Source organism: Chroicocephalus ridibundus, chromosome 8 (genome assembly GCF_963924245.1).
Source record: "Chroicocephalus ridibundus chromosome 8, bChrRid1.1, whole genome shotgun sequence".
Taxonomy (NCBI): Eukaryota; Metazoa; Chordata; class Aves; order Charadriiformes; family Laridae; genus Chroicocephalus; species Chroicocephalus ridibundus.
The window spans coordinates 12,953,892-13,155,991 of NC_086291.1; the positions used below are offsets into that span (position 1 = coordinate 12,953,892).

Here is a 202,100-nt window from a genome sequence, read left to right on the forward strand (position 1 = left end):
CCGGTTCTGCTATCAAAGTGCCTCTTAAACCCCAATCGCCCTGTCGATAGCGATGGCAGCGGCTGATGGATCCCCGGCCGCCCGGCCGCCCGGCCAGGTCGCTCCCGGCATGCCACAGGCGGGAGCATCGATTTCCCACAACTGCGAAGAGGCAAATATTTGAAAAGTGATAAATAAGGGGAGCTGCCGGCTCGGCTGCGCGCGTCAGCGCCCGGGATTAAGGCAACGAGGTGAGACTGCCCAATTAAATCCCAATGAAAATGGCCACAAATTCAATTTTTCCCCTCGCCCATATCCATCCTGAGGGCCGGGGGGGCTGATAACATGGGGTTCATCGATTGGCAGTGCTGGGAAGAAATCTCTCTGAATTCAATTAGTTGGGAAAACACAAGGGGTGGCACGGGGAGCAGGGCTGGGGCTGTGTGCCTTTGTCATACCCCGGGGACTGGAGCTCCCAGCACCCTCTGCGAGTCACCACAGGGCCGCTGGACACAGCGGTGACAGCACCTGTGGGTGCCCACACCGCTCTGGAGAGATGGGGGAGAACTGCCATGCGTTGTTATTTTACTCGGTTTGCAACCCTAGGGGGTCACCCTGGGTCTGACACCCCATCGGCATCTGCAGGATGTGGCGGCAGCTGTGCCGGGGAATTGAATGTCCCGCTCCATCCCCAGCATTGATGGCAACTGACAGGGAACAGCTTGTGCGAAGGTCCCTGTGTCCCCGAGGGGTGCCTGGCCTGCACTGACCTGCACAGAGCAGGGCTGGCCCCAGCGGGGATGAGGCTGCGGGTGCTGGGCAGGTCTGCGGGGTCTGCGGCTTCTCCCCAGCCCCTTCCTCCAGGGCTCCAGCGCAGAGGGATGACCCTGCCGGGATGAACAGCCATTACGTCTCATTGCCTTGGAAACCGAGCAGCAGCTCTGAGAAGCCTCTCCACCTCCTCCTCCTCCTCCTCCTTCTCCTCCTCCTCCTCCTCCTAGCTGAGCCCCATGGGAAGGGGCCAGGGGATTGGGGGGTTTGGTGCTGCTCAGGCTGCACCCCCGCACCTGGCACCCTGCTGCCCACTGCCTTGCTCGGTCCCTCCTTCCTGAGCACAAGAAGTCCACCATCAAAGCAAATGATGCTCAAATTAAAGTGAGCAATGGGGAGGATCCCACTCCATCCCCAAATCAGGGAAATGGGGCGGAGGGGGGGGGAGGGAAGATGTGGATTCCAGCCAGTTCCTGCCACCGTGGAGAAAAGGGTCGTGGTGGTGGATGAGGAAAAGCCCATCCAGCCCGAGAGCAGGGGGGTGCTGTGGAGCCCTTGCCGGGCTGTGGAGGTGGGGTTACTGGGGCCGTGGGGAGCAGGTGGCAGGGTCCCCAGGGGGTGACAGTGCCCTTACAGCCCCCCTTCCCCCACATGCCATCCCTGGGGTGGAAGCCTGGGCTCCTCGTGCACCACAAGGACAGGAGCCCCAAGGCCGGGAGTGGAATGCTGGGGGTGGCAGGATGGGGGCTGTTGGGACAGAGGGACCAAAGACAAGAGGGTCTCCCTGGCCTTCCAGCACGCCCATCCTCTGTGGCACAACAAAGCCCGCGCACGGGGCACTGCCATCAGCCATTAGCCCGCACCCAGGGCCAGGCAGCGACCCCTATTTTACTCTCCCCCTACCTGGGGCTACGGGGTGGGGGTGCTGCTGTGAGAGCTGGGATGGGGCGGTCGCCCTGGCAGGGAAGGCAGGAGGGGGTCGGGAGGCGCTGGGGCAGATGTGGGCCGCTCTAGCCCCCGGGGGAAAGTGCTTTTGCCAGCTGCGGGCACAGCTGGGACCAGCTGCTGCTCTTCCTTGTGCACAAGGCTCGGCGGCCACCAGGCCGAGCTGGGGCTGCGCTGCGGGGCGCGACGGCCGAGCGCGGTGGTGCGGGCGAGAGAGCATCCTCCCCCCGGGCAGCCCGGGCAGCCCCGCCGGCGCCGCAGCTGGCCCGGGGAGGGCCGTGCCCCGCTGCTGGCCTTTTCCTTGCGTGACACCCGAGCGCTGCGGGGTGCAGGAGCACAGCCTGCTGGCTGCCGGCTGCACTGCCCGGCCCCCGCCGGCCGCCCGCATTCCGGCCGGAGCGCCGGCCCCACGCACGGCATCCCCCTGGTCCCGCGCACAGCATCGCCATAGCCCCCCCCCCCACAGCATCCCTGTGCCCCCACGGGGGACATCCCCACGCAGGGCATCCCCACAGCCCAACCTGCCTGCCGCGGGCTCGCTCTGGGCCAGGGCGCATCCCCTGCCAGAGCGGCTGTGCTGCCTGTCGCGTCCCCCCCAGCCCCACCATGAGCCCAGAGCATCCCCGGCTGTGGGGGATGCTGAACCCCCCCCCAACACTGGGGGGGGGCCAGTTGGCTGAAAGGACAGGACCCCCTCGTGGGGAGGGTGACAGTGGCCCCATGCTGAGATTGCAGCCAGGATGGTGACACACAGCTGGGGTTTACTAGCAGTGGTGGCATCCCGCAGGCAGTGCGTGGGGGCACGGGGCAATGGGAGGGAGTGGGGTCAGGGCAGGTCCCTGCCTCTCGCTGCCGTTTGCCTCCTTGCCCTCCGAGGATGAAGCACCGAGTTGCCTGGTAACCCCCCTCCTCCTCCTCCTTCTCCACCCTGCAGCCCAGGGATGAATGTCTGATAAGGCTGACCGGGGCTGGAGATGGACGGACAGTGGTTTTGGAGAGCCCTTCAGCCCCAGCCCTGCTGCAGGCTTGCCCGGCACAGGGTTTGGAGGGTCACGGCACAGCAGGGGTCCTGCCCCAGACCACTGGCAGGTGGGCAGAGGAGGCCTGTGCAGGACCCATAGTACGGGCAGCCAGTGGCTGAGACACGTCCCTGCTGCCTGGCCCCGCACACATGTTCCTGCTGAACCCACAGGAGCAGGCAGAGCCCCCCCGGCTGGGCATTCCCCCCCCGGCTCTCCCCTCCTGCCTGCACCATCCCGGTGCAACTCCACACCTCAAAGCTCCTGGGGCCTGGGCTAAGACTTGATATTCTGCCTGCTCCCCTACACACATTGGCAATTAGATCATAATTGTAATATTTGCATATTCATAACAGCTGAAATTAATTGCATTTGCATAATGGTAATGAAAGGGACTTCATTAATTACCGCTTTTTTCTGGGGATTTTGCATATAAATGGATTCCATTAGGCAGGCTGGGCTCTGGCGGGTGCAGGGGTGGGACAGGAGCAGTGTCACCGGACTGGGATGGAGCTGTGAGGACTGGTGGCACCGCTGCCACCTGGCCTGCCCCCCCCCCACTGTGCCCTGCAGATGGGCTCAGTCGTGGTGTGGGGGCTCAGTCAGTGGCTTCCAGCCCGTGACCAGACCCAGTGGCTTCCCCTTGCCCTGCTGACCCCACACCTAACCCAGGCATCGCACCACAGCTTGGGGATGCGGGTAGGGGCAAAGATGGGCACCGAAGCTGCTGCAGCACTGGATTTGTCTTGCTCAGGGTGTCAGTGAGGCCATGAGGGGCACAGAGGGCCCATCCTGCAGGCACAACACCCTGCTCTGTGCCTGCTGCCACCACCACCTGTATGGGGGTGGTGGGCTGGCTGCTCCCAGCAGCCAGGGGACCCGCGTCCTGTCCCAGGGTGATGCTAAAGGCAGTGATGTCTGGGGAGGGCTGGGCAGTGGGACTAGCGGGCGCAAGCAGGTGGCCTTCCGCTGCTGTGTCACCTCTGTCACCGCTGGGCCCTACAGCATGGCTCCAGCCTGCCCTGTGCCTGGCCTGGCATGGCTCCCTCCTGGCAGAGACAGCGGGGCAGGCAGAGGAGCAGGCAGGTGGGAGCAGGGCTTTGCTGGCACAGCCACAGCCTCTCATGTTCCAGAGCCAGGCAGGAGCGGTGCCCCAGCCCAGGGAGCTGCTGTGACCACATGCAGCAGCGCTGCAGCAGCTCAGGCCACGGCATGAGCCCACTCGGGGCTGGCAGTCGCCTGGCACTGCCCCGTTGTCCCCATCCCATCACTCTGCCTCTCCTCCGGGGCAGCTCACAGCACCTGGGGAACTCTGCCCAGCAGCCATCACCGTCGCTGGGGCTGCCACCAAACTGCTGTCTGGAAAAGCCCCAGATGTCCCAGCTGCAAGAGGAGGTGAAAGAGGAGGCGAGAGCTGCCCATAGCCCAGGGCAATGGGAAAGCTGGGAGCAGGGAGTGCGAGTTGTCAGTCAGCAAACGCCAGTGAGAAAAGTCTCGACAAAGCTCTTGGTGGCTGGTGGAGTCACAGGAGGTACTGGTTGGAGCAAACAGAGGAAAAAACAACTCCAAGCAACAGCCCGGTCTGGAGACAGGAGAAAGGCAAGGAAGCTGCGGATTTGGCGTCCCTCCATCTGTCCCCAGAGGGTGAACACCTTCCTCTGCTTCCCAGCCTGCCTGCGTGCACGGCTAGTTCAGCCCCACGTGTGCTGGTGCCAACAGCAGCTGAAATAATAAACATGCGTCAGATTTGGGGGAACCAGCTCCAAACCAGTGGCAGGTTTTGGTTTGGTCCTGGCCACAGGCTGCCGTGGGGACAGACATGCCCTCTCCGGGAGGATGGTCTGGCCACGGGGCACCTCTGCTCCGCTCCGGCCGGGGAAAAGCTTCTGCGGGAGATGGAGCTTGTTGCCTCCTTATTGATGGCTCTTTCCCTCCTGCACTGCTGGGGAAGAGGCCTGTGGAATAAATCAGTGCAAGAGACAGATTATGGCAGCTAAAGACTCCAAATGAGATGATAATTGCCATGGTAATGACAGAGAAGACCTGATAAGGAAACATCTCCTCGGCTCTTGGCTGGTGCCTGGCCAGGGGGTTGGCACGGGCTCATGGCTGGGGATGTCCCCAGGGACGCTGGGGCCGGGAAGCGCTGCCCTCCCTGTGCCCACGGCAGGGTCCGGGTGCCCACGGCAGGCGCTCGTCCCCACCGTGTCCCTGCGGCGGCAGGGATGGGGGTGCTGGGGGCCGGGCGAGGGGCCGCGAGGCGGGCAGCCCTGGCGGGGCCATTCCTCTGGTTCTCCCGCCGGCTGCGTGTCAGCTCTAATTAGGCAAACTTCTGTATTCATTGCGAGCCCAGCCAGCGGAGAATTCCACAATTGAATTTTAATGCCCTAAAAACACATTACAATCAGCCTGATTAATTAAGAGATGGCTTAACATGGTGACCGGGCTGCAGAGGGCCACGCTGGGGATGGGTGCCGTGCGGGCCGGCCCCTGCACCCCCCGGTGTGGGGCATGGAGTGCTGGGGCTGGCAGAGCTGGGGCCGGTTCCTGAGCCCCGGGGGGCTGCGGGAGGGAAGGGGAGCTGGGGCTGGGAGGGAATGGGAACCGGGGCCGGGCTGTGCCCTAGGGGTGCCAGGCTGACGGGTCCCTGCTCCCCCAGCCAGGGCACGGCTGAGCCCCGACCGCGGGCACCTCAGCAACCCCTGGCTCGGCCGGGCAGGTGGCGGTGGGAGCATCCCCTTCCCTCCTCATTGGTGTGGCCATCAGGGCCCTCCTGAGTGCCCATTCCCTGCGTCCCCACCACGTCCCCACTCTGGGCGCAGGGGCTGATGCTGTGCTGTCCCGTGCCATGAGCGGGGCGCTCCTGGGGGGACTCTGCTTCCTTTTGTTTGCAAGTGAGGATGAGCTGGGACGCTCCTATTAATTTGTCTCTGCAGTGGTTCCCCGGGCCACCGGCAGTGCTGGCTAAAGGGCTGCCACCTCCTGTAAGCCAGCTCTGCCCCTGCTCCCCAGGTCACCACTTGTCACTGTGCCCAGCCCAGCCCAGGCTATGTCCCCCCACCTGTCACTGATCAGGGTGGCCTTGCCAGCCCACCCGGCTGCTGTGAGCTGAAGCATCCTGGGGGGACCCTTCCCCTGCATCCCGACGCAGGTGCCAGATGGTGGGAACCATCCCAGCAGAGCTTTGCTGGGCTGAATTTCGCTGGGTGCCCCTGGTCAGGGGGATGGTTTGGCTGAAGCCCATCCTCCCAGAGCGTAACAAATGGGAAAGGGGGGAATCCATAACCGTAGCGTAAAGGAGAGGTTGCAACCGGCAGGACATAAATCAGAGGGGAAGTGATAAAGGGAGCCTCTCGCCAGGAGAGGCCGGCAGCGGAGGAAGGGATGGCGATGGCATCGTGAGGCCAAAAGAAATCCTGGCAAGGCGATAAATCCTGCAGCCACTGGAGCTGCTCGAGCGCTAATGATCACACAAAAACGCCAGCCACGTTTAACAAATATTTCTGCTCTGTATTTGGAGAGAAGCGGGACGACATGCTTGAATCATACAAGAGTGATGAAGCCGTCTATTAATTACTGCCGGGAATGTTAAACAACATCTGCCAGCTCAGCGGGCCCAGGCACCGCCCGCCCCGGCCCCCTCCAAGAGCTGGAGGAGAATTTGGCCTCCTCATTAATTTCCTGTGAAATCTTGAAATAGTGAGAAAATCCCAGCCGGCTGATGGAGAGCCCACCCGCGCCAGGAGCCGCGGGGACGTGGGGGTGCTCGGTCCTCACCTCCTCCTCTTGGCTCCGCTGGGATTTATATCACTTTCCCACCCGTTTCGATCCTCCCTGATGAAGAATAGCCATAAACTGGCAAAGGTTGGGCATTTGTTTCCCGTAATATGATGTATAGATTTGCTTTTACCCAAGTGTTTTTGGAGGCTGTAAGAAAAGTAAGCCTGAGACGGGCAATGTGCTCGTTAAGGCATCCCGCAGAAATCTTCCGTCACAGCTTTGGGAGGGCTTGGCATCTTTCCCTGCGTCTCCCACATGCTGCCCCGCGCCTGGGACTGGAGGGATGGAGAGAACAGAGGGATGGAGGCAATGGGGGACGGAGGGGATGGAGAGATGGAGGGGATGGAGGGAGAGGAGCAGCAGAAGGAAGAAGAAGCAGCAGAGGAGGAGGTTCCCAGCAGGAGAGGAGGATCCACAGGACCAGCATAAGCCCTGGCTACAGCACAGCCCTGCTGCACCCCTCATTAGCCATTTGTAACCCAGGCAGGTCCTTCGTTTCGGGAAGGGGGAAGAGGCTGAGCAGCAAAGGTGGCTGCAAAGGGCAGAGCTCGCTGTGACGATGGTGAAGCAGCCAGCTCAGCAGCAGAAAGACGGTAATTAACAAATTGTCTCTGCCCAGTACACGCAGACTGTGGTAAGTGGAGAAGGACCTGGCGGAGTGATGGATCCCACCAAGGAGTCCCCAGCGGGCACCAGGGCTGGCGTGTCCCCTTAGTGCCAGGTCCCTGAGTCCCCAGTGGTGCCCAGAGCTGTGAAAACATGGAGGTCCAAGGAATTTGGGTGGGATTCTGGGCAGGGAGGAGAGCTGGGATACACATGCAGCTGGCCACATCGCTCAGCAAAGTCTGCCCCAACATGGCTGGAGGAGCTGGGAGGGATGTCCTGGCAGGGGCTGGTGGTGACAGGAGGCATGGCCATCGAGGGGACACACTGGCCTCGGGGACACAGGCGAGGAGGGGGGGCTGGGTCCCACTGGAGACACTTTTCATCTCTTGGTCCCTTCGCACCCAGAGGGGATGGCTTTGGGGAAAACCATCTTTGGTGAAAAATCACGAGATTTAATACAAGCAAAGCTCTTGCAGCTGCCTCTATGAGATGCTGGGTCACATGCGGATTATTTTTCCCAGCCTTTTGCTACACATAAAAAGGCTAGAATTTACTCACCTATAAAAGCCAAAAACCAAACACAGTTACAAAATATTGGGGTACTTTACAGCAAAGAAGAAAGACCAGGAAGGAAAGGACGGCGAGGGTGCCCTCTCCCATCCCCAGCCCCGGATCGCCTGGCAGAGCCGTGGGCGCAGGGGGAGCGCAAGAGAGATCTGGGGGTGCCCAGGAGGGTCGGGGGTGACAAGGCCCGGTGGGACGGTGCCACCCAGCCGCCCCCGGCACGCAGCACCTCCGCCCTCCCAGCCCCCAGGGTGCCAGCTGAGCCGCCCGGGAGCCCAGGGACAGGTAGTGAAAATACAGAAATGTCAATTTAAATTAAAATGTGTTTCATAAAGAGGGAGACAGATAAAACCTTCCCCGCAGCACAACAAGCAGAGGGATTTATGGGGTACTGGGAGGACTGGTGCTCCCCACTGCAGTGGGCTCTGGGGGGGGCTGGCTCAGCTGTCGCTGATGGCACCGCAGGGCACCCCAAGGCACCGTGCTGGGGTGAGGGGGACACCCGCTGCCTCCCCCCCAGGCCATCGCAGAGGCCAGAGCTGGGTCTGCGCCGAAATGTCAGCTCGCTAATGAAATGTGCAGGAGCTGCGTTTTCTTTGGGCCAATAAAACTCCGGTGTGGCGGCAGGGATGCTCGGCACTCAGCTGTCTTCCCGCACCAGCGCCCCACTGAGCCCCCTCCCCACTTCCCTGGGGGGACATAGGGGCCGGTCTGACCCCACGCTCATGCCAGCCCCCCCAAACAGCAGGTGCCGGGAGCAGGCCCCAGTGCTGGCATGGCACAAGGCTCCAGAGCCGTAAGTAGGACCTCAGGGAGTAAATCCACTGTGCCCTGTCAAGGTAAAGTGACAAAACATGGGGCTGCAATGCAGGAGTTGCAGTTATAACAAGAGAAAATCAATGCGATATATTACCAGAGACATAAAGATGCCATTAATGCTTCAGCGTGGAGCCCAGCAGCTTCGCTTGCTGTCGGCAGGGCAGGTTTGCTGCAAGGTCTCCCTGAATTCCCATCTTGCTGCCCAGGTCTCCCACATGCTGGGTTTATTTGCCGTCGCCCCCCATCTCCTTTCCCCATCAAAAGTCTTCTGCTCCCACCAGCCACCTCCTGGGCTTTGCACTGTCCTGGTGCCTGGCCTCCAGCTGGGAATATGGCCAGGACTGCTGGGGCTGGAGCAGTGCATGGCTTTGACGTGCACCTTTCCATCCCCACAGCGCAAGGACCTAGTGGGGCTGCACCCCCAGGGCCAGGCAGGTGCCCCCCCTCGTTCTGGGGGTCCCCGTGCCTGTGTGGCTCTGCCACCGACGCAGCTGGAGGTGCTGAGCTCAGCATGCTCCAGCACCCCCTGGGTTTGATTGAATGGGAAGAACAATCCCAGTGCCCCACGGCATGAGGATGCAGAAGGATGCGTGGAAGGCACAGCTCTCCCCCGGCACGGCAGCTGCGGGCAGGGAGCAGACCATCTGCTGGGGACATGTATGCTGGGGACATGAGTGCAGGGGACATGCACTGGGATGTGGGCCGGGGACATGTGCACTGGGGACGCGTGTGCTGGGGGCTGGGATGCCACCAGCTGTCCATCACTGGGGACAGTTTGGATTATTACTGAGAAGTTGAGCCAAGCTTCTTCTAATTGATTAATCAATAGTCTTAATTGAGTTGAGACTCTTTAATGGATAGCTTCACCGCTGCTCTCCCCTTGGCTGGCGCTGCCCTGTCCTCCCACCAAAAACCTCTCGCTGTGGCTGGGCTCTCCCAAACTGCCGGGAATTGCTGGGGCTTGCAGCGGGCCATGGGGCTGGGGGCTGCGGAGGGCTTCTGCTGTGGTCACGGAGGAGCCGGAGCACGCAGGGCTCCCCAGGCACGGGCAGGTGGGTCACAACCCCCAGAAACAGGCTCAGCACAAGGGGCTGCAAAATGTCCACGGCTCATAGTGCCGCCTCTGCCAGCCCCGGCACAGCCCCTGGGTGGCCACGGGCTGGACAGGACACCCACCCTGGCCCTGCAGCCCGCGAGCTGTGCTGGGAGAGCACAGGGGACAGGGACGGGGGACACGGGGCTGGTCACGGGCACCGCAGGGGTCAGACTCCCGCACACTGGAGAAGTGGAGATGAACATTTTATGGTAAAATATGCAGAGCGCGGGACAAAAAAGAAACCGTTTCTTGCATAATGAGACACTGTTAGAGACAAGCTCCCCAGGAAACCAATTAACACGGCGCTTTGCGTATGTCAGGCCAACACCTGGCAAAAACACCTTTCCCAGGGAGGATGCAGCTGCCCCCCGTGACGGCCGCCCCCAGCACGCCTCCGTGACGACGACAGGAACCCCACCTGTGCCACAGGCAGCATGGGGCCGGCTCTGCCCACTGGGGCGCGGCGTGGGGCCGCTGACCCACACGGGCGCCGTGACCCCACGCACCGGCATGGCTGGAGCCATCGCCCTGCCGCGCCCTCGCAGGGCAGAGCGCCGCGGGCGTAGCAGCCGTGAGCTGCTGCGCTCCCGCAGTGCCCAGGCCGAGGATGCGGCCGGCTCACGCCCGCGGGCCCTCCCGGCAGCCCCACGGGTGGGTCGGCCCTGCCGGGACCCGCCGCTGCACACGCGGGACGCGGCGGCCGGGCTGGCGGGAAAGCTCCGCCTCGGCCCCGCCCCTACTCAGCATAGCCACGCCCCCACCGCGCGTGACTCTGCATAACCACGCCCATGCCCAGTATGACCCCGCCCCTACTCCGCATAGCCCCGCCCCTGCACCGCCTGGCCCCGCCCCCGCCGCGCGCCATGTCGCTCCGCTTCTCCGCCAACCTCTCCTGGCTCTTCCCGCACCTCCCGGCGCTGCCGGCGCGGCTGGAGGCGGCGGCGGCCGCCGGGTTCGGGGCGGTGGAGGCGGCCTGGCCGGCGGGTTGCCCGGCCCAGGCGCTGCGGGCCGCGGCGGAACGGGCCGGGGTGCGGATCGTCCTCCTCAACACCCCTCCCGGTACGGCCGCCTCCGCCGGGCTGCGCGGGCGGGGGGCGCCCCTAGGGTAACGGCGGGGGCGCCCCGGCGCCGTTGACCGCCCCGTCGGTCTCTCCTAGGGAACCAGGAGGCGGGCGAGATGGGGCTGGCGGCCGTGCCCGGTCGCCAGGCTGCCTTCCGGCAGGACCTGTCGGCGGCGGTGCAGTACGCCCGGGCGGTGGGCTGCCCCAGGTAGGTGCGAGGCGAGACCCCGCTCCTGCGGCGCCTGGGATCCCCCCGGCCGCACTAAGTCGCTCCTCCGGAACCTTCCTGCTCCAGCTCTTCCTAGCAGCGGGGGTTGCCCTTTGCACCGCCGTGCTGCCTCCCACTGGGTCTCTCCACGCTCGGTGGTGTTTGGTGAGAGACGGTTCGTTGTGGAGCCCCGGCCGTAACGCGGTCGCTGGGAGCTGGCCCAGCGCTGGCCCGTACTCTCGTCCAGCCCTGCCCTTCCCCGTGGTGGCTTTTGTCCGCACCTCCACACCACAGTCCCTGGGATAATCCTCTCCTTTTCCTCCCTGATGATACCCGTCGTTTCCCCCAGGACGGCACAGGAGTTGCTTTATTGAAGGCCGCGCTGAGCACAGCACTGTAAGAGATGCAATTAGCCTGGCACAACCCCCTTCAGAAAAACAACTTGGCCTTTTTATTCCCTTTACTTCGCACCATGCTTTCCCTTAGAAATGCAGTCCAAAGCCCTGGGGAGGGCATGGGCCAGGCAGGCCAGAGCTTGCCCAGACCCCTTGGCGTTCTCTGGTAGTGGGCAGAATAAAGAGGTTTTTGTTTCCATCGTATGCCTTCCCCAAACGCTTGCCAAAGAGCCTTGCTTTCACCGGGCCATTGAGCCCTGCACACAGCCCAGCACCGGCCACCATCCCCTCCCTGCTCTAAGCCAGCAAGTGGCAAGAGAAGGTGTCCGACCTGCCCCTGGCAGAGGCAGCATGCCTGCTGCCCATCGTGCTGGCCTTTGGGCAGCCCCAGGAGCAGCTCCAAGAAAGCTCCAGCTAGCGGCAGCTGGCAAAAGAGGGAAGAAGCAAGGTCTGTGATTTGTGAGGCAAAATGTTCACAGACATCCCTCAGCGTAGCGAGGTTGTGTCCCTGCTGCTTGCTGGTGCCTGTCATGGCTCCTCTTACCCCATTCTGTGTCTGCTTCCCCACCCTGGCCCCATTTTCCACACGCAGAGAAAGGTGTATTGCTTGGAGACTGGGGCAGCTGCCTGTGGCTGATGTGTCTGTATCTGTAGGATCCACCTGATGGCAGGGCGGGTTCCCCTGGGCGCAGACCGGGCAGCAGTGGCAGATGAGATGGAAACCACCTTCATCGAGAATCTCAGATATGCTGCTGACCTCCTGGCCCAGGTAAGTGGGGAACAGGTCCTGCTCCATGCGTGCAGCTCTTAAGGTACAGAGGATGGAGAATCCCTCTTGAGCCTGGCACGGGGAAGGTGTGCTCCCTGCTGCAGAGGTGAGAGGATGGTCCACAGGTAACATTACTGTGTTACAGGAAGACATGATTGGACTAGTGGAGCCTATTAACAACCGCATCACTGACCCTCGCTACTTTCTGAACACCCCGCACCAAGGTGAGGCAGACATCTCTCCCCAAAGTCTTCTTCAAGGGAGAAGGATCCCCAAAGTCTGAAAGGCAGGAGGTTGCCTTACCTGCAGGGAGATGCTGAGGGAGTACAGCTGACGAAGGGGGATCGTGGGGCTTCACAATGAAGCTTCGAGCCTGAGGGTGATGGTCTCTCATTTCTTTGCACCCTTAGCTGCTGCCATCCTGGAGAAGGTGGGACGGCCCAACCTGAAGCTGCAGCTGGTGAGTCAGCACTGAAGATCTCCAGGGGCCACCCTCCACCAGGGAACCTTCCACACGCCCACAGGGGAATCCCAGGGGCTGTGGGCTTGTTATTCCCTCCTGGGAACATGGCGAGGGACAGGGACTGCTGTCACAGCCATCTTTGCTTGCTGCTGAGCTCCTCCGTCTCCCACAGGACCTCTTTCACTGCCAGATCATGGATGGGAATTTGTCTCGCAACCTGGAAACATACTTCCCACTCATTGGTAACACCCTGCACCCAAACCGGCCACGGGGCAGGAGCGGCTTTGAGATGGGGCTGTACTGCCCCACGCTCTGCTGCAGCTGGCTGGGAATGGGGGGCTGTTCTTGTGTCACCTTGTCCCATGCCTAGAGAAGGCTGCTGCAAGGGCTGCCTTGGGCAGAGCATCTCCCATTCCCTCCCTAGGTCATATGCAGATTGCACAGGTGCCAGGGCGGCATGAGCCCGATAGTCCTGGGGAGCTGAACTTCCCCTACATCTTTGAGCTCCTGGAGTCCCTCGGCTACAGTGGCTACGTGGGGTGCGAGTATGCTCCAAAAGGTGAGTGGCCCTGGGGGTGGTCTGAGCACCAGTGGCAGGTCCCAGCATGGACCAGTTGGCTGGGGCCTGTGCAGAGGTAGGCATGTCTTGGAGAGTGGCAGGCATCAGGGTCCCTACCTGGGGATGAGAGCCCTGCCCAGAACAGCACCTGCTCCAGCTTGCCTCCGGTGCCAGCAGGAGGCCGTGTCTGTCACTGCAGGAGACACTCTGGAAGGTCTGGGCTGGCTGCGCTCGTACTGGGAGAGCCGAGGCTTGCGGCATGGTGGGACCAGCAAAGCAGCAGAGTAAACCAAGGAAAACGTTGGAATAAACTTCAAAGCAATGGCTTAACAGAGGAGCGTGTCTGTCTTCTCTATGACTTGGGTCAAAGTTAAAAGCACCTATGTCCTATTGCCCTGCCAGGCCAGCCCCGGCAGTTGGTACTCAAGCACTATCTAAGCATGTCATATTTGGGGATGGTATGGGCACCACTGTAGGTGATGTGAGGTACACAGCAGCACCTTCATCTCCAGTCTGCAGGGGTGTCCAGGGAGAGGTTTCCAGTCCCTCCTGCTGAGGGGAGCGTTCACTCCTTGGGAAGGGCGCAAGTGTTCCCGGTCCAGCTCCAGCTGGTGAGTGGAGTTGTGGGAAGAGGGCTCTGCGCTTCGAAGTCCTGCAGTTCTTGAGGCTGCTGCCAGTGCCCAGCACTGATGCTGCAGCAGGTGGGGAAAGTGAAGCAAGCAGCCCCCTTGCAGGCTGCCCAAACCAAGGTAATGGGCTGGGGGGTGCCTGTTCTGCTCCGGAGCCAGTAGGAGACTCTGGTGCAAACCCTGCCAGCCCCACAGCCAGGGCTGCCTCTGCATCCCCTACAGGAGGCTTTGCACATCCTAGCCTATGGCACATGAGTGGGGATCTGGTTCAGTTTATTTCACAGATACATCAATGGCTTTAATGTACATCTCCATAAAACCTTTCCCTGGTCCAGTTCACCTTTCCTGTCCCACCTGGCGCTCTCCTGCTGAAAGCAAAGGGCCACAAGTGGGCAGCCTCATTGTCCAGAGCGCTGAAATGCAGGAGTCTTCCCATCTAAAGCCAGAGCGCTGGGCAGTGCTGCCCTGTGCAGAAGACGTGCTGCACATGCTCCTCCATGCCTTCCCGACAGGCAGAACTCACCTGCAGATGCCAAAGCTGTGTCCCTGAGAGTCGCTCTACTTCAGCCAAGCCACAGCAGCCAAGCTCCTGCCCTTGCGGTTCGGTTCAAGGTCATTCAGTATCAAACGCACCAAAAGCAGCACACCGAGGGCCACACCAGCCAGCCAGCAAACGATGGAGGTGCACATCCCCAGGCTCCTCAGTTCAGTATCCATGCGTGCCGCTAGCGGCGCTGCCTGTGGTGCCGGAGCACAGGTCCCCCCCAGAGGCCTGTTCTTCCCCATTGTCACCCATGGCACAGCCACGCCAAGACGTCCGGTACATGTGTTGCTCCAGGATGGGGGTGCCAGTGCTAGAGCAGGCCGGTCCAGAGGTTGAAGCAGGCAGTGTTGATAACTGACTCCAGGTGGTGGTATGTGGACACAAGCTGAGGCAGAGGGCTCTCGCTGTTCTGGGGCTGCACTGGGAATGGCTCCCGGAAAACCACGGTGAGGCTCTGCTGAGAAGGAGGAGCAGGTCAGGGGACAGGATTCAGACAAGCACTGTGCCTTCGCTAGTCCAGGTGCCTGGGCACTTTTTTGACAATGTCAAAAAAGGGAGAAGTCCCAAAATGCCAACAGCACTAAGCTAGTGTCTCCTTCTGTGACAGAGCATGTTTGAGCCTCCTCCCAATTTTCCCAGTGGAAATTAGGTGCAAGGAGTTGCCCACTCTGTCCCAGCCCCCATGCCTCTGCAGTTACACCAACCCCAGCAGCAGCCTCAGGAGAGGAGGGATCCTACTGCCTCCACAGTAATAGGGGCTTCCAGGGAAATCAGAGGGAAATCTCTTCTTCTAAGGCAAAGAGTAGGAGTGCAACAACTGGGGAAGGGGAGGAGATTAAACATAATAACTGCAATCCTAAAAATAAATGCTGGCTGCTCCATTCTCATTAGTGACTGTAGTGACAAGGCAGGGCAAGGGCAGAGGGGAGCAGAGAACAGGGTTCAGAAGAGAAGGCCGCAGGAACTAAAGCAGAAGAAAAACGCGAGCGACTCAGTGCACCGAAATCAGTGTCATGGAAGCAAGACACGGGGACTGGATGTTCTCCAGAGCTGAAACGCAGCACATGTAGTAGCCAGGGTCCCCCAACAAACCCATAAAGCCATGGGAACAGCTGTGTAACTGCAAAACAGCAAATGCAGCACCATCATTTACGAGGGAAGAGAAAGTGATTTGTGAACCTAATTCCAGCAGTGTGCAAGGCTTTAGAGACAACGAACCAGGAGGAAAGTGCAGCTTGGTGTTACCAAAGTGATGTGCTAACACTAGAGTTTTCTTTGATAAGGTAGTATTTCTAGACAAAGGAATCACAGTACATCTTATCTGAGCTTCAGGAAGGATTTGATGTAGTGCCACATGGGAAATTTAGGTAAGCTGAAAAGATAGGAATTAATGCAAAAATTATAAGATGAAGATGGTAGTGCTGAAAGGGGAAGTATCAGGCTGGGGAGGTTACAAGTGGAGTTCCTCCAGGACAGTTTTGGGACTCAAGTTGCCTAGTACTTTAATGAGTCTGGCACAAAGATGAGGAGCATGCCGATAAAATTTGAGGCACTAATACAAAAGAGGATTGGGATAATGAAAAAAAGCCCTAGAGACTTTTGAGATGCCACAGGAATGGGATGAATGTTAAGCACGAAATACAACATGAGGAACATAAAGGATTTCTCTTACAAGATGGGAGTCACTGGGAGAGGTGATAGAGGGTCTGGGTATATCATATCAATGACCACAAGGTGACACTATGACCAGGAAGACACGAACATGAAAAGGCAAATGCCACCCTAGGCTGTACCAGAAGCACCAGGCAGGGACATAAAAACCTTAGTGCAATCACAGAAGGCTCTGCTGAGGCTCCTCAGGAATAGGGAGGAATGGGAATGGGTGCAGTCCCGGACACCTGTATTTACAAAGGCTGACCTGAGCCATGAAGGGCTCTGAATGACAATGAAGCCATTGGAGAAAGCAAGGCAGGCTTAAGAGCTCTGCTTGCTTAACACAGCAACAGACTTAGCAAAAATTCCACCTTCAGATGTGGAGGTGAACCTCAGCGACCCGGGAGGAAGCCAGTATCTGCAGAGTAAAGAGCAGGTTCAGCTCTGAACTACCACTGGCATGAAGAGGATAGAACTGGCCACAACAAAAGCTCCAGCACAAAATGGGAAGGGCTCTTGACCAACAGGTGGCAGGAGGCACTGAGCAGCCTTCCAGCAGGCACCACCTCTTCTGTCTCCCCTACCTGCCTTTAGATGGAGTGTGATTTATTTACAGAAGGATCGGTTACGCTGCCGTCTCTGCAAAAGCCTCAATGTGGACTGAAGCATCTTTTAGATCCCCTGCTCTCACATGGAGCTGCATCCCCTGTGACCCATCCTGCACCCTGCCTGGGAGCACAGCTGAAAGCAGAGCATTTTTGCCCTCAAGTCCGATGAAGGCCAAGGCCCGTGCAGATTTGCTGGGACCCTCACAGTGCAGCTTCCCCTCTCTTTTGCCCAGGTAAGAGCACCCGCAGCACTGGTTGACCCCTCACAGCCAGACCCAGTGTGCTCTGGCTTTGGACTGAATACAGCAGGCGGCTGACAACATGATCCAAAAGCAACCCTGGGAAGGAAAAGGGGATCAACTGCTCACTGTTTTCCAATAGAAGAACAAAGGGGCATCACATGAAAAGAGCAGAAGGAGGTTCAAAAAACAAGCCAAGGAAGGCAGCTCTTCACCTACGTTGTAACTGCATCATGGAGCAGCAAGTCAGGGGAAAATCATGGATGCCACAAATTATGCAAAGGAAATTAAGCTGCAGAAGGCTACCTCTACCTCAGGACAGGCCTGGGCCACAGTTTGTCAGATGTTGGAACAGTAACTGAGAAAAGTGTTAACAAACTTCTTTGTCTTGTTCTTATTCTCCCCATGGGCACCTGCCCTTGGCTGGATCAATCTAGACAGACTCCCGGCCTGAGCCAATATAGCTGCTCTTACGTTCCCATGTTCTTACCGTCTTTCCTGAATGGGAATCGAGAAACACAAGAACGAAGCAATCCGTGAACTTCTGGTTGAGCACCACCTGTCAAGAGAGCCACAGCACACATTGCAAAGGAGACAGCACAAACCCCAGGACAGGGACATGAACACCACCAGCCCAGGGACATGCTGACACGCAGGACGAGTGGCATGATAGAGCCAGAAAGATGCAAGTCTGCCTGGCTCACAGGTGACACTGCCAAACCATGGGGATATATGTGGCATGAGGCTCAGTGTCCTGCCTGCCTCAGGGCAAACAGACAGTGCTGTACCACAGGAGCACACACCTCACGCTGCACCAGTAGCGGAGTGGAGAGCAACATCACGATGGCACCCATGTTGTCCTGACAGCACATGCCAGGCTCACACTGTGAGAAGCCACAGCAGGCAGGGGCCCTGGACAGCGGAGAGAGGCTGCAAGTAGGCGATGGGCTGTGTCTTACCAGATACTGGGTGCCAGTTTCAGCGTTGTGAAAGTGCCGACAGCTCTGGGGAAAGCGGCTCAACAGCACTTTGATGAGGCTCTGGTACCAGGAGACTGTCATGGTGAGGAAGCATCCCTGCGGGCATGGAAAAGGGCTGATTTTAGCCTCCCTCTAGCCATGGCACCAGCAGCCATAATGCTACAGCAGCCTTCAGACCCCAAGTCAGATGCATCCCTCACAGCCCACTGAGGCGTGGTGACCCAGGGCTATTCACTCTCCATACACAAGTCCATGCAGCCTCCCCCTTCTCCTGCCAGCTAGGAGCTATGTTCCCGCCTCTTATCTTCCCACCAAACAGGAAGAGATGTGCCCTGCAGGCCCTTCACCCGGCACCCCACTCCATCTCCAGAGCAGAACAGCAGCTGCTGTGCACCGTGACTCCATCCCTGCTGCTCACCAGCTGGGGGTCGACATCAGCAATGGATTTCCCATGCACAGCATCAAGCAGCTCCTCCAGCTCCACCAGCGACAGCTTGCCCAACTTCAGCTTGTCAGAAGCCAGAGGCTCCAGAAGGAAGAGGCGCTTCCAGAGGTTGTCCCTGCGGCAGTGGCACTTGGCCAGCTGCACCATGCTGCTGAGCTGCTTCTGGGCTGAAGCCACCTCAGAGGCCAGCAAGGGGAAGAGCGGTGAGGTGTAGAAGAGACCTGGCCCCAGTTTGACTTGTGTGCCCCCTGCATAGAACTCGCTGCTGTCCTCCACGTCCTGCCACATCTCCCGCTCTGCTGGCTGTTGCTGCCCCAGGCTTGTCTCTGGCTCCGCTGCCTCCCATGCCGCCCGTCCCACCACAGGCTCCAGCACTTCTCTTTGCAAGCGCGGCAGCTTCTTGAAGCGTCGCATATCGGCTGTGAGGCGGGGAAACAGCTCCCGCTGGCTAGTCATGATGACGTAGAAACGTAAGCTGAAAGCAAGGAGACATTTGTGAGCTGTGGAAGGGCTGGTCCCTTTTCAGCTGGGCTGCAAATGAATCATGGGCGCCTCTGTCCCTGCCAGTAAGGGTGCTTCTCTGCCCAGACAAGGACAGACACCACACTGCCCAGTTCCCTGCAAGGATCTTCCCCAGACAGCACCAAATCTGCTTGTGATGTCCCAGACAGAGCCAGTCTCTCCCAGAGCCCTCCTCCCCAGCTAGGAAGTTTTGATGTCACATCTCTGTGTCCCTAGTACTCACCGGAGCATGCGTCTCTCTGCCTCGCTCTGCTCCTCAAATGGTGCTGCACTGTGACACACCAGCAGGGACACATCGAAGTCATCATGATGACGTAGACCTTCAGAGTCTTTGTAGGAGCCCGAGCTGGGAACAAAAAGCACACCAGTATGAAGGGGACCTCACTTTGTTCCCCAAGAGCTCTTGGTCACAACAGAACTATTGGGCATGGGGAACTTGACACAGCAGGACTCCTCAGAAGTGCTATGAGAAATGCCAAATGCATGTGTACACATGCACAGCACCCCTGTTGGCCATATCAGAAAAGCTGGGCGAAACTGCTGCCTGGCATTATGTAGAACCGGCAGCTTTGCTGGCACCTTGGCGCAGTGTTCCCATGACTACAGGGTGGCCACCAATCTCCAGCAGCTGCAGGAACTTGCAGCAGATGCACTCACCTGTTCCAAATAGAGACTAGTGCATATTCGTTCTGCTCTGTGCCTGGCGTCCCCTTCTTGTTGTCACTGCCCGTGGCTGGCCGGGCCATGCGTAGGGGCTTCATGTGGTAGGTGTTGGCATGGTCAGCGATGTAGTTGTACAGCTGGTGTGCAGTGATCATGTTGGTGGGTAGGGCCAGCATGCCTAGTGGAGGAGGACACAGTGCTATCACAGGAGCTGCTCAGTGCTTCTTACCCGGTGTCCTACAAACTACTCTGGGGGACAGAGCTCTAGAGCAACCCGCCTCCCTGCCACAACAGGGTAGCAAGGACTTCCTCTGGAGCTGGGCCCCTCACGTCATCCTCTCCTTGTCATCTCCCTGGATACTCCCCAGGTCAGGTTTACTTCTAAAGTACTTGGGAACCTTTTGCCAATTTATGGGCTGGTGATCAACCCCAGACCAATCACATGTTGAACTACTCACCTTGGAAAACGTGGTTGCGGCCAAACTTGGGGATGTCAGGGTGGTGGGCAATGAAATCCTCCAGGAAGCTGGTGAGATGGTAGCCCTGGCGGAGAGTCATGTGGGAACCCAGCAGATACTGGTGGACTATACGCAAGTGGAAGTCGTAGCTGAATGAATGCACGTGCATGAGGTCCCGCACCTTGTCACACTCCTCCGTGAAGAGCATGGAGAGCTGCAGAGGGACAGGGAGTCAAGGCAGGAATGTTACCAGGCACCTCACACCCTCCTGCAAAGCCCTGCTGACAGCAAGGCATGGCAGAGCCAGTGCAGCCACCCCTGCCCCGACACCAGAGCAGGACGCAGACGAGAAGCTGTGTGCACACCGCAAATAGCAGACCTGCAGGCCTGGCCCCAAGGGATACAGCTTGGTGGCTCCTTCCACACTTGACCCCACTCCTGGTCTCCACTAGCAGCATGGACTGATCGGCACTGTGTCTCTTTTAGCATGAGATTCATTCCCCCTTTGAGCTGAAAGCCACATGGCTGTGAAGGACACAGCCTCCTTTCAGCTGAGTCCCTCAGTGGGTACAGGACACACTGGGGCTGGAGCCCCAGCAAGTTCTGGATCTACAAAGGCTGACACTTTGAATGTCCCCTGAGAGCAGGAGACAGCACAGGGACCTGGGGGGAGTGGTTAGACCCAGAGATGGGCAACAACAGAACTGCTAATTCCCTGTGCTCTGTAACTAACAGGGATCCAGGCTGGCTGCTGGGAAGCCAGATGCAGCTGTGGCTAGTGTGTCACAGCTGTGCCCAGAGAGGATCCCTCCGGCACATGGCCATCACCTCTGCTCAGCGTGCTGGTCTTTTACCGGGGCAGCACCAGACTTCACACACACCCACGCCCCCGGCCATGCACCCACCACAACCACAGCTACTGTGCCAGGGGACAGCATTGGTGAAGGCTTCAGCATTGTCCTCATGCCAGCAGCCCCCAGTTTTAATGTCTTCCGGCTCTCTGACCTCTTTGGGCAGCTGACTCACACCGTTAATTCCTTGGTTTAAGAAGGGGGCAAGCAGGGAAAACCAGCAGGCAGGATTGGCATGAGAACAGACTGCCCTCGTTCTCTGCACCACCTGCGTTGCTGCTGCCATGAGCCAGAGGGCGACCCGCACAGCCAGGAAGAGCCTGGAGAGAAGCTTGTAGCTCTGCCCCAAGAAGGGCAGGGCGAAGAGCAAGAAACACAAGGCGCTGCCCCCATGCCAGCACCCGGGGCTCACCCAATCCTCCTCCCACGCTGGGCTGCCCACTGTGGCACGTACTGCTACAGAAAGCACTGGCACAGGAGGCAAGAGGCAGCTCCCACTGCCAGGCTCTGGGGCAGGAAGGGTGCAAGCACAGCCAGTGGTAGGTTCAGCCCTGCACTGGCAGGTCCTGCCGTGCCCAGCATGGCAGTGGGAGGAGAGGACGTACCGCAGACTCAGAGACGGAGCTGGGTCCCATGCAGCTCTTGCTGCGAGCTCTGGCTGTAAGAGTGCCCTGATGGAGAGAGATGCACAGCCAGTGGGAAGAAGGACAAGGCACTGCCCAGCCCTGTTCCTGCATCCAGCCTGTCCTGCACAGGCCCAGGGTGGGACAAAGGGAGAGAAGGGGCAGAGGAGCCCAGCTGCCCCACCTGGAGGAAGCTAGTCCCAGCGTGTGGGAAGGCCCCTACAGCAAGTCCCACACCTCTCGCCTGCTGCTCCCAGGACCATCCCCTCCCACTGCAAAACCAGGCAAAGTCTTTTCCCAAGTCAGCCAGAGCCTGGATGTTCCCAGCAATGCCAGCTGCAGCCTGGTAACCCTGCCCCGTGCATGTGCAGGCTTCCCAGGAAAGACTCAGCAAACCCTCAGGCAAGGCCCTGGCAGGCTCAAAGCTTAGGAGAACCACTCTTGGCACATATAAGACACGGCCTTGCTACAGAGCCACCTTGGAAAGGACAGTATGGTCATGCACACCTCCTGCCTCAGACAGCTGGGGCTGGTCAGCTTCTAAGCAGACACCCAGTGCCCTGGGGACAGGCAGGACACACCATGACACACCAAAAGAGAAGGGAACAGGCAACCCCATGGTGCTGTAGAGCAAGGTACAGAGGTAATCAAGAACCAGGGCTCATGGTGCAGAAAGTGATCTCCTCCAGCAAAGGGCAGCCATCTATGTTCACAGATCCCTGCTCCCACTCTGCTTCCCTTTTGTTCCAAGGGAAGCAGGGAGCTTCTAGCTCTCCATGCACTGACTTTCCCTGGAGCAGTCATCTTTGACAGAATTACCCCTACTCCTTCCCAGCCTGCTCTATCTTGCTCCCTAATCTAGGACAAGAGTCATCCTCTTGCCAAACGTCCCACCACCTTTCACTGCACTCCAGATTTGCTCAAGCAGCGGGCCATGGAGGGCATGTGGCTGCAAAAGGCTCTGCCTTTCCAGGAGGAGGGAGCAGAGCTCTCCAGAACTTGCTGCACCTCAAATGCCCACTCTGTCCCAGAGCTTGCTGGCTCTCCCAAAGCAGACCCTGACCCTGAGGAGCACTGGCTGTGCCTGCAAAGCCATTACCTGGGAGTTCACAGACTGGCCCATGGGGATCCGTGAGCACTCCAGCGCGTACTGCTTCACACAGAAGTAATAACCCTGGAGGAGAGAGCACATGAGCACAGCACAGGCCTTGAGCCTCTCCAGGGAAAGAGAACAGTCCCCATGCTTCACCTTCTGGGATGGGTCCCAGACACTATTGCTCCATGGTTTGTCTCCCCTCGTGTCTGAACCAAGCCATCCCAGCCAAGACATGGCTGAGCACAGAGCGACACATCTCGTGCTGAGCCCTTGCATCTTTCATGAGCCCCCCTCCAGGAAACTCTTACTGCTCTGAGCCCTGCAGAACCATTCCTAGATGATCCACAGTCATGCAGGACCACGGAAGAGGCAGGACAAGAAAGGAAGAATCCATGTCCCTGCACCCCTCCTCATCATTCATTTTGTCTCCTCTGAAGACTGCCCTCAAACCCCCAGAGATTGTACTTTCTTTCCTGTTCCTTCTTACCTGGAAGGCCAACTCCATCAGCACAATCCCACCTGGAAGAGCTCTCTGTAGATGGTAGGTGGCAACAGCAGGGCTTGTGCTCTAGGAAAAGAAGGACAAAGCTGGAGAGGCTCTCTGGCACAGGAGAGCAGCCTGCACACCGCAGTGCAAGGCTGCCATAAGGCTCTGTGGCAGAGACGGAAATGGAGGAGCCTCATCACCCAAGCACCCTCGCTGAAGGGAGGAGAGCAGACATGCCAGAGCTGACTGTGAAAGAATTCTAACAAGCCTTCAAGAGAGCACACCAGGCACACTGCTCCCTTCGCCTCCTGCTTACTCAGGACAGGGTGTCTCTAGAGTTCAAGGACGTGTAATGTTGAACACCCCTTTCAAACACCTTGAAAGGGGTGATGCTGTCCACAAAACCTCATTCCCACCTCTCCCTGCCGAGCAGTCCCCAGACCATCACATCTGCCTGACACAGCAGCTATGAAAGGCATCCAGCTTGGACTCAGAGAGTAGCTGCCAGCAAATTCACTTGCCCCCTGTTGAGTTGTTCCAGTGGATTGCTCTCTTCTCATTTTAACGGCAAGATGTTGCTTGCCCATGAGCCTGTACCAACATCAGCCAAAGGTAGGTGCCAGGAAAGTGTGAGAAAAGAGTGTGCAAATGCTATATGTTCCCATCATCCCTGGGTGATTTCACAAGCCACAGATGCTTTCTGCCTAACCAGCAACTCAGATGGATTCCTCTTCCAGGTACTTACCTGTTCTCTTTTGTAAGCTCTTGTGTTCACAAAACTCATGTAAGCTCTTAGTGTTCACAAAACCTTTTGATAAAGACCACTGTTACCTGCTGCACAAAGAAACACTCCCTTTTATTGGGAGCCAGTTTCAAAGCACTTTCATTTGATGGTGTCTAGGTGTTGTATCGAATAAGACGGCAAGGAGTCAATCCCTCCCCAGGTTAGCTGTGATTTGGTTGAGCTCTGTCCTGTCCCTCCCTAGCTGCCACTTCTTTAAAAATGAACAGCCTCAGCCTGCTCTTGCGGTAGAGCCATTCTGGGTTTATCTTCTCCAATCTCTTCAACTTCAGCATTCATCTCACTTTAACTCAAGATCCTTCTGCCCCAGAACTGCCCTTCACATAGATGCTAAAGTTTATCTGACAGGTAAACCTCCAGAATCACACCCAAAGGCAGCTGTCCTGGCCCCAGCTCACCCTTTTCCTCTTTTGAGCCCCCTCCAAGTTGTTGCCAGCCTTTTGAGATTTCCCAGGTTCCACCCAGTCCAAGAAGGGGCTGCAGGAAGACATGCAGGAGGGCAAGGAGGTCTCATCTGACCCAACATCCCAAAGATGGTGTTGGACTAGACAGATTTTTTTTTTTGCTTTTTACTTTTTTACTTTCTGTGCCCTCTCACATCCTTTCTGTCTGAAACCGATTCCAAAGCCAACCAGGAGAACTGCCCCACTCCACAGCTGCCTTCCATCCCAGTTCCACCCCTCTAGCAGACATGCACTCTCACCTTTGGACTCCCCTCTGCTTTTGGCTTCGTGTAGGAAAAGGACCCTCTCCCCTCCACACCCATTGCTGCCAGAGCTCGGATCCGGCTTGTGCTACTGGAAATTACAACAGAGAGAGCTTTGAACAGTGGAGTCAATGCTTCTTGTGTCAAACTAGGGCATTGCTCAGTGCGTCAGCCCTTCTCTCACAACAGGGTTCCCAGAATGTCACTGACCTGCGAGTGGTGGGTGAGGGTGGCCGCACCTGTACCAGAATGAAGCCCATGCTCTGCAGGTACTGGATGTATTGCTGCAAGAAGGCGTTGCACATCTCCTGCAGCCAGGGCTCCTCCTTCACCTTGCAGGGGAGTGCTTCTGTCGAGTCACAGCTGTGGCTGCGGTCCCTCCCTGAAGCTGTAGAATCATTTGAGCGGTGGCGCTTCTGGAAAAGCAAATAATCTCCTAAGGAGAGCTGCTGTGTCTGGCCCTAGCAGGTGACACTTGCTGAGACACCACCAGTTGCTCTGGTTGAGCAGAGGGTAGATCCCCCTCTGCCAGAGAACCCTAACAGCTGGCTCCTCAAACACTGTCCTAGTGCATGAGCTGAAACACAAGATCCAAATTTTACCCAGCCATGAACTGACCTAACAGCAATTCAATAGACTACAGCAAGAGGTGCCCTGGAAGAAGGGGATAATTCACATATTCCCCCCACAGAACAGCTTCCACAAAGTTTTAACGGCTCACAACTAGTTCATGCAAGGCTCAACAGAGCTTCAGCTCCTATTGCCATGGTAAGAGTCCAATCCCCTTATGAATTCTGCTAACTACTCAGGATTTACTAGTAGTTCTAGGTAGCACTGAACAGGAATAGCGTTTCCTTTTAAACATTTTGAATTCTCCTTTTGGTGTCCTGAATACTACTTGTCTTTGTGCTGTGAAAGACGTAGGTTTCTTTTCTTGATCTCTCTACTTCAAGTCTGGGGCTCTTTTACATATTTCTACCTGCCCTTTCATTCACCTACCCCAGCAGCAGTCTCTTTACCTGGGGTCTCTCTGACCTTCTCCGACTGTCTCTAGTTCAGTGCCTTTGCCACAAGATGCTTGGTCTCACACTTACTGTCCAGATGAAGACATTAATACACTAGCATTTTAGAAACATATTGAAATATTACCCATAATACTAACATTCCTTTCTGATGTACTCTAAATAGCCTGCCTTTTGCATGCAACTGTTCATAAATTAAAGAAATCCACTGACCCATCTGCTCTGTGCAGGCCCTGCAGTTAGTATACAACACAGGAGGATTTCAAATTTCTCTCCACATTGTGCTCTGTTTTACTGGGAACCAGGTCCCAGCTCCCATAATACCTCTCATTTCACAGGCTACTCAGGTTCTTCTCGAGTTTCTTGCAGTCTTTTTCTGTTCTGACCAATCTGAACAGCCACACAGCATTGCAAAGCGTGACATCTCATATGTACTGCGATAAATGATCTGGAGATACAGAACCCAATACACAACCTTGAAACCCCTGCTGCCAGGCTCTTCAAATTGAATAACCAATTTTCATTTTGCTCTGTTACAAAAACTAAGTGAAGTTTTCATTCTGTGATGATACTTTTCCTTTCTCTTGTGAGTGCTCAATTTCTGTAGCAACCTCTGTTTAAAGACCCTGTCAGAATTCTTTTGACATTTAGATAAATTACAACAGCCTGTTCTTCCCTTCTGACACACGTACAGACCGTGAACAGCCAGTGCGGGATCTGCACTGGTTAGAGTCTGTCACATTGCAACCTGCTCAAGATTCAGCTGGTTTGCTTTCAATTATTCTAGCTATTTGCTGGGTCCAGGCAAGGTTTACCAGGTCTGGGTGCTGAATGCATAAAGTGAAGTTTTGCTTCCTCAACAGATTGTATCAGACAGCACGCTCTGATGGCTTTGCTAGACTCAGCCCTGAATAATCTGGGTAGAAAACAGAAGTCTGTCTTCCTCAGGGACGGTGTGGTTGCAGGAGAAAGGCTTTGAGAACCCAACGATTTTTTCAGTCTCCACCTTACACGGTGAAAACGCATCCTGTAATGCAGGGGTGAGCGCAGAGAAACCTTGACTTGGGAAAAGCTTGCAAAGCCATCCTATGTCCCAGTGCACAAAGCCCAACCCTACCAGCGCTTGCTGACACTCACCTTCCCCTCTACCTTGCCCTGCTGGTCAGTCTGGATTTGCTGCCGGAAGGCCGGGTCGAAGAGCAAGGGGGTAGCGCAGTAGTGAACCAGGCGTGAGGACTGCTTCAGGGTCTCCAGGTCTGCCAGCTACACAGCACAAGAGCAAGACGGTTACAGCATGCATGCCTCTTCAAGCCTGGGAACAAGCCATCGCAACACTGTGCTGCTGCTCAAGTGGGGATCAAACTCTGGAGTGAACCCCCCAGCTTTACAGCCTTTCCAGTGCTGGGAAGTGAGGCCCCTTTCCCAGTCTGGTGCTAGAGCCCAGCAACCCCAAAAGTTCAAGTGGAGAGCACTGCTCCACTGCCAAACGCCATCCCTCACATGCACCCTGCTCTGAGCTCCAGTGCTCTCCTTTGCCATAGGCAAGCTGGTGCTCCCAGTGTGCTGTAAGAAGGCCCAGCCTGCCACCCGCCTGGGCTGCACTCACACTGATAGGCATGTTGGACTGTGCCGATCTCTGCTGCCAGGTGACAAAGAGATTCTCAATCTTCATCTGCTTCTCCAGTTCTGGAGGAGAGAAAGCAGCCACAAGAGTATCAAGCCACAACCCCAAGTACCACCACTCCCCATTGTTCCCACCCTACTCTGACCATAACCCATCCCCTCACAGCACCCTGGCAGGAGCCGCTGAAAACTGTCCCTCCCGTGTGCCAGAACTCTTGTTATGCTCTTTCTGAGCTCCTTTTCCAGGAGGCTCCTGTGACATCAAGACCCCTGCTTTACCTTTCCTCTCCATGCTCTTGATTTCCAGGAATTGTGCCCCATGCCGAGACACGGGGTCAAAAGGTCCCAAGTCAGGCCCATGGGGTATGCGCTTGATGGTGGTAACATCCCGCAGAGCTTCGTCAAAGGGCACCACATCAGGATGGAAATGCAGAGATGGTAGGCTGCGGGCAGAGCTGCTCAGCCGGCCCTGTTCCTTGCTAGGTGGGGGACTGGAGCTCCGGATCAGTGCATCCACCTCCAAAGTGGAGTTCAGGAAAGGATTTGGCTCCTAAGCAAGCAGACACAGCCATGAAAGCCTCCTTACTGCCAGCCTTGGAGTAAGGACCCACAAGAACACAGTAAACCCATTTTTAGCCATCTGCAGACATCTCTGTTAGCCTTCTCCATCACCAGCCCCAAGGAGAGCAGGCCTTGGCCCAGGTAGCCCTAATGTCCAGTGGGAAGCCCATTCCCCAGCTTATTCCAGTCTAAATAATCCATAAGTGCTGTCAGCAGCAGGATCTGGCTTCCCTTTCCACTTCTGGCTGTCTCCAAGAGCAGACAGCAACAGCCTGGCTGGACGTGGCCACAGTTGGACATGTGAGCACCTGGGCATGCCAGCACACAAAAACACACCAGTGTCCGCAACCTTCCTCAGACCCCCAGACTGCCAAGGCCCCTCCTGAAGAGGAAAGGACTGCTCTGCCCAGCAGACTGCCCTACCTGCTTGCTGTCCTCATGCCATGGTGTGTCCATGAAGCAGTGGTGGTGGAAGAGTCCCAGCTTCTGACTGAGCAGGCAGTGCACGATGTGGGACCGGGCATTCTGCCACTGCAGCAGGCGAGTAAGGGAGCAGTTCAGGTTGGCCCCCAGGTCTGGGGACCAGTTGTAGGTGTAGAGCGTCAGCTGGAAAGAGAAGAGGAGAATGGCTGAAGAACCTGCTCAGAAGACCTGCATGGTGACACAGGCTGCCCCAGGTGCTCTGGGTGGTACTTGCTGCAGCCAGTTTCAGATGACAAGGCTGGGACAGGGAGAGTGGTGGTGGTACTTGCACTGGCAGCACAAGGGCCCAGTCTGATATGGGCCTTGCTGTGGGTAGAGAAAGGGCAACTATAGTCCACAGTGGGGCAGCTGAAGTCAGAGACAGCAAGGGCTACTGCCCCCTGGCACTCCCCAGAATGCTGCAGGGAACCCCCAGCTCCACTTGCAGCACAAGCAGAGACATCCTGCACTGCTGCTTTGGAGGGTTCCTGCCTAGGGAAGGCTGGTTGCCTGCAGAAGCACCCTTCCTCTCCTCTTTCTAGCCCTGGGCCAGCTGGGAACAACCTGGCTATCAGGAAACAACCTCACATAAGCACCATTGCTACCTTTTTGTCTATGATCTCCATGAAGAGGAACCTTTGCCGGGGCACCAGGTCTCGTCCAACAAGGCTGGGATCAGAGCCTCTCTCTGCCGAGCTGAATTCCATGGCCTCAAAGCGCTGGAGACCTTTGTGAGCTGGAAGAAGCCAGAGTTATGACCCTCAGTACCAGTTCATCGCGCTCTTACATCCCACGTGCCATTAAGGTGGCATGACAGGATGTTGTGCCACAGTACTGCTCAGCTCATCTGAAATAAGCAGTTATAAGTAAATTTGAGAATAAGGTCTCAGGAGCTGAAAACAGACAACCCACTGCCCACCTCCGGGCACAAGAAACCTCTCCCAGCAAGGAGGGGGACCCTGCTCATACATCTCCCACCCCAAGACCCCCCAGCACACAGTCCCATGGACCCTGGCTGGACACTCACCCTGTTCTGTGCTGCAACGCCACTGCTGGAAGTTGCGTCCCAGCAGGATGAAGTGTCTGACAGCTGCAGGGCGAGGGCTGGCGCTCTGGCCAGGCTTGTAGGGCAGGAAGGCGGTGCTCCGATGGTAGCTGCAAAGAAGAGCACCAAAGGTGGCTGACAAGTAGAGTCACAGGAGTAGAGGCCGGCACAGCTGATTGGCATTTGCTTGTGCCAAACAGCTCCCTACGAATCGTTTAACTCACCAGATCCGCTCAAACACCTTTACAGTAGTGTCGCTCGCCAGGGCAGTGACCAGGCTCACCACTTCCACCAGGATGGAGGACAGGAGGAAACGGGACACAATCTCCACCGAGCATTGCTGCACCGATGGGCACCCTGCATGGAAGAAGTACTGTAGGACAAGGTGCCAAGCTGCCCCAGAGCCAAGCCCTGCCCACATGGGCAGCAGAGAGCGCTAAGGGAGCCCTGTTGCAGGCCTGCTGCCCAGAGCAGGCCAAGTTCCTGCCTTGCCAGGGACCGAGGCAGGCAAAGCTGGAGAACAAGGACCTTATATGCAGAGGGGGAAGACGAAGGCTGAAATAGCCCCTGGTGGGACCTGGACCAAACTCCCTGCATGTCCTGAGAACAGCACTTTATTCCCCTACTTATTCCTTTTTCCCTGGCTTACTCCTCATCAGAGGAGGAGGACAGCTCTACCTTACCAGCAGGAGGTGTGAGAGAATGTACAAACACTGCGGTGAGAGGTATCCAGAAAGCAGCAACAGGGCAGCCACACAGACCCAAGTGCCTCCTCCTCTCCCTCCCTGCAAGAGTGGGGGTCCCACATGCAGCTCCACAGCCCCAGAGCATGTTGCAGAGGCTCAGATCCTCCCTCCCTGCTACATCTGGGAGTTAAATCACTACTGCAGCTGTTGTTGGAGTCCAGGTCTCTCCAAAGCAGCTACAGCCAAGTCCAGCAAGCCGTGGACACGGAGCAAGGCAGACACAACCACAGGCCTTAGCAGGTCTGTTCAGATGCACAGACACACACCAGGACTCCTGCCACAGCTTTGTAATGCTGATGCTGGCCCTAAGACTCTGGTGAGGCTTGGGGGGAGACAGGATGTGTAACTAGGTAGAGATCAACAAGGGATGAAGAAGGATGACTTGCTGCCACATCAGGACCTGTCCTCAAACTTCTGGGTAGAAAGGCCTACTCCCAGCTCATCTGGAGGAGCTGGGGCCTGAGATACATACCCAGGTGGTTCATGAATGCCATCCACTGCTGGCAGGTTTGACTGAAGAGTGGGTGCATGGTACCTACATCCCCTTCTTCCAACTGGCAGGCTCGGCGCCTGGGAAGAAGAAAGGGAAGCACAGTCACACCAGGTCAGTCAACAGCAACGAAGGCACAAAAGTGCAATGGTCCCCTCCCAGCTCCAGAGCAGAGCCCAGGGAGCCTCCGTTTTGGGTTGTTACAGCCCTTGAGCGTGGTCCCTCTGAGTTAGTAGCCACAGGAGTGTTAGGTGTTGCACAGGGCCCCACAATGCAGGGAAGGGATCTCTGGCAGGGAGAACCAGCAGTGATGCCAGCAGCACTTCAGTAATAAGGATCAAGGTTTTGTGAGTGGAAGGCAGCTCCCCTAACTGGCTGTGTAAGCGAGAAACTACAATGAAAAGGGATGTGGTCCAGAGGGCTGAGACACATATAGAGCCAGCAGGATATCAGGCTGCAGAGTGATGCACAGCAGATGGAGGGAAACACCACCACGACTGCTTGGCCTGCAGGATGTGCTTGCCTCTGTGCCTGTTCCAGTTCAGCTGTGGCTGTGGCCCGATCCTGGCTCAGGTGCTGCTTGACACTCTCAGTCTTGTGCCGTCGCCTTGTGCGAGCCTCTTCTGGCCTCTCCAGCACAATATCATCAGTAGTCTTGGGGCTGCCCAGCTCTGAGGACTCTGTCTTGCTCTAGGGAGAAGGGGGTGAGTTAAGGCTGTGCACACGCGCAGCCCAGCTAACACCCTTATATCAAAGTCCGGACTACCAGCCCAGCCACCCAACCCCAGCCAGATCCCCCCCTCCCCATTCCTCCTGGCCTGACACACCATAAGGACTTGCAGGCCCTGCTCCTCGTTGGTCCCTCAATAACATTACCAGCATGTCCCAGAAGCTGCGGCGTCCCAGCTTGCTTGTGGGTGTCACTGGCTCCCCAGAGCTGGATGAAGGGGCAGAAGTGAAGTGCAAGGGTGGAGGACAGCTCCTGCCAGCCCCACCAGTGGCCAGAGCCAAGCCCTTGGTCTCTGACATGGTTCTCCGTAGACCTCCTGTGGAGACAGAGCATATCAGACTCCAGAGCCTCCCACTGCCACACTGATGGTGTCCCCCGCTGCCTGGCTGGAGAGAAGGGAGAGAGCCCTCAGCACCACTCAGCAAATTAGATTCAGTCTTGGGGAGCAGACAGACCTTTGAATATCTCTTCCGACCCTAATTTCCATAATGCTTCTTCCCCGAGACATCACACAGTCCGGCTTGCAGAAGGTAGAGTGGCTTCCTCCCTTCCGGCCCCCTCAGCCCCAGTTCCCCCAGCACAGCCAAGCTGAAAAGAGGAACAAAGCCAGCTGGCGGCTCAGGGTGGCTGTCCCTGCTGGACTCTCACCCGCAGAGCTCAGGTCCTCCATGTCCGTGGCACCCAGGGGGCAGGTGGTTTCCACACAGAGTGGAGCAGGCAGCACAAGGAACTCCATGATGGCATCGCAGAGAGCATGGCGCAGGGCCCCACGTAGCTTCTCCGACAGCTGCAGCAGGCTGATGTTGCCCTTCTCCCAGATATCCAGGCGCACCAGCACGCAGGGCTCTGTGGGTAAGGGCAGTCCTGCATGGCTCTGCACCCCTACATTCTCTGGCCTTCCTAGGTGACCCAGAGGATGCAGAGGCACCAGGGAATTGGCAGCTTGTGGCCTGTTTCACTCCTTACCTGAATGCAGGGTGCCGTTCTCCGGCTGGTGCCTGCTGACCGCAGTGAGGCTTTCAAAGTCGGCATCCTGCAGCAGGCCCACTATGGGCGAGGAGGAAGGCAGCTTCAGAGGGTCAGGCCTCTCCCCGTGGGGCAGCGCGGTGGGGTTGCCGTGCTCATCCACAAATGTCAGTGCAATGCATGCGATTCCTGCAGGGGAGAGCCCGAGACAGCCTCCGTCAGCACGGCACTGGGCGCACCCCTACGAGCCCTGCCTACAGCCTGCCACCCTGCACTTGGGACCGTTGTGTCACTACTTGGGTTGCACAGTGCCACTTGGCAGGCAGGGCCCACAGGAGGGGACGCAGCCAGGGAAGCAGAGGCTAGCTGTGCCCATGGGGAGCCAGGGTATGTAGCGTGGTGTTTGGCACAAGGTGTTCCCATCACACCAAGAATCTCCCTCCTGCAGCATCACAGCAGCTTTCACCTTGTCCTGCAGGAGCTTCCTGGGTTGTTCGGCCCCATACGCAAGGGGAAAGTATTTCCATTTACCCCAGGAGGGCCTTTATGCATAGGGATCCAGGATGGGGCTCACCATCCCTGTCCTCTTCAGGGACAGAGTATAGAACGCTGATACTCTCCAGCAGCCCTCTCCAGGCTATGAAGGACCTCAGGTCCCTGCAGAAGTCGGCTGTATACATGACACCTTGTTGCAGATTACACTTACGGCCCCCTCCCCACTATACAAGATCCGATCTTAAGGCTTTCTCCACACACTCCTACCAGCTGGGCTGGGGACAAAGCTGACATGTAGCATTAGCCTGGAGTCGCTGTAGAGTAAAATTCAGGCCATGGCTGCCGCATCCCTACAACAAGCCTTGCGCAGGCATAACAGCACAGTTCAGCGACGCAGAGGAGCAGCATGGCGCTTGCTCCACACCTCATGTGCTTCGTGCCCTGGGCCACATAGAAGGAGAAGCTCTGCTACAGACCAGAGTGGAAACAGGAGCTCACTCCCCATGGCCCAGCTCGCTGGCCAGGGCACCAGGGAAGCTGCAGCAGGGATGCAGTTGTGAGGTCTAAACCCCATGCCGTAACCCTAGATGCTCCCACTCCCTTTCAAAGCCTCTTGACCAACTAAGCCAGCACTCAGGTGACTGAATGGCAAAGCCGCCCCAACATTGCCAATGGATGATGTGTCCAGATGCAAACCACCTCAGCCCTACGGCGTTGCTGAGCCCATACTCCAGCCCAGCAAGGACAGGAGTGACACCAGGCTCACTGACGCAGAGCAACCAAACTGCACCCGACTGGATCCACAGAACTATGTGGAGGATGGGTGCCCACCCTGTGCTGAGACAAATCCAACCCCAGCAGACTGGTCCGAGGTCTAATCAGCAGCACAACCACCTGGTTTCCATCATTTCCAATGACGCGTAAGCTCTGTAGCAACCTTTCCCCCAAGACATGCCAGATGCAAGGGAGAAGGCACTGGGATGGAGAGAGCAGCTCCCAAAGGAGAGAGGTGGCCGTTCAAGTCAGAGGGCAGCTCACTTGCACTCACGCTGAGGAAAGGAAACTCTACACCTATGAGCATTCCTCCACTTGAAGCAAAGTACAGGAGCTGCCTTATCTCAGAGGTGCTCTGCAGCAGCCTCTGACATGTCTCGTCCCCAGGCCGACAAGGGAACAATGCTTTATCCAGCAAACAATGGAGAAGTTAATAATTTCCTAACTATCAAAGGTAGAGGGGACCAAGACTTCACCCAGAACAGCAAATCTGCCCCATGTGACAGCGAACATGAGCTCTCCCAAGTAGACTTTCTCTCTTTAAGCAGTAAAGGGCACAAACTCCTCATCTGTCTGGCTTGACAGTCAGCCTCGGGCCCATCAGAATGACAGTGGATGTTCATGCAGGTAATTGCAGTCTAAGGTGTAGTTATTCCCTTCTTCTTCTTCCAGATAAGTTCCCACATGGAGCCCCTTCAGCCTCCCCCTCTCATATCCATTCTGTAGCTCTGCTCTGCTTCAGTCCGTCTCAGGTGAGGACATGAGAACCACCAAGCACAATGTCCCACGTCCTCCTTGTGCTGCGACACTTGCTGTAGAGAGGGAGCACCCATGGCAGTGCTTTCAAGCAGGCCAGGTCACTAGCCGCAGGAGCAGACTCCTCGTTTACACGTGCTCCCTGAGACAGAGCTGGTTTGCCAAGCAAACGCCAAGCACTCGACAGGCTGCAGCTGACTCAGTCCCTCGGGGTGGAGATGGTAGCTGCCCCTGCCCCACCAGCAGAGAGGCTAGCCTCCCCACCGCAGGGAACAAGTCTTGTTACAGGATCACAGAGAAGCTGAAATGCAACCCCTAAATCACAGGTAAGAAACTCAAGACTAGACCTCTGGGGCCGTGGGACGAGCTAAGTTAGCAAGAGCTGCCAAGGACCTCATTGCCTGCGGCACTGGAGTTTGGCTACACACTCAGCCATCACATCCCACGGAGAGGTGGGGTGCAAGGGAGCCGTTACCTCCCATCTGTGGGGGACGCTGAGCCCCCTCTGACTCAGGCTCACTGAAAAACAACATACGCGTCTGGTGGTGCCCAGCCACTCTAGCCTATTGGTATGCAAGGGAACCCCCACACCCCAGGACACAGCCACTGGGAGAGTGATGATGCTACACCCTGGAGCATGAAACCACAGCTGAAACATCATGACCCGTCTTCCTCAGGGAGGAGATGCCCGTTTGGACCTGTGGGGAAATAAAGGGTGAAGGCTTTTTGGAGTTCACTGCTTGCAAGCTAACAGGGCAGCACACGGAGCCTCATCAGCCTGGGACTGCAGAGCTGCCATCTCAGGGCAGCAGGTTCTGTTTGCTCATTTATCCAGCCAGCAAAAAAGAGGGCTCAGCTGAATGGACACACAAACACAAACACAGAGAGGAGCCAGAGCTGAAGCCACAACACAAAGGAAACAAGAACAGCAAGGACCAGAGGGGCCGGGGAGCTGCACGGGAAAGGGAACTGGAGTAATATTTGGAACCACAGGTGCTACCTTGGAAGTGGGAGAGTGGAAAGAGGTGCTGCACAAGGTCCGACATAGTACCTACATAACAGAAGAACATTCAGATGGGGCACAAGACACATGACGTCCAGGTGACAGACCACATGGCCTGGACAAAACATGACATGAGAGCCTGCTGCAGGACGGACCCTATCCAATCCCTCCTCCAGCAGTCCAGAGAAAAGAGCAAGGATGTTGCCCCCACAGCCCGTGCTCGGTTACCCACAGCACCCAGCTTCCTCTTCATGGCAAGGCTCCAGCAACAACTGTCCCTGCTCCAGCCCCACTGAGCCTCCATGCCCACACTTACTGAGGTCTCACTGTGTCTTGCCCCCACAGCTACGCAACCTAGAGCTGCTTCCTACAGCAACAGGTCAAGCTCAGGAAGTTGCTCTGTGGGAGGCCTCGGCTGGCTCCACCACACATGCAAAGGCGTGCAGTCCCCCAAGCACACACCCTGCCCACCTCCCAGCCATCGGAGGAACACTTTGCCGCGATGCTGGCCCTCCTCAGTTACTCAGAGCTCTCCAATGGGGGAAACGGCTCTCCAACACGCAGCCCCATAGCCTGTTTCAGAAATTAGTTGATCACAGTACCTTTGCCACCAGTGCCTTGGCCGCCTGGCTTGTTGTACAGATAGAGATCCTGGTCAGGGATGCTCCCGCTGTGGTTGAAGTAGTGCTAAGGAGAGCAAGGAAGAATGGTGACAGAGAGTTGCTTTAACTGGAAGCAGAGGCCCACGTGTGTGCAGAGCTTGTCCCCAGACCGGTAGCAGACAATCCAGACCTACTTAAAACAGCTGCCAGCACAGCCTTGGCCACTGTTGGGCAGAAGGGCCCTCCAACAGCTCTGTGCAGGGTTGCACAGCACTACACATCCGGCCTCACCCTCTACCCTTGCTATGGCCATTCTGTGGGGGTGGGTAGCTGCTCCCAAACTTTTATTAACCCTGATGTTTCGGTCTGAGGGAGCCATGTAAGGAGACAAGCTCACCTTTGCAAGGGGGTCTTCTCCCATGCTCCTGGGAAAAGAGCGTGGGCATAAGCATTACCGCTGCTGCTTTTTGCACAGCAAGTGACCACCTGTATCAAAGTAAGGCCTGTCCAAGCTTATACTGGGCCAAACAAGAACTGCTTAGTCCTTGAAACTCCTCCAGGCGTCAGTATTCGATGTCAGTTCCTCCCTGATGCTACAGGGCAGAGCTGGGAACATAACGACTGAGCTGACCGAATGAATGCCCCCAGCAGCACGTAAAAGCTGGGCAGACTGCTGTCCCAACTCACAGCCCCCCTCACCTTGAAGTGGTGCTCCACGTTGCTGTCCGTGTACTTTGGGGTGTGCAGGAAGATGAGCAGGTTCTGGCGTAGGTAGTAGGCCACCGCATGCAGCCAAGGCAGGGCAGAAGGCGGCAGTGCGAACTGCAGGACCTCTGTGGGTGGCGTCCCAGGGGGCTGGATAAACTGCAGAGAGAAGGCTTTAAAACTCAGCTGAGACTAGCAGGATGCCCTGGGTCTCTGAGGCTCATCCAAATTATGTATCCCTGAAGACATCCAAGGCCAGGCTGGATGAGGCTCTGAGCAATCTCGTCTAGTTAAAGATGTCCCTGCTTACTGCAGGGAGGTTGGACTAGATGACCTTTAAAGGTCCCTTCCAACAAACACATTCTGTGATTCTATGAAATTATGCCAGCTGGCTATGCAAAGGGAGAGTGCGGTGGGCAGAACCCGGGTCCACAGGCAGCATCCTGAAACATATGTTGTTCCAGGGGTATTCACAGGGAGGCCCTGCCATGCGGCAAACCCCAGCAAAGGGCATCTCCCACCCACCCTGGCACGCACACAGTATATACCTCGGTGAACGCTACCCTGAGCAAGCACTGAAGCAGGGAATGGGATGCAGAAAACTTCTCTGGCCTTCCCTGCCCTGGGGCCGGAGAGACTGAGACAGGTCAAGAAGTAGGAAAGTGTTATGATCTCCGGGATGAGCAGAGCGTGAGGTACCTCCACATCTGCTGGGGTCAGCTTGCAGTTCCGCACCAGCATCACAGTGATGATATCCAGAGTGGCCTCGTCCAGGCGCCTGCGCAGCACTTTGACCAGCTCATCTGTGATCTCAGGCCCTGACAAGTAAGCAGGGGTACAAGCAGCTTTTTCACCCCATCCAGTAAGAATGGCCACAGCCACCCCTCCCTGCCTGTTCGGGATGTACCACCCTCACAGTCACTTTCCACAGGGAACCTGTCTTTCCCCGCTATCAATTTCTTCAGGCATCTTTTTCTACCCATTCATGATCACAAAAGACTGCAGGTGCAGCAGGCAAAGACAAATGCACTCCTGCATAGGGAAAGTTGGCATAAGCCACCCGGTCTGCAGGAGATTTCATCGTGGGCCACAGATCATTTCCTCACATTCCCATCCAGAGAGAACAGAGAGCAGCTCTGGGCTAAGGAAAAGCAAGTTGCACAGGAGGGAGATACAAAGAGGGCAGCGACTGGAGCTCTCTTCCTCTGCTTTACATCAGCACAGTCCATCTGCTGGCCAGGTGCTGCAACGCTTACCTGCTGGGGCAACACCATGGACCATCAGCTGGATGTGTCTGTCTACCTGTCCCACAGGGCGGGCAGAGTCCACACTACGGCATGAGACTGTGTCCAGAGAGGAACGAGAGCCCTGGAGAAGGAGGGAAAAAAAAGCCACATGGAAGCAGTTTCCATGTGAATTCTAGATCCATCATTGCCTCTGGCTGTCAGTAAAGTCAGGCAGAACCAACCCCCTGCTGCCTCACTCCACACATCTACAACGTAAGTTTTATCCTATGTAAAATCCAGGTTGCTGGAACTACTGAGTTCCCTACGCTCCTGTGACCACGAGCACCAACATCCACTCCCAGAGAGCAGCAGACTCACCGTTAGATCCTCAGTGTAAATGGGCTCCTGGCTGCGCGTCAGTGCCAGCGAGCGAGATGCTGGACTAAGGGCACTCTCTGCTTCCCACACCTTCCCACTGTAGGTGGTTTCAGTCAGTCTGAATACAGGAGAAAGACATGTCAGCCTGCATTCCCAAGCGTGACAGCATCATAACTCCACAGAAGATCCGCAACTTCCTTGCTCTCCCCTGTGCACTTTCTGGGGATTAGTCCTTAAGAGATGGAGCTTGTGGAAAAATTCCCTCTGGCTCCCTCAAAAAAAAAAAAAAAATATCATCCTTTTCCCTCCCATGTAAAGCTTTAGTGCAGGGACAGCAGGAGGGACCTGTCTTGATGTGACTTTGACTCATCAGAAACCAGGTATTTGCTGTGTGGGTCACAGCAGAGTCCCTGAGACTGGGCAGACACTTTCTGCCCCAAGGAGTTCTCAGTCTGGTGTAATGCATGTAGCAGGGCAGGGTCAGGCCAACAAGTCATGTTGGCTTCTTACCGGAGGTAGAAAACAGATTTAGTGGCACGCTCCTGGTAGACAAACATATTCTTCCTGTTCACCACAGAGAAGGCGTTGAGCACCGAGCGAAGCGCCTGGATAGCTGTGGGCAACGTGGGATGTTAGGTATCCCACACATCCTCCTCTGGTGTGCCAATCCAGCCAGAAGCCAGACTCAGGACATGCAAAATGAGGGGGAACCTGGGACGTACGCACCTCGTGAGACTCCCATGTTGGGGCCCATCTTGAGGCGCGAATGCACATGGATGAGTGTGCTCCACACAACGTCACAAGCAAAGTGTCCTGGCATGAACTGCATGGTGGCAGCCAGGTAGTCCCGGGGCTGGTAGCTCTCCTCTACAGAGTAATCTAGAAAGAACATAGGACATAGCTGGGGCCATAGTATGGAAGTCCCCATCTTTTTAGTCATCCATGGGTAGGCAGTGGCAGTGCCGCTGAGGCATGGCCAAAGCATATTCATACCATCTGTGGGCATGACGCGCTGCCTGTAGGAAGTATAGGGTGTCTCACTCTTCCAGATGTCCTCCTCACTTTCTGCCACCAATAACGAGTTGCATATGTGGCTGTCATGCAGGTCTTGCAGCAGCAAGCGCTGTAAAGGATGAGAAAAGATTGGTTCTGTTGCTTGCACATCCCACAGAGGACAGCACAGAGAAGGGCTTAAGGCTGGACTGAGTCCATGTTCCTTTGACCCCCAGGCTAAGACTGAGCTGAGCTGGCTCCAGACCAGACAACCTCCAGAGGTCCCTTCTCATCTAAGCCATCTCATAACTTGCAGCTCTGTTCCTGCCCTCTGCAGATTTGTTACCTGATTGACAACCCTGCAGATTTCACTGATCTTCTTCACCACCACCTGGTTGAGGCTCTGGCACTCCCCTGGCTGCTCCTCTTCTGTTTCTGCTGATGCTGCCTTCTCCACACTCAGGCTGCTTCACAGGGAAGGGGAGAGAAGGGTCAGCAGAGCACCTGAACAGTGCCTGTCCCTACGTGCTGGGAGCGGGAACACAGTGGGGAAGGATGGCTGCTTTTCCCTTATGGGGCACCAGTCTAGTCCTGCAGCTCCCCACCCACATGGGACAGGAAGGAGATCCTGTCCAGAGATGAGGGAGTGGCAATAAGGTCCTGGTACAGAGAAGCCGTGGCCAGACAGCGGGACCTTCCTTACCGTGTGTGGTAATAGACCTCCACTCGGTCCTGCTGGATTTTTATGATGAGCCAGAAATCCGGCATGAGGGGACACCTGGGTTCCTGGTCGCTCATTAGCGCCTCCTCATACTCCGAGTCACTGCTTCCCCCATCGTAACCTGCAATGTATCCTCGCTTCAGTCCCAGGCTGCCTGGCAAGCCAGCCTCCTCCTCGGGCACAGCAGGCTCTAGGAGATCAGAGCCATTCACAAGTCCTGTCCTCAGGGCTCACCCCAGCCCAGGCACATGGTCCCCCATGCCCCCACGCTATCATGTCACTGCCAGTGTCTGCCTGCACGCTGTCAGGCACCCCTGCCCCGGCAGACTCACCCAGGTGGTCAGAGTCCATGCTGCCCTGGCTCGACACAAGGCTCTGCACGCGGCTGGGACGCTGCTTGCTGGAGCCTGCGAAGAGAGGAGGGGTTTGATCATAAGAGCACTTGCTAAGCCTCTTTGCACAATCTGTCTGCTGGAGAAACATTACACCACAGGACAACCAGGCAGCACTGGCCATGGGGAGGCAGTGCTCGGGTTCTTGCAGCCATTACTAGAGTCACCAGGAACTTCATGTCATTAGGGATATCAGTGTGGCAGCACAGCCTAGTACCTTGGGTACTGTTAAGTAGTGAATTGCCAGCACCAATTATGGTGTTTAGGGACTGCAACAGGAGCAGCAGTCATGTTTTGTATGGGCCAAAATGGGGCCCTTCCCTTAAAAGTTAATGAGGTTGAGGTACATCCCGCCTGCATTCACAGCTCCTACCTTCCCTGCCGTGTGTTACGGAGTCAGCCAGGCTTGCTGCAGATGGTGTCACCAATGGTGATTTCTCACTGTTGCCCTTTTCAGAGGATGAGGATGGCAGTGACTGTATGGTTGTCTCTAGAGCTGACTCCTCCAGGGAGTCATGGCCGAGTGCTCTGCTCTGCTCAAGGCTCAGCGCTGGGACCTGTACACAAGGCAAGGTTGCAAAAACGACCAGAAAAACAGCATCAAAAAAGTCCAATCATACTCCTGCATCCTTCTACCTTCTGTTACCACAGTGTCCCACACCTTCCCACCAAGAGCGTCTCTCACCTCATCCTGTGCGTGGCTGCCTTCACATATGGGGTTTCCTGTGTCTGGCACAACATGTGTCTCACTCTCTGGCCACCCCCAGAGACCCTGGGCTGCTTCTGGGAGGACAGAGCTTGCATGGTGTAGCTCAGAGCTCTCTGGTTCACTGCTCCCCTCCTGGCCTGCCTGGCCTAGGGCTGTCCCGGTGTCCCCTCCAGAAGGCTGCTGCAAGCAGGGTGTCCCCGAAGGGTTTGGAGCCGCCCGCCTGGAGTGCAGGCGGCTGATGGAGATGTAGTGGTAGTCACCGCCTTCTGCATTGAGCATGTAGCCTGGCAGAGCCATTCTTCTGAACTCCTGCAACACAGGGAAGAATAAGCACCCCACTAGCTAAGTGCATGATGCTGCCTCAGGGCTTTCTTTTTACCTCCTTGAACTTCTCCAGAGAGTGCTCAGGTCCAAAGACAAACTGGAGCAGCACCACCTCGCTGTGGCAGCTGGGCCGCCCCTTGGAGTTATAGATGTGGGTGGCCACCCGGTGCAGGATGGAGGTACTAATGACCTGTGAGTGGCGCAGTGCAGACACAATCTCATCATCCAGGAGCCAGCGAATCTGAGCAGAGCAAGGACACAGCACAAGACCTAGGGGACCAGCATTTGCACAGGTGCCCCAATTCTGATCCAAGTCCCAACAGGATGAGGGCAGTCCCTCTCATCACCTACATCCCCCCCCATCTCCTTCTGAATGTGCCTAAGAAAAGGTCTTTGGAAGAAAGGTCTGTCTGTCCCACCCCACCCGTAGTAAGAATTTTGTCAGGGTAACCCCACGCTTTTGGGAAGCACAAGGCCAATGGCTTGTGTGAAGGCCTGAAAGGCGCTTCAGTTGACAGAGGTTGCAGTTTGAAGCAGGCAAGGAAGTGTGGAACGGTAATTGTGTGCTGTGGCCACATTGCTCCATCTGGAAGCAAGAAGTAGGCAAAGCTCGCTTACCTCATTCATAGTGGCTTCAATAGCCTGCCTGTGCACTCCAGGGAGGTTGGAAAGTGCAGGGTGCCTGAGAGAGAGAAGAAGAATCAACAGTCATTCACGCAGCCATCACAGTGCAGCTCCTAGGCAGCAAAAAGGAGCCCATGGGGAACTTGCTACTTCTGCAGTGCCATACCTCTCATCTCCTGTGGACGGGAGCCGTTCCAAGTTGTGCATAATATCCTCATCTGAGCGGAAAGAGGATGGTTGGCCTGGAGAACGTGTGAAGGACACACTGCTCTCCGAGGTGCATCTGCCACAGGAGAGAAAGCAGGCTGAGCATCAGCTTTTGAGCCAGAGAGGATAAAGAGACAGAGGCTCCAGAGAGGAAAAAGGGATCTCTAGAGAAGGTGAGGCCATCTCGGAAAAATCTTAAGTTTGCTTAGGGCTGTGGGAGGCTTTGTGAGAAGGAGAATCCCAAGTTTCAGCACATGGAGAGGAGCTGAAACTGGCTAGCCGGGAAGGGCAGGCAGAGGGTGGGTGAGTGACTGGACCTCTTTCCACCTACCTGTTGTGGAGAATGTCTGTGCTCACAACTTCTATCTCCAGGGGCAATGTCAGCACAAAGATGTCCAGGGTCACACAGAGGTCCCCCAAGTCAATGGTGTTCAAGCCCTGGCAGCTTTCCAGGCAGCCCAGAACTTCCCCTGAGGAGAGATCACAAAGGGAATCAAACAACAAACAGCTCTGCTTACACACATACACATCCTGGTGGCAAGTACGGAGACTGCAAGAGGTGGCTGTCCCACACACCTGGACAGGCTCAAGGCCACCATCCTCCACAATCCTTTCATCCTTCCATGACCAATCCTACAGCCAGTGGGAGACCTGGTGAAAAAGCCCTTATCTGATGTTTGGAGACCCTGAGGGCTCTGTACAGGTAGGGCTGGTTCAGAGGGATTTCTGTTTAGGACACAGCGTGTTTGTTCCAGGGGCTGCTCACCCATCAGGGACCTGACAGAAACTCTACTGCCCTTTAACCTCAAAGCAAGGCTTACTCTTACCTAGACAAGTTGGAAGGGACTGCACGGGCATGGAACTGTGCTGGCTACGCAGCTTCACTGAGCAGGTGAGGTGTACAAAGAGCGGAGGCATCTCCTGCTCCAGGAACTCCTGTTCATTGAGCGAGTCCCCTCCCAGCACACTGAAGGAGTCATCATCCTGGTTCACTGTGTTGGAGTCTGAGAGGGAATCTGTATCTGGGAACTCATGCTCCAGCTTCTCACGGTACTCCACCTCCAGCTCTGGGTCGCTCTCTGTGGCAATGCAGCATCCAGACACAGTTCCTGCTGACACAGGTTCCCTGTTAGCAAACCAGGCGCACATCCCCAGAGACCCCATCAGACACAGTCAAGCTCTGAAAGGAATCACCACAGTGAGACTACAGACACCCTCTTCTCCAGGACAGAGCGAGCAAACATTACCTTCTTCAGCTGCCAGTTCTGCCTCTGATCCCTCCATGTCCTCACTGCCTTTCCGGTCTGCCTGATCCCGAGATGCCTCTTCCTGAGACGGAGAGAGGAAGGGCAGATACTAGAACCATGCCAGGCAGTGAAGCAGGCTGTTCACGGCCCCCCCCCAGGGCCTTAGTCTATCCATGGGTTTGCCAGCCCCAATCCAGATCTGACACCAAGCAAAGCTACTTCCCTCCACAAGGACTAGGTGCCTGCCAGGGCAGCACCACACCTACCTCTTTCTTGGCCGATGGTGGGCAATAGAAGAAATAGTGAGGATTTGATGGCACTGGCTTGAAATGTAAGCTTCCAATTTCCAGGAATTTTTCCTAAAAGAGAAATCCCAAATGTGAAGCAGACATTCTACTCTACTCTCCTGCAGGAGGCAAGCCAAGCTCCCACGTTCCTCACCTGGATAATTTTATGCAAGTCAGGGTGTGCCTGGCAGGGCTGTCCATTTTCCAGCAGCGAGAGGGGAAACTCTGAACAGCAGCTGGTGCCCATACTGCTCTTTGGCTCCTCTGTAGGGCTAGCAACGTTATGGGAGTCCTGCTCGCTGTAGTCCTCCATTTCCGCACTGACAGGATTGTGGACAGGTCAGACAGGCAAATCGAGACACAGGAATAGTTGTATGTATTATCTACCCTGCAAGCATCCCACCTCACAGCTCCCCACACCTTAGCTATGTAAACACGATGTGACTTACACAGCCCCAACACCTACAACCCCAGAAACCCTCCTGCCACCCACTAACCCAGATAAGCACTCAGGCTGTCTGAAGCCAGGCCAGAGGCAGTTCAACCATGCTGATCCCGTGTCTGGATGCTCTACACCACAGTACTCACCCTCCCTGGGAAATAGAGACACGTGGATGAGTAAAGGGACAGGCCTGGAGCAATCTGAATTAGCAACACCTAGACAGGGCACCTCACAGCAAATACCACCACCCCAGCATCCCTAGTGTCTTGGCAGCACAGAGCAGAGCGCAAAGCTCTGGCCCATGCTCACTCAGCAGCTCCATGACAGAATCAGTTCCTAAAACTCAGAATAAGCAATCTGCAGAGTGGGATGTCGTTTGGTCAAAATACTCTCAAGGTATTCAAATCAGTAATACAGATGGCAGAACTGGGTGCAATGTGTCACAAACTGTACGTATTTCAGTAATGTTTACATTACTGAACATTCAGTAATGTTTGCACTGGAATAGGTGATTCGTAATATCTTATAAACAAGAAAAAAAAAGTTGCCACAGTTTTTCTCTGGGAAAGTAGCACTTGAAGAAGTCACCTGACTTTCCAAACATTGAGTGCTCTTCAAAACCACAGCCTCATCTCAATGACTTACAGTATAAGAAGAAATAAGAATGGGGATTCCCAACAAATGCTAGTGAATTCACATAAAGGAACTGAGGATAGTCGAGTGAAAACAGAGGACAAAGGACCTAAAGAGGGTGTTTCTTCAACAGACACTAAAGCACAGTAGAGTACTTTTTCCCCCTCCTTGTTTCCAGAGGCAATACAAACCTCAGAAAAACCCTAAGGAATAGGCAGGACAGAAGCTTAGCATCAAGCATATTCCACTTCTGCCTTGTTATTTCTCTTGTGGTTTTTTTTTTCCAGAGTTTTAATTTTAAAAAAATGACATTTTATTCATTAGAAAGATAACAAACCTGTCATTTTCACCAAAGTCAATAGCAAACTCAAATGAGTCAAGCAGCAGGAGATGCATAATTTCTTCAGAAACAACAGGTCTGAGAGTTACTTGCAGACAAACTGCCCTCCAGCTCAGGCCAGATGGGACAGTAATGAGCTAAGACTACAAGAGAAAGTGAAAGGATGGATGTCACCAGAGATTATAAAAATTAGAAGGTCCTGGTGTACACCATACCAGGTGGGTATCCCACTGGAAATATTTGTCCCTACATGTGGCTCTGTTAGACCCTGCCCTACAACATTCCTTCTAGCAGGCAGTAGAAGGTGCTTGAAGAAAGATCTGCCCTGGCCTAATGCTAAGAACAGAAGCATGACTGAGGTGGGCCCCTACCTTGATTCAGAGACCAGGACACCCCGTTCCCTAGAGTTCTGCTCCTCTTCTTGCTCTGTGCTGCCCACTTGGAAGCTGGCTGTCTTGGCGTGTGTACGGAAATGTTGGTGGCTCTCTCTGAATGAGCGGACATGGCTGCACACCGTCAGCAGGAAGTTGGTGATATCAATCTCTTGGAGCAGCTCCTCACAGTAGTCCATGGCTGTGAGTAGGTCCTGTGAGCTGATGCTGTGTGACTGCTGAAGGCTCTTGAACAGCCCTACAGAACAAACACAGAGCCTGAGCGCCCCACCGCAAGGATGCAAGGCCACGAGAGTGAGGCAATAGCCACATACAGATTTTCATCAAGTTCCAACACGGAGTTGCAGTCAGAGCAGGTGCTGGGAGACAACACTCAGCCAGGATGCCTAATGCTACATGATACCCTGGGCTTGTGTCATGCCAGAGTGACCTAGGGATGTGCCACCCTGAAGGTGACGGGAAAAAGTAAAAGAAGGGACTTCCCTTCACAGCAATGCACAGGTCCAGAAACAGCCTATGTATGGCCCACAGGGAACACACAGAGGCATCTTTAAATCCCTCCTGGTAGAAGACCAGTTCTACAGCTCAGTGTAAGATCACAAGGAAAATGAGACATTGCTTTCTTAAAAGAAGATCCAGGGTCCAGCCCCAACCCTAACCCTGCCTTTAGCTCCCATCGCGCTGCTCCTCACCTTTCACATAGCACTGGTGGGAATGCTCCTGCAGCAGCGTGCAGTAACTCACCAACTCCTTATGCTTGTGGTCTAGCCAAGCAGCAGTAGGAGGACGTTCCAGAGACTGGGACCTGGAAAAGAGGAGCTGCCGCCTTTAGCACCCATGAAGCACATTTGAGACTATAAACGGCTCTGGCGCCAGTAAAGCAGGGCCCTAGGGCACAACCAGGCTGTGGCTGCTACATGGCAGAGAGGCCAAGCCAAGAGAATAAGGCAGGGCTGGAGCCAGCCTCTTGTCAAGGAAGCTCCTCTGTTTCATGTCTAGGAATCAAGTATGGTTGGTATTACCTGAAAAAGATGTCCCGGGGAGGACGGTGTGCCCGTGGGCTGACAAGCTGCTCTCGTAACAGCTCCAAAGAGCAGCTGTAGATGTAAATGGGGCAGCGAAATCGGCGGCAGTCACCTAGCTCAGATTGCGAGTTTTGGCGACAGAAGGAGATATGTACATCTCTCCGCGAGGGACCACCCTGTTCTCCAGGGTCACGGCTCACTTCTGCAAAAGAAACGTCCCTGAGATAAAAGCTCCTCATTGCTGGTCTGAGAGGTCACAGCCCTCACAGCAGCAACCGCAGGTACATATCGGTTTTACAAGCTTCTCACCACTCAAATCTCAGGGGCCATTCTCCCCACCCAACACCCAGCTACTCAGCGCAGTGATCCCCTTCTTGGGCAGTCATAATTGTTCACCACCACCTTCTGCAGCAGCACAACCCTCCATCCTCATTGCAGTCCTGGCTGACTGCACCAGGGGCTGTGCAGTCAAATCCCATATATGTCAAGATCCATGCCCTTCTCCCTAAGACAATGTACTGCTGGTAGTGCCAGTCCAGATCATGACACAAGAGTCACTGACCTTCCACAGCCGCACAGTAGTGTCATTCCTAGCAGCTTCTATCTGCTTGCCGCCTCCTTGCCCACAGGGAGATATCCTTGAGCCATGGGCAGTCAGCTCACATTACACTCCCTCACCCCGCCATGAATAACATGAAAGCTGTACCCCTTTTCCCGAATCCGACTGCTGACCGCCAGGCAGGAGCTGACAGGCTGTAGCAACCTGTTCTACCTACTACCTCTCTGCCCAACAGCGTGCTCAGAAATAGCAAGGATACTAATACTTTCGCAAGGTGCTGTCCTGAGGTTAGTACCATGGGCTGGTGTTACACTGAGGGTAGGTAATAGCACTGCAGCATCTGCTTCTTCAGCCTCAGCCCTGACTCGCTCTGCCCAGACAGGTCCCAGGGTATCCTCTCCAGATCGACTCTCATCTTTTGGAGGTTTGTCCAACCCACAAGTCATCAGCTTCTGTACATCTGGAAGAAAACAAAATAAAATTACCATCTGTCCAGTGGGAACAGTTTAACCCCTCCATCTACATTCCCAAGAGGGCAAATGTCCCTGCTACCTCCTTGTGTGTCGGAGCTGCTCCACAGAGTACTTCCAGCTGAGCCTAGCAGTCTTCACCACCAGCTCAGCGGAAGCCAGACATGTGCCAATACCCAGAAGCTGGGACTCTCCCAGACCATTCCATTAGCAGTCTCCTTACTCCATCCATTAACAACCTACTGGGAAAATGGTCCAATGGTTGCAGCCAGCAAACAACTTGAAGCCACATCCCCTGCCTGAAAACACCATGTAGGCAGCACCAAGGAGAGAGGAGCAAGACATTCAGCACTTTGCCCTATTCCATTCCTGGCCATATGGTGCAAAAAGACTGGGTCTAGACTCCACTGTTCAATTTTCTCTCCATCCTACCAGAACCGATTCTGGTTTTGCTGTTTTCCTGAGGTGGCGCTTGGGATTGCTACCTCCTCTTGTTCCCCACAACATGTGGTCTCACCTGAAAAGGTGGCTGGCAGGAAGGTCAGGAACACATGCTGCGGGTTGACCAGTTTGGCATAACATCGCCATTGTGGGGGAAAGGGCCCCGTCGTGTCGCTCAGGGTCACGTCATCCTCAGGCAGCTCTGTGTTGCCTAGGCTCTGATGAAAGAGCAGAAGCTGGATAAGCTCACAGCACATGGCACAGGCCTACCTTGAGGCAGGTAGCAACCACACAGAGCAAGTTCCTCCATGACTGCTGGTTGGCACAGCACTGAAATCACCCTGGCCACCCCCTGCACCATTCTCAGAGCAGCCTGGCTCCAGAAAACACAGCACACAGTCAGCAGATGCTTAGCCAGTTTTGCTGGGGCCTGTTCTGACCTTCAGGCAGTGACTGGCCATGGCTTCTGAGCAATCTGAGGCACAGCACCAGTGCTGCTGTAACAGGCTAGGCCCATGGTGAATGCAACTACCCACACACCTACCAGATTCCTGCTTGCCTTCAGCCACAGGCTACAGCTTAAAAACTGGTGCCAAGCATGGAGAAAACACCAGCCTTTTATTCTGTTCTCAACCCTCCTACTAACTCTCCTGCTTTTCAACAGCTGCTGCCTTGCCTTCAGTGGGGGCTTAGGAAAAGGACAGCAGGGTAGCAGTACCTGCAGAGTACTTGTGGAGCCAGTCATATCCCTCGTGCCATTGCTGCCAACAAGATGATAGGATGCAGAAGCATCCTGCTGCTCCAGGGTCCCAGAGGCTTTCAGGGTTTCTTCTGAAATGGAGCACAGAGAAACCAACTTGAGAAACGCCGGCTGAGGAAGAGACTTGAAAGCAAGGCTCCTGAAACACTCCAGCTCCTGGTGTCACTGCTGCCACGCTCCTGACACCTACCTCTGATCACAGGGAGCGTGAAGGGGGGTTGATGGCCATCACGATCCCGCTGCAGAACCTGCTCCATGAAAGCCACATGATCAGCATCAGCCATGGGGATCTCCCGGTCACTGAGGTCATGCTGCAGGCAGCCATGGAAGAGGTTTAGTAGCATTTCATTGGGCACAAACGAAGAGTCCTTGGTCACCTCCTCATTCTCTGCTCCAAAACAGAACCATGGCAGCTTCAGAGAGAGCACCTCCACAACCACCACCTGCCCAGGCCCCCGGGAGACAGCCCTTTGCAAAGCCAAGAGTTTTCCCCAGCACCTCTGTAAGGCTGACTCGGAGGGTGTTGAGGAAGCCCTTGAGTTCCAGCATCATTAGCTACCCTGCACTGACTCATGCTGCTGCTGTAACTGTTCTGGAGATGTTTGGGGCTACAGACAAGAAACCGCCACCACCGAGCAACAGTCTAGGTTCAATGTTTTCAAAAGCAACTCTTCCAAAACTATCATCCCAAGGAAGACAGTAATATACGTAGACAGCTCTGGGGCTGCAGGGATGGGAAGAACAGCACCGAGCTACTGAAAGAGGCATGGCAGCTCTCACATGCCTGCTGCCCAGGGAGACAAGCACACAGAGCAAGGTGCCCATAGCCATGGGGGGAGGACAAAAGGAGGCAGGTGGTGAAGAGGCACCTACCTTTTGTCAGCATTAGGAAGAACATTTCAACCTGCTGGCACCTGGGCAACAGCTTCATGAGGTTGAACTGGAATGGGATCTCATGCACTCGAAAACCAGCCCCCATGTCTGGATCTGCAACAAGAACTGGGAATGTAACATGCCTTCGTGCATCACATAGCCCTACCTCTCAGGTCACCTCGATATGCATGGTGCCAGACCTAAACACAGTGCAGGCAGCACAAGTGAAGGTACACAGCAACACTGTCCCAACTCCCTCTGCTTTAGGAGAGCAGGGGGATACAAAGGATGAATGTGGGGAAAGAGCAAAGCCTACCAGAGGCTACAGCAGGTTGCGAGCTACCTACAAAGAGGTATCTCTATGTAGGAGTCCCCTGGGCCTATTGCCACCTTCATACAAGGAGGGAGCCACCACAAGGCCTTATGCAGCTGATGCCCAGAGCTGCCAGGGGACAAAACCCAAACATCAGTGTCACAGGTAACTCTGCTGGAGAGCAATGACCATGCTGGAAGCCAGCGGCAGCCTGAATTGCCAGCATAGTCAGAGACAAGTACCCCCCTGCTTTTGGGAGAGCTCTCCCATCTGGCAGGCTCTGCATATCCCTGCAGGCGTTTCCTGCCCTATTCCTCAGGAAGAAGTCTCTGCCCTCCAGACCCTGAGCTTTCCTGGCCCTCTTCCCCACCCACAGGGCCAGTGATATGATCCAATAGGGTTCCCTCAGCTCCTGCCCTCAGCCTTTGGTATGATCCTGGCTCCCTCAAACTCACCCAGTATCTGCTGGGCTCACCTTCAGTAGCTTTGGTGTCTGAAGGAGGGCAGACCCACTCCTTGTTCTGGCACAACTGGCTGATATACTCGAAGGTCAGCATGGTGGCAATGCACGCAAGGTCCCGAGGATAGAGCTGCAATAAGCAGTCAAGGCTCAGCTGTATGCAGCAGAATTATTACCCCCAAATGCAGGAGAGAACAGTCTAAAGGCAAAGAGAGGAAACACCCATAATCCCATCCCCTGACATGACCTATTCTCACTCATTGCTCCCTCCTCCTCCACCAGCACTTTAGCCTCTTTTCGCCTTGTTCAGGAGGTGCACTGGCAGTACCACCTGCAATCCCTGCTCTGGTCCAGCTTGCTCCCCTCTGATGGAATGGCTCTTGACAAAGTCATTTGTATTTTCCCACCTATCCCAGAGCAGCATTGCATCCACTGCCTTGCAATCCAGAACCCTTTTCTGCCCAGTAGCCCAGTTCCTCTTTTAGGCTCTTTTGTTAACAGCATTCCCATCTCTTCTGGCTCTCAATAATTCACCTGCAGTCTTGCAGTGCATTTACAATAAGCCCTTCTCCCTCCAAAAAAGAACCCATGCCCCTGCCCCTTCAGGAACTCACTGCTTTAGGTATTTTCTGGTAGGGCAAGCCATGGAGGTGCTTCCAGTTCTCAGCAGTACTGTGGACATGGCCGCTCTGTGGCTCTACCCAGCACTCAGTGACCAGGTTCAGTTCTGTGTCCACCTCAATGGCCTCTACCTCCGTATCGTTGTCATCATCTGTGGAAAAGCTGGAGGAAAGACATAAGGCAAGTCCTGCGAGATGGCCCAGAGCCAGCAGGCCACTGCAGCTCCTCTCAGAGTTGTGAAAACAGCCACACAAACCCTAGGTTTGCAGGTAAAGCAAGGTGATCAATGCATGACAGCTAGTTGTCTGTACCAGATGATGGAGGACCCCCTCCTTCCCACACTGCCCACAAAGAGTAAGTCTGGAGCTGTGACTCTGCTGCCAGCCCTCCCTGGGAGCAGGGCAACAGCCTCACCTGTCCTTGGTGGAGGTGGAGTGGGGTGGGAAGAGAATGTACTGGACGACACAGGTGTGCTTCTCCCTGCCATTGCTGCTCTCACTTGAGCCATCGATCTGGAGGGGAGACACTGCATGAGCCTGGCCAGCAGCAACAGACCACACCTACCCAGTGCCCCCCTCCACAACACAGCACCATGACCCAATTTCACTAGTAGCGGAGAAGAGAGGGAGCCTGTCCCAGCCCCAAGAACTCCCCCAGCACACCATGTCCATGCCAGCAAAGCAGCTCTCTAACTGCAGATGAAGACAGGAAAATTCCCAACCCACAAGCTGCTTTATTTCAGAGGAGGTAGGTCTCCCTGTACATGTCAAGGCTGTGTGCTAGAATGGACGGGAAATCCCATCACAGGAAGAAGCAATGAAGGCTTGTGCCCACACTGCAGCACCCAGGCTCACCTGTATGGGCAGCTCCAGGACCATGTTGATAATTCCATCCCCACTGGATGCGAAGTGGAAACCCTCTGACAGACGAACCCTGGCAACAGAGAGGCAGTCAGACATGGAGGACTTCTTTACCCATACTGCGGCAGTCAGACATGGAGGACTTCTCTACCCATACTGCAAGCCTTAAATACAAGAATGACTGTACCCTTCACCCCATAACACCCTCATTCCCAATGCGGAGATGTGATGCTTTGCACAGGACAGTCTGTGTGAAGATGAGCATATTCCAAGCACAGTAACACCTCTTGCCCTTTTGTATGTTTTCCAGGACTCTCCTTTTCCTCAACTGCAGCTGCAGAACTTGGTAAAGCACTAACCCAAGTTGCTCTAGAAGCTGTGTACAGGACCAAAACCTTTTGCACAGCAGCTTCAACTGTTACCTATAACAAGGCTTCAGATCCACCCTGCTTTCTCCGCATCCCCAGGACTATCTGGAGAAAGCATCCCTGTTCAGGTGTGCAACTTACTCTGTGAGTGTGGAAAGGAGCTGGGCTACAGCGGTGATGGGCACAGCCGGTGCCAGCCCCGACTGGACACTCCAGATCCAGCGCTGGTGAAAGAAGTAGCGGGACAGCGAGGCCAGGGTGGAAGAGGCAGTACGATTGGCCACCATAGTGAGCGGGCCAGACACTGGGGGATGCTCCAGGTTGAGAATGAAGGGGGCTCGATAGTCAGAAGGCAGCTTCTCGTACCTAGGAGAGGGCAGAAGTGTGGCTCACTGAGGTGGAAGGAATGCTATGCTCAGGGCCAGAGCTGTCTGGATTCACAGCCTGCTTGCTGGGCCCAGCACAGAGTGCTGCAGAACATGGCTAGCCCAGCACAGGATCCTGCTCAGACAGCAGTAACTAAATTTACTTCTGCATCATATTAGTTAGGAGTAACAAATCTGCCTGTCCAGCAAGGTCCCCTGCTGCAAGTCACAGCCCTCCCAGACTACAGCTGCCATTCCCAGCCACACAACCCAAACCCACCACAACAAGCACCAGCTTCACAGCACTCTAACCCTGCAACTGGCAGCACCATCCCCAGATCCTCCTCTCTCCCAGTTCCCAGGGTAAGAGTGCTGGGCAGGATCTCCATCACTACCTGATAAGTAGCTTCTCCAACGGTTTGTGCAGCACAACAAGGCAGGGTCTGTCTGAGAAGGCTGACTGGGCGCCAGCCACAGGTGGAGACTTGGAGGGAGAACTACTGCCAAACATTTTCCTCTTTGCTTTTGGAGTTGCCTCCTTGCTCTGGACCCTGTGGGGAAAGCGCAGCTGCAAGATTCGGTCCCGTAACTCCTCCACTATCTGTCATGGCAAAAGCAAAAGGTAAACGTGACCACCTTTGCTGGAGACATAAGCTACCTAAAATAAGTTTCCACAAGAAGAGCCTGACTAAAAAGAATGGAACACTCCTTAAATATACAGATGAGCTGGAGCTAAAGGTCATTTTACTTCTGAGGCACTAGCAAGAGCGCATCAAGATGACACAAGGCTCTTAGGTCCACATTTTAACTACTACAAATATTTTTAAAAGCAAAAGAAAGGTCCAAAAAACCCCAAAGATGATTTCAAGGCTGAAGAAATCGCCTTCCATAACTCTGATGAAAAACAAATTAATGGCATGTCAGCTCTTCCACAGAAGCAGCCTGAGTACCCACCCTCATTCCTCCCCTCCTCCTCTCCTCAACAGCCTACAATAAATGTAAACTAGTACATATAAGACAGAGACAGACTGTTCCCACAGCTGATGTGTTCCCCCACTATTACGTTCATGTGTCAAAACTTTATGGTAAAAGGTTTCAAGAGCTTAGGTTGTTTTTTAGGTTATTTTTCCAAGATACTTTCAAAATGACTTCCTGATTACTCTTTTTAGCTTTTAGCCGCTCTGAATATGGATCTACCCACACCAGCATCTGATCCCCACAATGCCCCCGTGTTTTCTTTGAAATTCCATGGTTAGGTTTCTTTTCATGATCTTTGTTCAACTCCTTTTAATTTCCATTACCATTGTAGGCAAACAGGAGAACAGCAGCTCTCCATTTCCCTCCTCAACAGTAATTATTTCAACTACTTTCCCATCATTATTATGCCTTTCGCAAGGAAAGAAATGTCCCCAAACCCAAACGTTAAGCAGAGCTCTCTTCTGCACTATGATGCCACTCGGGTCCCCTTTGTGGTTTCATACTGATAATACAGAATCGCTGGTGGTGTTTAAGCCCTCAAATCCAAGGTGTGCTATTTTACAGTTGTCAATACTGGCTTGCAGCCACCATTGTGCTGCTTAGGTGTCCACAAAACACACAGGCTGAAAGGGCAGAGAAAACCAAATAGCTTTCTGCCACCTGCAGATTTTCTCAGCTCACCACCTGCAGCTGAGTTCCCTACCCTTTGACCAGTAAAAAAGATTGGGAAAATCACAAACGGCTTCTGCTTTGGTGAGAACCCAGTACTTTTTCAATTTCCTTGCCTTGTTCCCTAAGAGTTTCTGCTTTATGATACCCCATTCCTACCCCAGATCTACAGTTGTGCCCTATATGGAGTCTCACCAAAAGCCTTCTGAAAGTCAGACTGTACCAAATGCTTTCCTTCCCTTGAACACTGGAAATTTGAAAAGCTCAACACAAAAAATCATTCCCCTTAAATAAGGCAGACTAAGTTCTACTGCCATCGTCCACACTGGGTAGCTCATCAGCCCCATGGCAGGCAAAAAAACTCTTAAAAAACAAACCAAGAAAAAGGTTGCGCATGATACAATTTATAATCTACTTGCAGCTCCTGCTGCAATGATCTGGAGCTTGCCCAGAGCTGCAGGGTATGGTGCCTGTCTCACACCTTCTTCATGAGGCAGGTATTAACTCACACCTGCCAGAGGGAACTCCTTCATAAAACCTGTTACTTGGCATTACCAGCCCATGTGTTGGCCCAGCAACCAGTGCCCAAAGCCTGGATCCCCTAAAGACATGAAAGGGCAGATCCTCCAGAGTGCCAGAGCATTTAGTGTTATCTGGGTTCATTATCTCAGAAAGAGATGGTCCTTCCTGTGTTTGTCAGCATCTCCTCAGACTAATCTAACACTAAAGCTAAGTGAGACAAACAAAAGATTTCTTTCATTAAGACAAAAGATCAAGGTTTAATGATAAACCACTTGTTTTTAACAAAAGGTTCACATAGCTTAATAGCAGGACCTATTTCTCGTACTTACTGTTTTACCTAGGAACACTTAGAATTGTCTCAGCCTTTAGAGCTGGAGAAACAGTCCGGACAGTAACCACACCTTCTGCACCTGACTAGCGCAGCACATTTCTTTTGATACAAAGAGGTTATTAAAAGTCTATCTAGCAGACTTCCATCTCTCTAAAACGTTTTCTGGGTATTACATTTTTTTCTCTCCCTGTACTGCTCATATGGGGCACTGTTCACATTATAACTCTAACTCCTCCTTGCCCAAATGATACGATATACATACGCAATTCACCACCTACTGAAGTAGATAGCCTAGGGAACATGTAGTACATCCGTCACAGAGGTCTTTACAGATGAGTCAGACAAGTACCTGCTGCTCATGACAGACAGTATTGATTGAGCTTTGGTCACAAGGATAGAATAGATAACCTTTGAGTCATTTCACTCCCCACAGTTGAATTAAGCAGTAGGAAAAAATTTAATGTGACCGGCTATTCTATTGATCTTTGCGTCTTTGGGTTTAGATCTTTCATAGCCTTAACACAGAAAGCTTTGTCCAAACTGTCCCTTTCTGTTACAGTAAATTCACACCCATCTAAGCCTTAACATAGCAGTTAGTTATCAGAGGACACCTGCCCACAGTGTTGCCTGTGATCTACCCGCCGCTTCCACATCCAGAACTTCTTGCTCTGCTCGTACCCCAGGAAGCAGCTAGCCAGCTCTCACCTTGTTCCTGGCCTGTGCAGGTGTGCCAATGGGGAACCCCAGCCGGAGAACCATGCAGGGAGCTTTGGAGATGATTCGCACCACATAAAACGAGGAAGGTGTGGGATCCTCAGAGCTAGGGAGGAGGGATTAAGACAAGGCTGAAATAGCACAGATCTTGCCACTCTGTTGAGTCAGACCAAGTGGAGGCCTGCTCCGCAGAACTCAACAGCCCACACAACTTGGCAGCAACACAGGTCAGTTCTAGTGTGCAGAACCCCCCCAGCTGGCTTCCCTCTCCCTCTGGGCTGCACCTGGAACGCAGTGGCAGCAGTTCAGAATAAGCAGGGTTTCATACCCAGTTGTCTTGCACTTATCCTCTCCTCTAGACATCTGCTTCTGGCCCATCACAGTGTACTGGTCTAACTGGATCTTTGGTCTGGCCATTTGCCTGTCCCCACACGGGACTGCTTCAGAGCCACTCACCCGTGTATCAGCTTGACGTAGGAGTAGCCCTCCACCAGCACGAAGCTGCTCCAGTCTCGCAGCAAGGAGGTGAGTGCCGAGTGAGAGATGCGGCACTGGATGGTGCTGTAGCGGCCATTGTTGCCCGGCGTGTGCAGGTGCTTGGGCACAGGCCTGCAGAGTGTGGCAGAAAGTTGCTTTAGAACCACAGTTTCTCTTCTTCCCCCAAAGCCCAGAGAGACTTTGCTACATCCATTCCAGCTCATCCTCTGACTGGTGCATCAGCCTTATTCCGCCACAGCAGCCGATACCCAAGCACCTCCCCTGCCTGTGTCTGTTGGTACCTGCCACACTCCCCGAGCGCACAGCGATCCTGCTCTCCAACTTGCAGGGAGCACACCCTGGTATTGTTTCTGTCTCCCTCCATGCAATATATGGCTATTATTCACATAACTCCGCAACTAGGACCAGCCTCAGGAAAGCAATGCCTTTGGGGAAGTTGTTTTCCAGCAGCAAACAAAAACACATGGGATAGCTCCAACTGGATGTTCCACACCCCCTACAATCAGGAAATCCAAACCCAAGAGGGACCTGAGAAACAATTTATGTTCCTGAGAACAGCCCCATTCTTGACAAAGATGACTTCCCAACCTACGGTCTCTGTCAGATAAACAAGCCTTCGCCATCCACCAGGTCCCACTAGCAACGCCCATCCCTTGGCCATAAGCACCTGCAAGACAGCTGCAACTCTGCAACTGGACTGAACTGGACGCCCTGCTTTCCCAGGCTGGCCCACACTGTGCACGTGAGCTCAGCCCTGACAGTTACATACGTGTCATGCTCCAGAAGGAGGACTATACGATGCATGTGCAGCCACCTCTGCCAGAAGTTGGCATCCATGGAAAGGATAGGCTTCCAGTAGGAGGCAAACTGGGAATGGCTTGAGTCAGACCCACTGTGCTGCAGGGATAGCACCTGAGAAAATGACAGGGCAATATTCAGCAAGAAACTGTCTGGTTCCACCCAGAGAGAGCAGAAATTTCTCTAGTGGCTGAGTTGTGTAGGTCTAAAAGGCTAGCAACATCCCTGGCTTTTGGTAACTGCCTCTCAGCGGAATAACTAAGTGCGTTCACATTGAAACAGGCAGTACAATGTAAGCAAAAATAAATTATGTCCTGAAACGTCAAGTTAATTAGGAATTTAACTACTTAGCATCAAGTAAGTCAACCATGGAAAAGATGGTATATGTAATGGTGTGCTTTCTGATTGAGAGGGGGATATATGGCTTGTGTCAGCAGAGCAATTAAACGCCGAGATAACTCATCTGAGAGTGCTCATGCAAATACGGCACCAGCAATGGGTGGCATTGGGCAACTCTAACATGTCTGTATGGTAACACTGTGATTCCACCAACTATAGCAACTCTGCTGACACAGAAATTAAGTGGTGGTTAGCCATGAGATGGGATGCTCCAGATATATTGTGGGATACATAACCCTACACAGTGAAAATTTACTAGCCAAACCTAAAGTAGTAGAGGGCTTAAGCAATAAAATTAAAGGGATAGTTCTCTTTAATTAAAGCTCCCCCAGCTTTGATATCTGCTAGTCATCTTCTATCAATGCCAAGGACACTGCTAGCAGGGAGCAGATAATATGCTAGCACTTCTGCTCAGTGAGCTTCAATGAGTTTGAATTTTGCAGTGGAAACTATTAGCTCATATTTTGTTTAGTTTCTGCTGTGCAGATGACAAGTATCTCTCTTGCACCTTCCCTATGAGTGCTCAGAGCAATGAGCGTATTAAATAATAACTATTCAGCACATCCTAGATCTTCACCTGACAGTGTTGAGCCACATCACCAGGGCATAAGACTGCCAGTAGCAACTCCACGCATGAGAGGTATTCACTGAAAAAGCATGGCAAAAATAAGCATGTCTGCCTCCTCATCAGTCTCACACATCACATCGCTACAGGAGAAGGCTTCACAGCACACCTAGGAGACTTGCTGTGGGGCTTAGAGGTGTAGCAGCAGCAATAAAGACATAAGGTGGTGTCTCAGAGTGGAAAAAGTATGGGATGGGATGTTCACAGGCGCTGCATTGCACCTGAACTCTCTTACTGAGCAGAACAAAGAGCAAGAGACGAAGCCAGAGAGTTACAGACAATCTCGATTGCCTGTTGGGACTCAGCATCCCCTGGTGCAAGATAGAATAGGCAAGAGGGAAAACCTATCCCACAATAAATGGGAGAGAGAGGGAACATACCGGAGTGGTGGAGCCTGGGGGGATGTAGAAGAGAGGCACCCCATTCTTGGTGCTCTCAGGAATGGTGAAATGTTCTGGAACTGTGTCAAAAGACTGCAGATGAACCAACATCTGATCTGTCTGGTTGATGCTGCAAGAGAAGAGGCAGTTAGCCACAAAAGTCCACGCTGTCCCTCTTGCTGCTCCAGTCAGCCCAGTGCCTGCACACACAGCACTCCCTATGTTTTGGGAGCCCATCTACACCAACACAGCTTTCTAGGGCAATGATGGGATTCAACGCCCAATTGTTATGTTAAAGCCTGTTAAAGAAGTTCAAGTGTAACAGCCTAATATACAAGGAGGATAATAGGAGGTGGGAATGAAGTGCTAGAAAGGGAATCTGCCAAATAGCAGGGAGTAACAGTCACCCTGGCCAGGAAATGGTTATAGCCCACAGGCCCTTCAGGACTAGAGACATGAGGTGTTGTTCCTTGTGTGACCATGACGCACAGCTGCAAGGCTGTGCTGTAAAAGCACATCACCTCCATGGGACGGCAGTCAGAGCTGAGGTTTGCATCACAGGATCAGGATTCAGGGGCAGCAATACCGTCACCATGAAGCCATCTTACAGACCAGGTCACAGGCCACCTCGAGTCTTTTCCTTGGCTAGATGGCAAGCTTGTCACCAGTCATGCCACCTCCTCAGAGCATATTCCTTTGGGACCCTGGGTTCAGACGGCCACCTGCATAACCCATGCCCAGCATGCCAAGGAAGTAATTTCTTGGTTCCATCAGACACTGGGAACTGCTGGGGATGGTCCGGCTCACCTCTGCAAGGTGTTCCAGAAGCGTCGGATTACTGTAGTGCGGTACAGACTGGTGATAGGCTTCCTCATGGTGCAACTGATGTCATGCAAGATGTCATAGCTTCCCTCCATCGTCACCTCCACCCATGTGCTGCGCTTTGATGGGTCCAGGGGCCAGGGTGTCACAGCTAAGTACTCTATCCTCATGTTATGCTTCCAGAGCAGCACTAGTTTCACCTCCAGCTGAGACCCACCTGCATGGGAGCAGAGGGGTAAGTTTAAGTTCTTGTTTGGTACACAGCTGAGCTTTATCTCTGACCAGGGACTCATGAATACTGTGAGATTGTTCGACCGCTGCAAGCAGGACATGATCTAACAACTGTTTGCTCTAGCTGAAGTTGTTCTCTCTTCTAGCCAACAGAGGGAGGCTTTGCTTACGCAGCAGCACTTGGTGAACACTTCTTTAAACATACGTGTAGTATCTACACTAGAGAAGGCAACTGAAATTCAGGGGAGGTGCCGACATTTGCAATGGGCTCTCTTCTTCACAGCCTCATCTTTGTTTCCAAGATGCTTTCTACAGATAAGCAGGGCCTTTAAGCTATAAAGCTTTATCATCTGCACTCTGCAGAGCTGATCTATCCCACTGCAGAAACATAGGCATTTGGACATGATGGGCCTAGATCATAAACAACCTGGAAGGTGATGCCCAATTCTTGAATTAAATTCTATGTTCTTCCTGCACAGACAGTATTTCATGTAGTCTAGAACTTCAAGCATCAAAAGCTTCTCACCATGTTTACCCTCTTCTCCTCCCAAAGTTAAGAATGACTATTCACCCATTCTTCAAACTGTACATTTTTTACCTTTTTCTTTAGGCAGGCCATTGCACGTCTAGCAAGATTAACACAAACACCTGATAGCAAGCATTACTGAGCCAGAAAAGAAGAAAACTGTCACAGTCCTGCTGACTGGGCATGTGTATTTGTACTGAAACAACCCAGGGAAACACATGACTTTCTGTAACAGTGCCACGCTGCTCTTTCAACTGCTCAATCATCTATTCTGATGTCCAGCCTGCTCTATAGTTTGTTGGACTTGCAGCATTTGTGAGATAAGTGACTGGATGCGCTGGAAACCGTCCGAACAGGTCATCAGCCTGGATCCTATGTTTCCTGCAGAGTTGCATCTGCTGCTGTCACAAGCATATCGTGCCATCCCCATCACAGGTTGATTACACTCCATTTTAAAGCCACCTTGCTTTTTGCTCCCATGGTGCCTGCTGGGAGGCTCCCTCAGAGTACTCCTCTCTCGTCAATGTTTAGAAGAAACCTTCCAGAGTACATGCCAAATTCCTGCCCGGCTGTTCTTTTGATTAATTTTTTTTTATTCTGAGAAGCTTCATTTCCATAACATTGACAAGGAGCATGCACTAGGGGGAGAAATCCTTACCCAGTTTCAGCTGTTACTGTGCAGGTTAAACCCCTCCATAGTCATCAGCCTGTGACAGACTACCCATTCCCCTCAACAGTCCCAGACCTTTCTGCATCTCAAGAATTCATCTTTCCTGAACAAAGATGATCAAAGGTGTATACTATATTTCATCTGAGGGAATACTGGGATTTTACTTAAGGTCAGTAATATTTTCCACAATGGGTGCTTTGCGTTACTATAAATGCATTTGCCAGGGTTGTAACATCTGTTGTTTCCGTATGAAGATTGCCTAGTTTATCAGAGAGGCTAAACAAGAATTTATAAATTTGTCTCTTTCCATTTCATACTGTCACCTCACTCTTATTGCTTTAGTGGTCATTCACTGCTTTCTGCACAATATTTTGGTTCTCATAAGAAAGCCTTTCTAATTCATCAACAGCAAACACGATAAGTAAATTCCTGCATTTTTTGCCTAGATCATTAATGAAAATATTTCCTACTTCCACCTGTGTTTCCATTAGTCATTCTGGCTTCACTCCTACAATCCAACACAAGCAAAACCAAAAACACAGGCAAAATATTTGCTTAGTTTGAAGTCATAGCTAGATGAATCTTTAGCTTGTTTTTACTGCAAAGCAATCTATTTATGGTTCTTGACTTTATAACTAATACAATTTTTTGCTGCTTTGATTTCTGTCATAAAGTCCAGCTCTAGTTTTTCAGAAAGCTCAGTTTGGTTGTCCTCAGTGTCGGGAATTGGGAAGACATTCTCACTGGTCAGCTCATGCCCAGCCATTTTTTGTGCTGGACTGATTCACAGAGGAAGAATGAGGTCTTGAAAAATGTCCTCTAGGTTCCCTTCAACACACAGCAACACAAAATGGCCAGTGAGAATTTGTTTTTGTTACAGAGTACAGTCCTCTGACATTGTCCCAGAAAGAAACAGGAGAGGAGTTCGAGCTCCATCACACGCCACAGCCCCATGGCTTCTCAGACACAGCTTCTTTCCCTTCCCTACCTTCCAATCCTCCCCCTTTCACAAGCACTTCTGCATTCCTAGCTAACCATAGTAGCCTTCTAAATGCCTAAATGTCTGAAATCAAATAGCGAGGGTTACCAGAGCACTTATAAATATCACAAACAACTTCTCCAGGCAACTCTGAGCACAAAGCTAGCTATTTATTCTATTTTGCCTTTGGCAAACTGAAGCAGAAAAGCGACAGTGTTAAAGTCCACAACTGCACTCTTTCCTCTTGCTTCACAGCCAGCTGGCTCCTTAACAGCCTTTAGTTTGCAAGTTTTGGCAAAAGCTTTTGGCAATCCAGGTTAATTAACTGTTCTTTGTCATACACTTCTCTACAGAATGGCCCAGAGAGCCCCGATTAGCCAAACACGCTTTTCCTTAGTGCAGAATGTCTAAATGTCTTGATCTTTTATGAATTCTACTTTAAGATGTTAGTTCAACAATTTTTCTGATCACAGCCAGCAACTCCCCAGAGCATTTAACCTTTCCAAAATATAAGTAACATTATCTGCTACTATTCTGAAAGCCGGCACAGAAATACACACTGTATTTTTGACAGCTCAGACATTTCATTTTTAAATTCCTTCTAAAAAAAACTTCATCAAAATACACAGAAAGCACTTTTGGCTCAGGGAGCCCCTGAGCCGCAAAGGGCTAGAGTGCTCAAAGGAAAGAAAAAGGAAAGGAGAAAGAAGGCATCATGTACTTTTACCCTATTCTTACTCCCTCCTGCGCACCTGCCCATAGCTATTCACCACAGAAGGCAACTCTGATCCAGTGCAGCTGCTCTTCTGCTCTCTGCTCTTGTAAAAATGGAAGACCAGTCCATTTATGGTTCCAAGGGCTAAAAGGTGGTGGGAAGAGACCTAGAGGAAAGTGCAGGGAGCATGGTGAACATGTGGTGATATTTCTGATACATTCTTCCAGACGCCAGAATTTGCTGCTTTATGATATCCTGAGCCAGAGGTTTTAGCTACACCTTTGTGCAAAAAGGTACAACAGGGATTTGTCTGATTGCTTTTTGAACGATTCATGCCGCTACCTCTTCCAGCATTTCTATATAGGACTTCACAGTCACTAACAGCAATTCACCATTGCTGCCAGATTAAAGAAAGGCTTTTTCTCCGGCCTGTCCAAACTGTAAATGAACTGGTGCATAGGAGGACAAAAGACACAATACTGAGCGCAGCTTGGACAGGAACTGACTTGTTGGACTGTTTCATACACATTCCTAGACAAGGAGAGTGCAATGGACCTAATCTGCCTGGATTTAAGGGAAGTATCTCATGCCACACCAGGAGATTAGTGAAAGTAATCTACAGACATTACTAGAAGAGCTGTCTCAATTGAAGACCTTACAGATTCTTTTAATCAAAAACTCCTGAAACATGAAATTAGGGATATTCCTGGAAGACCAGCTTCAGAAATTAACCCACCTAATGTGACTGTCAGCAACTTTCCCAAAAAAGCTGGTTTAGATCCATTCAGTTTGTAAGAAGCATCAAGCCCAAAGAACTGCAATTCCCAGTCATAGCATGGGAATAGCGAGCTGAACTAAGTAAGGTGAATTTAAGAGTAGCATTATGTGAAGAACAGCACATTGAGGGACTACTAAACAAACAAACAAAATCCAATAAAAAACCCCTAGGGACTCATCAGCTGGAAGCAAAGGTGCAGGAAAGACGCAGGGATTTCTGCGCTAACAATGCTATGCAATCATGGAGAAAGCTCAGGTGATTCCCGGTCTATCAGATATGGTATTTTACTTCAGAAGCAGGGAAGTGTTAGCATTACTGAACAAGGCACCGAAGAAGCCACATTTACAAGAGTCTTAACTGTTTCAAGAAATATGAGACCAAACTGTGAAAAACTAACTGCAGGGAAAAAAAAAAAAAGTGCTGTTAAGTTAAAGAACAGAAGAGAAAGCCTGCTCTTACAAAAGGAGGCTGAAACATTGGCTTGCTTAACCTGCCAAAAAGAAGGTTACAAGGAGAAAGGCATTGTTCTTAAATATGTTTATGCAATGCCAGAGCAGGAGGATAAACTTAATTAAGGATAATAAGTCACACAGGTCTAATTTGGTCTGAGGGAGTTTAGAAAGGAAGCTAGAAAAAGAGAAATGAAGCTCTGGGACAATCTTCCAAGCAGCGCACTGGCGTAAGATGTTTACATAGTTCTAAGGCAGATCACTGTAAATTCATATAAAACATCATATGGCAAGTTTGGAATGATTTTGGAGTTATATCACAGACACTGATTTTCTGATACAAAACATATTTTGTGTACTAACATCCCAAAAAGAATAGTGAAGACACCGGATCACTGTGTGATGTACACGTTTATCCTGTGTTTTAAGAATCCCATCCTCCAGGCTTTCTGCTGGTCATTGCAAAGGTCATGAATAATTTCTTCTCTTGCTTGCAATTCATAACTTGCATTTGGATTTTCTCATCCCCCCTTCAGATAAAGCACTAGCCACAGCTGGAGATGGAAAGTTAGGTAGGGCTTACTGGCAATCCTTGGGATACTCATACCCCTCAAGGTCCTCAGTCAGTGACTAGTTCTCACACTCCAGGTGCCATAATCTCTAGCGACTCAGATGAGAGAACAGGACCACTGGATGGTTTTTATGTTCTTCTAGTATCGGTCCTGGTCCTGACTGATCTGGCATTTTCACTTAACAATATCCTTGTTTCTCCCTATTTCTTCCTTTGGAAAAATATAGTTTGGAGGCATTAAATCTGTTGTGCCAAAGGGTTCAACTTTGTGTTAGTATTTCAGAGTGCATCTAAGCAAAGGACTAGGAACATATGAAAAAAGGAAAAGTATAGAGGAAATTCCAGAAAACTCTGCAAAGCCCCAAGTTCTGTCACTAGTTTCCCTGCAACTGCAGGGACTCATTTCCAAGATAGAGGGTCATGATCTGTCTGTCCCTCCCCAGGCACTTACAGCTACAGACGATGAGCCTGGCAAGTGCAAAAACTACACAACAATACTGGACAGTCCTGCGTCAGGCAGTTGTTTACAAAAAGAAACTTAAGAGTTTGGAGAAAATGGCTCCTTCCTCCACAATACCAACCATGCTGCTGAGATGGCAGACCCTGCACTTTCCTCTAAAGAGCCGAGAACAGAGTCCTATCTGAGCCTCCAGCCCCCAGCGCAGTCACCTTTCGTGATGTTGACCTCACGGATGCTGTAGCCCTCGCGCAGCCGGACTGAGACAATGCTCACGAGGTCAGCGTGCACCTCCTTCTCAGTGTGCTTCTTCCTCCTCATTGCTAGAGCAGGGTTGCTGCTTGCAGACACCAGGTGCTCATTGAACAGTCTGTGCTGGGACACTGCAAATGGCAGACATGGGGTTGGTGAGAAAGCAACTCCCCTGCTCCTCGTCCTACAACAACAGCCCTCCCAAAGTGCTTTACAAAAGCCCTCAGGAACACTCATGGGCCTGAAGAACAGTATAGCTTTCAGGCATCACTTACACCCACTCCTGATTCCGCAATGCGGCAAACAAGTCCACTAGCATGGTCAAGAGGCCTGGGAAAGGGGCTGGGTGGGGTGCCAGGCCCTGCTTCCTCTGGGACAGCCTTTGTGACAAGGCACACTTTGGAGTTACACATTGAGCCTAGAGAGGCAGAAACTGCACAGCCGTTGCAATAGTCACACAGCAAGCTTTTCCCTGGAAAACCCTGAATTCCCAGGTGCTTTCTGAAAGGTACCAGGATGTGGAAACCTTGAGTTTAAACCACTCACACCTGATCTTTTTAAGATTCAATGTTTCCAAATCCCAGGCCAGCTCTCTTCAAACTTGCCACTGTATGCAGCTTCTGCTGGCAAGTTACAGAAAGCCAGGGCATGAGAGGGTGTTTCCACATTTTACTGGTAACTAATCTCTCCTGGCATTCTCTCAGTCACTAACATTCGCAAAATAAGAACAACCAAGAGAGGCATGTGGGATGGTTCTCAGGGGTCTAGTTTTTCAATCCAAACTGCCATCTGCAAGCCCAATTAGGACAAGCTCTCCAGAACATCCCCGTCTGTGAGCTAGCCAGTGTACAGGAAAGGTCAGATGAGAGCTTCTCACCCCCTCCAAGCTCCAACACAGCAGGCCTAACTGCAGTTTTCTGAGTGAAGTCCACAGAAAGGGGAATGGTGCAAAACGGGCCATTAGTTTTCCACCCAGTTCCTGTAATCAGGAGGGGACTCACAGATGAGGCTGCACAGCTCAACAGTGCCCAGAGTCTACAGGAGGCATGGAGCTCTGTGGGGTCCAAGATATTGAGCACCCTCAGGGCCCTCCTTCTCACACAGGCACAAGTGTACAACATGGCCCGCAAGAGAAGGCAGCACTCTTGCCAAAGCACACAGACTGCTGCCTTTTCCTCGCCTCCGTAATACTCAGAATGGCCCGGAGGGGACAAGGGAGAGCATCAGCATAACCAAGCCTGGGGCTGTCACCCCAAAGAGAGGGGTGCTGTAAGACATCTATCCATCTGCTGGAAGGAGGACATGCGCACTCCTCACCGCAGTAGTATTCTGGATTCAGGGACTCCCCAGTACGCAGAAAGGAGTACAGCAGAAATGCCTTGTGATACACATTCAGATCCAGGCTCAGGGGATCCAGCTCAGGGCACGTGGAGAGGTAAGCACCAAAAGTGGCCATGGCGATGAATTTCATCAGTTCCACATTGGGAACGTGGCCAAAGCTGCAATCGTATGAGTAGACACCGCCCACCTACAGGATGGATAAAGAAGATACCTGAGAGAGTACAGCATTGCTGAGGACAAGGGAGAGAACCAGTAAAAGCCTCAGACGGGCAGGCAAGTCCCCTCTGGAGGTGAACGCTACTGACAGCAACTCACCTCCTTCCCTCTTGCAGGCAGCTGCCCGCACACTCACTGCTAACAGCAGACATACCTGTACAAAGGAGCAGGCCACAGTGCCACTGCGGAGCTGGTTGAGTAAAGTCTCGCACACAGCCACATCAGGGACACTAGTCACACCATCCGTAATTATTATTATACCTGTAAAGAAGGCAGTATCTTAGTGCATTCTCCATCTCAACCAGATACCACTCTCCAGCTATATCCACCAGGGATGAAATTTAGGTAGGGCAAATTAGAAAGGAAAATCCTGAGCTTGGTTTATAGCTTTCAAGGTGTTCTGGAGCTCGCAAACTTCCCAACTAGGTTCAGCAAAGTCTTCCGGGTGGGCACAGCTCTGCACACCTTGGGCTGTTCTGAGCAACAGTCATGGCTGTTCTTCCTCACAAACTCCCTAACACCGACACATGGCACGTGGTGCAATGTTGTTCTCTTCCCCATTCCCACCACAAGAATTTGCCCACAGAGCGCAGAGCAAAAGCAGCTGTTGAGATTTCATCCCTACCAGAAGGGTCCATGCACCAGCCCTTCTAAAATTAATCTCAGCCTAAGGCAGGAGGAATACAACTCTTCGCAAACAACTGGGCAAACCTTAACCCAGAGGATGAAGCCAACCTGCGCTGGAGTTGGAGGGCAGCAGCTGCAGTGCTAGGATCCCCTGCCGGACCATGCTGACAAGGCCAACATCAGCAGTGACAACAGACACACTGGGCTTCCTCCCAGATGACTCCTGCACATCACCAGGGCTCTCTTGGCTCAGGGGTGACAAATCCACCTGGAAAAGCAAAAAAAACGCAACAAACCACAAAGCTCCATGGGGCAGGCTTCAACCTAGCTCTAGTTCTCACTCTCCCAAAGTGCCTTCAGTCTAGCAGCCCCATGGTACCACAGCCCTGGAACACTTCAGCAGACTACACTTCTAGCTTTAATTTCCAGGTGCTCTCAAAGTCACTTGGGCCCCTTAGAACAGCTGGACAAGGCTGTTTGGGGGTGGAGGAAGAGGATAGCATGCTCAGAGCTTTATTATAAGCTGATTTCTCACAGAAGGGGAAACATGAAACATTTTGGGGTCACTAAAGCTCCTCTGCAGAGCAAAGCAGTTCCGAACTAAAGAGACAGTGAATACTACTTCTTTCCTTGTCATTTAGCAGAAGATGCAGCTATTCAGCAGCTATTCAAGCAAAGCCCAGAAACACTGGAGAGGCAGACACAGCTATGCCTCGTTTATGAAGCACTGCAGCAGAGGGGGTAAGGAGCCTTCCAAGGACAAAGTCTAGTGCCTATATATTTAACTCTGTTCAAACAGCACTCGTTATGCAGCGCTGATATAAGCAAATGTAGGTAGGCTTCTCCTGCATCTTCTATGAAAAACATCCCCCAGGCAAAGCCCGAAATTTGTATAATTACACTGGTGAGGAACGTACTGCATTCATAGTCCCCTCATCTCCAGAAAGCTCTGGCAGTTCAACCCTTTAATAAACTACTGCTTCATTTTCACTGCTAATACAGAGACTGGGCAAGACCCTCCCCTGCAAAGCTACAGATGATTGGAGCTGGGAAAAGAAAATTAGAACTAACTAAACTTTTGTTCTGCACAACTGGGAGCAGTCTGTGGCTGTGAGCAAAAAAACCTGACTATCCATCAATTTAATTTACCAGATGCCTTAAATTCAGACACTTGTTGACAATGACACAGCTAATGCAACTTCAAAAGTAAAAAAAGTTTCAGTCCCTGCCCTTGCCCTGGGGCCTCCCACCTCCACCCCACAGCCTGCAGCAGGATTCGCCAGTCCTTCCGGCCTGCAAGCGCGTCTCTCTCCCTCATTTGCATGGAAGAAGTTATGGGGTAGTTTACCATGAGAGAAATACCGCAGCAGGCAGGAATGCATACAAAGCACTGCAAAAACACCAGTTGGACACACTGATAAAAGGTATTTACTTCCTGCAATCCTCTTTCTGTTCCAGGACCGACAGTCCTGTCAAAGGTATATTTCTATTCAAAGATATAAATTTCAGCTAGAATATGAAATTTGAAGCACTTCAGATATGCAACTGAAACAGATGACCAGTAGCCTCTTGCTCATGAGAATTATTTTTCTCTTTGCCCGAACTCTAATAACTAACGCTAAATAAGAACTAAATAACATCAGTCAGGCCAATAATGCCTTTGACTGCAAGACGGGTGCCCATAGATATGATTGTGACTGCCATGTGAAATTGTGAGTATCACAACGTAACTTCCTTCCTTTCCAAGATCAGGAGAGATGATCTTGATGAGAAATCCATAGACATTCTGAATTCCTAGACTCTCACTTTTAATTTCATCCTAAGCTTTATTTTATAGTGCTATCATTAACTTACTGATACCATGGCTACTACACAGCATCTCCCACAGATTTCAAGGAGTATTAGAAGCTGCACTGTCTGTTTATTCAGTTTCATGGTCAGTTTTTTGTGGTAACAAGGAAGTATTTTCATTAAAGAAATGTAACAAGGGCCAAGGGCATATTCACAGCTATTTATAGAGTAACGATATGAGCATAATCACCGCTCCCACCATCTTCTTTAGAGAGAAAGTGCACCCTACAGTTTGTCCCATGATATACAAGAAGTCAGGCTGCTTTACTGCACAATGATCTTGGGGAAGATAACCATTCTCATCAGTCCTTCTAAACACTTACTGGTTCTGCTTTCATAGAATCATAGAATCTTCATGATTGGAAAGGACCTTTGAGATCATCGAGTCCAACCATACACACACGAAAAAACCCAAGCCCCTACAATCTCTGCCACTAGAGCGTGCCCTGAAGTGCCAAATCTACACGTTTCTTAAATACCTCTAGGGATGGTGACGCAACCACCCCCCTAGGCAGGCTGTTCCAGTGCCTGACCACTCTTTCAGTAAAGTAATTCTTCCTAATATCTAACCCAAACCTCCCCTGCTGCAACTTCAGACCATTTCCTCTGGTCCTGTCATTATTCACCTGGGAGAAGAGGCCAACACCCACCTCTCTACAGCCTCCTTTCAGGGAGTTGTAGAGGGCAATGAGCTCTCCGCTCAGCCTCCTCTTCTCCAAGCTAAACATGCCCAGCTCCCCCAGCCTTTCCTCAGTGTTTACATCTCATTACTGGATCCCACAAAGTTATCTTACAAACTCCTTAGATGTTCCTTCTCCAGACCTACACTGCTGTTCCTCTTGCCACCCTGGAGGGGCCTCAGAGTGCAAATCTCCAGGGATGCAAGAGACCCCAACCACTTCCGCCCTCCTTACCTGCGGTTTGGGTTCATACTGTTGCTGGAGCATCTCTGCCACTTTGTTCTCAAAGGCACATAGCTGTGTGTAAACTTGGTGCAGAAAGGCCTCTCGCTTCGTCTCATCCAGCTGACAGCCCTGGAATAGTACCTGGCCCAAGGACACGCATGTCAGTCATCAAGTTAAGGTTTTATAGTAGCAGCCCCCAAGATGGTACACAGGAACACAGTTCTGCTCGGTGAAGTTCAGACACGTCCCTGAAAGTACAGGTACAGCACAGACCTCTTCTCACTATTCCTGCTCAGGGTCAACTGCCTGTGAGCAGCAGTGTCTCAGAGCATCTGCAGTGCACTCCGCAGCAGACGCTCACATCACTCCTTGGGAAATCTCCTTGAGCAAGAAATTTCTACCTCGTTTGCCTTCTTCCAGGATAAGCAGTTGACAGGAAAAAGCGATGCAGGATCCCTGTTAGAAGCCATTAACTCTGGTCTGAAGTTTCTAAGGAAGGCCTGTTTGTTCTAATCTAACTCATCTATGGACTGATCCAATTACCTTCCAGTAAGTGGCTGGATAAAGGAAGAGCAAATTGAAATAAAGAAAAGAAAAAATTAGACTGGATTTTCCAAGAGAGGCTGAGTGATGTGACAGAGGGAGCCTGCCACCACAGAAACTCCCCAAGCTGACAGACATGACACTTGCATTTACAGACGCCACCGCTGTCCACAACCAGGAGGCAAAGAAGACACAACGTACAGACAAAGCTCAACAGATTGATGGGATTCTACATGTTATCCACATTCCCTCAGCCTCAGATGGGCAAGACCTCACAGCAACATAGCAAAACTAAATGATTACAATACAGACAGGCTTTCCTGGATGAGTGATACACATATGTGCCTTTTCCTCCACCAAAGGAGCATAAAGCTTATCCAGCAGTACTCAGAGATTACAGTTCCTGGCCTCAAACAATAAAGAGGGATCCAAAGAAGAAAAATGTTGCAACTTCAGAGTGCTCAATTTAGTGTAAACAGGGGAGATACCAAGGCAAAGCATGATGGTGTCTGCAGGATAGCTGGACAAGATGACACACTAAACATCATTGGCAAATGGAGAAAATTCCTGCTACACTTTGGTAGGACTTAGGAACGGACCAAAGTGAGGGTCATGCTCTTCAAGCACTGTACAAACCGTTAAAGGCTACAGCCTCATAGAAGGCTTGGGCAGAGGCAGGTGGGGGAGAGAGAGGGAGAGAACAAGCATAGACTAACAGGCTCATCTTGTTACCACCCACTTTCCCTAGTATTAGCAAAGGGATGAAATACACCACCCAAAACATGAAAATAAAGTGAAAATACTGTGAGGTGGAACGAACCAATACAAGAAGGATAAACTTCAAAAACCACACTGGCACCATAAACCAGACTTCAATTTATTAAACAGACCTGCCACGGTTCAAGTAAAATCTCACTGATAATCTAAACAATGGGGCTGGCTGCTCTCTCAAGCAAGGAGAAATATTCGTACCAGTGTAAAAAAAGAGCAAGGTTTGTAGGAAGAGGCAATTATCTTTGAATAAACCACTGCTACACAGATGAAGCAGGCAGACAAGCTTTTGGGCACACCAGCTCTTCTTGAATGCTTCAAGCTAATTGTAACAGGCCAAAAAGAATTAGTCAACAGAAATTAAAAAAAAAAAAACAAACAACAACAAAACAAAAACAACAAGCACACATTCATCATGAGGGAAATATTCCCTGTTGCCCAACTCTAAGACCGTGCCTGTGGGCGGCATTCTCTGCTGGGCCCTGCTCCCCCAGGAGAAACCTCTGCTTCCTGCCCAGAAAGGAGAAGCTGCTCAAACACACTTCCCCACCACACCAGGTTGCACATTTTAATGAGACAAGTCTGCAGCATCACAGATAACAGAGCCCAGCTACCACACGTCCCCACTTTCCTCTGCATTCACAGGAAGCCCATACAGCGAGCTGCTCAACACGCTGAGCCGTGCCAAGGGAGAGGCTGAACTTTACCTGATGGGACTGCAGGCCAATGATAGAGGAATACGCCTGGATGGTGACGAAGATCTCTGGCTGGTAGATAATGTCTGAACCAGGGATTCGAAAGGGTCTTAACAATCCCACCAAGCATCGGGAAAGGGCATGAAACACTTCATCAAAAATTATCTCCCCTGTTGAGTCATCCTATGGAAACAGAGTAAGGGAACAGCTTTTTCATCTTCTAGGACTTTCAGTCTCATTGCTGGTTGCCTCACCATGCACAGCCAACAGCAAACATCCTTCTGCAATGGCAGCTGGATTCAAATGACAGGTGACTCTCTTCACAGGAGGGAGACAGTGCATTGAGCAGAGAAATGGGATCTGCCATTAAGCTGCCTAGCTAGGAGCACTGCATGCCTCCCTCCTGTGAAAAGAAAGACTTCTGCAAAAGTTAAGAGAGGAATAAGCCTTCTCAGCAAATAGAAATGAGTCCAGCCTTTTAACACAGAACACCCAGAGAGGCAGTTTCTGCACTTACCACGATCCCTGTGGAAGGGCTCAGATCAAGCTCAATCACAAATCGGTACTGGCGGGCCAGGAAGGTGACCCGTGTAGAGGGCACAAGGAGATAGGGCCTGGGCTGGACAGGCTCATCTGGCTGCCACCCATTAGGCAGGATGCTGAGAACATCAAGTTCATTTTCTGACTTTACCTAAGAGAACAAGTTAAGTGGTGAGAGAACGTCAAGCCGAGTCAAAGTAAGAATCAGAGAAAGGAACTGGGTTAAAATGTTCTGCAGGGTCCAGCTGCTCATGAGTGGTACGGAGCCAGCTTGCCACATCACACTGTGGTGACACCATCCAGCCTTGGGGCACCAACTCACCAGCTCGGGCTCGGGCACAGCCCAGATGACCTGATGGAGCCGGCTGAGGACCCAGGCGAGGCGCACGTTGCGGGAGATGCGATAATCTTTCTTCATCAGCAGGAAGACATGCCCGGCCTCCTCCACCTGTAGCGGGAGCACAGCGGCCCAGGTCACCCCGGGGCCCGGTGAGCACCCCAGGCGGGCACCCCGGGCAGCACACCCCTGGGCTGCTGCAGCCCCGCATCCCTCGCCTTGCCCCACAGGCCAGGCCAGGCCAGCCCCCTGCTCCCCACCGCGGGCCACCCCTCACCTCCCTCCCTCCCCCCCCTTCTGCCCCCGGCTCCCCCCTCCCCAGCTCAGCCCTGCCCCCGACCCACCCTCGGCTCCCCGATTCCCCTCTCCCCAGCCCGGCTCAGCCCTGCCCCCGGCCCGTTCCCACCTCCGAGTCGGGCCTCTCGGCGGCCGCCATGTCCGGCGCGGCCCCGCCCCGCGCCCTCTGACCTCCGCCCTCGCGCCCGCCCGGCCCCGCCCCATCGCGGCGCGCGGCTGACCCGGAAGCGCCGCTCTCCCGTGGCAACGGGCGGGCGCCGCCATGCAGGTGAGGGGCGGCGGGGCCGGGCCGGGGCCGAGCGCGGGTGCGGCCCGTCCGGGGGCAGCGGGACGGCTCAACGGCGTGGCGGGCCGGGCGGGTGGCGGGGCAGGGCCGGCCGGGGCCTTGCCCGCGAGCGGGAGGCCAGCGCGGCCTGCGGGGCCGGGCCCCGCGTTTCGGTGCCTCCTGCCACGGACGGCCCGAGCTCTGCGGGGCTCGGCCTGAGGCGGCGGCCAGCGCGATTCCTGCCCATCCTCGTCCCCTTTGGTCGCCGGGGGTTCGAACCCACCCCAGTCTGAAGCAGCCTGGATGGGAGGCCGAGCTCGCCCCCGAGCAGCTGATGCAGTGCTTTCCTGCGCACCAGCCTCCTCTTGCTGCACGGCTGTAGGGTGAGCGTGTGTCCCGGTACCTGGGTGCACCTCTCCCTCTCAGGCCTTGCTGCAGCCCTTGGTAAGAGTCATCGCACCAAAGGTGCAGCTACCCAGCAGCCTGGTTTTGCCACTACCCAAGAAGGCAATGCCCACAAGTAGTTGTGAGAGCAAAATAAGCTACTGATGTAATTCTCTATAAACTGTTGTTTGCACATCCCTTGTGTTTAATAGCCTTGAGTGAATTTTCATTGATGGAAGAAGGATCTAGTTACTTTTTGAAGCACTGTGAATTTTTAGCATCCATGGTGTCCAATGGAAAAGAGTTGAAGAGGTTAATGACAGGTTAACAGGCTGTAAAGATCCACCTCCTTTGGTTTGTTTGAAACCACTACCTGCTGGCTTTATGCAAGTCTCTTGGTTTTCCTACTGGAAAAGAAAGTGAAAACGATTGTCCTGCAATTCCTTGTCTATAGGGTTTGTTATATTGTCTCGTCATTTCAGCCACTCTGCTGCATCTATGGAACTGAAAAACATTTTTGATCGTCGTTGTTGCCTTTATTTGTACATATTCCTACTGTATCCCTTTTCAGTTGGAGGGACAGGAGTGACACATAATATTCGAGATACAAATATACGATGTATTTTTACGATGACATAATGATGCTTAGTTTTCTGTTGCTTTCCTAATAAACCCTATTATTGCTTTTCCTTCCTTGACTGCTTCTTGAGCCTTGGGCAGATGTTTTCGTGGGTTACCCTCAGATAATCCTGAGATCTTGTTGCTGAGTGATAACGTTATCAGCTCAGAGACTGTCATTGTGTACGGAAAGTCAAGATTGTTTTTTTTTCCCTCTTTGTTTTGACACGTGCGTTGCTTTACATTTACCTACTCTGAATTTCATCTTTACCTCTCAGTTGCTCCATATCAGGAGGTCCTTCAGCAACCCCTCCCGTAAGCCCTATCTTTACTACCTTGCGGCAATTCAGTATTGCTAACAAACTCCTTAAAGCACCGCTTGAATATAGTATATGCCTGTGACAAGCACAGCATTTCTTGGAAGAACCGGTCGGTTTTATTGCATGCTTGCTTTGCAGTGCATACATCTGCTTCCAGCTCTTAATAGCTTTGGAGAGAGCCTATGAAAGAAGGAGGCTTGAAGTACACTGCTGCTGCAAGAGCAATCCGTGTGCCATAGGATTTCATTCATCCTCTTGAGGGCTTCTTGAATAAGCGCAGGCAACACGCCAGGTGAATTGTCGTAGGTGCATATGCCTGGCGCCCCGGCAGTAAAACACTGGCTACCGGCCCAGCTTGTAAAACAGGCATTAGTTAATCTTCTTGCACAAACGCAGTGCACACAAACAGTTGTAGACTCATTTCTTAATTGCACAGGAACTGACTAGTCCCAGCACAAGATGGAGGAGAATGATTTTATCTGGAGCTGCAACACACAGAAATCTGCTCCATGAATCCACTCCATGGACTGGGGATCAAATTTTAACAAAGTTGACTCAGCCGTTTCTTCTAAGGTGGTTAAGTGAAGTGAAGTCTGATCACTGATTACTACAAAAAGCCTTTATAATCTTGTCAAACTAGAAATAAAATAGAATAATTTTATGTTCTTGGGAACATGGAAGATAGCTGGTAATCTCTCCAGTGAAGGTCACACTGGTCCAGTGTGTTTAAACAGAAAAACAAACCCAATAGCAAGCGTGCCAACAGCCTGAGTCACTCTATCTGCTTTCTCAATCGGCATTCCCTTTCTATTATTTGATTGCTTTGTCCCACCCTCCTCATGGATTATTATTGTACAGTTCTCAACTTACATGAGCAGTTCATTAGGGATGGGGCTTTAATTATGTTTTGCCCAATACCACAGTATGAATAAGTTAGAGTAGATAAGATTCTAGAGGGTTTTTGCAATAGTCAAGGATATGCCTTGGTGTCTTTGGCAACAGAATCCCTGTCCTGACACTTTGTCTGTCACCATCCTCCCTCACCCCGGGATGTCGGTAGTTGTAATCCAGAGCAAAAGGCAGGAGGTGATGTGTGCGTGTGTTGGTATGTCCGGTCTCTGTCACAGCAGGGTCTCCCGCAGCCAGTGAGGCACAAGCAGCATAGGAGCTGCTGGTTTCTTTAACAGCTGGAAGTGGCACTGGGGCAGGAAGAAAGTAAAGAATGAGGTGAAGGGCAGAAACTGGAGTCTTTCGGCCACGGACCTGATACTCATTTTGGAAAGGACTGTTTCGGATGAAGACGTCACTGTACCCACATCTGCTGTCAGAAAAGGTTGAGGGAATGCTAATCTACTTTGAGCTGGGTTAGCTTAAATGGCTCACGAAGGTGGCATGAGCTAAATTTGATGACTTTGCCTGATGTAGTAAAAAGGAGATGTAAGTGATAATGTCTTCACTACACTCATCTAGATCTTAAAAAGAACAGCTACCCAAGGGTTTGTCTCAGGCATAAGTCTTTTGCCTAAGTGTTCCTACCCAAGGGGAAGGGGGTCAGTGTGAAACCATAGGATTTTAATCTCCAGAGTCTCTGTTTTCTTCCCCTGTAAAGGAGGCTCTCTGTAGGAGAGATTGGACTATGGATGCATGTGTGTGGATCCACAACACCATGGGAAAGTGTTAAGCTTTGTCCTCGTCCCTTGTCTTTCTTGCCTTTTTTTAGAGAGAGGAGAAGCAGCTGGAGCTGACCCTGGAAGCACTCATCAGTCAGGTGGCCGACCTGAAGAACTCCTTGGTCAGTTTTATCTACAAGCTGGAGAACGAGTATGACCGACTCACGTGGTAAGGTGTCACAGAGCTGGGGGCACTGTCGATCACTGCTGAAGCTGTTCCAGACTTGGCTCATTAAAAACCATTAGCCTATTGTCAGTATGTTTAAATTTGCTTTTCACATTTCTGCTCGAGGAACCACTACACGTCTTTCATCAGAAAACCAGTTGAAATCCATTGGTTTCGTGCTGTATAGTAACGGAGTCATGCTAACACCTTTTAATCTAGACCTGTTATGAGAACTAGATTTGCATCTGCAGTGACTGGAAGCTTCTTGGACAAAATATCTTAGAAACCCCCATACACTATAAAATGAGCAATGGTTCTTTCTGCATTCCTTGACCTTTCTGGCTCTGGTATAAACTGAGCTCTAGTGTTTTGCTCGTTCTGTGTGTTTTACAAGACAGTTTGAGAGACTTGCAAGGTGGCATTTTCTTCCTGATGGAGCATAAATATGTTATAGCTACAGATTAGTAAACTAGGCAGTATCTTAGTGTCTGCCACTGCAGCAAAGCTTCACAGGCAGTTAGCATTTATAGTTAATGTTGCAGAAGGCAGGTGAGGTGATGAATCCCCCAGAGAGAGCAAGCTGAAGGGGACCTCCTTGACAAGATTATCAGTTATTTTGCTTCATTATTGCTTAGGCTGGATAGCCAAGCTATAAATGTTGTCTCTCCTGGCTGTGCTGCTTAGGACTTAAATTGTTTCTCAGACCTTGCTCTAGAATTGCGCTGGGAGAGTTAGTGATAAGGAAAGCATCGCTTCTGTGTGTGTTACTGAAATCCCAAACAACTGCCACTTCCAGTGGTACTGCTTGTAACGTCCCTGAGCTGTTTGCAGCATTTGAGCTATTTGCAGCAGGGACTGGGGTTTGTCCACACCTGTACGTTCAGCACTAGGTTTTACTGATTACTGTCTGGAGTAGACTGGTTTGAGGAGTAATAGTGTTATTTCCTCACTTCTCAGCCATTTGAGTGAAGAAGAGATAAAAGCTATCTGTGGCATCCCTTTCCGTGTTCTGTCCTTTTTATTTGCTTTCCCAGGCCTTCAGTTCTGGACAGCTTTGCATTGCTCTCAGGACAGCTGAACACCTTGAATAAAGTGCTAAAGCATGAGAAGACCCCACTATTACGAAACCAGGTTATCATACCCCTAGTACTGTCTCCAGACCGCGATGAGGAGATCATGGTAAGGAACTTCCCTCTGAGTGTTGGCCCTGGAGTATCAGAAAGTACTTGTGTATCTGCTCCAGCTTGGCTTTCCTTGTGCTTGGCATTCCTCAGCTCTGTCTGTAGAGAAAGAAAAGGTGATGAGTAGTTCTGCCTGGGAGCTGCTTTGCTGGGGGGCTTTCACCTACAAACACTTGCACTGGATACACTTTGCAGGAGGTGTTCCTGTTCATAAATATCTTATTTTCATGATGTTGGGGCTGAAAGAGATAGTGTCGTCTTGTGTAACTGGGAAGTCTCCTTGCAAGCTCCTGGTTTTCTCCGCCGCAGCTGTGCTGTTTCTGTCAGACATCTGCACCTAGATTTGCACTGTTTGTCATCTGACCAACATAGGGTGTGTTACAGAACCTGGAGAGTGCGCTGGTAACGTTTATTCTCTGCTTGAATGAGAAGATATTTCAACTGATCATGGCCATGCTGGTGGGATTGCACTGCAGACCCCCGCGGCGGCATTTAGTCAGTTGTTCTGACTAAACAGGCACAGTGCAAATTCCTAGACAAATTGTTGAAACTTCCTAATGCTCCCCAGATCAAGGTGTCCCCCCAGCATGCTAATGGCCTTGTTCCAGCTCTGGTCTTGAGCAGTCTGAGTGCTGGTCTGGGGGAGGAGGCTCTGAGTGTGGCTTGTCCAACTATTGCAGCGGCAGACAGAGGGGCGTGTGCCCGTGTTCAGCCATGAGGTCGTGCCTGACCATCTTCGAACTAAGCCTGACCCTGAGGTGGAGGAGCAAGAGAAGCAGCTGATCACAGATGCAGCTCGAATTAGCCCTGATGTGGCACAGGTAGGTGAAGAAGAGTTTGATTCTTCTGCCTCTTAGTCCTAGGACACAAAATGCCCTTTAACTCTGCTTCCTTCACCCTTCCATCTGACAGTTGGGTTTTTTTGCTATGTCCTTTTCTCTCTGAAATTTCTCCAGCTGACCCTAGCTGAGGTTTGGTTTCCTCCACAGTTTCACAAACCAAGGGTATCTTGCCCGTTGGCTGTTCACAAGAGCTGCCATCAGACCAGAAAGGCTGTCCCATCCCCATAGTGCCCTCCTGCGTGCATTAGCACTGGGCTTTCTGAGCCCTGCTACCAAAATGCTTATGTTTGGTTACACAGACCCTGGTCAGCGAAAGCTTGTTAGTTTACCTTGCTGACTTGTACGAAGTTGGAGGTCTTCTGGTGGTTTCTGATGGTTTTCATTTTGCAGAAACAGATCCAAAGTCTGAACAAAATGTGCTCAAATCTGCTGGAGAAAATCAGTAAGGAGGAGCGTGAATCTGAAAGCGGAGGTATGTCACTGAGATGGAAGTGGGCTACAGGGTCCAAGCAGCAGGCTTGAGAGAGTAGTGGCAAAATAGGTAAATCAGAGGGCCTGAAGCATGGAAAATGCAGATGAGCAGCATAGAGGAAACCATTCCAGAAGATGCAAGATTGGCTGTCCTGGAGACCCCACATTTGAAAGGAGGTCCTGTGGGTGTGATGTGTCCTGCTTGTGTGATGTATGCATGGCAGAAAGGTCATTCCAGCCCTTTGCCATATCCCCCCTTTGAGGAGGTGGTAAGTATTTACCAGGAAAACATCCCAATCAACTTGGATTAATAAAAATAGCTGTGAAAATGCAGTGTCAGTGAATGGGAAACCCCCTAGCTATGTTTGGACTGAGTCTACAACATGTTTTTTGGCAGGCTTTTCTGTGACATCCTCTAGGTGATGTCTGCTTCACTCATGGTCAACCTTTTCTGTTTCTGACTCTGATGCTGGACATCTGTATTTTATTGGCCTCTGCCATCAGCTGTTCACCGTTCCTGGGAGTGCGATGCACAACTCTCAAAGGGTTTTTTGTCATCTTTGACACAGTCATAGTGTAAGCAAGGACCCAAGCACAGGTTCTGTCGGGTTTCTGGGATTAATAGCTTAACTGGGCAGGTGTGTGGTAGAAAAAGGTGCAGACATCATGCTGCTCATGGTCCTCCAAAAGGGGATGTTGCCATTGTTTATCTAAAACACAGTCCTTGTTACCTGCCATAGGATTCAGCATGGAAGAGCCTTTAGTGGGAACATTGTCATGGGCATGGAGGAGTTGCCTCCCGCTGTCCTCCTTCCCTAAGCAGCATATGCCCTGCTCTCAGTGGAGAAATTCATGGGTCACCCCTGTCCCTGGATTTTGCAGCTTCTTTGACCCTGCTGAGATTCCTGTAAGACAGATTGTTAGAAGCTGATCTCTGTTACATGCCCCAAAATAGCAGAAAAGTAAAATCAGGACCAGCTATGCTAGTTTTTAGACTTGATTGCTAAAAAGCTCCAAAATATCTTCTTTTTCTGCAGGTTTACGACAGAACAAGCAGACTTTCAACCCTGCAGATACCAATGCACTGGTAGCAGCTGTGGCCTTTGGGAAAGGACTGTCAAACCGGAGACCCCCTGGCTCTGGAGCATCTGTCCAGTCAGGTCAACCAGGAGCTGGTGCCATCATTGCAGGTGCTTCAGGCATGCAGCAGGTCCCAATGTCAGGTGCACCAGCTCAGCAGCAGCCAATGCTGGCAGGAGTGCAGATGGCACAAGCAGGACAGCCAGGTAAGTAAGTTGCATATCTGAGAGCAATTGAAATGCAGGGAGCAAGAAAGACAAATGCAGATGTAAAGATCCTTACCCCATCACCTTTTAGATACAGCCGAGTAAGAGGTTCCTTTCTGGCCTTATTAACATGAGTCAGGTTGTAACAGTGGAGTAATACCTGCTTAAAATTGGCTCAGAGGTTGAAATGGATGCCAGCCATCCAGCTTCAGCTTCTTAACTCACTCTGCAGTACCATTTTAATAATAGACTTCATGAACATAGCAATCAATATGGAGGGAGATGACAGTGTAGTTTTGTGTTGGGGGTTTTGCTGTCAAATTTAAGTTGTGGGTAGGCAATAAAGTTGAAAAATTTGATGATAATGAGTTATTTTAGGTAAGGAAAAAACCAAAAGCTGTCTGTAAAGAGTGACAGAAGGATTTCATATACCAAGTGACTTCACTTAATGATAGTAGATGACATTTGTATTAAATATAAAGTGAAAAACATAGGCATTGCAATTTGACTTTACATGTCCATCACCTTGGCTAGTTACTTGTATTTGGGAAATAGATACATGATATAACAGTTCTGTAAAGACAATAATTAGACGTTCAGTTGGGGCAAAAATGCAAAACAAATGTTAGAAATTACTAGAAAAAGAACAGAGAAACAGAGGATATTATTAGGCCATTGTATGAATCCATTGGGCACCCACACCTGCAATATTATGTGCACTTCTGATCTCTTCTCTGGTACTGGGGATAACTTTGGGGTAGGGAGAAGAAAATATGGAAGCCTATAAAGTCCCAAATTGTTTATAGCAGGTGAATGGGGAATGATCGTTCACTGATTCCCATGATACAGAAGCATTGATGAAAGTGCACTATCAGCTTGTAGATTCAGAACAAAAGGGAGATACTTTTCTGAATACTAAATAATTACACTGTAGAGCACATTGCCAAGTGTGTGATAGGTAGATAAAGTTTATATGGGATGGAAAAGTAAGCAAATAGGTAAATGAAAAATGATGAAAAATCAGTCAACAGCTCCTTAAATCTCCTCTTCTGTCAGGAGTGGGTTTGGCCTGGGGGATCTACAGGCCTAACCCTGTGCCGTCATTCTTATGTTCACATTAATTGAGATTTTGGATATCGGATATCCTAATTGGTGTTTTCTTGCCTGTATAATGACTGTTGTTCAGAAATGAACTTGAGCAATAATATTAATCCTAATTTAATTATGTATTTATGTAAGAGTTAGAAAGTAATTTCCAGTGTGATTTGGAAACAAAGAAGGCCCCTGTGATTTCTGGCTGCATACCCACAAACACTGTCTCGGGGATGGGAAGACAGTCACTTCTGTACATCAAGCAGAGTGCACTGGTAACAAGAGCACTTGTCCAGCCTGTGTTACCGGGAAGTTCCCTTCTGATAAGAGCAGCTATATTGGGTTTCGCCAAAGGTCAGTCCCCATTGTCCCGGTTTTGATAGTGCCCACAGCCGAGGCTGACAGAATATAAGAACAAAGTATATCCTGACAGCAGTTGTCGTTTAGGGATTTTAAGCCAGAGTTTGGCTTGAGACCAGTGGGTATAGAGCAGCCATCAATTTCTGCAGTTCCTTTTTGAATTACAATTTTGACTTCTAGAACACCTATGGCAGTATGTCCCACAGCTTTATCACATGTTTTGCTTAAAAAAAATTTCCTTTTTGTGTTTAAATCTTTTGCCTAATAATTTTATTGCATGCCTTTTTAGCCGTGTTGTGAGAAACAGCGAACAATCATTCCTCAGTTACCTTCTCCATACTAGTTTTCATTTGAAAGTCTGTCATATCCTCTTCCCTTTGTCCATCTTTTTTTTTTTTCCCAGCTAATGAGTCCTATTCTGTTTAATATGTCTTCGTGTGAAAATTATAATACATCTTGGACCATCCTTGTCACTCTTACCTGTACCTTTTCTGTTCATTTTCAAGACTGGGAACACCAGAACTGCTCACAGTATTCCGGACATGGGTGAACCATACAATCCTGTTCACTCTTCCTTTTGGAGTAATGTCTAACAGTATTTTTCTACTGATTATTAGCACTGAAGTGATATCAGATTGCCTGAAAATTCATTGCAGGCAATGACTCACTTTGGATATGTTTGAGAAAGTTCAATAATCTTTATTCTTTTAGCCATTTGCTCATCAAATCTTTTCTTGTCCTGCTGCACTACAGTTTTAATTTTCAGAAGTTGTCCTTTTTTTCCTGTTGTAATTTGAACACACATTACACTTTCTGAAGGAGTGTTCTTTGAACATCCGTCTGTGCTGCTCTTTAATCACTGTCTTTTTGTTTATTTTTCTGATCATTTTAGTTTTGTCTAGCACTGTACACTGCTAGTACAGTGTCTTTGAACACACTCCCATGTGTGATTGGTATCAGCAAAGAGTAATAATGCCCAAGAGGTGGATGCGGTTAAGAGAAATTAAGAGATCTGAGAGAGGCTTAGTAATTTAAATATACGCCCTGACTATAAATAATTCTACGTAGAAGGGGATACAGGCTGTTGTGTTTGCCTCTCTGAAGTGGAAGTGGAGATCAGTCTGGGTACTTCTGTGAGTGCTGCTGCCAGCAACTTCCATGAGGCTAAAGTCCCACACTCTTGTAAGAGCCTCCTGACAAAGAGAAAGGCTTGTTTAAGATGGAACAAGGATAGAATTTAAGAGGATAGCAGGGGGACACAAGAATTGCCAAGGAGATTTCTCAACAGAAAGATGCCAATTTGTAGAAGAGATTGATTGTGTTAGGTCAGAAGCTGGAAGATGCTGTAGCAGATAAGCCTAGCGTGGCTTACCTAGTGTAAGTATACCTTGACTGGAACAGGAAAAGCCCAGGCAGGGTTGCTGTGAGTCTTGCATGCTCCTGAGCAAATGTCGTCTCATATAGCCAATTTTGCACTGCTTTTTCTTTTTTCTCTCTCCAGGAAAAATGCCAAGTGGCATAAAAACAAACATCAAATCTGCTTCAATGCATCCATATCAGAGATGAGCTGAGATGAACCAGACCCAGGGATCAGCAGTTACCAGCGTTGTTCCCACTGCAGCCACCACACCTGGATTCCATCTAGGACTTCCAAGTCCCTTCACATATCCACACACCATATTTAGGGAGATAGGGGTTATGAGGCCCTTCCCTGGGCTTTGTTTAGTGCCAGGTAGCTTGTGTGGAGCTGTTTGCGGCTATGTCTCCAGGATACAAGTACTTCTCTGTTCAGTCAGAGCAGAGGACTTTGCTTCTGGTATTGATCCCATCTTCATGTCTGGCCTGGAGGAGAACTACCCTTTCCTGATACAGAACCTGAAGATATGCACAGAGCAGTCTGTTCCTTGTTTCTGCTTGTTCACTGCTTTCTTTACTCCCTCTTGTTGAATAAAGACCTTGTTATGCACACTGCAAGACACTGGTGTCCATCTCTTGGGTCATAAGGACTCTCATTTCCCTTTGGGAAAGGCTACAGAGCAGCTCCAGTCTAAAATACATAGAAAATGTTGAAGGCTGAGTGCTGGAGCTGCAGGTTTATGTGTAAAGAGCTGTTATAAAGTGAGTCAGCAGGGTACAAACATATGAAGTAAACATCTTGTTCATTGTAAACCCATTATGGCTCTTCCCCAGAAAGCAAAATACTGGGAAAGACTATTACAAGGCCCACAGCAAGAAGGCAGCATTTCAGGAACAGAAGCACAGAGCTTGTACTCTGATGCTGCTGCAAATCCCAGCTGGGTCTGATTTTACTTCCATAGTTCTCTGCTTCTGTGTTTCCTGTAAAGTTTCTTAGCTACTTCAGGATTAATTCATCACTTCAGAGGGGTGTTTGAATCTGCTCAGGACTGTGGCACTTCTGAAGTGGCCAGGCTGTGAGGTCTGGCCCATTTGTCTTTGGAAGTGGGCATGGGGAAGCCATCCCTGTTCTACTTTCTGCCCTTGAGCTGTAACATATAATCTGCCTAATGAAAGATTCCTCTGAGAATAAAGGGTGGGGACACATGCCCACGGAGCATGTCACTACATACAGTGCTATCCTAAAGACAACTGCCCTGCCACTTGCTGCTCTTGCCTGGACTTCCCTTTCGACTTGTGGTGAAAGCCAGCACTGTATTTTACTCAATAGCATCTGTCAGCAATCTTACGGGTGAGGAAATCTCCACTCAGCAGATACAGCCTGCAGCTGCTCCTGCACTGCTTGCCTCTGAGCTAATCAGATCCAGCTTATTTGTGGAGGCTGTAGGCTGTTCTCCCAAAACAAAACCTTCCACAAAGCTGTGACTAGGGCAGTTATCAACCCATTTTGATATGCAGGCCCTTGAGAAAGCACTGGGCTGGGAAGTAGAAAAAGTTGAGCTGGAAGCACGAGCAGCTTATATGATAAGCAAAGCCGCTCCGCTACAAATGAGCCCAGCAACGTGTCTGCAATGGCACCAGCCCAGCCAGGCTGATAGGATTGCTTTTTGCTCCTGATGAACGCGGAGCTCCTGGCTCTCTCGGGTGCCGCTGACTGCAGCGGGGAGCTGGTGTGAAGGCAGGGCACACTGCTGGCTCTGGCGTGAGGGTTTTGTGCAGTGCCTGCAGCCCGATGGCAGGGGAGTTGGAGCCTGCAGGGCGATGGGCTGAGCACCGTGAGGATGGCTGTTCCCTGCTCTATGTCATGTCCTTGCTTTGGTTGGGAAGGAAGGCAGAAAACTGTCAGAGGAACATGTGTCAGATCCCTGGCACTCATCATCCATGGAGCCTCAGCTCTAGGACGCTGCTCACTTCATCACCCCAGCTTGGCTTCCTTATAAAGGTAAAATGTCCCATTCAGGAGCGCCTGGGCCAGCAGCTGGCTGGGGCGATTCGGTCAGCCTGGGACACAGGCTGCCTGCTACCCGCACTAACCTGGCTCTCCCGAAAACGCCTCCAGTGGGGCAGGCCAGACCTTTCACACACTTGGACGGGAGGAAGGGAAATACAGGCAGGGTTTTTTTCCGTAGATTATAGAGCTGGGGAGGCCGGCTAGGCTCGCCAGCATAACTTCCTGCATGACACAGACTGCCCTGAATTAGTTCTTGTGTAAATTAGAACACTGTTGTTAGGAAAACAGTTGATCTTGAACGGATACGTCTCTGCTACAGTGGCTGGTAGGTTGTTCTAAAGGTTAATTTTCTTATTGCACCTTATATTGAGGCTGCATTTCTTTCATTCCCTTCAAGTCGCTGGATCTTCTCAGCCAGGGAGTGAGCCCCCGAGTTGTTAGTCCCAGAGAGAGGAGTCGGATATTATGATCAAGCCTTCCTGATCCTTTCTTACGATAAACTGAACTGATGAAAGTCCCTTTTGCTTTAAGGCATATTTTCCATTTTCTACTTCTTGGCTCACGTCCAAATCTTCTTATGCATCTGTGTCCTTTGGGACACTGGACTAGGACACGCTATTCTAATTGTGGGAATGGGAATTTCAAATGCAGAGCGACTTTAACCTCTTATCCAGTCGCTGCCAATGCTTGAATGTTTAAACAGGGAACAGGCCTTTTACCCATAAAGTCATGGTGGAAGTTCATGGTCCACTGCTTGTCAGCATGGCCTGCAAGCAGGGATTCACCGTTCCCGGTGCACTCTGTCAGAATAAAAACACAGCCCTGCTGGGTCAGGGTAAAGGCTCTGTGCCCCGCTGCGGCAGGGACCGAGCAGGCGATCAGGGAAGCACATGGGATGTGCTGCCACACTGAGCCCTCAGGGTTTTTTTCCCTGACTTGTCCGATCCCTTTTTGAACTTGTCTCTTCCTAATAGGATGATTTCAGCAGGGAAGAGGCTCAGCCCCGGCACAGCAGGCACTGCCAGGCTGTCTGGGCCCCAGCTCGGGTGCGGGAACGTGATGGAGACCATGAGCACCGGTTTATTCTGTCCCCACAAGCCTCCTGTCAGTACCAGCCAGGCTCTAGTGCAGAGGATGGACACGTTTTGCCACATGGCCTTGCTGCCCCAGGGATCCCAAGGGCTCCAGATCACTGATGTGCCCCTAGCTCCCAGGACAGCATGCTTTACCCATCATGACTTCGTTTCCTTCCAGGTCATCAGCTTTACACTATTTAGCATTCCCTGCTAGAAACACATCCTGGGTGCCAGTTCCCCAGGGAGCATCTCTTCTGCTGCCTCGCACCTGGCCAGGCCGCCAGCGCTCTTGTTCCTTGATCACACACGCCGCCATACCAGCCAGCTCGCTCTCTGATATTTAAGAGTACACAGTGCCACAAAAACGATCATGTTAGTTTGACAGGTTTATTGTCTGTAATCCCTGATGATTGCTATTTATATTTCTCTGCTTCTCTGATCGATACGATCACATATTTTTTGGTCATTATTTTGCATGGGGTGACTGTCGAATAGACACACCTGTTTACCAGGCCATCCTGTTTACTTTTTTAAAATGCTGGCATAACATCAGCTTGCTTGTTCTCTGGACCTTCTCCAGGCTTCCTTGTCTTACTGAATGCCAGCATTAATCGTTTGCATTTTTAAAAACAGATATTTTTTTTTTATTTATTTTGAGATGCAGGATACCTGGACTGCTGAATTTTTAACATTTGCCTTATGCAACTGTTGTTTAACATCTTCCTGAGTTACTGTTAGAGTGGAAAGCGTTTCACCCTCGTGACAGGAATGCTTCATCTGGCTTCCTCCCAAATGCAGGAGCAAGATATTTATTGCCTTTCCTTCCTGCCCAGCTATCTGCAGCCCATACGTGCATCCAGCCGTGCTGGGTGGTGCGCCCAGCCTGTCCTGCTGATGCCTTGGGCCAACTTGCCTCTGGAAGCCGTGAAGCTCGGCGTGGTGCCACCACTTCCCTCTATCTCTCTGCATCCACTGATCAGCACAACAAACATTTGCCATGTGTTCATTCTCTTGTCCCATCCCCAAGCAGAGATGTGCACACAGGTGTTGTCTTTTGTTTGAAAAAGGAAAACATAACACTTTTGTTTGGTTTTTTTTTTTTAGCCTACAGATCTTTTAAGTGGGTGTCATTAAGCCTTTACAGTGGAGGTGAAGTATGTAAGGTGTGAGGAGAGACGTGACTGAGAAGATCAGGGGGACAGCTGAGGGAGGGGAACCTCTGCCATTCTCTGCTCTCCACACTGCGGCTAAGGCAGGAAGGCAGGGTCTCAGCATGAGCTGGGGGGCCGTTTTCCATCCTCATGCTTGGATGGGACCTTTCTGACAGAAACATCTGAGACCAAAGGAGAAGTCTTCTGGTGGCTGGGTTGGGGGAGCCCGAACATTTTTTTATGCTAAGAAGCAACATAATGGGGTGTGTGCTGCCAAAAGGCAGTAAGCCAAGTTTTGCATCTGCATCACTGCCAAAGCAGCTTCACCTGCAGCTCACAAACATGGAAACAGCAGCAAAACGTGCCTCTGAAACGGCCACTGAAAAGCTTGGAAAATGCTTGAAAGTCAAAGGCACAAACGGAGAGAAAACAGAAACCCCAGGTTGGCCCCCTGCTTTCCCCTGGGCTCCCCCCATGAGCTTGGTGGCCCCCAGAGAGCCAGAGCACGTCTACATGACAGCTGGTGCCTCCAAATGAAGATACAGGTGCTTCGGAAAAATCCCAAGGAACTCCTCCTTCCAACCCAGTGCAATAAATCTTCATCTGTCTTAGAAGTAAAATGTTACCACTTTGTACCTCACACAGATGCTGTGGTAATAGAAGTACATGCTCCACAGTTTATTTGTTGTCCTTATGATACTGTAGCTGTCTGGGTGGATGCATGAACATTTGCCTTGGTGAAAACCTGCACTTACAAATTAATGAAAATCGTCTGCAATTTCCTCAGGGGTAACCCTGTACATGAGGAAGCACATAAGAGTAATGCAAAGTGTGCTGGCTGGCTCCTCTGAAGGAGAAGCTTTTGGGTTTTTTTAAGAAAGGAAATTACTGCATGTATTTTTGAGATGCATATTTTCCAAAGTCAGGGATCAAGAGCTGTGGTTCCTGCAGCAGCTATCTTGTCAGTGGTGCTCAGATTCTGTCACTGATTTACCCACTTGCTGTAAGGCTTCTCCCTTTGCTACCATCGTGTCCAAACATCTTCTGCATTGAATTAGCAGTGGTGCTAAGGTCCTGCTTGGCATGGAGCTCCTTTCCTCTGAGTAAAGACTCTGCCCCAGGGTACTTTTGCATTATGTTTTTTGTTGAGTGTTTGCTGGCCATGTTTTGGGCCAAAGGGACATCATTGCTGTCTATTTTGAAGCTGCAGCGTTTCCCAGGATGTTCCTCTCCTGAACGCAGGAGAGGAACTCCTGAACCCTTCTATGCCTATTGCCAGGCAGCCTTGGTGGGACGTGTCTGTCGCCTAGTGCCATGTGCTAGTCCTGGGGTCTGCCTGCCCTGGAAGCAGCATGGAGGTGTGCTGCTCCAGCGGGAACTGGGCTTTGAAGCATGCGGTGCATGTTTACGTGGAGTTTATTTTTGGTACTGATGCAGTACTGAAGTCAGGGTCCTGCTGTGCGGGACGGGAGAGATGGCTCTTGTCTCCTGCTCTGTGGCAGCAGCATGGCGGGACTTCAAAGCACTGCCTAAAGAGCTAATGGCAGTAGCTAATATGGGACAGGTTTGTATCCCCCCTGAGAAATGCATTCTGCGTAAATGGGGCCGAGGCGCCATAATTTTGGCTGTCTTGGTTTTGTATATTTAGGTTCCCTTGGGCACCGCAGCAATAGAAACAGCCACAGTCGTCATCATCATTGTAGAGCAGCCCGTTTTGCTCCAGCCAGTGAAACAACGCACCAGGTCGTGACTCGATTGCATGGGGCTCTGGGGAGCACACATCGTGTGCAGCCCCACGCTGCAGAGCTCAGGGCTGGGCAGGGAGCTGGGCAGCACGGGGCTGCGGGCAGGAGGAGCTGGGCAGCAGGACGCACAGCCCTGGGCAGCTGCTGAGCTGGGAATGACTTATACGAAGCCTCTGTGGGTGTGCCCACTGTTGCTCTTAACCATTTGTATTCACTCACATAGGGAATAAAAAAAAATAGGGATTAATAGGCATGCTCCAACCCACGTTTTGAGCACGCAGCTCCCTCTCCTTTGCTTCTTTGTGTCCTGTGCTCCCTGCTGTGTCTTGCTGGAGCTTAAGCACAAGATGCTTGTCCCCATACACAGTGCAGGCAGGAGGGCATCCAAGAAGGCTTGTTATGTTCACCATCAACAACACTTTTTGGAGAGGTATTTGCAGAAAGGAGGCCACTACGTTCTCTGCCCACTATCTCGGAGCAGTTTACTGCATATCTCTGTTTCCCTCCTGGTTATATCTGTCCCTTCAAGGGCGGACGGTTGCTCCTGGCTATCTGGGAGAAACGCTGCAGCCCCTCACCGTGGGAGCTGCCCCATTGCTTCTCTCCTCTGTCCCCATGCCCCTTGGACCTGCCAGGCAGGATCTGCCACGAGTTCTCTTATCCCTCAATTTCCTTTTCTTCCTCACCCACTGTGGGTCTCAAGGCATGCACTGTGCTGCTGACTGTGCCGGTGGAGAACCTCAGAAGCACAGAAGATGCCAGGTAGGCTGGGGAGGACGGCAGCCACTGGGGAGGCAGGCAGCGTCCCCCACCAGCCTGCAGCCCGGATGAGCAGGCAAAGCCCAGCCCCGGCTGGAGCTCAAACACGGCCTCATTTCACGGCAAAACAATCCCTCTTTGTGCGGCCTGTTCTCCCAGAACAATCCTCTGCTCTGACAATGTCCTTTCTGTGGCTTAGTCCCTGCAGAGTGACCAGCAGCGTGCTCAGCCTGACGCCTGGCAACTTGCACCAGCGCCTGCCCACAGCCCTGCTGCCCCACAGCCGAGGTGCAGCGCCCGGGACCCCCGGCCTGGGCAGCCTCTGCTCGGGACTCTGTGGCCGCTTCAGGTCAAGGCAAAGTCTTCCCAGGAAAGTCTCCAGCAAAGCCTGGAGCACTTGGGAGGGGTTTTTCTTCTGGCTTTGTTTGCTCCACGGAGCTGCATGATGCCGCTGCACCACACGTTAGGAGGGCAGCCCTGGGACGCAGCTGTGGAGCGTGGCATGTGGGAGTCAAGTCACCAAATCTGACTGTAATCCCAACTGCCTGCCGGGGGTGGAGAAGTCACCCGGCTTTGCCAAGCTGCTCTCTCAGGCTCCAGGCAGTCTGGGGCAGGTTTCTGGAGCTGATCAACTCCCGTGGGCTCCAAATCACAGAGATAAAATGGCTTCAGACAGAAAGGGAGATTCTGGGGAAGAGAAGGACCAGGGCTTTCCAGTGACATGCATTTTCCCTCTTCAGGAGCATGTGCCTATGGGGCAGCCTTGAAAGCTCCCTAAGAAGGGGCAGTTTTCAGGTCCCTACCAGAGACAGAGCTCACAGAACTGCCATGGTCTTCTGCCATGGCATGATGCATGTCAACAATCACAAACACTTGCACTGGTCTGCTTGGACTCCTGTTCTGCTGCACATATTGAAGCCCCCACACCTCCTGACTCCAGCCACGGCTCTGCAGCCTGTTCCCCACCCAGGATTTGTGCGGGTTCAGAACAAGCACTGCTATTCCATAAGGTTATCCTATAGGCCACAGGAAAAAATGGGGATACTTCAGCAGGTCCAGAGTGGGCTGAGACTTCTGGCGTGTCTGTGGAGGAGCCCAGGGTGTCACGCATTGCTGGCGTGATGTTGCCAGCCCACGGAGGTGAGTGTCAGGACTCACGCCAGAGAGGCTGATGGCTTTTATGCAGCTGATAAAGAATTCTTGTCCTGGCAGGAAACCGCAGTCATGCGTGCTGCCCACCCCGGCTGGCAGGCAAAGTCCAGCAATTAAACACACCAGGGTGAAAGTCTGCCATCAAAGCATCTGTGCTCCCGCGCACCACCACGGTGCCTGCAAGCTCCTAGGTGATGCTTCTGTCTTCCCTTTTATCTCATGCTATGCTTTTTCCAGGTGATGTTTCAAAGTAGAACTACAGCATCACGTTACAGCAGGGATTTCAGCGGGGTCATTTCATGCCTGCTGGCTACAGAAATGTTGTGAGCTGTTTCCTGGTAGCTTGAGGGGCTTCTAGGGACTTTGGATTCCAGGATGGAAGGTATTTCTTCTGGATGAAGGGGAAGAGGGCAACACTGACAGCGATGGGGTAATTGGTCTTTACTGCCAGGATGATGTAATCAGCATTAAATAACAGATAAAAGTTTGCAGAAGATGAGCCACTTAATGTTGATATCAACTGTGGAAGGAAGCAGCACACCAGCCTGAGATTAGCAAAGCGTGTGTGCTTGGGCACAGCCTATCTGCCCGTCTCTATTTGCTGAAATCGCAAACTGACATTATGCCATTTAATGGTTTTTCAGGCTCTGAGTAGTGTCATCTCTCTCCACTTTTAGTGGCCGTGAAAGCCTTGTTTTATTTTCTCAGTATAGACAGAGGTGGCGTAGGAGCATTTCTTGTATGTTTTGTGGTTGCCAGCGTAATCAACTTGTCATTTTTTGCCATGGAGTCATAGAGAAGGTGCGCAGCAATGATGTGTCGTTGATAGTGCTTCAGGGTCTAACCTCGGGAGAAAGGGAGAAGAGTTAAACAACATTAGAGAGCCAATTTACATGCAGTGTTTTTATCTGATCACATGCAAAATCGCTGGCTTTTCAGGATTAAACAGAAAAGCATGGGAGGATCTGGAAATCTTTTTTTCACTCCCTGGGTGTAATAATGTAGGTGAATTTGCTAACTATGTATGTCAAATACATTACTGCACAATTACACGGCCAAGTGCATATGTGTTTAATTTCACTAAATTCATTTGGTCTTTTTATTATCTTTTAGATTTTTCAAGTTGAATAATGACAATAGTTTTGCCACAAAAACCTCACAGTTCATTTTTTCAGTATTTTTAAAAAATAAATTCATAGTTATAAGTTCAGTGAATAACAGAATAGAAACTTACTGTACAAATCAGACATGATCAAATAGATATTTTAGTTCCCCAGAAAGCCTTTCTATCTCTGTCATAAAAACTGAGAAACGTAGCACCGGGAGGGGCTCAAAGCCCCCTTTTCCCCATCCAGCTGCATGGTGATCCTAGGCCACTCTTCAAGACTTGCACCAGAAAAGGTGCAACACTGAGAAACTGCGCCAGCATCTCACATTACATGCAGAAGAAATTATCGTTACTAATCCTTAAGGTCATAACCTTTCATTGAACTTCATTCCTTTTTCATTGCTTGGTTCCTCCAGACCTTCCCATCTGATAGTCTGATAATCCTCTGCACTGATGATGGCTCCCATCTTTGTGCCTTCAGCAAGTTACATTAGTGCACGCGGGCTTTTTGCACCAAGACAGAGCAACAAGGAGAAAGAGAGGCGCAGCTGGCTCTGCAAGAAGCAAGGAGAAACCAGGAGACAGGGACTAGTGGAGGGAACAACAGGAAGGAGGAGTGCAGAGACACGCACCCACCTCCATCTGATCGGATCTCTCTGCTGAGAAGGATCAGCAAAGCTCTCACTCAAGCTACACTGGAAATGGCGCGTTGCTCTCCAGGGTAAGCAATGGAGGAAGCAGCTTAAGTTCTCCCAGACTGGAGCCTGGTGCCGCCCAGGCTGCTGTGACTGAGAGCACAACAGCCAGGTTGTTTCCTGAATTGCAGCTGAAGAGTTAATGACCCGAAGGGCTTTGCCTGCTGCGGGAGTAGTTGGTGCAGGAAGGACACCCTCCTGCAGGCATGTGACCGATCATCTCTGGTGCAGCAGTCCAGACTGCAGGCAAAGCCACACACTTGGCTGGCTGCAAACAGCTTCTCTCCCAGATTTCAGGTCACGCAGGCAGGATTCAAGGTGGAATCAGAAGATTATCCATTTATAAAAGTCTCTCTTCAGACACTTTGGGAACATCAGGCTGTACACAACAGGTCACATCACTCTGCCCTTGTCTCCCTCACCCTCATCTCCCTTATTTTTGAGGAAGTTTCTTTACTATGTGTGCCTGGGATGCCCTGCTTCCAAAGAGGCCAGAAAGCAGAAGCCCAGATCCACAACACGCAGCAGATTGCTGGAGGCCTGTCCCCGAGTGTTAGGAGAGCACCCTGCATCACCCCCCTGGCTAGCTGTGACTGGGCCAGCACTACACCAGATCCACTTGCCCACAGCTAGGGTGCTCTGGCAGACCAGGGTCCTCGCACCAGCTGGAGCCCCTGCCCAGGCTGCTGCAGCTCTGGGGACATGGTAGGAAGGGGGAACACCGAGGAACTGCAAATACCTGCCGAGCATAAGCAGTAAAAAAAAGCAGACAGGCAGACAAGGGTAACCCATCAAAGCAAGTGAGTGTGAAAAGAAAAGCCAACTAATAGAGGAGAAATAAAATGGAAAATAAAATGGAAATGTATATTTGATGTATTGGAGAATTAAGGAGAGAAACAGAAGATGCAGTAGCAAGGCAAAACCAAAGAGCAAATACCCCACAGGAAAAATGGTGGAGACAGCAGACACAACAGAGAACGAGAGTCAAGGACTGAGAGAGAGGAGAAAGAAATTGCATCCAGAGCATAAGAGAGTGACCTGGAAATTTATTCCAATAGCAGGAAGAGGCTGGGCTGTGCAATTTGGGGCTCATTGTTAGAGACTGACAAGCCTGCCAGCAAGGGTGGATCCAGAGGACAGAAGGAATGCTTGGAGAAAACTATGAGATGTGGGATATGAGGTGGAAAAGTATCTAGTAGGGAGTGGGAAGGAATCCACTGGTGATCTCTCATTTCATGACAAACAACACAGCAAGATTTCCTCTGAATTGGACGAATCAACTTAAAATAGATGAACAGTGCAAAACAAAAGGAGAACCAAAAAGAAGTGAAGAATAGCAAATAAGACTGATGCCTGTACTTAACAAGGGAGGAAGAATGATCGAGACAGCTGCAGGCCTGCCAGTCTGATGTTAATAGGATTCAATTAAAGAGTAACACAGCACATGGACAGGAAATGGAAAGTGGGATAAAATATAGTCTATGATGTCTGACTAACCTGATGGTTAAAAAAATCATTTCTATAAAGCTATAGGCCCTGTGTGGACTCCAGGGAAGGAGCTGGGAACCTTGGGACCAAGTGGGAACCTTGGTAGATGGTGGGGCAGAAACGAGCACAGGAATTTCATGTGGGAAGGACTAGTTAAGGTGAAGATGAAAGCAGAGCCTGGTGAAAGGCAGCATATCAGGACACAAAGAAGGTTGCAACTGAGGTACTTCGTGGATGTTCTTATAAACTGATTTCCTTAAGGACTGGCACAAATAGTAGGTGCAATCTGATGAAATCAGAATGTTGTGGTGCATTGGAACTGTAGGGGAAAGTAAAGGAACGCTGTACCGCCAAAAAAAGGCATGAATGTCACCAGGAGTGTAGTTCTTTACCTCCTTTGGGGGATTTTGTGAGCTGCGAGCACCTGAATACAAGGAGTTACAGGAGTAACCAGCCACAGAGTGACTCTGAGCTGTCACTGTAAAGTGAGACTAAGAAGAGCAAACGCTGCCCTGGCTGTATCCAGACAGGGAATTCTCTCCAAGTGAGCACAAAGTCTGTGACCACTCCTGGTCACCCATCTTCAGGAGACTTGAACAGCAGCATGGACAGAAGAGTTACCATGGCATTAGGCGCAGGGACAGGCTGGCTAGTAAGAAAACGCTGGAAAAACTTGTTTAGTCTTCTGTGTAATGGCTGAGAGGGAGATGATTGCTCTCTACAAACACATTGGAGCATAAATACCTAGGCAAGGACTTATGCGAGATAAAAGACAACATTGGCACAGGAACAAATGGCCGTACATCAAATTAAGCTGGAAATGAGAAGGTGATTCCTAACAATTATAATAGTGAATTCTGAAACTGCCTTCAGATCAGACAAGTGCGAGTCAAAGCCCAGCCACTTTTTAAGATGGATCTTGATAAGTCTGTGAAGAAAACACAGGATGAAGGGGTGCTGGAAACAGCATGCAGTCAGATTTGTCTCTGGAGTGTCCTTCTGTCCTGTGTTTCCAAATACTGGCAGTGGCTGTTGTGGTGCCATTGGGAAAAAAAAAAGAGGTTATGTGCCACTTGTTTATTGATCTGTAGTTGGTTGTTTCCTAAAAGTGCAGGACTGGAAGAGCCCACCTAAACCATACAAGCTAAGGGTTTCCCGTTGACACTGAGCTCTTGTGAAGGTGTGTGCACCACCACCTGTGAGTGACCTGGATGGAGATGGTGACCCAGACTTTGCCGGGCCTCTCTGCCCACCATGCTGCTGCTTGGCCTGCTGGGGTGGACAGTGACCACCATGGGGGAACCCCCAGGAGGACAGGGACTCTCATTTGAAATAGATGTCAAGATGGGCCTGGACTTGGACAGGACCGGCTCCACCTCACGACCACCAGACAAAGCAGAGGTCAGTGTGAGAGCGACGGCAGGGCCCTCTTTCCGCCATTTCCCTCATGCCCTTGCCACCACCCTCCAGCCAACACCCCCCTACACCCCACCCAGATCTGCAGCCTTTTCCCAGCCATTTTCTATTTTTTTTTCCCTCCCGTTGCTGCCTCTCCACCCCTTCGGCCTTCCCAGACATCCGCCTCGCCCCTAAAAATCAGCCAAAACCGCCCCAAAAACCAGCGCCCGCACACACACGCCTCCCCCGCCTCAGAATGTCAGGGAGCTGCGCGGCCCCGGCCCGTGAGGCGGCTGCCGGGGTGGGCGTGGCTAAGAATGGGAGGGACGCGACGCCAGCGCCGATTGGCCTCGGAGGGGAGAGCTCCGCCCAGAGGGCGGAGCTCTCCCCTCCGAGGCCAATCGGCAGCGGCGAGGGGGGTAGGGCAGCACTATTTAAAGGCGGGGCAGCCGTGGTGGCGGGCAGAGTGGGGTGCGGCTGGTGGTGAGTTGGTGCGGCCGCGGGGTGCTGCGAACACGTGGGAAGGGGGGAGACGGGTTCTGCTGTAGCGGTAGGTGCTGAGGGGAGGGGTCGATGACCCCGCCGGGGTGGCGGGTGCTGGCCCCTGCCCTGCCTGCTGGGGCTGGTGGTGCTTGGTGTTTCCCAGGGGAGTGCTGAGGCCTTAGTGGGGTTTAGCTGCTTTGGGATCGAAGCTTTGCCTGTCAGGAATGGTGGGCTCTGCCCCGGCCAGGCCTTGTGCTGGGTTTGGCACCTGCCTGGAGGAGGCTTGCGTGTGTTCCTGTGTTCCCTGTCACCCGGGATGCTCTGGGGCATGGGAGGAGGTGCGTGGTGTCCCCCTTGCCAGAGCATTGGAGGGATGAGTCTGGGGAGGCTGTGGCCTGATGGGTGTTGCGACATGGCCTTGGCAGGTGGTGAGGCTGGGTGCGGCTGCCACCAGGCAGGAAGGCACTAGCGGGGGCTGTCACCCCCCTGGAGGCGGAGGGAATAACTATAATAGCAGTGTGGATCCTTGTGACAGGCCATCGGTGTGCAAGCTTGCCTATGTCAGAAGGAGGAAGATGAGTGGAGTCCACGTTGGGCTGTTGAAGTGTTTTTTAAGAGCATCTGGGTCCTGATGGTGTGAGGAGCTGCAGTGCTCCCGAGAGCACCTGGCCTGGTGCTGCTGCCCCAGAGCACCCTCTGAGGTGCCCAGGGAAGGGACATAATTCCCTTCCTGCAGACGGGCTGCCCTCCTTTGGGGCAGCTGTATGCCAGAGCCACCCCCTGTCTACTGTCTCAGTGAGGTGCTTGGGATGCTTTTCCAGCCTGCCAGGAGGGAGGACTGTTTCCGCTTGCTAGTTGTGTGCCAGGGCACAACCACCCTGGCCTCTGGACCGGTAGATCTTTGCCCAGTGGCCATGCTGGGGGCAGGGTTCCGGCTGTGCCCGGGCTGCCTCCCTGCTGCTAGCAGAGATGGGCCCTCGGCCAGGGGCTTGTTTCCTCTCCCGGTCAAGATCTAGTGGCTGCGCAGCTTCAGGGGATCCCAATCCCCTTATTGGGATTGCTGTGGTGGTGCCTCTGGTGGGGCTGGGGGCAGCTCTGGCTGGCCCTGATCTGCCCTTCCAGTGGGGCAGGCCGCGGCCGGGGTTTAACCGCAGACCCCCCCGCCCAGTCCTCCCGGCGGCGGTGCGGGGCCTCCCCGGGGCCAGCCGCCGCCGGGGTGTCAGGCGGCGGCCCTTCCCCGCAGCCCCGGGCCCGGCCGTACAGGCTCTCCGTTGGCGGCCGGGCCGCGGCACGGCGCTTCCGGGGCCCGGAGCGGCGGTAGGCCCCGGCGGCGCCACACCCCGAGGCCCTGCCCAGAGCTGCCCGCGCTTCCCGCTGGCGGGCGGGGGCGCGGCGGGAGGGGGTCCCTGCGGGGCTCAGCGCGCCCTGGGGCCGGCGCTGGAGCCGCCTCGCTGGGGGTGGGAGTAAGGCCCGTTTGGGGCGCTGCCCGGGGACCCTGGCTGTGCTTGGCTTCCCAGCACCCTCCATCGCGGTGTGGCCGGTGGGTTCGCCCCTGTCTGAGAGCCGCGGGGATGTTGAACGGGCTGTGGTTTGCTGTGGCAGGGCGAGAGCAGCCTCCGGCAGTGGCGCTAGCTGCGTGGTGGCCAGAGCGCTTTCTCCTACACAGCCCTCAGCATCAATGTACCATTGAGATGGCTCTTCCCTCCTCCTCCAGGCAGGGTGGCAGTACCAGGCCTCCCCCGCTGCTGCGACACAATGTGATCTTTGAGTGCTGGCTGGTGTAGGTGCTTGGCCTCCCTCTGGCTCTTGCTCTGGAACGCTGGTGGGAGGAGGAGGAGGTCCCTGTCACCCTCCTGGTGGCAGCAGTAGCTTGGCTGCAGACTTACCTCGGGCTGATGTGCGGTCGTGCACAGGGTTTCTGCACTTGCTGGGCAACTGCAGGTTTAATAACCATGGCCAAATGCTCATCTGACCTTCCACAGGCAGTACCGGACTTGGTCTGTAGGTCTCTTATGTGGGCCTGTTCCTCTCTTGTAATGAAGAGGCAGTTAGGAAAGCTGCTTCTTTTTGATCTCTGCAACAGGCTAAATGAGACAGCATAAATACACGGGCATTGATTGTGACAGGAGGGGAGGCTTTGGAGAGCAGTCTGTATGCCTCAGTGCCCAGGCTGTGTCTTGCAGGGGGACTGTCAGGTACTTTCCCTGTGACTGACCAGGTTGGCTCTGGAATCCTGAGGGCAAGAAGAAGTGAAGTGAATACCCCTCCCATGCTCAGTGGGCAATGTGGGATAATACTGGCCGCTTTCCCTGCTAGTGCATTTCCTCAGAGCATCTCTTCCCCTCTTGGAGGACAGGATTGCCTGTGCAGCAGTGCATCCATCCTGCTGTGCCTCCCCAAATTGACCACCTTTTGTTTTGCCAGAATGCAGCCAGGGCAGATTCCTAGCTGGATGGAACTGACCTTCCCACCAGACCTGCTGGACAGCTTCTTGAGGATGGTTTAGAGAGTCAAACAATTGGCTGAGCCCTTGGGGCTTGACTGAGACTGCTGTGTCTTATCTCTGTCCTGGGAAGCCCCTCTAGCTCATGGGTGTCAGCTGCTGCTGACAGCCTGTTCTTTTGAGAAGTAGCATGATGCCAGCTGTTGCAGCATCTTCTTGCTGTGGGGACTAAGCCATGCCACCCACACAGCCTGGGCCTCCACAGTCCTGCCCTGCATCATATTCTCACCTCTCTTTCCTGCAAGTCTGTTAGTTGCCAGGGCGGGGAATTATATGGTCCTTCAGGGCAGAAATGTAATAGGATAGAAAGTACTGTTAAAACTCAGGCTAGGAGAGTAAGAACTTTGACATAGAGGTGTTTCATACCATGTTGTGGAGGTGAAAATAAAAGCTTATTTGATGTGCATAGTATCTCCTTTCTCTCCTGTTGGATAAAAGCTTTGCACCCCCAGGAAGCTCTGAAGCTGGTGTCAGAAGTGGGTGCATTGCTGCATGCTTGGCTTGGCGCTGTCCTTGAAGGTTGTCGGTGAAGGCTTTCCCCTTTTCTGCTGGGGTTACAACACAGTCAACACTCAGGCTGAGATACTTCCTTTAGGAAGAAGCTTGCAGGAGGTATTGGGAGTGGTGCCTGTGGTGGCCTAAGAGATCTTCTGTGTTTCTGTGCTTTCCTATTGGATTTGTGCTAGCTTGTGCCCTACTGGCTGTCAGATGGTGGGAGTACTTGGGCTGGAAAGTCAGGTTCTTGCCAGTCAAACAGGTGAGGCAGCCTGGGCTCCTACAGGGAGGAGTCTGTCCCCAGGAGCCAGAGCTCTTCCCTGCAGGAGATGTGGGGCTGCTGTTGCTCAGATGACATATTGCAGCTGCTACAGCCAGCTCCCCACCAGCAGGCCTGTGTTTGGATGCTATCTGAGACTGTAGTGGCTTGGGGCTGGTGGAGGTGGTGACTGGGTCTGATGGTTCTTGATTTCCCTTAGCGTCTCACAGGGTATTTAATTTCTGGTGGGTTCTTCCCTGTGGGATGGCTCAGGGTGGTAAGCTTTCACTGTGGCAGCAAGTTCTCCAGCCTTGCTGCAAGGAGTGCTCATGCCCTGTGGATCAGATCAGCTAGCTTGCTCTCATGGTTTGTTAATAGATTTGCCCTGTATACATACAGATTTATATCTTGTGCTGCTTCTACATTAACCCTGAGAAGCTTTCCCTGTCTGTACAGGACAAGCAGTGGGAGCAACAGGCCTGGCTCTGAGCGGTCCATCTGTATCTGTGTGGAGATACTCAGGCCTAATGCTTCCTTTTTTGTGTTGGAGGGCTGTGAACCTTGTTAAAGGTGGTATCTATTAAGTATTATGCCTTTTGGGGCCTGTGGTACATACACTGCGATGCTGGAGTCTGATGTCTTTAGTATTGTCAGAGAGCCTCCCTTTCTCTTGTTAGAAGATGGTTGTGTGACTGCAGTGCCTTCTTGGTGCAGAGGGTAGTGGAGTTCCAAAGAAGATGTCATGGTGAGTACCAGGCAGTGACCCCTTGTCTCAATGAGAAGTGGCTCTGGGTTCACACTTGAGCTTCTTGAATTATCCAGATAGAGCTGTTGGAGGCATTTTAGGAGTCTCTCCTTTCTGCATCTTGCGTTGTAGACTTTTAATGTCCATCTCGTTTTGGTATGCCTGTCCAATTAATGCACAGGCCTGGATGGGACAGAGCACAGTAATCATTACTGGGTAATGATTACAGACACTGCTGTGGGAACAGAGGTGAAGCCTTGTAGTGAGGCGCTTGCATAATGATTAAAACCACAGAGATGAATGCCCTGTCCCACCTCCAGATAGGGTTGCTCTGGGCTCCTCTGCTAGAGGGCTTTGGAAGGCTTGACCTATATATAGAAGCAGGTGTTGGGAGCCAGTCCCGCTTGGTCTAACCCTGCCTGTCCTCCTCTGTCACCTGCCTAGTTCTGTCTTTCCTGAGTGCTCTCCTGTGCACCCTGGGGGGCTGCTGGGTACCATCACTTCAGAGAGGGAGCCCAGCCATCTCCACCTCCTTTCCCACTCACCTGGTGCTGTGTGAAGGAGTGGACACAGCTCTGTACTTAGCTTGGAAAGGAAATACCTTATTTTCCACTTCTGTAAACATACCACCCTCTGTTCTTTTCTTCATTCACTACTTTATTCCTTTGTTCCTTGCTATGTCAGACTTTCTGCCTAATGTTGCCTTTTCCCTGACTGCTCTCATCTCTACTGATACCAGTGCCCTGAATACGCAGCCATCAGTGTTGTATGTGATAAGGAGTAAGACTACTCTAACAGCTTGCCTGATCAGCTTGGGGAGGTGCTGTCCCTGAAAAAACACTGTGTGCTGTGCATATGCATATAGACCTTTTACTGCAACATATGCTCTTGTGGGACCTTGAAGTCTAATTACCTGCCTTGGTTTTGGTACAAGGTTCCAAGCACCCTATTGAGGTGGACTTATTCCTTCTCCTGAAAGCTTTCAGGGCGCCACACTGGCTGCCCAGGCTCTGCAGAGCTTGCTTGCTAATCTGGGAGTCTCCTCTCTGTCTTCCCTGCTTCCAGCAAGCATGGGAAGGGGAGAGCTTAATCTCTGTTTACAGGATGCTATCCAAAGGCCTCAGGGTTTCACAGCCACTGTGTGAGATAGTGGTAGGGTATGAACACACACTTGGTGAAGATGGGGAAACTCCTCAACTTCAGGTAGGTCACTTCCTGCTCCTTGGAGCCAGCATGCCTCCTGCACCAGCGGCAGAGGCAGCTCTTGCAAGAGCTGTTGCTATCAAGGGTTTGAGAGTTTACATCCCTTCTTTCTGAACGCAGTCATCCTATACTGCCTTCAAAGTATGCTGATGCAGAGCATATGGTGGCAGGCTGTTAGCCATGTCCTTTGACACTTGGCATGAAGTAGCTGACCCAGAGGAAGTGACAATACATGTGATTCAAGTAGGAAAACTTATCTGGTGGTGTTAGCATGAAGTTGCCTTGTAGACTGTGTAGCTATAATGTGGGCTGAGAGTTCTGGGACTAGTTGTCTTCTGACTCTGATCAGAGAGTCTGTCTTGAGTCCTCAAAGCTGAAATGCCAGACCAGGAGAGCTCTGCTTTCCTGCTCTGCCCTAATCTGCTGGTATGGCTTTCCACACATGAAACAGCAGCTTGTGCTCTGCTGCCAGACTGGTCTTGTGTGCCCTGTAAACCGATGCACGGGCATTTTCTTAGGCTGTGATTTTTCTCCTGAGGGAAAACTGTGACTTTAGTAGCGTGTGGACTACAGTGCTTTAAGTGAGTCTCCAGTGGGATGGCTGAAATTGTTACCAGTAATGCAGATGTACTTGAATACAGCTCTTCTATTGAGTGTTCTCTGCTGTATATGCTTGAGCTGGTGTCCTGAAATGCTGTGTGTGAAGCAAGCGTGCACTGGCTGGTTACAGGCCCCTCTCACCTGGGTGCAGAGTGGCAGAAGGAGGAGAGACAAATCCATTTTTCTCTGCTTCACAGTAAACTTCAGCCTTGGAACAATCCTGCTGTGGATTTCATGAAGAAGATGGTGGTGCTGCTGCTGCTCAGGGCTGGCCAAGCTTCTCCCTTTCATCTTGCTCTGTCTGCCTTGCTGCTTGTGTGTTGTTCAGGGCAGATGTGACTTTGTACTCCTTTTCTTCCTAGATTCACTTGTGCATAAGCTCAGGAAAGCTTCTTCTGGAGCTGTGACTGACAGCTCTTGGTGACAGTTTGAAGTGCCAGCCACAGTGTGCTGTTTGGAGCCCTGTCTGTGCCTGGTCAGCGGCTACCAGTCCCTAGGTTGGTCAGTCCCACTCGTCCACAGCAACAGCTGCTGCTAGCAGATGCTTCTAAACCACCGGTCCCCATAGCTCTGCTGGGAAACATGCTCCCTGGGTGCATGGAGCTCCATGCAGGCTTTGCTGGACCCTGCAATGACTTTCTGGAGCTCCAGGAAGCTGGGCAGGTGCTGTGGTGGGGAGCTGGCTGAGGAGATGCCTCTTCCTGGGAGACTGTGGAGCTCAGAGCTGCATCGGGCAGCAAGCCTTGCTGCCAGCTTGTAGGTCAGGGATGATGGTTGGTTTCATCTCTGGCCAGCTGGTTATCTCCTGACCTTTGAGGGTTGCTGCTCCCTTGGGAGCCCCATAGAGGCCAGGCCTGCTTTAGCCAGTTCAGCAAGGGCCCTGTGCCAGCCCTCCTGGGGGTGACAGCTCTGCATCCACCTACCAGACTGTTTTGGTGCTGCCTGTAATTAAACTAGTGGGGAGATTAGGGTGGCTTGCTTTCTTATTACAGGACTGATTTGTAACTCGAATGCTGATGGGGTAGGAGTGTTGGGTGTTGGATGGCTGGGGCTGAGTCTGTTCCTTGCAGGTGGCTACTGTGTGGGGAGAGATGTGCTCTGTGAGGCTGTTAACAAAACTGGATTGAGCTCTGGTCTCTGTCAGTGTTGCAGTTCGCAGTGCTGTGGTCTGACTACTCTTGGGCTGCTGGGGTGGGTTATAGAGGGCCTTGCTGTTCTTGCTGAAGTTGCACTAATTAGCTGTATAGCTTGTTGGAAATAAGCAGTCTGCACATTGCCTGGCGTAAGCAAGTATCTAATCCTTGATGTTGGCTACTGGGACAGAATGTGGCCTGGTGCTCTGGTTTACAAACAGTGGGAACTTTCTCGCTGAGATGGGGAAGTGACTCCCAGTTGGTGAGAGGTGGAAGAAGATGTGTTGCAAGGTCTCTAGGTATTGTGCAGGGTGTGTTTGAGCCCCAAGGGTTCTTGGTGCTTTGAGATGCTTGGACCTGTCTGCTTGACTTCTCTTCAGCTGTTGAAGGCTCAGCTTTGGGTTCCCCATCTCCTCCCAGTTCCTTGCCCAAGAGGATCAGGACCCAGGAGGAGTCAAAGGAGATTAACTGTCTCCCCTGCTGAGCTGTAAACATCTGCATTGTGATGTGCAGTGTAGTGTGGAGGGTCATAAGAGCGGATGCCTGGCTGGATGTTGAACCCTTCTCAAAGTGCAGAGGGACATGAAGTGCTGGTGTTGTGCACAGAGGAAATGGCAGGGGTGAGTTCAGGTTCCCAGACACTTGCTGCTCTGTGCTGAAAAATGCCTGGCTGCAGCAGAAGGGCTGGCATGGAGCCATTGTGGCTCAGGCAGGCCAGTTCACTTTGTATCCTCCTGCTTAGTGAGGGTAGTGCTTGGGCCTGCTCTACAGCTCCCCCTTTGCAGCTCAATTGCCAACACCTCAAGGCCAGTGGCTGCCCCTTGGGAGACAGAGGAGGGTGAGACATACCTGCATCTGCTCACGGAGCAAGGCACACTGTCTAATGCAGGACCATGTAGCACGCTAGTGTGGATGCCAGGTCTTGCAAAGACCTGAAGGCCTCAGGGCTTCCCTGGAGATGTGGTTGCTCTCTTAGCTGAGTGCAGCAGGATGTTATTCTGCCTAGGGAAGCTGTGGAAAACACATAGGCCCTTTTCATAAGGGCCAGTAGCATAATCTTGATAGTTCTGCCCTGGTAGAAGTCCTGAAATGCCTCTGGGCAAGCACCAGGACAAGTCCAATGCCTCCCCTCTTCCTGTGGCATGTATGGCTGTGGAAGTGCTGGAGGTGCTTCACAAGGCACAGCAATAAGAGGGACTTGTAGCTGTTCACACAAGTGGGGACTTCTGTGCTAGTGTTGTGTTGCAGTGGCATTTTCCCACTGCTTGGGCGGATAGTTGTCTGGGTTCAGGGCTGCTGCCGGGATGACCCTTGTCTTCTGTGTGCTCTGTGCAGCTTTCAGCAGGTCTGTCAGGGCAAAACTGTGTGTGAGTCTTCTTGCCCAAGTCCCCAGTGTCCTGGGACCCCAAGTTGTTTTGACCTGGGGTCCTAATTGGTCAGTGGTGCTGGAGCCTTGCTGGCATCAGGGTCAGCAAAGTAATCCATAGTGCCTGAGCTCAAATGTTTCCCTGAAGTGTGATACAGCTCTGAGCTTGTGGGCGACTGATACTATCTTCTCATCCTAGCCTCCCCAAAATAGGCCAGTGCTCCGCAGGAGTTTTGTCTCTGCCCTAGACCTGTAGTAAGGCTGACTCATTCAGCTTGATAAGATAAACACAGAGCTTGAATAGTCAGGTACCTGTGCTGGGAACTAACTCTTGAGGGCTCCTCAATCTAGCAAATAAAGGTGTAGCTGGATGTAGTGGTTGAAAGTTGAAACTAGACAGACAAGTTTGGAGCTTGCTCTTAGCCATTAAAGCAGCATAAAGCTCAGCAGCTTTCAGAACTTGTACTTACTGCGTTTCCCACAGCTGGTGCCTTGAGTGGCTCTCAGAGATGCTATAGTTCTTGCTACGCTTTTTTGGCCTCTGCTGCATGTGGAGGGTGGATAATCTTGGCAGTACCCAGGACCTTAAATATTGCTTGTGTCACGGTGACACTACAAGTGAGTATTACTTGTAATTAAACCCCTTGAAACCTTGGGTTGGGAAGGTGAGCATCTGTTCTGCTGCTGGTGCTCCTGAGGTGTGGGGATCTTCGTGGGCTTTGCCCTATTGCTCGAGCTGCCTTCTGTGCTTTCTGAAGCACAGCAAAACTTGGGCTCTCCCTGGTGTGCACGGCTGTGCAGGAGCTCTGCTTGGAGGGATGGGTATTTCTGGGGGGTGAAGGGGGAGACCTGTTCCACCCCACTGCTGTTGCAGAGAGGTTGGGTGGCACTCCCCAGTTCGTTGGAGCACACAGGGTATGACTGGGCAGGCACAGAGCCAGCACTGTTGCTACACTAAAGTGATTTGCGGAGAACAGTGAGCTGGAATGATGTGTGCCGGGCCCCTGTGAAGAGTGCTGCCAGCAAAGTCTGTCATGTAGGTGCTTGGTAGCACTAGACAGGTAGTGTCTGCTGCTGTGCTGCCTGGGTCCCAGCTAGCGCAAAGAGCACTTCGCTGAGCTCTTGCTGTGAAGCTGAAGGAGGGATGATGCTGCTGGCTGGTGAGGGCTTGAGGTGGCAGGGGCTGCTGGATATTCCCAGCTGGGACCTTACTGGGAAGGTTACTGTAGCTTCAGCCTTCCGGCTGCTGGTCTAGGAGAGGCTGTGTGCTTTCTGGTGGCAGCAGCAATAAACTTTCTGGGGAGACTGGGCTGGGGGCCTGTTTTCCCAGGCCTGTGTGTGGGCAGTGATTCCTGTGCACCTTCCTGGAGGAAGGGGTAGGTGGAGTGTCTGATAGCAGCTGTGGGGAATGCCTCCCTTGCAGATGGGTGAGTCAGGTGAGGCTGGGCCTGTGCTCTGCCTCCCTTCCTGCTGCTCTGGTGTCCTGTGGGCTGGAGAAAAGTTGGGGAGCACAGGGTGCTGGGTGAGGGTGTCTCAAATGTGCCTGTGGCAGCAAGAGCCTGGGCCCTTCCTGCTGTTATGGAGAGTGTCTATCTGGATTGCTGTCTGATGTGTGCTCTAAGTGAGGCTGAGTAAGTGTGGGGAGTACCAGTCCTGTTTGCAGCCTTATATCCTTCTCCTGCAACCTTCTCCAGTACCTGGGGATACTGTCCCCTGTCTGGAGGGAATGTGGAAATGTCATTGCCAAGTAGGATGTACCTAGCCACTGAAGTGACGGGTTATGGGGTGGTAGCTCTTGTCAGGAGGGTTTTGTGCAAGATATGAAACCAGGAACTCTCACACCAGAAACTAGTGTCTGTTTCTGAACCGATGGCTTTCCTTCCTCATGCAGTGAGTCTGCCATTGATGCTATGTTGCTTCTCTAGTGGGGATTGGTGGGCAGGAGCCCAAAACTGATCATAAAGGTGCTGCTCTGTGGAGAGTGTGGGCTGGCTGTGCATCTCCCTTGGAGACCTTGCACCAGGGTCAGGCAGAGCAGTGGGTATGGGTGGCAAGGTTGTTGGCAGTATCATAGTGGTTGTGGGTGATAATGCTCGAGCCTGTACTGTGGGAGCAAGACTAAGGGGCTGGAGATATGGCTCTGAGGTTGGTAAGCTTTCCTGGCTGGCTTGAAGTGTTAGGATCCTGCCATGGAAAGACTGCTGGTGGTGGATGGTGGAGTTTGCAGCAGAGGTGGGGAGACAGGGCCAGGCTCAGTGAGAAATAGGGAGCATGTGGCTCAACTGGAAAGTGGATGCTGGTGTGTTATCAGCTGAGAGGAATGTTGGCCAGATACACATGACTGTAGCTCTGAAGCCGTGCTTGAGACTTGCTGATCTGCAGGGCTGTGCTCTGCAGGGTGCCCTCCTGGGAAGACAGCTGCCTGATCTGCCCTTCCTCTCTCCACAGAGATACTGCCACCACCATGGAGGGGATTGTGACCATGTATCAGGACTTCATGAAGAAAGCAGGTGAGTATTTGACTCTGCTCAGCTGCAGGGCAAGTGGCACTACATGCCTTACTACCATGGGCACAGGGGGGTGGTCTGTCATTTGCAGTCTGGATCTAACTGCCCCCCCCACCCTGCCCTGATACAGAGGCAGCCCTGGGGTTTTTGGGCTGGCTGTTATGAGATTGTCTTGTATCAGTGCCTGTGCAGGGCCTTTTGGGACACTTGTACCCTCCTGAGCAGCAGCCTTCAGGCTGCCCTGCAGCATGGCTTCAGGCTGTACCTTACTGAGTTTGGCTGGCTTCACCAGCCTCTGCTCCCTGACTGCCCCTCCCCTACCTGGATTCCTGTCCTGGGAGAACAGGATAGCCATGTCTTTGCCTCCACTCTGGCAGTAGCATTGCTGGCAGCAGACTGGGGTGTGGATGCTAACTGCCCTGCATTGCATCTCTCTCCGCAGACCCCCGCATTGCTGATTATCCACTGATGCAGTCCCCATTCCTTGTGTTGGGCATCCTTCTGGGATATGTCTACTTCGTATTATCCTTGGGTCCCCGGCTAATGGCCAACAGGAAGCCTTTAAACCTGAAGAAGTTCATGGTGCTATACAACTTCTTTCTGGTGGGACTCTCACTTTACATAGTCTATGAGGTGAGTTGTTGACAGTAGGCTTTGTGTGGCATACATGATGCAGTTCATGCAGGCTGTGTGGGTGATGGGGAGCCCTTTTGCAAGCTGTTCCCTGCCCTTCTGCGCAGGGCTTGAAGCAGGGGTGATGTGTTGGGCCTCACCCTGATGATGCTCTTGTTGCAGTTCCTGATGGCAGGGTGGCTTACTGGGTACACCTGGCGATGTGACCCTGTGGACTTCTCGCAGGACCCCAAGGCCCTCAGGGTGAGTTCTCATCCCTCTTGCAATAAGTGGGGATGGTCTTTAGTGCTTGTGTTTGGACAGCAAGGTCACAGCTACCTGCCTCTCCTCAGGCAGAGGCCTTACAGTCCCTGGCTCTTAATTTCACCCCAGGGTTACTGGATGTATGGAGACCCTTGGTCACTGGGCATGCTCAGGGTGAGGTGGGTCTCTAATGTTAACCTTTTCTGTTACAGATGGTGAGTGTTGCTTGGCTCTTTGTCTTCTCCAAGTTCATCGAACTGACAGACACGGTGAGTGAGTTACTGAGGAGACCTTGTCACTGCTTGCTGGGCAGGGATTTGGGGCACTGTGCTGGGGTAGGTGCTTTCTTCAGCCCTTCCAGTCTGACCTGGCAGTGCTTCTGTCTGGCATCACTGCCAAGGAGGCCACTCTGGGCTAATGCAAAGCCACTCTTGGCATGTTACAGCTCTGGAAGCTGTGGGGTGGCCTAATGTGTGAATTAGTGGTCCAGCCTACTCCAGCTGCTCCCAGGGCTGCAGGTCCTTAATGCTGTTGGGCTTTCATTGCAGGTGATCTTTGTCCTGCGGAAGAAGAATGAACAGGTCACATTCCTGCACCTCTTCCACCACTCTGTTCTGCCTTGGAGCTGGTGGTGGGGAGCAAAGTTTGGTCCAGGTAAGATGAAAACTGGGTTCACAGCTTGGGGGAAAGGGGTTAGCTGGGTTAGTGCCAGCATGCTGAGAAGGGTGTTTTAGCCCTGCTGGGTTCTTAGGAGCTCCTTGTAGTGCTAATTGTTGTGGAGGATTGACTTATGCTAATGAAAATATGTCTTAACAGGGGGAATGGGCTCATTCCATGCCATGATCAATTCCATGGTGCATGTTGTCATGTACTTCTACTATGGGCTCTCAGCAGCAGGACCTGCCTTTCAGAAATACCTGTGGTGGAAGAAGCACATCACGGCCATCCAGCTGGTGAGTCTGTGCTGTGGAGCAGAGCATGTGCTCTCAGCCTCTGATGTGAGGGGCAGCCCAGCCTTTGTACCTATGAAGGGTGCAGCCAGCAGCTCTAGCTTTCTCTTCTGCAGCCTCTCACTCTGGGTTTCTAGCAGCTCTGGCCTGCCATAGGCCTCTGATAGCCCCTACCAGCCTGGTCGGGGAGTGCGTGCTGCTCAGCCTGTTGCCCCTGGGCTGCAGCCACGTTGGGAGGGTGAGAGGCACATGCTTGTGCCAGCCTCTTCTAGCTGCTGCTGACTGTGCCTCACCATAAGGACCTCTGCTTCAGAGTGGGAAAGGAGCCTATTGCTTTCATTTAGAAAGAAGGTCTCTAGTGGGATCCCTGACCTTGCTCCCATGAATAACTTGTCCCTGCTCTGCCTTGCTCCCAGGCACAGTTCGTGATTGTCTCCGTCCACATCTCCCAGTATTACTTCATGCCCAGCTGCCAGTACCAGTTCCCCATCTTCATCCACCTCATCTGGATTTATGGGACCATCTTCTTCATCCTCTTCTCCAACTTTTGGTACCAGTCCTACACCAAGGGCAAACGGTTGCCCAGGGTGGCTCAGCAAGCAGCCCAGCAGAACGGTAGCAGCATCCATGAGAATGGCACTGTCACCAACGGCAAGGTCAAAGCCAACTAGAGGGCAAGGCCCTCCCAGAGCCAATGAGAGCCCTGGGGCAGAGGCAGCTGGGACCTGTTCCCCTGCTCCTGGGTGCCACTAGCCAAGTCAAGTGCCTACAGACTGTTGTACCCCTGTGCCCAGCCCTGCTGTCCTCTGTCTGCATGCCCAGCCCCTCTGCTCTGAGCAGCTATGGGCAACTTCTCCTGCTCCTTGGAGGGCTCATGCTGTTTCTTGGTGTAGCTGAGCAGAGAGGCAGCTGCCTGCATCACAGCTGCAGGGCTGCAGTCCCATTCCAGTGTTTCCAAAGGAACTTCCCCCAAGTGCCTACATCTGGCCCTTCTACCTGGGGCCCATTTCCTTCTGAGTAGGACCAAAAGAAGAAGAGACTGGTCCCTGTCCTGGTGCCCTCTCCTCGTCCCTGGCTCATCGGAGCCTGTGTGGATGAGCAGATTTGTCCCTGGTTGCTTGCTGCTGCCAGCTCAAGTGTGAGTGCTCCTGCTCTACTATGCCTTGTGCCACCCTGTTCCATGCCACAGTGCTGCATGTCCCTTCTGGTCCCTGTGTGCCCAGGTGGGGGGTCTTGCCCTGGTGTATCTGTGCTCAGGTGTGGCTGTGGAGAATGTAGGGGCAGCGTGTATGGGACTTGAGGGCCCAGACCTGCCCAGTACAGTACACATGCCCTGTGCCTAGTACATAGCAGGGGTTGTGACAGCCTGAAATGCCTCCCCCGCACACAATAAGCCCAGGTTGCCTTGCCTTTCTGTGCCTGGGCTGGGTGCTTGGTGTGTGCTTTAGCCACACTTACCTGATCCTGTATGGCAGCTGGTGGCTTGCTCCAGAGTAGGGGAGGACAAGCTCAGCCTTGCCTTGGACCACTTCCATTCCTGCAAACTCAAGACTTGAGCAATAATTGCCCCTAGAATCATCTCCCAGGCTCTCCTGCTTGGGACCAGCCCTGCTCTGGTGCAGCGTGAGCACAGCGGAGGGTGGTTGTAGCGTGCCCTGCTGTGGTGTAATGGTGAGCACCTCTTGCCTCTGTGGATCCAACTGGGCCTGGGTGAAGGTGTACTCTGCCCTACAGCAGGGCAGTGCAGCAGCTCTGCTGGGCCTGGTGCCCATCACCTGCTCTGGCTGTAACCAAAACCATGCTGGTGGCCTTGAGGATGAGGTGAAGGAGCCAGGCCCTATCAGAGTGGGCTGCTCTTCTATCACAAATAAACCAACAGAAGGAGAAATGGCTCTGCCCTCTTGTTTTTCCTGGCTTGCTGTGCTCAGAAGCTGTTCCAGGTCCTTGGTCCTGCCTAGTGCGGTTGGAGGCAGGGCTGGGAGAAGCAGCTGGCATAGCAGGTTTGTGTGTTGGGGGGAGAGGGTGATAGCAGTGTGCTGATGAAGCAGATGGCAGATTGTTTCCAAGTGCTCTGGTAGAGCAGTGCTCAGGGCAGGAAATGTGTCAAGGCTCCTGTTGTGAAAGTGGCTCCACCCTGTGAAAGAATGGCTGGGGTGGAGTGTGGGTGTGGGCTGGGACCTGGGCCAGCTGCCCAGGAGGAGCTGCTGCTTTTCAGAAATCCCAGGGAGCTGAGGTGTGGCAGAGCAGGGACTAGAGACCCTGGAAACCCAGGTGATGGGGAAAGAGCTGCTGCCACCTGTGACTGGCCCTGCAGTGTGAGCCTGTGCAGAACACAGATGAGGGAGGCTTATGTTGCTGCTGCCTTGCTCTTGCTGTAGCAGTGCATCTGTCTGTCTGGGCTCTGCCCTCTCTACCCCATGAGAGAGTCTTGGCTTCCCTTCAGTGTTGCTGGGGTGCAGTGCTGCCTTCCCCATCACCTTGTGAGCAGGGCCCTCTTGAGCAGGGCCCAGCCTAGGTGCTGACTCAAGCCTGGGAAGGGGGGTGGGTAGCTGGCTGGGAGGAATGCATTAGACCAGCAAGCCTCCAGAAGCTGAGTTTCACTGCATCTGGTGTGTGGGAAGGCTTTACTGGATGTCCAGCCAAAGCCCTAGAGCCAGGGCTGTGAGGGAAAGCTCTGCTGACCCTGCCTGAGCTGCTGTACACCTCAAGGTCATGCTCTGAAATGTAGGACAACCTCTTCAAGTGAGCTGAACTGGTGTGACCAATATGCCGAACTGCATCACTGTTTCACAGGGCTCGGTGCCCTTGTATGTATGAAGCCTTAAAATGGGATCCAGCTGCTGCACTGTGTGGTGTTCTCCCAGTTGTTGCCACTTCTCTGTGGGCAAGGGCTAGCAGGAGGTTTTGTTCTGGTCCCTGCTGAGGTGGTGTGTAGCAGTAGTTCAGTGCTCACTGCTTCAGGAGCTGGAGGTGAGAGTCCAGCTGTGAGGGAGCTTTTCCTGTCTAGCCTCCTTCTCCCTGCTTCAGCTGGCTCTTGGCAAAGACAGGACTGTCTTTGCCCAAAATAGTAACAATACTTCAAACTACTTATGCTTGGCATTTTTAAGCGGGCTGTTCCCTACGTGTGTTCTGCTCTCCCTTCCTCCAATTGTTCCTGTGAGCTGTCATCTTTCCATGGGCTGGCTGTAGCACTTGGTAATTTATACCCTGTCATGGTCAGTCTGGGCTGCTGCTCTGAACTCAATTCCCACCTTATATGGCAGTGTTTCCTGGGCCTACTGGGTCAGTGCCCAGCTCCTTCCTCCACTCCTCCTTGCTCCAGGGCAGTAGGACCAGTATGGGACCAAAGGAAGACACCATCATACCATCACCTTCCAGTAACTCCCAGAGGACTTTCAAGGAGTGTGTAATGCACAGTTTCTGGGGGTGGGTATGTGCTAAGGAGAGGCAAGACAGGCTCTGTCTGAGAAAGATAAACTGCTATTAAAGGGGAGTGAAGAAACTACACCAGCTTTCAGGCATGTAAAGCCTTCCAGGGTTAGGAACCATTGGAAGCCTTAATCTGCTGTGGGGCCACAGGGCAAGTCTGTGCTAACTCCCAGCATTGAACTGCAGGGGTGTGGGGCAGGGTTCCTACAACAGCAGCACAGCTCTGGGGAAGAGCCAAACCTTGTAATGTGGGTTCCTGCCCCCTTCCCCATTTAGATCCAGCTGCTGCCCTGGGATTTGCTTCTGAAGAAGAGTAGCCAAATGAGGATGCACCAACAGCCCTGCTGGGAAGGTGCTGGGCTCAGCTGCTGCAAGCTGTTTTTTGAGACTGTGCCCCTCATCTCAGCAATAAGTGTGGAGCTGCTCTGGTGGGGGTGTGGGGGGGTGTGCTGTAGCTGGGCTTGGCACAGCTCAAGTTGAGTCCGTACTGCCCACCTTTGAAGGCTCCAGCTGGCTTAAAGCTCAGGAGACAGAGCAGGAGCCGGCGCCAGGTACAGCGTGGTACTGTGCTAAGAGGAAGGTGAAAACAGTTAATAATCCACCCTTAGCTAATCATAGGCTGATGGGAGGCACAGGCTTTGTCGAGCTGCTTTGCACAGACCAAGGTCCTAATCTGCTGTGCAGCATCCCTGACAGCCCCGGGCTGTGCTTGTGCAGCTGAAGGACAGGCTGGATGGGTCTGATGCAGCCCCACAACCTCAGGCACCGTGGCTCCAACGTGCAGAGCAGCATGGCAGCTGTGGCCCTGCTGTCTCTTGCTCAGGTAAAGGCTCAAATATGCTCCCTGTAACTTGCACCAGTGTAACTGAGCCAGGAAAAAAAAGCATATTCCAAGTGCTGGAGAGTCAACTCAACCAAATGTCAGCTGAGCTCTGCTGCCCCCTTCCCTGCATGCAGCCTCAGCATGTACCAGGGCTAAGCTGAAGAGTATATGACTAAGGGCTGTGCACTGGCTTGATGGTGCTTTGGGAGTCCCTTCTGTGACGTCCAAGCTGGCTCTGGCAATGTAAACTAACCTTTTGTTTTGCATCAGGCTTCACGCCATTGCCAGCCCCTTTCTGGGCTTTGGTGTGATTACACAGCTGTTGCTGTATGTTTCCAGACCCTGCCCACCCCTGCTTTTTTTCCAGTTGCACATACTCATAAATTTGGTACTAAACTCACTGCAAAAATAGCTATTCTACTGTAGCACTGTAAGAGCAGGTAGCATTGGCTGCAGCACAGAGGCTGGGTGTAGCAGAACCAGACTAACTGCTGTGTGCAGGTGAGACTACAGCTCAGCCTGTCAAGAGCCAGGCCCCAGACTGCTCTGGCACAGGTGATCACTGCTGGTAGTTACCTGCAGAGGCACAGTAAGGCAAGGCACAGGAGAAGCTGGGGAATCGAGACACACTGTGTTTTCAGTTGAGCCATGCTCCTCCCTACCACAGCTGGCACCAAAGCAGGCAGCAGATGGGCAGAGGGCCCTCCCTTGGCAGGGTCCAGTTTAGAGCTGGTTCACTGCTCAGTAGAAACTGAGACAAGTCAGGGACACTTCCTCCTAGCCCCACTGCAGGGCTGGAACCCTGGGAAGGGTCAGTTTTGACACACTGATCAGGCATGGAGGGCTAGGAAGCCACTCAGGCTTTATTCTGAGAGTTACCCTTTATTCTGAGAGTAACCAAGAGCACAGACGTTAATACAGAGGCCCTCTTTCCTAACACTTCCCTTTCTCTTACCAGAGCCAGGACACCAGACCCAGTATCTAGCCACAGGCCAGGCTGCTCCATGATTCTGGTTTGAGAAAGTTAAGAGGTACAAAGAAAGCTGGGTTTCCCTTGTAGAGCTTTACTAGAGAAGGGGCCAGGTCAGGACTTCCACAGACACAGGCTAGACCTCAGCTTCCTTCGGAGAGCAGTTCCTGCTGCAAGCAGAGCACCCATACCTAGGGTCTTTCAGTGCTACAGCATCCCCCTGCGGGGTACAAGCAAGTCACAGCCCTTCTGGTGGAGCTGCTGCACTTGTGGTCACCATGATGTGGCAGGTGACACATCTGCCTTAGGACAGATACAGAAGTACAGCATCCTTCTCCCAGGACTTCAGGGCTGTCCTAGGGGTGCTGCAAACTAGCCTTAAAGAACAAGAGCTCCATCACTTGTCCAGATACCAAACCTCAGGAAAGAAGAGCTTGGTTCTGTGAGTCATGGCCTTTTCTTCCACCGGACTCCATAAAAAAAGTCAAAGCAGTTTATTAACTTTTAGAATAACTGTACAGTGTGCAAGCTGAGTTTCCCCACTCCCCCCAACAGCCCTGTGCCTTCATCGGATGCCTTGGTGAATGATGCTGCTTTTGGCAGTGTTGGCCTTTTCTTTCTCCTTCTTCTTTATGGGGTCCATCTCAAAACAGCGCCAGAGCCGCAGTGTTTCATCAGCGGCTGCTGAGGCCACCGTTGCACCATCAGGGCTCATAGTCAGGTTCAGCACTCTGGCAGTGTGACCTGAGGAGGAGGTGTGCAGTCAGGGCTGGGCTGATCATCGCATGCCCTGTCCCTGGGGTTCTACCACAATGGTCAAGTTCACTCCCCTGTGCCCCACCCCAGCTTGCATAGCTGTCCCTACATCATGCTGCAGCAGCACAAATTCGCACCCTAGGCATGCATTTGGAACAACAGTGTTTCTTCAGCGGCCCATAGGAGTGTCTCCCTCTAGCAGCATGCCCCTGGACACCATTCTGTATCAGTAATGCTCCAGGCTAGACCACCAGTCTGCTCAAACCAAGGATTACATCTGCCTTCAGTCTCTAGCAGCCCTCCCTTCCCCAGGCAAAGGGCCCAGCCTACCTCGCAGCTCAGTGACCTTGGCCATCGTTGGATACTTCCATACCACCAGCTGATTCTGTGCAAAGCCATGGCCTGAGATGAACTCCTTGTAGTTTGTTGACCACAGGATAGAACAGACCTGGGAAGTGGTAATAATGCAGGTAAGACAAACTGCTTGTGCTGCTGCTCACCATCCAGAGATGAGCGTAGTCCCCCTCCTTTCCCATGCCCCTGGGAGCCAACAGCTCTGTATAGGCATCCTGCCAGAAGCTGTTTGTCACCAAGCCAATGTTCATGTCTCACCTGGGAATGGGTATCAACAGCACTGAGGCAGGTGCCAGAACACACATTCCAGATGCGGATATGTCTGTCACTAGTCCCACCTCCAGTGGCTAGAACATTTGACTGCCAGGGACACCACGCCACAGCCTGAGAGAAAAGTGTTAATTTTAAGACATGCAAGAGGTAACCCGTGCACAGCCATTGCTTCATGTCTGCCTTGCACACAGACATGTGCCCACCCCTGGTCACAGCAGCCCTGCACTCACCTTGACAGCACCCTGGTGCTGAGTGAAGGTTTGTACAGGAGCAAAGTCTCCGCTGTCCCCCTGGGTACACGGCCAGATGTTCACCAGGTTGTCATTACCACCACTGGCCAGGTAGCGGCCATCTAGAGACCACTTGAGTCCACACACCTCCTGCGTGTGGCCCACAAGTGTGGCCACATGGTGCTCAGCCACTCTGACATCGTGGTGGTGGATGTGGCCAGTCCTTGCCCCACTGCAGAGAGAAGGCTTGCAGGGTCAGGCTGGCACATATTTTCACCAAAAAACATTTTTGTGCTGTTGCAAGATTAACATATCTGCCATTGGCTTTCAACCAGTGTTACCTACATCACTGGCCTCTTGGCATGAGAGAAGCAGCCACAGAAGTTCTTCACAACTTCAGCACAAAGGGCAAAAGAGAAGACAGGCCTTCTCCTCACAGTCCCCACAGAACAGGCTCAGTAATAATCCCAAGCCAGGACAGAAGCTCCTCTCTGCCATCCCTAACCTGCACCGCTCACAGATCTAGGATAGGAATCTGCAACAGCTAGACACTGCCCTTCGCCAGCCCCCACCCACTGCTTTACCTGGAGAGGATGTAGCTGTTCCAGCTGAGGGATCCCACACGGGAAGAATGGCTGGTCATATTTCGGAGACGTTTCTGCTGCTGTATGTCCCATAGCTAGAGAGGCAGAGCAATAAGTTCTCCAGAGGATGAGGAAGCCCAGCCCTGTTGCTTTGCCCTAGGAACCTCACTGCACAGGCTCCAGCATTCAACCTTATCAGTATGGGAGCAGAGATCAATCTCATGCCCACAGAACAGAAGGTAACTCCAGGTGTCAAGAAAACCCCAAAACCAAACCCTGCCTTGCTGCTGCAGTTGGTCACTGGCCATGGCTGGATGTGGACATTTACACCCCACACCAGTCACAGCAAGTCAGAGTGCACCGCATCCTTCTTGTGCTAGCCAAGCCTTTGTCCCAAGGCCCCGCAGCTCTGGCAATCCCTAGACAACACCTCTAGCTTTACTCACCTGGACCTCAGCATTACTTGTGCCAACAGCAAGGTAGTTTCCTTCTGTAATCCATGACACAGAGGAAACGTAATCATCTGGATGCTCCATCTGCAGCAGCTGGATAATCTCCCCAGAAGTGTTGTTCCACAAATAGACAGAGTTGTCTAGAGCCACTGCTAGGAAGTTCTGAGAGCTCCAGTCAATGAGATTCAGATCTACAATTTGGAAGAGTAACACAGGTCATGCTGAGCTTACCTGGAGAGCCCTGCCTTTCACCAGCGCTGATGCCAGATCTTTCACCTGCATCAGGTGTGTATGTGCATGCATGCACACCACATGCGGGTAAGGGACAGCCTTCTGGGTGTCACCATGCCCAGCTATTGAGGTCAGGTAGCCCTGATCCATGTCACCTAGACAGCACTCTGGACCACTGGTCCTATGAGGCTACACAGGAAGAACTCCAGAAGTGGTCCGTGCCAGCCTGAGTGCATAAGGTGCTGAAACAACCCAGTTAGAGTTCCAGTTCCTTGGGCCATACCATCCTAGGAACTGCACTCCAGTGCAGAATGATCTTGGTGCCCAGCACTCGACGTTGTAGGCTACTTACAATAGTCATTGCGGATTTCTGGTGCATCCAGGATCCGGTCTGGCATTGAGGGAATGTATCTGCCATTCTTCCTGCTGGATCCCGGTGTCATTTTCTGACTGTAGAGCACTTTCAGGTTATTCTGATAGCCTGTGTGCAGGGGAACAGATTTGTTAACCTGAGTTACTGTTTCCTCCCAGCTGAGCACTGCTCACTGAAGTAGAAATCCCTTCCTGAGAGAAAAGAGAAACACTCAGAAGAGCACAATGTACTAACATCACTGGCAGTATTAACTGCTGAACCAGGGTGAGCTCTGATTCCCTAATTCACAGGAACAAGTTTAAATGACAAGCACTTAGTTTTCTGTATCCCATTATGTTTATTGACTGTTAAGCCACAAAGTGCACAGTAGAGAGCCTGGAGCTTTTGCAGACATCAGGAATGTTTGCCACCTGCAGTACCAGTGAGCAACTGGCAGTCATTTCAACTTTTGTAAATAAAGTCACTGTAGCTGTTATGCAACCCCTCAACCTCATAAGACCTAAGGAGGGAGACTCCAGTGTGCACAGGAGCTCTGTTGATCTCTCCCACATCCACACTGGAGCCCCTGTGTTGCTGTTACCCTGCTGAGATCTCTCCAGCTCAGTCAACTCACACAGAACCTGTATCATACCTTCTGGAGCATTCTGTGGCTTTCCACTGAGGCGGAGGATCTTCGCCTCTTCTATATCAAAGCCATTCAGATTCACTGCCCAGGCTTTCTGTTGCTCCTACAGAGACAAACAATCCTCAGCAAGATGCACTTGAAACACAAAGCCCATGCTGCACTTAAAACTGCAGTAGGCAGAGCATACACCTAAGCCCCCTTCTCCTACACTCAGAAGGTGTACAGCTGTGCTGTGAGAGTCAGCTACAGGCAGGCAGCTCAGAGTAGTTTTTCCTCAGACATTGGCACACTGTCCTGCTCACATTTTCATACAGAAGAGTGGCAAGTTCAGTGTCTCATCAACAGTGGGGAAAGCCACAGCCACAAGGAACCAAATGCTTCATAAACACATTTCAGAACACAGTGTACACATTCCAGAATAGCTCCACATGTAGACATTGTTCTAGAATAGCTACTACCAGCAGTTTCACTGTGCACAGACTCACAGTTTTGTGTCTCTGTAGCCTGCTATATTTTAAAGGCTCATTAGCCCAAAGTTGAATTTTGCTACCAGAAGTGGCACAGGCTAGAGTGAATGGAAGCAGAGGTTTAAGGCTCTATGCATTTCCCTGTGCCTAGGGAAAACATGTCTAAAGAGCCACTGTGCTCAGGCTCCTGTGTAGCAGATGTGTACCTGTTCCATTCACAGGCTCTACAGCTTCTACCTCATCCCAGGCTCCTGAAGCCCAGAACTGGAAGCAGTCACGGCTGGAGCTGTCAGCCCCATGCACCCACTTGACAGAACTTAACAGTTTGCTTCTCTATAGAAGGCCAGGAATGATTAGGTGTTTGATAGTGATCATTGTTGTAATTGTAATTCAGCAACACTGCTCACCTTCTTGGTAGGGGACTCCTCAGCAGGGTCATTCTCTTTGGTTAGGAGGAAATTGGCCATCTCCATCTGCATAGTGCTTCGGTTTGGAATGTAGCGATCCCCCCCGGCCTTTGTTGGCGTGCTCTGGATTTTGGATCCAGATTTACCTGCATTCACATTCATAAGTATTGGTTTACAGCTAATGAACAGCCTATATTAGAGCTTCCAAGAGACAGCAAACCCAACACTTTTTCCACATCACACCTGAGACAAGCAGGACTCAAGGAGCTCATGCCACCCGCGTCATATTTCTGCTCCTCCCATCTCCCCATTGCCCCTGTCTAAGGGCGCCAAACTCTGGTTAGGGACTGACAGGAGACAACTCCTTGGGCCTAGTGCAGCAATACCCTAATTCGTAGATAAGGGGAGGATGCCAAAATACCGCTACATCATGTAAAGCTGTCAGGCAGACAGTCCCACCCACACTTGTGCCAACACATGTGCCAGCAAGACTCAGCTGGGGGTCAACTGTTCACTCAGCCCCAGTGCACAGATCTCCGCCCACCGCATGCTGGGGAGGAGAAGGTGGGTGGCTCCCAGGAGCCAGTCAGCGTAGCCCACCTCCTCCTGCTTGACCAGCAGGCCCGGCTGCTGGCACGGAGCCCGGAGCCCTGTGGCTACAAGGCGAGCAGCCCAGACGACGCTCCCCTCGCCCAACCTATGCCGCTGGTCGCCGCCGCTTACCGGGTGTCCTGGATGGCGTCTTGCTGGAGCTGTGGGAGCGATTGGCCGGCTTCATGGGCGACAGGCCGCCAGCGGGGCTGGGCCCGGGGGCGCCGCTTTCCTTGGCCTTGCGCTGCCACCGCGCGGGCGGCGCGTTCGGGATCGGTGTGTCCAGCTTCAGCAGCCCGTGCAGGTCCGCCTCGAACACGAACTGCGCCATGGCGCTGCGGGCGGACGGCGTCAGCGGGGCCCAGCGCAGGGACACCGGCCGGGCTGCAGCCCTCCTCCGCCGGGCCCCCCTGCGGCTGCGCCTTAAAGCTCCCTCCATCACAGGACACCCGCGCCTCAGGCCGCTCCTCAAGGCCCTCTCCATTACAGGACACCCTCCCACCCCAGGCCGCCCCCTCAAGGCCCCCCCCCCCCCCCGCCACGGGAGGCCCCCTACCCCAGGGCACTCCTCAGCGGCCGCTTTACCACAGCCTTCCCTCCCTCGCCCAAGGCCCCCTTCACCACCACAGTCTCTCTCGGGGTCCGCTTCGCCTCAGGGCGCGCCCCCCACCTCCCCAGGCTCCCCCCGGGGCTCCGGCCCTCCCTGCCCGCCGCGGCCCAGCCACCCCTTACCTCCGCTCCGGAGTTGAAGCTCGCGCAGCCCGACCCGGCGGCAGCATTTAAACCCCGCACGGCCGCTCCTCCCATTGGCTGGTTCAAACCCAACCGCCGCCCGCTGCCATGGCGACCACTGCGCGCCGCGCCGCCATTGGCTGCGCCCCCCGGCGGGGCGGGGCTCTATCGCACGGGAACGGCTGCGCCGGTGCCGTGCCGCTAGTGGGTGGGTGGTGGGTCAGCGTGGGGGCGTGGGCATCGCCGCTCTGCTTCGCTGAGGGACAGGGACCGGGACGCCGCGAAGGAGGGGGGAAGCCGGGTGGTTGCGCGTTTCGTTTATTTCGGGGCATGGAGGCGAGGGGGAGCGGCTCAGGGCGGCCCGCGCGGGTCCCAGCCGCTCATGAGCAGGTAGGACTGGTTGGCGATGTCGGTGCCGGACAGCCGGCCAGCAGCTGGCTCCGGCGGCGGGGGCGGCGGGCCCGCCTCCCCCCGCGGGCCGGGCAGCACCTCCAGCAGGCAGGGCAGGACGGCCTCCTCCTCCGGCGGCTGCTTGTAGAAGCTGTTGGCCTAGAGGGTGACAGAGGGGGCGCGGTGGGGGCTGCCCTTGGAGCTGCCTCCGGGAGAGGCTCGGCAGCGGTGGGCCCAGTCCCGGCCCCCTCACCTGGCCGTGCTTGCTGCTTTCGTGGAGGAAGCTGCCCAGGGCGCGGTGCAGGTCGGGGACGGGGGGCCAGAGCTTCTGCTTCACGTTGCTGGGGAAGGGGGTGTCGAAGGCAAAGCCCAGTCCTGGGGTGCCCTGACGCCCCCGGGTAGGGTGCCCAGGGCTGGTGCTGCCCCCCCCCCCCCCCCCCTTCCTCCCCCCACCTGCCCCAGGCACAGCCCGTACCTGTAGAGGGAGGGGAAGGTGCACCGCAGCCCCAGGAGCACTCCCGTGAAGAGCAGCGGCACCACCGTAACACTCGGGATGATCCAGCCTGCACCGGAGGAGGAGCGCTGGGACTGTACCCCCCCCACCCCAGACCCGCCACCACTGAGCCCTTCTCAGCCCTGTCACCCTCTTCCCAGCACTCCCCATTCCATTTCCAGAGCTCTCAGTCTCCTGCCCTCAGCCGTGTGGCTCCTCTGGCTGCAGCCTTTGCTCCTGCCCTGTCCCTTACCCGCATCGTCCGTGACGTCAACCATGACAGGTTCAGACCAGGCGCTCCAGCTGCCCCGGTACCACGGCCCGCTGGGCTGGGCCCGCACCTGGGCATGGTAGCGGGCACCTGGCCGTAGGTCCAGGACTTCTTTCCTGGATGCCTGTGGAACCTGCAGGACCTGTGGGGCAGAGCTGAGCTGGAGACAACGGTTGCTGCGGGGCGGCCGAGGGGCAGCTCTGGGGTGTGGGTCCATCCTGCCTGACCCCATGCAGGCCATGTGCTGGCAGCGGAGCTGTGCAGGGCTGCTCAGGGGAGCCCTGGCCATGCCTTCACCTTCCAGTCATGGCTGTTCTCCACGGCATAGCGGACCTGGTAGTCCAGCTGCTCTGCCAATGCCTCCAGGGGTGGCAGCCACTCCAGGCTCAGCTGTCCCTGTGACACCATCGCCTGCACAAGCTGTGGGGCATCTGTGAGCACTGTTGGGGGGGATATGTCACTGCCATGGAATGGGATGTGGGACACGTCCATGCCAGCCAGGGGCCACGGTGGCGGTGGGACTCACCAGCCTGGTGCAACCAGAAGGACTCCTTGAAGTAGCTGAGCGTGGGCAGTGCGTGGGGGCGGGTGATGTTCACCAGGACGGAGATGGCACTGCCAGCCCTGGGCTGGAAGGTGCAGGTGTGGGTGCCCTGCGCCCCCACGCTCACCTCCTCGCACTGCTGCCACGCGTCTTCCCTGCGTGAGAAGCAGGGAGCCAGTCAGCCCCACTGTGGTGGCCCCACTCCCCTCGCCCACTGCCAGCCTGCTCTGGTGCTGGGATGTGGGACGCTAAGCAGGGCTGGTGGTCCCTGGGATGTGCTGCCCTCCACCTGAGCACCAGGTCCCCAACATGCCCCTTACCTTGTGCCAGCCCCGCTCAGAGGAGGCCGGTAGAAGAGCTGGTGGGAGCTGTGGGGCTCTGTGGGGTCCCAGATCCACTTGCAGCGCACGTGCTGCAGGTCAGGGGTGCTGCAGCACAGCCCGATGTCTCCTGGGCAGGTGAGAACCAGGGCAGGGAGGGGGCTGCTTCCCCCCTGGGCCCCCAAAGCCTGGATGCTGCACCTTGCCTACCCCAGGACCTCCACCCTTCACAGCCCCAGGTGTGAGTACCTCCCCGCTGTGCCTGTCAGCACCCCAGTGGTGGGGATGGCCGCTCACCGGAGGAGCGGGGTGTCTCCGCAGCCACTGCCTGCGACCAGGGTCCCCAGACACCGTCCATGGAGGTGCCGTCGGGCTTGCTGCGCACCTGGATGTGGTACCTCACCCCTGGCTGCAGGTCCTGGAGGACCACCCAGGTGTTGGCCTGGATGAGCCCCTGCAGGAGAGGGGACAGGCTGAGGAGCGGCTGTGGACCCTGAATACCCCTGCCCTTCTCTGGCCCCTCCGTGTACCTGCCCCACTCCTGGGGAGGCTGCGGCTGCCCCAGCCATGGGTGCGTGGGTGCTGACTTCTGGGTGGGCGGAGGGGTCTGCCAGGTGCTGCCCGCTGGGGTCCAACGTGGTGCTGCAGGACATCTCTGGGGAGCTGGCAGGGCAGCACCGCACCTCGTAGAGGAAGAAGTTTGGGTAGTCGGCGAGCGGTGGCTGCCATGACACGTAGAGCTGCCCCGCAGCCCCAGCCCAGTGGGCTGTGATGTTCCACGGGGGGTCGATGAGACCTGCAGGGAACGTGCCGGGCTCTTTGCCCTCCTGCAGCAGCCCCCATCTTGTCACCCCCTGGTCCTGCAGGGCGCAGAGTGCTGCCAGCCCCCATGGTGGGCAGGAGGGCAGGGCACCCAGGTCCAGGGACTGTCCTGGGGCCACAGGGGTATTGCCTGATGGGAGGGACTCACCCACCGCGTCCACGCTGATCTCCCGCCAGTACTTGGTCTGGTTTGTGGTGGTGTCCAGGACATGGAGGTGGAGCTGGGTGAAGAGCTGCACGTCCTGGCTGGGGAAGACGCAGACGTGCCGCGTCCCACCGGTCCCATGGCGCCACGTGGAGACTGTGCACACTGTGGGCACATCCCTGAGGAACGGAGAGCAGGGTACTGCAGCACCCCATGCCTCCTGCTTGGGGTCACACTGGAGGAGAGGGGACCTGGGGCATCCACTGCAGAGCAACATCCCCATGGGACTGTGGGACAGACAAGGTCCCAGCCCTGCTGCAGGGTGTGTGGTGGCTGCTGTGTAGCTCCCATGGGCTCTCCACCATCTTTCCTTGCAGCAGGGAGCCACCAGGATGGCACAGAGAGCTGCAGCACCCTGACCCTGCTGCTCCCTGTGCAGGCAAGGGGGAGGGTGGGCTGTGTCCCCACCACCTCCTACCTGCTGTACCAGTAGGAGAATTGGCACATCCCACTCGCTGCTGCCTCCTCCTCCTCATCCCAGAAGCAGGTGAGGTCCTCAAAGGAGCGGGAGAAGCAGAGGATGTCCTCAGGCACCCCTGCCAGCAGCGCAGCGTCTGGGAAGAGCGTGGGTATGAAGGAGCCCCTGTGCACAAACCCATTCCCATCCCACCTGTGCCCCCCCACCCCACGCCTGCTGGCCAGCTTGCCCCTGCAGCCAGTTTATGCAGACAACTGGGTCAGTGTGGGCATAGCCATGGACATGGCACAGGTGCCCTCCACTAACTTGGCACGGCAGGGAGGGACATGGCATGTGTGATGGCTGCTGGCTCACAGCAGGGTCCTGGCTGGAGGCAGGGCTCCCCGCCGGCCGGCCCCACCGCTCCCCCCTCCTCAGCACACGGGGTCCTTTGGGACAAACAAACATCCCGAAATAGCCTTGCGGTCGGAGGGGGGCTCAGGGCCCAGTGATCGGGGGGAAGCACCCCTGCCCTGCTCACGCCGGAAGGTGCGCGGAAGTGAGATAAGGAGGAGCAGTGCCCCAGGAAGAGGGAAAGAGCCTCGGGGCTGGCGTGGGGGCGTGTGGTCGAGTGTGGGGCAGGGGGGGATGCTCAAACCCCGGCCTGGGGACTGCTTGGGGGGCTGTGGGTTTCTCTGCCCCGCTCAGCAAGCTGCCCTCCCTGTCATTGCAGGCATGAACTGGAGCATCATGCCCTGCAGGATCTCCATCCCAAGCACCGGTGGCTTTGCTGGCACATGGGTGCCTGTCCCTGTGGTCAGGGAAAAGGGACAGCCTCAAAATGGAGATGTGTGAAGGACAGGGGTGGCCTTGCTGCCCCCAGCATTGCTCCAGCACTCCCTTCTCCCTACTGCCTCTGCCCTGGGACCCGCTCCAGCCCTCTTCCTCATCCTTCTCCTGGGATGTGCCCCCTTCCCCAGGGGCTGCTCCCAGCTGCAGGACCCCATAACAAGCCCCCTGCCAGTGCCTGCCTCTGTTCCATGGGCTGAGTGTGTCTGTTCTCTGCTACATGTCCCGTGTGCTGCAAGTTGAGCCCACCCTGAGCGAAGAATACGGGACAGTCCCCAAATGTCCTTGCCACCTTCTTGGTGTTCCTCTGCTCTCCCTGTCCCTTCCCTTGCCCTGATCCCCCCAGCCTTGTTCCTCCTTTCCCAGCCCCATGTTGCCTTCCTCCCCCAGCCCACGTCCCCTTCCCACAAACCACAGCCCCCCTCCACCTGCTCTTCCCTTTTTGCACCCCATTGTCCCCCCCCCAGGCCTCGTGTGACGCTCCCAGTGCCAGGGGATGGGGGGGGCCAGGGACCCATGGCATCGGTGGGAGGCCACGCTGGTCCTGTGGGCTACCAGATCATCTCTGCTGGGCACAGGCCGTTTCCTAGGAAGAGCGGCCAGACAGCTCTGCAGCCCACATCAGCCACGCTCAGGCAGTGCCCTGCCAAGCTGGCGGTGGGCTCAGGGCACTGCGATGTTGCAGAAGCTGCAGGCAGGAGGAGAACGAGCCCAACCCCGACCTTCCTCCCACTGCCCCGACTCAAAATGTGCTCCCGAGCCTGCCGTGGCCAGAGACCTGGGGTGGGGCTGGAGAGATAAGAAGGAGATCAACAGGATTTTGTTCAGTTAATGCTTTTTATGCTGTCAGAGAAAGTGTTAAAAGGGCAAAGGAAAGGCTCAAAGAAAGCGTGGACAGGCCTGAAAGTGGAGAAAGTCGGGAAGTGCCTCTGCCAGGTGCAGCGAGCCAGGTTGGGGCTGGCTACCAGCTGAGCTGAGGATGCCCAGTGGGGCAGTAAGATCACGCGAGTCTGGTGCGGGAGCATTGGCATTAGCCTGGCCGTGCCACCGTGTTACCCATGGTGCAGCGCCGTGCCCTCATATGTTAGCTTGAATTTTGCTCAGACCCTCATGATTGTAACTCCAAGAACATCTGATGAGTGGGGACCCCCCTCTACTACCTGCGTGGGACTGGGAGCCCCAGGCTGCCGTCCAAAAGGGACGCCTGGGGGCTGCCAGGTCCTGCCTGCAGAGAGCAGGGATGTCCTTTTGCTCCGGGCACCCCAGGGTCTCCCACAGGTGAGAAGGGCTCTCCACCGCCCACCCTGAACACCCCCTGCACACCCTCCTGGGATGTCCCCTCCCCAGCCCCGCAGATTTTGGCTGCTGTGGGGTGCTTGCTGTCCGTGCCCGGCATGCCATCTCCCTGCTGGCCCATCTTTTGGGGGAGAAAATGGCCCCAAGGACCTACCTTGGGATGTCACTGGCTCGGGGGCTGATGGTGGGCTGTGGAGGCTGAGCAGGATGGCAGGGAGCAGCGAGGGCAGCCAGCCCCGCTGCAGGCAGGCTGCCATGCTGCAACCCCTGTGCCGGCACTTCCTAGCGCCCTGGGAGCTGCAGCAGCTCCTCTGGGTGATACCTTTATCTGGGAAGTGGTGGCTGTGCAGCTCAGGAAGCCTGGCTGGAGGCTCCCCCCGCCCCATCGCCGGCACTTCCCCGTGCCTGAAACCACCGTCCCACAGCCCCTCCGCCGCCAGCCGCAGTGCCAAGAGAGACTGCTCCTATCAGATAGGCAGCACGTCCTGCCCTTGTGGCTACCGGCACGCTGGGAGGCTGGAGTAGGAAGAAAAACAACCCCTGAGAAACCAGGGAGGCCCCCCCATGGGGCAGGGAGGGCAGGGCAGGCTGTTGGGGGCTGCAGGCACACGGGACCACGGGGCACGGGGTGGCTGCTCTGGCTCCATCCTGCCCTGTGCCCCCTGGCACTGGTGTGTGCTGGGTCTGCTCTGCGTGTCCCAGTGGCACTGGCCCAGCGGCTGTGCCGGGAGGAGGGCTGCAGGCACAGGGGACATTGGCAGGGCCCACACAGATGCTAGCAGTGCCGGTGCAGGAGCAGGGCCACCATGGTGGGGTCCTGCAGGCACGCTCAGCCCCTTGCCAATCCACCGCCGCAGCATGGTGCGAGTGGCCGGAGGGGTGTCTCACCTTGCCAGGGTACAACCCTGCGGCACAGCCCAGGGAGCACCAGGCAGGGAATGAGGAGCTGCTTGCACACGCGTCCCCACCACGCCAAGGGTGGGTTGGCTTCTCCTTGCCCTGCAGTCAGGGCCAGCACTGGGGGCAGCGAGGGCAGAAGGGAACAGCCAGCACCAATTTGTCACAGTCAAATTTTGTCAAACCAGTCCCACTTCCTTCTCCATCCAGCTACTGGGCTTTGCCGTCAGGGAGGCAAAAAGCAGAAAGCCCTTGGTTTGAGCAGGGCTGTTGACGCTGCCTCAGACGCTGCTCCCAGCCAGCAGCAGAGGCGGTGGCACACGTCACGCTGCCTGCGGGGGCTGGTCCCCGTCACCCTTTCACCCCCTCAGTGATGGGGCAGACAGGCTGCTTTCTAATGGCTGCAACGGACACCAAAGAGGAATGGAGACCAGAATGGGAAATCAAAATGGTATTGACAGGGTTAAAACACCTTGTGGGGAAAAAAGACTCATGCCCAGACAGGCAAATGCAAATGCCCCTGCCTTTGGCTGGGATAGCAGGCTCCGGAGAAGCAGCCCTTGCTTCCCATGGACCGCGGAAGATGGCTAGATGGGCGGCTAGATGGGCGGCTAGATGGGCAGCTAGATGGCACGCTGAGGGCTTAGGAAGCTGAAGCCAAGAGAGATGAAGCCCACCCACTGTCAATATAACAAACAGCGGCAGCAGCACGGGATGAGGGACGGCAGCCTGGGGCAGGAGCTCCCACGGGAGGGTCAGCGCGGAGCCCAGGCGATCCTCGAGGGACTGGCATGTAAGAATCGCCCCAGCGGCACATGTTCGAGTGGCTGGACGAGCAGGACGGTCCCTTTGCAAGACACGGGGAGTTACCCGAGGGCTTGGCGCAGGCACTGGGCAGGCACCGTCTGGCCAGGGTGGGAAGGGTGTGGAGCTGCACAGCCCCGCAGGGACCGGATGGAGGAGCGGGGCCATCCCAAGGGAAAGCTACAGGAACCGTTTTCAAGCATGCGAGAGGCAGCTGCGCAGAGGAAGGACAGAGTCTGTTCACCATATCCCTTGGGGACAGGACAAAGTCTCAAATTGCAGAGGGGGAAGATTCCAGTTGGATACTAAGAAAACCCATCCCCATGGCATGATGAGATCTGGGGCTTGTCTTGGGGCGCTGGGGCATCCCTGGGGATCATCAGAGGACCCCAGTGGGGAAAGGTTCCCGAGAAGTGACCACCATGGGAGCAGACCATTGGGGCCCTGCATCCTCTTCCTCGGTGCCACCAGAAGGGCAGAGTTGGGTCCCCACCTCCCCTCCTCTGGACCCGGCGTCCTGTTGCACTATGTTTATTGTCCATAAGGCAGAGCTGGTACCTCCAAAGGGTTACCAAAGAGCTGGAGGCTGTGCACAGCCAACGCTGTCTTTCCCTTGTGCTGGGGTGGCCGCATCCCACGCTGGCAGCGATGCTCACAGCCCCGCTGGCACCACGTCAGGCCCAGAGCACGCTGAGAGCTGCAGGGCGGGCAGCTGCTGGGCCGCTCCTTCCCCTCTCACCCCAAAACTTGGCCATTAGTGTCCGTGGGCTCAGGCAGCAGCACCCTCTCCTGCCCGCTCTGCTGCAAACACCCTGCTGCTGCTTGTCCTTAGGGGCCATCCCAGCATGTCCCCCAGCAACGTGGGGCCATGTTGGTGGCTGGTGGCATGTCAGTGTGGCCAGCACACAGTGGGTGGGCAGCCAGGGAGGGGATGGCACAGTCCTGCTGCCGGGAAGACGCTCTTGGGAAGGGGCACCGGCGTTTGGCTGCTCTTCCTCAGAGGGGGACAGGCAGCCCCTTGTCCCCACAGCACTGTCCCAGCAGGCTGGGGCCAGCGTTGCCCCTCTGCGTGGTCCCAGCGCAGCCTCACGCCTCCTCGGCGGTGGCATCGATCCCCGCGTAGGTGAAGTTCTCGAAGAGGGCCATGTTGACATAGGCCTACGGGGGAACCCCAGTCAGAAGCCGCTTGTGCCAGGTTCCCCATCTACCTCCCGTCCGGGCTGCCACACTCGTGGGTGCTGTGCCCTGGGGGGAGGCGATGGGGCTTCCCACACCCAAAAAGCGATGCTCGGGTTACCCCCACACATGGTGGGGGGATCACACAGGTTCTGCTGCTGGATGTGCCCTCCCTGACCCCAAGGGATGCCACAGCATTCAGACAAGCGCTGCACAGAGAGGGCATCCCTCCCACTGAGCTGCTGCCACTCACCTTCCTGGCCTCCAGCATGCGGATGAGCTGCATGGAGATCTGGGCGAAGGGCGGGCGCTCGTAGGGGCGGTCGCGCCAGCACTGCCGCATCAGCTCGTACCTGGGGGCAGAGAGCCAGCGGCGGCTCAGCGTGCATGGGGGGAGAAAAGCTGTTTGTGGGAGGTGGGGGAAAGTAGGCAGGAAACTAAAGGCCGAAAGGGTGTTTGGGGTGTGGGACAGAGGGGAACCAGGCAGAAGCTATTGCAAGTTGGTGGGAGCCCCGTGGGGCAGTGGGGTCAGGGGGACATGGGTGCCACCATCAGCCGGGCTCTCTGCCCACTTACACCTCGTCATCGCAGTTGCGTGGCTTCTCCATGCGGTAGCCCTGGGGCAGCTTCTCGTAGAGCTCGGCACACGTCATCCCGCAGTAAGGTGTTCCCCCTGCAGCCAGAGACACACAGCTGGCTTTGGCGGGGACAGTCCCCAGGGTATCCCCTCCGGGGCTGCAGGAGGACCAGACCTGCAGGGACCCAAGTGGAGGCAGGGGACACAGAGAATGCTTACCCAAGCTGACGATCTCCCAGAGCAGGACGCCAAATGACCACCTGAAAGAGCAGGAGTCAAGGCTGTGACAGAGGCCCCAGCCATGCCCGGATGATGGGCACGGAACAAAGCCCACGGTGGAGCGGGCAGTCAGGGCTTGGGATGAACCAGCAGCTTCCCAGGGAGATGCATCAGCATCAGCTCCCACCCTTGCAGCACCCAGAGCAAAAGCATCGCCATGCTGGCGACCCTGGAGAGGGATAGAGGCGGCCGCAGCCATGCTCCAGCCCCAGTACCCCCGCCTGCAGGACTTACACATCACTCTTGGTGGTGTACACGCTGTAGTTCAGGGACTCAATGGCCATCCAGCGAACCGGCAAGCGGCCCTGGGGAAACAGAGAATGACCATCAGGGGAGGGAGCACGCCCCACAGACAGAGGGCAGCCGTGACCCAGCTGGTCCCAGCATGGTGGGTCATTCCCACTGGCAGCGGGGGTCCTGCCCACCATATCAGTGCAGGCCCTATGGAGATGCATCGCTCCTGCCTCACCATTGTCTTCTTCACATAGACCTCCTCCCCTCTGGAGAGGCCGAAGTCAGCAATCTTGGAGGCCAGATTTTCTCCTACCAGGATATTCCTGGCTGCCAGGTCCCTGTGGATGAACTGAAGGGGTCCAGCAGTCAGCAGGAGCCACACGGTCCCTCCTGCTGGCCCCAGGGGTCTTGTGCCCAGAGGGGGAGTCCCCAGGCCCTGAGGAAGGATGCTCTGAGGAGCTTGCTGGGGATGTACCTGCTTCTCACTCAGGTACTGCATCCCCTTGGCCACGTCTGAAGCAAACTGGAGGAGCTGTTGGGAGGTGAGGGTGGAGGCAGTGCCATGCTCCTTGGCAAAGGCTGGGTCTGTCTCCAAGACTCGGCTTTTGCGGAGGAAGTCAAGGAGGTTTCCGTAGGGAGCATATTCAATGGCGATGTACAGGTAACCTGGGGGGCAGGAGGAGGTTGGGCTCGTGGGGATCTCCCCAGCAAAGAGGAATACGCACCAGGCAGGGGCTGGGGAGAAGGAAGAGGGGAACAACCCTCACCCTTGTTCTCACAGGCACCCAGCAAGTTGATGATGTTGGGGTGATGTCCCAGTTTGCACAGCACCTCCAGCTCCCCGGCAAAGTCCCGATGGTCATTCTCCGAAGCAAACTCTGGAAGGAAAGAAGGGATGGACACCTCAGTCCTACAACAAGGGCCCTTCCTTTGCTCCTCCACCAATGGCTCCTGCACCTCCTCAGCGCCGAGCATGGCCCAGGATGCAGCTGCATCCCCCAGCCCACCCTGCCTGCCTACACCCACGCTCACCTTTCAGCATCTTGATGGCCGCATTCATCTTCAGGCCATCCTTTTTGATCATGGCCCTGATGACCTGCCCAAAGTTGCCCTCCCCGATCATGTCCTCAAACTTGATATCTTCCCACTCCAGGATAGGGTAGCTGAGGGGCTCGGGCTGCGGCTTGGGCCGGCGCGTCAGGGTCAGGGTCCCTGAGTTGAACTGCAGGATGGTCTCTTCCCCCTGGCAGATGGGAGTGGGTGAGGTTAGAGGCACTGGGCACCCTTCTGCCCACGCGGCAGTCCCGGCAGGGCAGGGTGGTGGACAAGGCTGGGCTCCGCACCCTCTCTGCGTGGAAGTGAGGTCTGGCTGCGTCCTGGCTGGAGGCTATGGAGCGTGACCTGGATCGGGCTGGGACGTGGGGAGCTGGGGACATGGTCCTGGCAGGGCAGGCGGCACTCACCGAGCCAGACTGGTACGTAAAGGTGCGGCGCCGGTGGAAAAAATTCTTCTTGATGAGGAAAAGCGCCAGGAGGGCAAAGAGGATGGTGAGGCAGGTGACGGATACGGAGCCAACGATGGCCAAGAGCAGCTGCTGGTCTATTCCCCCCTGCTCGGTGCTCTGGCTGCCCAGGCTGGGCGGCACGCTCAGCGCTCCTGTCGAAAGGAGGGATGGAGGGTCGTGGTCCATGGCTGAGCCCTGCCCAGGCTGCACGGGTGGGCAAGCACCCATAGCAGCCTTCTCCCAGCACCCTGGGACCCCACAAAGATATAACAACCACATGCCAAGCTCCTGGTGCCATGGTGGCACAGGGGTGAGGGTGTCACTGCCTGGGCCCTGCCACCGAATTTGCCAACTTCTGGACCTCCAGCCACCTCTGGGTCCAGTCACCAGCTCCAGTGCCAGCTGTGCCCTGCTCTTTTAGCCCCTTGTGCACTGTGTCACCCTCTGGCCAAGGCAGAGCCACTCTGTGGGTGCCATGCTGTCACCATACCACCCCTGTCCCATCAGGACTAGGAGAAGAAGGATTTCTGAAGACACCCACAAGTGTTTTGGGCTTGGGCTGATGCTTCAGAGCCACTCTTTGAGGTTACCATGAGCACCCCGGTCACTCTTTGCTGACCTGGATGCTGAGCCCAAGCTCCAGTGGAGCCGTGAGTCCCCTGCTTGCTGGGACACCCCTCTCACCGTCCCCCAGGGTCTTGGCTTTTACAGGCTGGCTCCATTCCCCCGGGACATGGGAGTTGGCCCGGACGCGGAACTGGTAGCTGGTGCTGGCATTGAGGCCCCCGACGATCTTGGTGGTCTCGGCGCCACTGTCGGTGTCGATCCACTGGGGCTCGCTGGTGCCCCCCACCTGCTGCAGCTCCACGATGTACTTGGTGATGCCCCCATTGGGGTACTCGGGGACCTGCCAGGAGAGCCTGACGGCAGTGTCAGACACGGACTCTGCTGAGAGCGACCGTGGGGAGGAGGGCCCTGGGACAAGGAGAGGAGAGTGTCAGCCCCAGGACCGGGCTCCTGCAGGGTCTGAGCACTGGTTTGAGGACCAGACCCCATGGATGGCAATGGCAACCAAAGCCGTGCCAGGTTTGAAGGACGTCCAGGGACTCCTGTCCCGCACTTAGGTGGAGGCAAGAGGAGGCACGCATGGACCCCGGGGCCGGGAGTGGCTCTCTGGGTACAACAATGGAGCAGGACTGCACCCACAAACACTCCCAGCCTCAGGGACCGTCAAGCTAGACATCTCCGTATTGACTAGCTTTTGGGATATTTTCTTTCTTCAACCCTTCCTCACACAGGGCAGGTTTTGAATATCTCGTCATTCCTACTGCCTCCTCTGAGCCTTCTCCATCCTGCCCACATCCCTAAACCCAAATCCTCAAATCACACAAAGTTTTAAAAGCAGCAAGTGGAGAAACCTTCATGTCCTCCAAGCCTGATGCTCATCAGCCCTCCTAACATGTAGTGGCCAGCACCGAGCCACACTAAAGGCCTCTTGAACTCCTTCCCCCTTGGCTGCCAGGTTGGTCAGGCTGACGCTCCACCTCCCCATGGTCTCCCACCCACGTGGGGGGCTGTGAACATGTGTGTGTGTGTGCCCACAGGAGGGACTGCAGGTCTCCCCAAGTCCTAGTGACCATCCAGGCAGTGGGGTTAAAGCAAACCAAGGGGAAATAATTTCTTCACGCAATGTATAATTGTATCGAGGAACTTGTTGCTATAGGGTGCTGTAAAGGCTGCAAGTATAGACAGGTCCATCAGGGCTTGGGCGGGGGTGCGGAGGACAGATCTGTTTCTGAGCATCACTCATGATGGCCTCAATGTCGTGTTTAGCTTAGGAGGTTTCTCAGCTGCTTGTTGCTGGAGGGTGTGGGGTCTAGCAGGGAAAGAAGAACCCATTTTCCCCCAAGCAGCTGTTCATGCTCTATCAGAGATGGGATACAGGAGCAGCCGGACCTGGGGATGGTCACTGTCACAATTACAACTGATTTATCATTGTAATTCCCTGCAATAATTCCCTGTCCTCTGCTAGACTCACCTTTGCTGTTGATCATGACCTTGTAGAGGTCAGAGGGGGGCCCCAGGCTGGCGCAGTGGTACACCAGCACCTCCAGGCCATACTCCTTGTTGAACTCCAGGTCCCCGATGCGGGCAGAGAGCACAGAGATGGACGTGATGTTTTTCTCACAGACTAGCCGCTTTGCGGAGTCGAAGAGGTGGACAATGAACCCGTGTGCCGGCTCGTGGTTACTTGGCAATTTCCAGTTAACGTGAAGTGTGTTTTTCTCCTCTATGGACCAACCTTCGATCACAGGCTTGACTGTGGGCTCTGCAAACAAAAAGGCAGCAAAACCTCACGGCACATCAGCACCAGTGCTTTGCAGACCCCGTGCCATGCAGGATTAGGGGTAGGGTCAGGGTCAGGGTCAGGGAGTTGGAGGCTCACCAAGGCACTCTGTCACCATGACGGCCTCAGGCCCCTTGCTGCCCTCCCCACCATCCCCTGGCCGGCTCAGCTGCACCTTGACGATGTAGGCGGTCACCGGCCGGAGGTTCATGAGGGTGATGTTCTCGCTGTTGTCGACTGTTGGCCAATAGGACATGTCAAAGCGATGCCCATGACACACAATCTGCCCTGCCACCGGCATTCTCCTTGGCATCACCATGGGGGTCCTGGGATGGAAACCTCTGCCCACCCCAGACCCTCACTGGTTGGGGCAGCTGTGCCCTCCTGCCCAGGTCCTACCTGTGCCCCCAACCCCAGCAGACACATACCCACAATGGATGACCATGCTGACGTATCGTCCTTGGGCTTGTAGAGCAGCTTGATGGAGCTGATGGGTCCATCACCAGAGAAGCAGTCCACAGGTGACACCACGAGCTGGCGGCTTTGCTTGGCCAGCAGCCGAGGGGGGCTCAGGGGTGCAGGTGGCACTTGGGGGAAAGGAGGGAATGACACCAGTGGGACTGGGAGCAACAAGGGCCAGAGTGCGCGTACATCTGCCACCTCTTGGCTCCTTCCAGGTTCATCAGGGAAATCTTTAATCACCACCCAAACCTGTCTGCTGGCACTGCGGCACACGATGGGTGGTACCCAGCCCAGTGCATGGGGTTTGGCATTGCCATACTGTGCTGTCAGCCTCCCCCAGCAACCCCAGCTCGTCCCACTCATGCCACCACCCCTTCCTCACCTCGGATGTTGACCTTGACTTTACGGCTGTCCTGGCCCCCAGTCGTGGAGACCCGGCACTCCCATAGCCCGGTATCTGCCTTTGTCAGGTGCTGCACCTGAAACTCACAGGTGATCTGCCCCGGCTCGATGATGGCTTTGATGAGCTGAGGGCACAGAGGGTGCTGTCAGCCCCCCAGCTCAGCCCCCTGGCTCCCCATGCTGGCCTGAAGTTGCCCAGCAGACTGGTGGGGACACGGGTGCTTTTGAGGGAGTCGGCACCACAGGGATGGTGGTGGGGCAAGGGCGCGGGGGCGGTACCTTGAGCACAGTGCCGTCAGCCTTGCGCAGCTCCACGCTATCACTGGCAGGCAGTGGGTTGCCTGTGGCCACACAGCTGACAACGGGCTCTGAGCCCAGGTTGAACTCCAGCTCCGAGGCCAGCTGGATGATCTGGGGGAACCGGTCTGGCACACAGAAATCAGCGTTAGGGTTGGCCCCACTCCTCCCCAGGCACAAGAGAGGCTGGCACCTTTCCCCGCTCCCGGCTGCAGCCAGACCCTGGTGCCAGGAGCCGGTGCCAGATGCTGTGGTCCCCATCCCACACGGCGGGCTCAGCGATGCTCTCAGCACGGCTAATCCCAGGGGGCCAGATTAGATGGTCCCCTTGCATCACCCTCGTTTCCACAGGGTTGGGGGCTATTTCTGCAGGCAAGGATGCTGCTGAGCCAGCTGGCGAGGCCAGTAGCTGATGGCACCCCCAGACACCGATGAGGAAGGAGACGGCACCCACCCAAGGGTGGAGGACAGAAACCCACCGCAGCCCCGCGCCAGTCTCACCTGACTTCTCACAGTGCTGCCCATGCCAGCCCGCCGGGCAGACACAGCCGCTGAAACGGTTACAGCTGCCTCCATTTCGGCAGGCACACCCCAAGGCGCAATCGGGGCCGTAGTATCCCGGGGGACAGGCTGCGGGAAGAGGAGAGCCGGCTGCTACCCCTGGCCGTGGTGCAGGACCATGGAGGCAGAGACCGTGGGCAGCTGGTGCAAGGAGCAGCGCAGCTCAGCCTGCACCGGCCCTCAGGCCGGGAGAGGTTTGCGATGCCCAGGTTGGATGGGTGAACTGATGGACACCTATGTCCCTGTACCTTGGTTGCAGCGGGAGCCTCTCCAACCCGAGGCGCAGGAGCAGCCGTAGGGGTCCGGCAGGCAGAAGCTCAGCCCCCTGCAGCCCTGGGCTCTCTGGCACGTCTCCTGGCAGTTGCGGCCAAACTGGCCTTCCCGGCAGGCTGGAAAAACAAGCGTGGTCTGCCCTCACCCTCCATTCACCCATGCACACGCACGGCATGGTGCCAGCTCGGGTACCTCGAGCACCGTATCGTCACCTCGAGCACTGTATCGCCACCCCGAGCAGGCACAGGAGCTGTGTCCTGCTGAGAAGGTGGATGGTCCAGCCCTGCTCCAGAAACAGGGGAGGTTCTGGGGAGTTTCTGGCCACTGTGCCTGGGTCTGGGGGTGCAGCGGGGTGCAGCTCCTGCTGTTGGGCAGCCCAGCACCTACCTCGCTCGCAGCGGGTGCCCATGAACCCGGGAGGGCAGACGCATTCTCCGACATGGTCATGGCAGATGCCGCCGTTCAGACAGTCGGGACAGTCCTTCTCACAGGACGGTCCCCATTTCTTCGCGGGGCAGGCTGCAGAGAGAGCGGAGGGGGCGCAAGGTGGCACCGGGCTGGAGGGCAGGGTACGGCCACCTGTCCCTGCATCCCAGGGAGCCAGGGCCCTGCTCACCTCTCACGATCAGGCGGTAGAAGGCGCTCCACAGAGGGCTGTCCCCCATGAACGTGGCACTGTAGACACCATTTTCGCTCACGCTGACGTTGGGGAGCGTCAGGGTGACGAGGTCGCCCCGCACCTCACCCCGGTCCGTGGTCTGGTAGTAGGTACCTGCAAGGGGGCAGAAGGTGACCTGGGGCTCCCCCCCACCCCTGGGGCTGGCACCAGGCACCGGCTGGGAGCAACCCCAGCCCTGTGCCTGCTCTTGGGGCCACTTGCCATTTCTTTTCCACATAACATCCGTCTCCTTCCTCTTGAGGACCCTGGCAGAGAAGGTGGCCGGCTCGGCGACGTTCACTGACTGCGTGGCCTTCACTGGGAAGAGGTGGGCTGTGGAGAAGGAGGAGAAGGAGGAGAAAGAGGAAACGGAGGAGGAGGAGAAAGAGGAAAAGGAGGAGGCGGAGAGGGAGCAGGCTGAGCAGTGGTCACTCCCCAGGGAACTCACACCCAAGGGCAGTGCCGGCACCCCCAGACCAGCCACCCCAAAACACAGCCCACCACATGTTTCTGCTGGGACAACATGACACACTTCCCTGCCCACCCTGTGTGGGAGCTGGGACCCCCTCGAGCCTCTGCAGCGACAAGCTCTCCCATCCTGGCCCCTCCGCCCCCGTGGGCAGACACAGAATCACAGAATCACAGAATCTTCATGGTTGGAAAGGACCCTTAAGATCATCGAGTCCAACCAAACAACCTACAATGTCTGCCACTAGAGCATGCTCTGAAGTGCCACACCAAGGACACCGAGGAGCAGGACGGGGGACCCTGCCCTCCAGCCATCCTGCCAGCCCCAGCCCAGCACGGGATGACAGTGGCCGTAGCCTGGGGAGGTGACAGCTGGGACACATCTGCACTGTGCACCCCACTTGCTGCCAGCTCGGGAAGTGCAGCGTGGTTGCAAGCCACCCTATGTGACTAGTGGCCCTGTCACGGCTGTTTTCCTGATTTCCCAGGTGCTGGGGCATGCAGCAGCAATGAACTCTCAGAGTAATGTGAGTCAGCCAGAGCCCAGCCTTGAGCCCAAACGGGGCTATAAATACGTCAAGGCCTGGGAAAACAAGCCCTGGGCGTGCCAGGACAGACACAAAAGAGGGCACGGGCGGGCGCTGGCACTCAGAGCCTGCCAGCACGCCGGCTCGCACGCACCAACAGCAGCCACCCCGCGTTGGAGCTCAGGCATATCCAGCCCCAGGTCCTGCCCTGGCGAGGCTGGGGGCCGGGAGGAAGCGGCACACGCCGCAGACACCCGGGGAAGGGCACCGCAGGTCACGCGTCCCGGTAATTCCCCAGAATGGCCTCCCCACCTGTCCCTCCAGTCGGGATCTTTCTGCCACGGACTTTGCAGTGCCTTGTAAAGGGTACACAGATGTGGGCGCCGTCCATGGCTGCTTGTTCAGCTGTTTGTAACCACAACCAGTGGCACAGGTCCCCGCAGAGACCCCGTGCCATGCCAGTGGGGACTTCCCCACATGACAAGAACCGCAAATTAACTCCTATTCTTGCCCCCTTTCTTTTAGTCAGTTATTTACCCATGCAACACATCCCCCCATCCCCTGGGTGCAGAGCTGCTACCAAGGAGCCTTTGAAAGGGAATTTTCCCACTTTTCTCCAGGAACCCAAACAGACTGTGTCAACTGGGTCATCCACAGTGTCCCCACCGCTGCCGCCCCAGAGACGGCACTGAGGACACTGCAAACTCACGCTCTTTCTCCGGGACCACACAACCACAAATTCTGCACTTCATTATGGATTCTACTAATTTGCCTTGTTCTGATTTGGGTTTACAGGCCTGTGACTCCCTACTCAGAAAGCTTTTAGGAAAGGCTGGCGTCCCATGAGGAGCCTTGCCGCCCACCCTCGGCTCACACCACGCCCAGTCTGGCAATGCCGTGCTGCTCTGTTCGGCTATTTATTGCCTATCTCCCGCTATCAGCACTGGCATTTCAGACAGATACCCCAGCAAGCTTCCCCAGCTTCTCTATTGTGCACATGGATGCAAAAATAAAAGGATTTTGGTTTTCTGCAGTTGTTTTTCTGGGCACCTTTGTGCTGTGGATATTGTAAAAAGTAGTTTATTGCCGAATTTAAACCCTTCTGAAATTGCTCCTCAGGATCTCTTTGGTCTGCTTCACTTTGTTTTTACAGCAAAACTTCCAAAGTTTATCACCCTTCCTATGTTCTTCTTCATGCATGACATTTTGGGAGGTGCCAGCTTTCCTCTCAGCATTCCCCATCCTCTGCTTCATCACCCTGGCCTGCTTTGGTGCGCTCTTGGGCTAAACAGGAGAGACAGCACGTGCCAAGCCTCCCCGGCGGGTTCTGGACACAGCCCTCCCTCCCCCTGCGAAGATGTAATTTTTTTTTTTTTACTTTTTCCTTTTTTTTTTTTTCACTTCTCTAAATTAAACAGAGCAACAGCAGCCTGTTTGACACTTGGAAACAAGACACTTTTTTGGCACTTGAAACTCCAATCATAGAATGTGTTGGGTTGGAAGGGACCTTTAAAGGTCATCTAGTCCAACCCCCCTGCAGTAAGCAGGGACATCTTCAACTAGATCAGGTTGCTCAGAGCCTCACCAAGCCTGGCCTTGGATGTCTCCAGGGATGGGGCCTCCACCACCTCTGGGCAACCTCCTGCAGGGGCTTGGACCCAGACACTGACCCGCTCCCCCACAGCACTAATTTGGCCTGACTAAGTCAACCCAGGAGCTGGGGGCTGGCTTAGAACTCCCCCACCATTGGACACCCCGTCACACCAATGGAGCCCCAGAGCTGTCACTTCCCTCCATGACTTATATACGGGGATATTTTAGGTGGTGCAGAGCCTCCTCTGTGCTCCTTGACCTCTGCCGCTAGACGTGCCCCCCCCGCTCTCTCCCAGTGCCTCTGCCTCCCTCCTTTGGTGCCTCCACGCCGTTCTGCTTTCCCAGGCTGGCTGGCTCCATTTCCGATAGGATCACTGGCCATTTTTGGATCAAGCCTCTGTCCAAGGACACAGGCTGGTCCCTGCTCCTTGGAGGACGCTTGCACCCCACCAGCAGCCTCTCTTCCCCAGCTTGGAGATACTAGAGCTGCTTGGTAAAGCTGTGTTTTAACACAGGCAGAGAATCTTCTATCCCTTGCCCCCTCATTCTCAGCAAAAGGTCAGCTGTTTTAGCCAAAACTTTCTAAAAAACAACTAGAAAGCATCCTGAGGCAAACACCTATCCCAGAAAATTTCAGTCCTAATAGTTTTGCAAAGTCTCAAGCACGGGGGGAGTGGAGGTTGGGGCGGCAGTGTGGGAGAGTGCCCCAGGTGGTATCCCTGCTGCTGGCCGGCCCAGGGAAGCCCTTTCGACTTATATGGCCCAAAACGGGAATGGGAGACAAGACCTCAGCACTGCCTTGGCTGCCGTGCGTCCTGGCAGTGCCTCTTGGCAAGACCCCACTGCCAGAGCAGCGATGTGCTGCTGCCACATGGTGCTCGCCAAATGGCGCTGCTGGACACGCGCCCCGGCACTGCCTCCTCCCTGGGAGCCTGTGGTGGGGGCACGAGGCTGGCATGGCTCCTATGGGCTGCCCCCTGCCCTGGTTAATGATTTCCAGACCCCATTGCCTCCTCCAAGGGCACCTGACTTCCTCTTGGACCTTGCCCTGCTCCCGGGCACTGTTCCCAACCCAGCTGGCTGCCTGTGCTGCCGTCCGTCCCCGCACACCTCCACGGGGCTCGGCCATGCTCCTCCAGCTGGACATCCCTCCCCTCTCCACCCCGCTGGTGCTGGTGGACCCCAAACCTAGTTCCTGGCTCACCACTGTTCCTCCACCACGCCAGCCGGCATCAGAATTGCAAAGCACGGGGCAGGTAGCTCCCATGTGGACCCAGCCAGCAGTTGGGGCATTGCCCACCGCCCCCCCAGCCACTCACCATTGTGGCTGTTGTGTACGTAGACCACCTGGGCCTGCTCAGTTGGGGTGCGCCCCAGGCAGTAGAGGATCCCCACTAGGTCGGCCATGGAGAAGCCCCTGGCCTGGACATGGTTGCTGCGGTTGCGGTGGTTTTGGAAGCCCGTCTTGGGGTGCGTCATCACGATCTTGTTCTCCCGCTCGATCTGCAGGTAGCTCACGTCGCGCTCCCCCATGACGCAGGAGAGGAAGAAGTCAGAGTGGGACAGGCTCTGCACATTGGCGATCAGGGTGATGTCCAGGATGGCCCCTGGGGCAGGGGAGCACAAGGGCATGTCACGGCTGGACAAGGGCACGGCCATCCCAGCCCTGCCTCAGGGCCAGACCCCGTCATCCAGATGTCACCCCCTTTCCGGGACATTTTTGTCACCCCCAGCCAGCCCAGGAGACACAGCCAGGTTGGGCGCAGAGCCGTCGGGATGACATGGTGGGCATATCCACCCTCCTTTTGGAGATCCCCACGGGCTCAGCCCCCCGCCATGAGCCAAGTGTGCGGCAGGACGGAGGTCTCGGGGTCCTTCTCCTCCCACAAGCTGCCCGCACCCCAGCCCCATGCTGGGCAGATGCCGGCAGGGGAGGGCACTGCTGGCGGCTGAGGTCTCCAAATGGCTGATCACAAAGGGATGTTTCCTCCCTCCAAACCCTGCTCTGATGGCGCCACTGAGCTCCCACAGCTGCCTCGTCCCACCAAGACTCCCTGGGGCAGGGGCTGCTCCCTGGGGCAGAGGGAAAGAGACGATTTACCTGCCAGCCATGGGAAGAGAAGCAGAAGATAAACCTGGAGTCCCATGTCCTTGGACCTTGTCCCGAATCTGGTAGAGGTCAGAAAATCCACGGCATGTCCCAGCCACAGAGCTCAGAGCTGGAGGCTGCGGCTGCCTAGGGGCTCCACGTCAGCGGTGGCTCAGGACCTGTGCTCCCTGCCCATGCCCTCCATCTTGCCTCCGCCTTGCTGCTTGGCTTCCAGGGCAGCTGGAACCACCTCCTCTGGTGCATAGCCTGGGCACGACGAGGAAGATGCCCCCGTCCCTGCTTGCTTGGTGGCCACCCGGTTGCTCAGGAGCAGGGCTTGGTGGCGAAGAGGCTACTGAGGTTCCCTGCACAGTCTCAGCTCTCCCGGGGAGCTGGTGCCCGCACCTTCAGGGCTAGGACTGTGTGCTCAGGGTCCCCAAGCCATGCTGAGCTCCCAGCCTGGCCAGGAAGTGTCCTGACCCCCCTCCTCACCCACTGTGCAGAGGGTCTCATGCCCCAGCCCGCCCGGGCGGCAGCATCCCCGTCCCCTCGGCGCAGCCCCGTGGCTGACGGCTGTGGGAAGGGCTCTCTGGAGCAGGGAAAGGAAAGGGGCCAAGGGGCCGTGGCTGGCGGCGGCGGCGGAGCCAAATCCTGTTTCCCATGCGGCGTTTCCTGCTCTCCACCCATTGTTCGGAGACGGCCCTGACTCCAGGAGCCGGAGGGAGCTGCCCTGTGCAGGCTTTTCCCCGGTGAGCGGCGTGCGGCGATGCTGAGGCCATACACACCTCGTGACACCTTGGCCTCCTGCCGCCACGAGCCGGGGTGCTGAGGCATGGCCCCACCTGGGCTCCGTGTTTTGCCGGGGCCTGACTCACACCTGCAGCAGCCTGTGATGGGGCCACTGTCTGGGTTGAAATGGGCTGAGCGGGAGCACAGGCAGGGTGACAAAAAGCCGGCCAGCCCACATGGGACGGTGGCCACCGCCAGGGAAGAAAACCCTCCGCGTTGCAGTAAACATGTCTGGGAGGAAGTGGAAAGCAGCAGAAAGCCTGGCTTTCCCCAGGCGCTTTCCCATGCACAGCACCGGCACGGTGACGGCACGGTAACGGCACAGCACGGCCCCGCTGCCCCCCCAGCCCCAGGGGGTCGCACACCCAGCCCTCCTGACAGGCTGCCCCGGCCTCTGGCAGGCTCCAGGCTCTTCGCCTGGCAAACGAAAGACATTTCCCAGGAAATCACCGTAAGCTTCACCCGCCAGACCTCACGCTGCTTCACAAATCGAGCTGTTCCCACGTGAAAGCCAGGGCTGCCGGGGAGCGAGCCTCATGTTTTGGTGTGTCCCGAGCCCATGCCATATCCGGCCAAAAATCTAAAGCACACATGGAGAGGAAGGGGAAATCCATTCATCACTTCCGACTATTTACAGCGCGCTCCAGAGCCGCGCGGTGCCCACGGCATGCCGAGGGAGAGATGGCAGCGGGCAGGGGCTCCCCCAGTGCAGCCACCCGGCCACCCCGCGACAGAGGGATGGAGAGGATCCGACAAAAGACGGACACCAGATGCAGCTGCCCCCATTTGCCTGGAAAACTAAGCACGGTGCTTTGCTGTGGGCTGCGCATAGGCGAGGGGCTCTGTTTTTGGTAGACCCCTGGGGCACTTGAAGCACAGCCATAATGTCGGTGTGGAGCATGAGGCCACCCCGCAGTGGAACGTGCAGGGGCTGGGCAGCTGAGCCTGGTCCCTCCTGCCATCGGTGCCCTCCTGGGCCACCCCTCATCCCCGTTTGCCTGGCCAGGCCCAAGCTCATTTGCAAGCACGTTGGGTCAGGGACTCCTCTGCGCACTCAGTACAGCTGCAGGAGGGGGACAGATATACAAATAGATAAATAAATGCTTCTTCCCCTAGTTCGGTGGCTGTAGGGGCTGGTCACGCTCAGAACTGTAATTGCCACCGTGCCACTGCGTGCTTACACGTCCTGCGCCTGGGGAAGCAACTCGTTCTGTGCTCCCCCAGCAGCATGCAGAGCCGTGAGTTACGGTGTGCTCTGTGAAATGTCCTCTGACACGAGGATCCGCTTGAGGACAGGATTATTTACCCAGAACAAACACGCTTTATTGGAGGGCTTTGCAACTGCAGGCCCTGCAGCGCGCTCCTTCGGGGAGCACAGCATGGCCGCTCTTACTGCTAGAGGGGAACCAGCACGTTGCTTTGCTCTTTTGGGGAATGGGAGCCATTTGGGGTCAGCTCTCCACACCAGGTGAGATTCCAGGGATCCATCGAGGGATCTGACCCAAGCTGATTTGTCCCTTTGCATTTTTTTTCTAGGAACACCTGGATAAGAGGTGTCTATCTGCGCAGACCCCACGGGTTGGAGGTGAGGGAGGAAACCTCTCCGGGATCTTTTGTGGGGACACCAAACCAGGACCCTACAGCTCCAGTTTAACCTCATGTATCTCCAGAAGAGGAACCGGGGAGCTGGGTGCAGGCGAGCCCAGCCAAAGCAGCTCGCCACGCTTGCTCCCTGTAACATGGAAAGCTCCGGCTGCCCAACCCACAGCACACTGAAAGCACCTGAATTTCTGCTGAATTCACAGACCTCAACTTTTTTGCTGAATCACAACCGACTTAAAAAAAAAAAAAAAAAAAAAGAGTGACAAAAATACCCCTTTTTTGTTATCATTTGCACATTCTAATGCACGGCACTGCATGCCAGAAACCATAACGCACCGATACGTTTCCTGATAGGAAATGCAAACGCCCTGTGAATCCACCGACGGGCTGGGCTGCCGCAGCATTTTCTAGTCCTGCTTCTCCGGCTGTTTCTTTTGGTTTACGTGCACGGCCGGGCCCGGGGAGGCCCTGCAAGGTTGGGTTAAGGGCTGCTGCCGCCATGCATCAGAGCAGCGTGGCAGCGGGATGGCCGAGCATCCCCAGCCCGCCTGGCCGCGTCGGCAGGACGACTGGGGAGCAGGCAGCTGCCTGGCCGCCTTGGCATCCACCACACGCTCGCAGGATGAAGGACAGGCTGCTGGGAAGGCCTTTCCCTGAGGAAAGGGTGGGACGCGCGGCTGCGGAGGAGCCCCTTGTCGGCTGGGGGAAGCGGGGCCGCCCTGTCCCAGCCGCCGTCGCAGTGGAAACTGCAGATCCGCAGTGCTCTTGTTGGCAGGCGGCTTCCTGATGCTGAGCAGGAGCGGGAGCTGGGAGCAGGGAGCGGGGAAGAGAGCTTGGGGCTCCCTCCTGCTGCGGAGGTGAAGCTGGGAGCGGGTGCTGCCAGCACCCCCCAGCCCGGGATGTGTCTCTGCCATCCCTCGCCCCCTCACCCACCCCAGCACCCCTGGGCCTGGGAGCACGTCCCACCCAACCCTGTGCCAGCAAACACCCGCAAGGTGCTGCTTTGACAGGATTTCTCATATTTTCGCTGACTCCACGGCAGGGCTGGCAGGGAGCACTACTGATGAGTGGCTGGGGGGTGCATTGGGGGTGCCATTGGGGTTGCATTGGGGGTGCCGAAGGTGGTGGGGCACCCCCATCCTCTGGGACCTTCACAGGAGCCCTGGGTGCTGCTCAGGGAACTCACATTTTTACTAGCGGCTCCCCGCTGCTGGGACACCAACACCGCTGAGCCACTGCCGGGCCCAGGCACATTTGTGGCACATTTATGCCCATTTGTGGCACATTTTAAACACCTTTCTGCCTGAATCCCAGTGAGGCTTCTGTTTTCCTGTAGGACACTCCTGCTGCCTCAGCCCCAGCGTCTCTGGCCAAGGCTTGCTGCGTGCCCCTGCCCTGGGCGTGTGGAGCTGGGGCACAGCAGCGGGCTGTCCTCGGTCACGGCGGATGCCTCAGAGGTGTCCCCCTCCTCCTCGTGTCCCCCAGCACCTCCCGGTGCTCTGCTCCCACCGAGGCAGCTCCCAGGGCACCCCACAGTCCACCAGGCAGATGCTGGCGGTCCCCATGTCCCCCGTGACGGGAGGTTGCAGGCGGGAGGTGGCGGGGTGCGGTGGTTAATGTGTAACCAGTGCCGCCACCTTTCACCCGTGCCCGGCCGCCGGGAGGGAGCGGGGCCACGGCGGCAGCCGGGCTGGCTTCCAGGTGCTGGTGGTCTGCGGGGACGTGTGGCTGGGGCGCGGGGGCTCGGCAGGGACCCCGGGCTGTGCGGCCGCGGCCACACCTCGCCCAGCACAGCCGGCTCTGCCGGCTTCCCAGCTTTCCCTGAGACTTGTTTTTCTGCCCGGCAGCTTCCTGGAGCCAAATGGCTCCTGCCTGCCTGCTTGGGGTCTGCAGCCTCCTCTGCGCCTGGTCAGTGGTGACGGGACACCCCTGCAGCCTCGACCACCAGGTAGGGGGGGCCGAGGGGGCTCCGGCGCAGGCGGGGGGGGGTGGGCAGGGATACCCCACTCCCAGTTCTGCCAGCACAGCCGGGATGGCGGCACCGTGTGCCTGCAGGGCAGCAGGCCCTGGCAGCTCCTGCTCTGCACGGCTGGAGAGACGACTAGCAATCAAAACCTGTGGGAGCAAGCAGCGTTAAGGGGGAGATGCGCCGTGCCAGTGGCCACCAGCCACAGGGGTGGTTCAGCCACACCTGGAGCCTGGCCGTCCTGCTCCCAGCCCTGCAGCACCCCATCTCCCAGACCCACAACACCCCTCCTCAGGCTCCCATCCTTGGGCTGAACGCGTCACGTTGTCCAGCCCGTTCACCGGAGCATGGCAGGGCTGGCAAAGCCTTGTCTGAGCCGTGGCACTTCTGACTCTGGGGGTCTCTTGCTGCCGCCATAACACAGCTGCCCATAAGGGGCACATGGTGAGCAGCAGCAAGGCACAGCCTGGAGGGGCTCCCAGCCCCTCACTCCCTTCTCCAGAGCACGGTGATGCAGTGAAGCAAGGGTCAGGGCAACCATGGGGACAGGATCCCTGAGCGCCTGGTGAGGAGCAGGAAATATAACTAACCCATCCCACCGGGACAAGCGCCGTGGGCAGCAGCTCGGTGGCACCGGGCAGGAGCTGGGAGGCGGCAGGAAAATCGGCTGTCACGGCAGATGGCACAGGGCAGCGCTGCCCGCTGAGTTCTCAGATACACCCTCAAGAGGCTTGCACTGGTTTTTCCAGCCTCCCTGAGCCCAGCCCTCTTTGAGCTGGAGACAGGACCTCTGCAGTGCCCCCATGGCTCGGTCCAGGTTTCGAAGTGCACATCTGTTCCTCTAGCGAGCAGGGATGGCAGGGCCTGATGGGAGATTTGGGTGAACGGGAGGATGAAAGCAGAGGTGATCACGCGAGAGGCAAAGAAATGCAAAGGCTGGCTAGCTGGAAAGCAGCCAGACCTAGAAACCCACGAATACAGACCGCAGCAAACTTCCAGCACGGCATCTCTGCCTGCGGGGCCCAAACACGGCACCGAGCAGGAGCCTGTGCCAGCCCAACCAAACTTAAATTGCTGACCTGCTCGCTGGCGGCTTCAGTTTGGGCAGCTGGCCCTCTCCCACATAAAGCCCAGGCGGGAGTAACACGTGCCGGGGATTGTACCCCAAAACCAGCTTGAATTGGGTCACCTTGGTTTTTTTTGGGAAAAAAAAAATCCATCCCTGTGGGTCAATGGATCCATCCGGCATGCACTGCTGGCCTTTCGGGACAGCGAATGGTCCCTGGTCTGTTTTGTTCACTAGCATAGCCACAGCCAGCCTGCAGGAAGCCGCTGCCACTCGCGGTGTATCCTCAGAAACTTGGCAGGGCTGCAATGTCCCGCACAGGTCCTGCGGCGCAGCTCGTGACACGGGTGCCTGGTGCAGATGCCCACCGCTCTTCATCCCAGCCGGCTGCCTCTGCCGGCCCTCGCAGCGGGCAGGGGTCTCGCCTGCTTCCCTGCCCCAGCTGGGAGGATGCCCTTGTGTCACGCAAGAGCTCCCCAGGGGCTGGAGGTGGGGATCTGGGGGAGGAAGAGGAAGGCCCTCTCAAGCTGACCCCGTATGACAACTGCCCAGTAAGGGAGGACAGGAGGGAGACAAACTGGTCCCTTCACACCTACCTTGTCTGTTTGGGTTTCCTCCAGCTCTCCACACTCCTCCTTTACTCTTTCAGTCGGCTGCTCTCAGTCCTGGGCTGTCCGGCTCATCTTTCTCCATTTATCGTAGCCCACAAAAACTGGCAGCTCACGTGTTTTTTGAACGTGTTTGTGTCTTTGCTTTTTTAAACTCTGCAAGGGTAATTAATTAAGACATTTGAACTCATGGGGAGTCTCGGTCTAGAGATCTTCCCCAGCATGGAGAGCACATCTCAGACAGCAGCTCTTTTCCCAGGGATGGGCCAACTGCAATGGGAAGAGCCTCCTGCACGCTCCAAGTTCCCTTCCAAGGAACATCACCGGTCTGGACCTCTCCTTCAACTCCTTGGTCGTGCCCCGTCACGGGACTCTTTTGGTGCATTTCGCTTCCCTGCACTCCCTCAACCTGTCCAGCAATGCCCTGCTGGCGCTGAGCCCAGCAGTCTTCTCCAACCTCGGAGCACTGCGTCTGCTGGACCTGAGCAGCTGCAGCATCGCCTACCTCCACACGGACACTTTCAAGGGCTTGGGAAACTTGCACACACTGCTTCTAAGAAACAACAGTCTGCAAGAGCTTGAGGTCCCTTTCTTCCTGCCGCTGAAGGCTCTTTTCCACCTGGACCTGCAGCACAACGCGCTGGTCTCTGTGGACCCTTGGAGCCTGCAGCTGATGGAGGCAGTCCCGCAGGTCCGGCTGGAAGGGAACCCCTGGGTCTGCGACTGCACCGCACACCCTCTGCAGCAGTGGCTGCAGCGCAGGCGAGGTGAGTGGACGGGGACGGGTGTCAGGAGAGGTGTCGGGCAGGAGGAGCCCCGGGTGCAGGGGTCCCGCTCGATCCTTTTGCTCCAACCCCTGGGCAGGGTCTGAGATGACTTTCCAGGGACCTCTCCCTCCTTGTTGAGGGACAGCGAACAGAAAGGTGATGGGTCCGCTCCTTGCTTGCAGTTACACACGATAACAAAGATTTCTAGGAATGACAGCAGATAATTTAGCCACTCTTCTGGGAAAGGGGCTGCACGTGCACTTCTGCCCGTAAATCCACCTGTATGTATCTATGTGGAGTGACCACATTTTCAGGAGCTGCTGAGCACTCAGTCACTCCTCCTGTAGTCCAACGCTCTGAGCTCAGCTCAGGTGAGAGCAGCCCTGAGACAGTGAGGTTTCTATCCATATCTATGAATTTGGCATTATCCAGTTAAAAGGAGCCTGCTGATCACAGTCATGCACTTGCACAGTTCCTTGGTCAGGGATTTTTTTCTTTGGTTGTGCCTTAAAGCATGCTGAGGGCTGGCGAGGCTGGAGGGCAGAGCCAGGAGCACCTTGCGATGCGTCCCATCAACCCAGGAGCAAGCAGGATCGTCTTCTCTAAACTGGGGAGGGGATGGGCGAAGACCCCCATCCCACCTTAGCCTGTGTGTCTCCCAGCTGTGCAGGTGACCTGCGCGTCGCCCCCGGGGCTGCGGGGCCGGGAGGTCGCAGCTCTGGATTCCCAGGACCTGGGCTGCTGGATGAAGCAGCGGTTTCCTCGGGGGGCCAGCACGGCCCAGCAGATCACAGTGACCCACAGCAACAGTAAGTTGTGCGGCTACAGAGGTGTCTGTAAGGTCTAGCTCCCTCCTGCCCTCCGTCACCCCAGAGGGGACCGCAGGCAGAGAGCCCCTGCTCTGCCCCGCAGTCCCAGGGGCTCAGGCTGCTGGGTCGCTGCTGGTGCAGTGGCTTGGTTGGGAGGGTGGCCACCACCTGGAGGTGTTTGCTGGCTTTGCAACAGAAATTCGGCAGATGCCACAAAGCCACATGGAGCACAGACTCCACGGTGATGGGCAGCAGTATCAAACTGCTGTCTGGCTGTTTTCCCCACAGTGTTCACATACCCTTAGTAGCTAGCTCTTGGTGAAGAGCATTTATATTGCTCCTAACGAAAGCAATCCAGTGCTGGCTGCATACTGCAGGCACGCACGGCGCTGGCAGCTGAGGAACACTGGGTATGCCACAGGCTGCCTTGCCATGCCCTGACGTGCCTTTCCTGCACTGCAGCCACCACGCCGCCCACCACGAAGGCAGGAAGGAGCTGGCCGTACCTGGTGGGCTTCCTGGTGGCAGCAATCAGCATCTCCATCCTGATCGCTCTGGCTGCCAAGTGCAAGCTCTTCCACAAGAACTTCGCCAGCTACCGCCACCGGCCACTGCCCGAAACCAGCTCTATCGGAGGTAGCCCCATGGAGGACAGCAGTGACTGGGACAGGGGGTCCTCAGGCCAGGGGGCCAGCAAGAACCACCCCATGCCTGGTGCTGCTGACCTGCAAGCTGAGGATGACGATGGCTTCATCGAGGACAACTACATCCAGCCAAGTGAGCATCTGCCAGAGGAAGAGGAGCGGGAGGTACACCTCTCCATCTGAGCCTGCAGCCCAGCCACCACCGCTGCGGCCTCTCACCCTCCCCCCACCTCCATCCCCTTCCTGCCCTTTTCCACCTGCCCTTGGCTTTTGGCCCCACATAGCTGGGGGCAGGAGGAAAGGAGTGGAGAGGAGGGGAGATGAGGTAAGCTGTGAATGGTGATGGAGGCTGAAGGCAGCCAGCCCCACGGTGCCCAAGCGTGACGCCAGCGGGGCTGCACCGGCACGGGGACACCAGAGCCTCTGCTGCGCTCCCAGCCCTGCTCAGATGCTGAGGATGAAGGAGATGGTGCCTATCACGCCCGGGCAGCCTGGTCGAGTGGAAGAGGAGCCTGCCCTGGTGCTCCCTGCAGGGTCTCGTGCATGGGTCCTGCTGCCCCACGGTGCCAGACCCAGCCCTGCTCCGTCCCCCAATGCCCCAATGCGTTGTCACTCCAGGGTGTGATTAAAGCGTGATTTAACCCTGCCTCTGCCTGCAGTGGTTTGTCGGGAGGAGACCCCCAGCCCCACAGCCGGGGTGTGGTTTTGTTTGCATGTGCTTTCAAGGACCATAAACACGTCCCTGGTTAACTGCGGCGGTGAGAGCACAGGTCTGTGGCACAGCGAGTGCTCCTGTGCAAACAAATCTGTCACCTGCTGGGGCGCGGGCAGCCCCGGTGCGTCGTCGCAGGGTTTCTGTGCACGTCTCTCCAGCATTGCTTCCTGCTGCGGCCCTTCTCTCTTTTCTCTCTCCCTTCTCCAGCAGGACGTGCCAGGACTGCACTTACCTTTCCCATGCCAGCTCTGCGGAGCCGAGCAACGCGGCGGCGCCCGTTGTGGCGTCGGGCAGGCACGTGCGCTGGGGCGAGACCGCCCTGTCCCCCGGCACCCATTACGGAGTCCCGTCTGTATCTCTACCCGTGGAGTTATACGAACATTTTAATTTCTGCATTCCTGTCATCTTTGCGGTACGATAAACAGCACGTGAGACATTGGTAACTGCAAGTTGTTTCTGCGGTAGCCAGTCGTGCCCGTGTGGGTCAGGCTGGAGTTAAAAGCAGGGAGCAGCAGCGGCATTCACCGTCCTTAGCAGGTGATTCACAAGGCTGGTACCATCCGTCTGGGGAGATTTCCCAGGGCACAGCCCGGTGGTTACAGTCCCTGGTAGCCTGGGAATCTCTCCATCATGCTCCAGAGCATGAAGCATCATCACAGGGATGGCGTTTCTCGCAGCCCTGCAGCACAGCTAATTCCCCCGTATCCTTCAAACCTCCATTTCACTGTGAACTGCCTTTCTGTTTCTCTACTCATTAAGATATTTATAGAGCACAGTGTATACAGAAGTAAATAATACACGTCAGAGAATGTAAACCAAAGGGCACGACTGGGTCAGGCGTTGGATGGGCGAGAGGGGACAGTGATTCAAAGCACCCTCCAGACGGGGAACGTGCCGTTTGAAACCAGGAGGAGGAGGAGGAGGAAAACCTGCTGCCTTGTTTCAGTGGTTAGCCAGTTTTCGCTCTTAAATGCTGTGTGTCTAAACTGAGCTTTATTTTTGCAGGAAATTTCTAATATCTTTCAGCTAAGATAGGAGACTTAAATCTGAGGGCTGGGAAAATGCATTTCAGTTATCTTTTGGAGGGTATTTTCTGGGCTTTTCAATCACACGAAATCCTGCTAGATGCAGTATTTTACTTTTGGTCTAAGCAATGTGTTAGAAGAGGTTTAAGAGAACTGCCCTGGGTTATTTGTCCAGGATGCTGGTCACTCTCACCCCTCAGTACCCAGTGGTAGGTTGCTTGTCTACTTTGACCCTGCTGGGAGGCCCACCCGTTTATTCCTTAACCCAGCAGACATGGCTGTTTTTCTGGTGTGCAGGGGGTCCCGGTCCCGTGGCAGCCCCTCTGCCCCCTCTCCAGGCAGCTCCAGTGCCAGCGGGGCAGGAGCCTGGCAGTTCACAGGGAGTGTAAATGCACCTGGCACGCAGAGCTGGGAGTACAAGGGGGTCAGAGCAATAAAGGAGGAGCTTTCTCAAGGGGGTTCCCCCAGCAAGCTGCCGGAGGGGCCGCGGTGGAGGCTGGGGGACGGGACCAGTAGCAGGTATGCAGGCAGACTGGTTCCAGGCTCATTGCAGGCAGCAGCTGCCGCCGCGAGGCTGGAGGCTCGGCCCTACCGCAGGGTGAAACAGCTTCTCTGTAAACAAACCAGCCGGCACCGACACATGCAGGAGGCTTCGCATGCTCCACGTGAGCACCCTTCAGGGGCACGGCAAGGTCTTGGGTTCACAGGGCGGTGGTAAGGGGGAGCGGCTGTGTCTAGGTCCTTACGCAGAGAGAGATGGACGCACATCTGGAGGTGGGAGTTGTGTATCAGGAAAGAAGTACATGCGTCTTGGGGGGCTGTGGTGGCATTGCCACGGCAGCTGATGAGCTGAAACCACAGCCACAGGGCTGTCATGATTTCTGCCCTGGGCTCAGCCTGATCCGAGGCCAGCTCTGCACAGCCCTGCCACCTCCCGCTCCGCAGAGAGGCTGACGCTCAGTCACAAGCTTTCAACACGGTCAACTTCTGTAACACTTTATTATGTATTTCCACACACAACACAAGAATCAAGAAAGGAACAAACCAGTACCGCTGCTGTCAGAGACTGGGGCAGCGCAGGCTGTCCATCTGGGCAGCCAGACACCCAAACTGCCATCTTCGGGGACAGCCTGTTCTCTGCCATTATTTCCTCGGGTTGCTGACACGGCCCACGAGCGTCCTTTTCTGGCACAATTGGTGGGCACTTGGGTCACCTTTTGAAGGGGCTATGGAGCAGAGGATTCACATCGGCATGCAGGCAGCGCGGAGCTGCGAGCTGGGCACAGTCACACACCTTCACAGAAATGCCCAGATGTGCAAAACAGCTGGTGTGCAGGCAGCTGTGGCCTGTCCACATGTGCAGGTTGGGGGAGCTGGGAGTGAACTGCCAAAGCACTGGTGCCGGCAGAGGCGGTGCGGCTTGGCATAACTGCACAGGCACGACACAGACGTGCAGAGCAGCAGCCACGGTGATGGTGCAAAACTGTCCGGCTCTGGCCTGTCCCTCCCCGTGTATGCACAGGGACCGGGCATCGAACAGCCCAGAGGGGAAGGACGGCTCTTTGCTTTGCAGAGGATTTTGCACAGAAGGACCTGAGCTTAGTAACACCCTCTTGAACTCTCGGGCAGATTAAGGGAAGCAATGCAGAGAGAGGAGGAAACGGCAGTTTAATAAAATCTATAGATGATGTGGAAGTGGCAGATGAAAATGTAGAAATAACAAACACCCAGAAAGAAAGCCAAAAATGATGTTCCCATATTTTGGGGAAAACAATCCAAGGGTTTGGGGGAAGGAAAGACAGCAGGACCAGGGCAAGAGTGGATGAATACAGAAGTGCCCTCATGCGATTCGAGTGCATGGGAGATGGTGTGGTCTGGAGCTGTGAAGGGATGAAGCCCTCATTGTCCGGCATATACCTGGTGGGGTTCCCTGATGCTGAACTCTGACACTGCCTCCAGGTGTAACACGGACAGTGATTCGTGCTGTTACTAAGGGAATGAGCTACCATTCTCTTCCAAATAAATTTGCTACCAGGCACCAAAAAATAATAGCTCAGTCTTGTTTCATTATAGAGGGAACATAACAAATAATGAGCAAAAATAATGGCTGGGGCAGAGCAGCTCAGGAGAGGGGGAAGTGGGAGCAGACAGGAAGATGAAGAGAAAGTTGCACAGGAGCAGGTTCGCTGGGAGGTTAGGATCAGTGTCTATGGAAAGGGCAGTGAAATGGTTCATGGGTCTGTGGAGGAAATTAGAATTTTGACAGGTAAATTAGCCTCAAGTCACAGGAAAAGCTCTTGTGAGTTGTTAGTCTGCATCTGGGAAAGACACCTGAGTGATAGACACCTTGTAGGGGCCCAAGTGGTAGCAGAAGAACTTTTCTGTCCCGCAGAAGCTGCAGCACTTGAGAGACAGAAACAGCGTGGGGATGGGATTGCTGCAGTGCTGGGCATAGCAGGGACTGGGATGAGCTGCAGCGCTCCCGTGGCAGCAAGAAGTGTCTCCACTTGGGAAACTCCTGTCAGAGGGCAACAGTGCTCCCTCCTCACACCGCACCGATTCGGGCATCCCATCACCATCCCCCAGCGACTGCACCTTGCTGTTTGTGGCTGGAGCACACCGGTGCGATAACAGAGCCCCGACACGCCGTCCAGCACTGGTAACCCAGCAGGGCCCTGACACCAGCACCCTTTGATCACCCTTTTGATAGACCACAGAAGATAGTGGGCTGCCGAAAGGTAATATTGGCACAGATCCTGGCATTGCAAACACAAACAGCATGTCATGTGAGGTCCAGCCATGCAAATCCCACGCTCCCTCCCCCAGACACACAGGTGCTTTCTTGGGAGCAACCCTTGCTGCTCCCTGAGTTCCCCTCGCTTGCGCTGCATGCCCGCTGACACACAGAACATTTCCTGCCATTCATCAGCTGCTCAAGGCTCTACTTTGCTCACGGGTCCCACAGCCTGGGAGGGAGGGGATGGTGCGACACAGAGCATCACAGCACACTCAGTGTGTGCCCACCTTCACGGGCTCAGAGGCACAGAGCACTGGTGGCAGCTGAGACAGAGGTCCGAGCTGGTGTCTCTACACGGAGCACGGGGTGGTTTTACACCACCCGCAGTCTCAGCCTCTCTTGCCAGGAGAGTGCAGGACACCGCCGCGGGAACTGCAGGAACCAACCAAGTGCTGGGGTCCCCAGGGGTACAGGACAGGCTCACCTTAACTCTGACAGGGCTCACAGCCGGGCAGGCAGCAGCTGTCGCAGGAGACTTTGCAGAGATAAAATGCCAGCACTGCGCTCCTAACGCGCCAGGGCACAGAGACCATCCGGGCACAGAGACCATCCAGGCACCTCAGGTCCCTGCTGTGCCATCAGCCTGGGGCAAAACAAGTGCCAGCCATCTCCAAAAGAAGCGCAAGGCACACCGCAGCACTCACTTTTCTTGGGGAAAGGCCGGCACAAACCCTGCTGACGCGTCGTATCCAGTGAGGGTCACGTAGGGGCGTCCTGGGTCAGATCAGGTTGGCCATGCTGGAGGTGGGAGGAAGCCGCCTGTTTGCAGCGAGGCGGCCGGAGATGGTGAAGACACGGATCTCGCCAGTCTCTAGGCTCCGAGGAGCTGCCTGGCGGCAGGAGGTGCAGAGCAGGTAGAGCAGCAGGCAGAGGAGGATGGCACTGCCGGCAGTCAGGAGGACAACCCCGCTGGTGAACATGCTGGCCAGCGGCCGCGCGGGGCTGAGCTGCATGGTCGTGGTGGAGAGGACGGTGAGAACGACCCCACAGACCACCAGCACCAGGGCGCTGAGCAGCAGCACCAGGCAGTCCGAGAAGCCCCCGCTCTTCAGGAGCTCGATCTGATCCCGGCTGCGGATGCAGTTCATGTCCTGGATTGCAGAGCTCAGCAGCTGCTTCAGCAGCACGAGCAGGGCCAGGAGGCAGAGTGTGGTGCCCACGGCCAGCCGCCACTCCCCAGACCGGCTGCTGGTGCTATACAGCAGGATGATGCCCCCGATCCCACAGGCCAGGATCAGCACCACAGCCACTCCGTAGCATAGGATGGACTTCTTGGGGTCCTGGAACCACCAGAGCTCCACATGTTCCTCCAAGATATTCCTCTGGATGTGCTCCGCGTCTGCAGGGGTGCGGGGGCTGCTCAGCTCTGCCAGCTCCGGCATGGTGGGTGGCTGGGTGGGAAGGGCACGGTGGGGTGGTTTCACAGATGAATCTACACCCTTACAGCGAATGGAGGGTCAAGGCATTAGCAGTTACGAAGGCAGCTGCATTTCCCAAGCGAGGACGCCTCCGTCTCATTCTTTGGAGCCTGGTGGAGCTCCCTTCTGCAGCAGTGCCACCTGGAGAGCTATGGTCCATGTGCTGGGGCTGAGCCCACCCCCCAGTCAGGGCTGCAGGACGTGGTGGAGCATCCCCAGAGTGGCACTGTAAGGGAACAACCAGGGCTGCAGCCTTCCTTTCCTGTGTCTTTCATCTGAAAGAGTCAAGAAGAGAAGATATCATTAAACAGAGACCCTGCTCCCCTGTACCGAACAATCCCCTGCCAAACCCCGGGCCTTGGTTGCTCACGGCTGGCCTGCAGACCTTCTCCTGCCTCCCTCACAAAAGCCCCGTGCGTTGGAGTGCAGCTCAGCCACACACGTCTTCCCGGGAGACCTCCACGCACTTTGAGGGAAACTCAGCCTGGCCCAAGGGCGAATCTCCTGCCTCCCCAGCCCAGTGTGCCCCACTCGGAGGCTACTGGCACATCGCTGCCTGCGGGACTCTGCCTGCAGCTGGTGCTGGCAGCAGGGCAGGGACGGAGCAGAGGCAGGTCCTTCCTGGGATAAAGCCCCATTCACAAGCTCCGGCTTCACATGCTCCCTCATCAGCATCAGCCTCTTGTCACCAACTGGCTCTGCTGCCCAGAATGACAGCGGGAGGTGGGGGTCAGGTCCAGGGCTTAACCCTTCCAGTCCAGTCGCTGGAAGAGCAAAAGCTGCCCTTGCTGCATGTTCTCGGCCCTGTCCCCACCCTTGCACTGCCAGTGGTTCCCCCTCCCAAGTTCCCTACAGAAATGTGATGGTTACATCTCCAGCGCTCTCAGCACTTCCCTGGAAAGAGCCCCCGGAGAGCTGGGACCTGGTACCCTGCAATTTTACTCTCCTCTCTGCTGGTCCCTGAAGCACTTCACTGCTGGAGGGGAGCAGGGGAAGGGCAGCGGTGGCTGCAGGGTGGAGGCAGGCTCCATGCTGCTGTGCTTTGCTGGGCTCCCCTTGGCACAGCACCTTATCTCAACCTGCAGCCCGGCTTCCCGGGCTCTGCACCTCCCCAGCATCCTGGCCCCCCTCAATGCTTCTCTGGGTGCAGTTTTACACCAAGAGTGGAAACCACTTGCATTTCTCTCAGACAACATCCTGCCCTGGCATGTGAGTGCTCTGGCTGCTCCCACAGCACCAGAGGGACCCTCCAGCAGAGCTAATACCCAAAGCAAGGAGAGGTGCTGGGGAGGACAGCACGGGAACATCTCAGGTACGGCTGAGCCCTTGAGACATGGGACAGACTCTGGAGACCCCCAGAATGCCTCCCCGGTCACCTCCCTGTCAGAACAGTGCACCCTCAGCCATCACAGGCACACGCACACGAGCAGCTCAGAGTCCCACAGGAGCTCGTGGTGGGGACAGGAACTGATGCAGATCCCTGTGTCAGAGCTGTGTCACTTCTCCCGGGCAGGGAGACAGCCACCCTGCCTTCTAAACATGAGGAGCCTGTCAGCCCATGCCAAACACACTCCATTTGTCTTTGTGCCCTGCTCTGCACGGCGCCGGGACTTTGGACTCATTACACACGAAGGGGGACGATTTGTGACCTCCAGGCGTGGCAGCTCTGCACGCACCAGGGATCTTTCCTCCCACTGCCCTCCCTGTCCTCAGACAGTCTCCACAGACCACATCCCCTTAGGGCAATGCCTTTGCTGCCAGCAAACGCCTCAAAACCCCCCTCCATCAGGGACAAGCCAACATGGGGTGGGGGGAGAGGGAGGACAATAGTGTGTGTGTGGGGGGGGGTGCCCGAACCAGACACCGCCTGACCGTGTCAGGCCAAGCTCCTCCTGAGTCACTCCCCGGCTGTGATGGAGCATGAGGTCACCTTGGACGTGGCTCTGGGCACACTGCCAGCTGGCAGCACGTGTCCAGGAAGTCTGTAGCCACGGCGGGTTTGCAGGCCTGGCACCCATCGCACCATGCGAGCTGCGCACCCTGCAATTGCCCTGCACGGCTGCCGATGCCTGAATGGCCTGTCAGGGAACGGGCTGGGACACAGACAGCCTGGCTCCAGAGGGTACCCTGGCCTGGAGGCTCGTGGAAGACCTGCAGCTCCTGGCTAGAGACAGAACAATCAGAAAGCACCAATTAAAGAGAAAGAAAAAAAAAAAGCAGCTGTGGTTGAGTATGCTGATTTGTGCCTGCTGGGACCCACTTTGATTTTGCATGAGACAGCAGATACCTTGTGCTGTCCACATATGCCCAGGTCCCTGAGAAGGTGAGGAGGTCGCGGGGCACTTTCCAAGTAGAGGGGCGAGAAGACGTTGAGCATGAAGACATTTCCCCAGCCGATGCAAACCAGCTCGGTGCTAAGCTCTACTTCCTCCTGCCTTTCCTTCTCCAAGCACAGAGGTGCCTTATCTCCTCCTCACCTACAAGCGGGTGAGTCTAGTAGATAGCAGGTTTGTAGATTAGATTGAGATTTGGGACTAAGAAAACATAAACCTTGGAGAAGTGCAAAGTCTGTGGCCTCCTGCTGCTTGACCGAAGTTGCACACACAAGTTGTGAGTCAAACAGTAAGCAAAAAAAACACAGCAGCACAAACCACAACGACGGAAAATGTGACCAAAAATCAAGCCACGGCACTGCATTCTCATGTTACTTTTTAAAATTTAACCATGTTATTTTTTTATTTGCTCAGAAGAAGGACAGGGAGAAAGATAAAACTGTTAAAGCATCTGGCTGCAGAACGAAATAAGGTGTGACCTCTATGAGCATGTATTTCCTGCTGTTATATTAACCTCTATTAGACAAATGACTTGGAGAGGCAAAGGCTTCCACTGAAGTGTGCCTCCATGTTTCCTTGGGTCTGTTTGAAAATGTTCCGGGAATATAATCTTTCACTCCATAAGCATCCACACTTGCCTGGTCTTCTCTAGACTGTGAGGGTTGGTGCCGCTAGCAACAGTATTTTTACTTTTAGAATCACAGAAGAATTCATGTGGGATGGGACCTTGCGAAGTCGCCTGGTCCATCCACCTGCTTAAAGCAGAGTTAAACCCAAAGTCAGACTGAGTAGCTGAGGGCCCCGGACACTCCAGTCCTGGATACTGCCAAGGATGGAGGATCCACAGCTCCTCTGGGATTATGTCAGTGTTTAACCATCCTCACCACGAATAAATTTTTCCTTAAATCTAACTACAGTTCCCCATTCCTCAGCATGGTTGCATTGCCTCCCGTCCTCTTAAGAGAAATCTGAACGTCTTTATATCTTAAACCAAAGCAGCCCTACCCTGGGCTGTCACCCACCACTCCTTGGAGAAGGGATGAAACTAGATCTCCCAGCAAGATCTCTCGTTTCTTGGTGTTATGCAGCACATCAGTTTGCCTAGATCAGATCAAGAGAAAGGAAGGGATGTGGATCCCTGCTCTCCCATGAGGGAGAAGGACAGCTTTCTCCTGCAGTTGTCTCTTCTGTAGCTCTTCTTTGGGCTACTTGTTCTCACTGGTCTGGGATAGACCATGACACAGACCCTTTGGGAGCTTAAGCCAGTTATCCCATCAGATTAGCCAGTTTGATAATGTTTATCACAGGTCATTAATCTCTACTGTTTGCTTACTACTGAACCCAGTACCTCAGTGCTCCCATCTTTGTACGCAAGAGAAAAAGGAGGAGAGGACCAGCTCAGCCACACAATGCTTTCTGACTGAAGGTCACATTTCAGGAAAAAAAAAGACAGGCTGTCCTTCTCCAGTGCTGGCTGGCAGCTGGGGAGGAAGAACAGGAAAGCACTGGGAATGCAGGAAAACAAAAATGTTCGTGTTTTTCCTTTTTCATTGTCTTTTTTTTCCTACTCTAACAAAATTTAACTGGGAATTGAGGGTCATCATGAACTGGTTTCTGGCCACTCCTGGCTGCAGGTGCAGGAGACACACGCGTGCTGACCGCCTGGGAATGGTACATGCATTTATTTATTTACTTATCGACTCTTTCTATCTGACTGTCTGATATCTGACAGATGGGCCAGGGACTGTATGTTAATTAACACTTTCATTTCAGAGCCACATACAACCCGGCTGTTGAAATACTCCTCACTTCCCTCCTCTCCCCAAACCCAGCATATACCATGAGACATTGCTCACCCACAGCGTTCAGGAGGGGAAGCCTGGGGGTGGGACAGGCTCCTGCAGTGCTTCCAGCCTTGGAAGGGCTTTATGCAGCTATGTGGACTTTGGGAGCATCGTGGAGACCAGGAGAGTCTGGCAAGATTTGCTGTAAAATAACAATACATAAAATGATTTGCATGAGCAATCTAGATGAGAGTCCACAGAGCCTCACAATCTCAAACAGATACAAGCCATCTCCTTCCCCTTGCTTCCCCAGTCCATCACAGCTTATTTGATTCTGGCCAGGTCTGGCCATAGCTGGTTTGGGATGGACTTGCCACCACTCTGTGCCTCACAGAAACCTCTAGTCCAGAATAGCCACAAATATTTTCCCATCCTTTAATGTAATTTTTCCAATGTCCAATGCTTCATTTCCTTACCAAGAGGGTGGTCAAACACTGCAACCAACTTCCTAGAGAGGTGGTCAATGCCCCAAGCCTGTCAGAGTTTAAGAGGCATTTGGACAATGCCCTTAATAACATGCTTTAACTTGGTCAGCCCTGAATTCTTGTAGGTCCCTTCCAACTGAAATAGTCTAGCTATTATTATATTCTGTCTATTCTATTCTATTTCAGTTGGAGGGGACTTACAATGATCATCTAGTCCAACTGCCTGACCAGTTCAGGGCTGACCTAAGCATATTCTATTCTATTCTAACTCCCTAGTCGTCTCGAAGAGAATGAAGCTCGTACATCTTGGTTGATGCCTGAATTACTGCCAACACACAAATCAGAAGCTCTGAGTGTCGTAGTGCTCAAGGCCCATCTTTGCCCCTGGGAGCAGGGATGCTGCTGCCCTGGGACGTATGGGAAGGTCCCCTCTCTTCTCCTGAGAACTCAGGAGATGGGATAGAGTAACCCGTGGGGAATGGGAGTAGTGGGGCTTTTATGTGGCACCTGTCTGTCTCACCCAAAATACTAGCAAGAGATCCACACTTCTTTGGCTGTTACATCAACCACCAATTCCCAATGCTCCTCCTTTCCAGGGCTGCTCAAAATCCAGGCAAACCTGTGCCATCTAATATGTATTTCTGGGGAGAACCTACTCTCTCTATCCTGACAGAGAGATAATACTTTCCCCAGAAGCAAGCATCTGTCCCACCAGCGTGGCTGCCACCAGACATCATTTGGGAAGCCTTGGGGAAGCCCTGGGTGATGGTGGACTGTCCCTTCCTTTCACCAAGCCTAGGGTCTCTGGAGGTTAGGACGGTGGAGGGCTTGTTGTAACAGAGTCAGCGTGCAGCTGCTTTTTACAGAAATCTAGATAGCTTTGGCATGCTCCATTATAAAGTTTTGTGTTCCCCGTCCTCTGCGTATGCGCAACAGGCATCCATCATCCTGACCCCACAGAGCCTGTCCTGATGCACCTCTGCCGAGGGAGGCCTGGGAGTCCCAAAGGAACAAGAAAATCCCGAGCGTTATGTTCCATGAGTACATACGATGGCGCAAGGAAGAAATGATGTGGAGGCAAGAGGCAGGGTCTCTTAAGAAGTATGTCTGAAGCAGCCCCCAAACCTGCCAGCAGCTAGGGATGAAGTACGTCCCTTCCCGCACACGCTCGGCTCCCGGGGAGGAGGACTCACTCACCTGCAGCAGACGCTGCCCACACACGACAGCCCAGCACTGCTCCCTGCTCCTGGCTGGCAGCGAGGGTTTTTCCTGGCTTTCCTTCCACTGGATCGAGCTAACGAGGGAGCTCACGGGGAAAATCTCTTCCCTTCCTCTGGCGACCGCCTGCCAAGAAACAGGTGCTGCTGCCGGCTGCCCTTCCTGTTGCGGCGCGGGCAGCACCGAGGAGAGGCTGCGAGCCCTCACCTCTTGCCCGGGCAGGTGCATTCCCCAGCAGGGTGGCGTCTCAGCAAACCTGCTGCTGGCCTTGGAGAGGCTCCAGAGCCGCGCCGGTGTGCAGGCACTACCCCTCCCTCCCCGGGCAGGATCCGGCCACGCACCGATCCTGGAAGGTGGCTCATTTCCTCCTAGCTGGAGGTGAAGGGCTGGAAGAGCCAGGGAGCAGCTCCCAGGCAGCAGGTGAGAGGAAGCCTGCAGCCAGGTTGGCAGCGCTAGGGAAGATTTGACACATTCAGCAAGTATTTGGTCTTATGTAGTATTGAATAAAATAGCTCCTGCACTACTGTATAGGCCAGGGCCATCTGGTCGCATCAGGACTGGATCTTTGTATGGCATTAGTCCAGGCAGGCACTTAAGTCAGGCAAGATGTCATTGCAGTGCCATCTCCCCATCACCAGGCAGCCGCAGTACCCCCCTCCCTGGGAGACAGCGGCATCAGCAGAGCCTACTATGCTGCAGAAGAGCTGACTTCCTGCTTATCTAGCAGAAAGAAAAGGGTGACCATTTTGAGATGAATTAGGGAAACAGAAAAGGAATCACTTGAGAGAGGAAGAGGAAAAAAAGGGAGTAGCCAGGAACGTTGAAGCCAGTAGGGGAATGGGACTCCTGGACCGAGTGTATGCCCCCTCCTTGTGTCTGGGCTCAAAGACAGCAGAAGGGATCACTGCTGTGAGTCTGAGCAGCTGGGAGATGCTAGGAGGAAGAAGAGAACGGGGCTGAACAACAGCTCTTGCCTGACTAGTGGAAAGGAAGGCTCAGTTATAAAGCCGTGTGTGAGTTTTTTAGCAGGCTATGAAAAGGGAAGCTCGGGATACGCTAATACAATAGACACCAATTAGTGTGACAGCTTCAGGAATTTGTCTCAGTAAAATCTGACAGATCTTTTGAAACTTGTGAAATATCATCTGTCCAGTGGTTGTTGTCCTAAACCTAAAACAACAAATGGGATGTGGTGGATTTCCCTATACAAACACCCATGAACAATGACCTTGCCCCTACCCAGAAAAACCTGTCCTTTAGTTGGGCCAGTTAACAAACATGTCATCCGAGGGGAAACCTTACTCAGCTTTAAAGATAGACATATATTCACTTTAAAAAGTGGGCTGTAACTTTATAGGAGCATGAGATGCTTACCAGCTCCTTTAGAGAGGTACCAAGAGGAGAAACAGACAATGCAGACCAAGAGAGGAAAGTGAAAAGTGTCTTTGCACCCTGAGAGAATTCAGAAGACCATGAGCGTACAAAACCATACTCTAGTTACAACTTAATTCTGAAAATATTTCTACAGCACATGCGTGGGAGACTGACCTTGGTCTAGTTTTCCCAGTACAGAAGGGGCTCGTACATCTATTTTGCTTCCAGCAGGTCTCAGATAAATCTCAGTTATAACACTCCGCTGTGCCTGATTTTTAATGTTCTCCCTCACAAACAATGTTTTAGCTGCCTTTTAGCCACCAAGATCAAGTTCAAAATCCTCTTGAACCAAGTTTGCTAGCTGTCTACCTAGGCTTCATCGGGCAGGCCTTGATTGCCTTTAAAAGCTTTCTAATGAGGGTGACACACAGGCATATCTTTAAGCATATTATTCACCCCTTAGAAATCATTCTTCACCTGTATATGCTTCTTCCTCTTATTAGGAAAACGTTCTTCTTTTTCAGAAAGATTGATTCCATTTCTCTAAACCACATCTATTAAAGCAGTGGCTTCTACCACTCAATTTATTCTGACAGAGAGAGGGGAAAATTATACCACATGGGAGTCTAGCAAATTAAAATGGGTGTGTTCTGAAAATTTAAGAGGGAACTAGTTCCTAAAAAATTTGCTAATTACATTAATTACATCCTTTTTCTGTACCGGAAGTATCAAGATGATTATATGGGGAGGGGGGCAGGAAGAAAGGGTGTTAAGCTAGCACATTAACAGACCAATTTCATCATAACTTCTTCCTTTTGTTCCTGTGAAACCTATGCTTCATACAGGTTAAAGCTGCAAAATGAAAAAAGTAAGACTAAAGAAACTTAATTCCATGTTTATGGATAAAGCACTCAACTGAAGTCTCCCAGGTCATAGGACCTCATGGAACCATCTGTTTTGCCATGGTGTTAGCCTGGAAATGAGTCTAGTATCCGCGATGGTAATACAGCTTAGAAGTTATCCAGCCTTGGCACCACTATTTTCTGTGTGATATTATTAGTATGAAGACAGCACTTGTCACTTTTCTACAATTCAGGATAGAAAACGGAAACAGTAACGTACTGGCTGTTGTAATACCATATAGTTCCATGCTCAATCAGTAGCTTAAACTTCTGACGTATGTGAAGTATCCCTCAGTGAGACAGTGTGTCATGCGCTGACAACAAAGGATGAAAAATATACTTTCCCCCCCTTATTATTAAAGAAATTACTCCCTGCCTTTTTGTATACATGAGTACTTTGCAGAGTGACTTTTTAGCAGAATTTATCAGAAAAACTGAACTAAAGGGATTGCAGATGTTGGAAAAAAGGCAAGAAAAGATTAATTTATCAAAGTTACAGGAGAGTTATGATATAAGGTTTAGACTTTATTCCAGGTTTTGGAGTTTGAAACTGGGCTGCCTTTTTGCCTGCTGAAATGATTGTAACAGATGAGACAACACATCTCTAGGCAGGAGGCAGAGGCTTGAACAAGGGCTCCAGCTCAGGTGTGCTTGACCACTAGTCAAAAGTTGCCGTCACAAGGTAATTGATTTTTAGCCTGTGACTGGATACCTGCTTGGAATAACACTGATGTCTGTCTTAACTACGGGCAGTACTCTGTATGGACATAGGCAATTCAATACAGGAAAATAAAAGGCTGACGCTGATGTTTGCAGCACAATGACACCAAATTAGAATGCTAGCAGAAAAGGCTTACAGAGCGTGACCAGATCTTCTGAACTAGGACACATTATTTTTTAATAGAAAGGTGCGTACCTGCCATAGCATGAAGGCACAAAGTTCAGTCTTGCACTAACACAAATTTATTTTTTTTCTCTTGGCTCATAAGCTTCATGGAAAGGGCAGATTCCAGGGAAGTAGAAGGGAGTGAAGGTTGCTACCTTGTGTTCAGAGCAGCGACTGCTGCATAAATGCTTCTAGTGGAAAAGTATAGAATCATGTAAGTCTAATCTATGCTGTTGCATTTCTGATCTTGCCAGGAGAATATAATAATGTAAGGCATCCTTGAACCAGGTCACTGTTGCTGTGTCTTGTGGCTTCTTTCCAGGTTCAGCTGAGGTAGACTGCCATCTAAGAGAGGCTGAACTGCAAGGACTTGCCCCTTCTCCTGGATTTGGTCTCGCAGGTATTGAATTTCTAGCTGCTGCATTTCTATGATTGTCTCATTTTCCTTCTCTGCATTCAACCGCAGGACAGCTGGGCTGGACAGCAGTTCACTGGAGGGAGCTAGGAGATAAAATCAGAGAAGACAGTGCAGAGTAAGAAAGGTCCAGCTCACCGAATTCTTTGGCATGAACAAGGAAAGGCATTTTTCATGGCTGAATGAACAGAGCTAAATAGTAAGATTCTGCAGTATTTAGCAGCTTCTACAACTAGCATTACAATAGAACAGGTACTAGCAGGCAGACAAGCTGGAATGATAGGGAGACAGTAACAGAATTGTTCACCAAGGACAAAAAAGGCTTCTGGTATGAGTACTGACAATATGGAAAACATACAAGAAGCACTATTCACCTGTGTCTTGAATTGCTTGCTTTTTCTTGGTTAATCTTAGTGTTGACCGGAGGTCATTCACCTGGGTGTGGGCCACCTTCAGTTCTTGCCGCAACTCATTTATTTCCTTAATCAGACTCACATTTTCCTGCAAAAACAATATGCCCTATCAGGAAAAGCACAGGTACTACATGGCTCAGCAATATGCATCTTCGTATCATTGGGAAGGACACTGGACTGTATAGAATCAGTATCACAAGCAGAAGATACAGGGCAATCAGTACAGTATACAACATTTCAGATAAGGCCACAGTAGATTTGACACAAAACACGACAGTATTCAAACCACGTTAGCTCAATTAGCTAATATTTCTTTTGCTTTTCTGACTGCAGCTGCACTCCAAGGTTATCATCTTCCTTGCCCATTCCACAGGGAAGCCCAGGTCCTTTCCTGGATTGATCCAATTAATTCAGAATTAATGTGAATAATTCCCATTTCGCCCTCCAGGGTGTATTATTTTGCTTTTCATTTGCCACTATGTGTCTGTTCACTTAAATTATCTGTATCTCCTTGCAGTTCTTCAAAGCCCTCTTCATTAGTTCTGACAGACATCACTTCCCAACACCTCTTCCAAATTATTAAGAAATGTATAAAGCATATGGAGACTTGAGATACCTACTGCTAACATGCTGTCATGAGGAAAAGTTGGCCATTTATTCATCTTTTGTTCTTTTTTTAAGTCAGATTTCAACCCATAAAAGTTAAATCCTCCCATTTTTTAATAGCCTACCACAAAGCATCTTGCCGAAGGAGTTGTGAAAGTAAAAGTGAATGTACTTTACTCATTGTTGTGACAGATTCAAAGACTTCAGCAAAAACAGTATGGGCTGATACTAGCGAAGGATGATAAAACTGTTGCCCATGATTCAGAAACAGAAGCACCATTAACTAAATAGTTCTTTTCTGAATTCAAGAGAAGTGGAATTGTATATTTGCCTCTTACAAAGACAGTGAAATACCTTATCACATCAACAACTAGTGCAAATGTTAAACAGCTGCCATCACGCTTGAACCGAGTAGCGGTGATTTCGGCTACCTGTGGAGGTTTTTTAGAAGTTTTGTAACACAGCACCACTCCAATCCCTGGAACGCTATCATAAATCACAATGTTTTAAACATATAAATGGCTGAAAGGCATGCTTTGTGTACCCCACATAATACCTATCTCAAGCAATAGGGAAACCACTAAAACAACAGGAGATAAAAACAAGGATTAATGACATTTTCCTATGAAAAAGGTATCTTCAAATCTTGATTTTTTTAAAAAGATAATTTTGGTTGATAGAGATAATTATGTTGCCATAAGAGATTTATGTAAAGCATATGATTTGGTTCTTTACAGTATATTTATAAAGTATTGGCACCACACAACTGAAAACTGGTTAGTAACAAAGTACAATTCTTACTGCAATTATCTGTATATAGATGCACTCAAGGAGTTCAAATTGGCAGCAATAACTCAAGGTGGACGTGCATGGCAAGATTCTCAATACTTTACGCTAAGACAAGTACACCAACGGTGCTTTAGTTTCCCCCCCAGCTGAAAGTCACTGTGTGGAGGAAGATTGCGGGATGCATTAAGGTCTGAATTTGGGCAAGAACAGTTGTTCTTGCAGTGGTTGTGCTGGTCTCTAAATGCAGCATGAGTTGGTGAGCTCAGGCAGCCTGCTCTGAAACCATAATATTTTGTTGACTTGTTTAATTCAAGCCTTCAAACACAGATGACATTAGGCTACTATGCATTTATCCCAGAGCTTGATCCTGAAAGGAACACATGAAGAAGAGAACTTCCAACAATCAGTCATGGTAATTTTCTTTTGACCAGTCTTCAGGGTTAGGTCACAGCATTTCCATTTAGGTGTACTTTAGTAATGAACATCTTCATAAGTTCACTCCAAGTGGTTGAATGCTGCTATCAAATGAAGACTTTGCTTTTGGTCTATTAGACAGTATAATACACAGTATCTTGTATGAGGCAATGTGGGCTATGTAGAAATGTCTTGTTTGGTTTGCTGGGTGTTAAAAGGCTGCTGGTTGACACTGATAATATTTTTCTGAAGAGGCATGCTATCCAGAGAGATTAGCCTTTAATTCAATCTTTGCATTCTGTCAGAAAGCTTGCACTGCAACGCAGTGATCATGCAACGGATTAAAATAAATGTTCATGGTAAAACTCATTGTCACGGGATGTTGTGGCAAAATACCAATTGTTTCAGAAAAGGGATTGATCAAATGCATGGGGGATAAGGCTCCATGAGGTCTCCCCTCAGCCTCCTCTTCTCCAAGCTAAACATGCCCAGCTCCCTCAGTGCTGACTGTCAGAGACAGGTAGGACATATTATAGAAAAGATCATCCTATACATGCTTCAGTTCAAGCAGCGTTACTTCAGGATTACTCAGTGTGTCTGTTCTTATGTATCCAAGTGACCAAAGAAGCCATTACAAATATAGAAGGCTGGAGGGAAAACTAATAGTCTAACAACAAGCAACTTGCCAACTGGTATGAATAATTAAAATTATCTTGACAGTTCTAATCATCTGTTGCAGCAGCCACTAGTGGAACGTACCTATGAATAGTCACTCAAAGAGGAACGCACAGCTCTGAAAATGTAAGCACAACTGAGGAATAATAGAAATACAGAGACAGAAGGCTGTCAAGATGTCATTTACTTTTTCAAAGCAAGTCCTGACAGAAGTTTGTCTAAACTAGTCTTAAAAGCCCCCTGTGAGGGACTGGAAGACCATGATAACTCCTCCTGGCTGTAAAGTCTCATTAATCTACTAGACTTCAGAGAACTGCTTTTTCTTTGAAGAAACCAGGCTGGTTAGAACCTTTGATATCTTCATCTTCCAGATGTTTTATTAATTGGGTTTTAATCATCATTTCATGTTAGGCTTACTGATCCAAGACATCAAGTGTTATCATTATGAGCACCATCTGCCACCCTATTCCAGCAAGGAGATTCTTCAGGTTATATTCTGAAGCCATCTCTTTTTGTACCAAAAGGAAACATCTAACTCACAGAGGGAGTAAAAAAGTTAAAACAGGGCCAGGGATGAATATCACTGCTGCCTAGGCCTGAAGAAGTACTACGAATAAACAGCAAAGAAAGATGACTTAGACGGGGACTGAGCTCTAACGATCCTGAGGAAGCATAAAAAAGTAACAATGAAGAAAGGGCTAGTGAGGGGAAAAGGAAATGCTGACTGAGCAAAAGGAGATCATGGTAAGAAGAGACTGCAAAAGAGCTGTCTTCCTAGGATGTTTGGTGTGGGGGCTTAGATCCTCTCACTCCAGGTGAAAACAAATTGGATCTTTGACCCCAGCAGTCAAAGTTTACCTTGCCTTGTGTTTCTGAACTTCCTCAAAAAACCTGAACGTGAAAAACAGAAAGTTGTGAATTCAGAGCAGTAGGCGTGGGACTATGTGACCAAAGAAAGTAACTTTTTTTTCTTTTCTTCCTCCAAAATTACTTCCTAAACACTACCACACAGCAAGTACAGCTTGGAACTCAGATAGATGCAAATTGACTATGATGGCAATGATAAACACTGTTTGAAATAACAAACAAGTACATGAATTGCTTAAAAAGTACGCAGGCAGCAGAGATTCCCTGTCTCCTTTTACATTAGGGAGTGGCACAGAAACAAAAGTATCCACAAAACAGCAGCAATTTCTGACTTCAGAGATCTTGCTCTTTCTGTCCAGAAAATTATAGAACTTCAGTAGCTCAATTAATATTATCCTTGAATGGAAGCACTTGAAAAACAGGAATTCCTGGCAAGGAAGCGAACCAAAACTATTTCAAAGTCCTAAGAAACCATAGAGGTAAGGCTACTAAAGTCTCTTTTGTGCAGCTACTTCTGTTTTCCCTCTCCATAGCACAAGTAAAAGGCTTATTACCTGCATGATGCGCATGTAAGCAGCTTGGTGGATTTCCTGATCCTTCACCACTTTCTTTTTTAAAGCTGCCAAATTCCTCTCAAGATACTCTCGCTGTCTCATGTACTCCTGCTGCAAATCTATGTCTACTGCATCAGTCTCCACCTGAGGGGGCACAGCATGTTGCCTCAGTAATTACACTACCAGAGAAATTCATCTGCAAGGAGAAGGCAAAGGCCCTGACTCACCATGTCTGATTGCTGCACATACTTGCTGTAGAGCTCACGGATCCCATCCTTCATTTTTTTGGAATCCTGAATGAAGCCCACACAATTATGAAGATCTGCTTTAAATCGTTTGATGAGAGCTTCCATGTTTTGCTTCTGCAAGAATGATGTAGGTACATTCTTATTTGGCTCATCACAGCACTCTATCACATGCAATCTTCTAGAAAGCCTAGTAGAACTGGTGAAAGTTCTCATATACTTTACTTCCACTTAATTTAAAAAAAACCAAACGTTTAATTAAAAAACACACTGGGGATGCGAGCACTACGTGTCGAACAGCAGTGGTAAGTTTTAGCAGCAATAATAATCCAAGATACTTGCATTAGGTAATGTAAGTGCCAGCATCCAGAGATCTCATCTGAAAACCAGTGACTTATTATTCTGAATGATATCCCCCACTGTCCTTTCACATACAACCTACATTGTTATTTAGAAACAACACACAAACAGTTAATGAGAGGAGGCAAAGGACAAAACACATACCAGACACGTACACAACTTGATGCCTTCCCATCAAGATTGCCTTCTTGTTCTTACTCGGTTTCTACCAGGCCCCTCTACCTGCTTCCTCAGCCCTGCACTGCCCGCTAAGCTCCTTTATCTTCACTTGCAGTCTCTTTTCCTCCCTCATGTCTGACATGCTTCTTATCAAATGCAAGGGGTCCTTGTCTCTTCCATTAATAAGCTCACCCTTCATTTAATCCTACTAATGCCTATATATTATTGTAGGTGGTAGCCTACATGCTGCTCCTGTTTAAGCCAAGTGTCCCCAGATTTCAAGCTTGGGCAGGAAAGCGTAGTTGGCTAAGTATTTGACTCACTGCTCTGTTAAACCCAGGAGAATATATGTTGATTGAACAAACTGTCACATAAATAACTGGATTTTTTTTAATATCAACTCTCTAATCTGGTTGCAGGCTCGGAAGCTTTCTGTCTTTGTCCCCACTGACCAGAGACTCTCCTGGTCCTTGGACAAAGTATCCCTGAACTACCTGTTTGCTTAGAGTAATGCTTCTGCAGTGTTCTGTCCCCACAAAGTTAATTATGTAGTTCCTGCACAGTGGTTGTACGCCACACCTTCTGCCTCTCTCTGTGCATCTCGCGATCAGTTGCCTTTAGTTTCTGTTGCAGTTGTGTGATGTTCAGCTTCAGTTGTGTGCCCTCCTTACGGAATCGTTCCAGCTCCCCCTCCATCTGAAAGGAAGCAGGAGGAGGAAATCAGGACTAAAAGGAGACACGAAAAAACAACACATAACAGGAAAATCAGAGACTGGAAATACAGACTTGAGGGTGTAGATCCCCCTTCAGGTTGAATTACAACACAAAAAAAGACAATTTTGGAACAACACTGCCCTCTGTCAGAATATACAGAAAACATAAAAATGGATATTGAACTCCTTTTTGAGTTAGCTATTTAAGTGATGGGATGCCCCTTCATTTCCTTGAGCTGAACTGGAGCTTTACAGTTCCATCTGAGTAAAAATGGGCAAGATGGAAATTAACAGTCACTACTGGAAAGAGTAAGTGCAACACTAAGAAGAACCTGATACTGAAAAGAAACAAATGCATTGAAAAGCTGTGGGTACATATGTAGAACACAGGGAAAAAAAGCAATAACAGTACTACAGCATTTACTGGCATAAGATGGTGACCAGAAGAGAGAACAGGGCTTTCATCATGCTAGTCTGATGTACATACACATTGTTCATTAGTCTGCATTTTATTTAAAAGGCTTTTGTTCTGAATAAACAGACTTATGAAAGCTAATAGTTCATTGATTAGCTATGTCACCATAGTCCTAATTTGGCTGAGCTAAAGGTACATCTATGGAGAGATCACAGTAAGCTTCTCTCATAAATAAGCTGCCTCAATGAATTTGTTGCAAACTAAATATGAATACATGGAAATTTTTCATGGATCAGCTGATGAACAGTAATTTATCCACATACCTAACCCCTAAACAGCTATGTTTGCATAAATCTGCAACTTTTTTGAGAGTTCACCCTCTCTTCCTCCAGATCAGTAAAGGCAGTGTCTTGCAAACTCTACAGGGTATGTGAAGGGCAACCACATCAGGACAAGATCTATTTTTAAGCAAAACTGATACTACTCAGAGTCTAGAATTAAATACTGAAACAGGAGCTTAAGTAACTGTGTTGGTCACTGGTAGCACATGATAGAAAATTAAATAGCAGCTATTGTGCACAAATATTTTTATGAGCTGTAAAGATATTGAAACAGTGAAAGAAGTCAAGGAACAAACAGGGTGGAGTCTTCCATGGGACTTGTGGGGTCATCTTTGTATTTAAAGGGCTTAGTAGCAAAGGCCAAATGAGAGTGTTACTCACCTCACGGATCTGCTCCTTCGTTGTTTCAATATCGTTTTCACGTGACTCTATTTGCTTCTTAAACTCCTCTATTCTGTAATCCAGTACAAACTTGAACTTTTCCAGTTCCTGAGTTTTCTTTTTTAGGTCATATATATGCTTCTCCTGGGAGAAATAGGTACAGAGATCTGAATCAGACACAGCACTCTCAAACAGATCCCTAGGACTAGGCACGAATATAGTAAAGGCAAAAACAGCAGTCACAGGTCTAGTGGAAGACTGAACTTCAGTTGCACATCTACACAGATTGGGTGGGAAAGGAGGGGACAAATAAGGCAGAGCGCCATCTACAGATCCCAAAACAGGGAATGAGAAACTCAACATCTGAACTTGAGCTCCCCAAGAAAAGCTTAGAATGTCAACTAAGAACTAAAATCCCAAAAGAAAGATGACAAATTCTTCAAGTTAAAACTGAGTTTCCAGTCATGTGATATTATCACAACATACTATTAAAATAAATTGCTGTATTAAATTAAGGGAGGGTGACTTTGATCTCAGCCAATTGTCCAGTTTCTCACCTTGTCTTGGATAGTGTCAGCTCTCTCTTGAATCTCTGTCTTCAGTGCTAAGATGTCCTTCTCTAGTGACTTGATGACCCCTTGCAGCTTCTGCTGTTCCAGTCTCATTTCCTCAGTGTCTCTGTTTCTCTCCTTGAGCTCTTTCTGTAGACTGTTCAACTACAGAGGCAAACAAATAAGAACTTAACACTCTCCAAAAATTGTGCACTACTTAGCCATCCTACTCTGTAAGATACCTTGTAGACAGTGTGGCATAAAGGATATCAAACTAAGATATGATGAAGGAGAATCACGTCACTTAAATATCTGTAACTCAAAAGGGGGTTGAATATCCATTTTTGCATTTTCCATATACTCTGACAGAATACTTACTGCACTACAAGGAATCAAGGAATTTGCATCCAGAAGCAAGAAGGGTATGGATATCCATCTCTAAAAATGTCAGAAGTAGACTGGAAGGGTGCCTAGTTCATAGCTCTTGGGTACTCTCAAAATCCCCACCTCAATACTTAGATCTGTGAAGCCAAGGAAGTCGGAACCAAGGAATGGTGCTGGTCAAACTGTGCCAACCAACAAAGAAATTCCTGGCATCTAAAAGACAATGGAACTAAAGACAGTACCATGATAGTAGATGGTATGAAGGAAGAGAACCTCTCTGTCTCCGGATAGATACTGAAGAAACTGAAAAGAAAAAATGTCCCTCTAACACCTTTATGCAAATGTAATACCCAGCCAGTAAAAGAGGTAAAAGGTTTTATGCGTCCTTAAAAATCCTAGTAAAACCAATAAAAAAATGATGATGCATACAAAACACAAAGTATTTATTGCATCGAACGAAACAGTAGAAGTATTTTTCTAACGAAGCAACACACTGTATCTTGGAAAAATGAAAAGGTTCATTTCTTTCCCATCATAGGATGAACAATATTATTATTTATAATTTAAAACTATGTAAGATAAAAGAAAGTGTACTAATAAAACCACACCTCTATCATCTATCTCTAATCATATCAGCAATACAATCAGCACACAGCTGCTTCTTCTGCCCAAATATTCTGAAACATTCAAACTCATGTAAGAAAGGTCTACTGTTCTCATGTGAAATGCCACATATTTACAGACTAAATTGACAAGCATTAACCACATTCAGTCCTCGGCTATAGGTCTCCATGTGCAGGTCTGATCCTATCACAGAATAAGACATACCCTTTTATTCATGACTCCTATTTCTCCTTTCAGTTGCAGGTTTGATTCCTTTTCTTCCAAGAGCCGTCTCTCATACTTGATTTTGATTTCCAGGATTTCTTGGTCTTCATCTTCTTCAATTTGTTTCTTAATTTCTTCATGTACTTGAAGCTGCTGCTTCATATCCTCCTTTGCCTGCAGTTACAGAAAGCAAACATTAGAGAAACAACAGTAAGAGACCAATAAAGAAGAGCAGAATTCTTTATCTGTAACTGTGTTTCTCCTGGGAGTATCTATATTTAGTGGACTCTTCAATTGCAGCAATTTCTTTTAAGGTAACTTAATTTCTTAGGGGATTAATGTAACTTTAAAGACTGTTAAGACAAACATAAAAAATTATTCTAAAAAAAAATTATTCTTAAGGTTTGGATGCTTCAAGTTAGGAACCTGGCCCAAATACTAACATCAGCAAACTTGTTTTGGCTGCAGAAATTGCAAACACGAGCAACACTTCAGAAGATCTTTTAAAATTGCTTTTCTGATGCATTAGGACCAATAACCACTCAGGTTTGCATCAGTCTCTGTATGCCTCTCTTCTCACATTCATTCCTCACATTCTTTCCAAATTGGTATTGCAACATAGGGCTGCAAACAGTAATGTTGATAGAATTTATTGACTTTAGATATGTAAGTATCAGTTCTCTGGTTGCCCTTTGTGTAGCCAAGTCTTTGACCTCAATGTGCAGGAGTTTTTTAAGTACGCAGGGTATTTCTCTTTGTTCTCCAAATTATGCAGGCAGGAACCTCAGGGACTCAAGAATGGAATTCACCATTTTAGAAACGTTATTTTTCCACTAGAACAAGGAGATTGAATCTTTCTTCAATTACAGTAAATGTATCATCTAACCCACATTAATAAACGGGAATTCTTGGATCTAGGAGAAAGAGAGGTGAAGCTGAGAATGCCAAAGGATATTATTCTTAGCAGGTTACTTACTCGCGGTATGAAGCCCACTAAAGTTGGTAAGTCAGCTGGGTTTTCCTTGTTACTATTCTACCTGTCAACATATATCCTCAAGGTTACAGGCAGATTAAGATTTGCATGGAGGGAGCCAACCTCTCCTGTCCTAGGGAACATTTTAACACGGTTGGAGATAAACTTAGTTAATAATTCAAACCGCAAATCAAGGTTCTTACCTCTTCCAGCTGAACAGATTTCTCATTAAGTTTTTCCTCATAATATTCTGTTAGCTCCTTCACAGCCCTGCTTTTGCTTTCCTCCAAATTGTGCAATTGTTTCTCGTATTCCTCCTGCATCCTCTGGGATTTCACTTCCAGCTCCTGGTATTTCTCATTTTCCATTAAAAGCTTCTGATTATTGTCAGATTCTGGTAACAGGAAACATATGGAACAGATAAAACTAATAGAAAAGAGAGGTGTATCCTATCCTTCTACAGCCATCAATGTCTTATTCTCTACTGTCTTTTTGGCAGCTGGTTGCAACAAGTTACACTAAAAGCACTTCTTCACTTTTCTCATGAGATATACAGGGGTTTTAGACTCTGAGGCCATACAAAATTTTACATCAGAAAACCATCTCTTGAATTTCCTGTTCTTCCTTTTACTTTCCACTTCACTAATCATGCCTGTTCCAAAGCTGTCATTCACCTTTCTCAGTTGTGTCTCTGAATATTCTGCTATATCCCTGCTTGCTGCATCAGGACAGAATGTTCTTCTTCTGTTCCAGTTTGAACAAGTCTAAAACCTACACCAAAATCTCCTACTCTGCCATTACAACAAATTAGTAACAGCTAATTTAGGCATCCCCTTGAGATGACAACCACGACAGAGCTGTATAAGGCACGACTGCTACAGAGTATGAGTAGGTAATGGACTCATTTATGGGTTGACTTGCTTTTTGGTACTAATTTGCAGTATTTCCATTTTATCTTGGTTATGAATCTGAGGTCCAGGTATTTCCATGATGTGTGCATTGTACATTAGCCTCTTTGCTGAACTGTATGATTTCACTATTCTTGTACAGTGAGCGATAAGATAAATGAAGAAATTACTAATCTCAAAACGCAAATATCTAAGATACAGTGCCCATGTGCATGTTCTCACCATGGTCATGTGCACGATACAGTTTAGACAAACATTTGGTCTGCAATATCTATCACTTGTTATAGTCTAACCTAACTGTTGCATCTCCCTGGCTTGTTTATTCATCAGCTCAGACAGTTGAAGCTGGTGTTGTAGCTCCTGTTTTTCTTTCTCTGCCTGTAAAATCTGGGGAAAAAAACAAGGAAAATACATTTTAATTTGAAACTAGGCCAAGCAGTGTCCAAATCGTTTGTGCTCTTGCCCATGGTGGGGAACGCATACATAACAGAATTTACATTTGGAGTCTCTCACCAAAATTCAGTTGCCATGTGTCACTAAGCATAGTTTTCCCAGAGATAAGTTAGCTAAGGAAAAGTAGCAAATGGAGTTCATATAATACAGAGTACCATATAATCCTAGTCTAACAAGAAAAGTTTGTGAGCTACAAAAGCCTCCACTTTGTGTGCGCCTGCTTGAGGAGAATTTGCAGTTCCACAAATTGTTGTCCAGATATTAAAGTTCAAGCTGCTTCCTGTCTCACTTGAGGCAACTTTGAGGTCCTAAAACACAGAATGACAAATGAATTTTTGCATGAATTGCAAAAGTGAGTTTTGAATGCCATTTGCTTGGGATGTCCAACTACCACTACAAATGACTTATATCTTCTAAAAAAGCACAAAGAACTGGAACAAGAAAATGGGTGAGAAATTTCCCAGAAAAGTTGGGAATTGTACCATAGGTACAATGTTTTCACTTTCTTCTCATAACAGCTGTATGGGTCTTGCATAAGCAGAAATACTCCATTTGCCTGCTAGACACAACAAATAATAAAACTACTACTTAACTTGGCAAGTTTTCATCCTGGAATCCTTCTTTATGTGGAGTCAAACTGAAATACTGCTTGAAGGAACCATGTACAACTCATCAAAATAAGCAGTAACAAATCACCAGGACAGGATAATAATCACCCAAAAGCTCAAAAAGAACATGAAGCTGACAGAATTGAATCATGTGATATGTAATATCTTACTTCAAGCCATCTTACTGACAGAGAAATTGCTATTGGATCACCTGCCTTCTAACTCTAAAAAGGGTCCAGAAATATAGCAAACTACAGGTCAGAAATCTGGTGCGTAGAGCAGACAGATGGACAGAATAGAATTAACAGACACAGATAAATAAGACAGTGGAAAGAATTATTGTGGCTTTTGCCTTTCAGGGAAGTCCTGCTTCGTGACCACAGAGAAATCAATAAACACATGAACAGAAGAAATCCAGGGAATATATTTTACAAGACATCCCAGCAGATGTTCTTAAAAAAGCTAAGTGGCCAGGACACAAAGAAAGTGGCATTAAGGAGAATAAGTGTTGGATCCTGCATCAGCTGCAACCTTATATATGATGTAGCTTTAAGGCATGGTCCCATTTCTACACAAGGGTGACATAGCTTACTGATCCTTCATCTCAGGCAGCATTTATTGCTGGAACCATTTTTATATGAAGATACTTATAGGCTACCTAGGAGAACCCTTGCATTCCTTTGTACTTAACAAGATACTTGACTCAAAGGTAGCTTTATGCTTCAGAAATATGAAGAACATCTTTAATGGAAAGGAATGTTTCATTTTTCAGATGCTTTATAGCATTCATACTCATATAATGCAAGCTTGAATTCAACTCTTCAGTGAAAGATTTCTTGGTATTCAGTTCTGCAATATGAATCATACCTGGTGTTTGGTTTTAAGGGAGCCTATTTCCTGAGTGAAATTCTCTTCCAGTTCCTTTATTTTTTCATTACAGTAGATGTCCTTGAGACATAGCTGGTAATCCTTTTCTGTCTGTAGCTCTTTCACACGAATCTGCAGGTCTAGCATTGCCTGACTCTGTTAGGGCATGGATGAGAAGACCGTTTTAACAGAGAGATTATTTGCCATTAGCAACAGCTTGTTAAGAATGATTTATTTACATGCACATATTTATGAAGGACAGCCTTTGCAGAGAATTTTCAGACAGACAGACCAAGAATAAGTTCCAGAAGTAAGGTTTCTTTGTTATCTTACACGATGGTCTATAAAAATGCAGCTTCAGGCTTCTCTGCTCCATTAAAGCTGCTTTCAAGAGATTGGGGAAAGTATTAGAGAAAAGTCTAAACTTTTCTCCACACTCACTATTCCTACAATGCAGTTAGTATATTAACAAGCAGCTGCAGCTACTTGCTGTGACCTCTTTTTATGACGAAAGCCACGCAAGCCCTCTTAAACAGAAGGCCATACAGGAACAGCTAGTCACAAACATCATGCAAATGTATTTCATAAGCTGTTGTCATGCTTTGGGCTGGACTGGCCACTAAATGTTTGTTAAACGTAAACAAACGTTTAGTGGCCAGTCCAGCCCAAACCATGATAGCTGGTGCATTGGAATCCTATGGTACATATTCACAATTGCTCCTCCTACCTTCTCTTCTATATCTGATCTCATGATCAGCACTTCCTCAGCATACTCAACTTCCTTTTCCCATTTCAGTATCCCACCTCCTTTATCATAGACTTTCCATATAAATACAGAGCCATCCTCTGAGGCGGTAAGCAAAAATAGGTCATCATTTGTTATGGACATCTTAGAAGGAAGAAACAAAAAAATAATAGTAGAGACAAGGAAGAATGGAAACACAGTTTGGTTTTATATCAAATTTTTCTCCCCACTCACATACTCCCTGTCATTTCTACCACAGAAAGTCAATAGTGAAAACACTAACACAGCCCCACTACCAACATTTTGATTATGTTCTCTACTGCTGCTCCACCCTGGTCCAGACAACAGGGGAAGGGAAAGAAAAGAAGAACGTGTGAAGACACTGGATCCGCTTCTGCTCTCAAAGCTGTAGGAAGATTTTTAAAAACCTGGAACAGAAAAGTCCATCTAGACACTTATAGCCCAGACAAGCAATTTATATGACAATTCCAAAGGTCTCTAGCTTTTTTCTTTGAGAAGTTGTTTGAGCAACAGATGGCTAAATGTTTTCTTTTGAATCTGCAGATAAGCCCACCAAGAACTATCTAGTAATAACTGCTGTCACCTCCTCCAGACCTCCTGTGACTGTGTGGCCTGGCATAGAGTACCTGGGAGCAGATACAGTTTACGAGTGAGGTGAAAGTAGAGTTCCAATAACTGAAGTTCATAGCCTAATGTTGGACTGTGCAGCCCTAAGTCAAGGTGTTGTATTTGACAGTGATACTTAAAATACCAAAAGTACAAGCAGCTTTACTATGACAGAACATGTGGCTTCCTGGAGAAAGTGCACTGAAATGGTTGCAGGCTCTACTCGTCATATCCCTACCTTTCAGATGCTGTCCATTAGCCATTTAGAAATACACCCTGGTTAGCAGACCAGCACTGCAGTCTCTTCTGCTTTTTACCCTGGCAGCAAGTTGCTTAATACATTTATCTCATTCCTCCTTCTATTCTCACAAGAGGTTTTCAAGGCCACATAGCTTTATCTTCCTCTTTCCAGAAAGAGCTATATCAAAGTTCTCCATCAGGGATATGCCATGTTATGTGTCCCGGTGTAAGCCACTTTTTAGCCAACAACAGCTTATCCAGTGACATCTATTTCTAGAGACAGGACTTCTATGAATGGTGTAATACTCATGCTCCACATGCAGGCTCCTTAGTTTTAACATATTGTGCTATGAAATGGGAAAGAGAATCAGCGCTGAAGAAGACGCGCAGCTGGTATCGCGGGGAAAAGAAAGTACCCTATGTTACCTTTGTAACAGCGCCTGCATGGGCCTGATACTCGTTGAAATCCTTTGTCAAAGGTAATGGGTATTTCATAGCTCGAATTGTCCCCAGAGATGTACCAACAAATACCATGTGCCCGGAATGAGAAACAGCTATTGCAGTATAAACAACACCAAAAGCTGACACTTCATGCTGAATCTGGAAAAAAAAAAAATCAAACCACTACACAAAATCCTCACATCACATTAAGTTTCACAATACTATTTGATTACTTATTTCATGAGCAATCCTCATATCTCTGCCTGCAACAAATAATGCAGTTAAAAGAATCTACGTGGCTATAGGAGTAAATAATTAGTATTAAGCTTTATAGATAAGCATTCTTAAAATTTCAAGCCAAGTCCCACAAGTTGATCACTTCTGAAAGACATAATAGTTATCACATACAATTTACTACTTTTCTGGACAAAAAAAAATATGCATGTAGCCTGCAGTGGTAGATGCAATACATTTGTATTTCAGCAAAACAGTCGATACAATTTTGCCAAGTTAGTTTGATTTCTAAGTAAATCCAAGTAAAGTTATAACAATACAAAACTACAACAAAATCTCAGGTTTCATGGTAAAGGACATGAGAACACAAGAATATCATCAGTAAATATCACAGTTATCAAATCCAGACTGATTCCTACTTACCAAATGGATAAGGAAACCAAAGCACTAGTACCCTCCCCAGAGACCTTAGCAAAATCACAGAGTGCTTGTTAGCTCACCGAAGATTCTGAAATTTCTTTGATAGTTTGGTCAGATCCGACGGCAAAGATGATTTTGGCATCAGAAGACAGGGCAATGCTGCTGTACATGCAGGACTTGAGCACACACTCTGACTTCCTTTTACCTGTCAACAAGTTCCACTCATACACAGCACCATGTGTGTCACAGGAGAAAAATTCAGCATCATCTGTGCTCCATTTAACTGCATGTATCTGGCAAAAGCAAAATACACCAGGGAGCCCAATGTGTAAGTCACAGACGTACAGCATGGTGTCATTTTACCAGTAAATCCACGACAACTTTGGAATCACATTTCTAAGCCTTACGTAAAACCCCCTAGATGTTTCTCAACTAATTCCTTTTTAGCATTAAAAAAAAAATAATCAGTAAGAACTACTTTATGAATGCACTGTCAGGAAAAAGCTCATTTCAATAAGGAGTACTACCTTTTATTTTTATAATTTATTACTGGGATATTTTTGCTGTTTCAGCTACCTGCCAATCATTCACCTTCAATTTAAGGACAGACTCTTTAGATATATCTAGTGTGTGCAAACATTGATTTCTGACAAAACAAAACTGACTTTTGTATTTCTATTTTTAATTTTTGGGCCCATTTCTGATCCAAAATTGTACTTTACCTTTTGAAAATACATCTTACCAATTAGTTCATACTTTACTGAGTTGTATTGTATAGGACTTGTTTACTAACCTTCCCACTATGTCCTCTCAGATTATTAATATTCTCAAAGGTGATGCTGGAATAAATTTGAATCACATTTCCATTAACTGCAGCAAAAAGATGGCCTCTGTTACTGAATGAGCACTACAAAAAGAACATAACCACCCATTACTGTAGATGCAGTGGATAAAAAAAGTCATGCGTTGAATTCCAATGACATTGTCTAATATCAGAATGTTACACAAAAAGAAAATTCCATGACCTAATTAGTCTCTTACTGCTTTCTTAATTGATGCTTTCCCCTGTAAAATTCAGTCCTTGAGTATTTCTGAGCAAACTACCCCTTCTGCGGCTTCCCACGTCCACGGTTATGCATCAGCGTCCAGGATCATTTTCCAATAGTCAGAATCCTTTTCTCCGTGCTTTGATATCCTAAATCCTACTAGAATCTCTTGGAGAGGTTTCTACCTTCTGTCGTGTTCTTCACCACTCTGCCCCTATAGCTCCCCTATTTCATTTTTGCATCACTCCTTACCTCTCTACATTTTCTCACAGGAAACTCCTTGAAAACATGCATGTCCTCATACAGTAGACTTATAAATCGGAGTTTGTCAGAAAACCCAACCAAACAGAAAAGGCCAGTGGGATGAAGTGATACTGTGTATGCTTCCTCCCGATATTCCTTATACAGCTCCAAAGTGCTGAAAGAGAAAACCATTGCGCAGTATGGAGTAGTACGAACGCCCTGTGCACACTTGACAGGACATTATCTGTCCCAGCAAGGACACCTGCAGCTACAATCTGACTCTGCTTTGTCCTTGAGGAAATGTGTTGTCATTCAGTCAAGTAACGATCACACAGATGTTATAAAGGCAAATCTGAACTTTCTGGTTCATAGAGAATGTGTGGAAGGTGCAAGAGCAAATCCTTGTTTTACTGTAATATAACAAAGAAGGTACATTAACCGCTGATTGCAAACCTACACAAACATCTCTTCTGAGATTTGTCTCCCTCCAGAGAACCTTGAAAGCTGGAGTCATTTTGCTTAAGAACTATGGCTACGAAGCAGGGGATGGGACAAGAGTATCTTAAGACAAAGCTGCATGAAACATTCCTGAAGATTTTTTTTCAAAAACACATGAGAAGTCTGACACAAAAATGGCTTAATAGAAAAGGCTTTGGATTCTTTTGGTACTGGTTTTAAAGGCGCTGCATATTCACACCGCCCAAATCATGTCAGTAGGACCATTTATATCCCACACCACACAAGAATTTTACCAGAACACCACTCTCATTCATATGAGATTGCTGCTGTTGCCTGCTAAATTCAATATACAAAAGAATAAGAGGTAATAGCAAACACAAACAACTGTTTACTTGGTCTTGTAATTCCAGATGCGAACAGATCTATCCAGGGAACAAGTAGCAAGAATGGGTTTCCAAATACAGATGTCCAGGCCAGTGATTGAAGCAGAATGCAATGGGAAATTCAGATATGCAAAATAAGTTGTCTTCTCCTGAGAAGCAATGAGAACATAAAAAAATCACAAATATTTCACTGCAGGCAGTAAGTTAGGTAAGAAATCTGTCATAGCTCTTTGCGTACAGTAATCCAATAGATTTGAGGAAACTACTTAATCCTTTCATTGCACCAGTCTGAACATTACAATCTTAAAAACACAAGAATGTTAGAATCAGTTTTAACTTTATAATTAATAATCAAGAAAAGTGATGTAGGGAAGATGTAGGCTCCACAGCTCTCATACACTAGTGAAAGCAGAACATAATTGTAGATGTCCAAAGAAATGCAAGTTAGATAAATAAATAAAACTGGACTGCAAGAATTCAGTTAGGACCTTCTGGTCAGACAGATATTTAAAAATAATCAAGCGCTGAGTGATAAGCAACTTAACCTGGATGTTTATTGAGTATATGCTGGAAATGAAGCACCAATAAAATTTTAGGCTGCATGCAGAAAAAGGACCCGTAACTACAAAACCTCTTTTTGTAAAAATCTTTTTGTACACCTGTATACAGGTTAGGTATTTAACTCCATGCAAATCTATTTCATGATAATACATTTATCTCTTGTCTTTGTATTATTTAATTCCTTCAGAGTAGGGAATGTTTTTCATTATGTTTGTCCTTCACAAAGAAGTTTCACTTCTAACTAGGACTTCAACAACTATCATTTTAGAGTAACATCAGATTCCCGTGGCTGTTCCAGCTTTATCATTGCATTAAAGTTTCTGCATATTACACCGGAGCATAAACTACTACAGTTATATTAAAAATCTTTCCCTTAAAGCCTTACTTAAGTGGTTTGACAGTGACATGCACTCTTAAATGGTCTTAACACTGTCCTCTATCATTCTGCTGAGTAACATCAAGTATTCATACGGAGGGATGCTTGAGCAAGGGACTACTGAAATCCAGCTCTCCGAGAAGCATGGGGAGCATTTCATATAATGAGTTTTAAGGGTTCAGATGCTATTTGATGGATTTTATGAGAATGCATCATAGAAAGCGACACTGAATAGCCTGTGCCATGACAATACGTCCCTTACCGGACATGATGGCTGTGGAATGTGAGAAGATTGCACTCACCTTCATTAAATCGCTGGAGAGCATAGTAAACATGTAAAGCTGATTTTTATTTGTGTTAATGACCATCCTTTCCTCAGAGGGGCTGAAACAAATACATATAATGTCTTGTCTGCTCGACTTTTTTGGCTCACTGCTGAACAGGTCCTGAGGAAGCTGCACAAGAAATGCATCCCATGGGATATTCCAAGTCTCCATGGTTTAGTAGTAGGCATGCAGACACATACACTTTTGCTGTAATGCTACTCTAATAAGCATATACATAACATCAGTAAGATAACTTGGATATTTAATAGTTCATAACTACTGCAAGGCAAGGAATAGAGGACAAGATAACCTAACTGAATCTATAGCATTACAGCTGAAAAAAAGTACCAGAGGACATTTCAGCAGTAATCTTAAGAACTGCATTAAACAAAAATGAAAATGGTAGCAGAAAAACATCAAGGAAAAAACCTAGCAAGTGTCAGAATGAAAACTGCCTGAAAACTGTGATCTCAGAATTCTTTGTACCATATCATTCAGGTTGATAACAGTCTTATTACAGGGTCTCACGCATAGGGAGGATCTGACCTTTAAGGCCCAGAGTATAAAGGTTTGACCAGGTCACCAGAATTAAATGTTCTTATCCAGAGATTGTAGTAAATCAGTGCATACAGCTTGCTACAGAACAGATTACTTAAGAGTGCACAAGTATCATGACAGCTATAATAAATATCGGAGGGCAGAAAAGCTTTGCCTTGGAAAAAAACAAGCAGCCTAGATCTTCAAAACTGATGTAGACTACTTCTTAGCTCCAAGTCTCTATAAATAAAAGTTACTCACTTGTGGGAACATGCAGAGTTACCTTGCAAAAGGACATCTGTCACTGACTTTCAGTGTGACCTCTGGCAACTCCCTCCCTTTTGGCATCACCAGGACAGTTAGCTAATGCTTACAATGTAATTTAGAGATGCACTAAAAATTATTAATAACTGAATTGGAAGCACCCTCACCCCTCTAAACAGGCCTCTGTTGCATAATTCCTGGGAAACGCTTTTTTCTCCCTACCCAGATTTCTTGACTCTCCTTGTAGACTTCCTTTTCCTTGGTCTTCTCAAACAGAAGAACAACTCCTGGGCTAGATGAACATGCAAAGCCTTTGGAATAAGCTGCAACTGCAGATATTTGAGGCAAAGGATCCTGTTGTGAAGCATTATCTTCACAGGCCAGTCCACAAGAGATGTCAGAAAAACTGCAAGCAGGAAATGCATAAAGACATGCTTATCAGCAGGAATCAAAATATTATAACCCATTCATAAACTGGACAAGAAGGAAATAAGTGAATGGCCTGCAAGTCATCTGCAGGCACAAGCATGAAACTATTAGTAATAGTATTTAACAGATTTACCTCTCATATACTTTTGAGATTGCATCTTCTTCTAGTTCCCTGGGTGATTTTTTGTACTCTACAGTTGTCTCCCAGTGCAACTCCCCAGTTTCAAACAAGATAAGTTTGCCTGTGTCAGTGCCACATATCACTTCCTCCTTGGACAGCCAGGCATGGCACAAGTAGTTTTGCGGTTCTCCCTTTTGTAAATTCGTCTGCTTCAAAGTTCCTTCACTATACTTAAACAGTTTAAAAAAGCCATTTCCAGTGACACAAACCTGTGCATTGTCTTCAGGACTAAAGCTCACCTATGGAACAAAAGAGAGAGAAATTATTTTACACAACTATGTTCACAAATAAGCAAATATTATACCTGTTCTGAAGACTTTCAATACCAGATACAGGAAAACAAACACAGGAAGAAAGTTCATAGAAACATACAGGAATACAGAAGAGACTAAGAAATAACCATCATAGCTACATATTGCAGTTTTCCCTTTCAAAACTGTGTATATCAATTTTACATGATGCTACAAATACATTAACTCTATTAAGCTAGGGTTCTGAATCACAACGCAGTACCAAAGAGAAAGTTGTCTCTGCCCTTCAGGATTAAATGACAAAAGGCCAAAATACCTCTTTACTGCTGATTAGCAAGTTTGTTTTTTTTTTTCCAGTAGCAATCTTCCTGAAAAGTGCAAGCATTCATTCTTAAAGGCCAGGAATAAATTCTGTATTTCTGTATTTCAGGCAAACCTTACCCATTATACACATTAATTCACATAATTAGGTGTCTATTGGCGAAAACAGTGGAATAGCCACGTCAATACCCAACATTAAGGATAGCAGGGGTAGCTAGACCGCATTTTTTGTGCTTAATGGGACTCTAGACAGTGGTTGTCTTTACAGTCACTCTCCTCTCTTTAGGAATTGCTCTCATGAAGGCAGCAGTTCACCCAACCTCTGCTTGTAGCTGTACCCCAGTAAAAAATGGCAGCGAGGGTCCAAGCAACCCACGTACTGAAAGCCTCTTGCCTCCCTGCAAGAAAGATACTAAAAAAGGGCACCCAAAGCAGGACGCAGGAATTGTTTGAGTGCCATCAGCCTGCTCCTGGCTGCTCTTCCTGGGCTACTCCTCTGATCTGTACATGGAACAGACTGCGGGGCGGAAAAGGGGCACGAGCACGTCGAGAGCTTCCAAGATGGGTGTTATGCCTACTAAGCACAGCCAATATATTTAATGAGTGTTTCTGCAGGGACACAAGGGACACATTGCACACTCACTGGCCAGTTGTATTGGCCCTGTACCACAGATCTCGTGTGATACAAGAGAATCTCATGTGTTACGAAATACAGACATGAAAATGCCCATTATGGGTCAAAGCAAAAATTTATTTAGCCCAGTGGCCTATTGCTGAGGAAGGCCAACAGCGGATGCCAAGAAAGGCCCCGGAAAGTATATAAAATCCACAGTGTGGAGCCCTCTCCTCCTCTCTTGCCCTGGGCAGAAGCCATGTGGCCACAGGAGAATGTACCGTGCACATATCCTGCAGGGTGAACTTAGGTGCTGCCTGGCACCCACTACTTGTTGAACTAAAGTTTGCTCCTTTTATCCACCTTTTCAAAATAGTGCAATAGGCTCCCAAAGAACCAGTCAACCGTGAATCAAAACGTTAAAAATAAGCTGCAGAGATGCTGGCCCAGCTCAGTTTCAGAGGCAGGTGTGCGCACCCCCGTACCCTAGCAAGGCCTGGGGGGAGCCGAAGGGACCCGGGCCTGGTGGCACGGTAGACGAGGAGCCCCCCAGGGCCGCGGCCGTTACCTGGCAGATGCCGCTGCCTGGGGCCCGGAGGCGGACCACCGCCATCAGCCGCTGCTTCTCCCAGAGCCAGTAGGTGAGGTGCCCCTCGGGGGGGGCCGTGGCGGCCGCCAGGTACCGGCAGTCAGGGGAGAAGGCCAGGGACACCGCCTCCCGCGCCGGCAGCTCGGCGGCGGCCAGCCTCCTCCGCCGCCGCGCCGGTACCTCCGACAGCTCGTAGACCGTCAGCACCGGCTGCTCCGCCACCGTCTCCGAGACCGCCAGGTACCGCCGGTTGGGGCTGACGGCCAGCGCCTGCACGCCACCGCTCTTCTCGGTGCCTGCGGGGAGGAAAGGGGTCAGGGCGCGCCGGGGACGGGATCGGGTCCAGGACCCGGGTCGGGGTCGGGCTTGGGGCCGGGCTCGGGACTAGGGCCGGGGTCGGTGGCACCTGGGACGAACTTGTGCCATTTCTGCTCGAGGTGGAGCTGGAGGCAGCCCGTCCCCGCCGCGTGCAGCACGACCTGGTCCTCCAAGAAGCAGACGCCGCCGGCGACCCGCGGCCGGCAGCCAAAGACGGCCACGGGCTGCGCCACCACCGCCGACATGATGCCGCCGCCGTCGCCGCGGCAACCGCGGCCCCGGCATCGCCGGAAGAGGCGGTGGGGGCGCGCGCACGCGGCCGGAAGCGGTGGCGGCAGCGGCGGCAGCATGGCGCGGCGCGGGTCCCTTTCCGACTCGGAGTCCGGCTCGGAGGACTCCTCTCTCTCGGACTCGGAGGTGAGCCCGTGTCCGCGGGTGGTGGGGCCGGGGAGCGGGCTCGGCGGCGAGGCCTCCCCCGGCGGCCGCGGCGCAGGGCCGCCCGGTGCCCTCGCCGGCGGCGCGGCCTGAGTGTCCCCTCTCCGCAGCTCCAGGAGGCCTTCTCCAGGGGCGACCTGAAGCCGGGGCTCAACGTGGTGCTGGAGGAGCGGCCGAAGCGGCGCAACGACACGGTGAGCGGGGCCTTCCCGGGGCTGGGCGGAATCCCTGGGCCGGGGCCCGCGTCTCCCCAGGGCTGGGTGCGGGGCAGAGGAGCCCCCGCTGCGGCCTGGGCCCGCGGGGGTCGGGGCAGGGCAGGCCTCCGGGGGGGCCTGCCCTGCTATGGCCGTTTGGGGTATGGCCTTGGAGGAGCAGCCCACGGTGTGAGCTCCTTGGGGAGGCGGTTCTGTGCGGCGGTGTGCAGAGCTGTGCTTCTTTCCCAGAACGGGCTGAAGCAGTGCCTGTCCGAATTCAAGCAGCAGCTGGCTTGGGTGGAAAGGCTGGATGTGACTTTGGGCCAGGCCGTCGATCCCATCTCACAGAGCGCTTCCAGCAAAGATGGTGTTGATCCTGAGAACGATTTCCAGAGAGAAATGAGTTTGTAAGTGTCAAAAAGGGAGATTTCTTGCAGGGTCTGGGCATACTGCTGCATGCTTGGAGTTGTGTTTCACAGGTGTGCTGCAGACTGCCGCGCTGGCAGTCACCAGTGTCATGTCACTCTGGGACCATGTGTCTTATTTTTGATGGCTCTGAATGTTTTCCAAAATAACTACAGATTAATGGATTAATGCTAGTATATTAAATTTGTCTTGTGACTGGAAATACTTTTCCTCCTTGCAGCAGACTTTCATCCTTTGCTGGAGAGTTTATTTAAAAAGTTCCTTGATTGCAGCACTATGGCTTTAATGCAGGATATGGATTTTTGTTTGTGGATTTTTTTGGGGTGTTATTACATTTGGCTTGCCTTTTATAATCCAACATACAAAACTGTAACTGGAAACTAGATAAATGTATACGTGCAAGTTATAAGCGTTAATATTGTCCTGGCACCTAAATTGCTTTTAGTGTCCCTGAATGCTGTAGGGCACAGAATGTTGATGTAATTCTGGATCAATGTATGTTAGATCCCAGCATCAGTTAGCTTATGTGAGCAGCGTTTCCATCAGCACTGGGAGATGCCTGATACCCAGTGACAGAGATGGTGCTGTGCTGTCTCCCTAGTTACCGGCAGGCGCAGGCAGCGGTGCTGGAAGCCCTACCTAGGTTGCGTAAGCTCCAAGTTCCTACTCGGAGGCCAGATGATTACTTTGCAGAGATGGCCAAATCAGACCAACAGATGCAGAAGGTATGTGCAGTGAATAATGGTGTTCTTCCCTGTGTTATGTGTTGGTTCTAGCCTGTGTTAGGGATTAACTTTAAAGTGTGATGTGTGAACACTGACCTTCATCTCTTTGACAAATGCCTGTGACAATGTTTGTGTTCGAAATTTTGTTTGTGGCAGGAAATTTATTCCTGTTTAGGTATTTCGGTCCATAACAGGTTGGAACTTAAAAGTGGAAGAGCACAATTTATGTTCTGTCCTGAATGTATTTAATATTAAAAATGGAGACTTTTTCTCTGTATGTGTGACAGTGGTTGTAAAGTTGGTTGTGTTTATGCTCTTTGTCCTAAGACTTGCAGTCAACTGTGGCATTAACATGATCTTTTTTCCCTATTTAAGTATCACCGTTGGTTTATACTTAGTGTGTTTTGGTTCTCTGTGATTTTAAACTGTGTGTTATTGAATTAATCTATCATGGGTAATAAGAAAGGAGTTGTGTAGAAAGTAAGAATTTCACAAATTGCTTCTTGATTGTGGTCTTTGTTCAAAACAGAACCTTCATTTTTGTCTTAGTTTTGTAAAAAAGACTACATTGTATAAGTTAAACAAACATGAGATGGATTCTAATTTGGAGGTTCGTGTATGACTTGATCACTGTTTTGATGGCTGATAGAATCTTCCTAGAGAAGGTGATGATTACTAATTAGCTTGTGCTGAGACTTAAGTCAATTCTGCACATCACTGTTACCTTATTTTGCTAGCTTCTGTTTGAAGAACGGAGTTTTTATCTCCTAGTGCAGTCACAGACTGAATCCAGAAGATCTATATTGAAATTTTTGTAATCCCTTGTAACGTGGCATCCTTGTAGAAATGTTTGTGAACAAGGAGGGAACGAAAAAGATGTTTTCTATGGCATGGGAGGATTGTTGACTCTTCTTCAGTGCTTTACTTTTAATAATGATAAGAAAGAAGCTATCGAGTCCTCTACATACGCCTGAGTAGACTGACGAGATGTGACAAGATACTCCTGTTTAGCCATTCCATTAGAGCCCATTATAAGGCTTTGTCTTGTTTCTGTGTGAGATTTGTCGTGCTAACAAGACTTTGTCAATTTGGCTACAGATCAGTTCAGGAGTTTCTGTAATAACTGTTCCCACCTTGAGTTGACGGAACGTTATGCCTTATAATCAGTGAAAAAACCTGCAATGTTTCAGGGCAGTAGCCAGTGAGTAAGTTTGGAGATAAATTGAGCATTATCTGATTGAGAAATGTTTCATATAATTCTTGATTTCAGAACTGCACAGCAATCATAAAATTCTCATATTTTCTTTTGTGTTACTGATAAATTTTGTATTTTTTTCCTATCTCCTAATAAGATTCGACAGAAGCTTAAGAGTAAGCAGGAAGCAATGGAGAGGTCTGAGAAAGCAAAACAGCTTCGTGCAATGAGAAAATACGGCAAGAAGGTGAGGAGGAGCTACAAAAGGGACCTATGTATGACAAGAATCTAGAGCCTAAGTGAGGAACTTAGACAGTGAGACCGCAGGAGGCTGGCTAAAATATATGGAATTTCTCTAGTCTTCTGTGTAGCTGCTTTGGAGGAAGACAGAGCAAAAGGTGGGATACCTTAAAAAAAAAAAAAAAGGGATACAACAAGGAACAACACTAACATTCTGCTTCTAATCTCAGGTGCAAACTGAGATTCTGCAGAAGAGGCAAAAGGAGAAAAAAAATATGCTGAACGCGGTCAAGAAATACCAGAAAGGTAAAGTTAACTTGTCTAAGAGAGCGAATGTGTAATGGGAATAATGATGTGTGAGCAAAGTAAGGCAGTGTGATGTGTGGTGTCAATCTGTCCTGCTGGGCAGTGAGCTTGAAAGGCTGCTGCTGTGCAGAATCACATGTCAATGGCAGTGAAGATCGTCCCAAGTAGCTGTTCTTCAGTGAGGGCGACTTGTTGCTATTACTTGCTTAGACTGAAAATTTGTATTTTCTGTGGTGGTGGCTGAGCAACTGTTATGTCTTCGCTCTTGCAGGTCTCTCTGACAAGCTGGATTTTCTAGATGAAGAGCAGACGTCGTCTCAGGGGAATAAAAAAGGCAGTGGAAGTCAACAGATAAAGAAAGGGTGAGACCAGAAAAGAAAGATATTTAAATGCAGAATCCCTGAATTTTTTTGAGTCTTTTAGGGGATTGTTTTGTGGAACAAGAAAGCTATTCTGATTAACGTTCATTAAAATAAGTCTCAGGTGGCTTTCTGTCCCTAGAGAGGAGGAAAGCTGTGGCAGAATGAAATGGAGACTGAAATGTGCTAATTTCTGCCTCTTCTATAAGAGGAGAAAGGTTTATGATGGCAAATGGGAGTCCATCAGCAGACACATGTGATGTCGTGAGAGTTTCCTGAGGAAAGGTATATAGACGATGATGCTGTGTGGTTGTTTTTTTAGACCAAATGCCAAAAGACGATACAAGAATCAAAAGTTTGGTTTCGGTGGGAAGAAGAAAGGATCAAAGTGGAACACGAAGGAGAGTTTTAATGACGTATCCAGCTTCCGGCCAAGCGTGGCGCACAACAAAGGCGCAGGAAAAGCAGGAAAAAGAGGAAAAAAAGCCCTCAATGTAAGTAAGATGTTGCATGCAAATGATCCTGGTTGGCTAGGAAGCCTCCCCTGGGAGGGAGAGCTGAGTACATGATGGGTGCCTCTAGCATCTGGAAGTGACAATGGCTGTCTTTGGGAGTTGAGCATAATTCAGTTGCAGATAGAGTTGAGGACAGTGGTTTGGTATCTTGGCAGGGAAATGAGTGGGACAGTTAGCAAGTACTGTTTGTTGCTACTTGGGTCCCAAAACCCCCCTCTCCAGAGGTGCTGACAAACATCATCTTGGTATGCTCGCCAAGCTATAGAGCTAGAACAAAGATCGAGGACATGAAAATAAAAGATCTCAATCTGTCCTTTTTTTTTTTTTTTTTTTCTCTTTTTTTTCTCAGAAGAGACCTGGAAAGAGAGCAAGGCAGAAAATGAAGAACCGAGCACGATAGAGGACTGTGCTCCCCAGTGGGGTTCCTATGTTTCTGTGTTGCAATATATGTTTTTGCTGTCATTGAGCAGCTAACCATGGAGCAAGCTGGATGATTCCAAGTGGCAAGAAAAAAAAGTCAGTGGAAACTAGTGCCTTATCACTAATTTCTTCTTATCATCTGTTTTGTTGAAGGATTGTTTTCTACTTAAACCTCTGGTGTGTGAACGCATTAAATGGTTTGCACAGAACTATGTCTAATTCATGTTTAGTTGTGTTATGAATGATGGCTGAAGCCTACGCTTTGTTCCCTTCATTCTGACAGCTTTTTCCACAGCTACTGTTGCCATGTACTTGGTGAACTTGAGTTCTGGGTCATGTTGCTTGATGTCAGAATAAGAAGTCTGAAGCCTGTCAAGATGTTAAAGTGTTTTTTTAGACGATTCCTATAAATGGGTTTGCAAACAGCAGTGAGACAAATGCAGCAATCTTACAAATAGGTTTATTTCTGTAACTATTGTCAAGCTGCAAATCTGGACAGACTGAGGTTCTCTCTTCCCTTTTCTTGCTGTCTTCTCTTGCCAGAAATCTACCAGACTCACCTAATATCAAGCAGGGCCTAACGTATTAGGTGTCATTAACTGCTTCTGTATAAGTTGTGTGGCTTTGCTACTCTACTACTGCAGCTTCTCAAGCTGCTCCTCCCTGTGCCCTGTGGCAGCCATTTACTTAGTGATCTCGGTTTTCCGGCGTGGCAAGTAGAGTCTGCGATCAGTACGGTCCACATGAATCTGGGAAGGAAAAATGATGAACAGTCATGTGCTTTTACTAGAATTAGTAGTAGTAGTCTCTCCTGAGAAGAGTGATGCACAGTGTTCTTGCTGCTAAGAAATGCCCAAATGACAAATGAATAGGGTACCACTTATTTGAGAATATAGTGTTCACTGCTTCATTATGATAGAACCTGGTGAAAAAGAGAAACTTGACATATGAAACAGCATCACGAGTCCTGATAACTCACTTCCCTACACGCAAATTTAGTTGCCTCTTTCCTGCCAGCCTAATCCTACCACCAGTATCTAACAGTGTAAAGCCCTGCTGGGATGTCTCTCTAACCTTGGTGCGAGTAACCATTTTACCTGAAGTGTAATAGGAAAAGTTGCAAAGACTATCTTTTCTTATTTATCTTAGTTTTCTTTGTAACAGGTCAAAATTAATCAGGCCCTCATTTGCTTTTCTCAAAACGCTAATCTATAAAGTCAGTCATTGTCACAGCTATTCGTTTGTCAGATGTGATTGATGTCTCAGCTTGTTAATAAGATTTCTTTTCCTCCTGTTTATTCATGCTTTCCCAAATGAATCCTCACTGGTGTATTCTGCCTCGGGTTTACTTAGCTAATTATTAATTTTATGGTTCTGCTTGCAGTTTATTTGAAAGGTACTGTACAGCAGCACACTTCTTTTCACAGTACTTAATGTATGTCACTTCACATTGCTCACTATGCCATTTCTCATGGCGGAATGCTTTAATAAACAGCTGTGACTACATGTGTGGCATTTGGCAATATGCTTGGGGTTGACTGTCATTGTAGATATTTTGCATGCAAGTTTCTCAGGGGAAGTCTACTATTTCTGTGTTCACAAGCCTATGCCAGTGTGAAGGTTTGGTTGTACATTTTAAAAACTTGTTGTCTGTGAACAGCTCTGCTCATTCCTAGTCATTCCTGTTTTCCATGTTTGTCACACATTATTTTCTTGAATTGAGTATCTTTCATTGTGATGGGCTGAACCTCTCTGAATCCTGCAAAGGGTGGAGTCCTTAAGCACCCTACTCACCAAAGGTGTTGTGTTCCAGCCAATCTCCTGGCTTTCAGTTTGTGGCTCTGAGTATTTCTTTGTTGGCTCCAGTGCTGCATGGTGAATAAGATTCAGAAACTTGTCTGTTGATTTAAGAGAACAAATACAAATGAAAGAAAGTATGTTTAAAAAAAGTCACCCGTGGATGTGTGTTAGAATGGGACATCGTAACGCTGTCCAAGCCATAGCAAGAAAGCAAAGGCTGGAGCAACCTCTGTGCTTCTGTGAATGATCATGTAAGAGAATGCAGGGTGACATTTCTACTCAAATTTATCCCAATAAAGTTTCAAGATTTGCCTGCCTGTACTGTCCTGTTAATTTTGTCATCCCTGTTTACTGTATTGCAGCATCTTACTTTTCTTATGCCACACCTAGTATTGACCAGCGCTTCACATAAGCTCTTGTCTTTCTCAGTTGCCTGAGACCTGCTACCTTTTCCTTTTTTGGTTTTCTTTTCCCTCCTAATTCTTGACTAGAGCAGGTGGACCTTAACCAACCATTAAGGTTTTCAGACAAAATTGGCATGTTAGAAATAAATGAGCAGTTGCTATAGGGTTTCTGTTATTAGTGCTCTAAAGCACGACTCAGCAGCCATTTCAGCAGTTTACCGTAGTGGTGGTTAGGTAGAATCTGCAATGACAGGCAGTATGTATGTATAAAACATGTTACTATATTTTTTTTATTTTCCCCTGAAAGAGGTTTAGCTTCTCAAGCAGAATTTTATAGCGTGATAAAGATAAACAAAAATAAAAGCATAATTGCATGAATTCAAGCGTGCATCAGTAATGAAAAGTAATGGGAAAGGGCCTTAAAATGGAAAAAACCTGCCTTATGTTTAACAAAAATGAATTAATTTAACTTCTGTTGTCACAGGGGTGTTTCCACATATGTCTAAACTAATTGGAATTTTTAAATCTTATTTATTAGTAATTTTCTTATGTAATTATCACAAGATGTTCAGAGATGTCTTACCATCTGCCGGCTCTTCTATATTATCATGCCAAGACATAGGCTTCCTCGTGATCGTGTGAACTGGAAAGAAATGATGCAGGTGGATTACTTTAGTATGAATTTAGCATCACAGCCAGGTACAGGATCTCCATCATTGCAAATGTTCCTTTTGGTTATTCCCTAGTCTGGACCCAGCTGCTTCACTAAAGTTGTAAAGGAAGAACAGCATGTCAACAGAAAATGAGTTGGAGCACTGACTAATAGCAACTTCCTAGAAAGGGAAGGGCCTTAAGCATGCTAAAGGCCCTTCTACTGGATGCTGCCTACATTCACCACAACAAAGTTCCACCCCACCCAAGTGGTGGCCTGCAGGGTGCCAAGTATCAGGAAATTCTTTTCCTTTGGTTTGTTTTATTGTAAAAGTTAGACCTCAGTGAATTTATTCACATCACCTGTCTGTGCCAGCACAGATTGTGATATTCTATGACTCTTGAGTTGGCAGGGAGAAATCAATCCAGAGGCTGAAGAAACATGGTGTAGCGGTGAGAATCTCTACCCCATCCTAGCTCTGTGTTATCTCAGGATCCATGGATTCCATATCCTGAGTAGTTGCCTCATTCTACGCGTTTACTAAGGCACTGTCTAATCTGAGCAAATTAGTCCCGTCTGTTCTGTCCTTGAGTGTGCAGACTAGTTCCTTAGGCAAAAGTTGCCCACCAGTTGCTCCTTCCAGATCTATGCCTCTCACTGGCCGCTGCTGGTATTCTTGAGTGCAGCTGCTTGTCTCTGACATGTAGCTGAGGGCTCTGGGGCCTGCTCAGGCCCTTGCCTTATACAGGTGGGCCCCTCAGTCTGCCCTGTGCCTTGCCCCCGAGGCTTCCGCGCCAGTTCCCTGTGACCGCGGCGCCGCCTCACCGCGGTGGAGCGGGTTCACGCTGTACTGCGTGTGCAGCCTCTGGCACTGCAGCTCCTTCCGCACCCGCTCGCACAGGAGCTGGTTCTGCCGCACCGGGTCCAGAGGCTTCTTCTTCTCACTGCGGGCGGCCATTGTCCCGCCGGGCGACGCGGCGTCCCGTAGCCTGGCAATGCCTCACGTGGTCAAGCATGAGGCTGCTGATTGGGCCCGGCGGGTGTTCTTTGGGCCTTCCCGCCTCCTATTGGCCGCCGTATTAAAGCCCCTGGCGCTGATTGGCGGCGGCTGCACGCGGCGGGTTTGAACGGCCGGTGCGGCAGCGGCTGGGACGGCAGGATGGAGGCCGCGGAGCTGCGCTGCACGGTGGCCGTGGAGCAGCCGCTGCCGGGAGGACAGGCCCCGCGGCGCCGCGTAATGCGGGGCGCGATGGTGCTGCTGGGCCGCAACGAGCTGCGGCAGCCAGTGCTGCGGGTGGTCGGCGGCGGCGGATCGGCGGCGGCGGCGGCGCTGAGCTTCGTGCTGGCCGGTGACACTGTGCGGCTCTTCACGCGGTTCGCTGGCGACGGGCGGGCGGCGGTGCGGGTGGGTCCGGGAGGCGCCCAGGTCTTGCTCTCCGACTGCCCCCCAGACGCCCTGCGCCGCTTCCTCCGCCTCCTGCGGCTCAAGGTGGTCGCTGGGTCGCGAGGAGCGCAGCGCGTCCCCCGCCTGCTGGACCGGCCGCCGCCGGCCTTCGCCCTCATCAGCCCGCTGCAGGAGCGAGACCTGCTGCGCGGCCCCGGCCACCTCCGCGGCGCCGAGGGGCGGGGGGAGCGCCCAGAGGAGGTGAGTCCCGGGGCGAGGGGGGCGGCCCCGGTTACCGGCCCCAGTCCTACAGCGTGCTGCCGCCTGTCCCGCAGGTGCCCCGCGCAGAGAGACGGCCCCCGGTGAGGCTCTCGGCGGAGCAGGAGGTGGTGCTGGGCGCCGTGAGGAGCGGGAAGAGCATCTTCTTCACCGGCTGTGCAGGTGAGGGGGCCGGGTGGCTGTCACCGGGTGAAGTCCTGGGGTCTCGCCGCTTACCTGCTTCTTCTCCCTCCTCCAAGGGACCGGGAAGTCATTCTTGCTGAAGAAGATCGTGGGGTCCCTCCCTCCGAAGAGCACCTATGCTACAGCTAGCACAGGAGTGGCGGCATGCCATATCGGTGGTACCACTCTCCACGCCTTTGCAGGTAACGGTCTGCCTGGCAGCGAGAGGCTGGCAGCTCTCGCTCCCACCCCAAAGAGTCAGGAGCTTCCCAAAGCTTTGCTTTCTTCTCCCCTGCCAGGGATCGGCTCTGGGAAGGCATCGCTGGAACAGTGCATTCAGCTGGCGGAGAGGCCTGGGGTGCGCCAGCACTGGCTGGCCTGCCAGCACTTAATTATTGATGAGATCTCAATGGTGGACGGCAAGTTCTTTGATAGGCTGGAGGCAGTGGCGAGGTGAGCGATCGTCAGGTCAGACAACTAACAGAAATGAATTTCCCTAAATGTCTAGGCTGCTTCCTTCTTCTGGTTATGTGAATGGATACAAGGCAATCCCTGGCATAGGACCGAAAGGAAGGACTAAATTATTGCCAGCATCTGGGCAGATCTTTATCTTAAAAGAGGTTTTAATCATGTCCCTGCTCCCTGGCTGTGCCTGTTTTGGTTGCTGGTTCCATCTCCAGAGCCAACTGTTGTTTGTAGAGCTGAGTCCAGAATGCATCTGTCTGTCTATGCTACGCTCAGCAGTTCTCTCTTGCAGAGAGAAGCAGTTGTGGTACAGCAGCTACCAAAGAAGCTGGTAATGGCATCTGGGGTGGGCAGGCAAAGAAAGATGAGTGTCTTGTAATAGCATTGCTTAATTATTTGTGCTCTTCTGACACAGCTGAGGATAATCATCTTTACTGCAGCTGGTATATGTTTGAATGTACAGATAATCCAAGTAACTTCTAAGACCAGAGTATGTCCAGGTCCTGGAGGGCATTCAAAACTTCTCCTCTCTTCCTTCCCTCTCAGGGCTGTCAGAAAACGGGATGAGCCTTTTGGAGGAATTCAGCTAATCATCTGTGGGGACTTCTTGCAGCTACCCCCAGTCTGCAAGGCTAATGAAGAAACCAAGTTCTGCTTCCAGGTACAAACCTATCCCTAAATTCACCCTCATGCTTCAAGTCTGCATCTTTCTTAAAAAAAGAATGATTTTTCCAGTCAAAAAGCTGGAGGAAATGCATCCACATAAACATGGAGCTGACTGAAGTGCGGAGACAGACCGACAAGACCTTTGTCTCACTCCTGAGTGCAGTCCGTTTGGGCAGGTGAGGAGAAACTCACCTAACTGTAATCCCTGCTCCCTACCCATGGTGCAGAGGAAAGAGTGATTTGTCACTCTGTCCCTGTTCTCTATCAGGAATGCCTGGCTGGGGACAATGGCTATAAACGCTTTAGTTAATGTAAGCAGGTTTTATATATGCTGCTCTGGTAAGGAAGGACCCTTTCTAGGGTTCCTCTCTGCAATTTCTGTTCAGGGATACAATGGATCCTGAGCTGGCAGCGGCCAGGGCAGAGCCAGGGCACGAGCACACACATACACTGCTCTCCAACTTTGTTTAGTTAACTTCCACTGGCTTTCTCTCTAGAGAAAGCACAGCCTGGGGTTTGCACAGCCTCATCCAGCTGCGTGGAGGTTACTGCTGCTCAAGACCTGTTCCTGATCACTTTAACTAATAATCCCCTTTTCCTGGTTACCAGGTGCACAGAGGAGGTTACCAGGCTGCTGATGCAGACCACTACTAACAGGTCTGAGCGTGATGGGATCCTGGCTACGCGGCTCTGCACCCATAAAGATGATGTAGAAATAACTAATGAGAGACGCTTGCAACAGCTACCAGGTGAACTCCTGGGAGGAACTTGCTGGCTTTGGGGCTGAGCTCTGAGTGTATCTAACGGGGACACTGCAGTGTCAGGAGGAACTGCTGTTCTGTTGTGCATAGCAGCAGCAGTCCAAGATGTGTGTGTTGTACAGCTTTTTGCTTAAAAATCCACACTGTTACTTCTTGGTATATAATAGAGAGCTTGTGGCTTTCTGTGGTGTAGGGTGGGTCATTATTGCCTCCATACCCCTTCTGCTGCTTTCTATAGCAGTTCAGAAAGGCTGCGCTCTATCCAGCCATGACTTGAATTGAGAACTATTTAATTTCTGCCTCCCTTTCTGGCCCTAGGATTCTTCTTTAGTCCTCTTTAGAGATCTGGTGCTGGTAGCAAGTGAAACTGGTCATATGCTCAAAATGGTGACCGCTCAATTCCTATTTATTGCTGGCCCTTGAATCCTGAGCCTTCTCATGCTCTGGGACATATGCTGGGAAGAGAGGCAATAGTGAGCTTTCTGCTGTCAAATGTGATGAGGTTTGTGTGAAGATGTCCTGCCAGCAGAGCAGAATAGATATTAAAAGAGGAACCGCTGTTAGAAACAAATGCTGAGCCTCCTGCAGTGCTGTGTGGAATATGTTCAAGGGTTGCAATTTGTCACGTCTTTCTTTCCGTAACAGGAGACGTGCACACTTTTGAGGCTCTGGACAGTGACCCAATGCTAGTGAAGTTAATTGATGCTCAGTGTCCTGTGGGTGGTAGAATTGAGCTAAAGCTTGGAGCTCAGGTGGGTGTGTGTACATACATTTGTGAAAGACCAGTGGATCAAATGGCATAAAAATATAAAGGAATAGCAGATGAATATATCGAGTAGGTGAATGTATAGAATGCATATTCTGTATAGAACAGCCACACCAGGCCAAAAGAAGACTCTAGCCCAACCCTTTGTATCCTTTCTGCTTGGAATCTTATCCAGACAGAGAATTGATTCGATTTGAGTACAGGTCCATGTCTTGTGGATGGTGGTAACCATTTCCAGCTTCCAGATAGTAGAGAGCACAGGCAGTCCTTGCCTGCAGCCTCAGCTCCAGGTACAGCAGCTTTCCTGACTCGTAAGAGTAGGGCACAGATTGCCAAATTTGTAGGACTAGATTCCTTGCTGTAAGCTGGGGCTGTCAGAGTGAAAATGATGCAGGATTGTGCTTAGCAGCTGCACTGTTTGCCTTGGGAAGTTGTTCCTTGGGTGTTCCCAGAATCTATATATGTCTAGGCTTGTGGTGTTTGGGGAAGGGGAATCTGTTCCCTGTTTCTGAGCTCACGGCTGTGCACAGCAGCAGCTCAAGTGAAGTATTTAGTGCTGCAGAATCACAGAATGGTTCAGGTTGGAAGGGACCTTCAAGATCATCTAGCTCCAACCCCCCTGCCATGGGCAGGGACACCTCCCACTAGACCAGGTTGCTCAAAGCCTCATCCAGCCTGATGTAGTAGTTGAGAATCCTACAAAGGAGAGGCTATTAAAGAGTTTCAATCAAATTGGAGGTGGTGCTGTATCCTGCAATAGGATGATGTGGCTGTTGCCACACAAGCCTGCTGTGCTTGTGCTTCTTGGCTAAAAGCTGAGCTGCAGGTGGCTGAACAGGCTGTAAAGCCAGTGCACTAAGGGATTTTTCTCTTTCTCTGTAGGTGATGCTAGCTAAGAATCTGGATGTGTCTCAAGGGCTGGTGAATGGGGCACGAGGAGTTGTTGCAGGATTTGAAAGTGAAGAGAAGGGTAAGTAAGCTTTTGGCCTTTTATTGGCAAGGTGGCGGGGTGGGGGAACAAAACAACTTATCATTGACTGCTGATGACTTGTTAATTTTGTCTATTGCCTGGTAAGAATAATTTGAGGGAAAGCAGGGAGGAGGTGTGCTCTGCAGTGAGAGGTTTGGGGTTCTCATGAGCTGCGATATCATGTGCTGCATCAGCTGTAGCTATCTGTAGGGCCTCTTGTGTTTGCTTTTCCTTATTCTCTAGATGTCTACGCTTGTTTGCATTTCCTGTCCTGTTGAAGCATGTCTTGTTGTTCTGGGGAGGGTTTTTTTGTGTTTAGTTTTTCCTCAGAATAATGTTCTACTACCTCCAATGTGTATTTTTCTCTGCATCACAACTGATAAATTATCTGACTTTAATTCTTCCAAATGTCATTTCAGCACATCCTATTTACTGTATGTGGGTTTAGGTGTTTTTGGTATGGGACTTGGGAATTTTCTTTTTTAATGTAGCCCTAAAATTCATGACAGACTGCCATGGAGAAGGGGGGGGGGGGAAGTGTTCCTAGGCTGCTGGCTTCCTTTCCTGGTTCTTGAGTGTCAGGCATACATCCATATTTCTCTCTTGCTTCCATTCCTACAGGGCTGCCTAAGGTTAGATTTCTCTGTGGGGTCACACAGGTCATCAAAATGGAGAAATGGGTCTTCAAAGGACCATCAGGAGTTCACCTGAGTCGTCAACAGTTGCCTTTAAAATTGGCATGGGCCATTTCCATTCACAAGAGTCAGGTGAGTGTTCTTATACAGCTGTCTGTAGACTTCTACACCATCATAAGTCTTATTTTCTCAGTGAGCTTGTATTGCTGATAAAACAGGAAGCAAAACTGAGGCCCACGTTGTGGGGGAGCTCTGGAGTAGGTGTGTCTTTACCTGCAGAGAAGGCAGCACCTCTTCTCCTGTTTGTGATACTTGTCTATAGCAGCGTTGCTAGCCTATCTTTGACCCTAGAGTTTCCACAAGGCTGCTGTAAACTGCCTACTTCATATTCAACTATAAAGTATCATTATTTACTGCTGCGGGCTGATCAGGATAGTGTTTCCCTGATAGCCATCACCACTAGTGATCCTGAGGTTTGCAGTCTACCTGAGGAAGGTACAAGAGTCACAGATGTGCTCTTTGGGCTGGACTTTCCCTTCAGAGGTGTGTTGGGTTTTTTCAACGTAAGTAATATGGTTCCTACCTTTCCAGAAGACTTCATACACTTTGATAAATACATCTCTCTGTAAAAGACCTGTGAGTTTGTTCCCATGCTACTGTCTAAACCAGTCCATATGATAAATTCTGCAGCCTCCTGGGACATCTCTTGGTGCAGACAGGGCTGGCCAGGCCCAACACAAACTGTCTCAGATGGTCTACCTGAGGACTGCTCGAGCCTGGCTGCTCCTCTAGTTAATTACTAGGAGTGGAAACAGCAGGGTTTCTTTCCCTGCTGTGTTGGGTATATGGGATTTGTGGAGTTTTACATGAAGATCATCAGAGCTGGTGGACCCTACTGTCTGCTAGCATCTTCCTGACAGTGCAAAACTGTCTTTCCCCGTCCCCCCCGAACTTTTAATCAGTTACATAGTCAAGCAAGGGACTTCCCTTTTTTTTTTTTTATCAAGCCTGTACACTGAGGATTGTGCCTTTGACAGACTCACAGGTCACCTTAGTGTTGATACAGCACAGTGGTCTTGTTTGTTTGTTTTGTAACAAGCTTCTTTGTGTCTTTGATAGGGCATGTCTTTAGATTGCGTGGAAATCTCCCTGTCTCGTGTCTTTGAAAGTGGGCAGGCTTACGTAGCCCTTTCCCGAGCCCGTAGCCTTGCAGGTCTCCGTGTTCTGGATTTTGACCCGAAAGTAGTGAGAGCTGATCCTTCTGTGTTGCAGTTCTATAGGCAGCTGAGACGTCACCAGCTTCTAACCCAGGTAAAGAAAAATCCTGTGGTAGCGAAGGCTGCCTTGTGCAACCAGGATGAGAGATGTTTGTGCTGAGATGCTTCATTTTCTTCCCAAGCAAGATCATTCAAATTAAAACTTGTAGTGGCAGGAGAGAAGAAACTGCAAAGAGGGAATGTGGTGGGGAAGCTCTTAGTGGCAAAACATCTACTGTAGTGTTTGGATGGGATAACACTACCTGGCCTGTGGGTGAAAGGGAGGGTTGGGGTTCTTTCATCCTCCTCATGCAGTAGGGGCTGAAGGGGAAGTGGGCACATAAGAAATCTCTTAAATTATTATTTTTTTTCTTCCCTTCCCCTCCACCCCCCAGGATTCCCTACACACACATTCAGGTGCTGATGAGAAGGAGAACTGGGAATGCAGCTGAGAATGCTCCTTTGGCCTCTGTGATGCATCAGCACAGACTGAGTTGCAGCGATCTTGCTATTGAGTATATTTGATAACACCAATGAAGTTAAAGGAATTTTTTTTTTTTAAAATGTTTGATTTGTTCAGCTGACTCCGGATGTGTAGAATTCTCCCCGTCTTGTGCCTCTGAAATTTGGAAGGCTCCTGTAGGCCTTTTCTGGGACTATAGTGTTGAGTACTTCTGTGTCACAGATGCAATTCTAGCAAACAAAATGACTGAACAAGGACATGCCTGATGGATCTTCCTATAGTTCTATCCTGTCTGCCTGGTTGCATTTTATTCTCCACATATGTAGA

General features: G+C 52.0%; 12 protein-coding genes across 34 annotated transcripts; 5 read left to right on the top strand and 7 right to left on the bottom strand.

The window, feature by feature from the left end:
• The first annotated feature begins 10,399 nt into the window (after positions 1-10,399).
• HYI (hydroxypyruvate isomerase (putative)) lies at positions 10,400-13,449 on the top strand. Its single transcript, XM_063345112.1, has 8 exons — positions 10,400-10,638; positions 10,737-10,848; positions 11,898-12,012; positions 12,158-12,236; positions 12,423-12,472; positions 12,648-12,717; positions 12,900-13,034; positions 13,234-13,449. The coding sequence occupies exons 1-8, from the start codon at positions 10,443-10,445 to the stop codon at positions 13,320-13,322; spliced, it is 846 nt and encodes a 281-aa protein (XP_063201182.1). The 5' UTR covers positions 10,400-10,442; the 3' UTR covers positions 13,323-13,449.
• A 67-nt stretch (positions 13,450-13,516) lies between these two features.
• Positions 13,517-73,000, bottom strand: SZT2 (SZT2 subunit of KICSTOR complex). Of its 9 annotated transcripts, none has more exons than XM_063345103.1 (73): positions 72,947-73,000; positions 72,526-72,651; positions 72,181-72,354; positions 71,676-71,846; positions 69,664-69,795; positions 67,007-67,166; positions 66,426-66,532; positions 66,032-66,242; positions 64,675-64,845; positions 59,072-59,303; positions 58,265-58,394; positions 56,832-56,974; positions 56,021-56,173; positions 55,556-55,670; positions 52,746-52,951; positions 52,127-52,351; positions 51,612-51,690; positions 51,172-51,269; positions 50,751-50,919; positions 50,152-50,266; positions 49,364-49,477; positions 48,681-48,878; positions 48,449-48,561; positions 47,807-47,948; positions 47,115-47,279; positions 46,258-46,462; positions 45,928-46,040; positions 45,215-45,473; positions 43,583-43,748; positions 43,408-43,500; positions 43,142-43,223; positions 42,722-43,003; positions 42,226-42,364; positions 41,854-41,970; positions 41,682-41,745; positions 41,119-41,304; positions 40,716-41,048; positions 40,404-40,587; positions 39,971-40,045; positions 39,621-39,759; positions 39,264-39,381; positions 38,918-39,047; positions 38,651-38,803; positions 38,435-38,537; positions 37,925-38,042; positions 37,577-37,688; positions 37,020-37,138; positions 36,315-36,479; positions 35,616-35,700; positions 31,986-32,174; positions 31,668-31,865; positions 31,166-31,335; positions 30,813-30,979; positions 30,272-30,369; positions 29,278-29,410; positions 29,036-29,163; positions 28,614-28,744; positions 27,970-28,152; positions 27,265-27,535; positions 26,969-27,048; positions 26,500-26,625; positions 24,551-24,756; positions 24,338-24,431; positions 22,833-22,913; positions 22,349-22,423; positions 21,232-21,297; positions 19,776-19,989; positions 19,312-19,495; positions 18,878-19,000; positions 18,106-18,607; positions 17,667-17,783; positions 17,198-17,266; positions 13,517-14,664 (listed from the first exon to the last, which is right to left on the bottom strand). In XM_063345103.1, the coding sequence occupies exons 1-73, from the start codon at positions 72,974-72,976 to the stop codon at positions 14,518-14,520; spliced, it is 10,971 nt and encodes a 3,656-aa protein (XP_063201173.1). In that variant the 5' UTR covers positions 72,977-73,000; the 3' UTR covers positions 13,517-14,517. The 9 variants fall into 9 exon arrangements, with proteins under 9 accessions (XP_063201173.1, XP_063201175.1, XP_063201174.1 ...); XM_063345105.1 differs by having other exon boundaries at positions 24,338-24,428; positions 39,264-39,384; XM_063345104.1 differs by having other exon boundaries at positions 13,517-14,661; positions 39,264-39,384.
• Positions 73,001-73,025: 25 nt separating this feature from the next.
• Positions 73,026-83,458, top strand: MED8 (mediator complex subunit 8). Of its 2 annotated transcripts, none has more exons than XM_063345114.1 (7): positions 73,026-73,105; positions 76,145-76,263; positions 77,295-77,439; positions 78,122-78,262; positions 78,674-78,755; positions 79,792-80,040; positions 82,994-83,458. In XM_063345114.1, the coding sequence occupies exons 1-7, from the start codon at positions 73,100-73,102 to the stop codon at positions 83,056-83,058; spliced, it is 807 nt and encodes a 268-aa protein (XP_063201184.1). In that variant the 5' UTR covers positions 73,026-73,099; the 3' UTR covers positions 83,059-83,458. The 2 variants fall into 2 exon arrangements, with proteins under 2 accessions (XP_063201184.1, XP_063201183.1); XM_063345113.1 differs by lacking the exon at positions 73,026-73,105 and adding an exon at positions 73,572-75,757.
• A 12,412-nt stretch (positions 83,459-95,870) lies between these two features.
• Positions 95,871-110,454, top strand: ELOVL1 (ELOVL fatty acid elongase 1). 2 transcript variants are annotated; one of them, XM_063344556.1, is made up of 8 exons: positions 95,871-95,914; positions 106,667-106,728; positions 107,168-107,358; positions 107,521-107,601; positions 107,814-107,870; positions 108,150-108,255; positions 108,418-108,554; positions 108,968-110,454. In XM_063344556.1, exons 2-8 carry the CDS (start codon positions 106,683-106,685, stop codon positions 109,220-109,222), a joined length of 873 nt encoding a protein of 290 aa, XP_063200626.1. In that variant the 5' UTR covers positions 95,871-95,914; positions 106,667-106,682; the 3' UTR covers positions 109,223-110,454. The 2 variants fall into 2 exon arrangements, with proteins under 2 accessions (XP_063200626.1, XP_063200625.1); XM_063344555.1 differs by lacking the exon at positions 95,871-95,914 and adding an exon at positions 95,930-95,981.
• Positions 110,455-114,268: 3,814 nt separating this feature from the next.
• CDC20 (cell division cycle 20) lies at positions 114,269-119,927 on the bottom strand. Of its 2 annotated transcripts, XM_063343165.1 has the most exons (11): positions 119,849-119,927; positions 119,249-119,451; positions 118,526-118,671; positions 117,658-117,754; positions 117,006-117,134; positions 116,417-116,613; positions 115,971-116,065; positions 115,387-115,618; positions 115,142-115,267; positions 114,860-114,977; positions 114,269-114,517 (listed from the first exon to the last, which is right to left on the bottom strand). In XM_063343165.1, exons 1-11 carry the CDS (start codon positions 119,893-119,895, stop codon positions 114,339-114,341), a joined length of 1,569 nt encoding a protein of 522 aa, XP_063199235.1. In that variant the 5' UTR covers positions 119,896-119,927; the 3' UTR covers positions 114,269-114,338. The 2 variants fall into 2 exon arrangements, with proteins under 2 accessions (XP_063199235.1, XP_063199234.1); XM_063343164.1 differs by lacking the exon at positions 119,849-119,927 and having other exon boundaries at positions 119,249-119,745.
• Positions 119,928-120,142: 215 nt separating this feature from the next.
• On the bottom strand, positions 120,143-126,619 carry MPL (MPL proto-oncogene, thrombopoietin receptor). 8 transcript variants are annotated; one of them, XM_063343159.1, is made up of 12 exons: positions 125,590-126,619; positions 123,312-123,447; positions 122,837-122,934; positions 122,397-122,662; positions 122,164-122,320; positions 121,867-121,996; positions 121,529-121,701; positions 121,300-121,442; positions 120,985-121,144; positions 120,714-120,801; positions 120,492-120,579; positions 120,143-120,397 (listed from the first exon to the last, which is right to left on the bottom strand). In XM_063343159.1, the coding sequence occupies exons 1-12, from the start codon at positions 125,819-125,821 to the stop codon at positions 120,200-120,202; spliced, it is 1,869 nt and encodes a 622-aa protein (XP_063199229.1). In that variant the 5' UTR covers positions 125,822-126,619; the 3' UTR covers positions 120,143-120,199. The 8 variants fall into 8 exon arrangements, with proteins under 8 accessions (XP_063199229.1, XP_063199228.1, XP_063199231.1 ...); XM_063343158.1 differs by having other exon boundaries at positions 122,837-123,012; XM_063343161.1 differs by having other exon boundaries at positions 122,397-122,726; positions 122,837-123,012; positions 125,590-125,724.
• Positions 126,620-126,809: 190 nt separating this feature from the next.
• TIE1 (tyrosine kinase with immunoglobulin like and EGF like domains 1) lies at positions 126,810-142,145 on the bottom strand. 2 transcript variants are annotated; one of them, XM_063343153.1, is made up of 23 exons: positions 140,597-142,145; positions 139,815-140,102; positions 136,130-136,240; positions 135,866-136,021; positions 135,637-135,768; positions 135,225-135,365; positions 134,917-135,045; positions 134,398-134,543; positions 134,099-134,243; positions 133,683-133,841; positions 133,354-133,491; positions 132,946-133,236; positions 131,592-131,882; positions 130,746-131,059; positions 130,435-130,645; positions 130,170-130,280; positions 129,878-130,068; positions 129,638-129,751; positions 129,403-129,473; positions 129,109-129,149; positions 128,889-128,985; positions 128,566-128,665; positions 126,810-128,294 (listed from the first exon to the last, which is right to left on the bottom strand). In XM_063343153.1, exons 1-23 carry the CDS (start codon positions 140,640-140,642, stop codon positions 128,223-128,225), a joined length of 3,495 nt encoding a protein of 1,164 aa, XP_063199223.1. In that variant the 5' UTR covers positions 140,643-142,145; the 3' UTR covers positions 126,810-128,222. The 2 variants fall into 2 exon arrangements, with proteins under 2 accessions (XP_063199223.1, XP_063199224.1); XM_063343154.1 differs by having other exon boundaries at positions 130,866-131,059; positions 140,597-142,144.
• Positions 142,146-144,630: 2,485 nt separating this feature from the next.
• C8H1orf210 (chromosome 8 C1orf210 homolog) lies at positions 144,631-149,932 on the top strand. Its single transcript, XM_063343990.1, has 5 exons — positions 144,631-144,676; positions 144,823-144,923; positions 146,875-147,382; positions 148,045-148,191; positions 148,654-149,932. Exons 2-5 carry the CDS (start codon positions 144,837-144,839, stop codon positions 149,016-149,018), a joined length of 1,107 nt encoding a protein of 368 aa, XP_063200060.1. The 5' UTR covers positions 144,631-144,676; positions 144,823-144,836; the 3' UTR covers positions 149,019-149,932.
• A 1,548-nt stretch (positions 149,933-151,480) lies between these two features.
• Positions 151,481-154,762, bottom strand: TMEM125 (transmembrane protein 125). Its single transcript, XM_063343190.1, has one exon. It carries the CDS (start codon positions 154,752-154,754, stop codon positions 154,092-154,094), a length of 663 nt encoding a protein of 220 aa, XP_063199260.1. The 5' UTR covers positions 154,755-154,762; the 3' UTR covers positions 151,481-154,091.
• Positions 154,763-160,645: 5,883 nt separating this feature from the next.
• On the bottom strand, positions 160,646-186,681 carry CFAP57 (cilia and flagella associated protein 57). Of its 4 annotated transcripts, none has more exons than XR_010072173.1 (23): positions 186,384-186,681; positions 185,957-186,273; positions 184,156-184,442; positions 183,816-183,999; positions 182,769-182,921; positions 181,539-181,678; positions 180,697-180,862; positions 180,192-180,305; positions 179,479-179,691; positions 178,730-178,903; positions 177,419-177,580; positions 176,692-176,847; positions 175,057-175,150; positions 174,059-174,249; positions 172,883-173,056; positions 171,677-171,835; positions 171,120-171,263; positions 169,849-169,965; positions 168,733-168,867; positions 168,506-168,649; positions 164,562-164,688; positions 163,803-164,273; positions 160,646-160,736 (listed from the first exon to the last, which is right to left on the bottom strand). XR_010072173.1 is itself a non-coding variant. In XM_063343189.1 (22 exons), the coding sequence occupies exons 1-22, from the start codon at positions 186,643-186,645 to the stop codon at positions 164,062-164,064; spliced, it is 3,825 nt and encodes a 1,274-aa protein (XP_063199259.1). In that variant the 5' UTR covers positions 186,646-186,681; the 3' UTR covers positions 163,778-164,061. The 4 variants fall into 4 exon arrangements, 1 of the variants encoding a protein (XP_063199259.1); XR_010072175.1 differs by lacking the exon at positions 160,646-160,736 and adding an exon at positions 161,038-161,062; XR_010072174.1 differs by lacking the exon at positions 160,646-160,736 and adding an exon at positions 161,216-161,330.
• A 5,064-nt stretch (positions 186,682-191,745) lies between these two features.
• CFAP144 (cilia and flagella associated protein 144) lies at positions 191,746-194,924 on the bottom strand. Its single transcript, XM_063344012.1, is given in 4 exon segments — positions 191,746-191,859; positions 192,905-193,008; positions 193,898-193,957; positions 194,792-194,924. Coding segments are annotated over 4 exon segments (411 nt in total).
• A 201-nt stretch (positions 194,925-195,125) lies between these two features.
• Positions 195,126-201,834, top strand: PIF1 (PIF1 5'-to-3' DNA helicase). The gene is made up of 12 exons (XM_063344434.1): positions 195,126-195,611; positions 195,686-195,791; positions 195,869-195,994; positions 196,091-196,244; positions 196,803-196,917; positions 196,992-197,098; positions 197,532-197,671; positions 198,329-198,435; positions 199,332-199,419; positions 200,041-200,186; positions 201,174-201,365; positions 201,706-201,834. Exons 1-12 carry the CDS (start codon positions 195,126-195,128, stop codon positions 201,760-201,762), a joined length of 1,824 nt encoding a protein of 607 aa, XP_063200504.1. The 3' UTR covers positions 201,763-201,834.
• The last annotated feature ends 266 nt before the right edge of the window (positions 201,835-202,100 follow it).

What these genes read in the sequence shown, in the direction of transcription:
- PIF1 (XM_063344434.1), top strand. Translation starts at nt 195,126, where the DNA reads ATGGAGGCCGCGGAGCTGCGCTGCACGGTGGCCGTGGAGCAGCCGCTG. An exon ending in AGCTAAAGCTTGGAGCTCAG is followed by an intron (nt 198,436 to 199,331) that starts GTGGGTGTGTGT and finishes CTTTCTCTGTAG; the next exon opens with GTGATGCTAGCTAAGAATCT. An exon ending in TTTCCATTCACAAGAGTCAG is followed by an intron (nt 200,187 to 201,173) that starts GTGAGTGTTCTT and finishes TGTCTTTGATAG; the next exon opens with GGCATGTCTTTAGATTGCGT.
- CFAP57 (XM_063343189.1), bottom strand. Translation starts at nt 186,645, where the DNA reads ATGCTGCCGCCGCTGCCGCCACCGCTTCCGGCCGCGTGCGCGCGCCCC. An exon ending in ATGCAGGCGCTGTTACAAAG is followed by an intron (nt 177,581 to 178,729) that starts GTAACATAGGGT and finishes CTTCCTTCTAAG; the next exon opens with ATGTCCATAACAAATGATGA. An exon ending in TAGGAGTCATGAATAAAAGG is followed by an intron (nt 171,836 to 172,882) that starts GTATGTCTTATT and finishes TTGCCTCTGTAG; the next exon opens with TTGAACAGTCTACAGAAAGA.
- HYI (XM_063345112.1), top strand. Translation starts at nt 10,443, where the DNA reads ATGTCGCTCCGCTTCTCCGCCAACCTCTCCTGGCTCTTCCCGCACCTC. An exon ending in CTGCTGACCTCCTGGCCCAG is followed by an intron (nt 12,013 to 12,157) that starts GTAAGTGGGGAA and finishes ACTGTGTTACAG; the next exon opens with GAAGACATGATTGGACTAGT. An exon ending in GTGCGAGTATGCTCCAAAAG is followed by an intron (nt 13,035 to 13,233) that starts GTGAGTGGCCCT and finishes CTGTCACTGCAG; the next exon opens with GAGACACTCTGGAAGGTCTG.
- C8H1orf210 (XM_063343990.1), top strand. Translation starts at nt 144,837, where the DNA reads ATGGCTCCTGCCTGCCTGCTTGGGGTCTGCAGCCTCCTCTGCGCCTGG. An exon ending in CCTGCAGCCTCGACCACCAG is followed by an intron (nt 144,924 to 146,874) that starts GTAGGGGGGGCC and finishes CTCTTTTCCCAG; the next exon opens with GGATGGGCCAACTGCAATGG. An exon ending in CACAGTGACCCACAGCAACA is followed by an intron (nt 148,192 to 148,653) that starts GTAAGTTGTGCG and finishes CCTGCACTGCAG; the next exon opens with CCACCACGCCGCCCACCACG.
- ELOVL1 (XM_063344556.1), top strand. Translation starts at nt 106,683, where the DNA reads ATGGAGGGGATTGTGACCATGTATCAGGACTTCATGAAGAAAGCAG. An exon ending in AGGACCCCAAGGCCCTCAGG is followed by an intron (nt 107,602 to 107,813) that starts GTGAGTTCTCAT and finishes TTTCTGTTACAG; the next exon opens with ATGGTGAGTGTTGCTTGGCT. An exon ending in ACATCACGGCCATCCAGCTG is followed by an intron (nt 108,555 to 108,967) that starts GTGAGTCTGTGC and finishes CCTTGCTCCCAG; the next exon opens with GCACAGTTCGTGATTGTCTC.
- CDC20 (XM_063343164.1), bottom strand. Translation starts at nt 119,600, where the DNA reads ATGGAGAGGGCCTTGAGGAGCGGCCTGAGGCGCGGGTGTCCTGTGATG. An exon ending in AGAAATCCGCAATGACTATT is followed by an intron (nt 116,614 to 117,005) that starts GTAAGTAGCCTA and finishes TCCAAATTGTAG; the next exon opens with ATCTGAATCTCATTGACTGG. An exon ending in CTGTTGATACCCATTCCCAG is followed by an intron (nt 114,978 to 115,141) that starts GTGAGACATGAA and finishes ACCACTTCCCAG; the next exon opens with GTCTGTTCTATCCTGTGGTC.
- TMEM125 (XM_063343190.1), bottom strand. Translation starts at nt 154,754, where the DNA reads ATGCCGGAGCTGGCAGAGCTGAGCAGCCCCCGCACCCCTGCAGACGCG.
- MPL (XM_063343155.1), bottom strand. Translation starts at nt 125,821, where the DNA reads ATGGGGCGGGGGGAGCCTCCAGCCAGGCTTCCTGAGCTGCACAGCCAC. An exon ending in CTTCTGGTTGCACCAGGCTG is followed by an intron (nt 121,443 to 121,528) that starts GTGAGTCCCACC and finishes CCCCCCCAACAG; the next exon opens with TGCTCACAGATGCCCCACAG. An exon ending in AGAACAGCCATGACTGGAAG is followed by an intron (nt 121,145 to 121,299) that starts GTGAAGGCATGG and finishes TCTGCCCCACAG; the next exon opens with GTCCTGCAGGTTCCACAGGC.
- MED8 (XM_063345113.1), top strand. Translation starts at nt 75,719, where the DNA reads ATGAAGACGTCACTGTACCCACATCTGCTGTCAGAAAAG. An exon ending in CACATCTGCTGTCAGAAAAG is followed by an intron (nt 75,758 to 76,144) that starts GTTGAGGGAATG and finishes GCCTTTTTTTAG; the next exon opens with AGAGAGGAGAAGCAGCTGGA. An exon ending in GCGTGAATCTGAAAGCGGAG is followed by an intron (nt 78,756 to 79,791) that starts GTATGTCACTGA and finishes CTTTTTCTGCAG; the next exon opens with GTTTACGACAGAACAAGCAG.
- SZT2 (XM_063345102.1), bottom strand. Translation starts at nt 72,976, where the DNA reads ATGGCGGCCGCCGAGAGGCCCGACTCGGAG. An exon ending in CCACCAGTGCTATGTGAAAG is followed by an intron (nt 45,474 to 45,927) that starts GTGAGGAGCAGC and finishes TTTGTTCTGTAG; the next exon opens with GGCTGTTCAAGAGCCTTCAG. An exon ending in AAGGTGTTTGAGCGGATCTG is followed by an intron (nt 29,164 to 29,277) that starts GTGAGTTAAACG and finishes TCTTCTTTGCAG; the next exon opens with CTACCATCGGAGCACCGCCT.
- TIE1 (XM_063343153.1), bottom strand. Translation starts at nt 140,642, where the DNA reads ATGGGACTCCAGGTTTATCTTCTGCTTCTCTTCCCATGGCTGGCAG. An exon ending in CATGGTGACAGAGTGCCTTG is followed by an intron (nt 133,237 to 133,353) that starts GTGAGCCTCCAA and finishes TTTTGTTTGCAG; the next exon opens with AGCCCACAGTCAAGCCTGTG. An exon ending in CGCAACTGCGATGACGAGGT is followed by an intron (nt 128,666 to 128,888) that starts GTAAGTGGGCAG and finishes CTCTGCCCCCAG; the next exon opens with GTACGAGCTGATGCGGCAGT.